General features: G+C 33.5%; 14 protein-coding genes across 17 annotated transcripts; 7 read left to right on the forward strand and 7 right to left on the reverse strand.

Moving 5' to 3' along the window:
* Nucleotides 1-6500: 6500 nt before the first annotated feature.
* On the reverse strand, nt 6501-13765 carry LOC149899354 (uncharacterized). Its single transcript, XM_090114284.1, has 3 exons — nt 13642-13765; nt 7477-10228; nt 6501-7236 (listed from the first exon to the last, which is right to left on the reverse strand). The coding sequence occupies exons 2-3, from the start codon at nt 9665-9667 to the stop codon at nt 6833-6835; spliced, it is 2595 nt and encodes an 864-aa protein (XP_089970410.1). The 5' UTR covers nt 9668-10228; nt 13642-13765; the 3' UTR covers nt 6501-6832.
* A 3107-nt stretch (nt 13766-16872) lies between these two features.
* LOC149899355 (coiled-coil domain-containing protein 63-like) lies at nt 16873-58549 on the reverse strand. Its single transcript, XM_090114501.1, has 10 exons — nt 58478-58549; nt 57906-58028; nt 54589-54777; nt 54102-54238; nt 53173-53347; nt 52427-52606; nt 47789-47939; nt 47404-47575; nt 17945-18083; nt 16873-17014 (listed from the first exon to the last, which is right to left on the reverse strand). Exons 1-10 carry the CDS (start codon nt 58547-58549, stop codon nt 16889-16891), a joined length of 1464 nt encoding a protein of 487 aa, XP_089970627.1. The 3' UTR covers nt 16873-16888.
* LOC149899356 (uncharacterized) lies at nt 41774-45181 on the forward strand. Its single transcript, XM_090114401.1, has 3 exons — nt 41774-42173; nt 42395-42486; nt 42618-45181. Exons 2-3 carry the CDS (start codon nt 42399-42401, stop codon nt 44711-44713), a joined length of 2184 nt encoding a protein of 727 aa, XP_089970527.1. The 5' UTR covers nt 41774-42173; nt 42395-42398; the 3' UTR covers nt 44714-45181.
* Nucleotides 58550-61219: 2670 nt separating the features above from the next.
* On the forward strand, nt 61220-161016 carry LOC149899357 (bicaudal D-related protein homolog). The gene is made up of 9 exons (XM_090114786.1): nt 61220-61864; nt 116105-116245; nt 122685-122840; nt 128848-129021; nt 129862-130093; nt 142112-142332; nt 157353-157505; nt 158346-158450; nt 158735-161016. The coding sequence occupies exons 1-9, from the start codon at nt 61505-61507 to the stop codon at nt 158861-158863; spliced, it is 1671 nt and encodes a 556-aa protein (XP_089970912.1). The 5' UTR covers nt 61220-61504; the 3' UTR covers nt 158864-161016.
* A 2617-nt stretch (nt 161017-163633) lies between these two features.
* On the forward strand, nt 163634-181789 carry LOC149899358 (coiled-coil domain-containing protein 63-like). Its single transcript, XM_090114491.1, has 12 exons — nt 163634-163699; nt 168499-168624; nt 169122-169316; nt 169748-169887; nt 173563-173737; nt 174160-174339; nt 178293-178443; nt 178641-178812; nt 179358-179499; nt 179843-179973; nt 181144-181278; nt 181681-181789. The coding sequence occupies exons 1-12, from the start codon at nt 163634-163636 to the stop codon at nt 181715-181717; spliced, it is 1650 nt and encodes a 549-aa protein (XP_089970617.1). The 3' UTR covers nt 181718-181789.
* Nucleotides 181790-185251: 3462 nt separating this feature from the next.
* On the forward strand, nt 185252-205953 carry LOC149899359 (serine/threonine-protein phosphatase PP1-gamma catalytic subunit B). Of its 2 annotated transcripts, XM_090114493.1 has the most exons (8): nt 185252-185487; nt 185630-185761; nt 188872-189088; nt 192785-192873; nt 199877-200073; nt 201366-201513; nt 201670-201808; nt 203478-205953. In XM_090114493.1, the coding sequence occupies exons 1-8, from the start codon at nt 185427-185429 to the stop codon at nt 203479-203481; spliced, it is 987 nt and encodes a 328-aa protein (XP_089970619.1). In that variant the 5' UTR covers nt 185252-185426; the 3' UTR covers nt 203482-205953. The 2 variants fall into 2 exon arrangements, with proteins under 2 accessions (XP_089970619.1, XP_089970620.1); XM_090114494.1 differs by lacking the exon at nt 203478-205953 and having other exon boundaries at nt 201670-201812.
* Nucleotides 205954-206111: 158 nt separating this feature from the next.
* LOC149899360 (putative odorant receptor 85e) lies at nt 206112-212361 on the reverse strand. Its single transcript, XM_090114495.1, has 9 exons — nt 211890-212361; nt 211001-211126; nt 210453-210661; nt 209992-210014; nt 209606-209622; nt 208915-209093; nt 207451-207540; nt 207130-207285; nt 206112-206201 (listed from the first exon to the last, which is right to left on the reverse strand). The coding sequence occupies exons 1-9, from the start codon at nt 212359-212361 to the stop codon at nt 206145-206147; spliced, it is 1329 nt and encodes a 442-aa protein (XP_089970621.1). The 3' UTR covers nt 206112-206144.
* Nucleotides 212362-216415: 4054 nt separating this feature from the next.
* Nucleotides 216416-221374, reverse strand: LOC149899361 (cytochrome P450 6B2-like). The gene is made up of 3 exons (XM_090114650.1): nt 219983-221374; nt 219494-219663; nt 216416-216550 (listed from the first exon to the last, which is right to left on the reverse strand). The coding sequence occupies exons 1-3, from the start codon at nt 221340-221342 to the stop codon at nt 216416-216418; spliced, it is 1665 nt and encodes a 554-aa protein (XP_089970776.1). The 5' UTR covers nt 221343-221374.
* A 7174-nt stretch (nt 221375-228548) lies between these two features.
* LOC149899362 (cytochrome P450 6B6-like) lies at nt 228549-230551 on the reverse strand. The gene is made up of 2 exons (XM_090114700.1): nt 229198-230551; nt 228549-228735 (listed from the first exon to the last, which is right to left on the reverse strand). The coding sequence occupies exons 1-2, from the start codon at nt 230549-230551 to the stop codon at nt 228554-228556; spliced, it is 1536 nt and encodes a 511-aa protein (XP_089970826.1). The 3' UTR covers nt 228549-228553.
* A 7632-nt stretch (nt 230552-238183) lies between these two features.
* On the reverse strand, nt 238184-249577 carry LOC149899363 (coiled-coil domain-containing protein 42 homolog). The gene is made up of 7 exons (XM_090114702.1): nt 249439-249577; nt 248720-248921; nt 248135-248308; nt 242294-242372; nt 241002-241141; nt 240276-240538; nt 238184-238279 (listed from the first exon to the last, which is right to left on the reverse strand). The coding sequence occupies exons 1-7, from the start codon at nt 249546-249548 to the stop codon at nt 238252-238254; spliced, it is 996 nt and encodes a 331-aa protein (XP_089970828.1). The 5' UTR covers nt 249549-249577; the 3' UTR covers nt 238184-238251.
* Nucleotides 249578-250212: 635 nt separating this feature from the next.
* On the forward strand, nt 250213-256175 carry HDAC3 (histone deacetylase 3). The gene is made up of 7 exons (XM_090114535.1): nt 250213-250667; nt 251141-251329; nt 251748-252022; nt 252664-252851; nt 253584-253724; nt 253994-254106; nt 254210-256175. The coding sequence occupies exons 1-7, from the start codon at nt 250427-250429 to the stop codon at nt 254368-254370; spliced, it is 1308 nt and encodes a 435-aa protein (XP_089970661.1). The 5' UTR covers nt 250213-250426; the 3' UTR covers nt 254371-256175.
* Nucleotides 256176-257147: 972 nt separating this feature from the next.
* Nucleotides 257148-259773, reverse strand: LOC149899365 (uncharacterized). Its single transcript, XM_090114724.1, has 2 exons — nt 259402-259773; nt 257148-258473 (listed from the first exon to the last, which is right to left on the reverse strand). Exons 1-2 carry the CDS (start codon nt 259575-259577, stop codon nt 257204-257206), a joined length of 1446 nt encoding a protein of 481 aa, XP_089970850.1. The 5' UTR covers nt 259578-259773; the 3' UTR covers nt 257148-257203.
* A 308-nt stretch (nt 259774-260081) lies between these two features.
* Nucleotides 260082-267324, forward strand: LOC149899366 (protein D2-like). Of its 3 annotated transcripts, none has more exons than XM_090114505.1 (5): nt 260082-260205; nt 261988-262084; nt 265440-265563; nt 266167-266380; nt 267098-267324. In XM_090114505.1, exons 2-5 carry the CDS (start codon nt 262004-262006, stop codon nt 267234-267236), a joined length of 558 nt encoding a protein of 185 aa, XP_089970631.1. In that variant the 5' UTR covers nt 260082-260205; nt 261988-262003; the 3' UTR covers nt 267237-267324. The 3 variants fall into 3 exon arrangements, with proteins under 3 accessions (XP_089970631.1, XP_089970630.1, XP_089970632.1); XM_090114504.1 differs by having other exon boundaries at nt 260098-260205; nt 261963-262084; XM_090114506.1 differs by lacking the exon at nt 260082-260205 and having other exon boundaries at nt 261879-262084.
* A 17256-nt stretch (nt 267325-284580) lies between these two features.
* Nucleotides 284581-286244, forward strand: LOC149899367 (uncharacterized). Its single transcript, XM_090114412.1, has 3 exons — nt 284581-284683; nt 285048-285209; nt 286123-286244. Exons 1-3 carry the CDS (start codon nt 284582-284584, stop codon nt 286189-286191), a joined length of 333 nt encoding a protein of 110 aa, XP_089970538.1. The 5' UTR covers nt 284581; the 3' UTR covers nt 286192-286244.
* Nucleotides 286245-288358: the final 2114 nt, after the last annotated feature.

Below are 288358 nucleotides of genomic sequence, written 5' to 3' on the forward strand. Positions count from 1 at the left end.
AATATATTTACTGGGAGATCCTTAAAGTTATCCGGTATTTTATTATATATTGTAATAGTCATAAATATCACACTATTTTTTGCTTGATTTATTCTACATGTTGGAAAGTGCAGTTTATTTTGATACCTCGTTAACATATGCGAATTTACTTCTCCTTTCTTTTTAAAATATTCTGGGTGGTATTTAACAAATAAACATACTTCTCTTATATATATGCAGGTCAGTGTAAGGATACGTAATTTACCGAACATTGGTTTGCAACTGTCCCTTTGATGTAGTCCGCACAGGGCTCGGATACATTTCTTTTGTGCCACAAATACTTTCCGCACCTCGCAAGACTGTCCCCAAAGAATTATTCCGTAAGATAGTATCGACGATATATATGCATGGTAGGCATTTATTGCAGCATTCATAGATACAGTATCTCTTAGGCGACGTAATACGTAAACGAAACGATTTATCCTATCACAAATATATTCAATATGACTGTCCCATTTTAGACCTTCGTCTACCAGAACACCTAAGAATTTATGGTGTTTTACCTGTTCGATTACTTGATCATTACATTTTATATCTAGATTAAGTTTGGTGCAATTCTTTGTATAATATTGAATTATTTTTGTTTTTACTAAGTTTATTTTCAGATTATTATTTTGTAACCATTTTACTATATTATGTAATGCTGTATTTATATCTTTCTCATATGTATTTTTATCCGTGCATTTAACAATAAGGGTAGTGTCGTCTGCGAATAAAACTGTTTTGTGTTTCACTGATCTCGGTAAATCGTTAATATATAAGAGGAATAAAAATGGGCCGAGCACACTTCCTTGTGGTACACCTGATTTATTAACTTTTTTCTCTGACCTATATGAATTTCGTGTTTGATTTATCATTTTATGAATCTCCACATACTGATATCTATCATTTAAGTAACTTGCTACCCATTCTTTAGCAATTCCTCTTATCCCATATTTCTCCAACTTAAACAAGAGTAATTGATGGTCCACAAAATCAAATGCTTTGCTCATATCTAAGAATATGGTGGCTGCTGGTTTTTTTTCAATAAAGGCTTGAATAATTTCTTTCATCATGTCGAAGCATGCTAAAGAAGTAGAACTATTTTTTCTAAATCCAAACTGTTCCCGACATAATATCTTGTTTTTATCAACATAATTTTGAAATCTTTCTAAAATTACCTTTTCAAATATCTTAGATAAAACTGGAATTAGTGCTATCGGTCTGTAGTTTTTAATATCTTTTGGATCATCTTTTTTATATAACGGTTTTATAACTGATGTTTTTAGAACATTAGGAAAAGTTCCTTGCTCCATAGATAAATTGACAAGAAAGGATAACGGTTTGCAAATATGTACACTGGAAGCCTTTAATATTTTTGTACTAATACCGTCTGTTCCTACGGCATTCGTGTTATTTAGGGATTTTATTACTTTTAGAATTTCGTCACTGCTTGTTGGTGTCAAGAATATAGTTTTACATTTTTCCGTAGTCAATGTCGTTTTTATTTGAGTTGCATCGTATTTAAAATTCGTTTGATTTGTTATGTTAATAAAAAAGTTATTAAATTGTTCACATATATCATTCATTGAGTTGTATACATTATTATTGACTACAATCTCTTCTATTTCTTTAATATTATTGTTTTCGTCATTAATATTATTAGATATCATGTGCCATAAAGCCTTATTTTTATTTTTTGATAATTTAATAATTTTTTCACATTGAATTTGCTTTGACTTAAGAATGCACCTTTTTAGAATATTTTTGTATTTTATATAATAACCCCAACTATTTATAAATGTTTTCCTGTGATATATACTTTTTAAATATAGTAGTCGCTTTCGTACACAACATTTCTTCAATCCTTTGGTTATCCAATTAATGTAAGGTTTTCCTGTGTTTCTCTTAATCCTAATAAATGGGAAACAGAGATTGTAAAACAGTTGGAATAATTCATAAAAAGTATTAAAGCATTCATTTAAGTTATTGAATTCATGTATTTCAGAGAAACTCAATGATGCCATGCACTCACAAAATTTACGTATATTCTGCTTACTGTAATCTCTTTTTGTTTCAAACCAGGACACATTTAATTTGGGCTTAGTCATATTTACTTTTAATATCTGTGCAGTTTCGTGGTCTGATAAACCAAGATGAAGTACTTCTGCGGTTACGCCTCTTTTTATATTTGTCGCTATTTGATCTATGCATGAATTTTTCCTGGTAGGTGTTTTTATTAAACATTCAATATTATAGTTCTGAAGTAAAGTATTGAGTTCATCTGAAAACTTAGTTTTTTTAATAATATCAATATTCCAATCACCGCATATTATTATTTTTTTATTTTTAGTTGCAATTTTTTGCAGTGTAAGTTGAAGTTTTTCAATAAAAATATCTATACTTTGACTTGGAATTCTATAAACACAAATTATCACTGTATTTAAATGTTTTAACTCTATACCACAACACTCAAAGAATAAATTACAACCAAGATCCTTTATCAAGTCTAGATTAGTACATGAAATGTCCTCTTTGACCAGAATGCATGTTCCACCTCTTTTTTGTTTGCGAGAAAACGATGATATCAACTTATATCCTGGTAATTTGAGTAGCTGTTCATTTCCTTTTCTAATAAATGTTTCACATAAGCATATAATTTCAATAATGTGGGACTTACTTAATTGAGATATTGCCAAGTACAGCTCTTCTGACTTATTTATGGCTCCGGCTATGTTTTGATGTAATATTGTCAAATAACTGGATTTAGGGACGAAAAAAATTTGGATTCGATGAAGAGTTTTTATTGTTCGGTAATATATTACTATTTGATGTATCCTCACTGTTCAGTTTTAAAGTGTTTTCATTTATTGTCTTTTTAAAATAATATGGAATTGTACCTTTTTTTACTTGATTTGATTTATTTCCATTGTTTTTTAACAAACTGCATTTTTTTGACGAAGAAAGCCTTTCTAAGATCTTTTTTGTATTTAAAAATGTATTCGAGTATTCGATGCTGTCAATTTCTATGTTAATTTTATTTATTAAATTTTCAATATAATTAATTCTTGAATTATAATATTTGTAATCTTTGTCAATATCAATATATGAACAATTTTTAAAGCCTCTTAAAAATAGCTTTATTTGTGCGTTTAATAATTTTTCATTTAGGTAACGGTTATATCTAACATTTAGAATAAATACTTTGTTATTTTTTAATTTACCCATTAAGTCTAGTAAACCTGAAATAAGTTGATATGGATTTTTGTCGTTGGAACCTAAGCCCAATATTAATATATCTTCATGATTCATAGATTGTATAAAACTTTCACAACTGTTTAATATTTCGCTAGAAGAAGCATGCGGTTTTGTCAAGCCAAATATTTCATAAGAGTCATTCCACTTATTTTTTCGTTTTTCCAGCATACTTACAGACAAATTTCTAACGCGTTCATCACCCATAATTATAATTTTACGTTTTATTACCTTTGTGCTGACATCTGTTATGGTTTGTTGACAATTAGTAATTTTATTTTTGTCGGTACCGTCACATTCTTTGTTTATTATTAGTGGCTTAGTAATGTTGTAGTTCAAAGTATTTTTGTCCAAACCCATATCTGTAGTAAAGTTTTGAGAATTGTGTTTTTTTTGTAAGTTAGTAAATGTTTTCTGTTTGATTTTAGGATAAGTGTTGTGAATAAATATATTTTCATTGTAGTATTTTAAAGGTGAGTGCCGTGGTGTTTTAAAACTTATATTTGTTATTGTCTGTTTTATAGGCGTTTTGTTCAATGTTGTTCTTGTAAATTTTTTATCTGATTTAGTTTTTAATATTAGACTAATCAAATTCTGCACTTTTTTCTCACTTTCGTGTAAGGTCTGTCTAAGATTATAACATTGTTTTGTTAGGTTATAGATAGATTCTTGTGCGGATATTAATTCGGTTTGTAATTTGTTTATTTCTTGATTCTCATTAAACACTATTGAAGTATTTGGAGTAGATATATGTTGGGTAGTCTTCGTAGATAAATCCGTGTAACTTGAGCTGGATAAACTTAAGAAAGAATCATTTAATATTTCTTGTAAATTTGATTCAGACCTTTGTTTAGGGAGTGTTTTCTTTCGGATAGTAATATTATCCATTTTCAATTTCAAATAAAGTTGTACAATGTATATTCAAAACGTTAATGTGTTACTTTATAATTTAATTGTTGGTCAGCTGTTCTTTGTTTAATGACATTTAATGTCAATTTTATACGTTAATATCTCTAATAATTGTGTTTTACTTACGTTTTATTTTACTTACGTTTTGTTTCCGATACTTTACTTACTACTTGTTAGGTTTAAACTTTAAATATAGTTTCTGTCTCCTACTTTCTTTGTTCCAAATTTGACGTAACGGTCGTTGTACATATGTGATGGTTTTGAATTCCGTATTTCCACGTAAATCGCAGGTTGTTGACGAAGATAACATTAATCGCACTTATTTACTGATTACTTGTTAATTTGAACACACTTTTTTATTAACTTTTGTACTATTAATAATTTTAAACTGTAAAAAACTTGAGAGCTGATGTTACGTATGGCACTAGCGCCACCTAGCGTCACCATTATAAAACCATTACAATATTATTTAGTTATTTATCCTAGCTTATCCAGAAATTGTATAACCGAAATTCGATAAACTGTCAAATAAAAGGAAAAATAAAAGAAAAAGAAGATACCAAAGTAAAAATTTTAGTAAGCTTTTGTTATACAATGCTTACTTAAATTTATGGTAACAAAGTAACAAGCTTATATCTATGTTATAAAAAAATGTGTGCGTGTACTAGAGTACACACGTAAGAAGTGAAACTTCTTTATGACCTTATTTTTCAAAAAATAATTTACTATCTACAGTAATATTATAAAGAGGAAAACTTTGTTTGTTTGTTTGTTTGATTGATTGTAATGAATAGGCTCATAAACTACTGGACCGATTTTAAAAATTCTTTCACCATTCGAAAGCTACATTATCCACGAGTAATATAGGCTATATATTATCACGCTAAGACCAACAGGAGCATAGCCACGCGGGTGAAACCGCGCGGCACAGCTTGTATACAATATTACAGAAATACGTTAGTCTAACACGCTCGTCGTTTCGCTCCTTGCTACCTATTTAAATATTTACACCAGCCGCTGCTGCAACTCGCTCGCTTCGCTCGCTCGGCTCGTGCGGTAGTTCAAAAATCAAAAGTTAACCTAAGATGCTCGTCGCTTTGCTCCTCGCTACCTATTTAAATATTTACACCGGCCGCTACTGCAACTCGCTCGCTTCGCTCGCTCGGCTCGTGCGGTAGTTCAAAAGTTAACCTAAGATGCTCGTCGCTTCGCTCCTCGCTACCTATTTGAATATTTACGCCGGCCACTGCCGCGACTCGCTCGCTTCGCTCGCTCAGCTCGTGCGGTAGTTCAAAAGACCAAGGGAGACGCCAAAAAATTCGAGTTATATAGAGTTTTCAACTTATAAAGGATTTCGACTTAGGCGGATTTTGATTGGACATAAAGAGTTTGAGGTTTATTCTTATAAATTATATTGAATTCACAAAATCATAATTGAACACCAATCAAGCAAACACGTGTTAACGTGAGTCATAGATTTATTATCGTATACTCCTAAAATGTTTTCTAAGAAACAATACTGTACTTACATTGTCGGCAAGTTCTTAAAGGCGGTAACTTATTTTTGTTCGAACAATAGAGGTAATAAATATAAATTCCTAATGTCGAAATCTCGAAACAGTCAGAAATTAATGACGCACATAGTATATACATATTATGACAGAGGTTAAGCTTAAATAACTTGAAAAATAAATAACATGATCTCGCCCACGTGTTGGTGTTTTAAAAAATTCAATCAAAAACTGAGGTTAACTTTAAATACAATTTTAGAAAAATAAATACCACAATCAACATTCAAGTATTAGAAAAAATTGATACCATAATTCCACCCACGTGTTAGTGTATTGAAAAATACAATCAAAAAGTGAGGTTAATCATAAATAACTTAGAAAAATAAATACCATTATTACACCTAAGTATTAGAAAAATAGATGTAATTACTTATTTACTTTTTTTAGAAATTCACTGGAATTAGAATTAAAACAAACCCTTTGATTTTGCTGATCACTTTAATATAACATGTATAATGTATATAGTCACGAGTACGGCGTAACGCAAAAATGTCACGAGTACGGCGTAACGCAAAAATGTCACGCGCGCGGCGTAACGCAAAAATGTTACACAAAATTTTTGTCCACCCCCGATAAAGAAGTTTCACTTCAAATATGTAGGTATATAATGTAACTTAGAAAATATATGAGTTTTTGGAGATAACAAAATATTCAGTGAATAATTTTGGTATTGCCCAGTCGGTTTCGATCCCCGCGCGAACGTCGAAATACTATTGGATTGGTGTCTACTGTGTAGTAACATGTAGTAATAAGAAATGTTACCTATATTCTATGGATTATGGTAGAACTTGATATTCTGACCCGTTTCTCGATATGCTGTTCTTATTTCCTCTACAATATAATTATATCCATACACGACTTACACGACAGTAATATAAAACATTAAAAAATATAACAAAATAAAGATTATGTAAGAAAAACACAGTAAAAGAAAAAAATAGCCTCTATGAGTAGTTGATATCTAGATAATATAGTTTCTTACTAACGTTTCTTATTTAAATATTAAGAAAGTTTTAAAGATTAACCTTTCAGTGTTTCAAGCAAAAAATAGATTACAAAATGATGACATCACGTAATGTCTACCTCCAACCCTGTGCAAAAGAGCAAAGCAAAACGCGGCCATCTTTCTCCAAAACGAAGCAAGTTCCAGAGTCGTCGGTAAATGTAATAAGTCTGGTATCACCCTCTTGTCCTAGCGTTATCTTATAACTACTAGAAGGAGACCTTATGGTATTATTAGCTTGATCTATATACGCAGATGGTGGATCCGTAGCGTGTTTAAAAATATGGTAAGCTGCAGATACTTTTCCACCGAATTTTATCCTATTGGAACGTATAGCTTCTATCAACCTGTCATTCGGTAGGCCTTTCTCAAGCGCAGTCACACCAACCATGTCGTTATTCTCGACAATCGAAATCAATTCGTTGAGTTTTTGTTTCAGGGCTTGTGGATCACGGAATGCTTCCTCCCGCGCTAGTTCTCCTGTGGAAAAGCAGTAATAAAATTAAAGTTTCAATGTTGTAATAGAAATACATTATTGTAATAACATACCTAGTTCATTTTAGTGAAATATGGTTTCGATAATTACCTACAGAAGACACTAACTACTTATACAAAAATAATTTAATGTTAGTTAAAGAAAATATGTAATTAAGGACTTAATTACTCTTTACTAATATAGGCAATTTAAATCGGTTGATGATTTTGTAAAATAATACGTACTTTTCCAGACACTTTTCTTTGCATTTCGAGGGAGCTGCTTCGCGCCACTTCGAAGATCACTCTCAATATTAGCCATAGCTTCATCCATGTATGTCATGACGAATTCACAGTACGCGACCAATTCACTGACATTTACGGGCTTCATGTCTGCAACAAATTTCACCATATCTCCCATGTATATATCCGCTTGGTTCGTCTTAACAGCCGTTTTGAATGTATACAATCTATCTTTTTCGTGTGGCAGAAGCTTTGACTTTGCTATATTAGTCAGCTCGTTGTACCCTTTTACAATTTCTGTCACCCATTCAACACTTTCCTTTCTGTGGATTTCAAAGCGCAGTCTGTGTTGCTGAACGCACAGTTTTACTACATCAGGAGGTAACTTGGAAGCCGATGTGCATTGTTCAGGTTTAAGATTACCAACAAGTCTCATCATTGATTCACAAACAGCAGACGGATAAGTCAATAACGTCTTTATGCTGACCTGCAATTGACCATTTAAAGTGACGATGGAGTGGCCACCTTTGTAGACTCCAGTCACAGTACATAGAGTGAACAACCCGCGGCTCTGGAGCGTCAGTAACTCGGCCACCGACCACTGGTGTGTCGTGCTAGTTTCTATTTTACTTAAATGTTCCCCGAAAAATCTTATCAAAGAAGCTGATAACTCTGGCATTTGGGTTATTCTGATCGGTGGTGCACTTCCTAACACTAAATTGCCACCGGCTAACTTGATATCACTGGTTCCTGAAAAGTTTAACTCAGTGTTCGATTGCCACATCCTTAGCACTAGTTCTAGAGTGTCTTGCTTGTTTAAGTTTGTCGCTGTTGACACCTTCCTGAGTCCGGAGAGGAGTCTTAAATCGTCTTTAATGAAATTGCGTAAACTCGCAAAAGCCTCAATTTGTTCTGGGCTCATATTGGCCAAAGTATCGTAATATTGCAAACCATCAATCAAAAATTGGGAATACTCTTGTATGGGTATATTCTTTTGCGACGCTGATATAAATTGCCGTAAAAGATTTCCATCATTCTGAACTCTATTTCTTACCTCTTGCAATTCATTTTTTTGTTCGGCAGATAACTCTTTGCTTATCTGGTCAAAAGCTTGGTTGTGTGCGTCGGCAATGATTGTACTGGCTGTCTTATATGAGTAGACACCTTTTGTCCAGAACGCAATTGAAGCTACATGAAAGAGAACGTCTACTGGTGACAATTTGTCATAATTAACGGCCAAGTATATCGTATTGTTTATAATGGCTACTGTGCTGATAGTTAGATTTGTCCCATTAGCTACGTTTGTTAATATTTTCAATGCACTTGATATTTCTCGGCCACGTGCCGCTAATGAAGTTAATCTCATGGTCGCACCCATGGCACCGAAGCTTGCAATGTTAGCGGCAACACCCAGCCACAGCATTCTTGATTCTGAGTCGGTAAATGGATTAATAGATTCACCGTGCGTGGCTTTATCTATTAATTGATTTGAAGCTCGACCGGTGCCCCAGAGTGCGCTCGCAACTCCCACTACCACTAAGGGTGTCGCGAGACCTCCGCTCGCAAATAGCAAACCCACCCCTGATGATATTCCTGCAACAGCACTAACAGTATCAACGTGCCTTGCTGCCTTCGATCCCAGCCTTGCCGATGGTGTATCTCTTACAAAGCAATGGGAATATTTACAATTAGGTCTATACTCTAGACGAAGTTGATTGGGGTAAAGCATTTTGCACGGTGGTAATTTACTGTTATCGTACCAGTCATTAAAACTCTTGTAATACCTCCCAGCATTATCTACGTAGTATTTTTGGGAAACCCTGTATCTATGCACTCTGAATATCGGTAGTTCGTACAGCTTTTTTTCGTAATACAATTCGATGGGTATTACAGTTACATGGTTTTGACTATCTCCATCACAACATTTGACAATTGTGTCAGCTATTGCGTTTATAGCTTGCAATGATTGTCCCTCGAAGAAAACTAATTGACCGCGGAGAGCTTGCTCCATTTCCCGTTCCGACCAGGTGGTAGGGTCGCGGATTGGCAACCCCATCGCCATCCCAATGGTATTCAACAACTCAGTTCCTCCAATGAATTGTGGTTCATCACCCTTTCCTTCGCCACCTCTGTGTAAATATTTATCCACGTTGTCAATAGCTACACCAATCCATTTATCTTCGTCGACATCCATTTTTACTTTTCAATAAATGATCTCTCTTTCAACACAAATTATCTAAAACCACCACCAGTGGTCTTTAGACAAACCTGAAGGTTTTTCTTTAAAATCGGGACGGTGTCCCGTTTCAATCCACAGCTTCAGGCGCTGATCAAATTCGTCAACTTCACCCAACTCTTCAAGATCTTTTAGTACTTTGTCAAAATCACTGTTTATGTTGCAAAAGCCTTTCATCAAAACATCGATTCCGGATCGTACTTTACAAATGTCGTCAGCGGAACCGACTAAATCTAAATTGATGCGAGAATTTGGATAGAGTGTAATAAAACTTTCCAACCAGCCTTTGTTATTTTTGATTTTCGCAATGACTTCGGTAGTCTTGCTATTGGTTCTAACTCCTGCGTATTTCCAGCCCTCGCTATGACCGAGGTTGAAGAGTTCTTCAAATATATCCTCTCCTCTTCGGAACCAGTTGGTGATACGGATTCCTTTTATCTCTTTGGGTTCACGTTCAAATTTAGCAAGAAGCTCAGTTAATTTTACCAGGTGTTTTGTACACATATCCGACCCCATAACCTGCAAATAACAAGATCTTTTTAAGTTTAGGCAGGTAATAGTAAACTTATACGATTCCAAAGCAATTCTAAATTATAGTATTAGCTGAAGAATTTGTTTGTTTTGTTGAACTAATCTCAGGAACTATCGGTTCAATTAAAATTGAATGAATATTTTTGTGTTGAAGTTGAAGATTTTTCACACGGCCCGGACGCGAGACGGTGTAGCGTAAATGGTGCATAATTTATCATCTTTGTGAGTTGTGGTACTTATAGGTTTTCTTCCTCAAAATAGTGCGTATGAAACCACGGATGCTACTAAGATTTCGGAAGCTGTGAAACCGGCCATTAAAATTGTTTTCACTGCCAAGATTAGGTAAACTAAACTCCCATACATTTTACAGTCGTTTACTTAAGCTACAAGTGTAAATAGAGATAATGGTAGGTAACATCAAACGGATATATTACTAAATCCTTCAAAGACCTTGAATTGAAGAGGTATAATATACATGCTATGTTTATTCGCAAATGCAACATTTAAACAGACTGACGATAAAAATAGATAAGACAATCTTGAGTGCCGGTTCGCTTGCAAATTGCAATTTGCGGCTTATCGTTAAGTATTATTTAATAATAAGTAATAGATATTTCCCATGACGCATTGATTTGTGAACCTTATGAGGAAACTAGCTTCCGCCCGCGGCTTTGCCTGCGTGGTGTTTTGATAAAAGCCTATGTTCTTTCTCAGGGTCTAAAGATTGTCTGTGCCAAATTTCATCATAATCGGTTGAGAGGTTTAAGTTAAAGCGTAACAGACAGACAGACAGAGTTACTTTCGCGTTTATAATATTAGTAGGGATGTGTTCTAAGAAGACTTGAATTAGGTAGGTATTTGAAGAAAGTATGGCCGTCGCTCGCGCATTATGTGAATAAAAACAGCTACCGCCTGAAATTCATATTTTGCTTGGGTCTGACTTTCGCTTATTTCCGCCTCTACTATTTGCACCCCAACGGCCGGTTTCTTAAAATTTGAGTAGGTATTTGACGTTAAGAACGTCCCAAACCATGCTTAAATATTTTGATGCATCTGGCTTAAATACTGCTTTAATATTTTCTTGTATAATATGAGATAAGCTTTCTCAGTCTTTAATCAAATCAATTCAGAAACCGGCGTTAACAGTCTGTTTAAAGGATACTAGAAGGCCATTTTGAGCGTTTTTTTGAAGGATCTGCGGGGCACAGCTAGTATACAAATATAAATATGTTTTTTTTTTTTATAGTATGTGAACCGGAGCAAGACACTAGTAGTTACGTAGGTAATCACTAAATAGGGTAGTATAAAACAAAGTCGCTTTTTCTGTCCCTATATGTATATTGTATGCTTAAATCTTAAATACTACACAATGGATTTTGATGCGGTTTTTTTTATTACATACAATACAATGGTTCTCGAGGAAGGTTTTTGTATATAACTTATTAGGTTTTAGACAAAGCGGGCGAAGCCGCGGGCGGAAAGCTAGTATTAAATAAAAGGTGTTCCCAGTGCTAACTATTAACTCCATACAGGATAGATTACGTCTGCTTTGCTAAATTCGGATGTTTATACACAAATCACGTACGCAAGCTGTAAGGTGCTCTTGAAGTCTTGAGTTGCACTTATAAATTATAATAGACGTAAGTAAGTATATATCCTATTCTATCCTTCCTACTAAAATTGCGAAAGTTTGTGAGGATGGATGTGTCAGTGTATGTTTGTTACTCTTTCACGCAAATACTACTGAACCGATTACAATGAAATTTAGCACACATATAGATGGTAACTTGGATTAAACACATAGGATAGGTTTTATTCCGAATATCCCACGAGAACGGGAACGGGAACAAACGTTTTCTTTGAAAACGCGGGTGAAGCCGCGGGCGGAAAGCTAGTAACTACTACCTATATTATAGAAGCAAGTACTTAGTATTTTTTTACAGGAGGCGCGATTAATTCAAAACATGGACATCAACTTTTAAAGATAATCAATATTAAAATTATACATTATTCTAAAAATAATTATGCCAAACACACAAAAAAATATCTATTTAACAAAAATAATCACCACAAAGTACTATAATACAAAGTCGCTTTCCGCCGTCTGTGTATCTTCTGTTACATGCGATCTTTAAAACGCAACAGATTTTGATGGAGTTTTTTTAATAGATAGTGTAATTCAAGAGGAAGGTTTTATATGATTTTAGTACATATGTGGGATGATAAGGTGAGATGTATGATTAATTGATGTTTCTAAACGTGTGTAAGATTAGTTTCTGAACGATGATTAGAATGGAAGAACGATAGACTATGAACGAATCAATGAGTGAATGTGAAGTAGAGAACGAATGAGGAATGATCTTTCTCTTTCATTGGGATCGTGGGTGAAATTAAGATTGTGGTCTGAAAATAAATCTTAAGTAGTTCAAAGTGTTTTTCATTTGGCCCCGATCCTACACATATATAATTTACTAGATTTCCGCATATATAATTTATTAGGTTTTAGGCAAAGCTAGAGAATCCGCGGGAGCAAAGCTAAAATAAACCTGAAATTTGTTTTGCGACATTTGTTTTTTCTAAAGGCAAAAAATAAAGAAATGAAGAACATTATTTCACCTCACACAATTATAACAATTAATATAAGTAAGCTAAAATAACGTTCAGCATAAATCCATACTAATATGTGCTAATATTATAAATGCGAAAGTAACTCCGTCTGTCTGTCTGTTACTCAATCACGCCTAAACTACAGAACCAATTTTCATGAAATTTGGTATGGAGATATTTTGATGCCCGAGAAAGGACATAGGCTACTTTTCATCCCAGGAAAATGACGCAATCCCGGAAATCCCACGGGAAAGGGAACTATGCGGGATTTTCTTTGCCTGCGCGGGCGAAGCCGCGGGCGGGAACCTAGTAAATAAATAATTTATCGCTTAGAACAAAAAAAATCTAGACGTAAAAAATATATTTAATAAAAAGAAACAAATAAAAAAGGGAAATATATTCGTATATTATATGCATGACAATAATTACTGTTGTCCACATAGAAAGAGCCAGCGCGCACGAGCAACTTTGTCTCCGCAACTATTTTGTCTCTCCCAACAATTTGTATGGGGAGTTTCGTCTCTACGTGCGCGCACATTCATACTAGCCCATGGGTGGGAGAGACAAAATAGTTGCGGTGACAAAGTTGCTCGTGCGCGCTAGCTCAACACTCAAACGTAAAGTCTAAACAACAGTAGGTATGTACATTATCACCAAGTGCCATTATGCCAAGTGCCGGGTTTCAATGTTAACAAATAATCACATGTGCAAAAGCTTCAAAATTGCAATATTTTTTTAACTAACATATAATGTAGGTAATTACTAAAATTATGAAAGTGGAGTCTTCAACTTACCAAAACAAGACAAATCAATGCCTTATTTCACTTCAATAAGCATAATAATTGTATTAATTCTTATCAAGAGCTGTGTACTCTGATACTGGGACCAATGGCGTTTCGCTTTAAATAATAAGCGACGGCCGACGCATGCGCATCGAATGTTTAAATTGCCAGTTTTTGCGCAAATTCAAACTTTGGGGAGTTTTAGTTATAAATCAAATAAATTCTTAATAATTTAGATGAATGTATTACGAATGTTTGTTACTTTAGTAATAAATCCATATATATATATATATATTTATATTTCCTTGTTATTGTAATCACCCAGCAAATTCCGCAGATATAACATTTGACATATGATTGTAGATAAAGTTTTTATCAATTTAATTCAATTATTTAACTACAAGATAATTAGTTAATTTGCAATTTAAAATAATTAGTGACCTACTTTGTAACAGTGATTAAAACGTAGAAGCTAGAGGTCCTTGGTTCGATTCCCGGTACTTATAAAAAATTAAAAAACATATATATATATATATATATATATACTCGACAGTTAAACATCCACTAGTTCATAAAATAATTGATCAGTAAATATAAATATCTATCCGCTACACCACAAAGAATAGATGAACATTGTCTGCTGATTCAGTTTTGACGCGATTTATTTTTAATAATATTTATAGGTATTGCGGAAAACATAAATACCTAAGTACCAAGCATCACGGTAAGTGAAGAAAAACCACGGCTGTATTTTTCATTTTTTATGTATACTGAAAATTGCAAAAAAGGTCAAATCTTGAGTTTGCTTATTATTGATCTTTCTACAATATAAAATGTTAAATGGTGGTTGACTTAATTTCATAAAAATGCAGAACGAACATCCATTAATTTTTTTAATATTGCAAATTACAGATTTCGTATAGGGGCAACACTATAGCTAATAGCAGTCTCTTAGTCATAGGCAGGATGCTTTTATGCACTTCATGATATAAGTACCTAAAATAAAATTGTAGGATAATCAAAACTGTACAATATTTTTGCACGCCTCATAAGCGAAGCGTTGAGGTGGGTACTACTGTCACTTCGCGCAAAACATCAGATTTTTCAAACTTAAAATGTCTTTATATGTATCATACATTGCACTTGTAAGATAATACATACACACATATATTAAGAAAAAACACTATTTTTAACGTTCATGATATTTTTGATGTCATTTTTGTTATTTAAACTAGTTAAAAAACAGTTTAAAAAAGTTCTGTCTTGGACGTCCGTGTGTCTGTATGTGCGGATCCTTTTTCTTGTTAACACGATAGCGACCGAAATACTTTACTAATCGAGTCTTTTTTTTTTCTCTTACGCTTGAGTATGCTCAGGAATAGAACCCTTTCATTTTTCAGGGTCTGATTCGATGTGGTTTAATTGTTATTAAATAAACAAAAATAATAATTAGTAAATATTTATTAAAAAAAAATTATGAGGCGTGCACTTTTGGATTTTCCAAATTATTTTAAAGAATACTTTGGGCGTGATCTCCTATTGATATCGAAGCCAAAAATATAGTTTTAAGAATTTTTATTTGTTTGTCTGTATTATGTTCGCCCTTTCAAAATCGGTCCAGCCGTTCCTAAGATTAGGCGGAATAAAACGACAGACAGACAGACAAAATTTGCATTTAGTAAAAATAGAATATTTCAATTAAAAACACACTCCAATTTTATGATTGGTATATTATTTATATTCTATACCTATTTTTGTAAAATATGTAGAGTATATAACTACATCCATATGCATTTTGTATAAATCAGTTATTTTATTGGGAGTGATAATTGATATCGCACGGGAAATTCCCTACAAAAGGAAACCAACGAAGTTGCCTATGCAAAAAATATAGTTAATTGCATATCATAATCTGTTGTCATAATAAAATAGTCGTTTGAGTTTTTATGTAACCACTAGCGGTCCGCCCTTCTTCGCCCGTGGTGTACCACGTTTTACGTTTTCTCTATATAAAAACCATCCTCGTACTTCAAGGAATATAATAAAAAAAGAATTATCGAAATCGGTTCAGCCGTTCTCGAGTTATGCGCTTACCAACACATTTTGCGATTCATTTTTATATATATATAAGATTTATTTTAATTTTTTTGTTTATTTTTACAACCTTTGCTTCAAATAATTGAAATTTGAAGCTTCATAGTAGGGACTATTTCCACTAGATGGCGCTGTTACTATTGGCGTAATCAATGTAAAATCATAGTGTAAAATATTAACTGCTAAGAATTGGAATCTATGAACTATGTAATAATTGGAGAAACACTATGAGTCATAATATATATTTTTAAGGAATAATATTATAACTAACGTAACAAGAAAAATTTATTAGCTATAAAAATTTATATAGCAGGCACTTATTATATTTTAAAGAAATAAATTTTTACTGTGGCAGTACAATAATTAGTTGATGTATAAAAAGACTATGTAGCTTTTAGTGTTCAATAAGTTCCAGCATTAGAAGCAGACACTTATTATATTTTAAAGAAATAAATTGTTCTTGTTACGTTAGTTATAATATTATTCCTTAAAAATATAGTATATTATGACTCATAGTGTTTCTCCAATTATTACATAGTTACTGTAATCCTTAAAATCACAATTTTAAGGATTACATCAATGATCAATGCATTCGTTTTAATATTTTATGACTTATGAGTATCGATTATAATCAATGTTATAATGATTATTATTCCTCAATTTAATTTAGTAAGTAAAACCGCGCACTACGGCCAGTTAGATTTTTTTTAGTTATGCTAGTAAATGAAATAAAGAAAAAAACGAATACGGCATTGCTGAAATCGGCATCAATAATAAATAAAGGATAAATAATACAACAATATAGATTGAATAATTTATTTCAGTGCAACAACAAATTGGGGCCACTCAATACTGGTACAAAAAAATCAAATATGTATCTATAATACATTTTTTATTTCTATATTTAATTTCACAAATAGTCGTAATACACTATAAGTTGAACACGTGGGTGATGTGACTTGGGGAGTTTACGAAAGTGTAATTGAAGTTTGTGTGTAGTGTGCGGGGTGTTTTACGAAGGTGTAAAATGACTTTTATGTAGGTGTAACATGACTACGTGGCTGTAAGACGTGTTTGTGTGAGGTGTGCTTGTCGAGGTGTGTGTGTGGTGTGTAAATCAAGTTTATTTATAATATGTGAGGTGTTTTTTGAAGGTGTAACGTGACTACGCTGTAAGACGTGTGTGTGTGGGGTGTGCACGTCGAGGTGTGTGTGTGTGTAAGGGCCGCGGTGTGCGGGGCCCGCGGGACCGCTTGCCGGCTGGGGCCCGAGCACTGTTCTCAAGGAATTTCTGCAAATAATATGTTTATTGACTTTTAGCAACGTATTAAAAGTGAAAAAAAAAATTATCGATTAAATTTCTAATAGACAATTATATAAAAAAAAAGACGGGTTGCACTCCGGGAGTGCCGGCAGAAGTGAAAACTTGATTATTAACGTTGAACATGTTTGATATTTTGGAATGGTATCCGTCTTACGCTTTTTCGATCAGGTCACGTGTCCTGACGCGAGTTAAAAATTTTATACCCATTACAGAAAAAGTGCTCAACGCCGCTAAAGAAGTTTTCACTTCAATAATAAGATTATGGATTAAATTTGTAATAGACAATTATATAAAAAAATCGACAGAACTGATGCGATTTACTGATTTTATGTCAACACGTGATAATTTTATTACGATAAGGGTGTTTTTTCGACCAATTATGTGAAAGAATGTGTAGCGAAGAATGTGTTTGTAAAGAACCAATCATATCGCTTCATTTAGTTCGAAGTTTGAAGTGCTTAGCGTTTGAAACGATACTATTGGTTAATTACAAATATCCTTGCACATTATTGGTGGAAACGCACCCTAACTAATATTGACTGGGGCCCATATTTTGTGTAATGTAACTTAGTTCAAATAAAGTTTTAAACCTTTTAGTTTAACGGCAAAAAAGCTTATCAATATTTAAAAATTTAAGTATGCAAATAATTCGATCATGATTATTTGTCAGATATTTGAAGTGAAACTTCTGTATCGGGGTTGGAAAAAAATTTAGTGTAACATTTTTTCGTTACGCGCCATCTTTTTCTTATCCCTACCACGCGTGATTCGACGTATTTCTGTAAAGTTGCGTATAGTAAATTATTTTTTGAAAAATAAGGTCATAAAGAAGTTTCACTTCTTACGTGTGTACTCTAGTACACGCATACATTTTTTTCATACTCTTTAATAGGTTACCTCTTCAAACTTGATGACCTCCACGATTTCCGTGATCTTTTTCTCCAAGCTCTTAATGAATAGTCTCGCGTTGGTGACATTGATGTTCAAGTTCTGACCGAGGAGCTTGAGTAGCGGGAGTGATTCACATTCTGATGAACTGGGAACAAAGAAATAAATAAATAAGAGCGTGCCAGAAGTGAAACGTCTTTGGCAAGATTCAAAGATAACAAATCGAACAGAATATTGCCATGACGCGACATTGAAATTTTACTCTCAACACATCTTAAGAAGTTTCAATTCAAAGACACCATCCTTAAGGTTGATGTTCCGACCGTCCCTCCATACATTTTTGATTACCTCTAAACACTTAACACAGACACTATTTCTTTAAAACTAATCATTTTATCACTTCTCTATAATGAAATGTGTGCGCGTTCGACCTTTTTAATCAATAATTTACAATATTTACTTAGAAAAACAACAGTAAAATACCGGAAAAATTTGACACTTCTACAGTAGTGTGCGTGACTTTTGCCAAGCGAAACACGACATAAAGCACGACATCTAGCGCATAGACTATATACTTATTACAGATCTAGCGCGTCAATGTCTAAACGAAAGGCGATGTTTAGACATTGACGCGCTAGATGTCGTGCATTCGCGTTCGTTATCTTATGCATAATGAGCATAATTCTAATAAATCAAAGTTCTGTGTAAAAATTGAGTAATTTCATTTCCAATCGTTCAAAGAAAATAACAATAAAATAAAATAAAACTAATGACCTTAGAAACTATGTTTTTTTTTATTTATTACTCATTATTGTTCGTCCGTCGTAGGTCTGTAAACTGTATTGTACACTGAAGGTAAATGGTACTGTAGGTACTTTAGTTCGGCGTCGTCGCTCGTCGGCTTGATATAAAATTACATTCTTGATTTCATTGACACGCGCTATGATTTGCGCGCGGAATTTCTTGTGTTGTGAATTTATTTTTGTATGCTATGCATTTTAATTGATTCAAATTGCAATGTTTCTCTAGTATGCATTTGAGACTATATTGTAAATTGTAATAATTGATCGTGGGTATAGTAATTAATTATTCTAATAACGCAATTAGTAATATATGTATTTTCGGTGGGATTCAAAACAAAAAATTGGCCCGTGATTTTTATGAAATTTCACCACATTGCAAATCACATCAATCATAGTTCATACACATGTATGACGAAAGTGATTAGTATTGTGGCTAACATTGACTCATCAGTTCATCACTGAAACCAGTGATAAATCAGTACCTATATCATATTGTGTTTGAATATTTTTAAACAATGATATAAGTATACAATTATTATAAATCGGTAAACTATCAAAGTAATCACAAACTTGCAAACATTGGTAAAATGTCCAGTAGTTTATGAGCCTATTCATTACAATCAAACAAACAAACAAAGTTTTCCTCTTTATAATATTAGTGTAGACAAACACTATGAATACGATCACGAATGCAAATTCGGGGATTTTCTAATTATTGCTAAATAATAATTGAATTCGTTTTGAAATACTCTATAATTTTTAGTGTATAAATAGACATTTATAATGTGGTGCTCATTTTTTTTGTACTGCTAACGCTATTGTAGGTACAGTCAGAAGCATAAATATATTACCATTTGCAGATTAGCAAAAATATCTGTCATAAGAACGGGTTCAATAATATCTGTCTGCCCGTATACAGCAAAAATATCTGACATTAGTAGGCAGCATAATAAAGTGGCATCAAAATTATATGACGAAAATGTAGAGCAAATAATTGTGACAACCTCTCGAAGCATAAATATGTGACGTCACCTAGGAGGCAATAATATCTGACACAATTTTATATTTCTGTATTGTAAAATATAATTGATTCCTCACAAAAAGCATAAATATGTGACACTAGCTTTCCACCCGCGGCTTCGCCTGCGTTTTCACAGAAATACCGCATAGTTCCCGTTCCCGTGGGAATTTTGGGATAAAACTTATCCTATGTGTTAACCCAAGTTACCCTTTATATGTCTGCTAAATTTCATTGTAATCGGTTCAGTAGTATTTGCGTGAAAGAGTAACAAACACACACATACACATCTTCACAAACTTTCGCATTTATAATACTAGATTAGTAGGATAAGTGAAGTCCCATGTCCCCTAGTGGGGTAAGGGGCAGATGCATTATTCATACATCTGTTTCACTGATCGATTTTCTTTTTGGGACAAGTAGGATCAGCCTTCTGTGTCCTGCCAGACCGAGTCATTTTTTTTTCTTCGTCTCCACCGGGAATCGAACCCAGGACCCCTCGGTTCTACGCTCACGCGTCAACCACTGTACCAAGGAGGCGGTCAAAGATTAGTAGGATAGGAAGTAGGATTATAGTAGGACTAGTAGGATAAGATAGGATAGGATTTTAAAAAGGCCAAACGTTTTTTTATTGAAGTAGCGGTCCGCCCCGGCTTCGCCCGTGGTACATATTTCGCAATAAAAGGTAGCCTATGTTCTTTCTCAGGGTCTAAAGATTATCTGTGCCAAATTTCATCAAAATCGGTCCAGTAGTTTATGCGTGAAAGCCATACATACATACATACATACATACATACATACAAACCTTTCCTCTTTATAATATTAGCACAGACTAATAATAATATACTACGTATACAACAGACGGTGCACTCCATACAAAAAAAGTTGCACTATGAATTTACGCAATTAAAGCGCCAGTGGGGAAATAACGTACTACGTGTTCGATTATATCTCTTAGTCTTTTGCTTTTAACACACTAGATGGCACGTTAAACACAGACTTGATGTTCTTTTCCTTCCAGAGCCACTAGATGGCACTAATGTAAATATATGTACACGTACCTTTTATTTTCAAGTCTTTGGCGTCAAGTGTCAACGTCAACTGTCAACATAATATTTTGTACCTACTCGGATTTTTAAATGTAAATACGATTCTCCACAAAAACATTGTAGACACAAGAAAGGGATTTCTACATTTGCTACTAAGAAGGATATGGGATCATGAAGGATTTCATCTGTTTTAATACCAGTAAAATGGAATGAGCGCCGTGGCCGTGACTGTGTTTGGTACATAAAGAATGACAAACATTCAACTTAAAATTATTATGAGTGCATTACGGGCAAGGGCACAATAAGTTGTCCTTTGACTAAGATGTACTTAATTTTAAGGAACACTAAAATGGATGGCTAGAATAGCTGGTATAATCGCATACATAGTATTTATTTCTAGTCTGTTGTATAAATAATCAAAGACTACAAAATATATAGTGAACTATGTCTTTAATATTAATTCTACAGTTTACAGTGTAGTGTGTAATCTATTGTATGTGTGCGTCTAGAATATATAGTCCTGTTGTTCTACAGTTTAAGCAGTTCAATACAAGCCTACAGTCGAGTCAAGTGTTTCATTAACCACCAACCATTGCATGGCAACCCTGCCAGTTTTGTAAATTGTAGTCTACCTACCCCGACTGTTGGTTTTGATTTGTATCACACAAAGAATACTATACCAAATTTCAAGAAATAAGAATTAAATATTTGATTAACTTTTACTAATATACAGGAGCTTATACATCAAACAAGACCAAAGCAGGGCTTTGGAGAAAGTGTGTATGGACAAAGACCACAATACATATGGTGCGGACAACTGCATGAAAAGCATGCAGTAAGGGACATTAAATAAATAAATAAATAAAACACATTTATTGTCAAGATCACAACACGAGATACATTTATAAACGAAGGAAAAACAAAAAGAAATAAAAAGAAAAATAATTAAATAAAAATAATCTTATTCCTAAGAACTGTAATGTGGCAGTGAGTGACCTGACAAATGGAGCCAACTCAGTATATGATGGCAAGGTGATTAATACCTCACCACCACTGATTTTCAGTGACCCCAAGTGACTATTGGAGTTTCAGTCTAGAATTGTATATAATGATAATTTAACATGAGTATATTATGTGAAAGATATATTTCTATTAATATGATAAATACTAATAAATAAATACATCAGTTAAAACATGATATACATATATATACATATACTAGCGGTCCGCCCCGGCTTCGCCCGTGGTACATATTTGCGTTTTCTCTACATAAAAACCATCCTCGTACTTCAAGGAATATAATAAAAAAAGAATTATCGAAATCGATTCAGCCGTTCTCGAGTTATGCGCTTACCAACACATTTTGCGATTCATTTTTATATATAAAGATATATTATGTATAGGTAGATATAATATCAGTATGTAATTATGTATATACTTAATGTAAATAAATAAAATTAAATTATGTATATGTTACCGGAAATGTATGAAATCAAGGAATTGTATACAAATCCTAGTGGTCTAAGATCCGAATATAAGTCGAAATGCAACGGCGTGATAATAGAATGAGACCAATTTTATAATAAATTAAGTGTATTAAAAATGGTTTGACTGGAAAAATCCTGGACAGGATATTTTTTATTAATTATTAAAAAAAAATATTTTCATTTTTTATTAATTGCAGTTTCGAGATAATAAAACAAACGTTATTTGAAGACTTTTTAACGAATGGGTCTCAAACTAATAGGAAATGTGTACAATGCCGATGCCACTTAGGAAATGTATAAAATATTGTTTAATAAACTATTTAATGCATACATATCCTAGTAAATGTATAATCTTCCTTGGAATTATATATAATTCCAATATCGTATTAGGAAATGTATATAAAGTAAATGATTTCTGTAATAAAACACGTTGTTATTTTTTTTATTATAGCACTTATTGAGACAATCGGGTAACAGTCTTACCGTAAAATAATAATAATATGTTCATATTATCTTACTAATTAACATTTCTTAAATCAACTTATATTCAATCAAATCAAATTTTCATTTAAGTATTTAAGGGTGCTATTACCGATTTTTAACAAAAAACGCTATTTTACGGTACCATTTTAACTCAAAGCAATTACACGTGAGAACAAAGTAATATCTTAATTTAAAGATAATATATTCAGATCTACGATCATCTTATAAAAATTGTACGACGTCATACAAAATTGTCGCTGAAATACGATTTTCCCAGCACAATGATCGCATAAAATGCAAAAAAATGGGGTCTAAAACGGTACAATTTTAAGAAAATTAAAAGCCTAATCTATCTTCTTACCTATAAATTATTGAGGGATATACATATAGTCCTTTATAGATTCTGATAATTTTTTTGTATCTAAATCAAAATTTTATTTCAATTATTAGCTAAATTAAAAATACTTGTCGATTTCTTCATACATTTTGCTCTCGCGGGTCGTCAGACCGCGCTCAGATTTCAGAAGCGCTCTTGGAAGGACGGGTGTATCGCTCCTCGTCCCAAAAATAAAACGAATTAGAAAAAGATTACTGTGCGTGCACTGTCGTTTTCGCGATTTGAAATATTTGATACTTTATAAGAGTAAACTGTTTATCTTTCATATTCCAATTATTTGTAATTTTAAATTATGTTTTAATAAAACCGGCCAAGTGCGAGTCGGGCTCGCGCACAAAGGGTTCCGTAGCAGCAAATATAATAAATTACAGTTAAATCAACCTATCTCAAAAACTATAAGAGACACTTTGATCAAACCAAAAATCGTTGAAAGAGTTAATTAGCATGCATCACCTCTATTTTTTTTAGAATTTTATACCCCGTAGTTATAAAAATAGAGGGGGGGGGACATACTTTTTACGACTTTGAGAGCTGATATCTCAAAAACCGTTCACTTTAAGAAAAATGTTTTTTAGAAAACTTTATATCATTTTAAAAGACCTTTCCATTGATACCCCACACGGGTATGTACATCGAAAAAAAAAATTTCATCCCTCAGTTACATGTATGGGGGGCCCCACCCCCAATTCTTTTTTTTACTATTTAGTGTCATATTTTTGTAGCGGTTCATACAACACATATTCCCATCAAATTTCATCACTGTAGTACTTATAGTTTCCGAGTAAATCGGCTGTGACAGACGGACAGACGGACAGACGGACAGACGGACATGACGAAACTATAAGGGTTCCGTTTTTGCCATTTTGGCTACGGAACCCTAAAAATGACCTTGCCTGAGATGCTCTTTTTTATGGGTTGTTGAATAGATTGGTGGGGTGAAACAATTCAAGATGGCGTCGACGAAAATTTGACTTTTTTTTCGTGATGGGTGTCATTTTCAAAGTTTTTGGGGTAGCTATTAACGAATATGAGGTCAAAACTGAAATCCAAGATGGCGCTGACGAAAATTGTACATCTTTTCGTCATGGGTGTCATGTCATTTTAATGGTTTTTGGGGTAGCTATTAACCAATATGAGGTCAAAACTAAAATCCAAGATGGCGCCGACGAAAATTGTACATCTTTTCGTCATGGGTGTCATTTTCATGGTTTTTGGGGTAGCTATTAACCAACATGAGGTCAAAACTAAAATCCAAGATGGCGCCGACGAAAACTTTTACATATTTTCGTCATGGGTGTCATTTTCATGGTTTTTGGGGTAGCTATTAACGAATATGAGGTCAAAACTAAAATCCAAGATGGCGCCGACGAAAATTGTACATCTTTTCGTCATGGGTGTCATTTTCATGGTTTTTGGGGTAGCTATTAACGAATATGAGGTCAAAACTAAAATCCAAGATGGCGCCGACGAAAAATTTGACATATTTTCGTCATGGGTGTCATTTTCATGGTTTTTGGGGTAGCTATTAACAAATATGAGGTCAAAACTATAATCCAAGATGGCGCTGACGAAAATTTGACTTTTTTTCGTGATGGGTGTCATTTCCATGGTTTTTGGGGTAGCTATTAACCAACATGAGGTCAAAACTAAAATCCAAGATGGCGCCGACGAAAACTTTTACATATTTTCGTCATGGGTGTCATTTTCATGGTTTTTGGGGTAGCTATTAACGAATATGAGGTCAAAACTAAAATCCAAGATGGCGCCGACGAAAATTGTACATCTTTTCGTCATGGGTGTCATTTTCATGGTTTTTGGGGTAGCTATTAACCAACATGAGGTCAAAACTAAAATCCAAGATGGCGCCGACGAAAACTTTTACATATTTTCGTCATGGGTGTCATTTTCATGGTTTTTGGGGTAGCTATTAACGAATATGAGGTCAAAACTAAAATCCAAGATGGCGCCGACGAAAAATTTGACATATTTTCGTCATGGGTGTCATTTTCATGGTTTTTGGGGTAGCTATTAACAAATATGAGGTCAAAACTATAATCCAAGATGGCGCTGACGAAAATTTGACTTTTTTTCGTGATGGGTGTCATTTCCATGGTTTTTGGGGTAGCTATTAACGAATATGAGGTCAAAATTATAATCCAAGACGGCGCCGACGAAAATTTTACATCTTTTCGTCATGGGTGTCATTTTCATGGTTTTTGGGGTAGGTATTAACCAATGTGAGGTCAAAACAAAAATCCAATATGGTGCCGACGAAAATTTTACATCTTTTCGTTATGGGTGTCATTTTCATGGTTTTTGGGGTAGCTATTAACGAATATGAGGTCAAAACTATAATCCAAGATGGCGCCGACAAAACTTTTACATCTTTTCGTCATGGGTGTCATTTTCATGGTTTTTGGGGTAGGTATTAACCAATGTGAGGTCAAAACAAAAATCCAATATGGTGCCGACGAAAATTTTACATCTTTTCGTTATGGGTGTCATTTTCATGGTTTTTGGGGTAGCTATTAACGAATATGAGGTCAAAACTATAATCCAAGATGGCGCCGACAAAACTTTTACATCTTTTCGTCATGGGTGTCATTTTCATGGTTTTTGGGGTAGCTACTAGCTATTAACCAATATGAGGTCAAAACTGAAAAAATTGTATATCTTTTCGTTATGGGTGTCATTTTCATGGTTTTTGGGGGAGCTATTAACCCGTTTGAGGTCAAAACTAAAATCCAAGAAGGCACCGACGAAAAGTTTGACATCTTTTCATCATGGGTGTCATATTTTCATGGTTTTTGGAGAAGCTATTAACGAATATAAGGTCAAAACTATAATCCAAGATGGCGCTGACGAAAATTAGACTTTTTTCGTGACGGGTGTCATTTTCATGGTTTTTGGGGTAGCTATTAACGAATATGAGGCCAAACCTAAAATCCAAGATGGTCATCGAATTTCAAGATCGCGTCATGATAATACTGTCGCGTTATGGAGCAAGGCGGCGATTTTGGTATCTATGAATCTCGCCAAAGAAAATTCACTCCTGCCACTTTTTTCGGCACACACGTTCTTTTTTATTTTATTATCTTCGTTTAAATGTTTTAGATAAACTATATTTTAAATATAGTTTAGCGAATATATTTAAAGTTAATAATATCTGTCAGAATATAAACACAGATGATGATTGCCACAGAGTTGCGTTTTATATTACATTTCTAAATTCTAAATATGCATTTCAATGTTCTTTAAAATTGTTTTTTTAAGACTTTCTACAAAACTGTAGTTGTTAACGTTTTTGTTATTTTATTTAAGTTTACTTTAAAGGAGTAAGAAAAATATACCTATTTATCGACGGTTACATTGGGGATTTGATAATACCTACATAGCTACCCCAAAAACCATGAAAATGACACCCGTGTCTAAAAGATGTAAAATTTTCGTCGGCGCCATCTTGGATTTTAGTTTTGACCTCACATTGGTTAATAGCTACCCCAAAAACCATGAAAATGACACCCGTGTCGAAAAGATGTAAAATTTTCGTCGGCGCCATCTTAGATTTTAGTTTTGACCTCATATTGGTTAATAGATACCCTAATAACCGTGAAAATGACACCCATGACGAAAATATGTAACATTTTCGTCCGCGCCATCTTGGATTTTAGTTTTGACCTCATATATTGGTTAATAGCTACCCCAAAAACCATTAAAATGACACCCATGACGAAATGATGTCAAATTTTCGTCGGCGCCATTTTGGATTTTAAATTTGACCTCATATTGATTAATAGATACCCCAATTACCATGAAAATGACACCCATGACGAAAAGATGTAAAATTTTCGTCGGCGCCATCTTAGATTTTAGTTTTGACCTCATATTGGTTAATAGATACCCTAATAACCGTGAAAATGACACCCATGACGAAAATATGTAAAATTTTCGTCCGCGCCATCTTGGATTTTAGTTTTGACCTCACATTGGTTAATACCTACCCCAAAAACCATGAAAATGACACCCATGACGAAAAGATGTAAAATTTTCGTCGGCGCCGTCTTGGATTATAATTTTGACCTCATATTCGTTAATAGCTACCCCAAAAACCATGAAAATGACACCCATCACGAAAAAAAGTCAAATTTTCGTCAGCGCCATCTTGGATTATAGTTTTGACCTCATATTTGTTAATAGCTACCCCAAAAACCATGAAAATGACACCCATGACGAAAATATGTCAAATTTTTCGTCGGCGCCATCTTGGATTTTAGTTTTGACCTCATATTCGTTAATAGCTACCCCAAAAACCATGAAAATGACACCCATGACGAAAATATGTAAAATTTTCGTCGGCGCCATCTTGGATTTTAGTTTTGACCTCATATTGGTTAATAGCTACCCCAAAAACCATGAAAATGACACCCGTGTCGAAAAGATGTAAAATTTTCGTCGGCGCCATCTTGGATTTTAGTTTTGACCTCATATTGGTTAATAGATACCCCAATTACCATGAAAATGACACCCATGACGAAAAGATGTAAAATTTTCGTCGGCGCCATCTTAGATTTTAGTTTTGACCTCATATTGGTTAATAGATACCCTAATAACCGTGAAAATGACACCCATGACGAAAAGATGTACAATTTTCGTCAGCGCCATCTTGGATTTCAGTTTTGACCTCATATTCGTTAATAGCTACCCCAAAAACTTTGAAAATGACACCCATGACGAAATGATGTCAAATTTTCGTCGGCGCCATTTTGGATTTTAAATTTGACCTCATATTGATTAATAGCTACTCCAACTCCTTGAAAATGACACCCATGACGAAAAGATTTCAAATTTTCGTCGGCGCCATCTTGGATTTTAGTTTTGACCTCATATTGGTTAATAGCTACCCCAAAAACCACCCAAATTTGCAAATGTGTTTGCTACTTAGGAAAAGTTCAGATTTAAAGATATAGGTAGTTAATGTGACGAATTTAATTTATTGCATTCCGACTGTTTCTCGGAATAACATACATTTACTAAGAATTGCATACAAATACAATGCCGGGTTTAATATATTGCCGGTAACATAATATTATGTATGATAATAATTCTTAAAGTATTTTATAGATACATTTCTTAAAAAGCTTCGATATATGAATAATATGTACACAATATACAATAATACAATTCATATTCAAATTGTTGTAAAATAGTCACACTTTTTTAAGTTGGTTGAATTCACTAAAATACACATAAGGATCGTACCTACTAATAAAAGTAACAAAATGAATTTTTAAAGTTCCCAGTAATCTTCTGGAATCAATTTCAATAAAAATATAAAAAAAATAATATCAAGTATGAATATGGTCTATAAAATGGAATGCGCTATGTTTACGTGAGCGTGATGTCCCGCGAACCACGTTGCGACGTTAAATATACCTAAATTTGAGTAATAGTCCGGGATACATCGTCCATTTTTGCAAGTGATTACTATCAAGCTAATTTTTCGTGAGTAGCTTTATTTTGATGAGATGCCCAATAATTTCATGTACGAAACTCTCGATTGTGGTAGCTTACAGAGGTAACAAGGATAAAAATTTTTGATTTGACGGTACCCAAATATTTATTACGCAATTTGTAGGACAATATGTCTGTTGAATTATACAAGTATTAAATAAGTGAAAATAAAAAAATCAGCTGGTTAGTAATCATTTATGATGACTTCGTTATCGATACACATTGGAAAGGGGGACTCTTTGATCAAACCATAGATTTTGTAGGACAAATATTTTTTCGAATAATTTAGATAATAATCTTGAGATTGAACAAAAAAAAACATTCAGTTGGTAATTAATATTTGAGAACCATCAAATCAAAATATTTTATCCTTGTTTCCTCTGGTAGCTACCACAAACGAGAGTTTCGTACATGAAATTATTGGGCATCTCATCAAAATAAAGCTACTCACGAAAAATTAGCTTGATAGTAATCACTTGCAAAAATGGACGATGTATCCCGGACTATAACGCAGATTTGTGACAGCGTCCTTAAGGTAATCAGTCCCCTCGTCCTGCTGTCCCCGTGTACATGTCGCAGTTGGATTGTATAATCCGCCGTATTACAAACGGCCGGCATTTTGTAATATGCCGAAATTCGTCTTTTTCAAACATTCTACAAAAAGACGGTCGCGAGCCGACGGAGCCCCACTTCGTGGGGCTCCTATTTCTGTATAGTTCTAAAAAACACGAACCTAACCTAACCCACCCCCTTATCCAAACCAAAAATTTCTGATTACGAATTTTCGGCATATTACAAAATGCCGGCCGTTTGTAATTCGGCGGATTATACAATCCGATTGCGACATACATACCCCTCGTCCCGCGTACCTTCCAATATCTTAGATGTTTTACATTTCCGACTGTTAGTTAGGTAATATATGGATTTCCTAGGAAATGTGTACTATAAAATAATTTATTTCACACATTTCCATGCGATTTTAGGAATTACATACATTTCCTGGGAATTTTATACAATGACGGATTACATACATTTCCGTTAACTATACTTACAATGTTTATAATTATAATGATAAATAGGCTGAAAATAACGGTCTATATAATGTTATGTTATATTATAACCAGTAAATAAAATAAATATTTAATTAAAGTTTATGTGTAAACTGTAATTCGATACAAATGCAGGGTTAGAACAGGATTTTAAAATATGTCTCCGGTATTGGAAACGAAAATTATTAATATTTGTCAAACTGGTTAAATGGTGGTGGAATGTTGTTCCAACACTTATGGCTCTTTCAATTTATGCGTTTCGTATCGGACCGCTAGTCGCTACAGTGCCGAAGCTGTGCGTTTGTCGTACGGCGCACGGCCGGTCGTTTGTTTTCATACAAAATGCACAGTGCGGCAACAGCGCGGCGTCCGTACCGCGAACGCTCGACAGCAGGACGGCAATCTACAGATCACCCATATTTGGCAATCTCGCTTCACCTAATGGCCTTGTCTGTTCAAGCCGAAATGAATTAATTACCTACTGCAAAAATTAAATAATTTAGATTACCTGGAAAAGACAAGGAAAATAAACTTTAAACAAGTGTTCGACCGATTATTACCAAGTAGGTAAATAAATTAATGACAAGACAAGGTAATTAATGCTAATAATTTCCTAAAGAAAACATTTTTTTCAAAATTTTCACATAATAGGTACTAGTACCTAACTAGACTCAAAAGTTTATGATAAGTCAATGAATGATAAATAGAATATGTTTAAGTAAAATGAAGTAGTTTATTTTACAATAAATTAATCTTATAAATTACCAACTTTCATTCTACGGCTTCAACCGTGTGCCTTATTCAATCCCTGTTCCTACACCTTGAATCCTATTTATGCAACAAAATTGAGATGTCCTTTTTCAACGTAGGTATGTACCGTGTATGTATATCGAAATTTCCGTCAAAATCGGTTCAGACGCGTGCGGGAATACCTATTTTCTTGTGGTCCCACTATTTTCTATTTTGTCCTACTTAGGGCATGCAGAACCGAGTCCGGTTCCAAGTTTTTGAAACCCGGTTCCAAATCGAGCTCAGAACCGGGTAGAACCGGGTTACCCGGTTCTTTTATAATACCTCGGAAAAAAATACGAAATTAAACAAAAGTAACTGTAAAAGTACCTGATGGGCCATTTATTTTACGCGGCTTGTGTCTTATTTTATTAAATTAATAAAGAAACAAAATTTCAATACTTCTCTTTATTTATCAGTCTTATAAAAGTACCTTGTTTTCATAATATCACATATAAACTTAAACCTTATTCATTAACTGCAAACTGTAAAGCAAAAAACCGGCCAAGTGCGAGTCGGACTCGCGCTCCGAGGGCTCCGAACAAACCTATTTTTATAATGTTTAAACTTAAAATTTATGTTTTTAGCAATTTTTCCTTTATCTGTGTTATAAGACGTTACTTTTACCAAATTTAAAGGCTCTGTGTTCATGAGAAGTACCCTGTAGGTTTTGAGTCCCATGCGAATGTCGAAATTTGCGAAAATTTTCAGCATTTACGGCTGTATCTTTTGATGCGTTGGCTTGTGAGTTTGACTTTTTCACATCATCAAGGGATCGAAGACTTAAGTACTTACTTACTTCTTGTCTTGAGTCTTGACCTTTGAGACGAGAACTCTCCATCTTCCCCGGTCCTAAGCGGTCTCTTGCCAATTGAGTATTTGAATAAAAAAAAATTATTGATTTTTTTTATGTATTTTGAAACTTTATTATTAATAATATTGATATTTAATGCAAATAACTTACAAAAAAATTTTTTTCCGTTAATTATAAGCAATTAAAAATTGATGAAATTTAAGTTAGAATCACGTGACTAAAAACGCGCCATGACTGGTCACCACAGTTGTGACGTCATAATGTTATAGCTATTATTAACTGCAGTACATAGCGTTTACATACGATTTGTTAGTTCGTTCCGAATTAGTTAGTTAGTTACGAATAATTATTTTCTTGATGTTGATATATTTATGATCACCGATTTTTGTCAGGAGTTGCCTTTGTAGTATTCGTACATAATGGTACAAAACGATAACTTTTGAGGTTCGCCATTTTTAATATAAATTTAAATAATATAATTAACAATTAATATAATTAATATGTAATTTAATAATGACAACAAAATTAAATAGATCAAAACACTGTATTTATTATTAACACGCTTTTATTAGCTTCACCTGTATGTTTGTATGTAACCGACTCCTTTCGAAGTTTCGACTCGATTTTGACCCACTTAAAACCGACGGATTTTGTTCAAATTTTGAACACATATCAAGGTCCGATGACAATACAATAATATCATAAATTTATCCTGATAAGGATCGCCAGGATCAGCTTAAAACATATGTTTGTATGTAACCAATTCTCCTTTCGATTCGATTTAGACCCACTAAAAACCGACGGATTTAATTTAAATTTTGTATACTTATACAAACCCGGTAACAATACAATAATTTCATGAATTTATCTTTTTATCCTGTTTAGTTTTTCAAACTATATTTAATTTTCTATCAACTGCAATGAGTGAAAACTAACATTATGACGTCACACGCGCTCGGGTGACGCTTCGGGAGTTGTCGGCGTGTCTTCGGTACTGGATTCAAAGACTAATTTTTATTTTGAAATAACTTTTGAATTATTGCAAAAAAAATAAAAATAAAAACAGTTTTGTTATAAAACTAACATATAATCTTTCCATTTATCACAAAAAAAAATTTAATTCAAATACTCAATTATTATTGGCTCGTAGCACGCGCAGGTCCACCTCTACTCGATCGCGCCAGCGATACTTAGGTCGTCCAACCGGCGGTCGGCCCAGGGGTCGCCCCAAATATGCCCTCTTCAGTCCTCGTTCCTCACCCATTCGTTCTACATGACCGAGCCAACGGAGCCGTTGTGCTTTTATTTCTCCAAGTATATTTGGCTCGGCCATTAGTTTTTCTAGTTCGGCATTTGTTCGGACTCTCCAGCTTCCATCCTCTCGTATGGTGGGACCAAAGATCTTGCGAAGAAGCCTTCTTTCGGTGACTAAAAGCTTGCGTTCTTCATTCTGGGTCAGGGTCCAGGCTTCATACCCATACATAAGTATTGGTCTTATGACCGTTTTGTATACACGCAATTTGGTGTTTTTGCTCAGAAGCCTGGACGCGAGCACCTTATACAAGGCTGCACCACATTTTAGGGTATTTTGGATACGGATATTAATTTCTTCCTCCCTGGAATGTGAGTCAGTTATAGTGCAACCCAGATATCTAAAACTAGCAACTCCTTTGTACGTCGTATCTCCAGCCTGTAGGTCTTGGCGTTGAGCTCGTGTATCTCTATACCGCTTCATGTGGAGATATTCCGTTTTGTTGGCATTGATTTTTAGTCCAACCTTTTCCGCTTCTTCTTTCAAGATACTCGCGGCTTCGCTCACTTCATCGCGGGTTTCACCTAACAATGCGAGGTCATCAGCATACCCAATCACCTTACCTTGACTTGAGTATTCGATATAAATTTCAGCTTGATACCAAAAACAAAAACATGACTGGATCATTATATGAAACAGTAAAATCAACAGTTTTTCAAATTCACGACAAATCTAATAAAAATATTTCAGTAGCCTAATTTTTGTCATTTTCGAAGCCTATTTTTTTTTTCTTTTAGGTAATACACCCGTAGGAAACTTATAGCATCTAAGGTTAGACAACCAATCAGAGCCACGCTAGAGGCGTGGCACGAAAATTCGCGATGCACGTGAGTCTAACGTTGCCAGATAGAATAAATTTGTTAAAATAATGCAGTAAAATATAAATAATACTTTATATTTTAATATTTTGGTCGGAACCGGGAGAACCGGGTTTCATACTATTCAGACCCGGTTCTCAAGATCATCAAAAAACCCGGGTTTACCCGGGTTTTTCGGAACCGGGTAAACCCGGGTGCATGCCCTAGTCCTACTATGACGGAGTAACTTTCGTATTTATCTACAAAACAGAAATGATTTGATTGTTTGTTTGTTTGTATTGGATAGGATCCGAAACTACTGGATTGATTTGAAAAATTATTTCACCATTCGAAGCAAAAATTATACCTACCTGATGAACATAGGCTACTTTTTATAACGGGAAAATACTTCATTCTTATGGGAATCGATGTCGAAATATTTCATTTTAGGCGCATAAAGAAAAAAAACGCAAAGGATCATTCAAAACCTTTTCTACGGTTTAAATCTCAAAACTTTTTGGTTCATACTTCATATAAATTATAAAGGTAATCTGATAGGATTATTTAGAAAATAAAACAAGATGACGTAGGTAGGTATTTAACTTTAGTTTCGATTTATTATCATTATGATGTTTTCATTATGAATTCTTGATATTCTTAACGACGCGGTTGGCGCAGAGGTAAAGTAACTGCCTACTGAGCTGATGGTCCCGGGTTCGATCCCCGGTCAGGGCAAATATTTGTGTGATGAACTTGATTATTTGTTTTTGGGTCTGGGTGTTATCTATATATGTATTTATAAAATATTAAATTATATTTATCGTCGTCTAGTACCCACAACATAAGCCTTAATTGAGATTACTGTGGGACTAGGTCGATTTGTGTAATATTGTCCTATAATATTTATTTATAATTTATATACTTATAATTAAATGTGACTAGAAATAATATACTTACTACGGTTTAAGTATAGGTTGTATTATGTATATTATTTTGTAATGAGATCTTGCAATCAAATATTCACACAATCTCGCAAGTTTTCCGACAATTCATTTTTCGTATGAAAACGATCAATACACTAGGTAGGTACCTACCAAATATAAGCCGCTACAGGAACGCAGTTAGTAATAATTAATAACGGCTTTAACCCATTTACAATATTTTTTATAGGTACTGCAAAGGCAATGAGGTTATGTATTAAAAACGTAGTATATTATTATTAGTCTGTGGTCTGTGATATTATTATTAGTCTGTGTTAAAAACGTGAAAAGTAACGTAAAAACGTCTGTAGTGCCATCTAGTATTCGTTAAGCATCGCCAAATCGGAGGAGAATAACTTGTTTATAGTAGTTTCATGAGATGGCGTTGTTTTGAATATAAACTTTTCTGTAAAATTAGTTAAAATCGAGTGAAAATTAAATTAAATAGGTAGGTTCCATTTACAAAAGTATGTAAAAAATTATAAAAAGCAATGAAATTGCAATTAAATCTAATTTTATTTTTTGCTGGTTAAAATGATACACTTAGCGGCATCTATTGGTAGACGGATGGCATTAATCGTCTTTTGTATGTAGTGCACCAGACATGATATTAGTATAGACTAGTGTTTTGTATTTTGCTGGGGTAAGAATATGAACAAAAGACACATTATATTTTGTAAATATTTTTTATTTAAATGAAATTACGATAATATGATAAGTTGCCATAATTTTCGATACTTAATAAAATAATAGCAATATTATAGGTAAATGAAAATGAATAACGGAGCAATCGTGTCAAACGCCGCTAACGTCAAATACAACAAAACAATTTCTAAATGGAATAATAAAAAGAAGGTTACACTGAACCTTCAAATAAAATAGACCTACCCAAGTGGGTATTCATATAAGTATATAATACTTTAATTTTGTCATGATATGATATCCTTCTAATATTATAAATGCGAAAGTTCGTATCATGTAAGGATGTTTGTTACTCTTTCACACAAATAAAAGACAAAACAATGGAATTTGGCACACACATAGAAGGTAACTTGGATTAACGCTTATGAGAGCTTTTGACGACGCGGTTGGCGCAGTGGTAAAGTAACTGCCTACTGTGCCGACGGTCCCGGGTTCGATCCCCGGTCAGGGCAAATATTTGTGTGATGAACTCAAATAATTGTTCTTGGGTCTGGGTGTTATTATCTATATATGTATTTATTAAATATTATATTTATCGTCGCCTAGTACCCACAACACAAGCCTTAATTGAGCTTACTGTGGGACTAGGTCGATTTGTGTAATAATGTCCTATAATATTTATTTATTTATTTATTTATTATTTATCCTGGAAATCCTACAGGAATGGAAACTATGCGTATTTTTCTTTGAAAACGCGGGCGAAGCCGCGGGTGTTAAGCTAGTAGGATATAATATCTGGACATACAATATGTAGTATACAACGACGGCACATATTAATTAATATGGTAATCATGTTTTAAAACAACGTAGTTAAAATACAATTTATTTATTTTATATTAATTCAATATTAAATTGAAAATAAAATTGTGTCAGATATTATTGCTTCCTAGTTGATGTCACATATTTATGCTTTTTGTGTGGAATCAACGCAAAATACAGAAATATAAAATTGTGTCAGATATTATTGCCACCTAGTTGGTGTCACATATTTATGCTTTGTGTGAGGAATCGAAGCAAAATACAGAAATATGAAATTGTGTCAGATATTATTGCTTCCTAGTTGATGTCACATATTTATGCTTTTTGTGAGGAGCCGATGCAAAATACAGAAATATGAAATTGTGTCAGATATTATTGCCACCTAGTTGGTGTCACATATTTATGCTTTGTGTGAGGAATCGATACAAAATACAGAAATATGAAATTGTGTCAGATATTATTGCTTCCTAGTTGATGTCACATATTTATGCTTTTTGTAAGGAATCGATGCAAAATACAGAAATATGAAATTGTGTCAGATATTATTGCCACCTAGTTGATGTCACATATTTATGCCGTGAACGGGAACTATGCGGTATTTCTGTGAAAACGCAGGCGAAGCCGCGGGCGGAAAGCTAGTGTCACATATTTATGCTTTTTGTGAGGAATCAATTATATTTTACAATACAGAAATATAAAATTGTGTCAGATATTATTGCCTCCTAGGTGACGTCACATATTTATGCTTCGAGAGGTTGTCACAATTATTTGCTCTACATTTTCGTCATATAATTTTGATGCCACTTTATTATGCTGCCTAATAATGTCAGATATTTTTGCTGTATACGGGCTGACATATATTATTGAATTTGTTCTAGTGACAGATATTTTTGCACATCGCCCCCTAGGCATATATTATTGCTCGTGACTGTACCTATTTTCGTTGTTTTATTTCAAGTGAACACGGCCATACAATTTTGTCACGAGCCGCCTATGATTGTAGGTACTTTTGTTAGGCTCCTTCGTCGTCCGCGTCGGCTCGAAAGTTCTTGATTTCATTGTCACGCGCTATGATTTGCGCGCGGATTTTCTTGTGTTGTGAATTTATTTTTGTATTATTATTATTTTTTATTTATTTTTTTATTTTATTGATTCAAATAAAATATTTCACTAGTATGCATTTGAGACTATATTGTATTATGTATAATTTATCGTAGGTATAGTTATTCTTATAACGCAGTTATATTTTCGGTGGGACAATTTGACCCGTGATTTTTCTGAAATATCACCACGTTGCAAATCACATCAATCATACACACGTATGACGAAAGTATAGTGGCTATAATTGACTCATCAGTTCATCACTGAAACCAGTGATAAATCAGTATATCATATTTTATTGTGTTTGAATATTTTTTAAACAACGATATATACAATATTATTATAAATCGGTAAACTACCAAAGTACTTCCGAATTTTCAGACAGACAAACAAGTAGGTAGTTTGAACACGCAGTTTTCTTATACTAGTAGCAAAAATCAAAACCATAATATTATGTTTACCTACTATATTTTACTAAAAGTCGAGTGCGTCGAAATCGTAAATAATAATATGTTTTTCACCTTCCTGGTTATTTTCCCATAGTAAATAGTGTTTTAGGTTTGTTGTTGTAGGTAGGAATAATAATAATTATTCTTACATGTTGGTTATGAAATGTATATTGAAATAATTTACTTTTACAAATCATTAGTGATATAAGTTTTGAGTGAAAATGCTTGGATCAGCATAATATTATATGGTACTTCAAATACATGTTTTGATAAAAAAAACAATAGTGTAATAAAATAAAACTGCGTTTTATTGTAATCAATGTTGACAATTTTAAATTCCAAAATTATTGATCAATAAAATAGTTTACACCAACAAATATAACTTTTATTTTTATAACAATCGTTCATAATATAAACCGTAGCAGGTGGCGTTTTGAAGTTCTGTCTACTCATACAGAAAAATGGAAAACTTGTTTTTTTTGTAAACAATTTATTACTCATGTTGTTTGGCAACTCGAAGCGTGGTCGTCCGTCGTAGGTACTTTTGTTCGGCGTCGCGTCGTCGTCCGCGTCGGCTTGATATAAAACATTCTTGATTTCATTGACACGCGCTATGATTTGCGCGCGGAATTTCTTGTGTTGTGAATTTATTTTTGTATGCTATGCATTTTAATTGAATCAAATTGCAATATTTCTCTAGTATGCATTTGAGACTATATTGTAATAATTGATCGTGGGTAGGTATAGTAATTAATTATTCTAATAACGCAATTATATTTTCGGTGGGATTCAAAACAAAAAATTGGCCCGTGATTTTTATGAAATTTCACCACATTGCAAATTATATATTATACAATTACAATTACAATTATTATAAATCGGTAAACTATCAAAGTAATTACAAACTTGCAAAATATGCTTTTCCGAATTTTCAGACAGACACACAATTTTATTAGTTTGTTTTAGCAAAGTAGGTACCTATACCTATACGCTTACGTCGCGCGTCGCGTCGTCGAAAACGGTGCGCCCAGAAACAAACATACCTACCTAATTCAGTTACAATCCTTTTTTTGTTCCGTAATTTATTGTATTTATTCTAATACGATTTTTTTTATTCGTCGGCCAGTTCTACTAGGTATAAAAAGATAAAATTGAAATATAATTATTATTGTAGCGACAGCCATATTATGTTACTATGTTTTCGTAAATATGTTTTTCACCTTCCTGGTTATTTTCACATAATCTTATTCTTATACATATATAAAAATGAATCGCAAAATGTGTTGGTAAGCGCATAACTCGAGAACGGCTGAACCGATTTCGATCATTCTTTGTTTATTATATTCCTTGAAGTACGAGGATGGTTTTTATGTAGAGAAAACGTAAATATTATGTACCACGGGCGAAGCCGGGGCGGACCGCTAGTATATATATATAAATGAATCGCAAAATGTGTTGGTAAGCGCATAACTCGAGAACGGCTGAACCGATTTCGATAATTCTTTTTTTATTATATTCCTTGAAGTACGAGGATGGTTCTTATGTAGAGAAAACGTAAACATGTACCACGGGCGAAGCCGGGGCGGACCGCTAGTCTAATATAAAAATGAATCGCAAAATGTGTTGGTAAGCGCATAACTCGAGAACGGCTGAACCGATTTCGATAATTCTTTTTTTATTATATCCCTTGAAGTACGAGGATGGTTCTTATAGCTAGAGAGCTAGTTAGTTTAGTTTTAGTGCAGTGGCAGTGTAAATGTTGTTGTTGAGGTTATGTAAATTTAACACTTTAACTACCAAGATATAAAGAAATGAGGATAGGACACAATAACTATTGGTTGAGGTATTTATAAACTCATAATATACTTTTAAAAAAATTTCTAGAATTAAATTAGAACAGCTGATTCAAAATAGCCTAAAAAATCTTAATAATAATAATTACGCTTCACAGCAAGAAGAAATGTACCATATGTACCCGCACAAAGTCGATATTGTGTTGCCTACCGTTCGACTCAATGGCTAGGGTTGTAACTACCTTTAATAATTATTACCAAACTAATAAACCGAGTGATGCGAAATAACCATAATTCTTTTAGAGTTTGATAAAATGATCAGGCAGGTATTTTCTTTAATCCTCTGAATTCTCGGTTACTAAATTGTATCGTTGAAATTATTCTTAATCGCGTAAATTTAATAAATAATCATATGGAAAACACTTTTCATTTGTTTTTTTACTTTCACGCCCAACTACTATACAATAATTACGTTGTTTCGGTATTTTGACGAGAAAACGCAGGAAACATCCGTTGTATCATTTTAGATAGATTGTATATTTTGTATCTGTAGAATTGAAATCAAAGCTATGTATATGTTGTCTCCATTCTTTTCTTATCGGATTGTTGATCCCAATGCGAATGCGTCACTTAAATTTTATAAAAGACAATTAAGAACATCAAAAATAAAGTGATACGTAAATATTTCACAGTGCAATATATTATGTAATTAATAATAATTATATATTTATGAAAAAATAATTACATCAGATTTAATAATAGCAATTGTTTTGAATGTACATAATATGAATAAATGATTACATCATAATAGTAATAATCACAATTGTTTTATTTCCCATTTATTGCAACCCTAGCATATTTTCATGTAGCAGCAGAAGTACCTACACTGGCGGCGCGGCGGCATCGTGCGACATCAAAGGCATTGCCTTACTAGGTAAGTTTATAATGACTCATTTCTTTTATTATATAATTTACGTTTTACTTTTACAGAATCCGATTCAATGGATTATGAAGACGAGTCACACAACGCCATACGATAGTGATGATGAATGAACATTTCAATAAATGCATGCGTGTTTTTTTATGTTGTTTTGTAATTGTTAATTGTTTCTTAAATAAAGAAATAAACTAAATATTTAAATGATGATTTGTTATTTGCAACACAACTTTATATTTGAGATTCTTTACAAATGTATATTTAGTTTTGTATCATCAAATTTATAAATTTTATTCCATAGTTTTCAAAATTAAATGTAAATGACCATAAAAACATTAATAAAGTAAATCATTGATGTAAGGTCAGGGAACGTAATACATATATACATCTGACCATGTAGAAGCTAAGTCTTGTTGACTGCTGAAGTCTGTAAAGTTTTGTTGTCTGCTGAAGTCTGTACGCAATGAAAATGTCTGCCGTTTCGAAAATAAGTTTTTAAGACCCTAATAAATAAAATATATGAATGGCAGATCTGGTCAAATACTTTCAAAATTGTATTTTTTTCAGCACTTTCATAAGTGTCTGCCAGAATGTTATCCGCGTGATAATGGTCTGCCATTGTTATTTTCCGATAGTAATAATAATCTATTTTCAAATATCAAAATGGCAGACGTGGTCAAATGGTTTCAAAGTTCGCCAAAAATTTCCACCTGTCTTACCTAAGCGCGCGCCCCGTCCACCACTCTGGGCTTAGTGACTCCTCATCTCATGTATAGTAGGTATAGGGGAATCAACACACAAAAATCCAGGTCTGGTCAAATACATACAGGTAGCTTTGCGCTAGCTCTCTAGCTATTACTTCTTATGGAGAGAAAACGTAAACATGTACCACGGGCGAAGCCGGGGCGGACCGCTAGTAAATAATAAAATAATAAATAGTGTATTAGATTTGTTATTGTATCTTGTATACCTACGAATAATTATTCTTACGTCTTGTTGGGAAATGTTCAAATACCTACCTATTGAAATAATTTACTGTTACAAATCATTAGTGTTATTAGTTTTGAGTGAATAGGCATGGATCAGAAATTCAGAATATAATATGCTACTAACTACTCAAATACATATCTACATGTTTACACAACAAACACCGTCAGTGACAAACACTATGGATACCTACGCTCGCGAATGCAAATTCGGTGATTTACTAATTATTGATACCTAGTCATTGAATTCGTTTTGAAATAGCCTGTACTTTGTAATTTTTAGTGTTATAGACATTTATAAAATGTGGTGCTCATTTTTTTGTAATAAATCATCCCGAACGCTATTGTATTTTCGTTGTTTTATTTCAAGTGAACACCTATACAATTTTGTCACGAGCCGCCTAGCTGGCCTCTGGGTGAAATAAACAAGTCAAATGATTTTTGTTCTAATTGTATTTTGGTAGTAGTTTGTTTAGAATTTACATTACCATTGTTTAATTTTTATTTTGTATTTGCAGTAAAATAAAAAGATGAAAAACTTCATTAGGTATATTGTACGACACCTCACTCTGAATCGCGCTAGCGAAATTTTTTCGTTACAGAGCACATATCGACGGTTAAGAACCAATAGTGTCTATCTCAATTTTTTACGTTTTTCACTTTTTAATGTAGGTAGATTTAAAGTTTAATTTGGCTTGGCCTACTCATGCACATATCTCAAAATTCACAAAATTGTTGTAGTTATTCGCTATAGAAATTCCATCTAAGTTAAGAGCACGTGTATTATTCTGCCAATACTGTTTATCTCTTATCCATTGCGGCTGTACCTCGCCGCATCTAGCGTGAGACTGACAAATTGGCAAGTGGCAGGGCCCGGCAGTGCGTGCGGTTCGAGGATGCGACAGTGATAGATTAGAAAGAGACAGTTTATTGTATTCAAAAGTAGCAAAGGAGTAGTTTCAGTTGTTCGCTAGATGTTCTGTGGTCAGTTGTTTCTGTGCGAGTTTCGACAAGTTTAGTAGGTAAGTAATTTTGCAACTATAATATTAGTATTGATACAATTTTTGTTTGAGAAGAAAGTTTTGTGTTTGATTACATATTTAGCCGAAAATTATTCAATATGTATCTATGTTTTAAGTGCAATTGTTGATAAACAAACAACTAATGTTGAGATAGATATTATTTCCAGAATTTATTTCGAAGAATCATATTTGTAATTGTGATTATATCATTTTTATTCCAGTAAAATGGCTAATCGGTTTAAGGGATTTAGATCAAACATGATCTTGAGTCTACTGAAGGCTGAACATGAACCTAATAATGTTGGACTTGACGGTGAGTTGCTTTTTATTATCACACAAGCTTTTATTTTATTTGCAACGTTCATATGCAAGTATGTATGTTCGTAGGAGATTTCATTTAATGAATTGATATACTTTAAACTGATGAACCTGTTTATTTTACAGATAATACAAAAAAAAACATAAAACCTGAATCCTCTGCACTAACACATAATAAAATCGACCCACCTATGAAACCAATTGTTATAGATAAGCATGAGCGTATTCTTCTGGAAAAACAAAATATTTTCAGAATCTGTTTAAAAAATCCGAAATCTTTATCATTAAGTGATTTAACTCAAGATGACCAGAAACAGTCTACCAAAAGAGCACTATCTGCGCCTCCGGAAGCTATAATATTAGACTATTCCTGTGTAAGCCCTTCAATTGCATTTGACTTTTATTTTAATGATTACCCACAAGTTAATGAAGAACCACAGGTGCAAAATATAAATGAAAGTACAACAGACTGTGAAACAAGTGAAGATGATTACGGAAAAGTTAATGAAGGCCGAAAACGTCGTAATATAGCGAAAAAAGATGAATGGAAAAAACTTGCAGCACAAAGAAAAAGAATGCGCGGCGAAGAATATTTAGGGTATTCAAAGCCTCGAAACGAGAAAATGCGGCAAGACCAGATACGACCAGCTAAGCAAATGGGTGATGCATGCACTTCGGACTTTTGCAGAAGAAGCAAATTCAGAGGTTGTAATAATTTTGAAGAAGACACACGCAAATCCATTCATAGTTACTTCTGGAAACATCTTAATTGGGGCGAAAGAAAAATGTATGTCAGAGGACTTGTAAACCGTACTAGGACTACTCAGAAAACGAAAGGTGAAGAACCTTCTCGTCGAGAGGGCACATTAAGTTATTTTTTGCCTAAACCAGGGAATGAAGGTAAAATTCAAGTTTGTAAGCAAATGTTCTTGAATACTCTGTCACTGAAGCCTACCACTGTTCAGCTGTGGGTAAAAGACGCTAGTTTCAATGAGGACACAGCAAATCAGGAGAATAGCCAGGTAAATAGACAAAATGCAAAGATGGTAGCCTTAAATGACTATTTTAAAAGTATCCCAAAAATGCCATCACATTATGCTCGTAAGGATACTAGAAAACTATACTTGGAGCCTGTATATCGTACTATATCTGATGTATTTAACGCCTATAAACAACATTGCAATGACATAAATATACCTGCTGTATCTAGATACACATTTGATAGAAGTTTTAAACAAAATAATTTATCAATATATACTTTGAAAAAAGATATGTGTGATATTTGTCTTGGCCATAATGAAGGTAATATCGATGAGCATATTTATCAAGAGCATCTTATAAAAAAAAATAGAGCCAGGGAAGAAAAGGCAAAGGATAAAGAGGATGCAGCAATGGGACATTGCATTTTATTAACGATGGACCTAGAATCGGTTAAAGTTTGCCCTTACTCCACGGCTAGCGCTTTATACTTTAAAACGAAATTGACATGCCATAATTTTACACTCTTTGATTTGATTTCACGCCATTGCACATGTTACTGGTTCACAGAAACGGCGGCAGACCTTACTGCGAGTACATTCGCGTCATTTGTGATAGACTACTTAGAGCGCCATTGTCTACCGAAGAAATTGCCAATAATTATTTATTCCGATGGTTGTACTTACCAAAATCGGAACGTTATAATGGCAAATGCGCTTTTGAACTTAAGTATAAAGCACAAAATCACCATCACCCAAAAGTTCCTCGAACGTGGTCACACTCAAATGGAGTGTGATTCGGTTCACAGTGCGATTGAACGGAAGCTCTCAAATCGTGTAATTCATTTGCCATGTGATTATGTTTCGGTAACTAAAGAAGCAAGGGCGTCAAATCCTTACGAAGTAATTCAGATTGACCATAGTTTTGTGAAAAATTATGCCGATACATCTACTTGGCTTTACAAAACTATAAGGCCAGGACGCAAAGCTGGTGACCCTACTGTAACAGACTTAAGAGCTATTCTTTACAACCAAGAAGACACTATTCAAGTAAAACTACATTTCGACCAGGATTGGTTTGCCTTGCCACAAAGGCCAAAAAGATATAACCCCGACGTGTCTTATTCGACCTTAAATGAAAATATGATTCCCATAACTGCCTCGAAGTACCAGCACCTCCAAGAGCTCAAACAAGTTCTACCAAATGAATGTCATAATTTTTATGATACACTGCCCCATTTGTAGTACGTGTGTGTGTGTCAGTGTATTTGTTGTATGTTTCTGTTTTTACTAAAAATTTAAAGTATTTTTTAGTTATTTAGAAGTCTTTTTCAGTTATTTTAAAGTATTTTTTAGTTATTTAGAAGTCATTTTCAGTTATTTTAAAGTTATAGTATAATATTTCATCTTCCATTGTGATCATTATTAAAAAATATGATTTTTTCATTGTGTTGTTTTATTTCAAAAACGGCTAACTACTACTTATTTAAAAAATATTTACACTAATAAAACCAATACCACCTAACTCACGTTAATTGTAAATTGGCCAATCTTAACCTAATGCTAGCATATATATCGCATTTCAGCCTATTTTTTCTATTTTTACATGTATAAACATTTCAAGTATCTTTCTATTCAAAGCCGAGAAATGTTTTTTTTATCTCCTGTAAAGTTAACTTTATTGAGATAGACACTATTGATTCTTAATCGTCGATATACAACTTTCGGACAATCTTCATTGAGGCCGGCCGGCAAATCGAGTATGTCGAGAAACTTCACTTATTCGATGGAGGTATTCTACCTTCCTTCCTCCACAGTTGTGGGACCCCGACGTGCATTGAACACGCAGCTTTCTGATACTAGTAGCTAAAATCAAAACCACAGATATGTCTGTGATCAAAACCATAATAATATTTTTACCTATTATTTTACTAAAAGTCGAGTGCATCGAAATCGTAAATATGTTTTTCACCTTCCTGGTTTTTTTTCCATAGTAAATAGTGTTTTTGATTTGTTGTTGTATGAATAATTATTCTTACTTGTTATGAAATGTATTTTGAAATAATTTACTTTTACAAATCATTAGTGATATTAGTTTTGAGTGAAAATGCTTGGATCAGCATAATATCATATTTGCTACTTCAAATACATGTTTTGATAAAAAAAAAACAATAGTGTAATGTAGGTAATAAAATAAAACTGCGTTTTATTGTAGGTAATCAATTTTGACATTATTTATTTCCCAAAATTACAATAAAATAGTTTACGCCAACAAATATAACTTTTATTTTTATAACAATCCTACTTCCTACTAATGCGAAAGTTTGTGAGGATGTGTATGTGTGTGTTTCACGCAAATACTACTGAACCGATTACAATGAAATTTAGCACACATATAGAACTTAACTTGGACACATTGAATAGGTTTTATCCCGGAAACCCCACGGGAACGGGAACTATACGGGTTTTTTTTTGAAAATGCGGGCGGAAAGCTAATCGTTCATAATAATATAAACCGTAGCAGGTGGCGTTTTGAAGTTTTGTCTACCCATACAGAAAAATGAAAACCACAGGAGATTGCCCAAGTGACTATGGCACTTGGTATCGCAATCAAACTTATTGTGTCAAGATGAAATATAGCTCAATTTAAAGCTTGATGTTAGTACTTTTAGATATGATTAAAGTTTTTATGTAAATAAGCCGCAGTTCGCGACAATAAAAATAAAACAATAGTTTTATTCAACACTTCAAAAAACTACTTAATCGAGTTTAAACTAACGATGAACGTTAAGTTTTTCATTTATTACATAGGTAATATTTTAATTTACAAGACAAATGTGAAAAGTAAATCGTAATTTAAACATTATTTCAAAATAACATCGAACAATGCGTCGAACACATTCATTTGACATTTCAAATAGAAACTATGACATATGACGTTTGCAAGAGAGATAGATATAGGTATGTGTCAAAACAAAACTTTTACTTTTATTTCTATTTATTCGGTATAATTACAACTTAATAGTGATAAATATGATCATTATAAATACAAATAGGAATTAACAATATCACGAACACGTGACACAACTAGTATTTTACCGATTCCATACGTAGTCATACATGTTTCAAAAGAAAAACTTTTACTTTTACTATTATTTCAATTTATCCGGTTTAATTAAGACTTAATATTGATACATATGATCATTATAAATACAAATAGGAATTAACAATATAACGAATACGTGGCACAACTAAAATTTTACCGATACCACCCGTGGTCATTCTCCTTTGTGGGTCATTTGTAACAGGATGGCGGTTCTACAGCGAAAAAAGAAAAATGATGGTCAGAACGCTGATACCGGATACCTTAAGATACTGTAATATAAAATATTACTAGATTAGATAAAATATTATAGGTAGTATCTTCACCGTGTGTGACGCGCTTTACATTCACGCCATCTAGAGTTAAATCTTTATCATTTTTGTATACGTCTGTGTGTGTAAACGACCCTGTATGCAATGACAGATGTTAAAACGCATAATTTTACCGAATTGGGTGGATTTTAAGGCAATGATATAACATATTTCAATAAAATATAATATTCAGTAACCGCCATGACTATTCCTAGGTTTGATGACTATTCCAATTACGCAAAAACTCAAATAAACTAGAAATGTAGAATTCAGCGCCATCTAGCGGGATATTGGCTGGGAACAGATCGTTGCAATCACCTTAAACTTTCAAATCAAGCTTTTTAATACTAAGACAGTTCTGATGTCTTTTAGTCATCTTCTTCTCAGCGAGTGTGTTATTTATATTTTATTTGACTAAGTGTCTACAGGTAACTTGGCTAACTGTCTACAGGTAACTTGACTAAGTGTCTACAGGTAACTTGACAAAGTGTTATGCGACTATTTGTTAGTGTAACACTAACCTGGCAAGTGAGTGAACTTGCTGCAACAACGTATCAAGTACGGAGCGAGTCTTTTCACACGAGTCCCGCATTTCCTGTCGAGTCTTTTGTTTCTCAGCGAGTGTGTTCCGAAGGGAATCGATGCTGACTTGCTGTTTGTGCAATTTGGCTTGGTGTTTCGTGTGTTCCTCCTCTATAGAATAAGTTAAGTTATAACTTTAGTAACATGAAAGTTGATATTTCCTAATTTGAATTCCAATAATGATCATTTTAGGAACTGAAAGCGTTAACGAAATACTTTTATGTATAAAAAAATTTCTATGCGCCGGATATTTGAAATAAATTGGATTCTACATTATAAAAAAAAAACATTATTATGAATGGTTCTAAGGTAAGAAATTCGTACCAATATTTGCTCTAAGCGATTTGACATTATCGCTCAAGTTCTTTAGTTCAGTGTTAACTTCGTTTATGTAGTTGAATAGCGCGTAATTCTCTTCCTCACGTCGCGTGAACTCTAAAATAAGTTTATCGACGTCATCTTCCTGCATGTATTCCTGAAATGCATTTTTTTAAGTGTTAAAATATGAAAATATCTCGGCTAGATTGTGATACAAGTTCTAATACTAATAATTTCATTATTTAATTGTTTGTGTAAGTTTCTTTTAGCTGTATGTACTTCTGATACATTATGTTATATTATGTTATTTTTAGAAGTAAGTATAGTAGCGATAGTCGATCACGTACGCAAACACGTAAATACTCACGTATGTAGTGTAAGTGAGAATGTGTATTTGTGCGTGTGCATTTATTTGTAGGCGTACGTAGTTATTCATGTTCATAAGTCACGTATTCATGTGTTTATAATTTTAAAATTAATTGATTTCCTTTGTATATGTGCGTGCACGAGAGCATATGTCGGTATGTATAAGTGTGTAGTGTAAACTAGTGATGTGCGTAAGTGCTCGTATGTGTGCGTGCATGAGTGCATACATCATTGCATGCGTGCGTGCGTAAATTTTGAACGTGTAGGTACATGAAATGAGTTTGTGCTTAGTAAGCACAAACGCACTGCTTACGTAAGCATATTGCGTGTGTGCGTGCGTGTGTTCGTATGCATGTTTTGGTAAATGTGTGCGTTTGTTTGCATGGAAAGAAAGAAAGAAGAAAGAAAAGACATTTATTTCTAGATAAAGGTACACACACACAAGAAGAAAACACAAAATAGAAGAAAAAAGAAAGTACGATACATAATAAAATTAGACATAAATTAGACGCCATGTTTGTTGAGAATCTGGTACTGTGTGTGCACTGCATATCCAGAAAAGGGTCTTGACTCAGCTTTCTGCCATAATCGCAGCAAGCTGCGACTACAGCGCTGGTATTCTGTCAAGACCGAATGGAGGGTGTGCTTTCGACTTTCCACTGATTTGCTACAGAAAAATAATATAAATAATAAATAGATAACTAATACAAATAATAGATATTAATAAATAAATAAATATGAATATGAATTTAAATGATAATAAGAGATGCGGTGTTGATTGGTTGATTGGTGCTTTAAATACTATGCAGTAACTACTGTTCTGCCAGAAGTAAATGCTTTAACTTTTGTTTAAAAGTGATTTTGGATCGAAGTTGACGCAGAGGCGGCGGTATATTATTCCAGCATTTTGTGGCACAGTATTTAAAGCAACCACGAAAAGCCATGCTATGATGCTTCGGTACTGAGAGTACATCAACATTAGATCTTAAAGGATTCCGACTTGTGTCCTTACGCCAGACAAGCTTCTCAAATAGATACAAAGGGCGTTTAGTTTTCACAAGATCAAACAGGAAGCATGCCATGAAGAGCTTGTGTCTATTCCTCATGTTAAGCATCTTTGAAGAGTTAAGAAAAGGTGTTATGTGGGACCTGGCAGGAATATTAAAGCAGAATCTGGCACAGGCGTTCTGAACTCTTTGCAAAAGCCTCCGTGACCGTTCCAGTAGACAAGACCCGAATACGTTAATGCAGTAATTGAGTCTAGAAAGGACAAGGGACTCGCACAACACAATTCGGAGATCCGTATTAATAAAGGGACGCAACTTATACATTACTTTTAGACGATAGAAGCACCCTTTAACAATCTCAAGAATATGGCTTTCGAATTTGAGATTACTGTCAAAGATCACTCCCAAATTACGAGCCTCTTCCACTTCTTGAATCGGGAAGCCATCAATGGATATTGACAAATTCAGATTTTTTGCTTTATGAACCTGCCCCTTTGTCCCGATAATCATATATTTGGACTTGACGGGGTTTAATAGCAGAGAGTTGTTAGATGCCCAGGTTGCAATACGACTCAAATCCGCTGTGAAACCAGACAAAGTCGCCGCGACGTTATCGTATTTTATTCGAGAGTATATTTGCAGGTCGTCCGCATATAGATGGTAGTTGGAGTTGATAAGGCACCGCGTAATGTCTGCTGAATAAATTATGAACAAAAGAGGGCCCAATATCGAGCCCTGGGGAACACCACGTGTCAGCAAGAGCTCCGAAGAGACGTTAGAAGAGCCATCGTTGTTGTTCAGAATTACCCTCTGTACACGGTCTCGCAAGTAACTATCAAACCATTTGCAAGCGCCGTCATCAAATCCATAAAAGCGAAGCTTACTGATCATGAGTTCAAAATTGATCGAGTCAAAAGCTCTAGAAAAGTCCAACAGTGCGAGCAAAGACGCGCTGCCCATATCTTCATTAGATAAGAGATCGTCTACGACATTCAGCAGGGCCGAGCAGGTGCTATGGCTCTTCCGGAAACCTGATTGGTACTTCGGCAAGATATTATTCTCTTCACAATAAATAACTATTTGATTGTACACGATTCTTTCCAATAATTTTGAAAAATATGGAAGCAAACTAATTGGCCTTAGGTCTTTAAATTCTGAAGGTTCATTGTTTTTAGGTAGTGGTCGGACTAAAGCTATCTTCCAAGCAGATGGAAAAATTAAAGTTTCAAGTGAACGATTTAGAATAGCAGTCATGGCTTTTAATGTGGTTGGCAATGTAAGCAAAATCATCTCTCTCGATATTTTATCGTGGCCTTGCGCATTCAATTTTATCGCAAGTATTAGCTTCCCCACGGTTTCCTCGTCGACAGGTTTCAAAGAAAAATATCCCGTTGTGAATTTATGATTGTTAAAGTAATCTAAGGTAGGTTTATGAGTCGTATTTGGAGCTGGGATATTTAGAAAATGGGAATTTATTGCATCTGGATCCCGTAAATGGTCAGGTATATCAGTACTGTCGCGAAAATTGGGCAGTACGTATTTTTTCAAATTTTTCCAAAGTAGCTTTGAGTTATGGGAATGTGATTGGATCTGAGACTGATAAAAAGCCAACTTTTCTTGTTGCATGGCCCTTGTATGTGCTTGTATACACCACTAGTTTTTAATCAGTACAAAAAATTTTACAGGGTGTTAAGTATCTTTAACCAATCATACTTGTGTAAGAAATAATTAAAAACACTAGCAAACAGAAATGTCCCAAAATTGTCCACATAAATATGTAAAAATTGTTAAACCTATAATTTAATCAATGACCCACACTAGGTATTGTGTTGTAATTTTCTAGCGTACGATTTCGAGTAGGTCCGCCGCACAGATCCATTGATAAATTCCGGCAAACTCGCGTCGAAGCTCCGCCATTCCTCACCCCGCCACCCCCTTTCCCTCTGCGGCCTGCGCCCGCGTCGCACCCCAACGGCCCCCCGCGCCAACGCGACATTCGACAAACAGTGCCAAATTGTTAGCGGAAGTGAAAACTTGCTTTTTTTCGTCGCGTTTGTTTACGTTCTTCCCGGTACGATGTCATATCAATTCACATCACGGGATTATGCTTCGTGCGTTCTTTTTGAGTGGAGAAAATGCGAGTGCAGCAGTACGTATGTACAGATAAGAAGTACCCGAGTCCCGAACGCTCGATCGCCAAATGTACGAACTGTGGTAAATGCTTACCAGCAGGCGTTGTCACAAAATGTTTTCGTGTAATGTACTAGCGTATTTTGAAGAGGATCCTCGACGTAGTACGAATGTCGAATAACGCTGCGGTTCATGAATTTCTCACAGCGGAGTTTGGAAGTCAGTGGATCGGTCGAGGCGGGCCTGCAGCTTGGGCTCCTCGCTCACCTGATCTTACACCCTTGGACCTCTTTTTGTGGAGTGAAATTAAGTGAACAAAAGTGAGCCGGTTAGTGTCGAACAATTAAAACAGCGCATATTGGATGAAGTGAAAAGACAAAAAAAACGTACTTCTCTCGTTAAAAAACAATTTAATAAAACGTTCACGTCTGTGTATTGACAATGGTGGTGGACATTTTGAAGGACAATTGAAAATTTGAAATACTTGTAAGGTTAGTTAAGATTATTGTAAATACCAGCTGATTCTAACTTCTTAAATACGTCAAAATCGTTTTTTCTTTCATTACAAATTAGGTAGGTACTTATTGTAAAAACAGCTGATTCTAACTTCTTAAATACGCCAAAATCGTTTTTTCTTTCAATACAGATTAGGTATTGTAAATAGAGCTGATTCTAACTTCTTAAATACGCCAAAATCGTTTTTTCTTTCAATACAGAATAGCTTATTTTATTTTGATATTGTTTGTTTTGTAATTACATACCTACGTACCTATTTAATTTATTGTAAAAATGTAATTATGCCGGTCCTAAGCCTGGATGAAGTACCTATGAAGGGGAGATTTGAATTTAGGAATTAAACTAAATAAAGTTAGTAACTACCTACATGTCTTGTTTCATTTTATTGTCCAAGGTTAGGTAATACTATCAACGAATAAGTCAATGAACTCTGCAATGTGTCTATGATTTTAGTGAGACTTTCTTAAATAAACAAATGGTTATATCTTTGCTATTTATCGATATTATGTAATTCTTACATCATACATATGATAATAATGTATTCGCTAATATGTCCTTAAAGTTTTTGTACTGATTAAAAACTAGTGGTGTATATGTGCCTGTTTGTATGTTTGTGTGTGTATACCTTCAGCCCGTCCAGTATGCTACAGTACCCGCAGTAGGCAGCCCTCCGCAGGTCCCTATCCCTGGCCCGCTTGGCAGCCGCCCGCCGGTCGCCCGCGGGACGACGCAGAGCGCCCTTGCTGCGGAGGAATTGCTCTAGTTTCGCGCTGTATTCGAGCTGACGATGGAGTTCAGGGACTTCCTGGTAACCACAGATAATATACTAGTATAATAGCTTTCCGCCCGCGGCTTCGCCCGCGTTTTCAAAGAAAACCTCGCATAGTTCCCTTTCCCGTGGGATTTCCGAGATAAAACCTATCCTATCTCTCAAGTTGGATCGAACTGCACATGGTGTGCGAATTTTATTATAATCGGTTAAGTGATTTAGGAGTCAATTGGGGACAAACATTGTGACACGAGATTTATAATTTATATATATTAAAGATTAAACTCAAAAATTATATCGCTCGTTAAAAAAATACGTAGGCAGACTTTTTCATCGGACAATATGAGCGTGATGATCTAGTGGTTTATTTTTTTTTCTACAAAATATATCTTGTCTGCGGAAGTTCCGGAAGAACATTATAGTTGTATACGTAGTATATTATTATTAGTCTGTGATTATAGTGTCATGATTTAATGTTAGAGAAGAAACTGACATACGAGACAGAGTTATTACAGGTCAAGTCAGAACCGCTCTTGTCTAACGCAAAATTTAAACTTTAAAAGAATGCATTTTTATGTAATTTATTTAAGTTTTTTCTATACCAAGCAGTGCCTCCGATAGTCCACAGCTGCCTTTTCCTTCAACGCTTCGAGTTTAGCACACCACTCTTCACGCTGCTCATATGTGGATATTGTGCCTTCTACCAGCTCGAGCACTAGGGCTTTGCCCTCTACAAGCCGACGGACTTGGCCCTTCCAGACTGTGTTGAAGAACTGCCTGGAATGTACTGCGAGGTTATTTATATACATTGAGATATACATAATATGGAGACGACACCGCCTACATCACTTATGTTCCGCTCAACATACGCCATATGGCGTAACTGCACGCTCATTTTTTATTTGTTTTAAAGTGAAACGCATCAAATATACCTTCGTGTGTTACGATATTGCACAAATAATACGGAAAAGTGCAAAGGAATAACTTTCATCGGTAAGTACCTAACTAGATAATAATTTTTTAAACTTAGTTAGAGCAAAAAAATGGCGCACAGATTTTGTTCGTGGTGTCTCCTGTATACATAGTAATATTATCTCAATGTTTATATAAAGGAATAGTTACATTTGGAATGTTCACATTATGGCCATAGACAACAATTTTGCCAACTTCATATTTTTATCACTAACATTAAACATCTGTTTGTTGGTGATAAACTCAAAAAGTACTGGACCGATGTTCATTGCCTTTTAACTAATGGATTGTGTGGTTCTCCAGAAAAGTTTTAGTATATAATTTAATTTTTCAAGTTTAGACAACACGTGCAAAGCCATGAGCGGAAGGCTAGTAGTCGATAAAAATAAATACCTACTTTTTTGTTAATTTATATCACTGTTACGAATATTTCCAAAATATTCTACCGAACAATAAAGATAAGCATACAAATGTTTGAACGAAAGAACGAGACGAAAAATGATAAATGAAATCTCCTAAAAACATTTACTTCTAATTTGAAATATTTAAAAATACTCACCGATCGCACAATAATCGGTCAATGTGTAGGCGCATACTATAGTTTTCGCTGTTAACAGAATTGAACTTCGTCATGGCTGTATTGAGACGGTTCTCCAATTGGCTTACTATGGTCTCATTGTTTACTGTATCATATGCCTGAAGTATACAAAGATTAAGATTATGGCGAATGAAAGAATGAATTAATAGATTGGATACATATTATATAATTCAAACTATCGTTACATTGTTTACCGAGTCATATTTCTGAAGTTTCAAAGATTTATATTGGGACAAGAAAGAACAAATGAAATAATGAAGGAAATGAAGAACGAAGCTCATAAATTAAAATTGTACACTTCAAACTTTTGGTACTAATTTATTGTTTACTGTGTCATACGTTTGAAGTACCTATACATAAAATAAAAGAAGAAAAATAAAGAATGAACGAATAAAAAGACAAAAAAATATATATGATTTTGCATACATCTAATTTAGGAAAATATTACCTTCTCCGATCCTTTTGACCTCAACTTCTTAATTTCCTTCTGCACTTGCTTCAAAAGGAAGTCCAATTCATTGATATTCGCGCGATATTCCTTGACCTCCGCCGAATGAATCTCGTGATCCTTCAAAAGTGACAGCAGCTTTTCCCGCGTTTTTGCGTTTTCCAGAACGTTCGATGTGCTTTTCGTCAACTGTCATTATGTTTTTTTTTTCAATAAAGGGTATAATGAGAACTTAAATATAGTTTTATTTAAACTCACTTGAGAAATTAAAATTATTCACCCAACCATGTTATAAAACATGAATAGGGAGTTTTGCATGAAAAGATCATAGATGTAGGTAGATAATAATAAAAAAATCAATGCATTACGCATAGGTACTATTTTTTATTTCAATTCGGTACAGAAAATAAAAAAAATAACTCCTTAGGTAGACTTTTTTTTTTGTAACTTTCACATATTCTTTTAACAAAAACAAAAATCATTAAAATCTGTTCATGAGTGGTGTTACCAAGGGTGTTACTAAATCAACCACATTAATTATATTACATAATATATTGATTATTCTAAATTGGAATATACTACTAATATTACAAATGAGAAATTTTCTCATGCAAAGACAGACATTATGCAGAGGGTTTTTATATAATTTCGCAATTCATGTGGGTAGGTTTATAAATAAGAAAGCCAATAGTAAATAAATAATATATGTATTTTAAAATAAATTCAATAATATAAATAAATGCAACAATTGCTCACCACTTACACTTTTCCTTGATTGACAATCTTTTAAAGATAATATAAGATTGTATTATATAATTTTTCAGGACCTTTTACTGTGTGCTCGAGTTTTCTTTCGAAAAACTGAAAAATAAATAATGATTTATTTTATAAAATTAACAGAAAAGAATGGAATTAAAAATTTAATATAGAATGTTTATACTCTCTTATATTTTAAAATATTGATTCATTAGTTATTACATCTAAGTCCTGTTGGTCTTAGCGTCATGATATACAATCTATTATTATACATATTATAACACCGAATTTTTCAAATCGGACCAGTAGTTCCTGAGATTAGTGCATTCAAACAAACAAACAAACTCTTCAGCTTTATCTTACTAGTATAGACTTTACCACCATCAATGTCGATCTGTCTGATCCAAAGTATCTGCTCATAGTCAATTGACTGATCGCAGATGATAACAAAAAAAATCAATGTTGATCATTAATAAAATATACAAATATAATAAACCTTATATGACTCTATCCAATACATTATAATTTATAGTATAACTAGCTTTCCGCCCGTGGCTTCGCCCGCTTTGTCTAAAACATAATAAATTATATACTAAAACCTTCTTCTTTAATCACTCTATCTATTAAAAAAAACCGCATCAAAATCCGTTGCGTAGTTTTAAAGATTTAAGCATACATAGGGACAGAGAAAGCGACTTTGTTTTATACTATGTAGTGATTTCCTTACCCGCGCAATCCTTTTACAATCTCGTTTCAAATTATACAGTGCCAGTTCATGATCCTTCGGCAGCGCTTGAGAGAAATCTATTATCCAACATTTATCATCCCACCATAATATATTATTTTCATTTAAATCTCCATGCACCAAGTCCCCTTCAAAATATAACTTATCTATAGCTTCAAGAACACAAGAATATATGTACTGCCATTTTTCTGTAGGCACTACTAAATCGGCTAGAGAAGGGGCTCGTTTTTCATCACCAATAAAGGACATGAATACACAATGTGATTTATAACATATTGGTGAAGGTGTATTGATTCCAATTTCTTGCATTTTAACTAACATGTCGAATTCAGTCTTTGCCCATCGTCTAACAACTTGCCGAGTATTCTTATTCACAAATATTTCCTTGAATTTACAATCTGGTTTCACAAATGGTTCAGATGATATTGTTTCTTGAAGCTTGGTTTTAAATACTTTTATTGCACAATGATTAAATCCCTTGTGGGGTGAATTGAAGTTTGCGTGAAGAATTAGGGATTCACTTCCATGATAAATTACTTTGTCTATATTTTTTAGCATTCCACTGTTGATATATTTTCTTAGTAACAATCTTGTATATTGTTCTTCAATTATCAGTTTCGCAACATGTCTTTCTTTATTACAATGAAACCACCAAAACGGTTTATCTTTGAATTTATCAGAATTTAGTACTTTTATATATGCACATTTAATTGTATCAAGATTTGCTGGAAATTGCACAATTTTGTTTTCGTTTTTGAAGTCTGTTTTTGTTGTATTTTTGCTTAGTTTAGGGCAAGCAAATTCTTTCAATTGTCCATCTATCACATCCCAGTGTTTTTCTGTTTGAATATCCTCATCATATGACAAAGAGTTTTCTATATCTTGGCTCTCCTCAATATTAATAGTGCCTGTTTGTAAGTCAACCCTGTCGAATCCTTGATTAACTTCGTGATTCACATTATTACGGTCCAACAAATTATCTTGTATAGCTTGCAATGATTTATCCTTTGTCATAATAATGTTAATGTTTTCGCGGTTAAATCGTAACACTAGAATTATTACTTCTGAATTACAACCGGCAATATCCACACTATTTATTATCGAGAGTATTTTAATAATTTACAACTTTGAAGTGGTTTGTGCTAACTACTTACTTACTGCGCGCTATCCTTTGTATTACACATATTTATAAAGGCCTATATTGCATAATTGAAACGAAATTTTTGAACATCAGCAGAATTATTGCACAATATTGCTGATTACGGAGGGTGAAATTTTATAAAAAAAATTAAGTCCACAGCTTCTGGAAACTGAGTTTGAAACATTTTAGAATATCTTGGTATCTTCAATTTCATCGATTGCACAACATGCACAATTAAGATATAATGAATCATCAGTAAAATTAAATCATTATTATTTTGTAGGTAAACAAATACAATAAAATATTTTGAAAATAGACAAAGACACTGACGTATAGATTAATGACAGTGACGTTCACACGAGCGTTCACAGATATCACAAGAATTTTGAATTATGGCGGGAATCTCAGTTCTCGAAGTATATTCACGTGATATTCACATTTCGATTCCCGCCATAACTTTTTTGTTTCAATTTTTCAACAATTAAAACTAAAATGTAATACGTTCAAAAAAGTCGTGTTAGTTACACAACTTCTAACTCATAGCGACTAACTATCTATTCAGGATTTTCGTTTTTGTTTTGCATTTGCAATACCGAATTATAAATGGGGTAGCCTGGGTAGCCAGGGAGAACAGCTAGTTATTAATATAATTTATAAGTAATTAGACAACAATACCTTTAGCTGCATCATGATTTTATCTAGATCGGCGGTCAGCGACTGTATAATGTTCCTTTGCACTCTAAGGGTAGGCTTCACACTGCTCATCACATTAGCACGGTCCACCTCCATAACCCTAAACTAGAAATACATAACTAATTAATGTATATTGTAGGAAAAATAAAAAATACATACCTACTTACGAGAAAATAAATTATAGCAAAGTTCCCGATAAAGATAATTAAGCTAGGTATGTCGAGATTCGAGAGTCCGTAGTTTTATCGTCAAATCGCAGCAAACGAACAAAAATCCATCAAATTATTACTTTTTAATTGATATTAGCTTAGAAAATGCTCCGGCAAAAGAATGATGAAATTTTCAAGTATTCAGCTTCATTTGTCATCACAATGTTATGAAAACATGCATATTAGGTAGTCCTTCAACACGCAGTAATTAACATTATTGTTTTTTTTAAGAAAACTAGTAACCGAGTTTTATGTGTAATTATCACGCATTCATGTAAGCACTCATGACATGATTTATTGTTTGTTTTAGTGGTTTTAAATCTTATTACATATTTTACTAAATACCTGTCTTTGTAGTTTAGATAATTCGTCTTCCGCCATTTTCTCCATCTCCATATCATCGCTTGGTCCGGACATTTTAACCAACTTGATGTTCTATTCCAAATTTAAAATATTTCTTTGTTTTTTTATTTTATTTTTTATTCAGAATTTAAAAAATCCGGTTATTCTGTGAGGCTCTTGTGTAGTTAGATCAATGATGCTAAGCAACAAACTTTGTTTATGCTTCATCCACACAGATAGATAGAACTTTAGGCTTGATGATCGGGTCTTTATGTTTGTTAATTAAGTACCTACATATTAATCATAAATACTGATTGATTTGATTTGAATGAATTGAATACTTATTTAATTTGAACTAGTAACTAGCCCGTCCCCGTACGGTAATGTAAATGATTTCATTATTGTGATGATTTAATCTCTAGGCATGACTTCTTCCTAAGTTACGAGGCTAGACTGTTAAATTGATATAGTTATCAGCTGTATCTAATGCATAAATTATTAAATGTGTGCATAAATTTCATACAATACAATTTAAGTTTTATCTCAAGTACATTCAGCCCCTAGAGAAACAATCTTCATATTATTATAGGTAGGTACCTACCATCATTTTCTATGATCTGTGGGTACCATACATTATTAGGAATCGAACTCATACTCTTTGTCGCAAAATAATCATGTCCACAGTACACCACAGCCTACATTAGGTCGGTAGGTTTTTACAGTGACTAGTTTTTACTCGACCTTAGGGTTTTTCTAAAATATTACAGCTACATATTTAAAACTGTTTTTTATAATAAATTCGTGTCGTCAGTATAATATTAGCAGTATGAGTAAGCTTAAAAGCTACAAAAGTCCTTTCAACCATGCAATACTGAGTTCTGACTTCTGACTCTATCATGCATGGCTGACTTTATAAAACCTAACGATAAAACTTGTTTGAAAATGATACATAATATCTCGTTTTTCAGATATCTATACTCGCGAATGTGAGATATGATCTCAAATTCTCAATCATCACTTCCTACTCCAAAGAAATAATTAAAAGCATTTTGTTACGCCAATTCTTTCAAGTTTCAACTGCCCGTACTCCGTAGTCTGCTGGCCGCTCACTCGTCAGTTCACCTTGATTATATAGCTATCCTTTTTACTCTTATTGCAGACGTACCGGTGCGATATCGCTTTCTCGTTTTCGCACACGTGTTCTTTTTTCAAAGATAAGATTACGCAGATGTACCTGGGAATGGTAGGTAGGTTAATGCCTACGGGGTTGTTGCATTTAAAAGGTTTTAGATTTTGTCGAATATATTTTTTTTTGTTTAATTAATATTAAGTCGAGAAGTGCATATTAGTGTATTAAATACTACATACTACTTTTGTATGAAAATATTATTGTCATTATTTTTTTGTTACAATTGTTTGTAATATTACAACAGCTGTGGATTAATTACACTAACTTAATATGTACTGTAACATAACCATGTTACAGTATTAATAATGTTATCTACTAAATAATCATTAAGACCATTGATAGTAGGGTTGCCAACACTTCATCATCAAAATATAGTATTTTCCAAAATAAGGTGTAAAAAATATAGTACATTTAAAAAAAATATAGCATTTTATGGGAAAAACAAAAAAAAATAGACAATTATATATTTTTTTTTATAAAAACTATATTTTTTTGCACTTCTTGCACTGTGTAACAGCTTTTTGTTTAAAATAAAAGTGTCAAGCTTTGTCACATTCAATTTTTTAATTAATATAAATCAAAAGCTCATTTTTTTATTAATGTGTATGGATAACATGGTTTGATTACTGTCGGCACTTCTATTTACTTTGAAAACGTAAAAAAGTTGTAGTAACATAACTGCTGATTGCTGAAGATGGACATATATGGTATCGCGGACTTTCTTGTAGATATTGATCCATTCTATAATACCGTAGAACATTGTTTTGTTCTATCTTCAATAGATTCCGCAGCGCATGCGATGACAGAATTTTTATTAAGGAATTTTTTACACCTTGGGTTACATTATTGCATTTTTGGTAAGGATCTCTAATTTTTTTTTAAATGCAATAAAGCCTATGTTGCTCAGTGAAGATGCAGCTTTCTAATGGTGAAAGAATTTTTGAAATGGGTCCAGTAGTTTATGCGTGAAAACCATACATACATACATACTTACATAATTACAAACCTTTCCTCTTTATAATATTATACTAGTATAGATATAGATAGTATAGATTAGTATAAATAGATACACTACTTCTGTTTCTTTCTTCTCGCCACTGGTATATGAGCAATAGGTTGTATGACTTAGCCATCTTAACAATAATTAAAAGGCGCGTTCTTATTTTTTTTAATGAAGGATTTGTTTGTAACATTTGTCGGTGTTGAAAATATAGTATTTTTGCGTACTATATATGTTTTCAACAGTATATAGTACGCAGACCCGAAATATAGTACAATACTATATATTATAGTACGGTTGGCAACCCTAATTGATAGTCACGAATATTTATTAATTCGTCATTCAAAATATTAGGAGTGCTTTAAAATGAGTCATTAAGTTTCAATTTCAAACAATATCAATTCATTAAAATGATATTAACTAGTCATTAATAGACTTTGAAGGCAATGACTTGTCTTCATAGTAGTTTGTACATTTTGAAACGTCTACGCCACTTCATGATTCATCTATGCCGTTCAGGCTTGACGCTTCGAAGGTTTTGCATCGCTTTGTTGTGTCGCAGTCGTCGTCGCGGTAACTGCGTCGCCGACGCGTGTAATGTTACTCGTTTCGTGATCATATCAAGTGCAGTGCTACACGGAAATGATACGCTAGTGAACGTAAAAACACATTATAATGGCATTAAAAAAGGATTTCGACATCCCTGTAAGTGTGTTCAAGCAAATAAAGTTACCAAAATCAGTGAAAATTCAAAAGGCGTTCGAGAAACTGTTCAAAAAGAATAACTATACCAAAATAGTGCAGAGTTAAATCGCTATTTGTATCTATTTAGTGTAGTTAAATGGCCGGTGAAGTTAGTGAATTTCGTAGAAGTAGTACACCGAAATTTATTGATACGGAGACAGAGTTTGTTGGTAGAGGGATAGTTAAACCGAGAAGTAGAAGCAAGAGTGGTAATAGATTGGTTAATACGTTGAGTGTGTCGGATGATAGTTTTTACAAGGATTTAGAGGACTACGTGCAAGAGATGTCGAGTTCACGGGATACTACAATCGAAGGGGACGACGTCTGGACGCAGTTACAGCAAAAGGAGTCCGACCTGCTTCTAGCAGCGGAGTTGGGTAAAGCGCTGCTGGAAAAGAATGAAGAACTTAAAAAGGAACAAGAGAAAGCCGCCGAGGAGTTCTCCAAAAAACTTGAGGTATGTTTTGCGTTCTTATTTGAATCGTATTGTACGATTTGATGATTTCATACAAACGTTGCAATTTGGACCATTTTCGTAACTCGTTTTTTACAAATGTGTGATTTATACGTTTGGCGAATTCGTGTTTCGTAAACTTGTTTTTTGTTACTCTTAATCGCGCAAACACGACTAGCCTATTGAGATTAAGTTTGCTAAAATACACTTTTTTCAACTAAGTTTTTAACATTACCTACCTACCTGGGGGCTGGGCGAGCGACGAGCAGGTACCTACCTACTTTAAATTTGAAAACAATACCTTACAACAACATCAATTAACAAGTTGTAATTTAACTTTTAATATTAAGATTAACTAAGCTGATTCAAGTTAGTTTGTAAAGTGGTGTCAAGTAAATAAGCGAAAAATGTAAGTCCCACAAAAAGTCGTCATCTCTGCCGTCGTCATCTGGTTGAAACTGCTATTTGATTGAATGACTAGCGCCTTCATTGAATGACTTCGTCAATAATTAATAGGCTATCTAGCACTGAATTAACTTTTCAAGTGGGACCTGCAGTTCCTCCGATTAGCAAGTTCTCCCAAACAAACTGAACTTAATAGGTACCTATGACTTGACTTGACTTAATGTCCTGTGGCCCCGTGGGGCCTGTGGGGCAGAGGGCGTCCACAGTGCGCCGCCATCGCGTTCTGTCTTGGGCTACGCACCTCCTGCCACGTCAACCCAATCGCCCTAGCCTCCGCCGCCACCGATCGTCGCCAGGATTGCCTAGGACGGCCACGCTATAGGTACCTAATACCTATAGTACCTACCTAATATTAGTATAGATTACTAGGTAGGTATATACGTACCACTATTTGTAGCATAAACATACATATCGACGATGAAGTATCAATACCTCCTAACTAACATTTTAGCGATTTTCGTTTTATAGCATTTTCGTACTTAAAATAGAGTAATACATAGGCCCATAAAGGTCATTTCTCTGTAAACAGTCAATTTGAGCAAATATTAAAGTGTAGCAATACCTTATAACAAAAATTGCGTCATTTTTGCTGGCAATATATTCTAACTACACCCTGAAGCGTCCACTCTATGTTTTTAAGCACGCTTTCCTTGGGCTCATTTACAGTTTATTCCTGGGTTAAGAGTTTGGCATGCTTTCAAACCAAGAAGAAAGTATTCTAACACGTGCTTCTCCATCAAACTCAACAAACCATCGAAAAATTGCCATTCTTGATGAGTTTCTTGGTGCTTTTCCAAAACTACCATCGCATTATGCGCGTAAAGATACCAACAAATTGTTTGTAGAGTCAATTAAATTACTAAGCATTGTACATGTTACTGGTTTGACGAAACAGCTGCTGACCTGACGCCTAGCACTTTTGTTTCGTTTGTAATTAATTACCTGGAAAAGCATTGTGTTAGCCAACAGCTGCCTATTATTATATTTTCTGACGGATGCACTTACCAAAATCGCAACGCAGTTATGTCGAACGCACTATTATATTTTAGTAAAAAGTATAATATTACTATAACTCAAAAGTTTTTAGAACCCAGTCACACGCAAATGGAATGCGATTCAGTTCATAGCACCATTGAACGCCAACTTATAATAATATACGGGCATTTCTCCGCAACTCGAGGTCAAGCGCCTATTTTGCGTGAGAGAGGGAGGTGGGGGAAACCAGCTAAAACTGAAACCACCCGAGCACATGAAGCCAAGCAGCTTGTGAGGGCTGCCGAAGGCTTCAGGGAGACCCCAGGTGTCTTGCCCTCTACTCCGCAACCCCCGTACATTCCATGATGACGTGGGCTGCCGTTTCCTCGGACGCCATGCATGCTCTGCATAGCGGACTGTCTGTGATCCCTAAATTAAAGAGATGTTTGTTGAAGGGGCCGTACCCTGTGAGGGTTCCTATTATTACACGTAGTTGCACTCTGCGTAGGTTGAGAATCGGAAGTCTAGAGTCAATGTTTGGTAGGGCTTCTCTGGCGTGCTTGCAGTCAGATCTGCTTGAACATTCTGCTTTTTGTGCAGTGCTAGTGAGCTGGGTAATCATCAGCCGGATCCAGCTTGCAGGTAGCGGTATAATTGGAAAAGGTCCCATGACCGGTGTTTCAGATGCCCTTCTGGCTAATATGTCAGCAGCATCGTTTCCTCATGAGTTACTGTGTCCTTTTATTCATTGTAGTACTAGGGACTTTCCCAGATCACATACCTCCCCTAGTTAGGGCTAGGTGACACTAGAATTAACCCTGAAGTGATTTCATGGCTTTTGATTGCCATGAGTGCTGCTTTGCTATCCTATACTTTGCATATGATAGGATCCGAATCGAAAAGTTTTTACATTCCTTTTGATTATGGCTAATGCTGCAAGTAGAAGTCCTAGGCATTCAGCCTGAAATACTCCCAAGGGGTCCCAAGGGGTGCGAGATGTTAATTTTTAGGTCCTCAGAGAAGACCCCAGCACCCGTGCCATTTTCAGTCTTGGACCCGTCCGTGAAGATGAGTAAATCTTCGACGCTGTTGTGCTCTGACGTGTGTTCACGTAGTATCTTATATTTCTTGACTTGAACGCCAACTTACGAACAAAGAAATTTACGTTCCAAGTGATTATGCCACTATAACCAAAGCAGCAAGAAAATCTCGTCCATATGAAGTAGAACAAATTGAAATAATGTTTTATATTAAAACCACTATCTTCGAGCATAATCACGTGTAGTGGCAGGATTTTAAATCAATATTTTACTATAGTATTGATACAAAAACCTAATATTAAAATAAAAAAATGTTGTAATCTTTGGAACAATTTCTTCTAAGTATATTGGCAATAAATTGTATCTAAAAAATACGGCTTCCTGTATAAATACAATTACAAGCAATATCTAATATCTGCATGTTTTTTTTAAAAAGCTGTGAAGTTACATTTCATAAATGATTCCATGATATCTAATATCCTTTGATAATGAACGTAAGCTAAAATAATAATTAAAAACGGTAACGAAAAAGAAATAAAACGTTTTTTTTATCTACTGAAAAATGTAGTTTTTGTAGTTAGCATATATTGACACTTCATCGTCGATATAGTACACAATACCTGCTATATCGCATGTTTACGATACCGATACCTTATCACGGAATCAATTAATGTACAATACTTCATTACTACAATTACAACGCAGTGTGCTTTCGTGTTTGTTTCATTTCATAAGTATTATAAGTGGGCTATAGTAAGAAGCTTATGAATAATAATACTTTCCTACCACTTCCGATTCACAAACGGGACCAAATGACAACAATTCTGTTTCATAGACAAAAATAATTTGTAGAATCACGTCAATCAGTTAAAATTAGCGAAGTTACAAAAAAATCAAATGGAGAATCTCCCTTTTTGAAACGTTGGTTAAAAAGCTGTGTTTATCTAGACTTGCAGAACACATTATGTATTCACGAGGAATTGATGTTGTTTATTTTTACCATATATTAGGTACTAAATAGTTTTTTAATTTTTTTACTCCTACGCAAAAACTGCTAATTAGGTCTGCATGTAATTCTTCATAGAGAGAGATTACCGTCTGGATTAGTGCCTACACACTACACAGGTTTTAAAACTAATCTTATTGGTTTGCTCATAGGTTTGCTGTATTAAGGTACTTCGTTTGCATTAATAAAGGTTCTACAAATAATTCATGTAGTTAAAAAAAAAGTCGGGTTGCACTCCGGGAGTGCCGGCAGAAGTGAAAACTTGATTAACTATTAACGTTCAGCATGTTTGATATTTTGGAATGGTATCCGTCTTACGCATGGAATATAAGGGCTAAAAAAAATCGTCACGCTTTTTCGATCAGGCCACGTGTCCTGAGTCCTGACGCGAGTTTTAGATTTTATACCCAACGCCGCTAAAGAAGTTTTCACTTCAAAAAAACGTAAAAAACCCATGAAATTATTGTATTGTCATTTGTCACTGATCCTTGAATATTCGAATTAAATCTGTCCCGTTAAATTGGCCGAAATCGAACTGTAACCGATCCTTGCCAAAATCGAGTCTAGATGACGTTACATACAAACATACAGGTGAAGCTAATAAAAGCGTGATAAAATAAAGTAGGATGTTATTTCAAGTTGATATCCAATAAGACTGCACCGAAACTGGTGAAACGAGTGTGCCGTTATGATGATTCAGAGACCGATCCGGCTTCCGCGCCTCATTGTCTCGTGGGTTACTGTCCTCGTATTGATTTTGGAGTTTATAAAACTTAAAAAGAATAATAAATGAAGGAAGAGGATAAAAAAAGCATTGAACATACCAAGAAGAAAAAAAAGTATATTATCGAGAGACATATTCTTTATGTGCTGAATATTAATAAACGAAATGGGTAGGTAACTATTTACTGTTACTACATTTTTAAAAGGCATTTTTTTAGTTATATTTCCTCCTTATAATAAAAGTAGAGAAGTAGAGTTAAAACATTCATCTCTGAAGTTTGTTTTAGAAGCTAAAAGATTGTATATAAAACGTATGAGGGATAAATTGGTATTATTTTACAAAACCCCTCAAGTAAAGATAAGCTACGTACCTACCTACCTACATCGGTATCTTTGAGGCTGTTTCGTTTCGATATATTTCACATTATTTGCGATTAAAACAAACAAAAATTAACTATAATGCCACGTTCGCAGAAAAAAGACCTAACAGTACGCCAAAAAGAAAAAAAAAACATCAAAAATTCTGGAAAGTTCCTACACCTTCTAGGAAGAAATAAATTAAGAACATTAAGTATTTGTATTTCACATAAATATATTTAAATATGTAAGAGCATGGAGCATGCGGCAGTGACCTAAAAATCTAGATTATGTATCCCGCGGCTAGACGACCTCCATCTTGTTTTTGGGTGCCTTGTGTATCTATATAACACTAGCTGCTCCGCGCGGTTTCACCCCCGTGGCTCCACTTCTGTTGGTCGTAGCGGGATGATATATACCCTATAACCTTCCTCGATAAATGACCTATCTAACACCGAAAGAATTTTTCAAATCGGACCAGTAGTTCCCGAGATTAGCGCGTTCAAACAAACAAACAAACTCTTCAGCTTTATAATATTGGTATAGATTTATAAAAAGTTTTGACTATCGATACATTGATTTAGCGTAATGTGTAGTTTTTAATAAATCTCATTAAAATGTAGTCCAAGTAATGTTAAATAGCTGAAAAATTTGTTTGTTTGGTTAGTTAAACGCAGACTCTCAGGAACTATTGATTCTAATTGAAATGTATTTTATGTTGAATATTCGGAGGAAGGCTATAAACTCAATAAAAGCATCACGCTACGTCCAATAAGATCGGAGTAGCAATGAAAAACGTTCAAAAATATTGTTGAGATCGGACAAAGTTAGTCAGCTAGTATTCCACTTATTATGTGATTTCTGATCATATTAAATTAGATATAAGGCCTAAGCTATCACAGCTAGTCCAGCTGAATTAGTAGTCTCCTTGTGTGCACTATAACTACACTTTCCTTACCTCCAATGGGATTCGAACCCACTTATTAAGCCAGCGTTGCGCCAGCGGCTGGAATATAAAATAGAAATGAATCACTCTTAAGTAAGCCGGTCACGCTTACGACACTTAGGCTGATTGTATACGAGCGGTTTTCAAGCGTTTTATCTATGATGGAGTGGATTTTAACTATGACTTAAAATTACTAACTGACCTGTGCCCACTTTGTAACGAATAAAAAAAAAGTACGTTCGTTAAAATGACCTTTTTCAAAACAATCTAAAAATCTTCATTATATCCTATGAAAAGGTTTCTTCAGGTTTATATTAGAAGTGAACAACTTACTAATACCTTTTCATTACAAAATTATAGCAACAAGTGATCGGTATAGAATGTATGGTCTGTATGAAGAGTGGTATAGAGATATGCTGTACATTTTATTGTACATATATGAAATGATAATATACATAGCTTCGTTTGTAAAAAGCCTTACTGAGTCATACCGCTTAAGGTCTTTCCACCGTCTTGAATATTAGAAAATTTATTTATCCAATTTTAAAAACTACTTACTGGTTTGCTCTAGTTTGGAAACTAAATTTTACATTCCTATCGCTATTTATTCAATCATATATTTTTACGTGGTTTTAAAAATAATAATATAACGATTAACAGCAGCATGCCTGTAAATAATAGTGATACATAGTCTTAATTCACAAATACATACAAAAATCTTAGAAAAATAACACATTTTTAGCAAAAATGGGTATAAACTCCGGCGAAAATAAGTTTTAAATATTTATAACTAAGTTCTTGTGAAATTTAAATTAAATAAACACTAAAATAAAAGCATTTATTCGCGTAATTATATTTTTAAAAGCACTATAGAGGCAAATTCGTGAGAGCGGCCCGAGGTCACGACCTCGTTTCGGTTTTAGCCAGTGTCGTGGTTCTTTTATTTTTGTTTTGTAAAACTTTGCTTAATTAAATAAATACCATCTGATAATAACCTTTAAGTTAATTTTATAAATGGTTAATTAAATAAAAACTATGTGATACTTTTATAATATGTATGTAAACACCACATAATATACAACAAAGTCGCTTTCTCGGTCCCTATACCCCTATACTAGCTTACCGCCCGCTGCTTCGCCCGCTTTGTCTAAAACCTAATAAATTATATACTAAAACCTTCCTCTTGAATCACGTTATCTAATAAAAAAACCGCGTAACCGCAAACCGTTGCGTAGTTTTAAAGATTTAAGCATACAAAGGGACATAGGGACACAGGGACAGAGAAAGCGACTTTGTTTTATACATACTATGTAGTGATGTATGCTTAAATTTTTTAAACTACGCAACAGATTTTGATGCGGTTTTTTTTAATAGATTGAGTGATTCTCGATGAAGGTTTTGGCATAGGTGTATAATTTTGAGTTTAGACAAAGCGGGCGTACACAGACGTAAACAGAGTACTTACATAAAAAAATAGACGAAAAAATAGTATATATTGGGGCTACTATATGACCCAGGTAAATTGTTGTACATTATTTAGGTAGCTACATCAGAATTGAAAGATTTATCATTTAACTATAGTATTGCAGTACAAACCTATGTTATTAACACGTTATTAATTATGTACATATTCTCTTCTTTCATTTTATCGTGTAATACTGATTGTGGTGTTTGTAATGTTATGAATCATGGTGTAAACTATTTGTTGGTATGTAAATGGGACAAGTGCATGAATTAAATAATTATATTATATTGAAAGGGGTTTGCCTTACTTGTTATTTATTAATTGCATATGCAATGAATGTAAAAATTAAACTGTAGGTGGTTAATTCTAAGATACGTGTAGTGTTTTTGTGTTAAAACGTTTTTTTATTTATTTATTTATTTATTTATTTATTTATTTATTTATTTATTTATGGAACACACAACAATAAATACACATTACATTATATATAGGATGACATTATCTAATTACATAATTGTATCTTATGTATTTATCAATTATAGGTGTACACAACATTCACATTAATAACACTTATACAATTAAACAAAATAGAAAGAAAAACATAATCAATATACTAAATTTTTATATACTACTGGAAAAACTGTGAATAATTTGATGCTTATAGTTACTGTGCGAGGGATCCGAAAAATATATCAAGATCTGGTAAGAGCATTATTTGTTGGTTGTAAGTAGCACACATTCTCGATAATGGAGCATGTTTGCCTAGGTTAGTTTTGCAAACTGGAACACAAAAAAGGTGTTTTACCGGTTTTCTGGGAAGGCGATACGGTATCTGAAAAGCGATGTTAGAAATAATGTCCTCGCAGACAACAGCACCGTTTACACATTTATGGAGAAATAGTAAATCGTGTAATTTGCGACGGTCACGTAACGAAATCATTTTAAAAAAATCTAAGCGTTCACCATATGGGCAGCGATGTGATATACCTCGAGAGGCAAAAGCCAAGTGTCTCGTAAAGGAACGCTGAATAGTTTCAATACGCTGCGAATGTACGGCATAGTAGGGATTCCATACCACACAAGCAAACTCGAGGTGACTGCGAACCAGAGAATTATATAGAACTATTTTAGTTGATGTCCTAAAATGTGAGTCATGTCTTTTAATAAAGCCCAACATCCGTGCTGCATTTTTGATAATATTGTCTAGGTGAGATGTTAACCTAAGTCCGCTATCTAAAGTGACGCCAAGATCCACAATTTGAGTATTTTCAGTTAGTGCAACATTTTCGATATTATATTTAGAATGCAGTAGTGATTTTTTTCGCGTAAATCTTATATAAGAACATTTTTTGGAGTTGATGACCATATAGTTAGCTTTACACCAGATTGCTATGTTGTCTAAATCATCCTGAATAGCATTTACGTCTGATAAATTTTCGATCGATTTATAGATTTTTAAGTCGTCAGCAAAGAGAGCATAGTGGCAATGTTTGATGCAGTCAGAAATATCATTAATATAAGTAAGAAATAGCAGTGGACCCAAGTGGGACCCCTGTGGGACTCCAGATGTTGCAGTAAACATACTCGACTTAAAACCCTTCACAACCACTTCCTGCGATCTATTATAAAGGTAAGATGCGAACCATTTCAAAATGGAACCTGATACACCGTAATTCTTTAATTTTATGAGCAGTGTTTCATGATCAACCTTATCAAAAGCGCTGCTGAAGTCCGTGTAGATCGCGTCAACTTGGCCTCCGTTATCCAGTACATTCGTTATGTCAGACAAGAATTTCACAAGATTTGTTTGGATAGAATGACCTTTACGAAAACCATGTTGATGTGGTGATATAAATTTATCCAAGTAGCGAGTAACTATAGGACAAACAAGAGATTCAAAAACCTTTGATAAGGTTGATAAAATAGTGATAGGTCTATAATTACTAACAATGGTTTGGTCACCCTTTTTATATACTGGCACAATCTTGGAAAACTTCCAACGCTCGGGGAATATACCTTGTTCGAGAGACTCATTGAAAATATTAGCTAGAGGAGAAGCTATCGTGACGGCTACACGCTTAAGAAAAATGGGTGGGATAAGATCCGGCCCAGCACCTTTGTTAACATCGAGTTGTTTTAACTTTGCAAGAACCTCTTTTTTGGTAACATTGAATTTGGAACAAGAATCATTATAGCAAGTCATTTTACTCGAACAAATTGGAAGCGCTTTTATTATTGGATTAGAATATATGGATGAAAAATGAGAGGCAAAGAGGTTCGCAATGTCAGGACCGTTTTCTGCGGTAAGATTGTCGAGACACATAACAGACGGTATTGATGATAGACAATTATTTCGCTTACTATTAACATATTTCCAAAATGCTTTACTATCTCTTTTGATGGCTTCTTCAATTTTTTGTTTGTAGTTTTGATGACAACGTGAACTTATTTTTTTGCATCTTTCTCGCAATACATTAAACTCAAACAGATCGCGGGGGTTTCGGAACTGTTTATACTTACGCCTTATTTTATCCTTCTCTTTAATGATACGAATTAAAGCGGGAGAAAACCAGGGAGGATATTTTCTTTTTTTAATGTAACTTTTCGGTACATGATGATCAATTACGCCTCGCAAAACATCATAAAACAGCTCCACCTTCTTATTGATATCATTAACATGTAGGAATTTAGAGTACCAATCAATATTTTCCAGCTCTCGCACAATATCATCATAATTAGCCTTAAAAAAGTTATAGCTAACAAAGTTATTACATCGCAAAGTAGAAGGTACGTTAGATTCGACACACAACAAAAGACTAGGATGATGAGGATCTGGCTTAGTCAATATATCAATCGCCGAGGATACGTTACAACAAGAGATATTTGTCAGGGCTAAGTCCAACATTTTACCATTGTGATTAAGAACATTATTAATTTGATCAAGATTATTAATGTTTATAAAATCAACAAGAGCACATTCCACATTACCGTGATACTCAACTGGAACCATTACTTCACGATTAGTACAGATATTGACCCATTTTATATTACCCAAATTAAAATCACCAAGAATTATTACGTTTCCCATTTCCTCTATAACATTATTAGCATTTGAAATAAATCTTTGAAGAGCTTTGTGATTGGTTGGAGGTGGGAGGTAAATAGTACAGATAGGAACATTTTTTACAACACCGTCAATTTCGATTATAACATTTACCCAAAGATCCTCGTATTCGGTTTCGTATTTCAATAGTCTAGAAGACTGAAATTTTCGGGAAACAGCGATTAGAACTCCACCTCCATCCAACTTAGCATTCCTATTACAATTGCGATCTCTACGATATACAGTATACCGGGAATCAAATATCTCACTGCTAGAAATATTACATTTCAGCCACGTTTCACAAAAAACAATTATATCATACGAGTTTAATACTATATTCTTAAATACTTCGTTAGTTTTGGTCCTAAGTCCTCTAACATTTTGATAGTATATGTTAACCATTATGAAGATAATAAAAACCGTCACATTCATACATTAAACAATAATATTAATACAAAGTTAAACCATTTTCTTAATACTATCTAAGCAACGGATCTGCAATGCCTGACTGGTTTCATTTTTGCGCACAAATATTTTTCCATTTCGGACCCAAACAAATTTATAGTTCGTTTCTTTTGCCTTTAATCTAGCAGTAGCATGAAGAATTTTGTTAGCAGGAGTTAAATGCTCAGCAACATAAACTGGCTTATTAGTACCACCAATCCCCAGATGATGTGTACTTAATTTATCATCACTATTACATTTATTATATTTTTGCACCGCTGCAAGTAGGATGTCGCGATGGCGGGGGCTTCTTAATTTGGCAACAACAGCACGCGGCCGACCATCATCTTTATTTATTTTGGCTATGCGAGTTACTTGTACTATATCATCGTCCTTAATATCGGCATTCACTACTTTAGCCAGTTGGTTCAAACAATTCGAAAGATTTTCACTACGGTTTTCAGGAATGCCATTAATTTCCAAATTACTTTCACGTAGATGTTGCTCAGTGTAGGCTAGACGACTTGTGAGATCTTTAACAGTAATCACCAAGGTAGCATTTTCTTTCGTTAGATTAGTCATTATGTTATCATTTTCCTTTACGCGCAGTTTAAGAGCTTCGTACTGGTCGTTTAAAAAAGTAAGTGATTCATGAAAGTCCGAAATTTGTTTTGTTAACGTACTAAACTTGTCACACACTGCTTTGGTGACAGCATTTTGTATCACTTCGGTCATGTCGCTTTTAAAGGAATCCAGTATATTTTGCAAGCTCGCTTCAGTCACAGGGTTGGAATCATCACTAGCGTTAGGTCGCGACCGGCTTGAGCCACCCATTTTATTTCTAAGCGTTATATTGCTATCAGCTACGTGTGAGCTCAAATCGTCGCAAACTGGCTCTTTTAGTATATTCCGGATAGGCGTATTTGTATTGTCAAGCTTGGGTCGTAGATTAAGACACGCAGGACATTTCCATGAGGACTTTTTATCGGGTAGCATAGCAATAAACCTTTTATCACTGGTCCCTGCACATTGTAAGTCGTAGACCGAGGAACATAGAGAACATCTCAGTGAATGCGTACCCTTAACAGTATTATGACACCCAGCACAAACGTTAGACATTGTTCAAAAAAAAAAAAAAAGTTTTAATTTCTTGTATAAAATTAATTGTAATACTTAGTATGGATAATTAACTAATAAGTGTATAGGTTAATTAAAAAAAAAATATAATAATGAAAACACAAAAAAAAATATCAAGTACGACTAGGGTTTGAACCAGCATCTATTGGACGATTTATTGTAATACACTGCACAGTTACTTCTAATAGCTACGAGCACAGTTATACACTTTTGCGAAATTATTAGTCTTATTCGACGATTGATCGAAGTAACGAAACAAAGTTTTTGTATTACCCCCGTGATAATTTTTTCTTTACGATATCAAAAGTTTAATCACAAAACACTATTTCATCACGTTAAAAATTATTAATATTGGTTCCTAGTTATAACAATGGAATCCAAATTCACTTAAAACACTTCAACAATCACTTTAATCTTCTTTATGTTACTTGTTTACGGAACATATGTTCAACACTAAAGACGATTATTTCCAATCACTTTATGATCGATAGACTGTACGTAGCGTTAAGATAACGTTTACACTTGTTAATTGCTGACTATTTTACTATATTTCGCACTTGTGCTTCAACAAAACTTAGGTATTCTATTTTTAAATTAAAAAAATACGGAGACTAATTGTAGAAGTGTCAACTGTCAAAAAGACGATGAATGATTTTATTGACCGATTGTTATGAGGCATCTGGATCATCAGCCGAGTTTCTTGACGCTCTCCTCTGCAGAAACTTTCCGAACCGGTGATAAATATTAAATTATGTATTTTGTTTGTTAAATAGGGGCTCTTATTGTCGCAGAACAAGACTCCCTTTGGGTCATTGCGCTACTCTAGTACAAGTAATTGTATGTATGTATATTGACGATTCAAAAGCGCTTCTGAACTATCTTTGAATGAATAAATGCAGGTCGATGGTATAAGGGATCTAAAGTACAAGCGAACGGAACGCAGGCGAGGATTATATATACAAAACTAGCAAACCGGGCGAACTCCGTTTCGCCACCAGAGACACCTTTTCTTTGCTATAAACCTCACGGAGCCCGAGACCTTTCCAACGAATGTAAAACCGTGGAAATCGGTTCGTGCGTTCTGCAGGAGTTATAGCGTCAGGAAGGAAAACCTGACTTATTTTTATATAGTAGAAGAATACAATGAAATATTTAGAGTATTATTAAGTATCGCACCTGTCATGATAACCTTGTGTGTGATAGCGGTTATCAGATCAAGTGCTCATATCGGAGCATGAAGCTGGCACGCAACTATGCATTCCTTGTCTAAATTTTTCTTTTGGAGAAAATATGTTATTTTTTAAGTTTTCAGCAGTGTTATTTAGTTCTTGTGGTATGGTGAAAATTTCAGGAAAATTATATACTTACCTACCTATGTATTTATGTAACAAATCTATATGTGAGACCATAAATTTATCCCAAATACTTAAGAAAATGATAGACGTTGTCGTATAATTCAAGAAGTATTTATAGAACACTCAATTTAGATATAAGGTAATTACTTATCTTGTTTGTTTGTTAGCACTGGAAAATAGATTAGTCATACAGTAACTACACTAAATTTTGAATGTAAGCTTCAGCTATATAGATACTGCAGAACATATTGAATTAAAACTATGAGAATCTCATATTACAATCAGTTGAAAAACAAACAATACTTTCATAAAATTTGCAGAAATATGTAAGTTATTGCTATATATTTTAGATACTAAGCAACGAGTTTAGTAGTACTAAATTTAAAACTTACATAAAAAATGTACTAGTTCAGAGAGCGTACTACAGTATTCAGGAATATATGGACGATAAAGACCCATGGAGGGTTGTCGCGTAAAAACCACAGGACAGTTCTTTGGCATATTATGTAGTTAGGTAGATATAAGTTACATATTATGTAAATTTATTGACATTATTTAAAAGAGCAACTATGGAGTTTCTTGCCGATTCTTCTCCATAGATACTGCTTTCCGAATCGGTGGTAAATGTTAAAATACTATGTAATGACGATTCGAAAGTGCTACTAAATAGTAGTCTAATTGAATAAATGAATGTTTGAGTTTGAGTTTGAGTTTGAACAGAAATCCATTATTCTACCAAGAATTCACATTCAAATTATAATTCAGCTGAGGGCGATCCACCCTGCGCACGCGCAGGCCGGACTTGTATAATTACATACCTATATTGCGTGCACGGGAAGTATATGATACACGGATGGACGGACGATGTTTTGTTAGTGTAGGTAGTAGGTTTAGTTGCAAAGGTTATAAATTATCTGTTATAATTGTTGATAGAACAAAAACAGTAAATTTATTAGGATTTAAAATTCTTATCGGAATCGGTAAAATATTGGTTTTGATAGCCATCTCAGTGGATTTTGAAGACGTATCTGGTGCTAAATTGCATGACATATTGCTTAGTTTTTTATTCATTTTGATACTTGATAAGTTAGGAACATACACTGTCTTCTCACGATTAAACCAACTCCGCTTTTTTACTCCTTTATAAGGACAAACTAACGTTCGCCAGCTAGTAAATAAATATATATATATTACGTAGTTGAAACTACATATACGTCAATAATATCTTGAAGAACAGTAATTTTTCAAACGCAGTCGGTCAAAAAACTTAACGGTTTCAGAGCGAAAGACGCGCGTTATTTCTCATAACGTATGCCTTTTTTCTATTTTTATTTCTTTTTCAACTAAGACGTAAAAGTAAATTCTTTTTTATGTCTCATTTATTAATTTACTAGAGGTCCGCCCCGGCTTCGCCCGTGATACATATTTCGCAATAAAAGGTAGCCTATGTCTTTTCTCGGGTATCAAAATATCTCCATACCAAATTTCATGCAAATTGGTTGAGTAGTTTAGGCGTGATTGAGTAACAGACAGACAGACAGAGTTACTTTCGCATTTATAATATTAGTATGGATGTTAGACGTGTTTAAAAAGCGTTTCCTCAATTAAAATAACTATTAGCAAAGTACCAGGGCACCATAAGCCACCGACAGATGTCCCGTTGGTACCAGCTGTTTCCTGAGCGTTTTTGTGAACTAGTGGTTTGGGGTAAACTTCGTTGAGTTTTGAGTTCGATGATTACAAAATATGTTTTTATGCAATTTATTTTATGTCACTGAATAATTCACTGAAAGAAGAGCTTGTTATATTGATCTTTTCTTAGTCTTGTTTGGTTTTATTGGTACAAATTGTTTTCTGTTTTTAATAAATTGGTTATTCCTTCCGTAAGCCGTAATATTATGAAGGTTCTGTTTTCTACAGTTAAGGTTATTCTCATTCATTTGTTTGGTATAAATTTCGCATAAGGTAATATGCGTTCTCATTAGGCACAACTTTCACTTAATTTAAATAATAACTGTGGTTACCTTTTCAGTTTTATATACAATTCTATTTTTAAATATTGTATTAACAAGAGCAAAACAGTATACCTAATCAGATTTGGTAAGTAATTCAGTATTAATAAAGTATGGATAAATGAACTACACAACGCTAAAAGAATTAACCATTAGTTCAGATCGAATCTGTAGTTAAACTTAATCTCGTTCAAACAAACAATGTATTTAGTTTTATAAGAATTCATGACAAGTGTGATATAAATTTGCATGCATGTAAATAAATGGCGCATTTTTGTCCCTTTTCTCTATTCTGTTTTTTCAACAATCTCTTGTTTTAGATACTTATCAATACGTTGGTTTAAACGTTGGGTTAAACGCTCGTTAGTGATAAACTGGGTTGTTATACTAATCACAGTTAACCGTTAACAGTTAATTAAGTTTTACTCATGTTTTAAGAAACGTGAGGTGATGTAATGTTTTGAAAACTTAAGTAACTTAAATACTGTAATTGCATTTGCATTATCAAAAGTAGGTACTTATTAGTTGTTTTTTTATTTTACTTCAAAATTTCGATTTCTGGTTGTAATGTTAAGTCAACATTTTATGAATGAAATGCTTTACTGTTATTTAAAATTTGAAGTTTAGGTTTTAATAGACATATATGTATAAAAATGGAGCGGTCTACAGAAAGAAGACTAGGGCACCATAGATTACCTAGATTACTGTGTGGTAAAATAAAACTACCCGCATTGAAAGATAAATTCCCATTATTTTGTTCTAATCTAGTTTTTTCATCCACAGCTGAATACTAGGGCACCATAGGTTACTTAGAGCATTGTGTGGTACAGGCAATATAAAACTACCCGCATTACAAGATAAATTCCCATTCTTTTGTTCTAATCTAGTTTTTTCATCTCCACTTGAAGACTAGGGCACCATAGGTTACCTAGAGCATTGTGTTGGCTAACTGTACCGTGTCCGTACAATTCACACAATTATCGATAACGGTGTTAGATTGTGTTTTTATGACGCGTCACCTGAGTGTGACGTCATGAATAACTGTATATGACGTTGGTTTCATTGTTAACTTAACTAGCTGATTATCCCGGTTCTCAAAGGGTTACCGGGATATAGAACTAAAAAAAATACATTCTTCATTTATCTGTCTGTCCCTATGTATACTTAGATCTTTAAGACTACGGGTTTTTTGATGCGTTTTTTTTTAAAGGTAGTGATTCAAGAGGTAAGTTTAAATGTACAATGCACATCAAAATTAATACATAATAGTACATTAATAGCGTTGCACCCGTGCGGAGTCGGGGCGCTAGTAGACCTATGTCATTTACTTTATTATGCTATGCTGCTATGTCACTTTCGTATTATTTATACCTTCCACTTATAACTAAAAAAAATGTGTTCTTGTAGTTAATTTTACACGTATTTATTGACATTATTACAGCTGATTATAAATCGCGTTTAAAATCCGTTAAAAACTCTTAAAATTTCTGTCATAAATAACTTTTATATAAGTGCACATTTATGTTTATATAAATAAGTAACGTTATAAGGAATTAATTATAGAATGGGGTTATATCGTTAAGTGTAAATATCTTATGTCAGTTAATATGTATTTACCCTACTTTGTAAGTATTATGGTGCGTCTACACTGATCTTAAGTTGTTTATTTAAGATCAGTGTAGACGGACCATTATATCAGTTATTAATTGCTTATAGGTTTTTTTAAGTAAATATTGTTTTAAAGTATAGATACACGTAAATAAATTGAAAAATAAATTAATATTATGACTGTTATAATATATTTTTTTTATGAGCCATGGTAGATACTTACTTGTTTATGAAATCATCAAATATTTTTGTTGAATACGATTTTTTTGTAACTAGGCCTATCGTTTTGCTTGCGTGAACTTTAAATTTAGGTATTTCTAATGCAACTGCCTAATTTATACATTTATAATTTAAATGAATAACACAATTCTTGAAAGTTTTTTTAGATTCTAGATCAATATGACCTACCTATATATCTGTTATCTCGAGAGCTTGTCAGATGCGAATATTTTGATAACAATCGTTAGGAATTTCTGAGATATCTTGATTTCAATTACGTGCAGAAAGAAATGTTCTGAACATTGTTCTGTAAAGCCGGCTACTCACGTACCTGCCGCAGGGGCAATATTTAAACTTTTTGTTCAAACTGAATTTTTGTTTTGCTTTAAAAAAATGTACAATTAGTTGTTTTTATTAGGACGAACGCTGGCTCTTAAGACACAGAGTTCCTCTAGTTTAAGAGTCAGCGTACATATTTTTGTAAAGTTAATGTTTTTGGAAAAATAAAGATTTATTTTGTTATAATTTTGGAACAATCTCGGTTGCACGGCGGTTTGAGCAATTTCAGCTGTTCTCTAAATTGCCCCTGCTTGCCTATACACATCACAATAATTAAAGAGCCAATTAAGTGTGCAATTACAATATTGCCACTTCAGGTACGTGAGTAGCCCGCATTAGATGTATTATTATTATTATTTAGTTTTAAATATTTTTAATACAACAGTTAAATTAACACGACTATATTTTATCTTAATATTTTAAGTCCGAATATGTGATTGTTTGTTTTTTCACGTTCGAAAAGAGCGATTTTATGATATGATTTTGACTGGAGATTACTCTAGCTGCAACGTCTGCAGCGTCCGCAAACGTCTCATTCCCATAGGATTTTTTTTACTGAAGCCCCTGGCGAAAAGCAAGTTATAAAATGATCTTTAAAAAAAAAGAAGTAAACAATTTTGTTTATAGTAAAAGGCTCGAAGTACCTTGGAGTCTTTTCTTAAGCTTATCCTTACATGCAGACGCAGTCAAGTTATAATTAATTAAAACAATTAAGTTAATTGCTATCACAATACACATATTTATTATTTCATACGTAACTAAGGTACCCTACTTTCCATTTATGATATAATCCGAAATTATATGGCACTTTCTTTGTAAAACGGATCTTTATGATTTTGACATAGATTTGTATTCATGAACGATTTCTTTGTTGTTAAGTTTATAAATGCTGGAAGTTATGAGTTTTAAAACGTTTATTTTAATATACATCACTACATAGTATAAACAAAGTCGCTTTCTCTGTCCCTATGTCCCTTTGTACGCTTAAATCTTTAAAACTAAACAACGGATTTGATGCGATTTTTTTAGATAGAGTGATTCAAGAGGAAGGTTTTGTATATAATTTATTAGGTTTTAGACAAAGCGGGCGAAGCCACGGGCGGAAAGCTAGTGTAATATAAGATCGAACAATATATAGGTATTCTACTTTTCATACCCCTAAGTGATAAGAGTAAGGCAGAACAACGTTTGCCGTTTCAAAGAAGTTTAAGTTCAAACACTGCGACACGAGAATTTTATATATTACTAGCGGTCCGCCCCGGCTTCGCCCCTGGTACATATGAAAAATAGATTTTGGCCGATTCTCAGACTTACCCGATATGCACAGAAAATTTCATGAGAATCGGTCCACCCGTTTCGGAGGAGTATGCAGACTAACATTGTGACACGAGAATTTTAAATACATATAAGATTTACTATATTCTTTTTTGTATGTTTGAATTACCGTATAGTGGTTTTAATCCGTTATCTAATCGTAAATCCTATTATGTGAAATTAAAACGTCCGTAATGATATAAAATCTGTATATTTTCATATAGTTGGTAGGTAACCCTCTTGTGAAGAATTATCAAATATCTGAAATTACCCCACATGTATTATTTCTATAAACACAAATTTACACCAAATGTTCTTTTACCATATACATAACGGAATATACCTACTCAAAAAATGTCATAAATATTCGTTAAACCGTTTCATCGGAGTGTAGAATACTAACACTGCGACATGAGACCTACCAACAGCGGTATTCCCGAATTGTTACAACATGGAGTCTTTCAAAGAGGTACCTCAAAAACCTCGTTTGCTATCCTATAGCATAAAAAAAAAAATGAGAATTTTATTAACATAGATTGATTCTCAGGTGTTAATTTCCAAGATAAATATCACAATGTTTTATTCACGCTAAAACACCTTTCAATATATTTACTTTATATGCGTATAAATAAGTTATAACATAGCAGAAACCCCACAAGTGCGATAGATGCTAAGCCGGTATTGATCAAATTACAACTTTATATATGTGCAGAGAAAAACTTTATTATCATTTGCGTTCAACAATGTTTTTTTAGAAGATATTCTTTGACTTAATAAAAGGATTATTAAATAACTATTTCATGTAAGTAGGTGTGTTATTTCATTACAATATTTAATAAAGGACTAAAATAATTTTTAATATTTTTACTTCATTTCGATATAAGAACACTAAGTTATGTGAAAAAAACAACATAATATTGAAAATGAATGTTTCAATTCTTTATTCCTTTCATCACAATTATCTAATGAAAGAATTTACGAATAAATATTTCCGTCTGTAACTATGAATAAAATGACATTTTATATTTATACATTGCAATAAAAAATAATTTGGAAAATCCAAAAGTGCACGCCTCATAATTTTTTTTTAATAAATATTTATTAATTATTATTTTTGTTTATTTAATAACAATTAAACCACATCGAATCAGACCCTGAAAAATGAAAGGGTTCTATTCCTGAGCATACTCAAGCGTAAGAGAAAAAAAAAGACCCGATTAGTAAAGTATTTCGGTCGCTATCGTGTTAACAAGAAAAAGGATCCGCACATACAGACACACGGACGTCCAAGACAGAACTTTTTAAACTGGTTTTTAACTAGTTTAAATAACAAAAATGACATCAAAAATATCATGAACGTTAAAAATAGTGTTTTTTCTTAATATGTGTGTGTATGTATTATCTTACAAGTGCAATGTATGATACATAAAGACATTTTAAGTTTGAAAAATCAGATGTTTTGCGCGAAGTGACAGTAGTACCCACCTCAACGCTTCGCTTATGAGGCGTGCAATAGGTTTTTATGATTTGCAGTTCGTAAAATTTGATACTTCCCCAATTGAAATATTAATCTTGAAATAAATAATTAAACCTATTAAATACCTACTTAGTAGGTACATATATATATATAATACTAGCGTTCCGCCCCGGCTTCGCCCGTGGCACCTACATGTTTAAACTATCCTATCACTTAAGTTGGATCGAACTGCACATGGCGTGCGAATTTTATTACAGTAGAACCTCGATAACTTAAACCTCGATAACATAAAAACCTCTGTAACTTCAAAAAATAATATGTTCCCTTCCCATCAGAGCCCAAAACCTCTTTAACTTAAAATACGCAACCTCTTTAACTTAAATAAATAATCTCTGTATTGGCCCTCAGTAACTTAAAGAAATGGGTCCACAGCCTCTATAACATAAAATTATTTGTCAATGAGTCATTTTGAAAGAGTGTCAAAACAAAAGGTTTCGGTATTTATTGCTTGCACGTGTTTACTATGTAATGTTAACGTAAACAATACATTACCTATTGTTTGCTTTATCGAAATTCTTCAAAGCTTTGCGGCGGATAGCTTTATGACAACGACTTACTTGCATCATATTAAGTTTTTGATAGTTGTCCTGGAAACATCGCTTTACTTACTGTGTGATAAAACTGGCTTAAAATGAGTCCAAAAAGAAAACTAACAACCCTCACCTACGCTGATAAATTAAAAGCTATAGAAGCAGTGAAAAATGGATAGACCCTTGATAACTTAAAACCTCTATAACTTAAAATATTTTGTGTTTCCCTTGGACTTTAACTTATCGAGGTTCTACTGTATAATCGGTTAAGTGGTTTAGGAGTCCATTGAGGACAAACATTGTGACACGAGATTTATATATATTAAGATATCGATATATGTATGTAGTTTATTTTAGAACATGTCTCCAATGCAATAGGACACCACAAAATGTATTATAATAAAACTCAATGACATTTTTTATTTGCTTTTCAAATGTATTGGGGCGTATCGAATTTTGTTATTATATGAACTAACTGTATTTGAGAGGCTTCATGCGTAAACTTTATATTAACTAGCTGTTGCCCGCGGCTTCGCTTAGTTTTCATGTAGTAAGTGCTTGTGATCTCAGTGGATGTCATGTAAATTATGAATCATTTGACTTCTATAAAATTTAATTATCCGATAGGCTTATTGAAATTTAAGAAATGTTATAGTATTTCTGTATGTTTACTGTTACAGATCTTTATGGCTAAACCATAGCACCGATTTAGATGTGATTTAGTGTGCAAATAGTTGGAGAGTAGAAAGTGTTGAATACGACAATAGTTGATTCAATTTAATTTGGGTTTGCTCGCGTATGAAACCGCAAGACACAACTAGTCTACTGAACGTTTGTCTCCTCATATCTCGGAAACTACTAGACTGATTACAATTTTTATTTCATTTCAAATTATCTAGTTCAATCATGCAGTATTAAAAGATATCAGTTAGACAAAATAGGTTCATAATTATGTAACCTTTGATGTTGGTATGAAATATTATATATCATGTCATTGGTTAACCAGGATGTGGTTAATAAATAGAACTTATATAGCAATACTAGCGGTCCGCCCCGGCTTCGCCCGTGGTACATATGAAAAATAGATGTTGGCCGATTCTCAGACTTACCCGATATGCACAGAAAATTTCATGAGAATCGGTCCACCCGTTTCGGAGGAGTATGCAGACTAACATTGTGACACGAGAATTTTATATATAAGATGCACAGGCAATATGCGAATTGAGACGTTAACGTAGTGTCTTTTTATAGACAGCGAATAATACGTAATCTGTATTAGATACTTATTTAAGAACATTAAAGTATTAAAAGTATTATTGTTACAAACATACTTATTTTTAGTATTACAGGTATTATTAATAATTATAATAATGATTTATCGGTTGACTCTGTTTCACATTACTCTGTGACGGATGTTTGTAAACAATAAACATAACTATTATAGACGAAATTCTTGAGTTTGAGTTTGTTACTTTAAATTCAAATAATGAGAAGGTTCTGATTATCCCTTGTTATTAAAACAAAGTCCTCCGTCGCATCAGACTGCCAATATATTCTGCACCGTTTTTACACGCTTTATATTATCGTCACCTGTATGTTTGTAACCGACTTCTTTGGGCGCGATTTTGACCCACTTTAAACGGCCAGATTTCGTTCAAACTTTGTAGATTTATTTAGGACCGATGACAATACACTAATTTGATAAAATAAATAATAGTTAAAAAAAAAAAAATAAAAAACACGCGTTTTATAGAAAACCGAACTAAAAGCGTGTTTTTTAGTTTTTTTTAACTATTATTATTATTTAATCCGTTTTCGTTCATAGCGTTGTTCTGGAGGAAGGTTGTAGTATGAAATAATAATTTGTTAATATAGACTAAGCGAAGCATCTATCGGAAAGCTAGTTCATAATATTTAATATAATAAAATTTTCAAAATATTATCTTTATTTTGTATTCTTCGTCGCTTGGTAACAAAAGCCTAGCTTAAACCGTATCTAGACAGATCTATACCCAAGGTTTAGACTTTAGATGTAACAATTAGTATTCCTAAAATGTATCTATTTGCATACAATTCGTGACCTCGTCGTAGTTTGTGTGCCATAAATTGGCCGCGATATATTGCCTCATAAATGATTAATTAATGACATTAATTTATGGCTGTTTTGTTAAGGATTGTTTTTGAATAGGAACAAGTTGTACAAAGCCTAATTAGTAGTAATTTACATATGTTCAATTATCATATTATTCGATTATGTGCCGATTGTATCGCGTACTTTAGTTTTATGTATATGTTTTTTATGTTAATAAATGTTTTAACTAACACTTGTATTATAAATAAAACTATAGTAGTATATAAGGTGTAAAATATCATACATTTATTTATTAATGTATATTTTTATTTATAGGTAAATGACTGTCCCTAGCCCATGATATATTATATGTTTTGGGTGAGTAATTTAATAAGAATTGATAGACCCACAAAACACATAGCTATAGCTACTTATTTTGTTATAAACATGCATAAATACCGTTAAAAATAAAGATATAATATACATAACTTTTAACTTGTTATGCTCTGTGTATTATTAACGATATTATCATTAAATATTTATAATTAACTGTATCCATATAGCATGTATGCATATAAATATTTCTAAATCAATTCTATATATTTCTTCATTGCAATTAAATAATTCCAATAATGCACATTCATTAACATTTAACTGGATATCTGGAAGTTAGGGTTGCCACCGTTTAAAAATAATCGATAAAATATCTTAAGAATAAAATACTAATAAACTAACTATATTGTATTGAAATGTATTTTTTTTAAAGATCTTGGTCAAAGATAAATAATCTACTATGAAATAATGTAGGTACATATTATGTATATTTATTTAACGTACCTACTCTGTTTGATGTACATATGGGCTATGTCTACAATAACAATTAAGAATACATATACATAATTATACTATATGAATTACATATACATAAATTTCGGGTGCCATCTCTAAAAATATTAACTCTTTACCTAACAAAAACAACCACGAAAAATCATTTCACCCACACAAAATAACAAATAACGTTACCAATTATTTCTAACAAATACCAGATGTTAATATAATAATGCTAATAGTGTAAAAAGTGGCAGATGTAACAAAATGCCAAGTGTGCACCTTTACACATGTGCAGTTATTCGGCGTCACCTGAGCTATTGTTAATAAACATAAATTCTTAAGCTTAGTATGGGATCAGATCGTGCCGTGTGTGAAAATTGTCCTGAAATATTTATTTATTATGTATTTATTTATTTATTATTCTTTTGTTTCATTTTAAGGGTAATACGTACATAAATTTAATGGGGTTTAATGATTTTTAATTGCAATTGATATACATATTTAGAGCAACTTCAGTTTCTTGCCGGTTGTTCTCCGTAGTGGTAAATGTTAAAAATATGTAATGACGATTCAAAAGTGGTTCTAGAAGAAGTCTAATTGAATAAATGAATGTTTGAGTTAGAAATGAATGTCTTTTAACAGATTATTATTAACACAATTAATTGATTGTATTGATCTCGATGTAACACTTTACAGCGAGTATGGTCACGAGCAGTGTGGCGATTTAAATCCGATAAAATCCATACTAATATTATAAATGCGAAAGTAACTCTGTCTGTCTGTCTGTTACTCAATCACGCCTAAACTACTGAACCAATTTGCATGAAATTTAGTATGGAGATATTTTGATACCCGAGAAAGGACATAGGCGACCTTTTATTGCGAAATATGTACCACGGGCGAAGCCGAGGCAGACCTCTAGTAGTCTATAATTACGACACTTACTTTAACAGTTCATACCTACTAATTAATAGTTTGTTCATTCAATAAGTAATTAGTAGTTTCTTTATTTCAGCCCAGATGAAACTAATAACTGATACTCTAACTCATATTTAATGGGACTCAAAAATATTTAAAAATATGAGAGTTACCCTCTTATATTTAATTCCCCCTAAAACAGGAAGAAGCTTCCGTCGGAAGTTGTTAAGTGTTTTTTTATGAGCTTTTAAATACGTTTCTTTAAAATATTGCTAAGTTTGAATATTGATAAGATGATTTTTTATTTCGTTTGCGATAACGTAGATTTTTCTTATCAAACTCAAACATTTATTTATTCAATTAGACTTCTTCTAGAAGCACTTTTGAATCGTCATCACATATGTTTTAACATTTATCAAATAAATAATGTAGGTATGAAATATTGATTAAAGTATTAAGTTCGATATTTTCGGGAATAATGTTCTATTCGATTAATATTTTTGATAGCCTTTAACATACCTAGTTTAAGAGATTTAAAACGATTTTTCCAGACAGTACATACATGATACAAGCACACATTAGATAACAGTATCATTTACTATCTAGCAAGTATTGTGGTGTCAAATACATACTTGTCATATCGCAACGTCCAATTTGTACGTAACGAGAGATAAGTCTGCCAATCATGTGGTTTAAGGCAAAAGCGATAGCGATTTTTTACGATATCTGTATTACATATTGTTTCATATTTTTTTTACTTTAAGTGCATTGGGCATTGGCGCTGAGTAAGACATCTGTCTTAAAAGTAAGTTCGATACTTACCAGAAAAACGTACAAAAAAAATTACTTGTTATACCCACAGGTATATTAGTACTAAGTACTAACCATTGCTCTTTGTGATGGAACTGGACAGTCCGAACGTTTTTTAGCAGATTTTACAAAACAATCTTCCTTTGTGATCAACATTTTTCAAATATAACATTATTATTTACTACTAGTGGTCCACCCCGGCTTCGCCCGTGGTACCTACATGTTTAAACTATCCTATCTCTCAAGTTGGATCGAACTGCACATGGTGTGCGAATTTTATTATAATCGGTTAAGTGGTTTAGGAGTCCATTGAGGACAAACATTGTGACATGAGATAAATATATATTAAGATTATCAGCCCCGAGTAGGTACCTACTGTATTCTCAAGCATCTAAATCTTATTACAATGGTGGTAAATGTTAAAAATACTATGTAATGACGATTCGAAAGTGCTACTAAATAGTAGTCTAATTGAATAAATGAATGTTTGAGTTTGAGTTTGAGTTTACACTTAAATTTTATTAATCTCGATACTTTAAAATATTTTTATACATTTATTGCTATAAACATGCGCCTGAGTTTAAACACGGTTTGAGATGATGTAAACTGTACATTGCGTTGTTGCCCGCATAATGTAATTATCGACTTTTGAATAATGTTGAACTAGAGGTGTGCTCTGACTTTACTTGAAGAAATATATTTTTCATATTTATACAGGGTGTCCCACTATTGGTATAAGTACTAAGCGTGAAGGGACTTGTGGTTTTGCATACACTGATCACGTAAAAAATACTTATACAACAAAATAACGTCAAAAATTTTTTGCTAAATTTTTCCTGAAAATCCATGTTTTCTTCTCTAGCTTCGCGCAGCCGGCATATACCGCTTCTCTAATGTGAGCATTTTCTCTATGAAAACATAATCTTAAACGATAGCTCGCTTGCTGATGGCAAAGTTGGGCGGGTTGCTTGTTATGGGTATACACATAGAGTTTTAAGAATTCATCTATTTGAAAAAAAAATGCGTCTGGAATTTTATAAGTATTTTTTACGTACTCAGCGTATGCATAACTATAACCTCCTTTGAGCTTAGTATACCAACAGTGGGACACCCTGTATAGATGTTTTAACTTATTACTACAAAATTAGTAAATACCAAATATTTATTGATAGAATTATTCCACGGTTATAATAATAAACTGTAAAAGGAGTTGTTTTTAGGGATATAGGTATTTTATTGAAGACTATGTTTTCAATAAACATAGCCAAGAAGCTGGTTATGTTTGTTGGCTTTTTATTATTTCCCGGCATTCAAGACAATTAATAGAAACCGCATTCAAACCGGTCTATCCGCTAGTGAGGTATAGACATGTGTCTAAACATTATAGCATCAACAGGCTACATTTATAATAACCCTTTCTTCCTTTAGGGTGAGAAAGGTCACGGATAATACATAATAATATACATAACATTATAAAATGAACATAACTATATATGCCCCGGGTTAATCCATAGGGCAAACACTTTCTTCGCTAGTAATTGAAATATCAATTATTATCAAGTTTAATTTATACATGAAAAAATCAATCATCCGGTTTACGAAATAGTCCACTCTTACAAAAATAAATTTAAAAAAAAATCGTTTTAGACAAAATCCTAAAAAAAAAACGTTAAATTCATCCCAGAGATTATAATAATGATTATTTTTTTAATCCAATTGTTGATTTTTAAATAATCAACAATTGGATTTAAATAATGCTCCTTTTTAATAAATCACACATACTCTTCGAAAGGAAAACCTCCTTCAATTTGACAACTACCAACAAAAAATATTTTAAACCCATCCACTTTAAAATCTTAATCAAAAACACCCGCCAATCCCTGTTACCAACAACTTCCGTTACCCACTATGCTTGAGGACTTCCATACAAACAAAACTTCATTGTTGGGTCACGTGCTGTGCGCAGATGTTGTTTATCTAACTTCCTTGCACCTTACCATCCTGTTCTTACAAACATACGAAATTTTATTGAAAAAAAATCATTGTTTTGCTATTTTGGTTTTATGGAATTCAAATTCATAAAATCTTTTTTATAATGAAATGGAAAGATTAATAACATGTTCACAAGATGATTTTATTATTTTAGTAGCCATTAGATTCGTGTGAATGTATATTTTTAAACGGCAGAGCGAACTATGTAGGTATACCAAAATTATATACCACAATAAAACATCTTATGAGAAGACTACCTGTGCCCGCGGTTTTACACGCATAGCTCCGCTCCTGTTGGGCATAGCGTGATGATATAATATAGCCTATAGCCTTCCTCGATAAATGGGCTATCTAACACCGAAATAATTTTTCAAAATCGGACCAGTAGTTCCTGAGATTAGCGCGTTCAAACAAACAAAGTCTTCAGCTTTATACTATTATTATAGATTATAGATTTCAAATAATAAATCACTTTCATAAACAAGGGTGCAATGAAAGTGCTCCCAAGTGGTCGAGACTAGCGTTGCGTCACGGATCGACTTACTAACTTAAGTTTCAACTAAAGGAAGTATTCGGTTACTGTGGTCGCTCACTTTTACTTAACCAAGGCTTTGTGTCTTAAGTTATTGAGATTCATTTGATATTGTTGAAGTATCCAATTAAGTTAGTTGATTACGTACATCGGTGTTTTAATAATAATTCTCTATTTTATAAAAATATGTAATAAAGTTAAATTAACAATACTGGCTAAGTCTGGAGAGGAAGGCGTCGATTTGAGTTTGAGTTTGAGTTTGATCGTCTCTAGCACAGGTATATTCCTAGTTGAGGCGATCGTCGTGTCTAAATTGTTTTTGTATGTATGTATTGTTTCTAAATAAACGATTTTATTGATATTTATTTATTTAATATTATTTCGTTCGTAAGTTCGTAAGAGACGGAACCTGCGACTTTTATAGTGAAGGTTTTATTCCTTTTTTATCCATACACGTATTATACAGAGATAAATATATACATATATTATGCCACAATTAAGGTTTGAGATAAGTAGATAGAATTGTAATAAAAAATCTAAAAACATGAACAAGAAAAATATATACTTTGCGCAACATGAAATAATTGTTAAATATTGTATTCAGTAGTTTTTAAGTTTACACGTAACAAACAAACATAATAAACTCTTATCTAGTTATAATATTTGTTAAAGTATTCAGATATCATAGGCTGTTGTTGTTTAATTATATTATTGCGTTCTTATTTTAGTTCTGGGAAAGTGTCTGTCTGTTACTGCAGGTACGTATTGACATAACATTTAAAAAATAGTAAATGATAGGTACATAGTTTACTTTTTGTAAAAACAACGCTTGTCTTATGTGTAAGATGAATAATTTAAAATCTTTATTTTTATTCATATTATTAAATATTAAAAAAAATGTATTCGATATTTTCATAGAGCGTAGAGTAATCTCAAAAGAGTATAAAATGAGGTAATAATTTTATTTATTATATTTTTATCTTGTTGTAGTGTTTTGTAAAATTCTTTATAGCTATTAAAAAAAAGATTTTTCTTAGTTTTAAACTATTTGTATCGGTTATATATTTAGAAAAACTCAGCCACATAATTAGTTCGCTAATAATAGTTAATTATGGTAATAATATATAAATGACTAAATACATTGTGGATATACGAAGAATGTCCGTCCGGTTGTTGGCTCCATATTGGGGCTTCGGATTCCTAACATAGCGCTGCAAATTTAGGGTTGTCACTTGGCACTTTTTAATTTTTTTTATCGAGTTAATAGGCATCATATTTTGGTGAGTGGCCGTCTATGAAATATTTATCTTTAATTAAACTCATGTTTTAGGTCTTATCTTTAAGTTAGACTATTTAATAAATGTAATTTTTGAATGTACGAAAAATAACTTGCTTTAAATTTAAATAATTTGAGTACTTCGTTTATTTTAACATCCTCGCCTGTAATAGACGCATAGGCCAACGACGACAACGACTTTATCGTGCTATAAAATAAAAATTATCAACGAACGCTACGTAATAAAAAAGAAATTAATATATTTTATATTATAAATGAAGTCAATATAAATAATACAAATACGCAGAATCCATTTTATATAGTAGGAAATTTCATTAAAAATGAATTTTTATTGAAAAATATTATACGCGGCAGCCCTAATCATATGATCTATCAGGCGACCTAAATCCGATCAAGGCTAGTACAGTGTTAAAATGCTTTCAAACTGTATAAGGCTGAGAAATTAGTGACATCCATGTATATTATGTATGTATGTTATAATAAACATCCGCTAAGAAAACATACAATAATATTATAAATATTATAAAGCTGAAGAGTTTGTTTGTTTGTTTGTTTGAACGCGCTAATCTCGGGAACTACTGGTCCGATTTGAAAAATTCTTTCGGTGTTAGATAGCTCATTTATCGAGGAAGGCTATAGGCTATATACCATCACGCTACGACCAACAGGAGAGGAGCCACGGGGGTGAAACCGCGCGGAGCGGCTAGTTGCGAAATATATACCACGGGCGAAGCCGGGGCGGACCGCTAGTAATATTATATGTAGGTAGGTAATAAGTTATGTGTAAATGACGCATAAGTAAGTAATTCTTACATAAATGTTAATCCCTCTGTTGTAATTGTGTGATAAATTAAAATAGTACTTATTTCTTGGTCATGAATGAAGAATAAATATAAGTGTGTTGTTATCTAGACCGTAACTTTTATTTTAAAGCTGAGTTTATTTGTTTGCTTGAATGCGCTAATCTCAGGAACCAAAGGCCCAATTTTGAAATAATTTCACTGTTCGATAGTCCATTTATCCAGGAAAGCTTTAGGCTATAGCGCTATTGGTATATCATCACTTAAAGACAAATAGGAGCGGAACAATGCGGGTAAAACCGCGGGGTACAGGTAGTACTAGATAGATCTTTTGCTACATATAATTGCCTTTAATTCTAATAAATAAAAAAACCAGTATAACAACAACGCAACAATATCAAGAATCTGAAAAACCTACCTACTACTATTTCTAAACTTATATTACTTAACACAAAAGTCCTATCAAAACCTGCTCAGTATTTTCCAATATCTCCAATTATTTAGAAGCGTAATAAATTACCAATTAGATCTAGATTTTGAAAAAACTGTTCTGTAGACACTTTCGTTTGACCTGGATCAATCACGCACATACCTGCAAGTTAATTTCGACTCTATTCCGTTACAATAAGAGCTATTTTGTATATAAACGTTTGTTTTAAGTAAGACAAGGACAGAGATACTCGCGATATTCCTTTTGCTTGAGAAATTTCAAATCCGAATTAAAGTAATTGTATTTATAGTGAATTATGATTGTTTTTTTGTTTTATTACGTGAGTTTTATAAATAAATCAAGGCAAAGGCAAAATTCTAAATGTATTCGCCAAAAGAGAAGATCAAGGCTTTTTAACAGGTTTAAAATTTAAAATTAATTAAATTTCAGTTGCCCATTGCCCGTGGATTAATATGTTTTGGCTCATAATATACACAGATGGCTGATGGATTACCTAGTTCAAATGAATTCTAAATTACATCATATGCCTACATAAGAAATATTGTCGGTATAACATATTATTGTTTCTTTATCACGCAGACACAGCTCATCGGATTTTGATGAAGTTTTGCAGATAGAAAGATTATAAGGATTGGCTCATATTCCGAGCTCAAGCTGATATTTTAAAGGTCTTTAATATTATTAACTAAATATGATTATCAAGCGAAGCAAGGTTTAGTTACTAGTATGCTATTATCACGCGATGGTCGATAGGACCAGTTTAAAATTATTTTAAGGATAGACAAGTAATTATTTTCCATTTTGTCATTATAATAAATATTGTTTTTCTTATAAATACATATTTATAAATGCGACAAATGTCAGGGCAATAAGTGGCAAATGGCATTTATTCGATAGTGAACAAAGTTATAATGAGGGCACTAATGATTTAATTGTGGTAGAAGAAGTTACGATAAAAATATATTTATTTTTTGTTTACACTGAGCATCGAACTTGACCACATGAACGTAACGAATAGTAATTGGTACCTAATTGCCTTTTAACCATTTTAATGTTTATTTAAATTAAAAGATTTCTCTCAAAATAAGCACTGCCCCTTTTGCGGGAAGAAACAAAAATAAACAAAAAATGTCATATATATTTCAATTTTAAGTTATTAGGTACCCACCTATTATTTGCACAAAAAATATAATCTATTTGTATTCCATTCATTATATAATTTGTATATAAACTGTATTTACTCAAAAAAACCCATTCAATACAATGAATGGTCTGCAATATAACCTTCAAAATGACCTTTTATTACAAAAGCAATGAGTAATGCTCGCAAATTTTAGGAAAAGCCACTGTATTATCTAGGTCACACGGTTTATTTTCTAACCTCATTTGTTTCATACATACCAGTATAAAGACGTGTATACTAGTGATTTGATCTGGCTTTCTTCGGTTTGCACAATTGATAGAGAAGATACTTAACATTATGAACAAGTTCAGAGAAGAAGATTGTTCCGACTCGCGTTTGATAAATGTTTCTGTTAGGCTTTTGCAGCTAAACGATAGTACCGATGTGGATGAAATTTTGAAAGAAAATAGTTAAAAATCCATGGCTACTTTTTAACAAAAACCAACGCCCAAAAGATATAAGTAGGGAGATGGCTTTCTTTTCTTGCTTAATTTACATTTACAGATTGCTATAATGTTTCCTCTACAAATAACATCGTATACTTAACAAAAATCTCAATGGATTATTAAACGATAATCCAGTGCACAATATGCACAATATGCAAATGGTGTTCAATGAATTGATAATGCAGTTTTCACCAGGCGCATTCCTGCTGTCTGCTTGTTACTGTTTGTTCATTAGTATGACTTTAATGTATTTAAGAAACTATAGTATTTTTGTCCATCTAAACATATTGTTTCGTCAATATTTGTATATAACTATACTGGACATAATACAGTGCATTCTAAGAACATAACATTTAAAACATTTTCTCCCGGGCTTTCCATGAAATAAATGATATAATAATCAGGTTTTAATATTTTTGTTATTTTTATAGAAACTACGCCATCATAATATATTTTTTACAAAATATATGATGGCGTAGTTTTACTAAATGTATTCCTTGATTCTATTGAAAGGAAATAAAAATTCATTGACGAAGAAGCGAAAGTCAATTTTAATCTAACTTTCTGACTCAAATTAAAAATGTGAAATTGTATATTTTGATCTTTCCTTTTATCTATCTATTAAAATTCGTTTAGTAATTTAGATAACCAAATTATAAAAGACATAATGAAAAATGAACGTGAAAGTGTTTGTATGTCCTTCTTTCACGTCGTAACGGAGCGGTTTTATATTTTTGCATTTGCGGATATAGTTAGGATGGTAGAGAGATAAATAAGGAACTTATAACGCGATGAAACATCACATACCCATGAGAATATCCATTATGATGTTCGTTTTAACCGAAATTTTAATTTCTGATGGATGGCGCTATATGAATAGTGTGACAAGTATGAAAATTGTCAATTTTGTTTGACCAAGCGAACCCGCGGGCACAAACTAATCTATACTAATATTATAAAGCTGAAGAGTTTGTTTGAACGCGCTAATCTCAGGAACTACTGGTCTGATTTGAAAAATTCTTTCGGTGTTAGATAGGCTTTATTTCATCACGCTAAGACCAACAGGAGTAAGTGTAGCACTGCGATTAAAACCGCAGGGCCAGCTAGTATAACATATGAGTATCGATATAATGAAATAAGCACAATACTTTGAAAGTCCGGTTATGAGTCAGAAGTGAGATCAGAGCCTTTACAGCATCATATCCTTGTGGCATTGACATTACATGTGTTATTTTATTTGCAATAAGGTTGAAATTATATAATCAATTCTGTAAGCGTGGGAGGCTTTGGTTGACCGGTAGACAAGTTAGGTGTTACCTACATGAACATTATTGACTTAGACTTTAGAGAAATATCCACCTATCGTATGTTTCAATCATATTTGTTTGATTTGATTCAAGTTTTAATCATATTTGATCAATAAAATGTGTAATGCTGTAAGAGATGAATATGAATATCACAATGTGTAAGCAATGTTCTTAATTTATCCTATCTTCTATTATAATATAAAAATGTGTTGGTAAGCGCATAACTCGAGAACGGCTGAACCGATCTCGTTAATTTATAATATTCCTTGAAGTACGAGGATGGTTCTTAATTCTTATGGTGAGAAAACTTAAACATGTATACCTATCTACATACCACGGGTGAAGCCAGGGACCGCAGGTAGCCTATATTTATTACCAAAAAAGTGACTAACCCAACGAATGACGTAAGCGAGCACAAAAAAAGGATTTAAAATTCATCGCATGATGTTTTGATATTTTTACCCGTGCAAAATCGTGCCAAATTATTATTTAAAACCGGTATATATGTTTGTATCATAAACCCAAAACTACTGGACCGATATTTAACCAATTTATAGCTGCATTAATAACAATAATAAACCCATTTTATATAATTATAATACTCTCACTGTGCAGATAATTTAAGACCCTATAGTTTTTCGCTTTAAGCGCGTTGATATCTCTTCTAAAGAGCTCACATTGAAATTCTTAGGACCCAAATATTATATTTATCTCATGCTTCATCAACGAATCTTGTACTATATTATACAACTTTAGAATATTATACGCGCATAACCTTATTTTTAATATAAAAACGGCATTTCTCGTTAATTCCGGCTCATTAAATATAATGCAACGTACACGACAATTAACCTTATTCCCAGCAGTAATTGAGTTCATTATTCAAGTACATGACATGTACAGGTATAATTATTGTGAGTGACATTTCTTCATCATACAGTAGAAACGATACTGCGAAGGATCGATTCAGTAAGATAATCTTAGTTAAGCATTAGGGTGCTTTTCCACTAATAATGTGGAGGGTATGTAGAGAGGAATGTGTTTGCAAAATATAACCAATAATATCGCTTTTAATAAACTATATGAAGTAGGTATATTATTGATGGAAAAGCACTTTTAACCTTCGTATTTAAATTTGACATAAGATTCATAGAAAGAATCGAAAAGCAAAAAGGAATAAAAAATACTTCTATGTAGAGGCATATATCGTTTTTTTCATCTAAATTTGTTCAGCCATTTGTTACTCTTATAACCTTTGAATCACAAAATACATTTCAATTGTATACATAATATACTTTTGTGCTGTAAACTTTCAATACGTATAACCGGTCAAATAGCTCTTACTGATAATCTGTTAAATCTAATATAATTACATACAATAAATCGGACTAACCTGAATTGCAAAGATGTAAGGCCAATCGTTTGACCTTAGGAATAGTTTTTATGCGCAATCACAAGGCGAATCATCTTTACTGCTGTCATTTATTAATTCCGACATAATAGGAATTATCATGCAATTAAATCTACATCTACACTAATATTATAAAGAGGAAAACTTTGTTTGTTTGTTTGTTTGATTGTAATGAATAGGCTCATAAACTACTGGACCGATTTTAAAAATTCTATCACCATTCGAAAGCTACATTATCCACGAGTAACATAGGCTAGGTTTTATCCCGGAAATCCCACGGGAACGGGAACTATGCGGGTTTTTCTTTGAAAACGCGGGCGAAGCCGCAGGCGGAAAGCTAGTCTATAATATTGATGTAAAATATTAATGTAGTTACAAAGATAGTGTTTGTATTTTTTTTTGTGTTTTATATAGGACCGCGTAGACTGCAGGTACCTAGGTTTTCATATTATAAGCAACTCAAATGCCTAATACATAATATCAAAATAATTGAATTTTATTAAATTAATGTGTTAGAATGTGTGATACCTACTTAAAATAAATGTCAATTAAAAAAAATTGCTTTGTATGATATAAGAAAACTTAATTATATGGATCAAAATCTGAATTAAATGAAATAAATAACCTTTCTGGTTAATCCTCGATGGCTGGACTAATGCCAACTTACATTATGTGAGCTTAAGAAATAACTTCCAAACATGGACCAAAAAGCAATTAAGTTTATTTTCTTTTATTAGTAAAATATTTTAAAAATAAATGAACAAAATATAAAAAAGCTCTACCCATGCATATTATAAATAACAAATTCACATCAATTTGTAGTGATACTTAACGTGAATATATTACTTAGCTAAGTGAAACAGCACAACTTAGATTAGCATAGCATAAGTCGTTGGCATTCGCGAGATCAAGTTCATTTTCCAGTTAATTTCAAGAAATCCAAGCGACGGATGTGGGCGTTTTGAGCTTTGCCGTTTTCTACATAATTGCTATTACGTTTTTTTACTGGATTTTCATTAGCATGATTCAATCATTGCATTGATATCAAATGATGAACAATTTTTTTTGAGAAAAAAAAATACCTAGTTTGTTCTACAAATTATACAGTAGATTAAAAGTGGTTTTTATATTTCTTTTCATGATTAATTTCATATAAATAAATTTAAATAGAAATTTAATCGACACATTAAATAGAAAGTAAATAAGTATGTATATTTATTCCAAAATGCATTATTTAAAATAATAAAATCATTTTAGAAAAGAAATGTTTAAACCTAACGGAAACACGTATCATTGATCAATATTATTATGTGATATTATTTACCTATAAACAACTTCTAAACTCAAAGTTCATCGGATATTCGTGGTCACGTATATAATCGTATCGTTATCGTGTCGTCACGTCGTGAGATACTTTGTGACGTCATCGCACCGGAAACGGCTTTTTGTGAAATAGCCTTTTATCTACCATAAAGCATGATGTTTAGAGCTTATTGAGAACTTGAACTTGCTATGTTACTCGGTTAAATTCTTAAGCAAACTATATCTATACTCATATATATTTTGTCTACACTAGCTGTTTTACCCCCATTGCTCGATCGAGTGATGTATCTAACAATGAAAAAAATTCTCAATCGGATCAGCTGCAGCAGTTCTTGAGATTACCGCGTTCAAACAAAGAAACAAACAGATCTAGCTGCTCTTTGTCTTCAGCTAATCTTGATTGTAACTAACACTATATTCTTTAAAAATATAGAGACATGGGTAACTATACAAAAAAAATAATTTACTATATGCAACTTTACAGAAATACGTCGAATCACGCGTGGTAGGGATAACAAAAAGATGGCGCGTAACGGAAAAATGTCACGCGTAACGAAAAAATGTTACACAAAAATTTTTCTAACCCCGATAAAGAAGTTTCACTTCAAAACCATAATCAACTAAAATACGTTCAACCAATCTTGAGTTAAAAGGCGTGTTATAGTTTTAAAATATAGGAAGCTGAGTAAATATTAATAACACTATTCTCACGAATAACCTAACTTTAATGTCGGTTAAGTATTCGGTTTGGGAAACATTTCCTGTTTAAAACAATGACTCGAACAAAGAAGATATTATCATAACACCAGTATGGTTATCTGATTATAGATATTTCCTGTTTCCAGTCAATTCTTTTGAGATGAATGTAATTGAAAGTTTACTCTGAATCTACGGAATATTAAAGATTTTTCGACATACTATTATAAAACTGAAGAGTTTGTATGTTTGAACGCGACAATCTCAGAAACTACTGGTCCGATTTGAAAAATTCTTTCGGTGCTAGATAGCCCATTTATTGAGGAAGGATATAGGCTAATATAATCACGCTAAGATCAATAGGAACGGATTACGGAGCACCACGGGGCACAGCTAGTATGTAACTATAAATATGAGAAAAAGGCATTGCAATTAAGCGACGAAGTGATTCATTAAAGTAAAATAATAATAGTGTTTAATTATAATTTATAATTTATAAGACATAAGTAAATATAGCATTATAACAGATTCCAATTTATTGTCATGGAAAAACGCTTTATTCTTTCCCATGTCCAGCAATACTGCATATTTTTCCACTATCAATAATCACAACCAATTTTATTTACCCGGTTAAGAACAACTATCATAATGTTTAATGCAATTAACGTCGATAAATCTTGTCCAATAAATAGGAAATGAAAATGAAAATGAAAAAATGAAAAATATATTTATTTAAAAACCATATGTTTTTACACAGATACACTTTGATTGACGTTGCACACTTTACACATATTGGCTTAATCTAGGTTTATTAAAAAAGGATTACCTATAGTACCCACACTAGGCAAGCCTGTATCGTGGGCACTGAGACGTTTTACCAAAAAAACAAAATTAGATGTCCTCGGTATGATCAACGCTTATATCTTACACGTACAAAGGCATTTTATCACTTATAAGCTACAGGAAAATAAATACTGATAAGATACTAAATAATACAATTAACATAATATTTTATAAAATAAATAAATATATTTATATATACATATATATAGATAATGTTTATATAACAATAAATATAATAAAATATATGAAATAATATAGGTGCCGATTATACTCAAATTAAAATTAAAATAATGATGCAAGAAGATTTTCTGTTGATACGTAGTTCAGAGAATTAAGGTAATTAGTTACGATGATCTTTGCTTTTCTAGAAGTACAGTTTTTAATATTACAATTGGAGCTAATTTTATTATAAATAAATATACCAACAAATGGATTGAAACGCTTAGCAAAAGAAGTATTTACACGAACATTTGGTATTTTGTAAATACGCTTTCTCATATAATTCTTGTAATTGGGAGAGGTAATGACCCATTTGTGCGTCGATATAAATTTATCAAGGATAAAAAGTTGGCGAACTGTAAGAACACTAGCGTCTTTATAAAGGTCAAAAGTAGGGTATCTAAAAGGTTTTTGTAACATAGTCTTAAGTACCGCTCGTTGAGCCCTCTCAATACGAATTAGGTTTGTCTTAACGGCGCCTCCCCACGAACCAATGCAGTAAGTAATTAGTGATTGGCATAACGCGAAATATATAGTTTTGAGCAATTTGAAATCGGCAGATCGGCGGAGTTGCTTCATAATGAAAATGATTTTACGCACGCGATCAGACAGAAGATTTATATGATTCTTAAAACTTAGATTTTGATCCACCAAAACACCTAAGTACTTGACAACTTCAACTCTTTCAATGTATTGAGGTGCACATTCGTCAGGAGATACATTTATTAATTCGATCAGTGATGGGGCGGACGCAGAAGTCTTATGAAAGCAGATAAAATTCGTCTTGTCTAGATTCAGGGTCAATAAGTTACGTTCGAGCCAAGAGTTTACCTGTATCATTCCCTGCCTTGCAGCTAACACTGCCTCATCCCAGCTGCCACCGTGAAAAGTGATAGCAGTGTCATCCGCATAACAAAGAATATCAGCACCGCTAAGTGGGAGGTTGTGAATATCATCCATGTAAAGAATGAAGAGAGTGGGACCCAGGATGCTGCCTTGGGGAACACCGTAATTAACTTCTTTCGTGGCACTAACACTCTCTCCAATCTTCACACATTGAAGTCTCCCTCTGAGATAACTTTCGAACCATAGCAGTGCATGTCCCCTGACACCTTTATTATCAAGTTTTCTAAGCAGCAGCGGGATAGAAACAGTGTCGAAGGCCTTCGCAAGGTCGAGAAAAACACTGAGACATGCGTTCTTTTTGTCCAAATGCGAAGATAAAGAAAGAAATTATGCAAATATTGTAGATTTATGTTAATTTGGTTTCTAACGTTGGCATTTTGATTGCAGGTAATGACCGTAATGCAAGAAGAGACTGGTGACGGTAGAGTATAGACTTCTCATCGCTAATTTTGTAAATGTAGCAGTTATCAATAGTAATGCATATAAAAATGCGTATCAACGAAAGCATAAATATATTAAAGTGCATTTGCAATATTATTAGTTTTAATGTCTGTAAACTACTACATATAAACGTATAGGAAATCTCATATTTTTGTCTACTGGGAATCGAACCAAGGGCTTTAGCAGTTGTATGTGGTTACTGTGCCAAAGACATATACAGGGTGTCCCACTGTTGGTATACTAAGCTCAAAGGAGGTTATAGTTTTGCATACGCTGAGTACGTAAAAAATACTTAAAAAATTCCAGACGCATTTTTTTTTCAAATAGATGAAATCTTAAAACTCTATGCGTACACCCATAACAAGCGACCCGCCCAGCTTTGCCACCAGCACGTGGGCTATCGTTTAAGATTATGTTTTCATAGACAAAATGCTCACATTAGAGAAGCGTTATATGCCAGCTGCGCGAAGCCAGAGAAGAAAACATGGATTTTCAGGAAAAATTTAGCAAAAAATTTTTGACGTAATTTTGTTGTTTAAGTATTTTTTTCATGATCAGTGTATGCAAACCTATAAGTCCCTTCGCGCTTAGTATACCAATAATGTGACACCCTGTATATATAGAGATTTGAGATGTTCTGAAAGTATACATAAACTTAATTATATGTAGTTATTACATTATGCTTATAGTTATGTCGTAAATTATTAAATCTCACAGTTATTTTAATTAAATATTATGTAGTTATTCATACTAAGCACAATTTTTACTATTTGATCATAAAATTAGAATTTAATAATCATAAAGAATATTACATACAATTTACAAACTATGCTTTATAATTATATAAATTCACATGAAGCCTATATATTATTTTAATATAGTAAGAGAAAAATAATAGACAATAGTTGCGTGCGTGTGCCGCGACATTAGCGAGTGACGCAATCCGTCATTTTATGAATAGCCGTTTCGTAGTGAAAAGTATAACAGATAATAAATTTAGATCAAGTTTATTATTTGGTAATCTTTTGATGTCTTGCAAAATTAATCATATCTATATTTACCAGGAAAACTTAATATTAAGGTTATGTCTGACCACGAAATACTGGCCCCTGCCTCTATACATTGGATCTCATCAATCCTTATATATTTTACACTAAAGAAAGAAAGAAAGAAACAAAAATATAAATTTTTCTTTATGTGTCACTCGATCTTTGATTAAATCGAATTTGCGAAGCTTTCAATCTATATTCCCCTATTTTTAGTAGGTACATCTTTTCCCAAACGTACTTAGAAGGTACTTCCGAATTCACAAACTATAACATATAACCATGGGACCCCATTTCCCCACACACGCCTTTTTATAAAACACGTAACAATACATATTGCATGTTAAATGTAACTTCCTTGTGTAACTGTTACAGTGGCCTTATTTATCTTGCGTGTGCGAAAAGGGTTTGCTGGCTAATGAGACATTAGAATAGCCAACTTTTGTCGGATAGGATTATATGTATTTAGGGATTTACTTTTTGTTACATTTGCAAGGTACTAGATGTACCCACAACGTTTTATATTGTGTCTCTGTTTTTATTTTGTTACATACATATCTTATTTAAAATTATAATATTTATGTATGTTTATCAGCCATCTGGTTTCCATAACACAAGCGAAAGCTTAGTATGGGATCAGATCGTGCCGTGTGTGTGTAAATTGTCCTGAAATATTTATTATTTTGGTATGTTTGATATTAAATTTTAGGTACATACCTACCAATACCTAGGTACTAAAATTATTATTGAAGGTGATTCTTTTATTTGTTTAGACTTTAGTGCAATGTAATACCTTATTAAAAACTACTTTACGATTTGTACAATTCTTTCAACTATACAATACTACTCTCTTGAATGATGACGAAATTCCTATTTCAAGCAAACCTGGGCGAAGCTGGAGTGGGCGGCTAGTTTATACCTAAATTGCGTCATGTTACCACAACCATGGGTTTGGCATTCCCAGGGGTAACAAAGCCCTTTAAAAGTCAATTAGTGTTGTATTGTTTTCCTGGCTTTGCAGGTTATAAATAAAATTAAATCCTAAAAATAGAAATAAAAATCTTTAAATATATACCATGATCAGGGCCATTAACTGCTGCTAATTAGACCATCAAAAAGAACAATAAATAATACTTGATGGTTAAAATAAATGGTCAATTAACAGCCTTAACAAATAAAAATTATAGCATTTAAAACTATTTAGGTATAATTTAATTTCTTAATTAATATGAAATACTTAATATGGCGTAAAAATAACTGAAATTCATATTATAATTAGCAATGTAACCAATAATTTTGTTGATTGTTACGAATAGTTACTAAACAATAAACAAATGAAAAATTTCCTACATTTCATTATTTATCTGCCTTCTTCATAAAATATCTGTAGGTAAGAATTAACTTCGTGTGCTAAGAAATACAAAAATAATTAGGTAACAGAATATGCTTCCAACTACCTACATTAAACCACCCATTTGCAATAACCCAGCATGTTACATTAAAACCAGTGAATTAGACAAAAAACATATGGAGCCAATTACGTATAGGAAATTTCATAACATATCAATAATTTCCCACGAATAATAATTGAAGTTATATCGGGAAAATTGAGGAAATGCCTGCAATAAGCCATTGTCTTTTTGTGCACCGTGAAACCCGGCTGTATCTGAACTTTCATCAGTAGAAACTCGTAACAGTTTCATTAATTAATGCTTTTAATTAACCGACTTCAAAAAAAAGGAGGAGGTTATCAATTCGGCCGGTATGTTTTTTTTTTTTTTATGTATGTACACCGATTACTCCGTGGTTTCTGGACCGATTTACGTGATTCTTTTTTTGTTCGATGCGGGATGGGGTCGAATTGATCCCATAAAAATTTTATTCGGATAGGCCCAGTAGTTTTTATTTTATGAGCATTTTTGTCTGTATTTGTAAATGTTGCAAGTGCAAGTTTGAAGTCGGTTGTTTTTAACGCAGTTATTGACTTGTTTATAAACACTAGCTTTTAAAGTGAATTCGCGCGGTCGAAGTGGTCAAAGAAAATTCCCATGGAAATTAAATGTCAACCGTGGTAAAAAGAAGTATATCTCTCTAGCATCCTAACTACATCAAGATGCAAAAAATAATGATATGATATAGAAAGAATGATGAACTTAAATTAGCACAGAGATAGGATTAGCGAACTGACTTTTTTTGTAAACTACGCGAGTGAAGCCGCATGCTGAATCTAGTCGCATAATATCTTTCATATGCTGTATAGGGCTTTGCGAATAAAGAAAAACTTTAACTGTCTTACCACAAAAACTTTAGACAGGGTTTAATTTTCTTCGGTTCTCTTTTACCTGGTTTAATTCGTATTTCACATAGACAACTATTAAAGTGACAGATCCTTGGTTAAAAGTTAGACTGTGTTTAAATTGTTTTGTGGGAAGACCATTAGAATATCTTGTACCTACTATTGTGTCTTCTTCACTCTTGAGTTAAATAACAAAAGAAAGAGTGTGACAAATTAATAAAGAGGGCCCCGGACCCCGATTTTTTCCGGTATCGTCATCATCATCAATTATATTTCAATCAATTTACACAAAAATTTATACATCTGAATAAGTAAAAAGTAAATTATTATTACCTATTCGTGAAAACTGTTTGAAAATCAGTTCAGTATAGTGCCTTCAAACAAGCATTTTTGTTCGCACTTTCTTTCCTGCCCCGTATTCAGTCAGGGATAATTGCCTTTTCTACAGCTGATGAAAGAATTTTAGAAAGGATAAACTGTTTTTATGTTTTTTCATTCGTATACAAATAAACAATTAAAAATATTTTCTTTATTATATGTAGGTACAGATAAGCTTTTGATAGAACATATAGATGTGGAAATATAAATAAATACATAGTAATTTTTAATCCCTTTACGGTCTCATCCTTTTAACTTCGTCCTGGGTTCATGTCTCCTTTGACCAGGATTGAACCCAATGTCATTATAGCCCTTAGCAAGGATTATTGAACATACGGGTGTAAGTTAATAAGTTAAATACATGTAACTGACTTATGAGTGTAAGTTACATGAGTTTGTTTGGTAGAACGCGCTAATCTCAGGAACTGCGGGTCCGATTAAAACAATCTTTCAGTGGTAGATAGCCCATTTATCGGGAAGGCTGGCCGCTGGTTATATATTATCATCATAAGACAAATAGGAGTAACTAGCTTACCACCCGCGGCTTCGCCCGCTTTATCTTATAAATTATATACTAAAACCTTCCTCTTGAATCTATTAAAAAAACCGCATCAAAATCCGTTGCGTAGTTTTAAAGATTTAAGCATACAAAAGGACATTGGGACAGAGAAAGCGACTTTGTTTTATACTATGTAGGAGTAATGCAGCCGAAGTCGCGGGCGGAAACTAGTACATAATATTTCCTATTTACCATAAAACATAATCGAATCAGTGAAACGTATGAGAACAGCTCCCACTGAACATATCGGATTGTGAAACGAGACAATGGACAGTTTTTACGGAAACGATTGCCCAATGACCGTGCGACCTTAGTGGAGGTATGGTATAGGCGAGTAGCCATGTTGAGATTTAGTTAACTAGCCTTCCGCCCGTCGGCTTTCGTCGTTTCTTCGTGTAAAACCTAATGAATTATACACTAAAACCTTCCTCGAGAATCACTATCTATTAAAAAAACCGCATCAAAATCCGTTGCGTAGTTTTAAAGATTTAAGCATACATAGGGACAGAGAAAGCGACTTTGTTTTATACTATGTAATGATTTAACGAAAATAAATTAAAAAATAATCAAATACGCTACAATCTCAACACTTGACACCCACAAAACAATTCCATTGTCCATACTGATAACAATCGAAGCTAACCTTAATTTTTAGATTTACTTCGCGAATCTAGGACGTGAATTGTTAATGAAAGTGTTTATAAGTTAATATTTTTGTTAATTACCCACTGTGCGGAATGAATTTAGGTTTATTTTGAGAAATGAGGTTAGAAATTTGACTATGTTCTATGTAGTTGTTATGTGAATAAAAATGTGTGCGTGTACTAGTGTCTAGTGTACACACGTAAGAAGTGAAACTTCTTTATGACCTTATTTTTTCAAAAAATAATTTGCTATATGCAACTTTACAGAAATACGTCGAATCACGCGTGGTAGGGATAAAAATGGCGCGTAACGGAAAAATGTCACGCGTAACGAAAAAATGTTACACTAAATTTTTTTCCAACCCCGATAAAGAAGTTTCACTTCAATAAAAATTGTCTGTTTAAAAACCATGCATTTTGTTTATCTTTTCCTAATAAAATTTAATATGGGAGTAGATCGACTTCTATTTTTTATTAATACGTCTAATAATAATCAGTCTGGTCAAGAAGATCAATCAATACGGACCGAAGCATTGACTGATCATATAGAGATCTTACAACACTTATAAATGTTTTCAGAAACAGTACAAAAGGTTCAACCTTTAATATTTACAGAACTATATTGAAAATGAAATAAAACACAAATAATTTGATAACCTGAAAGAATAGTTCCTGAGATAGACGTACAAACGACACTCTTCAACATTATAACTGTAGACTGAAGATAGTGTAGCGGGTTCCGATCCCGCCTCGAGATCGAATTTTTTTAATTTTTTATAAATTTATTTGACTGACCGGTTGGCTTTGTTGGTAGTGACCCTGCCTTGCACGCCAGAGGTCCTCGAATCGATTCGATTCCTGGGTGGTAATCAAACCCTTGATTGCAGGCAAATGTTTATGTGAAGAACATAGATGTTTGCTCTGTGTCTGTTTGTAAATTATCTATATAAGTATTAATTTTAAATTATATATATATGTATCTATGTTTATCAGCCATCTGGTTTCCATAACACAAGCGAAAGCTAAGTATGGGATCAGATCGTGCCGTGTGAAAATTGTCCTGAAATATTTATTTAATAATATAATTTATTTATTATGTGTAGATTAACTTTCCATATTTCAATGTCCAAGTGCAAGTTGTCTATCGATTGTAATAACACTATAATTTATTAACTGCGCCCTTGACATTTCTGAGTCAGACGTTTACAGAGAGATCGATAATCAACTTGTATCAAGTTTTTATCGATTCCAGCGCTAATGGGCTTCGCTTGTTTATAAAAACTTGTTTTTCGATATAATTGCATTGTTACACCTGGGATTAGCAAGGTTTAGCGTTTAGCTAATTATGGTTAAGGGTTAGTTATTCTCTTGTTATTTTTTGCTATGTTTGTCAAATATAACTAGCCGCTCGTCCCGCCTGCGCTCGGTTTGATCAAGGATAACAATGCCTCTTTGTAAAGATTTGAGTTTCTATTGGAATTTATTTTTAAATCGAACCAGAATTCTATCGTAACAAAGAACAAAATCGTTCATCTTTATAATATTTGTAATTGATAATAAATAATAATCAATAGTTATTTAAATCGTTATAGGGATTAGGAATTTCTACTTTATTAAATAGTTGGAATAGAATGTTGGAATATAAATACTAAACAGGTTCTATTTACTTTAAGATAATGTTACGTTATAATATGAGTTTATAATAAATGGTAATTATCGTTACATAAAATACTAATAAGTGTTAGTTGTTACATAGTGTTCCATAAAATTATATTGATTTATGTATTTACTATGAATATGAAATTGCTGTGTTACGAGTTACGACTTACGAGCACGTCGTTTGACACCGCTAATCTATGAAGCTTGAATAATCTGGTTTAATAGTTTTATAGAAATGTAGCTTATTATTGTGGTTCATTTTGTGTCATTGAGATTCAGATCTCTAGTGAAGTTCAAAGATTTATCAGAGCTAAGGGTAATGTAGTTACTACTTATGGAAATTACTTTGTGGCAAATACCCGGACAAATACTTGAATCCCCTATTTCAACATATTCTTTTTGAAAATGAGACAGACAGACAAACGTGCAACTAACTGTCCTGTTTTTTTTATTTTTAAAACATTAGGAAATATTTGTACATCCTAAAACATGACAGATATAAGAAAGATACTAAATACCGATAAAGTTACATAAAATATCAATTTACAGAAACAAATATAATGATGATGTCACCGATGAATCATATTGTTTTGCATTATTTATATATCGCTTACGTGTTAAAATCTATACAAATAAATTAAAATTGTAGTGTCTTGTCTGTCCATTAACATAAAAACAACAATAAACATGTGCCTTTTTTGTTCCAAAAAGGTGTGTTAGTAATTTTCAACAACTCAAGTTGTTTGGTTGACACTACACGTCGTTTTTAATTTTTAATAAGTTCGATTCCCGGTCGAAGCAAGTGAAGTTTTCGAAATCTTTCAATGCAGTTCTAATTCTATTTAAAAATAAAGGAATGTTTCCTTTCAGCAATATTTACTATCTAAAGTATTTCAAGTAGGTATATTTCCTCCAGGACCCATCGAAAATTCCCACACTGTATACAAATTTCCGACATCATTCATCGGGGCCTTACCGGCCAGTCGAGTAGACTGGTCGATGATCCTCCCTTTTTCGATGGATTCCTTTCTCCACAAGAGTTATAGGTATCAATATTATATTTTTCGTCTCTAGCACAGGTATTCCTAGACGTGTCAAAATTGTTTTGGACGTGTCAAAATTGTTTTGTATTTATGTACATATGTATTTACATGTAAAAAAAAATTAATTGGACATTTCTACTGGTTTATAATTATATAATATTTGCGAATATTAAGTGACATAAATACTTACAAATTACTAGTGTCCGACCGAACTTTCGGTTTCGGTTTCGGTTTCGGCCGAGTTTCGGCCAAAAATCAAGTTTCGGCCGCAGTTTCGGTTTCGGCCAAAATCGGCCGAAACTTTTGCCGAAACCGAAACTTATTTCGCAAGTTCAGTGAACTTAGTTCACACACGTTCACGCTCGCTTAACTTCGTTTTCCTCGGCAACGCTTTGACGGACGCTGTCAAAGCGTTGGTTGACCCACGCTGGTGGAAACAATTTTTGATTATCTATGTTGAGATTGGAACAGGGTGTAATGGTAATTAATAATTATTATTTTTATATAAAAGGTACCTAAAAGAGACATATTATTCTTCTAAGTACAAATACCAATCCAAAGTATTAAATACTCTTTAATAAAGAGAAAGATCTCAAATTACCAAAACTTTTATTTAAATTTTAAAGTAACAGTAACAATTACTGATTTGATTTAGATGACTGATTTTACTGAGAACTTAATTTGAAAAAATAATAAAAATTAAAATTGTTATCCATACTAATATTATAAATGCGAAAGTAACTCTGTCTGTCTGTTACTCAATCACGCCTTAACTACTGAACCAATTTGCATGAAATTTGGTGTAGAGATATTTTGATACCCGAGAAAGGACATAGGCTACTTTTTACCCCGGGACATAAGATAGGTTTTATCCCGGAAATTCCACGGGAACGAGAACTATGCGTGTTTTTCTTTGACTGCGCGGGCGAAGCCGCGGGCGGAAAGCTAGTTATTAATATTTTAAAAATATTATTTTTACAGACAGAGTTACTTTCGCATTTATAATATTAGTATGGATTAAATTAATGATTACAACAAATTTAATATACTGTGTTTTCATTTCATGCCCTAATTATGGCAAAATAATAGGTCAAATGCACCAAAGTTCAGGATTTTTAGAAACTTCATACTAGACCACGTGAGTTTCGGTTTCGGTTTCGGTTTCGGCCGAAACTGAAGCCACGGCCGAACATTCGGTTTCGGTTTCGGTTTCGGCCTGGAAACTAGTTTCGGTCGGACACTACAAATTACGCATATCATGAATTCCATACACATGCAAATGATTGAATTATTTGCCTGTTAATTCGACTCGAATTGCAACTTCCTACCGTATGTTTGTTTAATTAAAATATTCGTAAAGAGCATTGCTGTCTAGGTCGTTACCCGACTGCAGGAAGAGAGGGTTAGGTTTTTTGTTTTCGGGTACATTTTTGTGTAGATGGCTACATAGAATTATATTTAGAGAGGCGTTGGATTCATTTAAATTGTAAATTACACTGGATAAAAATTAAATTTATTATGCTAAGTTTTATACTCATGTCTATATTTTTTTATTATTGGTTATTCACATACATTAATCCGCATTTTTTGTTTAAAAAAAAGTAAACAGTGTCCTTTTAATTACGTAACAATACAATTAAACTGCACGTTACGTTTATTAGAAACGGTGAAAGTGTATCGGCTTGTGTGCTCCGAATTAATTTCATTTGATATGCGTTTGGTATTCTAGCTGTTTAACAGTAGCAGATTTTGAATATTAGTATACTATGTACATTAGATTGAACCGCGGACAGAATAAGCAAAAATTTTACGGTTCACCTGAGAAAAAAAAATAGCTTAGAAATTTCAAATTTTTTAAGACTAGACTCGACTCTATCACGATTCGAACCCGCATCTTTTGCCTTATTGTTAACGGCAACTTGAATAGGATTAAAAAAAAAACCGTGGATATTCAATTTTTCAATTTTGATTTCAATTATTTAAATCACATACTTACATTGCTAAACTATCGCATTGGTTTAGCAATGTATGTGTATAAAATAAACAGAATATGTTACCCGCTATATGTATGGATAGAAAAGTATAAATTACCATTAATTTTACTATCAATGAAAAAAATATAAAACCCTGCTCTGACAGGTCTGTCTCCCAATTGCAGTTGTTGTCATCATTTTCACAATCGACCAGTAGTTGATGTAATCAACTCTTGCGCATGCGCATCTGAATGTAAAATAGATATGACGATATGTTTGATGGATGTTATTTTGTATGATTTATGGTTTCTTATGCCCCGTGAGGTAGGATAGGTGATACCTATATACCTGTCTGTGTGATTTTTAAATTCTATTTTATATTATGGTTTACCTAGTGTCTGACCCACGGTCTGCGGGTTCGTCCGCGGTGTCTAACTTAACAAATTAATATAAAAACAATTTACAAACCTCAATCAAAAACCACGACGACATCGATTGGTTAAAACAATAAGAATTGGTCGGGTAGTTTTTGAGTTTATCGCGAACAGACTTGGCGGATAACTTTTTATAATATCTAATGAGTTTAGTTCCGCGAGGCAGAAGTGTTTTTCGTCTGTGTCATCACTACATAGTATAAAACAAAGTCGCTTTTTCTGTCCCTATGTCCCTTTATATGCATAAATCTTTAAAACTACGCAACGGATTTTGATGCGGTTTTTTTTAATAGATAGTGTGATTCAAGAGGAAGGTTTAAGTATATATTAATTGGGTTTTAGACAAAGCGGGCGAAGCCGCGGGCGTTAAACTAGTATACTATACTGTATATTAGTTTTTGTTAATGTTTAGGCTTTTGTTATAAACGTAGTACATATTTAAGAATGTTTGTTCTTTGTACTTTGATTTGAATGGATAAACTCAAAACAACATACCCTAAGTACATACATACCTAACTGACATTGAAAATGTTCCTCTAGAAAACTACATTATTTTTAAAGACAAAGGCTATGAGAATGGGAAATTCCGTAGAATAAAGAAGAATACTTAATAGTTAATGCTTATTTTGCTGTGACTCATAAATGGGCATGGAAGCGTGGAAGTTTTTCTTGTTTTGAATGAACATGGTAAGTGTACAAGAAAGCTCTTTACCTACATATTCAATGAATAATAATATACTTTAGAAAAGTAAGAAACACTCTTAATTGTATTGTCACCGATCCTTGATAGGTGGACAAAGTTTGAATTGTATCTGTCCGTTTAAAGTAAGTCAAATAAAAGTAAGTCGATTCTAAAGAAGTTATTTACTATTTCAACAATAAAAATTAAAATAACACACACAATAATATTAAAAAAACTTCAATATCTGAACTTTATTTCAAAACCCAGTAAATACCATTAACTATAATGACTAACTTTACAACAAAGAAAATCCACATTTTGTAAGAGTCAAATATAGTCGGAGAGCATTACCGTCGTTATGTCATTAGTCACATCACATTAGTTCGCACTTACCGCCGCCCGCTCCCCGCCTATCCTTTAGTCATGGGTTGACCAATTTTGTATGGAGCACGACTTTATTTTAACCGACTTCAAAAACGATAGGTCCTATTTTTCATTGTATATAATATAATGTGGTAAATGAAAAATTTCCTTTTTTGTATGTCTTTCTTTCACGTCGTACCTATCGGATCGATTTTAGGGTATGATTTTTGTGTTTAAAGATAATTAGGACGCAGGGACATAGGCTACTTTTTACCTTGTTGAAACATCTCATTCCCTTGGAAATTTTCTTTGACAACACGGGCGAATCCACTGCTTAACGTATATTTTGTTATTTTTTTTAATCCTATTAATATTATAAAGGCGAAAGTTTGTAAGGATGTATGGATGTATGGACTATGGATGTATGGATGTATGGATGTATGGTGTCACGTAAAAACTACTGAACCGATTACAATGAAATTTAGCACACATATAGAGGGTAACTTGGATTAACACATAGGATAGTTTTTATCCCGGAAATCCCACGGGAACGGGAACTATGCGGGTTTTCCTTTGCAAACGCGGGCGAAGCCGCGGGCGGAAATCTAGTATTGCATAAAAATGCATGATCATGCTAACTTATTGGTCTTACAAAACTTTCTGCGCGTTTACGCAATTTTATTAATAAACCTTTCCTTTCTTACAATATCTGTTGTTTCTGATAGTCTGTTGTATATTAGGTATTAATTTTATTATAATTAATAATGCATACTAGAAGGTCGTTTCTCATCCTCATTTTCTCAAAGATAATCGCAATTTGTCGAGCCTTTGCTGCGATAAACGATTTTTAGTATTCATTCATTCATGAATATTAAAAAATACTACTAAATACAAATACTATTACAATTAAAAAACACTATAGTACCTAGTACCTACTTACTATTGTAGGCTATTGTTATGATTAACTTATTTTATTTATTTATTTATTAACACTTTATTGTGCTGGCATACAAACAAATCCTTAAAATTAAAACTTATAACTAGTCCAGCACAGAAGGCGGCCTTATCACTTAAGAGTGATCTCTTCCAGGCAACCTACTGTGTGGAGTAATATAATAACTTAGTTTAATAATTATAATATGATATCACGATAAGTATTACTTTAATTTGTTAATTAAAATAAATAATAAAATGTATTTGTGTAAGGTAATAATTACGAATTAATTGAAGCTCTATATGAAATTTATAAAATTATCAGGAGTAAAAAAAGCTCCGGGTACTTTGAGATGTGGTTAAATAGCCAGAATTGACTTCATTTGTCTCTTTTTCACTTTGACGACTAATCGTGCGTTAGTATGGCGTTTTTGAAGAAATAATGTTGTATTGGTAACCTTTTTACAATAACATGAGTAAATCCATAAAATACAAACTCACGCTCATCATCTAACCACATAAACATAAGCAAATTCGTCGAAAACAACAAGCAGGCTCAGAAAAGCGTGTAATGCAGAGCAGTATTGTGATCTTATGGGAACGCCTGAACATCTGGGCCGGTTTCACAAATGTTCTAGAAGCTTTTTCGCGGGCAATTACGCTGACAGTGCGCGTGACATATATTTTTTTTAATGGGCATAGACTATGGTCTATTGTTTGTTTAATTAACTTTTTTGACGTGACAACGTCTTATAATTCGATATAGCCGGCTGCAAGCACGAAAAAACATGACTCATGCGGCGTTACCTCGCTCTGAGGCGTTCCATGTAAGGCTTGAAGTGCAAGCGAGAGCGCGGAACGAGCGACAAAGAAGCACAATCGGACGTTGTCACGTGTCACGTTCAACTATCGTCAGTAAACCGACTTTACAGACAACCAATTTCTTTTTAAATTGTGCGAAGGTTTAATGGAATTAAAGTTAAGGAACTGATAAATTAATTAATAATTGTCAATGTGCAATAATTCGGATATAATTATGTAAAAAAAATATAACAATAAGCGGAATTTGAAGTATTTTCTTCGTACCAATATTAGATAATTTAGGCATATAGATAATTTATGTTTATATTTATTTAACCGTAGTTAGGTTAGCCTACCTACATAAACTGAAACTTATAAATGAAAATTGAACTGATTTTCGTATTAGCTTATCAATTATTGTCTATTTTCTATTTCACAGTATGATCTGTCTAGAGATTCAATGAAATATAGCTATTATTTCCGCTTATAAATCTCATACAATCGTAACAATATCTAATCTATTACAATGACATGAAGGACAAGCAGCCATTGTTTAAACATAATCTTATTGTTATAAAAACCCGAGTTTCTAAATCGATGTAATTATGAGTTTCGAAAGTTAAGCCCTTTGTAAGCAATGTATGGAAAATTTTTATACATGTAGCTTGAACACGCGGTTTTGTGTGAAATAAGAATAAAACATTGTAGGTACGTTAATGTTGTTCTTCATGCATCGCACAAGTCTCAGTCAACAGTTCTGAAGATATTTTTCAACTGACTTCGAAGGAGGTGCTTGATTCGAATGTATTTTATTTTTGGCTTGTTACCTCAGAACTTTCGACTGGGTGAACAGATTTTGATGACTTCGTTTATTTGAGAACTGGTGCGTCCCTTGTAGTGCCCAATTCAGTTTGAAGTCTGAAAATTTTAAGGCGGTTTAGTTTTTTGTTAAAAGCAATTGTCTTTTGTTCAATTCATTACTTTTAATTTCGTTCAATTTAACAAAACTAAATAAAAAATTAATAAGAACAAAGATATCATATTTTCACAATTGCATCGTATTACAATGACGCAAAATTTTATTGTTTCTAAGTTATTTACGCAGTTTGCTTTTATTAATTTACATTCAGCAAGTAATGAATGTAAAATAATATGTGTATATGAATGCGTATATTTTGTTATGTATAGGTCATTTTACATATTTTTTTATAAATGTATATTATAAAAGCCTTTTATTGCAATTATCTATATGTATTTAACTATTTAGTTACATTTTAAATAAATAGATAGATGAATATAATGTTCAAATAGATAAGTAAAGATAAACTTAAGTTTTCTGTTACATTGATCCAGCTTTAAAGGTTCAGTGTCTCTATTGAAGCCTACAAGCACGTACCTACTATCAGCTACTACTTCGTAATTGTAAATTTGTAAAGCATTCAATAAATAATATTTATAATTTCATTGAGTTGATTTTCGAACATACATTATACCTAACTTTATGTTTCGTGAACGTAGAAAAAATGTTTGATTGCTACTGTCAATACCTCGACTAGCAAACAATAAATTATTTCTATCAAGACGGTTCTGCTCGTTTGGCTTCTGAGTTCTGACACGAAAACAACGCTATTGATGTTCAAATTAATTAATTAATCAGTATGGCAATATTGTAATTAAATTATAATTAGTTGATAAATCACGCAATCGACGCAAGACACGTACAGCATACCGGCCTTAGGTACATTGTATCGAGTTTCTTTTGCGAAACAGTGTAGACTGGATAAATATGAATATGTATTGTCATGGCCGTTCCCAATATTCAAACTACGGTTATAGATAGACAGCTATCTCCGATAGCTAGTAAGGTTCTGTCTATCGATACGATATTGGGAACGGCCATTACTGGCTGACAGCTGCCAAGACGTTATTGGGACGCTCAAATAGACAAATTCAAAGAGAAAAATATACCTCTAGTAAGCAGTTAGTCCTCCAGACGATAGATAGCGATCAGAGATAGGTTAGTTTATCGCTAGTAAGCTTATTGGGACGCCAAAACAAAAGATAGATAGCATTTTCTATCTTTAGTAGGGTCAAACCGAAGATAGATACGATATTGGGAACGGCCTTTAATAGCACTTAATAGTTTGACTGAGAAGAAAACGAAATAATTTAGAAAAAATATGAAGTTCTGAAACGTCATGGCCGATTCTCATGTTTTATGTGCCTTGGGTAAATTCAAACTCGAAACATTTATTTAGACAGCATTTTAAAAAATAAATTTGAATTCAACTGCCGAACTAAAATTTTGTTATTCTGTGTTCTTATTCTTCTCTTCTAAAAGTTGGACCGGTCTGAATATTCATGTTCTCTTCTCTTCCAGGAGTTGGAGCAAGAGAAGCACCTGCTGCGTCGGCGGCTGGACACCAACCAGGGGGAGTACGAGGCCAGGATCCTGGAGCTGCAGAATGATATCAAGGAGCTCAGTGCCAAGATTGATAGCAGGGATAATTCTGTTAAACAGGTAAATGTTAAGCTGGTAATATTATAGATTACCTGCTAGTATAGATATTTTGTTATATGCCTAGTCACTTAAATCCTCATGTGTTTAAGTCCTCCACCAGTATGTACGATTTTAATGAAAATTGGAAGTCAATTAGCTGAAAAAAGTGAAACAGAATTGGTAGGTATGGGTTATTTTATTGCAGGCATTGGTAGGTATATTGTTATATTCAGCGAAATAAATTCCCGTGACCGATCACCGAAGCCAAAGGTAGAGGCTAATTAAAAAAAAACACATTTTTACCTCTATTACAAGATTAATCATTCGGGAATTAAATACAAAGTTACACAGTAATGGCAGTTAATGTACTTCATATGATTCATGTTTATTATCATTGTTATCAATGATAACATACAGTTACAGATAAATTAGGCCGTTATCTCGATACACGTACAGTTAATGTTTTAATTGTTAACAAGTTTGATAAATGTTTGTGTTTGGTTTTTGATAAGAAATTAAATGAAAAAGCAATTAGTTTTTACTCTCAGTACAAACTAATAAATTTTTAAAGGTGTATAAAATGCATCAGCTACTAAGTAACAATTTTAGGGAATAACATACGATTGTCCTTTTGAGGTACTAACTCTAATAATACAATGAACAAGTGTAATTTTGAATCCGTTTAAAAAGCTTCAATTTCTCTAGTTTATAGTTTAATCAAACTATGCTTTGCGCATATTAATTTAACGATGGTATAACTTAACCGTCAAAAACATAACTTAAGTTCTCACTTATTCTACCGGTCACTTAACTCAATTATTACCTTAAACCTTAAAATAGCCGATAATAATCCACTCTTGTGACTAATACTATAATGTATAAAAAAATAAAAAACTTAGAAAGCCAATCGCGTGTCTTGAGTTCCGTACAATATTCAAATTTATTGCTTTTTAAGTATTAAAATATGTATTTAATACAAAAATGCGGTATAATATTGTTTTATATACATTAAACGGTTATGAATAAGCATATTTTTATTTATTTCATTTCGTTGTTAAGTGTTCTTTTAAATTAACAACATTTTTATTAAAATTTTTATTAAAGTATCTTTATTCTTTGAATTAATTAAATTTCATTACCTACTATAAAAGTTAAACATGAATGTATCGCTTGAGGCACTGGAATTTTTGCCTTTTTGTGTTTAAACATAATAATAATATATTTTTCTTTTATTTGTTAATTCACCCACACCATAAAAAACGTACATCACTTATTGGAAGTCGGTTCAAATAAAATTACCTTCACGGAACCCTATAAAAATAACACGCGTAGGTAAGGTAAGTCACAGCCAAAAATACGTTCATCCAATTATTTAATTGACCTTCAGTGGAGGCACTGCCATCACGTTCAGTGGGCACCTGGTCATTTGAGCCAAGGTTAAGGAAAGACGTTATTTGTCTATTATATGGATTTATTGCGATTCTGAAATAACACTAAAAATGCCATGTTCATAGATATTATGAGTAATTTGTATTGATTTTTGGTGGGTTAAACAGCCTCAAATGTAACGATATATTTATAGGTATTAGGTATTATAGGATAGCATAAATATGTATTTTAACACGTTTATGTGCTCTCAATGCGTGGCATGGCGATTAAACAAAGTCAGTTTTCGCTACCTAAATGCTATTTAAATTTGAAAAAAGTCTCTTAATTTCTTTAACCATTAGTTAATAGATTGGAACTTGTTTCAAGTCTTCAAAATCTATTAAATGTATTAATATTGATTATACGTATTACAATTTAGCTAATAACATTTAATACACAACAGCGTACAGGACGTCGCAGTGTGGGACGGCCTACAACGCGATGGACAGACGACCTGATCAAAGTGGCGGGGAGCCGCTGGATTCAGGCCGCTGGTGATCGGTCGTTTTGGAAATCTTTGGGGGAGGCCTATGTCCTGCAGTGGACGTCCTGAAAGGCTGGAAATGATGATGATGATGATGACACAACAGCTGTAAATAATGTAGCTATCTACTATAACAACCGCTTAATGCAGGACCATGGTCGTAATGCAAATATGTAATGTTGGCATTCGTCCAACAATAGCCCTTTAACTTTGCACAATTTATGACCTTTAAATCCATATCATACTAGAGCCTAATTCTAGACCAGCAAGTTTTTGTTCAGACCAATCTATTAATAGTAATATAATCCAACGGAAGCGTGACCACAAAAATAATGCGCAACGAATCGTATTGAAAACGTGATCCCATCAAACGTGACACCTTCCGGATTTAGAGAAACCCTACACGTTAGATCATCTAGACGGTGACTGGATGGTAGGCTAGTTCAGAATCCGGCGTATTCCAGTAAGTGGACACAATACTAAACGCAGGCAGATGTTTTTAAGTTACGTCAAATTTGGAGCAATGAAAACTATGATAAAAGCGCATTATATTAGGTATAGTAGAAAATACATCTTTCTTTTTATCAAAGCCAGCTTTCAATCATAGAAAAATATGGAATAAGTCGCATCATAAAGCATGATTTTATTAAAAAAAATTAAAAAACCTTGCAAGTCCCTTCTTTAATCGTAATATCGCAAAGACCTTTCCTGTTATACAGTTCCACAAAAAGCAGTACTGTAAAAAGTCATAAAATAAAAGTATTTTAGATGGACCATTCAAAAATTGAATGAGATATCAAACCTAAATATAAGGCTGAAGAGTTTGTTTGAACACGCTAATCTCAGAAAGTACTGGTAAGAATTGAATTCTTTTTGTGTTGTTCATTAATTGAAGGTGAGAAGGGGCATGGCTACTATACACTAACACTACCATAATAAAGCTGTATGTATATGTAACCTTACTTAAATTTCCACGCCCTTGGACTCACAAAATACCAAGACATGAGAAGCCAACTAAATTACCTAATTCAGTGTATTAATTAATCCAAAGCCTCTTAAACGTCTTGGGCCTTACAAATACGTAATTAGTGTATTGGGAAATCCGTTTAAGTAATCACTTTATATTTATACTAGCTGTGCCTCACGGTTTTACTCGCATTGCTACGCTCCTATTGGTCTTAGCGTGATGATAGCCTATAACCCTCCTCAATAAATAGGATATATCTAACCCTGAAAAAATTCTTCAAATCGGACCCGTAGTTCCTGAGATTAGCTGGATGTTTGCGATGTGATTAACATGTTACTGGGTAAAGAAAGGCATTCTGACAGAAAAAAATATTTTGTAAAATGGTCGAGCACTTACCTACCACCACCACCTACGTTACGAACAAACAAAAAAAATCACTATTTTGGATTTTGTGACTTATACCTGGATTCAGAATTGTTATTATAATATGTAATTTGTGAAAATGTACTATAGAATTCATGGAACCAAGCTTACATAGTCATGGCCATTGACCAATTCGCCTACCGGTAATTGCTAATTGCATACATCTAAAGCATGCAATTATAAAGTAAATAAATATTATTTGTGGTTTAATTACATAAACACATGTCCTTGATTGCAGTATCGATATACAGTATTGAATATTGATTACTAATACCTTTAAATATGGCAGCATTTACCTTGACGTCATAACTTAAAACATTACACATGCAAGTTTGTCATGCCTGCATGACCAACTAGAATATTCCCAGATATTTCAAAGGAATGTAAAAATAACAGAGCTTTTTTGTGACATACTATTGTAAGGGCAAACATAAAATAATGAAAAGAAGGTATTTATTGCTAAAAAATAATATAGTTCATCTAAAAAACACGCACCATATTGTCATCGATCCTTGATAAGTGTTCCAAGATAGAATTAAATCTGTTCGTTTAAAGTGTATCAAAATCTATTCTGGAGGAAGCCGTTATAGACAAACATATAAACAAACAAGTGAAGCTAATAAAAGCATGTAAATAATCACAAGAAATGAAATTACATCACTTAAAAGTTCTTCCTATTTGAATTGAAACATGAAAGATAGTTTCATGCTTTAGTCAAGCCTATAGTAGGTTTTTATGAAGGTTTTGCGTGACACCTATACAAGGCCGATTCAATTTGTGGGAAATTAATTCAATTTAGTCCGAGGAAAACCTTTGAAATGACGTCAAATCCCAAATACGTAATACTCACACTTTGTTTGAATTAAATATGAAATCAATAAGTTTCGACGCACGTTTAAAATCCAAGAAAAAATATATAACAAACGTGCCAGTCAAATGATTTTAAATACATTCATGCTGCTATTCACATACCAATTTAATGTAAAAACTATTACAAAATAACATCTAACACACCAATGTGTTCCCACTAAGAACCTTCGACTGTACGCCCTTCACAGCATCCTCTTACCAAACATCCACATGTTGATATCCTGTCATTATTCTGTAGCCCTGGAGATTGTAATTACCTGTATTTTGTGACAAATTTATGGGTATGTCTGTGTGTTTGTGTGTGTAGCTTGTAATTAGATAGAAGTCAAATGTATGTCTTCTGTATATGCAATTTAGTATTAATTAAAGCTTTTCTAAGTGTATGTACATACTGTAAAATGGTGCTTTTCTGGTACTTTGGTAAAAAAAAAGATCGGTATAATTAATTTATGTCTGACATCAATTAAATACACGCCCTCGGCCCTGTACACAAGCAATTGAAACTATCCTGTGCTCTATGTCAAATGAATTATTATTATTGAATCCTCAAAATTGGATTAAATAATTGAATATTTATATTCCTGATTAAGTCATTACTTATTTATCTTAGCTGAAAAGGTACAAAACCACATATATTTGGTTTTGCCTCTTACATTTTGTTGACACCATCTGCATCGGTACAGTAACAAGTACGAAATCTTTGATTTTTTTTCTTAATTAAGAACCTTATTTTAAACATTTTTCGTATCTTCTGCTGTAAACCGTCAATCATTTGATAGACAAAGCGTATTTGCGCCATTCACTATTGCATCAATTTTTGTCACTTGTCCTTCTGATGCTCTGAAATCTATCCCAATTTTAAGCCTTTTTCCCTCGTAATAGAGTTCAAATTGCATTATTAATTGAAAAGTAATGGATTAAGGCGATTAATTACGCTAAGGTTCAGTGAACAGCGTTTTGTTTTAACTGAGTAAACGTGACATTGGTCTTGCGGATTTTTTGTAAAAAGTACCAATTTTGGTGCCCAGGAAAGGAAATAGGAACTTTTGTTTCCGTACTTATCGCACTGAAATTATTATTGAATGCTGTTATTTCGAAGTATTGACAGTGTAACCTAATGGAAAATACATTTTTAACTTTAGAAACGTGTAAAATAAATAATGCTCAATCTAATATTTTATTATAAAGACGATCGACAACAACTCCGTATGTTTGTTTCGAACAATGTTGATTAATTTTGAGTTAATTATGATTTCAATATATGTAATTAATAAGCCACTGAAGAAGACGTTTCTTTTTAGAGAAAATCTATGAAATAGCTTCTATTATATTAAATACCATCGATAGAGAACCTACTATATAGTTACCCCGGCCTTACCATGTATCGATGCTAATCAAATATAACTAAAGTGTTATTTCGTCATTATAACGAATATAAGTACATCCATTGTAGAACAGTATTAACTGTTAATTATTCCACTAGGTCAGGCTAGACTTAAGTATTCTATGAAGTAGAATCCTAAGGGAAATATCTCACCTGACCTATATTTTCTCGTCTATATGGTTATTTAAATCGTACTAGTAAATCCATACTAATATTATAAATGCGAAAGTAACTCTGTCTGTCTGTCTGTTACTCAATCACGCCTTAACAACTGAACCAATTTGCATGAAATTTGGTATAGAGATATTTTGATACCCGAGAAAGGACATAGGATAGGTTTTATCCCGGAAATCCTACGGGAACGGGTTTTTCTTTGAAAACGCGGGCGAAGCCGCGGGCGGAAAGCTAGTTACCCATAAATTACCTTTTACGAAAAGCACTTGCGACATACGTATTGAGGTTCAAAACAAAACTCTTAGCGCTATTATCGAAGCGGTATTTATTTAGGCAATTTTACAAATATTATTAGAAGCCTATTAAAAAGAAATAGTCTCAAGGGATGATTTAATATTGTATTTCGGGTAAATGCCAATTATATTGATGCATATGAATTTTTAGGAAGATTGAAAGTCATCTCACTCACTCATCAATACAATTTGATTTCTTGTGTACAAGTTTCAGTCCATGGCGTTACTCATATGATATTCAAATCCTCATGCGATACGTCAAACTATAATATGTATATTTGTGGAACAGGGACAAACTTCCATTTATTCTTACCATACTTTTCAAATCGTCTATTCCATCTAATTTTACCAAACTATTAGGATATCGTTTTTATAAGAATGTTTAAGCTATTATTTGTCACCATCCACCAATTTCTAATTCTAACCTTTCCTTACAGCGAGATGAGGAAAAAGCCAACCTGATAGCAGAGCTCACAGCCCAAAATTCGCGGCTTACAACGCAGCTCAAAGAGTCGTCAGCCACCGAGGCACAGCTGCTGGCTCAGCTAGATGGCTTGAAGGACCAGTGCTCCATACGGATGACCAGCTTGAAGGTGACTAGTTTATCAATAGATATTCTAAAACAAAGGCCTCCGCTGCGTTTGTGTATTAGTGATAAAGTCTAAAGTCCATTGCAACTCATTATTTTTTCACCGATTGATAATTTTTCACTCTTAAAAAACGCGGACGATGCCGTGGAAGGTGGAAAGCTAGTTAAATATAAATTGAAAATGTTTATTTTTAAAGAGATATTTATTACCTTATCAATTCAGAACTTAGATCATATTCAGAATCATTGTTTAATTTATTTTATCCTTTTAATAAATATATATGTAAAGAAGAAGAAAATTTCTGAACTTATCCATCGAGATATATGTATAGAGGGGTTATTCCAAACAAAAACATTGCGCGCGGCCGATGTGGTGGGGTACGTGTGGAACGAGCGAGGCGTGGCTTCAAGTTCAAAGATTAAGCAATGCGTGCAGATGCGACACATTGTGCAATCTGTTTACTCGGTACTATCTGGTGGTACTGATACTAGGGAATTAATAAAACGCTGATTTTATTTTCCTTTAAATAATATCAATTTAGTAAGCTTTTGTCGTTTTGTGTAGTAATCAATAGTTTTATCAGTTTTTGCGTCATGATGTAATCGAATTTTGAATTTTGGAGTATTGGTTTATAATAGCCCTAATTAAATGGATACGATGATTCAATGTTGATGGCGTTTACGTATAAGAAACTCACATTTTGAAAAATCTCACGTGAGATTCGAGGATGGGGGAGGGGTTGAATAAATTCTCACGACATCTCACCAGGGGGGGAGGGAGGTGCAGAAAATTTTAAAAAACACCTTACGTAATTTATGGATGCCCCCTTACTCGATCACAATTTTTGTAAATTTACTATAAACGGAACTACATTTAAAAATATACTTTATTTATAAGGTTGCTTCCATTCTGTTTATTTACATTCTCAAAAACATCAATCGCCGCAGAGGTGGCTTGCGACAAAGGCGGCTTGTGTCAAAGGCCTCGGCGATATCATTTAAGAACATAATAATAAGTACTTACTTTAGGCAAACTTGTAATAAGATCTATTTTACTTTCTTATTAGTCCATTTGACAAGGATATTGGGTAAGATACCTATTGGAATAATTTTATTATTATGTATGTAGTATGTACTAATTAAATCCGCGAATAAAAAAAATTTTTAGTCGTGAATATAGAAATTGGGTCGCATTTTTTTAATCCGCGAATAGTGAAAACACGAATAAAGGAAGCGCGATTAAAGAACTTTTACTGTATTAGTTTCTGTGAATGTTGTGTTTATTTGTAATTGTTGTGCATAATAATTTATAAATCCTATTGGAACAACTGTTGATTAACCTTTTTTTAATAAATAAAAATAGGTAAATAAAGAAATATTACTTATTATAACCTACCGTTTTACTTTGCGTAGTCGGGTAAAAGTATAAATATTTAGGTACTACACCATGGTAATCTTTCCTAGTAGATATTGTATATACATAGTTAAAAAAATCCAGTTACATTTTTTTAACAGACTCATCGATAGTGTCACGTCTGTGCTGTTAGTCTATGAAAAATGGCACGAAACGCAGAACGCGTGGTGATTTTTCGCAAAATGATAACAATATTAGTAAAATGCATGACTTACTCATAATAAGGAAACTTACTGGTGAAAAGTCACTCCTCGGGCTTTGTTTGTATTATGGGAACTGTTAAAACAATATCTAAGCAAACACGAAGGCATTTTGAACAGAGCAATAACACGTGTTGACGCGGCAAGCGGGGAGCACAGTCCGACACAGACTAAAGAGACTTGTGATTCTTACCTCTAGCTCGTGTTAAGAGGGCGTATAAAGCCAGATAATTCTACGATTAAGCCCCGAACATTACGCGCCATGCCGCGCGCCCTCACAATACCCTCATACACCCGGCTCATCCAACGTACGTAAAGTTCATCGCACGCTAAATTATACACAATATTCTTCGCTCGTTCAACGCGTATTTTCGGTAGTTAGTAGGTATGTTGTCTAAAATAATTGTATAAAACAGTGAAGTTGAAATCATCACAAATTATGTAATATGTCTTTTTATTATTATTTGTTTATAATTATTAATGATAATCTATACATATTATAAAACAATAAAAAAGTAAAAACTGTCTGTATGTAATATATAAAAAAAAACAATATTAGGGAAACAGTATAGAGCACGAATCCGTAAAAAAAGTCTGTCGAAATAGCGAGTATAGATACTATTTTTAAATAAACATACGCAGTCGACGACACACATTCCTCCAGAACTTTATTTTGATTAATTTGGTTATAGTCCATTGAATGAGTCCCTCCAAGGGGGGTCTAGAGTGCGTGAGTTAGTAACGTAAGATGTTTCTTCGGAAACATGTCAAGAGTCCCTAGGTAATAAACATACTAAAACCCCGGGCCACTAGGAGGAGCCCCGGAGTGGGGGGAGGGGGGAAATGGGTCCATTTTTTTCATTTTTCGCTTAAATCTCAAAAACGGTACATGTTAGAGAAAAACTTTCAAGGAAAAATTGAAAGGCCATAAAATTATCTACAAGTTGTACCTGAATCATTTTTTCCTATATCCTACCGTTTCTGAGTTATACGCAGTAAAACATGATTTTGGCTCAAACAATTTCAACATCGATCGATCAAAAAATATTTCTTTCTTCCAAAAAACTCAAATGTGCAACTTGTGACCAGTACTGATAGATTGCTCTTAATTAGGTCTATAATTGGTAAAATAAACACATTCCTCCATGGAAGCCTTTAGGAGGAATCGATTGTCAAAATATTATATTAGGGCAGTTTGAGTTACTGAACTTGATCTTTTTATTTTTTTCTTCCAAAAAAGTCAAAAGTGCAACTTGTGACTGGTACAGATAGATTGCTCATAATTAGGACTATCATTGATAAAAATACCAGATTCCACCACGGAGGCGTTTACGGGGAATTGAATTTTATCAGGGTAGTTACGATACATGAACTTTTTATTTTTTTTCTTCCAAAAAGCTCAAAAGTGCAACTTGTGACCGGTACAGATAGATTGCTCATAATTAGGTCTATCATTGATAAAAATACCAGATTCCACCATGGAGGCGTTTACGGGGAATTGAATTTTATTAGGGTAGTTAGTTAAAAAGTTCATGTATCGTAACTACCCTAATAAAATTCAATACCTCCTAAAGGCCTCCATGGTGGAATCTGGTATTTTTATCAATGATAGACCCAATTATGAGCAATCTATCTGTACCGGTCACAAGTTGCACTTATGAGTTTTTTGGAAGAAAAAAATAAAAAGATCAAGTTCAGTAACTCAAACTACCATAATATAATATTTTGACAATCGATTCCTCCTAAAGGCTTCCATGGAGGAATGTGTTTATTTTACCAATTATAGACCTAATTAAGAGCAATCTATCAGTACCGGTCACAAGTAGCACTTTTGAGTTTTTTGGAAGAAAGAAATATTTTTTGATCGATTGATGTGGAAATTGTTTGAGCCAAAATCATGTTTTACTGCGTATAACTCAGAAACGGTAGGATATAGGAAAAAGTGATCTAGGTACAACTTGTAGATAATTTTATGGCCTTTCAACTTTTCCTTGAAAGTTTTTCTCTAAGATGTACCGTTTTTGAGATTTAAGCACTAAATGAAAAAATGGACCAATTCCCCCCCTCCCCCCACTCCGGGGCTCCTCCTAGTGGCCCGGGGTTTTAGTATGTTTATTACCTAGGGACTCTTGACATGTTTCCGAAGAAACATCTTACGTTACTAACTCACGCACTCTAGAACTTTTTATTCAATGGACTATTAGATTGTACGACATTTTTCGACTCAGCAATTATTCTAAAAATAAAAATAAAAATTATCCTTTATAAAATATTACAAAGTTCTTCGAAATTTACGTATTATTTTATCGAGAGCTGGTAACTTTAGCAGGTACCTTTCTGGAGTATTTTTTTCTGCGTGGCAATAGTCAGTAGACACAGGTTGAGAGTGAGGGTCCACATTTTCCAAATTTAAAATTGTTCTGTGAAATTAGTAAATTACTTTCAAACAGGGTCAATTTGATTGATTGCATTTGCAAGGCGACCGTAGGAATTGGGTACCTACATAACTAAGTATAAAAAGTGTCTTTGTAAATTGTAGGTACCCACTATGAATGTAGGTATCTATAAATATCGTCGCATGAATACTCAACTCGCGGAAACGAATTTACAGAATTTACACAAATAATAATATCCAAACTCGCCTGGATAAACTTTCTCAAATGAATCTGTAGTTTAGGTGGTCTGTTGCGGTTCTGCATCAGGTGTTTCAGTTTTCAAAATAAATTATTATTTTATATTTCCCGGATAATATAATAGTACCTACACAACAAAATAACTTTCATTCAAATCCGTCCAGTAGTTCCGGAGATTAGCGTGTACAAACAAACAGACAAACACAGACAGTTTTTTTTATTTACGGGATAAAACTCATCCTATGACCTTTCTCAGGTCTCAAGCTATATCTGCACCAAAATTAGAGCCCAGACATACCTACATACAGACACACATACAAAAATTCTAAAAACTATGTTTATGTATAGATATGTACTACATATTACTATGTAATACAGATTATGAATATATTATATATATACATATACATATGTATATTATAAAAAAATACCTATTCAATGTAAGTACAATTTTGACTTTCGTACGAATTTGTTATACCTATGTATAGATGTTATGTATGATTATCTAATACAGATTGTAAATATATATGTACTATTCACAACCGGTTTACATATTATTGATATTATTATTTACTGGAGCGAACATAGGATCTGCCTATAGTAATAATAATAATATAAATCTTTCTTGACTTGATTGATATATGTACTATTCACAACCGGTTTACATATTATTGATATTATTATTTACTGGAGCGAACATAGGATCTGCCTATAGTAATAATAATAATATAAATCTTTCTTGACTTGATTGATTGCACCGCGACTGTAAGAATTAGGTACCACTATGAATTTTATTTACCTATCTATAGTTGCTGCTGCTATCGCGTCAATACTCAGCCCGCGAAATTATTTTACAGAAACTAAACTTTCTCAAATAGGTAAATCAAGACTTATCTTTTTATATTATAATTATTATTTATTAATATTATAACAATACTATTATATTATACATTATATACATTATTACCTTCGACATTTAGTTATCTTTTCAATTTGAATCTTCTTTAGTTCTCGTTTCTTAAGTCTTTTCATTTTGTTGTTTACCATTTTCAACAAATCAATATTCGGCGTAATTATAAAACACGGCGCAGCAATTTTAGCGTGGTCTACTCGTCTCAACGGAGCGATAGCGTCTGATGTATGAAATAGAATTATGTTTTTAGCTCCCGGAACGTGCGATGGAAGATGATTTCTTGCGTAATTAAAAATATAGTAAGCGCCAAAAGTGTTTTATCGTGATTAAACCAAAACTAAAAGTAATTACACAAAATGCTCTGACAAATATATTGCAAATGTTTTAATATAATTGTTTATGAAAAAAAAATCATAATAAGTATTACCATGTCCAGTAAAAAACGTAAAAGTGTGAAATTTAGAGGTAACTTCGTGAATTTTTTCTATCGAGTCAATTTCAATATTTTATGTTTTTGATCTGACAATATAATCGAAAATATCATCAAGTTTTACATATATTTTATTTTTTATATTTGGTCTTGAATATTACACGTATCAACTAAAAGTTGATTGGTGATTTGACTTTATACGCGCCCTTAAAGAGAGTGTAGTAGCGATCGCCTCTCTAGTACGTAGTACATTCTATCTCGATGAACTTATCTGTTTAAACGTGCACAATATCTATTGACGCTCCTAGAATAACAACATAAATAAGTTTGCAATTATGAAACAATTAAGAACATGTTTTACAATTCTAAGCTTACCGTTTAGCCAACAATCTTATACTAAGTTTTAATATTTTATCAACAGGACCACGTGCAAAGTCTAGACTCCCTAAAGTCTGAACTAGCACTGGTAACCGATAAGAAGGTAGACCTGGAGAGACGCCTGACCAGCTCGCTCCGGGACAAAGACAACCTCGCGCAGCAGTTGGAGGAGGCCAATGATAGGATCGCAGCTTTGGAGAGGCAGTTGAAGGAACAGGTAATAAATACTAAAAATCTAATGAATAAGGAACATTCGAAGTTTCTTGATATTTTTTAATTTTAATCTATTTTTAGTAAATACCCAATCCCAATAAAAATAAATAACTCTATAATGAAGCAGTTGCATTAGGAAAAGAAATATGAATTATAGTTACGCAGAAAAACTTTTAAATTCTAATTGAATATTACTACATCGTAAGCATAGTTGAATCAAATAGAAACACATGCGTTGAGAGCAATGTGTATATTTATTTCAAGATACCATTAAAACTATTTGTAGAGACGCCCATCTAATATATCTATTAGTAGGTACTGTTATGGTTTGTAGATCAAATTATGAAATTGTTATTAGTATCTGTATTAGATGGAGGTATCAGCATAAGCGTGATTTATAAGAAATTAATACAATTAAACATTGTGTTGAAAAAAGAAAATTTCATTCTATAACTGAATTTTCATTCCCTTTTTTTTGTACTTTAGAATAGATCTAATCGAAGCGAGCATGTACACACTGTCTTAGTTATAGAGGTAACTATGATGATAAATCGAAAGAACAAATCCCAGATATAGAGGTTTACCTCATCCCACTAACAGAGGTAATTCAGTGCCAAAGTGTTGGGACCTCAGCATGAGTTTCAGTTATGGAGGTTTCTCACTTATCCAGGTCCCACTTAACCAAGTTTCACTGTATAACCATTTCGTTTTTGTTGATGTTCAAACATGTATTTTTACTATTCTTTACTATTCCTTTATTTTAATTACTATTTTTTATTTTCATTATTATAGTTTACCATTACTTTTATATCATTCTATATTAAACCAAACATACAATTAACAGGAACACCTCTACCAAAACACGATTAAAGAGCTGCACCGTCTCCAAAGATCACACGATACCCTCGCGGAACGTATCGGAGCTCCCGAACCGACCAAAACTGTACGCTCCTTACACTCTGAGATGGAAACAGAGCCGGAGGAAGAGGGCTGGTTGAGGAGTGAAGCGGTGCAAGTGTTCAAGCAGTTGAGAAGTCTTGCGTTACAGCTGAATACGGGACATGATGATGATTCTGGTAAGTGACATATACAGGGTGTATTCGTTAAGTGTGCACAGGCGATTATTCCGTAACTATTGCAGATATCAAAAAACTTTATACTGATATCGAAAGCCCTTAACCTAATGAGTAAAATGACAATAATAACTTTTAAAAAATAAAACGGGAAATATCCAAAAAAGTTAGATTAAACACTCCCATAGATCCATAGATACATAGACCAGGAACGAACGTTGTCTGGTCACTGATATATAAAATTAGGGTGGACTATAGACGAAGTGGTGATGTTACAACATGCGCAGATAAATTGAAAAAATCAATCCTGGTCTCAAACCCGGACTTATCGATTCGAAGTCCGAAGTCTCACCACTGAGCCACCACTGGACTTATACCAGATACCTTACTAAATTAATAACGGTAAATTAATAATATTGGGATTGGATAACCATTTTAGAGACCATTTAGCGTTTAAAAAATTCTCAATTTCTCAATAAAAATTAGTAATCATTTTTTTAACAATTAGTTCCTATAGCTTTTATATTGGTAGATCTCTGCTATACGCTATAATTCCCTTCTTTTTGTAGTAAATATTTTGAAATAGTTTTCTGGTATTTTCCCTAATTGTATTCATAATTATTACAATGGAATTTCAACAATTTTTCAACAATTTCTGTTGTTTGCTGCGATGCGATTTTGCCCAACATGTAATGTGCAGACTCAGCGAACCTCAACTAATTAAACACGATATGATAATTATAATTCTTATGTAATGTGCTCTGAATGAAATTTGTTATATAAAGTTTCTATTATCACATAGCAGTAATGTAAAAAAACTTCGCCATACAACATGAGGTCATATAGTTCAACTTAAATCAAGCAATGGATAAAGGGCGGACATCTACATAGAATTTTTCCTATTCCTAATTTTTTCTTTTAAAATATTTAAAATGTATTTGAATCAACGATAAGCCTAGTCGTTCAATTGAATGTTCAATGAACGCGCTAGTCATTCCTTGTTGCTCTTGTTTTTAACCGACGCTCCTAAAAACGAGGAAAGTTCTCGATCATTGCTTTTTGCTTGTTCTATGTATTTTATGATACTGTATAAAAATAATATTATTGTCTTATAAATTGAACCAAGTATATTTAAAGGTTAGCTGTATAATACCACAATACTGCATTTCTTCCTTATGAATTCAATGCCGTGACTGTCCGTGCCATCCGCAACATCGTGACGTCATCATATTTGATACGATGGATTCATATGCTATCTCTGTATTGGAATATTTGTTTCTCATTTTTGAGAAAAGATTTTGTTCGACACGAGGGCAAATTCTGTACAAATACAATTTTTGGGTGAAATTATAACAAATCATTGTAATAAACTTTCACGATGATAAAATTAGTTAGATGGGATATAAACTCATATTATAAATGCTGAATGTGTTTGTTTGTTTGTCCTTAGGTTATGTCGCATCGAAGCGATTTTTTTATATGATTTTTGTGTCTGGAACTCTGGAGATAGATTATAGAGTCAATATGTGATATAAGCTACGGTCTACTTTTTACGGTGAATTCTTTGACTACGTGAACGGAAAACTACTATTAAACAATTGTAATATAATATTATTTACAAATATAACTTAAAACGCAAACGCAAAGGTTTTTTACTGAGAACTTGTAAAAATTTTAGGAACCCTCTCACAAAAATTACCCTCTTTAATGCCCTAGTTAGAAGCAAATTAGAATATTGCAGCGTAATATGGAATCCAAAATACAATATTTATATTAACAATATTGAACGCATTCAAAAAAGATTTTTGTGGCATCTTGCGTATAGTTGCAACGTAGCCAAAAAAATTCGTAGTTACTCAGAACGTCTTGATTATTTTAAAATACGAACACTTTATCAGAGGAGGAAGGTTTTGGATCAGGTCTTTTTACATAAATTGGTGAATGGTTCAATCGATTGTGTGTCATTGGTATCTCAGCTTAATTTTAAAGTTCCAGTCAGATTGCCTAGACATTCTAATAATATGCCGTTCCATACAAAATTCCACAAAAGTAATCTAGGCCATTATTCAGGCATTTCTCGCCTTACCAAAGAATATAATAATATAGTTTCTGGCAATAACAAGACTATTGACATTTTCTCAAACACTGTACATAAATTTAAAAAGGAATTGCTCTCGATTGAACCTTTACCAAAACCCAGTTGATCAAATGTAGTTTTATTTTAACATTAATTGATTATTTTGCCGTCAAAATTGGATTTATGTATTATGTATATGTATACTTTTTACCTAATCTGCAGCTAGCTGCAGACTGTGTGTCTTTGATTTAATGTTATATTAATTGTTAGTGGTGGTTGCCTATAATTGTGCCAGCACTATGTCTACGATTGTTATAACTTTAATGCTTTTATCTATGTATCAGTGTATGTCATGTTGGTGATCCTTAATGAAATAAATAAATAAAAATTAAAACTCCGTTAAGCACCTGATACTTTAACAATACCCGTCAAGTAGCTAAGTTAATCAAGTTGAGACGTTGTAACTCCACTTTTTTAGCCTGCACTTGATGCTTTAGTTAGGGTTGCCAATTCATATAATTTAATATTTATTTCTTTACTTATCACTATTTTCATAGAAAAATGAGATCAACGATCGAGATCTATGTATTATACTTAAGTATTATTATGTTTTGCACTCTACAATTCTAGCACTTTTTTTGTAACTTCATTCTTGCAAATAAATGTAATTTGAATTTGAATTCTGCTAAAAACAGAATCGAAAACGTTGAGAGCTGTTTTTCCTTTTGAGCGATTATCTTTTAGCTCATGGTTTAATATTTGTAATATATAAAAATAAAATAATAATATTGGCAACCCCAAACTACATGGGGTTATAAATAATCCAGTCGGTCTGTTATAAAACCGGGTTTATTACATTTAGCTGTACATATGTCTGTTTGTAATTTTATTGGCAATATCTAGCACTTAGATATAGATATATTTTCTAGATAACAGTCAACAAGTAAGATTATCTAGATACATTTTGATGCCATTTTTTTACAGATAAGATAATAAATATCGTGAATATAATATAAAAAAGTATTTTGCAAGAAGTAATGATAAATGATTCCAGAATCAGATAAAAATAGAAATACATATATTTCACATATTTATACGTCACAACCCCACCATAAACTAAACACTATACAGGGTGTAATCGTTAAGTGTGCACAGGAGATTATTCCGTAACTATTGCAGTTATCAAAAAACTTTAAACTGATATCGAAAGCCCTTTACCTAATGAGTAAAATGACAATAAAAACTTTTTTTTTAATAAAACAAGACATCCAAAAATGTTACATTAGACACTCCTGATAATACATAGCCTATACTCTATAGCCTGCCTCGATAAAAGCTATCTAACACCGAAAGAATTTTTCAAATCGGACCAGTAGTTCCTGAGATTAGCGCGTTCAAACAAACAAACTCTTAAGCTTTATAATATTAGTATAGATTAACGCAGCCCACACCCTATAGAGAAATATTCTAAACATTCTAAACACATATTTTACATACAACCCTATATATGATATAAAACATTTTTGAAATTACCAACCTATTTATAAGAGCGATGTATTTCGATAGGAGATGACAAATACAATAATTACAAAACAAATCATTGCACGCATTTCTATATAATGATTACATTACACACATATGCAAATAGCTATGTACTTGCTTAACCTTATCGTGTCACTAATTTAGATCATGAAAGTTACGTATGTATGAAATATTACAAATCTAGCTAATTCGCTAAGTTTTGTCATAGGCTAAATTTATTCAACTTGCTCATTTACAAATAAAAGTGCGTAATCATAAAAATGTGTGCGTTTTATAAGCAAGAGGTCTTGCAAATTATGTAACTAAAGAATCATGGTCTTGCCACAAAACAGTTTAACTTTAAACAGGGGATCTGTCACTTTAATAGTTGTCTATGTGAAATACGACAAAACCAGATTAAAGAAAACCCGCGCTTAAAGTTAAACCCTGTCTAAAGTTTTTTTGTGGTAAGACAGTCAAAGTTTAAAGTTTTAGTAACATGTTTCTATCGCTTTAAAATCCTATCTACTAATATTATAAATGTAAAAGTATAAGAATGTATAAATAAATAGATAGTTCAGGACAATTTTCACACACGGCACGATCTGATCCCATACTATTTCGCTTGTGTTATGGAAACCAGATGGCTGATAAACGTACATATACAAATTTAAATAAATACTTATAGAGATAATTAACACAGAGTAAACATCTATGTTCATCACACAAATATTTGCCCCGGGTGGGAATCGAACGCACGACCTCTGGCTTGGAAGTCAGGGCCACTACCAACCAAGCCATGCCATGGATGTATAGATGTAATTTTTGTTGCAATTTCACGCAATTATGGCTAATCAGATCTATATGATATTTGGTACAGTAATAGATTATCGTCTGTCGGTCCGCGTCATTGAAATGTAGATGCTATAAAAATATTAAGCTTCCCTCCGGTTTTCGGTCAATTTAATATAGGATACGAGAAAGTTTCAGTATTTATACAGGGTGTAATCGTTAAGTGTGCACAGGCGATTTTTCCGTAAGTATTACAGATAACAAAAAACTTTAAACTGATATCGAAAGTACTTAACCTAATGAGTAAAATGGCGGTAATAAATTTTTAAAAATAAATCGAGAAATATCAAAAAAATTATCTTTAAACCCTCCCATACATTAAGTATGAAATATGAATATCCCATATACATTTAATATGACATTTTCCAGACATTTCCCTGACATAGCCTGTAAATGTCTGGAAAATGTCTGGAAAATCCCCGGGAAATGCTCGGAAAATCCCCGGAAAATTCCTGGGAAATTCCCGGAAAATAACCGCAAAATGCCTGGGAAATGCTCTAAAAATGTCTGGAAAATATCCGGAAAATGCGTGGAAATTTCCGGAAAAACCGTGGAAAATCCCTGGAAAATATCCGGAAAATGCGTGAAAATGTCTGGAAAATATCCGGCAAATGCGTGAAAATGTCCGGAAAATGCGTGAAAATGTCTGGAAAATATCCGGAAAATGCCTGGAAATCCCCGGAAAATGCCTGAGAAATGTCCGGAAAATGTCTGGGAAATGCGTGGAAAATCCCCGGAAAATGCCCGGAAAATGCCCGGAAAATATCCGGAAAATGCGTGAAAATGTCCGGAAAAAGCGTGGAAAATGCCACTTCAAATTTGCGAAGTAATTGAAGCAGAAAACCAAAAAAGAAAAAGAAAGCTAAAATCTTTCATATTAAATGTATACGGGATATTCATATTTCATACTTAATGTATGGGAGGGTTTAAAGATATTTTTTTTGATATTTCTCGATTTATTTTTAAAAATTTATTACCGCCATTTTACTCATTAGGTTAAGTACTTTCGATATCAGTTTAAAGTTTTTTGTTATCTGTAATACTTACGGAAAAATCGCCTGTGCACACTTAACGATTACACCCTGTATACATTTTATTTCAAAATTAGCAACAGCATTCATTTTCTTTACTGAATAGTGTTATTTTATATCGACAATATCACTCATATACGAACTATTTAGTAGCGACATGTAGCAAGATGTGTGTTAGGTTTAGATATGTTCGGTTTTTAAAATATAGTTCTAGTTCTTGTCTGTCGATCAAGCGTTTTATTTTATTAGAGGTTATGGGCCCAGATTTTTTAGTTGAAAATGACGACGAATTATCTTGTTAGTGTGCCTAAATTGAAAGGACGTGAAAACTACAGCGAATGGGCTTTTGCGGCTGAGAATTTTCTGGTGCTGGAGGGATTGTCTGATTGCATCAAGTCGGAGACTGTACCAGCAGAAATAGGAGCAGCAGGTGACGCGAAAACCAGAGCTAAGCTGATCATGACAATAGATTCGTCGCTTTATGTGCATATAAAAAGTGTACAAACGACACATGAGCTGTGGAAGAAATTGAAGAACCTATTTGATGACTCAGGATTCACGAGAAGAATCAGTTTGCTGAGGAGTTTGATTTCAATACGACTCGAAAATAGTGCTTCAATGACTTCGTACGTGACACAAATCATTGAAACAAGCCAAAAATTAAGCGGTACGGGCTTTAATATCAATGATGAGTGGGTCGCATCGCTTTTGTTAGCGGGATTAACAGAAAAATATTCCCCTATGATAATGGCGATTGAACATTGCGGCATACCATTGACATCAGACGCCATTAAAACAAAATTATTAGACATGGAAGAAAGTGGAAATGGCAAAGACAGTAGCGCTTCCAATTCCAGTGGAGCATTTGCGAGTTATAAGATGAAACGGAATGTTGGTAACACTGAACAGATGTCAAACTTGTCAAAGTCAAAACCAAAAGTCATTAGATGCTACAAATGTAAACAAACAGGACATTATCGCAATCAGTGTACATTTTCGGACAAAAATGCGTCGAATACAAATAAAAATGAACGCACAAGAAGTAACGCGTTTAGCGCCGTGTTCCTGAATGGTGAATTTTGTAAAAGTGACTGGTATATTGACTCCGGGGCGAGTGTTCATCTTACCGCGAACGAAGAATGGTTGTCAAATGTGTCGCGAGATGTTATGATCAAAGAAATTGTCGTGGCAAATAAAGCTAAAATACCAGTAGTATGTACTGGAGATGTGCAGATTACGACAAAGACGCATGCCTGTGAATACGATATTACAGTGGAAGATGTATTATGCGTGCCGAAGTTGACTACAAATCTGTTGTCTGTTAGTCAACTTATATCAAAAGGAAACAAAGTTTCATTCAACAATAATGGATGTCAGATTTTCAACCAAGCAGGAGTATTAGTGGCTACAGCGAGTCTGTTGAATGGTGTGTATAAACTAAACATGCCTGAGTGTTGTTCATCGGCTGCAGTGATGGTGTCCAGTGAAGTTTGGCATCGACGTCTAGGTCATGTCAAGATGGAGACAGAGAGTGATCTGAAGGTACAGGAAAATTGTTCAGATGAAGTGAATATGGTTCCAGTGGAGGAAAAAGACTTGACACCTCAGGAAGATTCACTTGAACAATCAGAGAGCTCGAACACAGATGACAGCAGTGAACTATATGTACCTTGTGAAGAAGACACATTAGATAGCTCTGAGACTGGTACAACAGACAGTGAAGACTCCATTATATTGAACAATGTCAACATAATATCTGGTCCCCGGCGTAGGCAGCAGCCAGACAGATATGGATTTGCAAGTGCTTGTATAAAAGATGACAACATGTTCATGGATGAGATATCCTTGCAGGAAGCTTTGGAAGGTCCAGAGAAAGAACATTGGTTAGCGGCAGTACAGGATGAGCTACAGTCATTCGAGAATCATAGTGCATGGGAACTCGTAGATGTACCAAAAGATGGTACTATAGTGCAGTGCAAGTGGGTGTTACGAAAAAAGTACGATAGTGAAAACAATGTGCGTTATCGTGCTCGTTTGGTCGCAAAGGGCTTCACCCAAAAATATGGTGTAGATTACACAGAAACATTTTCGCCTGTAGTGAGACATACAACCCTTCGACTATTATTTGCATTGTCTGTAAAGTTAGGTATGGATGTTCACCATTTAGATGTCAAGACTGCTTTCTTGAATGGTGATTTAGAGGAAACCATTTACATGAAAATGCCAGATTGTTATAATAGTAGTAGTTCAGATCATAAAGTATTGAAACTTAAAAAGGCCATTTATGGACTTAAGCAAGCCTCTAGAGCTTGGAATAAAAAGGTTGATAATTGTTTGATCAGTAATGGTTACAAAAGGTCAAAAATAGAACCATGTATGTATACAAAGAATATTAATAATTGTAAGACCATTGTGACAGTCTATGTCGACGATTTCTTTATATTTTCCAATGATATAATTGAAACTAATAAATTGAAACAGATTTTATCTAATAATTTCAGCATTAAGGACTTAGGTGAAGCTAAATTATGTCTTGGAATGAATGTAACCTTCAATAAAGATAAAGGATATGCAACTTTGAGTCAGGAAGCTTATATTGATCAAGCAATTCAATTAAGCAGATTTAATTTAAGTGATTGTAAGACTGTTGATACTCCGATGGAGGTCAAATTAAATGTAAATAAAGGTCCAGTAGGGGCAAATAGTCATGTGCCCTATCAACAACTAATTGGTAGTTTGATGTACTTGTCAGTCTTAACTAGGCCAGATATTAGTTACTCTATAAGTTTTTAAGTCAGTTTAATAATTGTCACACAAAAGAGCATTGGGAATATGCAAAAAGAGTATTAAGGTATTTAAAACGAACTAAATGTTATGGAATAAAATATTGTAAAGAAGGTAATTCAGAAATAACAGGCTATGTAGATGCTGATTGGGCTTCTAACTCTGAAGATAGGAGATCATATACTGGAATGTGTTTTTTGTTATCTGATGGTGTAATATCATGGGAGTGTAGAAAACAGAAATGTGTAGCCCTCTCTAGCACTGAATCAGAGTATATTGGTCTATCTGAAGCATGTAGAGAAGCATTATATCTTAAGGAATTACAATATGAAATAACCAATAAGATGTACACTATTTGCATATTTAATGATAACCAAGGTGCGCAGAAGCTGTGTGCAAATCCAGCATTTCATAAACGTACAAAGCATATCGATATTAAATATCATTTTTGTTGTGATCTAGTAAGAGATAAAATTGTTAAGGTGCTGTATTTGCCAACAGCTGATATGCCAGCTGATATTCTTACTAAAAGTTTATGTTCAGCAAAACATTATAAATTTATGTTGCTTCTTGGCATAGTTTGTATAGAATAATTTTGTATATGATTGTTTAGTGAATATTGTGATAAGTAGGGGTGTTATTTTATATCGACAATATCACTCATATACGAACTATTTAGTAGCGACATGTAGCAAGATGTGTGTTAGGTTTAGATATGTTCGGTTTTTAAAATATAGTTCTAGTTCTTGTCTGTCGATCAAGCGTTTTATTTTATTAGATTAATTATTTATTATTTTTTTTTTATTTTATTAACTTAAATCTAAAACCTTAGAAGATAAAACAGCATAAAATTCATCACTGGCCCGTTTTAGTGTTGACAAACATCGTGACACGAGATATTTTTTATATAGACGTTACATAATACTTATGTATTGTTCTAGTCTAGATTGACTGAGCATTAGGCTTTCACAACTTTCAACGTGATTAAGCCGATATTGTGGAGACATTATGGAGACAATGATCGCAGGTTCGATTCCTGGTTAGGACAAAATGTAAAATAGATTTTTTATAGTTCGTTTTATTAGAAATTAGTCAGTATAAACATGTTTTTATTATGCTTATTTATCTATGGATTTTTTAAATATAAGCAAAGATTATGATAGCCCACGTTACCGGAGATTTCTTCGTCTACGATATTTCCTATGCCGCATGCATAGGAAACTGTAAGGCAAAATTCAAAATTAGTTCAAACTCAGAATCTTATCAGAATTATCTGATGAATTGTTAAAATAATGAGAATTACGATACAAAGCAAATAAACATATATTTTCATATATTTGTCACCGACTTGCTACACAACTAAGCATATAAGGTACACCATCGAAATTTCCGTCCCTAATTGCTCTATCGAAATGATCCATACCCAAAAGGTTCATTACTTTTGACCATTTGGTACAGTCCACAGATTAGCGCCAGGTTCAACACCCGGGTTGTCAACCTCTAACAATAGGACTGACCTTTCGTCACGAATGCTAACTGCACTTCACGTATCGCTTGTTTTATCTGGATTATTTTGTGCCGACAAAGCATTAGTAACTAGATACGAGACTAATGTTAGGATATTTTCATATATACGTCCTAACTCCTAATTGTACTTTGAGTCATTTTTCTTGGGCATTTTATTAAGAACATCATTAATGTGTCTGATATTCTTCGGTGTGTCCTTGGTCTACTATTAAATGTTGTATTAATTAAGATATACTAGTTTTTTGGTGTAAAACGAAGAGCCGTGGCTCTTAAAAGCACGGCAAAGCATATTTATTTTATTACATACAAATTTCAGTAAAACATTCCCTTAATTGAAAATTACCAGAAGATTTTAGGATATACTGGTCTTTTTTACCATTCTTGACGAGCAACTTAAAAGTTACAATTTATTAGACTGACAACTAGGTAATTGGGTTTTGGAACTCTAAAGTTTGAAACAATAACCTAATTGTTTTCTAACCCATATTATGTTAATGATAGAAACTGCTTCATATTATATTAAACAGGACCATCGAACAAATATATTTCTTTGTTTCCACCCGGTTGCCTAGCAACGGATGTCATTGATTTAACCTTAAATGAGGTTGTTAAACGCTGAAATTTATTACTGCTGAATTTGGAGCAAATTGGAACATTCTACCTAACTGTAATTTGAGCCTACCCTTGTGCTCGTAGCTATGACGTAGCTTGGCCAAAAAATACCATAAGCCTATTGTGAATGTTTCAGGTTGTTCCATTTCTTCATTCTATGCCCTTTCTATAACATCTCTCTTATGTTTCTCAAACATGAAACAGGTATCTTTATATTACGCAAATAAAAATACATTTCATTAGAACTAGGAGATCCTGTGTTTGATGTAGATTTTAAAAAGTTCCTTCTGGGAGGGTATAGAAAGTTGATGATTGTGGAATGGATGCAGTTAGGAATAGGTATTGGAATTTCCTTTGCTTGTACACAATACTTTAAATTAAATTAATATTAAATAATCCTTATTTACTTTAGTGTAAAGATAATGCTCCAAATTAACAAGATAAAGTGGTTTCCATTTCTGTTCATTTTGAAATTCAATAGGAAATTGTAAATCTAAGCTTATCGATCTATCGTCAAGTGATCAAATCTGCAGAATGCGGATTACTGTCAACTTAATGATTTTACACGCTTCTCACTTATATTATGTGGAGAGAGTTGTGAATTGTGATGGTCCAATAAATGATAATGCACCTGACACTCATCGTAATTGAATTTTAATTAATCAGATTTTCTAGCTGTCTTTTAAGTATTTCCTGTGTTTTTCCATCTACCCTAAAGAGGTAAAAAAAACAAAATATTTACACTTCTTAACCCATTGAGCCCCAAGCGGCCCGATTGGTCCCAGACACAATAGATTTTCTATTGTGTCTGTGGTTCCGGGGCCTGAGTTACTACGTCATTTTAGAGTTTTTGTATGACGGTGCCAATCAGCTTAAATTTGGTACAAATCTGATTTGTCTGATACACTTTATTATAAAATGACTTGCAAAAGACACGTTTTTAATTGGCAAATCCAACCTTCTAAATACGTTTTACATCAAAACAGCTATACGTGGTTGCTAAATGCGGAATCTGAGATTCTCACTGTCACGATCTCTTAAGAAATCGTTGACATCGTGTTGACATAGTATTTTATATCTTTAACTATGCGTGCCCCGCGGTTTTACCCACCGGTTCATTGCGAACCGTTACGCATGCATTGTTTGGTTTCTTTCTGGTTACTTCAAGCGTATTCAAGGAGGTTGTGACAAGGTGTTAGATAGAGTTTGAGAGATAATTTTAACTACTGCTCCGTTCCTATTGATCATAGCGTGATATTACATAGCCTACCTCGATGTATAAACTTAGTAGATCCTGAGCTTAGTGCATATCACCAAATTAACAAATTGTTCAGCTTTATAAATCAAATTTTCTAAATACATAAAATTCTAAGTTACAATAAGTTGTCTACCGCAGAAATAAATTGACCGATCATTATGAAATACACACATTCACAAAATCTATGTGTAAATAATCATTCATGAACATTGCATGACACATAACATAATAAATGTGTGTCCTGGCTGAACTGAGTGAACAATGAACATGTTATAACGATTCTAAAGTTCTTCTAAAGAAGGCTAACTGAATGTTTGTGTTTGAATAGCAGCTATAAATATTCCTATCCTTCATTGCAGGTCTCCACTCAGACCTATCAATATCCTCACTTGACGGAGACGAAGGTGAGACCCTCCGTCGTGGAGCCCTCCTAGCAGCGTGCGCGGACGCAGTCGCCGCGTACGCGACGCTCGAAGGGTCACGAGTGAGGGACTCGATCGCCGCGCACGCACGACGGGCGATGGAGCGAGAGAGACAGATTGATGAAAAGAATGAGATGATCGCTGAGCTGTCGTCTAAGGTATGTTTGTAAAAAAAAATTTTTTTTTTTCAATTTTTTGTGGATTTTTTGTGTTTATGTTTGTTTAGGGGTATTGTAGTGTTGGCATTGTGGAAAGTGGAGATGAATAAATAAAACGAAGTTAGGACTATACTATTTGGCAATAAATTATTATGGTTATTGGTTATGACTATGTTAGAAATTAGGATGCGTGGTCAAGGACCAACTGTTCTTTAAATTGGTTAAAAGTTTATTTTCAAATGAATAACACTTGCGTTACATGAAGATGTTAGAATATTATTCTTGTTTTTTTTTCGTATAAAATTTGGGTGTGCACTTTCAATTCTACCATATCAAACATCGAGACAAAATATTATGTACGTTACTACGTTTATTCTATTTACATCGAGCTTGTGCAATTTTCACGACTCTAACACTATAACTAGAAAAAGAATATGCCAACTGTTACCTCCTCGAATTTTATTTCGCACATTAAACGCACACCAATACCAAAATTTGACCCGTTACTGTTTTAAAGAGCTGATATCTAAATCTGTTAATAATACGAATGTACGATTCTATCTTGTCTCGTCACTATAATCAAAGGTAACATAAGAAGATACATTGCACAAATACAATTGTGTGAAAAATTCGTTTCAATATTTACGTAAGCCAAAATTACGGCTGATAATCTGAGTTACAACATGATTGCAGTCCGATCGAATCATCGAAGTTTTATGTATTTGCGATAAGTCATCGATGTTTGGTTTAGTTCCATTAGAATTTGCATCATTTTGGCAATGCTTTAATTCCAATTTGCAACATTTTTAAATTAAGTTTTGTAAAAAATCATTGGGTTTTTATTTATTACTAGCGGTCCGCCCCGGCTTCGCCCGTGGTACATATTTACGTTTTCTCTACATAAGAACCATCCTCGTACTTCAAGGAATATAATAAAAAAAGAATTATCGAAATCGGTTCAGCCGTTCTCGAGATATGCGCTTACCAACACATTTTGCGATTCATTTTTATATATAAGAAGATGTGTTGAATAAGAGTACTGAAAGAATGGTTAGGAAAGAATAAGTTTTTATATTTTATGAAAATTGGACTGTATAATCTGACTTATGGTTCACATATTTGTACTAAAAATACACTGCTTATGAATTTAGTTGAAAATAATAAAAAAAAATGGGTTTCCTCCTAAAAACTATACCTACAAAATACATTTTGATATAGCATTTCCGAGGATAAACGCATTAAAACTTCTATATAACATTTTAACAATACAACAAAAAACTGTTCAAAAATTGTTCCATAAATGGTCAATTACACTTACATGCTCGTGAAATCGCGAATCAATTGATTTCAATCGACACACCGTTGTTCACAGTTAGTTCTTAGGTGCCAATGACTGCTTTTTAAGAAAATATGGTCGAATATAGAATATATTATATATAGTTAGAAAAAAAAATCGGTTATGCACGGGATTCGAACCTAATTCTTTTGTCTGTTTTATATTGGTTCTGATGGTTGTTAATTATCTAAATAGATGGCCCCTTACATATCTACATAAAAAAGAGCGTGTCTGCCGAGCATACGTGTCAGAAGTGAAACATCTTTGGCAAGATTCAAAGATACCAAAAATCATCGCTTTACTCCACAACTTGACGGTATTGTCATGATGCGAACTTGAAATTTTACTCTCAACGCGCCTAAAGAAGTTTCACTTCAAAAAAAGTAAGGTGAAAAATTCGGTTGCTGAGGCGGGCGACTGATCTTTAAATATTTATTTAAATTTTAAACAATGTTATAAAACTAAACTAATAAAATATGTTAGGATATTTATTCATTCTAATAATTCTCCTAGCTACGTTTACGTTGTATTAGGACAGAAATATATTCTCCTCTTTTGTTAAAAACAAATTTAAAAAAGTCGACCATTATTGTGTCTCAGAATACCAATATTTGAATTATGTTTAGATTAATTTAATTGGCATATTGAATATATGGATGCATAAAAAACAACAGGTCTGACCATAAAATCAATTTCTTATGTATATTTTAAAGTAATTTATCGATAAATTCTCGCTAAATTGATAAAATAAAAGGATACACACATTTAAATAATAAATATTTAAAAATTTCGCCGGTTTTATATCGCATTAACTTAAATTCACTTTCACTAACATTTTCTAACTTTCCGGGTCACTCATTGTTTCCTTGAAAAAACTTTTGGACTATCAGTAAGAAGCATTCTACTTAATATAATAATCGGTTACGGTTTAGCCGTTCTCAATAGATACGTTGTAAAGAATTTATAATCGCTTGAAACGTATTACCAAACTCGAAAAAACATTTTTTTTTTAAACTTTACATTTTTGGTGTTAATTTTTTGTTTCAAAATTAGTATTTTCAGGCTTTGTTTAATAAAGACGTAAACACGAGTAAAGACGCTGGCATACATTAGTCATATACATCCTTAATATGTATATCATTTATATAAAATATCGCCTACGCATCTGCCCACGTTTTTCTTTTAAGGATACTGACCATTTTGGCTATGGTCATTTCCTTTTTTGTCGATGTGGTCAAAATCTACATTTGGCCTTAGATCATAAAATCTGCCATTTATATACTAGCATTAATAATTTCTAAAATACCTAAAAGCGGTTCTTAAAACTTGTTGTATCAAGGTTAAATTTTATATCCTGATGAAATAAAGAATTCTAGTGAAAATGTGCGTTTATTTTTTGATAGCTTTTTATTTACAAGTAAAGCGGCTGAACCGATCTAGATGAAATTTAACGTCTGTGTTGTCTGTTATAGAGATTATCTCCTGACATAGACTACACTGTCCTAAATTACTTACAAACGTTAAAAATGGTCCCAGAACTTTCGACCAATATAAATCAGTTGTACCTATCTTATAAAAATACAGCATGACCTAATACTATTTTCAAGGAAATAAAAAATACAAAACATGTTGAATTTACATATTTACTTATATGGTCTTTAAATAAATACCATTTATTTTGAACGTCGGTTTGTGAATGCCACAAAGAAATAAATGCAGTGAAAGTGTACGGCCTTCAATTTAATATTTTTCCAAGGCCGTAATGTAGTGCTTATTTAGTTAAAAGTAAATACGGGTGTGAGATAATAGCTCGTAATTAGGTAATGGAGTCTAGTAATTGAAAGTGATTTCTATACGTTGGTATGAGTCATGGTGATCTATTACAAATGTATGAAATAAAAATGAAGTTATTTTAATATCGAATTTTTGCAATCTATATAATATATAGAATATAGATTGCAAAAATTATGTACAAATGTGTATAAAATACAGATGGAGTTATTAAAAAATAATAAAATAAAGACAACTGGATAAATCTACTTTTTAATATTACTTCGCTGAATATTATTTTTTAAAAGATGATTTTTAAATAATTGTGTGCGGAGATATTGTTAAGCTTTTTTTTAAAATAGGATCAAAAATTCCTCTATTTTCAGGATTACATCCAAATGCGTAAATCCTTCGAATATATAATTCAATTTTTTTTTCACTTTTAGCTTTTAAGCAATCGATAATTTCCAATCTTATTGGATTTTCCTTAGATTTTCCATATCATTCTCTCCACCTTTTATCATTTACTAGCTGCTCCGCGCGGTTTCACCCCCGTGACTCCTCTCCCGTTGGTCGTAGTGTGATGATATATAGCCTATAGCACAGACTAATAATAATATACTACGTATACAACAGACGGTGCACTCCATACAAAAAAAGTTGCACTATGAATTTACGCAATTAAAGCGCCAGTGGGGAAATAACGTACTACGTGTTCGATTATATCTCTTAGTCTTTTGCTTTTAACACACTAGATGGCACGTTAAACACAGACTTGATGTTCTTTTCCTTCCAGAGCCACTAGATGGCACTAATACAAATATATGTACACGTACCTTTTATTTTCAAGTCTTTGGCGTCAAGTGTCAACGTCAACTGTCAACATAATATTTTGTACCTACTCGGATTTTTAAATGTAAATACGATTCTCCACAAAAACATTGTAGACACAAGAAAGGGATTTCTACATTTGCTACTAAGAAGGATATGGGATCATGAAGGATTTCATCTGTTTTAATACCAGTAAAATGGAATGAGCGCCGTGGCCGTGACTGTGTTTGGTACATAAAGAATGACAAACATTCAACTTAAAATTATTATGAGTGCATTACGGGCAAGGGCACAATAAGTTGTTCTTTGACTAAGATGTACTTAATTTTAAGGAACACTAAAATGGATGGCTAGAATAGGTATAATCGCATACATAGTATTTATTTCTAGTCTGTTGTATAAATAATCAAAGACTACAAAATATATAGTGAACTATGTCTTTAATATTAATTCTACAGTTTACAGTGTAGTGTGTAATCTATTGTATGTGTGCGTCTAGAATATATAGTCCTGTTGTTCTACAGTTTAAGCAGTTCAATACAAGCTTACAGTCGAGTCAAGTGTTTCATTAACCACCAACCATTGCATGGCAACCCTGCCAGTTTTGTAAATTGTAGTCTACCTAACCTGACTGTTGGTTTTGATTTGTATCACACAAAGAATACTATACCAAATTTCAAGAAATAAGAATTAAATATTTGATTAACTTTTACTAATATACAGGAGCTTATACATCAAACAAGACCAAAGCAGGGCTTTGGAGAAAGTGTGTATGGACAAAGACCACAATACATATGGTGCGGACAACTGCATGAAAAGCATGCAGTAAGGGACATTAAATAAATAAATAAATAAAACACATTTATTGTCAAGATCACAACACGAGATACATTTATAAACGAAGGAAAAACAAAAAGAAATAAAAAGAAAAATAATTAAATAAAAATAATCTTATTCCTAAGAACTGTAATGTGGCAGTGAGTGACCTGACAAATGGAGCCAACTCAGTATATGATGGCAAGGTGATTAATACCTCACCACCACTGATTTTCAGTGACCCCAAGTGACTATTGGAGTTTCAGTCTAGAATTGTATATAATGATAATTTAACATGAGTATATTATGTGAAAGATATATTTCTATTAATATGATAAATACTAATAAATAAATACATCAGTTAAAACATGATATACATATATATACATATATATTATGTATAGGTAGATATAATATCAGTATGTAATTATGTATATACTTAATGTAAATAAATAAAATAAAATTATGTATATGTTACCGGAAATGTATGAAATCAAGGAATTGTATACAAATCCTAGTGGTCTAAGATCCGAATATAAGTCGAAATGCAACGGCGTGATAATAGAATGAGACCAATTTTATAATAAATTAAGTGTATTAAAAATGGTTTGACTGGAAAAATCCTGGACAGGATATTTTTTATTAATTATTAAAAAAAAAATATTTTCATTTTTTATTAATTGCAGTTTCGAGATAATAAAACAAACGTTATTTGAAGACTTTTTAACGAATGGGTCTCAAACTAATAGGAAATGTGTACAATGCCGATGCCACTTAGGAAATGTATAAAATATTGTTTAATAAACTATTTAATGCATACATATCCTAGTAAATGTATAATCTTCCTTGGAATTATATATAATTCCAATATCGTATTAGGAAATGTATATAAAGTAAATGATTTCTGTAATAAAACACGTTGTTATTTTTTTTATTATAGCACTTATTGAGACAATCGGGTAACAGTCTTACCGTAAAATAATAATAATATGTTCATATTATCTTACTAATTAACATTTCTTAAATCAACTTATATTCAATCAAATCAAATTTTCATTTAAGTATTTAAGGGTGCTATTACCGATTTTTAACAAAAAACGCTATTTTACGGTACCATTTTAACTCAAAGCAATTACACGTGAGAACAAAGTAATATCTTAATTTAAAGATAATATATTCAGATCTACGATCATCTTATAAAAATTGTACGACGTCATACAAAATTGTCGCTGAAATACGATTTTCCCAGCACAATGATCGCATAAAATGCAAAAAAATGGGGTCTAAAACGGTACAATTTTAAGAAAATTAAAAGCCTAATCTATCTTCTTACCTATAAATTATTGAGGGATATATATATAGTCCTTTATAGATTCTGATAATTTTTTTGTATCTAAATCAAAACTTTATTTCAATCACTACATAGTATAAAACAAAGTCGCTTTCCCTGTCCCTATGTCCCTATGTCCCTTTGTACGCTTAAATCTTTGAAACTACGCAACGGATTTTGATGCGGTTTTTTTTAATAGATAGAGTGCTTCAAGAGGAAGGTTTATATGTATAATAACATCCATTAAATAGTGGAGAAGTACTGTTATTTTTGAGGTTTCTAATGTGATGTCGTAAAAAATTACATTTTTTCCGCTTACATTGCAAACGCAGGCTAAACCCTACGAGTTTTATCAAAATAATGTACTAAGTATTATACACATTGAAAAGGTCTACAGAAAAGTCCGTGATGGTATATGTCTATCTCTTATGGATAACCCACAATAACTTTTTTTTGTCATTTACTTTTTACGACAAACAATGGCTAATTTTCGATGCTATTTTAACCAATACAGCATTAATCTTTAACCAATTAAATACCTTGAATACATTGTTCATTTAATATCGATCTATATTGCCCTTTACACCGTATGATTTAAGTGAATATTTTCGAAGATATTACAGATTTAAAAATTGCGGGACGTAGCGTTTGCGGCGGTACCGGCCGGCGGCTATCTATTTTATACCCGTGCGAAGCCGGAGCGGGCCGCTATGTTTTATATATGTACAACGTTCACAGTTTTTCTGTAGTGTATTTAGTATCAGCATTGCACCCGTGCGAAGCCGGGGCGGGTCGCTAGTTATTAGCTAAATTAAAAATACTTGTCGATTTCTTCATACATTTTGCTCTCGCGGGTCGTCAGACCGCGCTCAGAAGCGCTCTTGGAAGGACGGGTGTATCGCTCCTCGTCCCAAAAATAAAACGAATTAGAAAAAGATTACTGTGCGTGCACTGTCGTTTTCGCGATTTGAAATATTTGATACTTTATAAGAGTAAACTGTTTATCTTTCATATTCCAATTATTTGTAATTTTAAATTATGTTTTAAAAATGACCTTGCCTGACATGCTCTTTTTTATGGGTTGTTGAATAGATTGGTGGGGTGAAACAATTCAAGATGGCGTCGACGAAAATTTGACTTTTTTTTTCGTGATGGGTGTCATTTTCAAAGTTTTTGGGGTAGCTATTAACGAATATGAGGTCAAAACTGAAATCCAAGATGGCGCTGACGAAAATTGTACATCTTTTCGTCATGGGTGTTATGTCATTTTAATGGTTTTTGGGGTAGCTATTAACCAATATGAGGTCAAAACTAAAATCCAAGATGGCGCCGACGAAAATTGTACATCTTTTCGTCATGGGTGTCATTTTCATGGTTTTTGGGGTAGCTATTAACCAACATGAGGTCAAAACTAAAATCCAAGATGGCGCCGACGAAAACTTTTACATATTTTCGTCATGGGTGTCATTTTCATGGTTTTTGGGGTAGCTATTAACGAATATGAGGTCAAAACTAAAATCCAAGATGGCGCCGACGAAAAATTTGACATATTTTCGTCATGGGTGTCATTTTCATGGTTTTTGGGGTAGCTATTAACAAATATGAGGTCAAAACTATAATCTAAGATGGCGCTGACGAAAATTTGACTTTTTTTCGTGATGGGTGTCATTTCCATGGTTTTTGGGGTAGCTATTAACGAATATGAGGTCAAAATTATAATCCAAGACGGCGCCGACGAAAATTTTACATCTTTTCGTCATGGGTGTCATTTTCATGGTTTTTGGGTTAGGTATTAACCAATGTGAGGTCAAAATTATAATCCAAGACGGTGCCGACGAAAATTTTACATCTTTTCGTCATGGGTGTCATTTTCATGGTTTTTGGGGTAGGTATTAACCAATGTGAGGTCAAAACAAAAATCCAATATGGTGCCGACGAAAATTTTACATCTTTTCGTTATGGGTGTCATTTTCATGGTTTTTGGGGTAGCTATTAACGAATATGAGGTCAAAACTATAATCCAAGATGGCGCCGACAAAACTTTTACATCTTTTCGTCATGGGTGTCATTTTCATGGTTTTTGGGGTAGCTACTAGCTATTAACCAATATGAGGTCAAAACTGAAAAAATTGTATATCTTTTCGTTATGGGTGTCATTTTCATGGTTTTTGGGGTAGCTTTTAACCCGTTTGAGGTCAAAACTAAAATCCAAGAAGGCACCGACGAAAAGTTTGACATCTTTTCATCATGGGTGTCATTTTCATGGTTTTTGGGGTAGCTATTAACGAATATAAGGTCAAAACTATAATCCAAGATGGCGCTGACGAAAATTAGACTTTTTTCGTGACGGGTGTCATTTTCATGGTTTTTGGGGTAGCTATTAACGAATATGAGGCCAAACCTAAAATCCAAGATGGTCATCGAATTTCAAGATCGCGTCATGGTAATACTGTCGCGTTATGGAGCAAGGCGGCGATTTTGGTATCTATGAATCTCGCCAAAGAAAATTCACTCCTGCCACTTTTTTTCGGCACACACGTTCTTTTTTATTTTATTCTCTTCGTTTAAATGTTTTAGATAAACTATATTTTAAATATAGTTTAGCGAATATATTTAAAGTTAATAATATCTGTCAGAATATAAACACAGATGATGATTGCCACAGAGTTGCGTTTTATATTACATTTCTAAATTCTAAATATGCATTTCAATGTTCTTTAAAATTGTTTTTTTAAGACTTTCTACAAAACTGTAGTTGTTTACGTTTTTGTTATTTTATTTAAGTTTACTTTAAAGGAGTAAGAAAAATATACCTATTTATCGACGGTTACATTGGGGATTTGATAATACCTACATAGCTACCCCAAAAACCATGAAAATGACACCCATGTCTAAAAGATGTAAAATTTTCGTCGGCGCCATCTTGGATTTTAGTTTTGACCTCACATTGGTTAATAGCTACCCCAAAAACCATGAAAATGACACCCGTGTCGAAAAGATGTAAAATTTTCGTCGGCGCCATCTTAGATTTTAGTTTTGACCTCATATTGGTTAATAGATACCCTAATAACCGTGAAAATGACACCCATGATGAAAATATGTAAAATTTTCGTCCGCGCCATCTTGGATTTTAGTTTTGACCTCATATATTGGTTAATAGCTACCCCAAAAACCATTAAAATGACACCCATGACGAAATGATGTCAAATTTTCGTCGGCGCCATTTTGGATTTTAAATTTGACCTCATATTGATTAATAGCTACTCCAACTCCTTGAAAATGACACCCATGACGAAAAGATTTCAAATTTTCGTCGGCGCCATCTTAGATTTTAGTTTTGACTTCATATTGGTTAATAGATACCCTAATAACCGTGAAAATGACACCCATGACAAAAATATGTAAAATTTTCGTCCGCGCCATCTTGGATTTTAGTTTTGACCTCACATTGGTTAATACCTACCCCAAAAACCATGAAAATGACACCCATGACGAAAAGATGTAAAATTTTCGTCGGCGCCGTCTTGGATTATAATTTTGACCTCATATTCGTTAATAGCTACCCCAAAAACCATGAAAATGACACCCATCACGAAAAAAAGTCAAATTTTCGTCAGCGCCATCTTGGATTATAGTTTTGACCTCATATTTGTTAATAGCTACCCCAAAAACCATGAAAATGACACCCATGACGAAAATATGTCAAATTTTTTGTCGGCGCCATCTTGGATTTTAGTTTTGACCTCATATTCGTTAATAGCTACCCCAAAAACCATGAAAATGACACCCATGACGAAAATATGTAAAATTTTCGTCCGCGCCATCTTGGATTTTAGTTTTGACCTCATATTGGTTAATAGCTACCCCAAAAACCATGAAAATGACACCCATGACGAAAAAATGTACAATTTTCGTCGGCGCCATCTTGGATTTTAGTTTTGACCTCATATTGGTTAATAGATACCCCAATTACCATGAAAATGACACCCATGACGAAAAGATGTAAAATTTTCGTCGGCGCCATCTTAGATTTTAGTTTTGACCTCATATTGGTTAATAGATACCCTAATAACCGTGAAAATGACACCCATGACGAAAAGATGTACAATTTTCGTCAGCGCCATCTTGGATTTCAGTTTTGACCTCATATTCGTTAATAGCTACCCCAAAAACTTTGAAAATGACACCCATGACGAAATGATGTCAAATTTTCGTCGGCGCCATTTTGGATTTTAAATTTGACCTCATATTGATTAATAGCTACTCCAACTCCTTGAAAATGACACCCATGACGAAAAGATTTCAAATTTTCGTCGGCGCCATCTTGGATTTTAGTTTTGACCTCATATTGGTTAATAGCTACCCCAAAAACCACCCAAATTTGCAAATGTGTTTGCTACTTAGGAAAAGTTCAGATTTAAAGATATAGGTAATGTGACGAATTTAATTTATTGCATTCCGACTGTTTCTCGGAATAACATACATTTACTAAGAATTGCATACAAATACAATGCCGGGTTTAATATATTGCCGGTAACATAATATTATGTATGATAATAATTCTTAAAGTATTTTATAGATACATTTCTTAAAAAGCTTCGATATATGAATAATATGTATACAATATACAATAATACAATTCATATTCAAATTGTTGTAAAATAGTCACACTTTTTTAAGTTGGTTGAATTCACTAAAATACACATAAGGATCGTACCTACTAATAAAAGTAACAAAATGAATTTTTAAAGTTCCCAGTAATCTTCTGGAATCAATTTCAATAAAAATATAAAAAAAATAATATCAAGTATGAATATGGTCTATAAAATGGAATGCGCTATGTTTACGTGAGCGTGATGTCCCGCGAACCACGTTGCGACGTTAAATACCTAAATTTGAGTAGCGCAGATTTGTGACAGCGTCCTTAAAAAAGTATTTTATACATTTCTTAAAAAGCTTCGATATTGTATACAATAATACAATTCATATTCAAATTGTTGTAAAATAGTCCCACTTTTTTAAGTTGGTTGAATACACTAAAATACTTATAAGGATCGTACCTACTAATAAAAGTAACAAAATGAATTTTTTAAAGTTCCCAGTAATCTTCTGGAATCAATTTCAATAAAAATATAAAAAAAAAATATCAAGTATGAAGATAGTCTATAAAATGGATTGCGCTATGTTTACGTGAGCGTGATGTCCCGCGAACCACGTTGCGACGTTAAATACCTAAATTTGAGTAATAGTCCGGGATACATCGTCCATTTTTGCAAGTGATTACTATCAAGCTAATTTTTCGTGAGTAGCTTTATTTTGATGAGATGCCCAATAATTTCATGTACGAAACTCTCGATTGTGGTAGCTTACAGAGGTAACAAGGATAAAAATTTTTGATTTGACGGTACCCAAATATTTATTACGCAATTTGTAGGACAATATGTCTGTTGAATTATACAAGTATTAAATAAGTGAAAATAAAAAAATCAGCTGGTTTCATTTATGATGACTTCGTTATCGATACACATTGGAAAGGGGGACTCTTTGATCAAACCATAGATTTTGTAGGACAAATATTTTTTCGAATAATTTAGATAATAATCTTGAGATTGAACAAAAAAAAACATTCAGTTGGTAATTAATATTTGAGAACCATCAAATCAAAATATTTTATCCTTGTTTCCTCTGGTAGCTACCACAAACGAGAGTTTCGTACATGAAATTATTGGGCATCTCATCAAAATAAAGCTACTCACGAAAAATTAGCTTGATAGTAATCACTTGCAAAAATGGACGATGTATCCCGGACTATAACGCAGATTTGTGACAGCGTCCTTAAGGTAATCAGTCCCCTCGTCCTGCTGTCCCCGTGTACATGTCGCAGTTGGATTGTATAATCCGCCGTATTACAAACGGCCGGCATTTTGTAATATGCCGAAATTCGTCTTTTTCAAACATTCTACAAAAAGACGGTCGCGAGCCGACGGAGCCCCACTTCGTGGGGCTCCTATTTCTGTATAGTTCTAAAAAACACGAACCTAACCTAACCCACCCCCTTATCCAAACCAAAAATTTCTGATTACGAATTTTCGGCATATTACAAAATGCCGGCCGTTTGTTATTCGGCGGATTATACAATCCGATTGCGACATACATACCCCTCGTCCCGCGTACCTTCCAATATCTTAGATGTTTTACATTTCCGACTGTTAGTTAGGTAATATATGGATTTCCTAGGAAATGTGTACTATAAAATAATTTATTTCACACATTTCCATGCGATTTTAGGAATTACATACATTTCCTGGGAATTTTATACAATGACGGATTACATACATTTCCGTTAACATATACTTACAATGTTTATAATTATAATGATAAATAGGCAGAAAATAACGGTCTATATAATGTTATGTTATATTATAACCAGTAAATAAAATAAATATTTAATTAAAGTTTATGTGTAAACTGTAATTCGATACAAATGCAGGGTTAGAACAGGATTTTAAAATATGTCTCCGGTATTGGAAACGAAAATTATTAATATTTGTCAAACTGGTTAAATGGTGGTGGAATGTTGTTCCAACACTTATGGCTCTTTCAATTTATGCGTTTCGTATCGGACCGCTAGTCGCTACAGTGCGTTTGTCGTACGGCGCACGGCCGGTCGTTTGTTTTCATACAAAATGCACAGTGCGGCAACAGCGCGGCGTCCGTACCGCGAACGCTCGACAGCAGGACGGCAATCTACAGATCACCCATATTTGGCAATCTCGCTTCACCTAATGGCCTTGTCTGTTCAAGCCGAAATGAATTAATTACCTACTGCAAAAATTAAATAATTTAGATTACCTGGAAAAGACAAGGAAAATAAACTTTAAACAAGTGTTCGACCGATTATTACCAAGTAGGTAAATAAATTAATGACAAGACAAGGTAATTAATGCTAATAATTTCCTAAAGAAAACATTTTTTTTCAAAATTTTCACATAATAGGTACTAGTACCTAACTAGACTCAAAAGTTTATGATAAGTCAATGAATGATAAATAGAATATGTTTAAGTAAAATGAAGTAGTTTATTTTACAATAAATTAATCTTATAAATTACCAACTTTCATTCTACGGCTTCAACCGTGTGCCTTATTCAATCCCTGTGCCCTGTAACCTGTTCCTACACCTTGAATCCTATTTATGCAACAAAATTGAGATGTCCTTTTTCAACGTAGGTATGTACCGTGTATGTATATCGAAATTTCCGTCAAAATCGGTTCAGACGCGTGCGGGAATACCTATTTTCTTGTGGTCCCACTATTTTCTATTTTGTCCTACTATGACGGAGTAACTTTCGTATTTATCTACAAAACAGAAATGATTTGATTGTTTGTTTGTTTGTATTGGATAGGATCCGAAACTACTGGATTGATTTGAAAAATTATTTCACCATTCGAAGCAAAAATTATACCTACCTGATGAACATAGGCTACTTTTTATAACGGGAAAATACTTCATTCTTATGGGAATCGATGTCGAAATATTTCATTTTAGGCGCATAAAGAAAAAAAAACGCAAAGGATCATTCAAAACCTTTTCTACGGTTTAAATCTCAAAACTTTTTGGTTCATACTTCATATAAATTATAAAGGTAATCTGATAGGATTATTTAGAAAATAAAACAAGATGACGTAGGTAGGTATTTAACTTTAGTTTCGATTTATTATCATTATGATGTTTTCATTATGAATTCTTGATATTCTTAACGACGCGGTTGGCGCAGAGGTAAAGTAACTGCCTACTGAGCTGACGGTCCCGGGTTCGATCCCCGGTCAGGGCAAATATTTGTGTGATGAACTTGATTATTTGTTTTTGGGTCTGGGTGTTATCTATATATGTATTTATAAAATATTAAATTATATTTATCGTCGTCTAGTACCCACAACATAAGCCTTAATTGAGATTACTGTGGGACTAGGTCGATTTGTGTAATATTGTCCTTTAATATTTATTTATAATTTATATACTTATAATTAAATGTGACTAGAAATAATATACTTACTACGGTTTAAGTATAGGTTGTATTATGTATATTATTTTGTAATGAGATCTTGCAATCAAATATTCACACAATCTCGCAAGTTTTCCGACAATTCATTTTTCGTATGAAAACGATCAATACACTAGGTACCTACCAAATATAAGCCGCTACAGGAACGCAGTTAGTAATAATTAATAACGGCTTTAACCCATTTACAATATTTTTTATAGGTACTGCAAAGGCAATGAGGTTATGTATTAAAAACGTAGTATATTATTATTAGTCTGTGGTCTGTGATATTATTTAGTCTGTGTTAAAAACGTGAAAAGTAACGTAAAAACGTCTGTAGTGCCATCTAGTATTCGTTTAGCATCGCCAAATCGGAGGAGAATAACTTGTTTATAGTAGTTTCATGAGATGGCGTTGTTTTGAATATAAACTTTTCTGTAAAATTAGTTAAAATCGAGTGAAAATTAAATTAAATAGGTAGGTTCCATTTACAAAAGTATGTAAAAAATTATAAAAAGCAATGAAATTGCAATTAAATCTAATTTTATTTTTTGCTGGTTAAAATGATACACTTAGCGGCATCTATTGGTAGACGGATGGCATTAATCGTCTTTTGTATGTAGTGCACCAGACATGCCTATAGCCTTCCTCGATGAATGAGCTATCTAACACCGAAATAATTTTTCAAATCGGACCAGTAGTTCCCGAGATTAGCGCGTTCAAACAAACAAACAAACAAATTCTTCAGCTTTATAATATTAGTATAGATATCATATAATTTTTTACGTCATTACTATCAACATATCCTTCTATAACAAAAATACCTTCATCTAGAGGTACATACATGTTTTCTTCAATAATTAAGAGTTTAAAAAATAAAAACATCAATTTCAGCTGTCAGTAGCCGAAGTAGAACTCCGCGCAGCAGCCGAAGAACGGGATAAACTGATGAACGACGTGAACGACACGAGCCTGCAGAATGATGAGGCGGTGTCCCGCGCGAGACAGGAGAGAGACGAAGCTATCGAGAGGAAGAAGGCTGCTGAGGTTTGTGATAATAGTATTACGGTCTTACTAATAAAATGTTGACTATTCGCTTTGCAATGGATTAGTTATTGCAATAATCTGTCTTGTTTTTATGATTGACGTTTCATGTGAGCAAGAGCAGGACACAGCTATGGTAGAAAATGGTAGAAATTTATCCATTGTTAAACTTTTTATTAGTAAGGCCGTTAGTATATTATTCTTTTAATATAATTAATTCATAATTTAAATTGTGAGAATCGTTAGTACTACCTAACCTTCTTTTTTCAGACAAAAATAAGTAATCTATAGATGATTTGAACATATTATGCTGTCTGTTTGAAAAAGTTGTACAAACGGTACATTTTCCTACCGTGTCTATGATTTAATTAATCAGGACATCCAATTCAACAAAAAAAATTAAAACCTTTCACAGATAATATAAATTACCTATATCTTCAAAGTTACATGTATCAAGTTATCCAATTAGGATAGTGAATCATATCTTGATTTTGGAATTGTTGTATGTAAAATTGACTTCATTTCTCCATGTGAAGTAGAGCAACTAATATAAATATAAATTACTAGCTTTCCACCCGCGGCATCGCCCGCGCAGACAATGAAAAAACCCGCTTAGTTCCCATTCCCGTGGGATTTCCGGGATAAAACCTATCCTATGTCCTTTCTTGGGTATCAAAATATTTCTATACCAAATTTCATGCCAATTGGTTCAGTAGTTAAGGCGTGATTGAGAAACAGACAGACAGACAGAGTTACTTTCGCATTTATAATATTAGTATGGATTATCTGCAATATCCATAAACTGTCCATACATAAACATACTAAAAACCTCTCAATTCACAGGTGTCTCTCGCGAAGACCCGCGTGGAGCTGATGCAGGCCAACAGCCAGCTGTACGAGGCGGTGCGACAGAAGATCGACCTGGGGCAGCAGCTGGAGCAGTGGCAGGTATGTGCTCATCATCATCATCATCATCATAATTTGATCATCATCTACATCAAAATCGCTATTATCGTCAATATGAGCTATTATATCATTGTTATCAAAAATGTAAAATACATTGCCAGTGACCAAACTAGATGTACTTTTTTCTCTTTTTCTAAAACGTCGAATATCTCGTAAACCAAGAGTAACAAAATATATTTTTCTGAATCGCAGTGTTGTTATCACTGTCCATTTATTACGCTACACCCTGTTTAAGAACACTACTGATAATGACTCAATCCTTCCAGATGGATATGCAAGAGCTAATAGAAGAGCAGATGAAACACAAGCTAACATCGGAGAAACGTCGCAAGTTACCTGCGCCTGCGCCGACACCGAGCCGTGCGAGTAGATTGTTGGGTTTGTTCCATCGGTGATGAGAACACCCTGTATATGACATTTATAAATATATATTAATATGAATTTTTCGATCATTGTCATTATAAATACAGTGGTGGACGTTTAATTAGAAACACGAAACACGATGAAGTAGTCATCGTATTTATTTAAAACTAGCAGTCCGCCCCGGCTTCGCCCGTGGTACATATTTACGTTTTCTCTACGTAAGAACCATCCTCGTACTTCAAGGAATATAATAAAAAAAGAATTCACGAAATCGGTTCAGCCGTTCTCAAGTTATGCGCTTACCAACACATTTTGGGATTCATTTTTATATTATAGACTAGCGGTCCGCCCCGGCTTCGCCCGTGGTACATATTTCTCTACATAAAAACCATCCTCGTACTTCAAGGAATATAATAAAAAAAGAATTATCGAAATCGGTTCAGCCGTTCTCGAGTTATGCGCTTACCAACACATTTTGCGATTCATTTTTATATATAAGACTAGCGGTCCGCCCCGGCTTCGCCCGTGGTACATATTTACGTTTTCTCTACATAAGAACCATCCTCGTACTTCAAGGAATATAATAAAAAAAGAATTATCGAAATCGGTTCAGCCGTTCTCAAGTTATGCGCTTACCAACACATTTTGGGATTCATTTTTATATTATAGATTTAACATTTATGTAACAAAGTATTGGATTAATCATTTCATATTTAGTATAGATAAACGAGTGTTCTTTACATATGAAATAATGCTTATCTCTAATACTTTGTTACACAAATGTTAATTAAATATGATGACTTCATTGTGTTGCGTGTTTCTAATTTACCGTCTGCCACTGTATATAACTATCAAGTTAAATTTTCAATTGTCATCGGAGACAACACCCTGTGTATGTGCATACACAATATTTTATGTATTTTCAATGATATATGTGCCTTACAATAATTTGAACATGCTATATATTTTGTCCTCTTTCATTTGTGATCAAAAGAACATCCTGTATATTGCATACTCGAATATCTATTCATTCTGTTCAAAAACACGACTTATATATGAATATACAGCATGTTCTAATTGTTATTAAATATTGTATATTATTATCTGTCTACATATTCTTTACAATTTACATGATTACAATTATTTTTAAGACTCTGTTTAAGTTATGTATTGCAAAAATAAGATATATAAAAATAGACCAACATTTTAAAAACAGCATTGTAAGTTGTCAGGAAAAAACTTTAAATGCATATTTAAGTAAATAAACATTTTCAAAGTTTCCCCAACTTATCGAGACTTCATTTTAAGTCATAACAAAAAGTCAAAACTTTTGACAGCTGTCAATGCCATTTTTTTAATTCCCGCCATAATGTTCAAATATTTTTTTTTTTATTTTATACAATTTAACTTCAGAAGTATGCGCATTCACAGTGATACTCTTATAAAAATATTATTATAATTAATTTTTATCCTTTTATGCACGTAGTTAATTTTGTGCAATAGCACTTTAAAAATATCTTTTAATTTATAAAATATTTTATAGTTGACGGTACAACATATTCCGAATTCGAATGTACATACATAACGAACGATTTTTATACAATTTTAACCGACTTCAAAAAGGAGGTTCTATGTTTCAATGTATTTTTTTTTAATTATGTCGGCCATTTTGTTTTAAACAGTCTCTAACCGTCCATTTTATGTAAATAACACATAGATATAACATAATCATAAAATGCAATGCACTTAGAATTTATAGATTAGATTAGATTTTACAGGCATAGGGTGTGGTTTTTATTTAATATTTTATCTTTAATTTGAAAAACTGTTAGCTTTTGATCCACTTTTAACATCAAGAAACGATTGGAGAATTATACAAATCAGTTTGGTTTGTAAATTACTATGGCTGCTTTTATTTTTATCTGAATTGTATTTGCACATTAAAAAAATATCATAAATATCATATACCAGTCAATCGAAACATTTTCTATAATAATTTTACAGTATTCACACAAAGACAAAATACTAAATAAAAACTTATGCCCATAAAGGCCATCACATTATAATCATTTAATAGCCATATTATTAATAGAAACGATCTGCTACAATACGAATGAAATACTTAATGAATTTTAAACATAAGTAAAAAAATTACAAGACGTGCCTTAGCCGAGAGAAAATTGTTTTTAAAAATAAATCACGCCTTTCTGTGCCTTAAATTTTATTTTAACAACTAGCTGCTCCGCGCGGTTTTACCTACGTGGCTCAGCTTCTGTTGGTCGTAGCGTGATGATATATATAGCCTATTCCACGATAAATGAGCTATCTAACACCGAAATAATTTTTCAAATCGGACCAGTAGTTCCCGAGATTAGCGCGTTCAAACAAACAAACTCTTCAGCTTTATAATATTAGTATAGATTTGGCCTTATTGTAGCGTCTAAGGAGCACTAATTTAAATGTATTGTAGAGATTATTTTATGAAATGTACTTAATTCGTAGTTTTATTTTACAAAGGTACTATTTACAATAAGATGTTTTATTGTAACGCAACTGTGTGTTTTTGTTAATTAACTTTATTTAGTTGCACTTAGAATCTGTGTAAATTGAATTTAAACTTTATCGAGGAATTGAGAAAACTTGTTATGTCAAAAAATATCTCATTATTTTTCTAGAAATAAGTAGCGTGTTAGATTGAATCTAAGAAATTTGGATAAATTCGATTATGGAAATCAGATGTAGTCTGGTCCAGATTCTAAATATTTCACAAACATACATACATACAAGTAAGATATTAATTACAAGGAAAATATACTTCATAATTGTAAAATGAGATATAGTGCAACTAAATGAAGTTGATCATAGCACCAACATTGTGGATTAAAAAGACAAGTGTTTTAACTTTTAACATAGTCAACATTTAATGTGCCCTCTCTTGTCTATTACTAATTAATAGTGATAGAGACAAAAAATAATATTTTTTTTTCAAAATTTACAATACTCTTAAATCTTTGTACGCTTTATAGTAGTATTTTTTTCCTCAGAGATTAATATCGTTTTTAATTTACATTTTTATCATAGTGAATTTTTTAGTAATAAACATAATATTATACTTTATTTTAATCGTATTTGTATATTTCTATTTAATTCACAACATTTCAATATCGCTCTATTTTTGAAAGTACAAAAATGCATGTTGGCGATATTATAATTGTGCATTAGTAATAATAACAATGAAAATAGTTGTAATATTTTATAAGAAAAGATAAATATTAAATATGCCTTCAATTCTTTTCCATTTGACAGCTACGATGTATATTTTATCTATATTATTTTCATCACAGATTATAATATTTCTTATTCCATTTTACATTCCACACTAATTAATATTTTATATGTACTTAATTTTAATTCTTATTATTGTAATGCTTATTATTTTTATAATTTATGTTTAAGACTGAATTGTAAACAGGTTCATAATAATTATGTGAAATGCAATATAATTTATTATGTATATTAGTTTTATGTATAATTCTATATTTTTGCACAAATGTGTGTTCTGTATTTTATAGTCATTTCTTTTAAGTTTTATTTTGCTGTCTACTTTTAATGTTCTTTTCTAACTATTTTAGTGCATCTGTTTTCTTAACTTCTTTCATTAAAATGCTTTTATCTATATAATCAAGGGTTGTTTCATATTATATTGTTTTCAAAACACACGTTTAAGATAACGATTACGCAAGATTTTGAAGTTCGTAAAATAAAAACAACAAGATACAGTTTATCTTTGTTATTGTCACTTAAATTTTATTAGAATGCTTTCAATATCGTTAATATAAAGTTCTAGTAAAATATTTTGTATTTTAATTTAATAGTAAAACTTTTGTAATCGTTATTTTTTGCGTAGGTCAAGGGCATTCTTTAATCATTTCGATATTTACTCAAATTTTTTTCTAACAATCGTAACAACCATGTTTTCTTGAATTATTCTGTTTCCAGATTAAAAATGTATTCTTCATATTTTTTGCGGAGTTTTTGTTAACGTTTCTTTTTACGTATCTTGCAATATATTATAGAAAATTAGTTAATAAATCATGAAATTTTAATTTCTAACAGCGTACTTATAGATACTAAGTACTTAATATAGATCTACTGTGACTAGTTTTATTTACATCTATGTATTATGTGAAATAATGAATAAAGAATGAATTGAAATCATGGTGTTTTATTTATATCGTCTTTTTAAATAGAAAACAAAGAAATGTATAGAGCTATAATAACTCATACCTAAATATTATATCTACACGTATAACTACATCTTAATCTTTTTAAAGCAATAAAATTTCCTCAAGCAAATGATGGTTGTTAGATAAACCATTGTATATCAGTCACTATGAATAATAGATTATACCACAGACTAATAATAATATACTACGATTATACCATACAATTATACCCAAATGCCTTAAAAATTCTTGATATAAGTAGTTATGTTACTTCTTACGATATAAAGAAATGAATAAGCTCAATACTCTTTCTTAAATCTTTATTTTTTAAAGACAGGTTTTAAAAACCCATATTTACCTATTGAACAAAATACATACAGCATTATCACAGTATTACAATAATATGGTAATACCTACTGTGGTATTATTGAACACAAAATGAGGTCAGAACTAGTTTTACCTCATTTAGAATATATTGCATAGACAGCATAAAATAAGAAGAATTAATATTGTCAACGTCTATGTTTTGCTACTTCTACTTTTTACTTGAGAATAAAATCGTAAAAATAATTAAAAATGCCCGCTCAAGTGGAACAGAAAACTGTGGACCCTGAGGCCGAATTGAGCAATGTTCAACGAACGGTAAACTCAAACTCAAACTCAAACTCAAACATTCATTTATTCAATTAGACTACTATTTAGTAGCACTTTCGAATCGTCATTACATAGTATTTTTAACATTTACCACCGATTCGGAAAGCAGTATCTATGGAGAAGAAGGTAAACAACCGAAATATTAAACAGATATTTAACTCAACTCAAACTCAAAACATATTATATTTTTTAAATAAGCTAGTAACGGTGCATTTAGATCAAACGAGCGAATGCTCATTCTAACCGAACTATGTAAAATTATTTTAGCGTAAACTGTAAACAGGCGTAGAGCATTCTTAAGTTGTTCTTACAGCGTTTGAAAATATTCTAGGCAATGTTCTAATGCCAAATGGTCACGAAAGAATGCTCTAGATGTAAATGCACCGTAAGCTTCTTCCTGACTTGTTTTAAATTGTCAACTGAATCCCGTCAACATTGTTCCAAGAGTTAGGTATAAGTTTACCAGTAAAAAACGTATTAGTTCAGAGAGCCTATTACAGCATTATGGAATATATGGAAGATAAAAACCCATGGAGGGTTCTCGCGTAATAACCACAGGATAGTTCTTTGGCATATTATCCTAATATACAGTTACATATTTTGTAAAATTAAATTTTAATACCGAAATGATTTAAAAGAGCAACTATGGAGTTTCTTGCCGGTTCTTCTCCATAGATACTGCTTTCCGAATCGGTGGTAGATGTTAAAATTATGTATTGTCATTGACGTTTCAAAAGTGCTTCTCGAAGAAGTCTTATTGAATAAATAAATGTTTGAGTTTGAGTTTGAGTTTGAACAGATTATAATTTTAAATAAAATTCTAATATGTGTATGTATAAAAAAACGTGTCCCTTCGTCCAGCATACTCACCACAACTCACCATGGAATCCTGATATTTCATGAATGTCAAAAAACTGTTCTGAAATAGTGCTAAATAGTGCCCAAAGGAAAAAAATAGTGCTCTTGTACTTGCGAAGTTATAGCCATAGTTCGATGAGTATGCTGGACGAAGGTTTCGCCCAGCATACTCACCTCCGTCGGGAGAATCTGTATACGCTTCAAACATAATTCATACTTCAAAAAATAGTTCCTAAATAGTGCCAAACGGTGCCCAAAAAGAAAAAACAGTGCTCGAATAACTTCGGAGTTACAGGCTTCGTTCAGTGAGTATGCTGGGCGTAGGTTCTACGCCCAGCATACTCACCTCAGTGCGCGAATATCGAACGAGCTATAGGAACAATTTACGTCTCAAAAAATTGTGCTTGAAATAGTGCCCAATATCAATCCAATTTTTGCTTGACTTTTGACCTAGAAAACCATTAAATTTGATTGTAAACTTCTACATACATTACATTGAGTACAGTCGAATACAATATTATTAACTTTCTTTCTAACAATTTTTGTCTTGTGTAAATTATTTGTTTTGTAATATTGTCTATGTAAGGGAGTATTTACTTTAGAATCGCAATATTATTAATTACACATTATTTTAATAATACTTTATAATAATATGATTAAGCCTTCGCGCGTCGCATATTGGGACCCCGGTAGCTAGGAACAATGATTTTATATATTTGTCTAGATCACGGCGCTTGAAGGATTAAGATATCAAATGAAGTAAATCATGCATGAAAAATAAAGTTGCTGTTATTAATGCTTACATTACAACTGACAAAATTATTCAAAATAATCATTTTCCGGATCAAGGACGGTACCACAACGTTTACGGAATTGACCTGTATTCCTCATGTGATAAAGTTCAATATAGTGTGGCAGATATGGATGCACGTACGGTCAATAGGTATGGGGCTTACGACGCGCGGCGCCCGCGACGCTAAACATTTTTTTATATGTATATTATATACAATATTAAAACTACAATTTTTTCTATTTACATTGATTATATTATGAATGTTAACAAAAGCTGTGAACTAGTTAACTAGAATTCTGATTACTTTGGCCCTTTAAATAGTAATAAATAACGTAAGTAATTAAAAATGTTTTTTATTGCTAAACCTTTCATTGATGAAACTATTGGAAAGAGTTTTAACCCCTTACCGCATACAAAGCCATATATGGACGACGAAGTTCATGAATTTTTTACAGGCTAACTATAAACAATATCTAAAAAAACTACCTTACATCTTAAACAGCATTTCATCGAGAATTGGAATGTAATTAATTTATACAGTGTAAACATTATCCATCAGATATATTATAGATTTAGTCTAGCGCGTGCGACGGTTTGGGTGCGCGGAAAAAACCGTGATTTTCAAATTAAAATTTCAATATCAAAAAGGTGAGTAAAGCCATGAAAAAAAATATTACTTCATTCTTTATTCTTTCTAAAATAAGGTAAAACATTTGGTTTGGTTGTTTTTTTTGCTTTCATCATGTTTTTTGTACTTTTCCAAATCTGTCATATTTGGCTTCGTATGCATTCTGTCCAAAATATATTATGTCATATGTGGCTTGGTATGCATTCAAGGATACTTTCACTGATTGTTCCAGTATGGATCCTGGACACTTTTATCTCACTACTAAGCATATAAATATCATATTATCATCATCAATAAATACAGACTCATGCTATATGCCACTGTATGATTTTTAATTAGCTGTTTCAGAGCAAATGCGAAAGTCATGGAAAGCTCTTATTACCAAAAGACGTGGTAGTCTCTCAAAAACTTAGAAACATCGGCATCTCTGGAGTCTATTCCTGACTCGCCAATTGCCGCAAAAAAGCTACGAAAAACTCCTGCAAGACATCTAGATTTTTACTTTGACCCTGTACGATCTGATGGGATTAGTCATTACCCAATTTGGAAGAAGAACGGCCGTCAGTTATGCCTATATTGTTCCAATTTCGTTCCTTCACGTTATGTGAAAAATATAACGTGTTTTTACTTTTTATGTTATAATGACAAACGTAATTGTTTTAAGCAAGCAGTTGGCTGTGATTCTGGGTGTTATTTAGGTATCCATATAAAGTACTAACATGTCACCCGCGGCCGCGGCCTCACCCGCGTTTTCAAAGAAAGCCCCCCCGCATATTTCCCGTTCCCGTGGGATTTCCGGGATAAAACCTATCCTATGTGTTAGTCCAAGTTACCCTCTATATTATGTGTGCTAAATTTCATTGAAGTCGGTTCAGTAGTATTTGCGTGAAAGAGTAACAAACAAACACATACACAAACATCCACCCTCACAAACTTTCGCATTTATAATATTAGTAGGATAGGATTTATGTAAAGTATATGTAGTATATCAGTTGACTTAGCATTCAGGATACAAGCCTAAGTTTAGTTTAGGGCTTAGCAACCGTGTGTGTGAAATTAGTCCGGAATATATTTTTATTTCATTAATTAGTTACTTTTTTCTAATTGCATACGAAGCCACATATGACAGAAAAAATACAACAAACACTGCATACGAGTCCATATATGGCGCCGTTTCATATTTTCTATAATATAAGTAAATAATTTTTTTTCTCAATTTGATCTCATAATGTAAGGTCTAATAAACACTTTTTTGCAAAAAAATAATTTTTATTTCATCTCCTTAATAATTCATGCAATAAGGGGTTAAAAATTTGTATAACTATGTCACAGTACTAGTTTTGACTGGTTATAAGTTTTGCCTGCAACATATATACAAAAAGAAACTGTATAATTTCCTTTTTACAATTTTTCAAGATATTAATTTTATTGGCTGCAAATGACTGTTTTTATTCAGACAAACACACAATGCAATGAAGTAATAGACTTCATTTACGCTTAAAGTTTCATTCATTTATTATTATTTATAAAATATATAATAATGCATTTAATCGAAAGTTTTTGACATGTGAGAAAATACCATAATTATTTCCAATAACATGAAGTCTACAATTAGAAAGTTTAATATTTTTGTCCAAAAACATGTGTCGACGACTGTACCCCATTTTACGTTAGTATGTAGAAATTTACATTAAAATTTAATGGTTTTCTAAGTCAAAAGTCAAGCAAAAATTGGACTGATATTGGGCACTATTTCAAGTACAATTTTTTGAGACGTAAATTATACCTATAGCTCGTTCGATATTCGCGCACTGAGGTGAGTATGCTGGGCGTAGAACCTACGCCCAGCATACTCACTGAACGAAGCCTATAACTCCGAAGTTATTCGAGCACTGTTTTTTCTTTTTGGGCACCGTTTGGCACTATTTGGGAACTATTTTTTGAAGTATGAATTATGTTTGAAGCGTATACAGATTCTCCGGACGGAGGTGAGTATGCTGGGCGAAACCTTCGTCCAGCATACTCATCGAACTATGGCTATAACTTCGCAAGTACAAGAGCACTATTTTTTTCCTTTGGGCACTATTTAGCACTATTTCAGAACAGTTTTTTGACATTCATGAAATATCAGGATTCCATGGTGAGTTGTGGTGAGTATGCTGGACGAAGGGACACAAAAAAACTTATCTAACTTTATACCTTGTGAAAGCCCATTCCACACAACGCCATCTAGTGTCTAAACTTAGCAGAGCTTTCAATTTACATTATATTCTAGTAGAAGGTAGCCTAAATTCAGTGCCATAAATTGATAAACACCCGAATGCACTGGGAAATCTTGGTTTATGACTGTAACCCTACATTCACTATTTATAAAATATGTATGTAAAAAAGTTATCTTAAAGAGAACCTAAATCATATCATGTAACCCATCATTATTCATACCAACAAAATAAACCTAAATCAAAATAGATCTACACATAAATTAACTACAAATAGTTTTCGATATAGTTCCAAAAATTGGCGCCAACATGTAGCGTGGAGAAGCGCGCTGGCGGCGTGCCGCAGCTCGCGCCGCAGGAAAAGCAGATCGGCATCCTTGCTAACGAGCTGAAAGAGACCCTGCTGTGTATTAACGTAAGGTTTATATTACGTAAGCTATTAGGATAATATGTATGGATACAATTTACAAATGCAGCTCTACAAATTTTATATTTATTGTATGATTTTATTGCCATTTATTCATATTTATTGTTACTCAACTAATTGGTAATCTATGCGACTAGTTATGTAAAAGTAAGTTAATATATTTTTCATAACAGGATTAAGTAATTATAGCTTTAATTTTTGAAATCGATCTAGTAGTCCCTGAGATTAACGCGAGAAACAAACTCTGCAGCATTATATTATTATCAGTTTGAAGACTGAAAGTTCAAACATGTTTTCAACTAGTAGACCGTACATCATTTTGCCTCGATTTGATACAGATAGATTTTGATATCGTTGTTTTAACTAATCTAACTAATCACTTCTTTCTTTCTTAAAAAACTCATAACTTTGGTGAACAAGACAGAGCACTATTTATAATATTTTTTTAAAGTAGGTATTATCTATTTAATACCTAAATTATACAGCTAGCTAAAAAAGGCCAGCACGCACTCCGAGATAACCTAGTCAAAAGTGGCACGAAGAAATCCATCGTGGAATATGAGCATCTAGAAGGTGTGTTGAGAGACGAGCGCGCGCAGCAGGCAGAGCTAGACTGCTTGAACTACCTCGCGCAGAAGCAGCTTGTGGAACTGCTGAAGAAAGTTCCTACTGAAGCTGATGTAAGTAAGGAGTAGGTGTAGTGATCTTCACGTACTTATTATTAGGTACGTGTTTATTTTTCGAACCTCCGACGGTTCGTATTTTTTCTAAGACTAATAATTATGTATCTTGTAGTTTCTTTTTGTACTTAGTGTGAACCAATTTTGATGATTTTTGTTTTATCTGTGCGCTTTAAATTTGATTCCTAAAACTTGATTCAGATCTAAGATTTAAGAAGTAATTTTTTTTTGTAATATTAATAAATAAATAAATAAATAAATATTATAGCCTACTTACTTACTTTGGTATTTTGTTGCATTTCTATTTCATAATTCGATGCATTTTTTTCATAGGGAAATAAATAAGAAATACATTCAAAAACCAAAAATTTTATTCTTAAAATACTATATTAGTTATATACTGATTGTTTCGTTTCCCTATAACTTCTCAGGAGCTTGCTATGATAGAAAACGCGAACAACCGTCTCCGGCGCATGGAGAATCGCTTGGATCTGGCAACAAAGCGCTTTTGTCTCGTCAACACGGACAACAAGAGAGTCCGGGAGGAAATTGATAGGCTGCTGGTCGAAAGGTTTTCATTATAGCCATAGTATAAATCATTCGCTTATCGCTGTCTGTGTGTGATTAATCTTAAAGTGTCAGAAGTGAAACTTCTTTGGTAAGATTAAAAGATACCAAAATCGTCGCCTTACTCTATGACGTGACGGTAATGCCATGACGCGATCTTGAAATTTTACTCTCAACGCGCCTAAAGAAGTTTCATTTCAAAACGACGCTACGGATTTTGATCATATTTTGATGCATTTTTTTAACATGTATTAGATAAGTACCTACTAAAATCTTCCTCGAAACCACTTATCCACTTGAATCCATTTGTGAAAACAGAATGAAAATGGGTGTAGCAGTTTTTAAATACGATATTTGATTTGCTCCTTACTCCCGCAACCGAACGTTCTGATTAACTTTTATGTGTTGATAATCGAATATGTGTCGTGGCCATATCGTAGATTTGCTCATTTCATGATATGATCGATCATTTCACGAAATGGTCGCATTTCATGAAATGGCCAACATAGTTTGATCAGATCGTTAAATCGTCAACGTTTCACGATATGGCCATCCACATTTGGCCAGATCGTATAAAATTTAAAGAGTCCATAAAATATTAAAATTCAGAATATTCTAAAAACTTGTTTAATGTCATTTAAGTTAGTGCCGCGACAGCGGCCGGCGAATGCTAGAAGCGAATCGTTTTTGCAATAAAAACAGTTAGGTTAGGTTAGGTTAGACTTTGACAGCGGCGGCCTTAGGGGGTGGCGAACAGGGCAATCGCCCGGGGCCTCGCTCTTGCAGGGGCCTCGCGCAACAACCCACCCAAGCAAATTTAAAAAAATGAAAATGTGTGCGTGTACTAGAGTAAACACGTTAGAAGTGAAACTTCTTTATGACCTTATTTAAAAAAAAATAATTTACTATATATACAATATTACAGAAATATGTTAGTCTAACACGCTCCTCGCTATATTTATGTCGTGGCCATATCGTACATTTGCTCATTTCATGAAATGATTGGCCACATCATGATGTGGTTTGAGCAGATCAATGATAAGAAATCGTTTCACGATATGGCCAACTAAACGCGCGGTTTTTTCATGAAATGATCAAAATCATTTGATCATATCGTAAAATAGTTACATTAATCATTAGTAGAGGCGCTGCAAGCTCTGTGTTATGTGATAAGATGGCGGCCGCTGGCGAAAATGTAATTATTCGCAGTTAAAAACTTCATAATTCGTTTAATAACAATAATTATGAAGAAAGTCATAGCAAAGAATTTACGACGGTTCGAGTACTATTAGTAGGGGAGCCCAGGATGCTAAATGTGGATTTATTCGAGCGTCACGGGAACCTATTAGAATTGGTAGATTAGACCATAGCGAGAAAAAAAGGTCCTATAATGTTTTCACTTTTAGCGGTGGGGAAGGGTTTTTTGATTTTTTTTAATTTAAAAAAGAAAAAAATTGGCTTGGAAATACTCAAGCGCGTTAGATATTGATATTTTGCATGCTCCAGGACGTCACTGAAAAAAGTATACGTTAATCTGACGATTTAAGTGGCGATTTAATCGCTATGAAGAAAGGGTAAAAAATTAAAGTAATATTATTCGAGCGCGTCAGATTAATATATGGGGGGGTTAATTACAATATAAGAAGTCCCCATTTCGCTAATCTGACGATTCGAGCTCAACCTTAGGGAATTATGGATTATTCAAATTTTCCAGCGGGGCCCCTGAGCGCACCCACCAACCATAACTGCTCATATTGACTAGAGGTACTAATGAATAGCTAAGGTACCGTCCCTTATAGTATTCTGACGCGCTCGAGTAAATCCCAAAATCCCCTCTTGGGCTCCTCCCCTACTATATGGAAAATGTGGATATCTTATATGTATTGAAGTACTTAAATAAAATAATTTAAGACGCATTTTTCTTTTAGGATATATATTATTTTTTTAAAATTGTTTGTTTTTTAAAAAGCTATCCGCTTCTGGCACTCGCCGGCCGCTGCCGCGGCACGCTCGCTTTGCTCGCTCGGCTCGTGCGTTGTTTATCATAGTCTAACCTAACCTAACCTAACTGTTTTCTATTGCAAAAACGATTCTCTTCTGGCATTCGCCGGCCGCTGCCGCGGCACTAACTTAAATGACATTAAACAAATTTTTAGAATATTCTGTATTTTTTAATATTTTATGGACTCTTTATATTTGACCAAATCGTGAAACTTTGACGATTTAACAATCTGATCAAACTATGTTGGCCATTTCATGAAATGCGGCCATTTCGTGAAATGATCGATCATATCATGAAATGAGCAAATATACGATATGGTCACGACATTTACACCCGCCGCTGCTGCAACTCGCTCGCTTCGCTCGCTCGGCTCGTGCGGTAGTTAAAAAATTCGAGTTATAGAGTTTTCAACTTATAAAGGATTTCGACTCGACAAACACGTGTTTACGTGAGTCATAGATTTATTATCGTATTTCGAGGCTTAAAATTATTAAAACATATTTGAGGAATTCGATGACACAAGATCGGCTTTTAGCCCTTGCTATTCTTTCAATCGAAATGACGTAGCTCATTCGTTGGATTATTGTGCTTTATTTAAAAATTTTAGCCTTAGGAAAAGCCGCAAACATCAATTTTAAAATTTATCACCTCTGTATTTGTTAATTTGGTAAATCTTTCTATGTATAAATATATAAATATTTTAAAACTCAAATTTTATTCATTTGTATAACTTTATCATTTCTCCTCAAACATGACAAATACCTAAAGCAAACAACCAGACCTACTTTCGCATCACATACATTTCACGAAGAGCAAAGGGCCTCGCAAAGGGCCTGCCGCCCGGAGCCTCGCAACGGGTAAGGCCGCCGCTGGACTTTGATAAACAACGCACGAGCCGAGCGAGCAAAGCGAGCGTGCCGCGGCAGCGGCCGGCGAGTGCCAGAAGTGGATCGCTTTTTAAAAAACAAACAATTATAATAATATATGTAGTAGGATATATAAATATATATCATAAAAGAAAAAATGCGTCTTAAATTATTTTATTTAAAACGCATTTTTTCTTCAATACATAATATATAAGATATCCACATTTTCCATAGTACTCGAACCGTCGTAAATTCTTTGCTATGACTTTCTTCATATTGTTATTAAACGAATTATGAAGTTTTTAACTGCGAATAATTAAATTTTCGCAAGCGGCCGCCATCTTATCACATAAACACAGAGCTTGCAGCGCCTCTACCAATGATTAATGTAACTATTTTACGATATGATCAAATAATTTTGATCATTTCATGAAAAAACCGCGCGTTTAGTTGGCCATATCGTGAAACGATTTCTTATCATTGATATGCTCAAGCCACATCATGATGTGGCCAAACTAAATTCGTTCACGAAATGGTCGCATTTCGTGAAATGGCCAGTCATATCATGAAATGAGCAAATTTACGATATGGCCACGACATATGCACGCATTGTAGAATTTATATAAAACTGCCATATTGAAATTCAATATGCTTAATTTTTATTTTTAGGATATCATTTGTTTTGATAACTTCTTCATAATAACGTACTTACGTAAAATAATTCCTCTATATTTCTAAATGATAAAAAGAAACTGACACAGTGTTTATGTATTTTATTTATATCACAAAAAATAAACAAATATTCACTCAGAAACGACTTCAACATCCAATGGAACCGCACGATCGGCAAGCTGGTGAAAGGCAAGGAGTACCTGATGGACATCCTGGAGATAGCCACCAACGCGTTTGGCGATAGAGACGAGTGCTGCAGGAAGGTGGAGGCGTTGAAGTGGAAGGGCCTGTTCCAGCTTAATAGGGATATATCGGTATAGTAATAAAAATATGAAGTTGCGATGTAGTTTATTTAAACTTAATAAATTTTTGGACAATGATCTTGTTGACAATGTTCTTTCTGTATCAAGTCTTTTTCTAATTAATCTGTGTGCTTTATTTTCTAGAGTAGATGATTTTTCTATTTATCTATTTATTTTTCAAAGCTTTATATAAAAAAAATGGTAGATTTGGTCGCAATTATTTTGTTGTTTTTGAAGTGGAACTTCTTTAGGCGCGTTGAGAGTAGGTAGGTATATTTTCAAGATCGCGTTATGGCAATACCGTCGCTCGCATCGACGCGTCGCAAATCTTTGAATCTTACCAAAGAAGTTTCACTTCTGACACGTGTGCTTGGCACACAAGCTCGTTTTTTTTAACATGCATATAAAATACAACCGAATCATTGTGCCCACAGGAGATGCAATCATACGAGGGTGAGCTCAACCACCTTGCCAAACTTGAAGAGTTTTTACGCGTAAAGGGCTCTCGACGAGTCTGTGAAGCGGACGAAATTGAAGAACTGCAGCGGCAAGAGGAGGTGGCGCGGTGCGAGCGGGAGATCTCGGAGCATGATGCACTGCTTGATGAGATATTTGTTAGTGGCTTGTGGCTAATGAAATGAATGTTAGTGGCTTGTGGCTAATGAGATGAATGTTAGTGGTTAGTGGCTAAATAGGTGAATTTTAGTTGTTTTTTAGTTATTGTTAGTGGATCGTGCGTGACTTACCTTGATTCGAGTCAAAAAGAGGTTTGTTTGTAGCTCGTTGTGGGGAGTAAAAATAAGAAAATATGTAGTTACTAGATTTCCGCCCGAGGCTTCGCCCGCGTTTTCAAAGGAAAACCCGCATAGTTCCCGTTCCCGTCGGAATTCCGGGATAAAACCTACCCTATGTGTTAATCTAAGTTACCTTCTATATGTGTGCTAAATTTCATTGTAACCGGTTCAGTAGTATTTGCGTGAAAGAGTAACAAACACACACACACACACACACACACACACACACACACACACACACATCCTCACAAACTTTCGCATTTATAATATTATTAGGATTAAATCTGCTTTTTACATTATCTCTCTGATTAAATTTTTAATTTATCTATCAAATTAAATACTTAATTAAATAAATAATAATATTACCTTCACAATCGCCTAACAACGGCACACCCCGGACACTCCATACAAAATGATCGTTTTGACAGTCACACTGTAGAGACTGCAAATGTGTGTGTTAACGCTTCATGGTTGGCACATTTGTGACTAGCGTAAAAAAAAATTCGCGTTTTTCTGATGAAATCACTGATGAAATACATCCGTAAACAGCACAATACCTAACCATTTTCTACGAAAAACGATAATCACAAATCCAAAATAATAAAATTACTTTAAGTCAATTTGATTAATGTTGTCAATCTTCGTTGCGTATCGTCCTTGCAGAAAAATATGGCCCATTTTATGTCTGATCGCGCGGGGGTGAGGTAAGTTTAATTTTGGCGGGAGGCGGAGAGTGTCCGTTCTGTAGCTACTATTATGTATTCTGTGACAACGGTTTAGAGCAATCTTCCGTATCCTCTCCCATCTCACGGAACCGTTGTATAAAGTTCTCTTCTGAATTATTTCTGAGAAACACGAAATATAAGGTTATATATTATGCATACCATGTTTAAATATAAATTTATAGTTGAATCGTTTCTATCGCCTTAAATACGTATTTTATCATAATTTATCTATAATATTATTTTTTAATGACTTATCGAAATTTTCCTGACTTATAGAAATTTCCTGACGTATAGAAATTCTCCTGTCTTATCGAAATTTTCCCGACTTATGGATTTTTCCTGACTTATAGAAATTTTTGCGGCAAAGAGAAATTTTCCGCACGTATAGATATTTTCCTGGCTTATAGAATTTTTCCTGGCGTATATATTTTTTCCTGACTTATACAAATTTTCCTGACGTATAGAAATTTTCCTGGCTTATTGAAATTTTGCTGGCTTATAGAAATTTTCCTGACGTAAAGAAATTTTCCTGACGTATAGAAATTTTCCTGGCGTATATAAATTTTCCGGACTTATGGAAAGTTTCCTGTCTTAAATTTTTCCTTACTTATGGTAATTTTCCTGGCGTATAGAATTTTTCCTGGCTTATAAACATTTTCCTGACTTATACAAATTTTCCTTATCTATATAAAATTTTCCTAACGTATAGAAATTTTCCTGACTTATAAAAATTTTCCTCGTTTGTAGAAAATTTCCTGGCGTATAGAAATTTTCCGGACTTATAGAAATTTTTCTTTCTTATGGAAATTTTCCAGCTTTTAGAAATTTTTGCGGCAAAGAGAAATTGTCCTCACGTATAGAAATTTTCCTGACGTATAGAAATTTTCCTCACCTATACAAATTTTCCTTATCTATATAAATTTGGGTAGTAATAAAAGCTCCGATAATAAATTTAAAAATGTCCTTACTAAAAATATAATATTTACTGCCCGAAATACTAAATCTCCGACTACTTCTGTCCGACTAAAAATGACGAAACGACCGAATGATATACTTAAATCTTAGAAAAAATCTTATGACTGTTAATTGCTGTAATACTTTTTTACCATATAAAATTATGTTCTACTGATAACAATGCTTTGTAATTATTACCTTTACTTGCCAACTAGAAATTCATCAATTACATTTAATTTTTCATAAACTCTGTGCTATTTTTACTACAATGTTATACTTAAATTTCTATTGTTGGCGCTTGTCCAGAAAGTTATTAAAAATACAAAAATGTACTTACTATAATCATGAATTCTAATTCATGAAAATTTAAGAAACCTAACATAACCTAACCTAACGGCTAACCTAACCTAAACTTGATTTTTTTTTGCGCGTCGACGGAGTCCCGCTTGGCGGGGCTCCTATTTCTGTGTAGTTTTTTTTTTAAGAAACCTAACCTAACCTAACCTAACGGCTAACCTAACCTAAACTTGATTTTTTTCTGCGCGTCGACGGAGCCCCGCTTCGCGGGGCTCCTATTTCTGTGTAGTTTTTTTTTTTTAAGAAACCTAACCTAACCTAACCTAACGGCTAACCTAACCTAAACTTGATTTTTTTTTGCGCGTCGACGGAGCCGATCGCGCGGTCCGACCAGTTTCGGTATTTTCATCAATGTTGAGAGTTAAAAAATATATTTGGTAACCAACACTAGAAAATTAAATAACTCATAAAATTCGTAAAAGAATGATTATTTTGACATGACCTCTGTTGTCAGTAACCCATTAATCTCGTCGGAGGTTCAGTATTTTATTCAGAAGTTTAGTTTTGTTATTCGAAGTTTAATATATTTTTAAGTAGAAATGTAATTTGATTGTGTTCATAGGTGTCAGCAAAATTTAGGTATTTTATTCGGTATGCTTTAAATTTTTTTGTCGGTATATTATTATAACGCTGGTAAATTAGAATAAAAGTCGGACAGAGATAGCTGGAGATTTATTTATTTGTCGGAACCATTATTATTTTCCTATAAATTTTCCTAACGTATAGAAATTTTCCTTTCTTATGGTAATTTTCCTGACTTATACAAATTTTCCTTATGTATATAAATTTTCCTACCGTATATAAATTTTACTAAGTAACCTATAGAAATTTTCCTTGTTTATAGAAATTTTCCTAGCGTATAGAAATTTTCCTGGCTTATAAACATTTTCCTGATTTATACAAATTTTCCTTATGTATATAAATTTTCCTAACGTTTAGAAATTTTCCTGACATAGAAATTTTCCTAACGTATAGAAATTTTCCTTTCTTATGGAAATTTTTCAGCTTATAGAAATTTTCCCGACTTATGGAAATTTTCCTGACTTATAGCAAGTTTTCCTGACTTATCGTAATTTTTCTGTCAATCGAAATTTCCCTAACTATTGTTTTGTATTGTTTTCTAATCTTCCTAAAATTGGAAATTCTTACGACTGATTAAAGTAAACCACCCACCTATTCCCACCCACATCCCGTACGCTATGCTCTCTATCCACAAGCCGCGCGTGCGCAGAATGGCTCAGTATCTGCATAGCTAGCGAACGTATAAACTCACCCGGTCGTTGGGCGCTTTCACCAGGGGCCCTGGAATTATGGAATTATTATTAATTTCATGAACAAAATCATCATCATCATTTTTATTGAAACAATATTCATATATTTTTCTTTGCCCGCGGATTCCCCTGATGTTAAATTCGCATTTAGTATCAGTCGTTTCACCGCTGTCAAAAGTTACCCATGGCCATGTCACATTAATACGAATAAACACACTTTCGCATTTATAATATTATGAGAGGTCCGCCCCGGCTTCGCCCGTGGTACATATTTCGCAATAAAAGGTAGCCTATGTCCTTTCCCGGGTATCAAAATATCTCCATAGCAAATTTCATGCAAATTGGTTCAGTAGTTTAGGCGTGATTGAGTAACAGACAGACAGACAGAGTTACTTTCGCATTTATAATATTAGTATAGATTCAGGTTTTCTAGTCTTGCAGTTAATATGCTTACGTTATTTTCCAGCAATACGCCGGCTCGGATAGAATAACTACCGTTATTAATCACTTCCGAGCAAACGAAATTCAAAATTTCTCTATCTTTGTACTGCTCTGCGAAGTGTTGCAAGAATCCATTTTCATTAGAAAGGAGTTGGAGATAATGAGACAAACTATTAGTAAGTTTTATAACATCTATATTAAACTAGCTGTTACCCGTGGGTTTGCTCAATTGTAGTGAGCAAACCCAAAATTGCATCAAACTGCATAATATGCGTGCGCCGTGGAGCCACAGATATAGAAAAAAATACTACATCAGTTAAAACAGCAAATTAATTGAATGTCGGTTAACGTCGCTACACAAACATTGTTACAGTGGACCAACGCGACATAAACGAAGCAAGAGAGGAGAAACAAGACAAGCGATTAACCGAAATACGACTAGAATTGGAGAACAAAAAGGAACAAGTGCGCGGCATATTGGAAGCTAATAATAATGCTGAAGCCACCATCTTGAAAGTGTTGAGAGGAATCGATGATCTTGTTAGGTCTGTGCCATTTGTTTGTGCCATTACTGGAAGGCGCAAAGGTTTCTGCCGCCTGTAGGGTATAAATTTGTTCAGCACGCTCTGTAAGTCAAGCAATTTAATGAATAAAATACAAAAAACATTTGGTAACTGTCAAGCTTAATTCATGGTAAACATTTGCTTAGCAACAAAATTGCGCTAGCAACTCTACAACACACATTGTTTTCTTCAACACAGCTTTGCAACATGTTCATTTAAATTTAGCTGAAATTATGTTTTATCAAAATTTTACCATTTATAGGGGGTGAACATTTATAACAGTCGACGATGTTAAAGTGGTGATAATGATTACAATAATATTGATGACTAACTGCGCTCCACGGTTTTACCCGCAGTCCTCCGCTCCTGTTGGTCTTAGCGAGATGATAATATATAGCTTTCCCCGATAAATGGGCTATCTAACACCGAAAAAAATTTTCAAATCGGACCAGTAGTTCCCGAGATTAGCGCATTCAAACAAACTCTTCAGCTTTATAATATTAGTATAGATGATAATGATGCTCCAGGTTGGCGAGGTGCGACGTGACGCCGCTGTTGTCGTTGCTAGGCAACCACAAGGAGGTCACCAAGTGGAACGTGCGCAAGTTCCTCAGGATTCTGGAGTCGGAGGTTAAGAGCCTAATCGAAGTAGTGTATGGCGCTGTTAAGGTAATAATATATTTAGAATATCAATTTTAATGTTAATTTGTAAGCAAAAAATAAATACCCACTGTATATATTTTTTGACATGATAAAATGTAAAAAAAGATATTGTACAAGTAAAATAATGTGAAATATTACTTATAATAAGTAAAATTGTATACCATTTATCTTTATTTCTAAAGAGATTATAGAACAATTAAACATAATATTATGTATATCAAATAAACAAGAAGCAACAATCTTTTTATTGTATTTTATTAAAAAAAAATTATAAAATATACCATGGTATCATCTTTTCAACTTTTATTAGTGAAGCAAAGAATTTTTTTTAACAATTATTTAAACATAGCCCCCAGCCCCAACTCCCAAAGCGCGCAAAGGTCCCGCGCCCCCCACAACCAAGCTGGTAGCCGACCCCTATGTGGAGACACTACGGCCCAATAAGATTGAGAAGCTGGTGCCGTACCAGCCTTGCGCTTAGTATGAACTGCTTAGCTTTTTCTTATTTATAAGCAGTATGTGCCGAGCACACAAGTCAGAAGTGAAACTTCTTTGGCATGATTCAAAGATACCAAAATCGTCGCCTTACTCCATGACGTGACGGTAGTGGCATGACGCGACCTTGAAATTCTACTCTTAACGCGCCTAAAGAAGTTTCACTTAATTTTTTTTTATAAATAGCCAGAAATAAAATCCTTTTCAATCTATACTTATAATAAATCTGTAGAGAGGCCAATTCTGTACATGAAATATATTTAAAAAAAAACTATGAAGGGGTGATAAGGGATCGCTACTGATGCCAAAAATGCAATCAGTAAAATTTTTGTCTGTCTGTCTGTCTGTCTGTCTGTATATTCGTTATAGAAACAAAAACTACACGACGGATTTTAACCAAATTTGGCACAATTATTCTTCATACTCCTGGGCAGGTTATAGTAAAACAATCATGTAAATCGGTGTAGAAACTCCAAAGTTATACATGAAATACGCTATAAGTCATCGCGCGTGAATTACATGCCATAAGGATTATTTTTGTGTATCAGTTGCCGCGTTCGACGCGCTTCGCGGCGGGAGCTATAAAAAGGCGGCGGGTCCGCACCCGTTTCGCGTTGTCACGGCATCATGTGTGAACGGCTGAACCGATTTCGATAATTCTTTTCTATTATATTCCTTGAAGTACGAGGATGGTTCTTATGTAGAGAAAACGTAAATATGTACCACGGGCGAAGCCGGGGCGGACCGCTAGTAATACATATAAATTAAACCAAGTACCTATACAAGATGATTTGTTAAAGGTGTAATAGTTAGTTATAAAGAGGTCACAGTACCTATATAGCTCATTTGGAGTAAAACAAAGTAAACATTACCAAGTCGAAACTTATTAGTTTCAGAAATATTATTTGATATTTTAACTATTTTTAAAATTTTCATAATTATTAGGGTAAACAATAAAAAGTAAGTAAAAACGTTTTAAAAACATTTTTTGTTAGTTTTAGCATTTCACCCCTTTAAAATTATTACACCTATAACAAGTCACGCTGTATACTTAATCCATTTTTATATTTATTTTTAAAATTATTTAGAAAATCTTGACCTGTTTTACTGCACATACCTTAACAAACTTTAATATTATTTAATTCTATATCACAGCTGTGTAGAGGACTACATAATGAACCTTGTATTTGAGACACCAGCAGTACCGGCTGATAAAGAATATATTCAAGGGATATTCAAGTTGGAAGATGTTAACACTAAGTTTGGAATTTATACACTCACTATTCCTGCGTTAGTATAATTATTACTTATCTGTTCATACTGCATGGACATAGTTGTTGCGGGTTACTTGGTACTGGTTGTGGACAATTTCTAAGAGTACCCCCGGCCCCGGCTAACTGCGCGGCTCGACGGAACACAGTGGGGTTTTAGTCGGTAAGAATCCGACATAACCCTTGGCTCTCTTGGTATCTTTGGAAGATTTCCCCACTATAAAAAAAAAAGAAAAGAGTTCTCTATGAGGATTTCAAACGTTTTTTAAAGGGATGGAATATATAAATTGATTACTTTTATTGTTGTTAAAATATAACGAGGTTTGAATGTACATAATTAACTGCTAAATAATTGTATTAAGTACATGAAGAAAAACTGACTATTTACATAATTTCTATATTTACTTACATTTTTTTACAGAAAGCGTCATCCTTATCGTGGACCAAAGAAGGATTAATTACGATATCACGTTTTTCTGTACCTTTTTAAACTCTTTGTTATTTTTACGAAATATATAATAGTAAAACGATTCAAAGGATTTTGTTTACCTATTACCCTCAAAAAAAAAATAAGTATAGTAGACACGGACATGTATCAAGATAGACGCGAGTGTATGTACTTCCCGTGTCCAAACTATGTTATTGAAACTTACTTGACGCTGGCCTACACTCAGTCCGCGCTTGCAGTTCGCCAAGGAAAGACGTGAAGCTGAATAAAGTAAAATGCCGAATTGCGCCGTTATAAACTGTAGAAACTCCACAGCTGTGAGTGGCCGAGTTAGCAGAGATGTTTCCTTCCACCGGTAAGTAATTTTCTAATCAGAATATGCACTATTTATTTTAAAATCAAATAAAGAATATCTGTGGAAAACGATCATGACAAACACGGATACCAAATCATACGAAATGATTCGGAATACATTGCGGCTTTTACTTGGCACGGTAAAGATCGCGTCGTATGATAACAAGCAATGAATAGCGTCTTCTCATTTTTCTGTTCTCATTTTTCTGTCCAATTTTGTGGTTAGTGATGTTCATTTGATGCAACAGTTCTCGATTCTAATCGATTTTATAATCGAACAGAAAAATGATAATTTGTAGGAGCAATTTTTCAGAAAAAAAGGCATAGATTTTTTTTGTCATTTAATACGACTTGACCTAGAACTTTTAAGTATTTTAATACAAAGGTACTAAAAATAAATATTATGACATGGACGCCATTAGTTAAAGTGTCATCTTGGGAGTTTTTTAAAAAAACTCCTTGTATGTAAGAAAAAGCTAAAACACATTAGTGTACTTGTTAGAATATTAAAAGGTTTATAACTTTATTTTATCATCCCTCTGTCTATGGTAATTATCATTTTTCTGTCTTGAATCGATTTAGTAATCGATTACGATTCATTTATTTGACTACCTCTTAGACATAGATCTAGTTTGATCTGATTTCTTTCGATTTACTTCGATGGGATAGGACGATACTAGAATCGCCGCGCGAGTGGCGGCCTAATCGATTTAGCGTAAAATGAAATTAACATCACTAAAAAGCGCTCGTGACGTCATAACGCGTCAAGGTCAGTACAAAAAATATGACACGCTTGGTTTTCATACAGATCGCGGTACTTGCGTTGTCTACTTAAATATACATGTCTGTGATAGTAGACATACTAAATTTTAGTTAAATTGATTAGGATAGGAACTTACTTAATTTAATACATACAAGGAACAAAATATTGTTACGTTGTAAATGAATATAACTTACTTTGATTATTCAATTCGAGTTTTCATGATGTGGTCATATCCAATTTTTGTGCTTGTAGTTGTGGCATCAAACGAGTTACATTTATCTACTCATGTGGTTAGCGTGTGACATATTTAAATAAATCCAAAACACATTACAAATGGCTCTGGGATTTACTGTTTTGTACATTAATTTACACATCATTAATTTACTTTGCAAAATGCAATGTGAGAGTGACAATTAATGACAATTCAAAATTTCCCGCCATGTTTATCACACAATATTCTTTAACCCTTATTCAAACGCGAGCCTGTGGAGGAGCTAACAAAAAAGTAATATACGTTCCTGGGTAATTTTGGGTCGTAGATTTCAAAAATACACACAAAAAAGGGGTTAGTGGGGGGAAGTACCCTTTTTTCGGTGGGAAGTATATATCCCGTCATCTGTTCTCTCTTGTAAAAAGTTTGGAAAGGTGGGAACTATAGCTCCCAGTGTCCACTCCAGACATCAATATTTTAAAACACTAGTTAGTTGCCCTGACTCCACTTGTGAATTTAATGTTATCGTAAAAAATTATAAAGATCAAGTTTTTTAATAAAGGTGGTGAAAGTACTCATCAATGCAAGTTTCTTTTACTGAGGGAAGAATTCGGGAATTGAAAAATGAATGACTTCAACATAAAAAAGGGATTTTTCTAAAACAAAATAAAAACAATAGGTAAATACTAATGTATTGAGTTAAGATTTCTAATTATCTGATCAGGAAATAACGAATAACAATAAATAAGTTGCTTATACCAACTAAAAAAGATTTTTTAGACACACAGATTTTATATATAGAATTTCCGAATGTCGTGTGCAGTGACGAACACTGGGATGATATCTTCCCACTTAAAGACTTAATTTCAATCGACTCTACCAAGGTATATACGAAAGATTCTGGGCATATTTTTACGTTTCACGCAACCGTAATATAGTCTAGTTTACATACCTAGAACTCAAATCTACTTATCTAATTTTTTTTGAGCACTACACCAAAAACTAAAAAATAACGGTCGTTTTCGGCTGCAAAATCACGTCACCTAACTTTGACGTGTGTTTACCATGACATGTAATATACATATCTCTGAAAAGTGTTTCCATGAAAAAAAGTTCTCTATAATGTTAAGATTGCGTAGATAAATATTACACTGCATTAGGTTTAAGCATATAAAAATAAAACACGATTTACTTCAATCTGAGACGTGGGAAGTATAGCTCCCAGCCTTTTAATAAGGGTTAAAGCACGCCGCGCCGTCACCACGAAAAGAGTCCCGTAGACGCAGCGCTGACGCCTGCACCTAAAATAATGTTGCCAAAATTATAAAATTTACATGCCCCTAGAGTTGGGGAAACCGATGTCAAAAAATGTCAGAAAAAAAATTAAAAGTAAAATTAATAAAAACGATCGAACAGATGTAATAAAAAATACTAATCTATTAGAATAAAAACATAATATAAGATATAAAATGCCAACTTAATAAAAAAAGAGCGCGTGTGCTGAACAAACGTGTCAACTAAAAATTGTCTTGAAGTGACATGTCGCGTCATGGCAATGCCGTCAAGTCATGGAGTTGGGCGACGATTTTGGTATCTTTGAATCTTGCCAAAGAAGTTTTACTTCTGACATGTGCTCGGCACACACGCTTTTTTATTTTTATATTAATAAGCTAGTATATAACATATAATACCCGCGAGTATTTCTGTGCAATCCTCCAGTAAAAAAAAATGTTGTGAGGTTTTATGAAACCACCGTAAAAGTGAAACTGTTTGAACGGTTCCGAACACTGCTTTGAGTAGCGCATGTCGCGTGACGGTCGGCTGCCGAGTAGGTATACCTACACAGACCAAAAAGTTTGAGACGATGTAATAAAAGTTTCACTTTAATACGGGTTCAAAACCCCGTATTTTTTCTGGTTCAAATCATAGTGATAGAATGGCAACTCTCTATGGCCGCCCTGCTAAACAGCTCGGAGCAATTATATTTTCGCCGCGAGACTTCTTTCAAGGCGCTTTCTTTAAAGTTGCCATACTAATTTATTTTATTTTACCATAATAAATATTATATAAGCAGAAAATATTTATTATGTATTTTTACGTTACTCCGAAATCTTTTTTTATTTTCGTTTTTATCTACCCATCATTTTATTTTTGTTTAAATTACTAGCCATAAATATAATTTGGAATTTTCTTTGTTTCATGCAACAACTGGGCACACTGATGATGTGTTTCTGTAATTTGTTGTGTGTGTGAGTGATGTCTCCGCCATTGAATTTCATTTTAACCGAGAATTGAAATAGGTTGTGCCTTTTAAATCGGAAAATATCCTAACGATCCTAATTCTTTAATTAAATATAATTAGACATATTCCGTGCACAAACATTATATCCGATGGCAGACAGAGACACAGATGAGTTAAACATTGATAACGTAATAAAAAAATTACTAAAAGGTAAATTATTGTAATGTAAACTAAAAAAATTTCGCGCTCGTTTATCATGTATTTTGTTTATTTGGTCGAAAATTCGTTTGTTTTTAGTGAGTGAAGTGATTTTTATGGGTGTTTGTGTTATGTTTATTTGTGTTGTTTTCAGTCCGGGGCGAAAAGCCTGGCATGAATGTACAGTTAACGGAAGTGGAGATAAAAGGGCTATGCTTGAAATCTCGGGAAATATTCCTCTCACAACCAATATTACTTGAACTAGAAGCACCATTGAAAATATGCGGTAAGTAGAAAAACTTGCGACAAATTTCTTTGTTCCGTATACATCCGTGGTTCAACTTTCGAAACTGTTGCGAAATCAATTTCGTTTTCCTTTACGAGTAATGTAACTTGATTTTATAACAATGCTCTGCCAACCTTTAGATGTTCATTGTATATTGACTTTAATTAACGAGAGAAACAAAGTACAAAGGGTACGTTAATTAAAAAACAAATACGAGCGTCCAAACATGAGTCACTCAGGGGCTTAAATTAATCAATTGCTTTGATAAACCAAAAAGTGACAGGTTTATGCTCATAATATTTATCAGCGAGTTACAAATTTCGTGTAAATTACGATCATATTTTTAACTCAATGTCACTCCAGAAAGGAGCCTGATTACATCATACATGATCACGGGCTAAGTATCCCTAATTAATAACTGTTAATTCAAGGGTGTGGCCATACGAAACAGAACAATATTATTTAATTCACTTTTCACATTCATTTTCTCTATAACCATCATCTTTTTACTTTTTAAAGTACCCTCTTATCTGTATCAATGAATTCTATTTTTGTTGATAAGAATCCTTGGCATACCCAGGTGTAGAATTATTTTGGTTTTACAATAACAATGTTGCATTAGATCTAATTTATAAGATGGTTGAGCCTATGAATCTATTGTTATACTCTTCAAATTTGTCTGTTTCCAATCACTTTCTAAGTCATATCTACTTATGGAAAATATAATTTTCATTCCTATTTATAAGTTGTTGTTTTTAAACAACTACTTAGCATTTGTTAAATCTTGATTAGTGATTTTAGCACTTCTTTATTAGAACCAAGCTTGAATATGTTAGAATAATTAGTATTATGCTGTTTATTAAGAGTAACATAAGTCTTTTGGGACTTTTTGTTTCGTACTTTATAATGAAGGTTTGCTTCCCCTCGTAAGGTTTGGGGCAGATGTTTTTTACATCTGCTCTTTATTCACTTCCTGTACAAGAAAATGAGATGTTTTTATTCTATAAGACGAACAGCTGGATTCTGAATTGAGAATTTGACATAAAAAATGTAAATCAAATACAGTAGGCGCTTGCTAATCCGGCACCGGCAATTTTGCCTCTATGCCGGATTGTCGGAAATGCCGGATTATCGAATTAGTATAGGAAATAAGACTTCATATTTAAAATGGTACCTAAGTTGAATTTATTATTAAAAAATACATAAATTAATTAAAATATTAATTAAATAAGTATTAAAATTACATATTAGGTTCATCATTTGTGACGTTTTCGTTCAGTAGTCCGGCGTTCAGCTATGTAAAATGCCGGATTATAGAGCGGGCTGTCTGAGTCCCGAAGTGCCGGACTACTGAGCGTGCCGGATTGGCGAGCGCCGGATTATCGCGCGCCTACTGTATATTTATTTGCTTGTATATTGTTAGTAAGGTGTTTACAATATTTCTTATCATACCTATAGGTATGTGTGTGGCTTAAGCTTTTTCAAACCTTAATAAAATCAATTCTCAATTCAGAAACTTACTTTTTTGATAAATGCTGGGTACTTGCCCTGCTTTGCTTATTGTTTTTTTTGATAAATATTATAACCACGGTATTCACCAAGGACATATTTTTTTTATTTGCTTTCTCTGGCGTTTAAATCCAGGACAATTTGGTTGTACTTGTACATTGTAAAAAATTATATCAAATATGTATTGGCCTTAATTATTCTCAACATAAATGTGGAACTTGAATTAAAATTAAAATTTGTTTACAGTTAAATTAGCATATCCTTGTTCTGTATTCATTAACAAATATTTTAAACAAACAAAGATAATACAAGGCAAGGATAAAGTTGTATTTATTTTGATTCAGTTCAACTTTTTATTTAATTTAGAGATATGTAAGTACAAGTTCAAATTTAATAATATTGTTAATGTAACAGTAAATAACATGTTTTTTTGAAGTAATTGTCAACAGTTAATATTACTCATTCAGGATAAAACAACAGACAAATAAGTGTTAAGGAAAATTGTTTGTATTGATAAAAGTATTTTTCAAATAGTATATTATATGAGCTTGATAAGATATGTAGTACAAATAAGGATATATATACAGTATTTACTTGCAATAAACATAATTTGGAGCCACATGTTATTGATTACAGATGTTGTGGTAGGTTTGATTAAACAGAATGACTGTAAACACTTAAAATTTTAGAACAATATCACTATCACTACATAGTGATAGTGATATTGTTGTTAAACAAAGTCGCTTTCTCTGTCCCTATGTCCCTTTGTATGCTTAATCTTTAAAACTACGCAAGGAAATTCCTATGACAGAGATTTTTCACTGCCATAAAAGTAGTTGATATCCACTCCCTCGCCTTCTTACTATCTACAAGTACTAAATTATGTTTTTGATGATGAGATTATTACTCCCGCTCTTTTGTGTAACATTTTTTAACTACACATAATAAGGGATTACTGACTTACATATATTATATGTAAGTCAGTAATCCCTTTCCCTGAGGTGATACAGATATAATATTAAAACGTCTTCCATTGAGATAATATTACTACGAATGGAGGAGACACTACAAACAAAATCTGTGCATCATTTTTTTGCTCTAAGTTTTATAAATTATTATCTAGTTAGGTACTTACCGATGAAAAGTTATGTTAGTCACTTTTCCGTATTATTTGTGCAATATCGTAACACACACTAAGGCATATTTGATGCGTTTCACTTTAAAATAAATAAAAAATGAGCGTGCAGTTAAGCCATATGGCTTATGTTGAGCGGAACATAAGTGATGTAGGCGGTGTCGTCTCCATATGTATATCTCAATGACGTCTTCACATATTGTTATACCTTGTTTTTTAAGTTATAAGTATTGCCTGTAATTTAATGTACTGTATCATTTTTTGGAAATAAATGTGTTTCTATTCTATAAATATTGTGACACATATAAATTGTTGTATAAGTCGTGGTTGCGTGGCAGAAATCACTGCATAGTGATAAGGCCGCCCTTTGTGCTTTTGTTTATTGTAAACTGTTATTTTATGTACCTGGTTTATTGCACAATAAAGTGTTAAATAAATAAATAAATAATCCATCCCTCCCTTACAGGTGACATCCACGGTCAGTATTACGACCTGCTGCGGCTGTTTGAATACGGTGGCTTCCCACCGGAGTCCAATTATCTCTTCCTCGGTGACTATGTTGACCGCGGCAAGCAATCGCTCGAGACAATTTGCCTGTTACTTGCTTATAAGATTAAATATCCTGAGAATTTCTTCTTGTTGAGAGGGAATCATGAGTGTGCGAGCATTAATAGGATTTATGGGTGAGTTCTTTGGCATATTATTTATGTTATATGTTGTTACATATTGCTTATGTAAAATGAAATTGTAACATTGACATGATCGTAATAAATCAACTATGGAGTTTCTTGCCGGTTCTTCTCGGTAGATACTGATTTCCAAATTGGTGGTAAATGTTAAAAATGTGTAATGACGATTCAAAAGTGCTTCTAGAAGAAGTCTAATTGAATAAATGAAATTGGCTTTTGATCATTGTGTGTCTAGTTTTTATAAATATGTTGAACATTAAATAGAGTTTTTACAATTCTTGTTTAAAAGTGATGTATGTACAAAGGAATTTGCTGATTTTTATTTGCATTACACATGTTTACAGTTCATACAAATTGTTTTTTTTTTTCTGACCAAAGCATAATATTTTGCATTGGTTATAAATTGTGCCATTTTCGTAAGGCTCATCATTCCTAGTAAGAATCATTTCTTTGCTTATAATAGTGATAAACATATAATTAATTTATACAAAAGTTGACTCATAATATAAAAATCTCCGAAAAAAAGAAAGTACAAAATTTTTGCACAATCATTACTATTATGTTCTCTACAAATGTAGGTTTTGCGTTAGGTCGAATGTCAATGTACCCTAGCACTAGCCTCGGTGTAACTACAGGAAGGGTATAATAACATTTTATAGGCCCATTTCCGAGGAAAACTACTATATTTTCATTACATTTTCATGTTAAACTCCATTATGATTATTATGAAACATTGTAGTTCGTATATTTTTATGGAATTGCTGTAGTTGTTCGGTATTTTGGGTAATTTATATCGAAATGTCTACAGCTAAATTAATAAATACAAAAAGAAAAGTCGTGTTTAAGTTAAATACAGTGTACAATAATCAGTTTTATTTTATAAGAATCCCACTAACAAAAAAACAACATAATACTTTGATGATCATTGCTCTTATTTCAGTAGATATAACAAAAATGTATTCTCAGATACTATCAATAACAAGCTATCAAGATATTGGCAGGATAAATCTAAACATTTGATTTTAGTTCACTAATGATACAATTAATTCATTTGAACCATCGGCCTTCGAACAATCAGAATTCAGAGCAATGACTCATAATTTAAATATTAGAATATGATATTTATTGGTGCTGGCTTCAAGCAGCAATTTATTTTCGGACCCTTTAATGTTTGTAAACAAAATCCGATTTATCGATATTAGGGTACGTTCACACAGACCGGCCGCGGCTCGGAGAGTATCGGCCGGCGCGCATTTTTCTTTTCACACAAACCGCCTGGAAGCGGTCTGAAAGCGGATCGAACGCGATCGGAGCCTTCTCTTAGAGCTATTACGCACTGTCGACCAGTCGCCGGCGACTCAGTCTCTCGGCGACCAAAACAGAGAAACTAGTCGCAGGAAACCAAGCCGAGCGACAGTATTCTAAGTACATTCGTGCTGAACCCGGTCCCTACAAGAGTCGCTACGACAGTTGCTTGCAGTGCGAACGCTCCCATTTGATGCCGTGCTTCTATTGGTCGCCGGCGACCGCCAGTCGCCTGTGCGTCGCCACAACGCGGCGAGTCGCCGAGTCGCCGAGACGACTGACGACCAAGTGCGCAAGCCCCTATTTAAACTATAGTAAGTCACAGTCGCCGGCGACTGAGTTGCCGGCGACTGGTCGACAGTGCGTAATAGCTCTTAATATTTCACACCAAGCGCGTTCAAACATTCTCAATGACAAAAATATGCAATATACCTTACTACAAATACTAAAAATTGTGTTTTCATCGTGATAAGAATCTGCTCTCCTCTCCGAGCTATGTGAACGGATCCTTACGCTAACTTCCGCCCGCGTGTCCGCTCGCGAGCAATTGACGTCATCGCGTAGCAGCCATACGCAATACAAATATCAACACTGTGCAGTTTATCTGATGAAACGATTGTAGCGATATTGATGTTTTTGTATATTATATAATGTATATTTTGAGATACTTGAGAATGTACGAGGGAAAAAGTTTTCCATTGTTTTGAAACTTGAAGAGTGCAAATATGTTAAAAGCACCTCAAGTAGTAACTATCAACTTTTTCCAGGCCAAATTTCATCAAAATTAGCTCGATCGTTGAGCCTGGTAAACTTTACAGATTATACACAAAATATACAATTTTCAAGTTAAATTTCATAAATATCAGTTAAACGGTCAATATTCGTAATCTCTATAGACACTAATTTCACATTTTAAACAGCAATAAATAGGTGTGAACGATAAGGCAATTTTCTATGCATACGTAATTATTTATATTAATATTATAAACACGTGATTAGGATTAACGACAATATAACATTGAAATTATATTTTTGGTTTTATGGCATTCAAATGCTTTATTTAAATGTAAATTTATATAGAATGTGTCCCTCCAGACACATAAAACTGAAAGAATAGAATAAATTCGATTGCTCTGGCGGGTCACGAGTGGCTGAGTTGGTCAGGCATCCGCCCCGGAATGGCGCGAAGGATGCGGGTTCGAGTCCCGCCTCGTGATCGAATTTTTTCTATTCTTTATATATTTACAGTAATTACGACAATATAACATTTTTAACTTTTAAGTTAAAGTATGTGTTTACAATTAGTATAGCGTGATGTCATGTTTACACCTTGATAAAATAAATTCCTTCGCTATATTTTTTCGCTCAACGAACCGTTATCTTGACATTGATCGTGAACTATTCGTTTGAGATTATATTGTACTATGATAATGATTTGCCCGTGACTTCGCGTGGGCGTATGAGTAACTGTTTTTTACATGTAAATCTTATATTATAAAGATATGTAAGTTTGTTTGTTTAGCTGGGGCCGTATTATGACTTTATTGAATTCAAATTATGATCGCAATAGCCACGGCTGGTTGTTACGAACATAATATGAATTTCCCAGTCAGTTCAAGTCAGGGCGTAAACTGTCTGGAAATAAGAGGCCTCTGCGCTAATCTAACCATTGGTTTGATGAATTGAAATATATTATTTTTATGTTATATAGTTTATTTATCGTCCTTCCTAATATCACGCTACGAACAACAATGAAAAATGTCACAAAAGCGGGAAAATTATTATTCCTCTAGAATTATTTTCGAGAAATTAATTCGTTTTTAGAGCAGACGAAGTTTGTAATCTTTGTGATAATTAATGTACATATACATTATATATGGTACAAAAATTTCTACCAACCCATATGGAAAAAAAATGTTTATATTTTGCCTGAATGATCGTGCGAATATCTTATCCAAAGATAAGCCAATATTGATAACATGAGCAAACGTTTATCTATCGAACAATTTCCGTGTGAATTACGTATTAGAGTTCGTTAAAATTAAAATACATTGTGTAATTTATAAAGCTGATCTACCTGATGTATAAAATTTTATCCAAATTAGGATAGCTGGATTTGATTGACAGAGTAATAACTCTGTCCATTTATGCATAAGGGTTTATTTCTTAAACAAAACTTATTGGAATAACTACAAGACCCGAATTCGAGTCTTGAATAAGGATAAAAACATCACAAATATTAAAATTATCTTAATGATTTCAGTAGTTTTTGACTTTTGAGGATAAATTAAAACATAACAATGAAATGAGATTCTGAAGTCTTTAAAATAAATGTGTCAAAGAAAAGAGAAATAATTATAATAAATATATGTTTTTTGTTGTAAGGTTCTACGATGAGTGCAAGAGGAGGTATAACATTAAGTTATGGAAGACATTCACAGACTGCTTTAACTGCCTACCCGTTGCGGCGATCGGTGAGTACATACATACAAAAATAGCATCACTACATAGTACAAAACAAAGTCGCTTTCTCTGTCCCTCTTTAAAACTACGCAAGGGATTTTGATGTGGATTTTTTAATAGATAGAGAGATTCAAGGAGAAGGTTGTAGTATATAATTTATTATGTTTAGGTCTAAGCGGGCGAAGCCGCGGGCGGAAAGCTAGTATGATATAATATTTAGATATAGTATTCAATTGTTATAATAAACAAATTACATTATGCTGATTTTAGCAAGAAAATATATTGGGTCACGTTAAAATTGTTAAAAATCTAGACCTACATAATATTATATACTAGGTTATTATAATGTTGATACTATTTTTTATAGCATAATATTACTAGTCACTTGGCTAAATGCGATTTGCGTGTTTTGCGTAATTTATCTTAAAAGGATATTTGTCTATCATACCTACATAGCTTTAGTTATAGGAATTAATATGTCAATACTGAATACAAATAATTATAAATGTGAAAGTCTATTCCTATTTATTCCTATTTAGTCTATTTCCTATTTATTCTAATTATATCTCTTATGGCTTTTACCTGATTAATTAACCACATAATTATGTTTTACAACATCTACATCATCATCAACTTGGTAAATTAAATACAATAAAACATTAGCATTTAAAAAATCAATAAAACAAATAAGATAAAATACAATATCTCTGAGGCATTTTATCCCCATAGCCTCTAATCGCTCGCTTAGGCGTGAAGTGTGTTCATTCGATTATACACTATACCATGTGGGGAGGTTTACAAATAAAATTATAGGATCTATGAAAATTGGATTAGCAAGCAATTAGGTTAAATGTTGGTTGAGTTTTCGCGGCGTCTAATCGAGTTTGCGTTTTCCAAAATTTTTCATAATAGCGATATACCGATGGTTTTGGGTAGCGTTATTTCAAAAGATATGTTTTAGGTATATTATATTATGTAGTGATAGTAAAGTTATCGTATATGTAATTTATTTACATTAATGTCTGTTTATACAGTTGTTTATATTTGTATTCGTATGTTGAAGTAAACAAATAGGAAAAATCAATCGTAAATCGTAATCTAACAAGCTTAAAATCCACAACATCTAGAGTTTAAACTATAAATCATGCCAAAAACATACATGGTATGTATAATGTACATTTTTATTTTTTATATAAAAATAACCCTTTTTCTACCGCATTGGATAAAAACCATAAAATACATATCTATTTATCAATACCTACTTTAGATAACTAACCATGATATATTGATCGCGTGTAACACTAATGGAAAATGTTGGGAAAACCTTTTGTGAGTCAAAACCTTACTTGTATGGTGTTTCATTGCTAGATGTTAGAAATTTGACGTTTCAAGGTACCCTCGTTTAATTGGTGCAATTTAAAATTTTGCGGGTAGTTTGTTATATAGGCTAGATTTATAAATGAATGTGTGTTGAGATATTGACTTGAGAGTTTCTTGCTAGCTCATCTCTATAGAAAGTAGAAACTGCTTCCTTAACTGGTAAATAAGTGCTTTTAAATGAAGTAACGTTGGATAGGAAAAAAATGTTTGAGCTTGATCCGATTCTAAATATGTACAGTTGAATCAATAAAGGGTTGAATTTAATTTCATGCCCTTAAACTGATCATTTATTTTATTGTTACAAGCGGTTTCCTTAATTTTCCTTAGTTCTTTTTTTGTATGATAAAGTGATCAAGAGATTTTTTGAAAAGCTGACCTTATACATATCTTCTTCTTCTTTATATATAAAAATGAATCGCAAAATGTGTTGGTAAGCGCATAACTCGAGAACGGCTGAACCGATTTCGATAATTCTTTTTTTATTATATTCCTTGAAGTACGAGGATGGTTTTTATGTAGAGAAAACGAAAATATGTACCACGGGCGAAGCCGGGGCGGACCGCTAGTATCATTATATAATTTTACATATACTTCTACATGACAGGACATTATTTCATGTATTTGTTAATGCGTAGAATAATAAAAAACTATACATTCGACCCACGTATCCGCCCAACCAAGGCGACACTAGATTAACTATAAACTAACCTCGGAAATTGGCGAAGTAATGTATTACTTTAACGATTAATTCTTAAGTGTCACAGACACGCTATTGAGGAAGTATATGTGCTTCCTTCCTTGCGTCTGTGTGAATTATACATCTCGATGTAGATTTTAATTGATTTGATTTGAAAAAATTGACCATTGTTAGGTTTTTTCACGAAGAGTTTGTTCTATAGTATGGTGTATATTGTCTACGACAGTATGTTGATAGCTAAAGAAATTAGTTGAGGCCATAGTTAGTTAGTATGTAATAGAAAGAACTGAAAACGCGTTTTTTTTTTTGGGTATTTTTCACGAAGATTCTATTCTATTGTGTATTGTATCTTGTCGCCTGCAGTCGTGTTGATAAGTAGGAAGTTAGTTAAGGAAATAGTATGTTGTAGTTGTGATTTGTAGTCAGAAGACGTTTTTAAGTATTATCACAAATAAATAAATACTACACAACTTTTCAATATGTCATAATATTCTCTCTGTATATCTTTAATCAAACATTTATTCATATTGCAGCTTAAATCTTAAAATAATTTGGAAAATCCAAAAGTGCACGCCTCATAATTTTTTTTTAATAAATATTTATTAATTATTATTTTTGTTTATTTAATAACAATTAAACCACATCGAATCAGACCCTGAAAAATGAAAGGGTTCTATTCCTGAGCATACTCAAGCGTAAGAGAAAAAAAAAGACTCGATTAGTAAAGTATTTCGGTCGCTATCGTGTTAACAAGAAAAAGGATCCGCACATACAGACACACGGACGTCCAAGACAGAACTTTTTTAAACTGTTTTTTAACTAGTTTAAATAACAAAAATGACATCAAAAATATCATGAACGTTAAAAATAGTGTTTTTTCTTAATATGTGTGTGTATGTATTATCTTACAAGTGCAATGTATGATACATAAAGACATTTTAAGTTTGAAAAATCAGATGTTTTGCGCGAAGTGACAGTAGTACCCACCTCAACGCTTCGCTTATGAGGCGTGCAATAAGACGAGTTGTTAACCCGACTTTCACACCACATAAGGTAACCCAACCGCAGACGAACCCAGCCCAGACTTGTCTACAGAAATATCTAGCGTTCAATATCAAGCCGCCGCTTTAGTACAGTGGTTAACACATGAGCGTAAAACCGAGAGTCCTGGGTTCGATTCCCGGTGGAGACTAAAAATGTCTCTGTCTGGCAGGATGCAGAAGGCCTACTTGTCCCTAAAGAAAATTGATCAGTGAAACAGATGTATGAATAATGCTTTCCCCATACCCCACTAGGGGACATGGGACTTCACAATCAATATCAAGTGGCTACAGTGTTGACTATCGGAGCGATCTACACTTGCTATCAAGTGATCTACACTTCTAAGAGATCTAGACTTGTAAGTGATCTCGACTCTTAAGTTATCAAGACTTGGTAGTGTGGATATGGCAAGTCGCCAGCTTGCTAGGCTGAGTCGACGTTTTCATGATGATTCATAGGTGTTTGGTAATTACAATTATTATTCAACAGATTTTTTCAACGAATTTTCGTGAGTCGTTTTATGTTTGAGAGTAAATTGATGTCGTTAGGTGCCATTTTACTGATTGTTGCCGAAAATCTAGTGCTGATGAAAAGATTAATCGTGACCTATCCCAATTTGTGTTTCAGCACGGATAAAAATCTTTTTTATAAATTATAGTTTGCTTGCCTAATAGTTATTACGGGCATCTCCCCACTGGGAATGTAGTATTTTACATCTTTATTATTAGTCAGCAGGCGAACTTACGTAGGTCACCCAGTGAATGAAACCTACGACAAAGCCTTTCTTTATAAATTCAAATCAATTTTACACAACACCAGGCTAGATACAATCACAATTGCACAAATAGGAAGCGATCATTGTGCCGCACGCAAAATGCGGTACGCCAATCCGAATACAATACGTTCGCACGGTTAACAAATGAATGCATTTCATCGCAGTTCACAGTTCACACGCGTTCGTTTTGAACCAGATTTGTAGAATGCTTATGTTTTATACTGTTGCGACTGTAAAGAAAAACGCATTGGTTTGATGTGTCGTCGACTGGATTGGAATTATTTGTTTGTTCTTTATTGTACAAAGGAAGGGACAAATTAGGTTACGCTTGTGGTTAAAGCAATAATTTTGTCTATATCTTTTCTGAAACGTGTTTAGTAATACGCTTAATAAACAAAAAACAAAAATAAGAAGTGACAAAAACGCTATCAATAAAATTTCTTCTGCAAACATCCCTCTGTATCTAGTCATAGTGTATCGTTAACACTAGAGTGAAAATTGTTTAACGAGCGAAAGTGAACAAAGGCTGTGGAATCGACTGGACGCCCTGAAATAGGTCATCTAGCTCAGACTATGTGCTTAGTTAGAAGGGGAGAGATATATAAACGTGCCTATAGTCGGATCTTTGTTGTAAAGTAGTTGCCTTGATGATCAATAGTGATTGAATAAATAAATGTTTCAGTTTTGAATTTGATCTTGTTCTTTCCAATTTCTTATCGAATAACAGTTTGAGTTGTCTTATCCTTGTAACACACGGTTTAATATGGTTAGCCGTTTCGTAGGACACCTGAAATAACGGGACATAGAGGCAAGAATTCAAAATTTTATTTATTTGTATATAATAGATTAGAAATTCAAGAATTTTGAGTTTTAACATTGCCATATGCAAAGATAGCATATTAAAATATGTACGAGAAGACTAACTGCGTATTTTAAAACGTTTGGTCAAAGATCCCAAATATTATGTTGTTGTAAGTTTATTGGCGGAATCTAACAATGCCTGCGACGGAATACAATGGAGTTTGTGGACGTATGTTGTTGTATATTTTCAGTAAAAGTTCTTCCATTTGGCAAGCGATTTGATCAATTTTTTTTGTTCACTCTGTTGTCATAAGTTCAGGAACTTATTTGATGTAGTAGTAAAATAATATTCAGTTGGCCGGTTCCACGGCTCCTTGATGTGTTCTGTTTAGCTTATCCGTCAAATAATGTCAAGAAGTGTCAAATACCCCATCAAGGGCACTATGTGCTGTAATCGGCCCTTAGGGCTGAAAGCACTCTTGACCTTCAGTACTCGGTAAAACAAAGGTCACTTACCACATGGCGTTTTGTGTTTGACGCATAACTATAGTTAATCGAATACGACCAGTAAGGTAACTACTTAAACCTTTTCGATAGAATTACCTACGCATCATCGAAGCAATAATTCTTTTTAAAACCTTTATGCGATACGCTGCGGCTGCTGGACGGAGAAAGTTTCGTGGACCCTTTTAGACCCTTTTAAGAGGACATTAGCCGCAGAAGTAGTGACTTCACTGCAACGACTGCCTATGAGTCTGGTCGATGCGCATGAATGTTTGTGTGAGAAGTTTCGAACATTTTGTAGTAAGTTTCCATACTGTTGTTGTTCCCTTTACTGTGGCATAACCTTGATGTAATATTGAATTAAATAAACACGCGTGCACTGTGTTTACATTAAAATCTAGGACGGTCTCGCTTTACGGCGTGTAATGAGATAAAACACGTAATGGTCAATAGAATTTATTGCAGAATTACAGTGAAATTTTAGTGCGCTATAAAATATGGAATTGTCGTTAGTAAGCGCTATTTTAAAGCCTTTTTTTGCCTATATGTATAGAGCTAAGTTTAGGCTGTATAAGCTATGAGCTGTTATTAATTTCAATTATAAGGTATAAGTTGTTATTGTATGTTACAAAAAATAAAAAAATACATATCAATTTTTTTTTGTAATACTAGAATTAGTAGATAGTATGGATGATACACATAAAATGTAATGCAACCTATATCGATAAACTAAAAAGACAATAATTGATTTAAAAACTCAACTCAGTCCAGTGTTCGCAAATATTTCTCGAATGTTCGTCTGCAAAGTGACCCGCGTTTATCGTGCGGGCAGGCGCCGTCGCGGCGCTATCTATAGTGTTGTGACTTGTGATGCATTGTGGTGTGCAAATATTATGTACTAGCTTACCCCCTGACGCCTTTCTGTGAAACACGCATAGCCCTGATACGATAAAATTCAGATAAATGTGTAAATGTACCTATTTATCTAAGAATAATGGTAGACATTTATTTGATACATTGTCTTTTATTATCTATGTATTTTTGCAAATCTAATCTATCGGGTAAATGGCATTCCATTGTGACTGACCTTTTCTTTGTTTCTTTTGTGATGTTCCAAGATAAAGAAAAATATTTCTTTATTTCATTTAGAATACGGAATAATAAAAATGGTAAAAACTTTTAAATCAGAAAAATGATTACTTTGAAATGTATAGAATTATGTCTCGCCGATTCAAATGCGTAGTAAAAACAGTATCTTATTTATTATGTTAATATTTAGTGCAATGACCTCGCTGCTGTTAAATGACCGGCTAAAGTAAATCTCTGTTATTATCTTATAACCTCTACGATAAGCTTTATAGTACATATATGCATTCTAGATTTTACTACTATTTATTAAGCGTTCATTTTTATATTTACCAGACTTAAACACGTCTTATTCAAAATTTAGAGAGAGCACAATAAATTTTCATCAAAACAAAATTTAGTTATTGCAAATTCAAATTGCGCTATCATTGTCTATTTTTGTTGTTACTTGCTCTCCGCCCTAAACCTTAACAAATTATACATTCAAACCTTCCTTGCCCACTCTATATAAAAAACCGCATCAAAATCTGTTGCGTAGTTTTAAAGATTTAAGTATACCTACATAGAGACAGACAAACAGCGGAAGCCAGAAAGCGAGCCTGTTTTATGCGATGTAATGATGACTCCCCTAATGCATTATGACGTATGCATTTAGTATTGGAAGTTTGTATCGCATTTACCTCTTTGTGACTAAAATAAATAAATAACGTTCCCCTCTCAATTCTCGCAGTGGACGAGAAAATATTCTGTTGCCACGGAGGCCTGTCCCCCGACCTCCAAGCGATGGAGCAGATCCGTCGCATCATGCGGCCCACGGACGTGCCCGACCAGGGGCTGCTGTGCGACCTGCTGTGGTCCGACCCGGACAAGGACGTCACCGGGTGGGGGGAGAACGATCGTGGGGTCAGCTTCACGTTCGGCACTGAGGTGGGTAGATACACACACACACACAAACATACACATGCACACACACATAGGTTATATGTACAAATACACGTGAACGTGCTAATACACACACGCACATAACAAACGTGCGGAGGCACACACACACGCAAACCCACACACACGTAAAAATGAATATACGTGGGTAAAATACATATACGTGCAGACCAATATTCACACAAAAGCACAGACGTTTGCGCGTAGACACGCATACACCTATGCGCGCGCTACAATGTACACAAACGCAGCACTACGAATGCACATTGCACATACTAAACATAGCTTTTGACGATATTTTGAATGATAAACTGCAGTATACTGCAAGTATAGACGAAGCATGTTAAGACGCTTCACCTTTATCAAGCAATAAGATACGGTAAACCCACAAATATTGAACCATTATATACTTATATGTATCATTGCTATAGTCACAATAACAATTTTATATTACAACAATACCCTTTTCAAATATCAAACAGACCCTTGTCAAAACCTTTTAGCCCTGAAAGAAATCAATACACACAACAAAACAGCCCATTACTAAAAGTACATCATTATTTACAAAGCAAATATGAATACACACAATAACACGAGCGTCTGTCAACACGCCGCTTCCGTGGGATTATGTTATCTATGATAAGGGGATTATGAGTGACATTGGTTTGGTGTTCCAAGGTTGTAGTGAAAGTGGGAAGATATTTTTTTATACACTAAATTATAGCCCTAAAAACTTGTCTACCGACATAATATTATTTCTACCGATTAATTTTTTTGACTCTGGTGTATGTCAGTTTACAAATGCACATAATTAAATATTAGGACAAAAAGTTTCTGATAAATTTTGATAAACATAGTTCGCGGTTGGATTCCGCACCGGGCGGAGCTCCGTCATAAATCCCTATCTCATCTCATCCCAAAGTCCACAGTGAAGAAATAAATATCTCAAATTTCAATCTTGAATCTCTGAAATTATCCCAAACCTCCCCCTACACCATATAAATAAATAAATAAATATTATAGGACATTATTACACAAATCGACCTAGACCCACAGTAAGGTTAATTAAGGCTTGTGTTGTGGGTACTAGGCGACGATAAATATAATATTTTTATAAATACATATATAGATAACACCCAGACCCAAGAACAAATAATTGAGTTCATCACACAAATATTTGCCCTGACCGCGGATCGAACCGGGACCGTCGGCTCAGTAGGCAGTTACTTTACCACTGCGCCAACCGCGTCGTCAAACAACTATCTATAATGTGTCCACAGATAGTGGGCAAGTTCCTGTCGAAGCACGAGTTCGACCTGATCTGCCGCGCGCACCAGGTGGTTGAAGACGGCTACGAGTTCTTCGCCAAGCGGCAGTTGGTCACGTTGTTCAGCGCGCCCAACTATTGCGGCGAGTTCGATAATGCCGGTGAGTGGGGGGAATTGTTTTTAACCCATTGAGCCCCAAGCGGCCCGATCGGTCCCAGACACAATAGATTTTCTATTGTGTATACCGACTTTACAGACAACCAATTTTTTTCTTTCGTAATAAACTTATCATAACACATCCATTTGTCACTTCCAGGCGCGCTGATGTCCGTGGACGAGACGCTGATGTGCTCGTTCCAAATCCTGAAGCCGGCCGACAAGCGCAAGCTGTACTCCGGCCTCAACATGGGCCGCCCCAACACACCGCCCCGCGCACAGCCCAAGAGCAAGAAGAAGTGAGTATATACACACATACATACATACACACACCTCAACATGGGCCGCCCCAACACACCGCCCCGCGCACAGCCCAAGAGCAAGAAGAAGTGAGTATATACACACATACATACATACACACACCTCAACATGGGCCGCCCCAACACACCGCCCCGCGCACAGCCCAAGAGCAAGAAGAAGTGAGTATATACACACACACGGCTAGTGAGTACGCACACATGCGATAAGTTAAAACACGCACACACATATACCACGCATGGAAACAGCAATATCAAGAGATGTGTACAAGTACAAACACACAGACACCAGCTCCAACACGCCGTCAGATCTCACCCCAAGAATAAGGAGGAGTACACACGTTTAAACACGCACACACATACTGCACGCGGTGAGTGAGAATACGCGCACTCACTCAACCGCCCTAATACGCAACACATGCACATCACATCACATATATACAACACATGCACATCACATCACATATATACAACACATGCACATCACATCACATTTAAACAACACAAGGCTATTGATTACAGACACGCACACACCAACATACCACGCGGCACTACAGCAAATAAATATACACGCATAAAATTGCTCGTAACACGTCCTTGCACAGACAATAAAACAAGCACGTATTGACATACGCGGATATAAATAAGGGCGATTTTTTCATATTTATTATCACACACACACGTGCGCACGCACAGATACACAATATGTACGCATTACACAATAAAACATTTATATATTTACAAAACGTGCAATCACTCTATAGGACCACTCAATATGTTTGTATTTTTCTTATTTTATACGATAGAAACAATAATATCATTTAGTTTGTTTGTGGGTAACTTCCTACGCTCCTTATACTTTTGAGCATATTTATTATGGTAATTAATTAAATAATTTTTATAAATTGTGCAGAGACGTGTGTGCGTTTGACTAATCTCACTCAGCAGTTTGATTTCACAACTATCCACAATTTAATATAATTTTTAAATTATTTATATATTACACAAAACGTTATAAAAATCGGTCTAGCAGTCTCTGATGAATTTCGTTACCAACACTGTTTCAAAAGATCAGTTAATATGTATTGTTAAGATACGACACTTCTTTCTATATATCATTTTTTATGTTTTTGGTTTTAATAAATGCTAATTAATTGGACAAGACTATATTTCCAAAAATTAAAAAATAAACAGTTTGTCCTTTTTCAGCTGGAATATGTCAAAATGTTGAGAATATGCAAGTAGCAATACAATTAACCTTTTTGTTAATTATGTGTACATATATAAAATTGTTGACTTGTCCGTATGTTTACATGATCGATGCATGTACATGTATTGTTATTATGTACTTAGATTTTTCTATAACTTCAATATTGAGACGGGATTTTTTCAAAGTTTTATCAAGGTTATTTTTCATATTTTTGAAAATACAGTTCGTTATACAAACTTTGTAATTGTTATTATATAGTGTGATAAATTAATAAACTTGCATGGTTAAAAAAAAACAAAAAATATTTATTTATTATAATAAAATACGAAAGAATGAAATCCCATATCAATATTACCACTTACATACAATTTCTTACAGCTTTCCTCATTCTAATCTCTATATACGTGTATTCATATCACATGTTTGTTTATCCGTCCCCAGCTAGCCCCTGAACGCGAAGGTCGACTACAACCCGCATGGATTCCCGCTACATTAGCTTACCTGCGACATATATTTAATGATAGCTCACAAATTAACCCTAAAATACTGAATTTTACAATAAACAACTAGACTCACAATAATGCTCGAAAATTGTGAGCAAAACTCTGCCTCTCCCTATATCAGGCAGAGTTTTCTGTATACTCGATTTTGAACATTAACACTATGAAATAAGGTGTTATTTTCAATGTTTCTTGTATACAATAGATTTTGAATATTACTACCACGGAAATAAGGTGGTATTTTCATTTAATGTTATATCGCGTGGACATTTTGGACGACCTAATAGGCTATTGTGAGTGTAGTTGTTTATGGTATGACTGATTTTAGGGTTCAGTGCGTCAAATAATTAATAATTTATACTATTGATAGTCAAAATATTTCATTAATTTTGATTAACAATAGTACATTTATAAAATGCAAATAATTTTAAAACAATTCGCGTTATGTCGGTTTTTAGAAACTCGCTTCTAGTGTAGGCTTTGCAGTTTATGTTTGTAAGCTATCAATAAATACAACGATATTTGTACGGACTTGAATTTTTATATAATTTGTAATCATGGAGTCAATGTACGCGCTCTCTCATACGTTTAGTGCCCCGAGTTTAATAGTAAAATAATGTTTATTATTTAAATGGCATTTTTTTAATAATTGCCAGTTTTGAGGCAAAATCCCGTGAAAACGGTAATTTTTTTGACAAAGCTTTTCGTGAGAAATGACGTTTTTAAAGCATTACGCCTTACGCATAAGAATGTCATATAAAAATAAATATTATTTTATGGTTAAACTTGAGGGTAGTTAGATAACAATTGCCGGACGATTGTTCAGTGAGACCCTTCCGTCTACAGCGTCTGCGGTGAAATGAGCATTTTATCAATTCGATTGTTCTAAATTTGAATTTGTTTTTTTTTTTCGAAATAAACAAGCGGGCAAAGGACGAAGTCGATTTTTGTATCGATTCATCGGAATTAGCAGTATTAACTATGAACTAACTTTTTATAAGCGCACAGTGGATTTTATTAATTATGTGTTACGATTATTTTAAGGCGATTGACTGGTAAAATACTCATTTTGCCGTAAACGCGTCTATAGACTTATTGTCTACGGTACGTTCATGTACGTCGAAGTCAATTTAAAAAATCTGTACAAACAAACTTGCCATACATTCCGCGTAAACACAGTATTATTGTGGCGATGGTACCATAGACAATGCGTCTATAGACCAGTGTCTATGGCAAGTGCTCTATGGTTCGATGAGATGCGGGTAGAAATTAAAAATGAAATAAAAAATAAAAAGCATAGTCTCAAGCTGCCAGTGTTGCGTGTATAATGGATTTTATTTTTTTATTTTCTTTTCCGGGGAAAGTACGGTCCTCGCCGGGGCGAGTGGTGTGTATGTCTGTATGTTCGTATGTATGTCTATCTGTACATGTTTACCGTTTGTTTTGTGAGCGAGTGCGATTGAAAAGAAACAGACATTTTTCTGAGAGGCCTGGTTGCATGCTAGTGTCGTGTTGTGTTGTGTTGTGATGCGTCAGAGGACGTGTTGTTTCTACGTGTTATGTTAGTACATACTACTCAAAAGAAAGGTTTACGTGTTTTTTGCTTTTCAAGTATAAGATTTGGGGGTTGTAACATTGATTAATGTATACGTTATAATCATTAATTAGTATAAAACTGAACAATTATTATACTTATTGCATTTTTTGTGAAATTTTTATTTCATAAGTGCTCTTTCTTTTGAGTAATATATACTTATGGCAGCACAGTGCAATACAACGGTCCAGTGTGTACCCAGCCTTAGTCGCACAGAGTATGTAGTAAGTGAAAATGTGAGCGGTGGAATAAACACCGTCCGGTATATGGACGCAATGTAGTTATCGTGTAGCGTACGGAATTGCTTAGGCTCGGTTCAGACGGCGAGTTTTTTTTTCTACAGTTATGTATGTATCTGTTAAAACACGTTTTGCTTAGGTAAAACTAGTTGTGACATGTTGTATTGTTATAACTAGTTTAAACTGGGTAAATCGGGTTTAATCTGCAATACAAATACGCTATTGTTTGAAAAAATATAAAAATAAAATAAAACTCGATAAAAATGACTCAATTTTATATTCATAAAATTGTGACGGATCGATTACTTTTGGCAGTAAATTATTCGTCGTCTGTGCCGTCTCTAAATCGTAAATTAAATTTCATCACATTATATATTGTATCGTCAATCGTGTATTTCATATTTAAATTGTAAACGTTATTTCCACCGTGTTTTGAATTTGAGATTAGATGCGTTGGTTTTAATTTATTTTTTATCAGACTGAGGCGTACAGTGGCCGCGGCCGACAACTTTAATCGATTATTGTATGAACAAGAATATTGTATATTAATTTCGTAAATAAAATAATTTCTGGATACAAATTTATTTATTTGTTTTATTTTTCTCTCACCTTAAGATCTAGATAAGTATGACAAATTTTTGAATAACAAATATTAAAGCAGTGCAGTTTGAAATTTTACTTAAAGAACATATTATTGTGATATAAATAATGATATAAATAATCCTTAGACTAACTGAACCGAATTTGAAGCTATATCAATGAGTCTCAGGACTAGCTACTTTTCATTTACATTGACCAACAGCGTGTAATAGGAGAACGAAGTCTTGATTATCTGTAACAAAGATTTATTAATTAAAAATACTTGTAATTAGTTATGAATGCTATCAAAAACAAAAGTAGAAACCATAGAAATCTAAATAACAAGACACAGAAGTGCTATAATGTCATAATTCGTATGAAAACCGCTGTCGCCAAAATCAACACATTCAAACCGAAAGCTAAACAGTACACACAAGTAAACTATGCCTTTTATTGGACAGCTTGATTTTAGTGAAAACTAACTTATCTATTAAATTAAGCTTTTGAATATGTATCCTAACGCACGAATTTACGGTTTATTTTAGAATAACATCCCTAAGTATATGAGACTTTTTGCTCCAATACGAACAAACGTGATAATAAGAATGGTCGACTGTGTCATTCATTGTTATTTCGATTACTATGGTGACATTCGTAATACTTGTAAATATTCTATAATTTTAAGGAAAAACGGCATTATTTCTAAAAAAAAATATTTTCCGATGAAATATTATTCCTTTATAATTATAATTACAACTTGTGGAAGAATTTCCGCAATGGGAATTGCTGAAACACACCATGTATACACTCGTACGTCTCCAGAGCAACTGAACAGTGACGAATGCACTGGTGATGTGCAAATCACCTGAGTGGCGACAAGGTCACGCACGCTTACGACTTCTAGTGTCTTGTTATTTAGATTTCTATGGTAGAAACATAGCAAACTCGTGCTGTTATTGTAGTTTACTGAATACCCGGTTAAAGAAAAAAATTTCTTGTAAATACAAACAAGATTACATGGACCGTTGCCTATCTCGTCTTTCTGCCTAAAAATAATGCGTACTGTCCGCATATTGATTGATATCATTATTCATGATCAATGTACGAAAAATTCATAGTTTGCGACCGTATGTACTCTACCAAGTATTTTTTCATAGGTAGTAGCCAGTAGGTATACTTGCCACAACAAAAGTATGTAGATTCATAGGCAAGAAGTTCCCAGCTCTCACTACAACGGGACGAAGGTTTGACAAAAGCACGTTGAGTAGCAACCGACGAGGGGCCACCCCCATACTCGGCCACGCGCTTTGGTAAGCCGCGGTGGATACGCGATCTGCCTGAAATAGCAATGTTTTTACAAGAAATCTGAAGTAATATTGTAGAAATGCAGAAAAAAACATCTTTCTTTGATACGATTAAAGTTTAAACTCAAAAACTATTCAATTGGTTTAAAATATTGATTTAGCATTATAATAATAATATACTTACATTTTTAGACTAACCTGTAAAATGATTTGATTCCCAAAATGGCAGTACACGTAAATATCCAACGCTACTGCACCGAGATACTCCACTGTTATCATGTCGAATTTCTAGGAAAATATAAATGACAACCAAACATTCATGTCTTTGCTTTAATATTTTACTTCTATTGAATACCTAGACAACAACCAGAATCCAAAAACTATTACTTATTTAACAATGAAAGTGAAAATATATTTATTATTTACAATCTTATTTAGAAGATAAATCTAGACATACTTATAATTATTCACATTACAATATTTCTGGAAGACGAAATATACATATCAGACAAAAAAACAATCCAGGAAATCATGCGTGTTTATTTCGCCACAAGTAACAACTAGCACACTACTAGACTAGTGTAGTATTTTATTAATTACACGACTCGACAAAAAAATTTTCGTTCTTTGTCCTAAAGTTTATACTATTATTTTCCAGTTAGTTATGCACAAAAACGAAAAGAAAATACCTTTTTTCGGTGTAAAGTTTGCTTTTGTGATAGTTATAATAATAATACTCATTTTTCAATTTTTTCATAAATTTTAATTGATTTTAATATTTTTAAAAAGACCGCGCGGTGAGAGTGGCATATTAACGTTTACACTGTGCCGCTCGATGGCACCCGAGTGATAAACAACCATCAGGTATTATTTACAAGCCCAGAATAACTTAAAATGTCGTCACGAAAGTGCAAATACGATGCTGATACATTTTGTTTTATATGTGGTCAATTTATTAAAGTTCGAGACGTGAAATATATGAACTAAAGACATCTCACGTTCTCTGTGAAGCCTATGAAGCATATTTTGACTGTCCTGTACGGAATCAAGATAAGCCATGGGCTCCACATGTTGCTTGTAGATATTGTAAAAGGTGTTTGGAAGGTAAGGCAAATTCCAATTACAAATTTTAAGGCCATGGGCTGCAGGATGTCATTAAAAGTACATATGCTGCATGCTCATTTGGATAAATTTAAAAACAATATGGGAGCCTATTCCGAAGAGCAAGGAGAACGTTTCCATCAGGACATCATGAATTTTGAACAACGCTATCAAGGCCAATACAATGAAAACATGATGGGCGACTATATTTGGGGTTTATTGAGAGAAAGTAGCTATGAACATAAAAGAAAAAGTAAAAGTGTGCACTTTTAAGTTATTTTCCACTTTTCTGTAAGCTAATTTGATAGTAAAACTTAATAAAAATAATAAACATTTTTATTTCAATAGTTTTATTTTCAATCAAAAATTAAAATCCGAGATTTTTAAAAATTTCCTTCAATCAGTCTTCTAAGCACAAAAGCAAAGTTTTTCATGCCATATATTTTTTTTCCGTCTAATTACGACCTAAACTACGAAATTTAATGCTTTGCAATCAAAGTCAAATTTCATGGTGACCCGTTGTTATTTATTATCTGTACCTGCATATTATTTAATACGTACCAACGTAGCAGCATACAATAGGGTACACAGATACATAGTAACTTGCACAACACGTAGCGCGAGAAGTGGCGACACAAATCGTTCAAATCGTTGCTTATACTCGTAGACGACTTGAAAAACCCGCGCGCAATCCTGGATCGCAAGCACTGTTGCGTCGTCGTAACGTTTACTGTAGATATCTGAAAAAATTAAATCTCGAAAAGTTAAAATTCGAAGCGACAGATTCTTCTCTCCATCTTAATCTTTAGATTTAGAAATTAAATACTAACGGATTTTAAACGCAATTTATTCATTTTATATATTACTAGCTTTCCGCCCGCGGCTTCGCCCGCTTTGTCTAAAACATAATAAATTATATACTAAAACCTTCCTCTTGAATCACTCTACCTATTAAAAAAACCGCATCAAAATCCGTTGCGTAGTTGAGTTAAACATAGGGACAGAGAAAGCGACTTTGTTTTATACTATGTACTAATGATGACAACGATCGTTGTAGGTACCGCAAATCAAACGCAAGAAAAACTATTCCTAGCGGGAGCTTTTCAAAATATAACGGGATACGCTCGTTTTTGGAATATTTGGAAAAGTTGTCTAGAATATAAAGAGATGCTTACAATTACAAGCAGTGTAGAGAGAGAGAGTCATTTTGATGTAGGATATAAATTGTCTTTTAATCAAAGACGCATAATACTTTTTTTGGTCTGACGTCTGACCAAATGACATGTTTATTCAATTTACGGGTCGTAAGTAAATAATCAATTAAAAAAATTCTAAGTAAATATTTATTTTTTTGTTAGTCAAGTAAGTAGTTAGTCTGTAAAAAAATTACACCTCACAATTATTAATGTAAAACCATTGACATGCATTTGAATAAAAAGTTGAATAACCTTTATTGTAACTAAGAAACTTGTTCAATTACCGAAACGTACTTCCTTGTGACCGGGTCGAATGATCTGGAATGATAATTATCGAATATAACATCAATCTTTTAATAAATAATTATAAGTACTTAGGTAAGTACTATTTACTAAATATAAGTGTTTTATGAAAATGATGAATGGCGACCACGAACCGGACGGCGCACTGTTGGACCGTACGCCCTCCCACAAGGTGGTCGGATGATATAGTCAAGACAGCTGGACGCAGATGGCTGACCAAAGCCAAAGACCGGCAACTGTGGCAGGCACAATATGGGGGAGGCCTTCGTCCAACAGTGGACTTATCCGGGCTGAATGGATGGATGGATGGAAGTGTTTTATGAAAATATGAAATCTACATCTTAAATCTGAATGTTCGCAAACGTTATACATCTTGGTATTTTAATGTTGATTGTTTAAATGTAAAAACAACTAAGTACTTTAAAGTTAAAACCACTTTTATTTCTCTTAAAAAAACTGCTACGTAGTTTTTCAGTTTTAATCAGCAGATAACTACATAATTCCTGAATGACGAAGACCATGTTTTTTTAAGCTTTTTAACCATTAAATCCAGACACAAAGCATATATATTAGTTAAAGTTATCAATCGATTTAAATCACCTCATCATAATGATACTCCGATTCCTTCACCTCAGACATGTTATACATATAGCTATGCTGCTCATCCTCCACTGTACTATACTTTTGTGCTGATAATGTTGCATGATCCACATGTTGCAGCAATGCCGTGTATCTAACGTTGCGCAGGGAACAACATAGCAAGTCTAGCTGTCCACATAGTAGGATCGAGTTTGAAGCGAAGAATACGCCTGTTATATTTATTTATTTGTATTTAATTGATACATACACACTATACACACTTAAAAAATAAAAAAGGAGCAGTGACAAATTTTTAAAGAAATGTATGACAAAATATTAAACAAGGAGAGTTACAAAATACCTTAACTTATACAAAAGGCGATCTTATTAGTGAACAATAATTCTCTACTAGGCAATCTGGCATGAAAGGAAACGTAAAAAGTTTTAGTGAATATTTTGTGTAATATTATATTAATAAATTAACAGTGCAGGGCATCTACACACATGTTACAAGAAAAAAAGGTGTCTACTTTTAAATTAATGTAGTGAATAAGCAATTAATTCTATACCTAATTGACCCATAGCCAAAGCGACGAAGCCCTGAGCAAAGCATTGTCTCACAAATATTAGTGCTATAAACGGACCCTGGACGACGTCCTTGTATATCCACGGATGTAGGGGGTGGTTGAACCATACTGTAAAAAAAAGCTTTTAAATAACAATCTTCATATTATAGTGTGATTAAGTTAGCTGTTTTAATATAAAATATTTTGTTTTCTTGCTTAACTTATAGTTATATCAATTTCGACGGATTGAACTCTATATCATTTTAAAGTAGGTAATTTTATCTCAAAAAAAATTATTGGAAATTTGCCGTTGCACATGAAAACAACTGAATTTCACATATTGAACTAAGCAGACTGCAGAGTTTCTTAGAATCTCATATTATCTCGATTCCTCGATCCTTTTTTACTTTAAAGGTTACAGGATTAAATGATATTAATAATGTATGAAAAACCTTACATTTGCATTAAAAAGTTGTTGAGTAAGTAATATTTAGGTAAGTAGGTACTCGTACTCGGACTTTATTGCAGTTTCAGTCTTTTTAACATTAACTATTACATATTTTTCATGATAATTGTAAAGGCTAACGCTATTTTTTTCTTGTAAAATAATGGACGCAAACGAGGTAATACATATTATTATCACTAGCTTCAGTTTTTTCCTCGTAGTACGTCAAAGAAAAAATGTAACAAAATATAGGTAAATTATTACATACATAGTTATATGAAATAATTTATACAGTTAATATGTAGGTACTTATTAGATATTATAGAGAGGTGAGTTTGTAACGTTGTAGACGATAATCTCTAGATCTACAAAACCGATTTTAAAAAGAAATACTATTTTAATTAATAGACTACGTCATTTTTTACATTTTGACGTAACGGAACTTACAATATCCAGCAACAGGCAACACCACGTACATAGCAACACTGAAAATCGTGCAAGCCGTGTAAAAGATCGCGAAATTCCTTGCCGTCTTAAAGCTTGCCTGCATCGTCATATTAGTCAAACCTCTAGCTGAATGCCATTTAAAATTATTATTCATGTACTCGCACAAATCATACATTTCCTTTTTGCAAATCGCGAAGTACGCTACGATCGCTATAGAGACAATTAACGGTAATCCGTCGGCCATTTTGTCTAAATTTGACATTACATCCGTCCACTCCCCATACAGATGAACAACCAAGGACACCGTTAAATTAAGTAGTATAAATAATACCATAGCCAAATAAACATTGTTTATGAAGATGTGCGAAGCTTTAGTGGGATTGCGGTACCAGTCCCAGCAACCCACTATTTTTAACGGCAAAACCATGAAATGGCAATAGTTCTTCACGCGAATTGAAATGGTTTCTTTCATATTTCGGCTCGGTATTCGACACATAAGTGCGACCTATTGATAAAAAAGGTATAAATCTTCACAGTCTAAGAATTTACTGCTTATAAATCGAAAAGTTAATAAATAGTACTTTACTTAATTAAAAGTTTAAATTTAACTTTAGGTCCAATCAGGTAAAGCCTTGTTCATAATGCATTATAAATTGAAATTACTCTATCCATCTTGTCGAGCTTACCAAATATTATGATAAACTAGCGGTCCGCCCCGGCTTCGCCCGTGGTACATGTTTACGTTTTCTCTACATAAGAACCATCCTCGTACTTCAAGGAATATAATAAAAAAAGAATTATCGAAACTGTTCAGCCGTTCTCGAGTTATGCGCTTACCAACACATTTTGCGATTCATTTTTATATATAAGATTATTTACATAATATGTGAAAATAGACAAAGGAATGAAAATAAAAGAAGGTTTGCACTATGAAAATATTTATTGTTATTCGATCGCTGAGTGGGTAAAAAGTAGCTACCTAGATTTCAGTTTAAAAAATATGTTATTGAAATGAGCAGTTGTAGCGGCTCTGCTATTTTTATCTTTCTAGTTAAAAAACTAAATAATAAATCAGCTAAGTATGTACACAGCTTAATACATTTAACCCTTTATTACAAAGTTCGGACATCGCAAACTTTTAATTGTTCTTTAATCGAATACAATTATCTGTCATTTCAATTCATAAATTATGCTTGCTAATTATTTTGTGTACATTGCATGCTTTAAATCGTTTGAAGTTTAAACGAAGAAATTTTTGTAATAATACTTATGATAAATTAATTTGCTTGATGTTCAAGATTCGTTATTTCTCAACATGATGTTCTTCCTTTGTTCTTCAGAAAGTTTGTGATAAAAAAGCGTAACTACAATTAATGTTTTGTGTTGATGATGAAAAGGAAAGTTCTCAAATCTCTTCTCTTACTAATGTGGTTCTTCTAACGTTCTGAGTTCACTATGAGAACCATGTGGAATCATATTGAAGACACCTGTAGGTAAATGTTTTAGAATAGATACAAAATTTTAATTTCAAACCACGAAAAGCTAAACCACCTCTGAAATGTAGGTTTTCGGCATGTTTTCGTTGTTTTTTTTTTAATATTGAATATTTAACTCTGGGCATCTCGACTTGAATTTATGTCTTTGTTACTTTTGAAATATCTTACCAACATATTTTAAGCATAATATAATGAAATTCAATAATAAAAAGATTATTAAAAGGTTTTATTGCTCTGTGGTAAGTACCTATTACACAATGAAATAAATGTAAAAACGAACCTGGTGCTGATGCATGGATGTAGTTAAGTAAAACTAAAATAACAAAAAATATTAAGACCTTTGAAGACATTTTAGCTGAAATATTACGGTCACTTGAAGCTACACAAGGCAGCAATATGCTAATCGCGTTTTCTTTAAATTATATATGTAGATAATTGGTTACTAACAGATAAGGTGCAGAAGTGTGGCTTGTTAAAGTTTCTCGTTTAAAGTTTAGTGTTTAAAATGATAAAAATTTTAGAGTTCCGTACGATTTAAGAAAAAAAATCATTCCCTAACTTATCCCATAAGGGTTCTTCCTTATGGGATAGGGTCAAACTTAGCCGCGATACCTATGACAATTTTTTTAACATATTTCGATAAAAAAACTAGGTATATTAGGTACTAGGTTTCCGCCCGCGGCTTCGCCCGCGCAGTCAAAGAAAAACCCCCATAGTTCCGGTTCCCGTGGGATTTCCGGGATTGTGTCATTTTCCCGGGATAAAAAGTAGCCTATGTCCTTTCTCGGGTATCAAAATATCTCCATACCAAATTTCATGAAAATTGGTTCAGTAGTTTAGGCGTGATTGAGTAACAGACAGACAGACAGAGTTACCTACTTTCGCATTTATAATAAGTATTAAGTATGGATAATAGTTTCTGCTGAAAATACACAACTTTATACAATTAACCAGTCATTATAAAGTTCGGACATCGCAAACTTTCTTGTAATTATATTTTACTAGCTTTCCGCCCGCGGCTTCACCCGCTTTGTCTAAAACATAATAAATTATATACTAAAACCTTCCTCTTGAATCACTCTATCTATTAAAAAAAACCGCATCAAAATCCGTTGCGTAGCTTTAAAGATTTAAGCATACATAGGGACATAGGGACAGAGAAAGCGACTTTGTTTTATACTATGTAGTGATGATGAATCGCATACAATAATTATCCCATCAAAAACATCCTGTAAAAAACCCAAGTCTCGCAGCTCAGTCTTTCTACCGTCAAAAGTTGTGAGATCCATGTAATACCAAGTCGGTTAATCTATTTAGTGTCTACTTGAAGGACCTTCTGTCTTAAGTTATTACATAAGTTATTATCATGCCAATGTTAAAAATATTTAACGTTTTAAACAAATAGATCGACTTGGACATCGCTTGATTTGATTATTAGTATGTATCACACTACACAGCACGACGGGCCAGCGACCAACAGGAACGAGAGTTTCAATCGCGTGAGGCGCGAGAGACTAAAGAATCTAATATAATATTGTAATATTCATTTTGTTTTCATGCGATGTCCAAGTCGATCTATTTGTTTAAAACGTTAAATATTTTTAATATTGGCATGATAATAACTTATGTAATAACTTAAGACAGAAGGTCCTTCAAGTAGACACTAAATAGATTAACCGACTTGGTATTACATGGATCTCACAACTTTTGACGGTAGAAAGACTGAGCTGCGAGACTTGGGTTTTTTACAGGATGTTTTTGATGGGATCTCACTTCTTTTTGTAGAGCCTTTCTTTTTGATACCATCTACTTCTAACGAATTTTGTTAAAGGTCTTATGATATTTTCTTATTTTTATATGTAGTCTTCCTCTTTTTCTTTTCCGGTACTACTTCTTGAGCTTCATCCACAGTTAGCCTCCTTACAGTCTGTCTGTAAGGAGGCTAGTCGCGCCAACAATTTATATATAACAGATTTAAATTATAATATATTGTTTTATTAGATTTTCGTACTTCAAGACATGTCCAATCATGTGTTTTTCATTACGTCGACCATTTTACAAGTAATAATGTTGCTCAGTTTCATGGGCTAAACACACCCTTACCCACCCTATACCCCCTCCCTTGCCTCATATGGTAGGTACCTATCTACACCTATTAAATTTATAACCACCACCAACCACCAACTGCATAAATAACTTTGTAATCCCATATATTTATATGGGATTACAAAGTTATTGATGCAGTTGGTGTATTTGGAAAACTGGACCGAAATTACAAAATATTTAAGTTTTCCCATGATTAAGACACTAAACTCTATATGTATTCCAAATATGAAGCTTCTAAGTCTGCTAGAAGTGCCTTGGACTTTTGATGATCGGTGAGTCAGTGAGTGACAAAATTTAGAAACTTTAACAAGTTGTCATTCTTAAACTACTGGTTCAAATTGACTGAAATTTTAAATATTCCGTGTTTATACAATGCCGGATTAGTTACTGAAGATTCAGGTTTCTTGCTTTATCCACAACCGAATTATAGGGGGTCGAAAAAGGCCCGAATTGCTTCGAGAAAAGGATGGTACGGCCGTGCCGCTTTTTAGGGTTCCGTAGCCAAAATGGCAAAAACGGAACCCTTATAGTTTCGTCATGTCCGTCTGTCCGTCTGTCCGTCTGTCCGTCTGTCACAGCCGATTTACTCGGAAACTATAAGTACTACAGTGATGAAATTTGATGGGAATATGTGTTGTATGAACCGCTACAAAAATATGACACTAAATAGTAAAAAAAAGAATTGGGGGTGGGGCCCCCCATACATGTAACTGAGGGATGAAATTTTTTTTTCGATGTACATACCCGTGTGGGGTATCAATGGAAAGGTCTTTTAAAATGATATAAAGTTTTCTAAAAAACATTTTTCTTAAAGTGAACGGTTTTTGAGATATCAGCTCTCAAAGTCGTAAAAAGTATGTCCCCCCCCCTCTATTTTTATAACTACGGGGTATAAAATTCTAAAAAAAATAGAGGTGATGCATGCTAATTAACTCTTTCAACGATTTTTAGTTTGATCAAAGTATCTCTTATAGTTTTTGAGATAGGTTGATTTAACTGTAATTTATTATATTTGCTGCTACGGAACCCTTTGTGCGCGAGCCCGACTCGCACTTGGCCGGTTTTTTTTTGCTCGACTTGGCGGGGGCACTGCCGTGCCCCCAGATTATTATCTGTCATTAAATTAAGCTTGGTAAGTAATTATGTATTTTGCTTTGTTGCAGCGAGATAATTTTACAAGCATATTCGTTGTATTTTACATCATAAACAGGGAAAATATTAAAATATTAATGCAAATTTTATATGTAAATTAGAGCGTTGCGTTGGTTAAAGTTTTTTTACCTACTTTTTTGTGTATTACGAATTTCATAATGCGTTTTTATTAGGGTATGTAAGAGAATAAAGTGTGTTATGATTAAATACCTATTTGTTGTTTGTTGTTTTTAAAATAATAAGTTACCATATTTAAAGCCATTTCATATACAATTTTAATACGGTATATGATATTTAATAGTTGACCCGGCAAATGTTTGAACACCCAAATCGGTCAAGTCATCTCGGAATATTTTGGTCCAAACACCGTAGAGGAAAATTTTATAAAGACAGAAGTGGGGATCTTAGTTAGAGCCCTTTAGCGGGTCCTAACTCCTAGGGCCTTAGGGCGCAGGGCCCTAGTTACTGTATAATTAAGGAATTATAAAAAAAAAAAAAAATTCCTAGTCCGCATTTATAAAGAAAAGTCTCAGATAGTAAAACATAAGTAGATAATGCATCTACGTATAATAAGAAAACATTACAGTATTGTACAGTGAAATTTAAAATTTCGATAAAAATGTTTGCAGGCTGTTCTAATTTATACAATTTTAATATGCATAACCTGTAATGAAATATCGCATAAAAACTAAAGTATGTTTCACGTGGTTCATAATCACGTTTTTAGCCAACAAAAAGTAAATAAAAAGTACAGACATGTTTTATGCATTTTTTAGATCCTTAAAATTAATTTATCTACGACTAGGTACAGTATAAAACAAACAAGTAGCCAGTAGGCTACTTATGATTTTATTTCCTTATTCAGTTGCATGGGCGGAATAAATCATAATTGAATAAAGTTATTACAGTTTGGTAGTGCAAAAATGTCGTCCACGTGTCCACCAAGATACACGACTTTTAGCCGAGTCACGACGGCTGCTATTTGGCTGAATTTATATACCATGTAAAACATCGTAAAATGGTCTTTAAAATAAAATTACAATTGAGTAAGTATCACATATACAGCATTCAGGTTGTTTTTTAGTCCAATATAAAGGTTGAGCGCTCTTAAGAGGGGTTAGGCGGTCAGCGAAAATTCAGCTATTCGCGCCTTAGGTGAGGGGGTCCGCGTTTAGTATGGAATCAACGTGCTCGAAACTAAAAATCGTAAGCGCCATTCACATTTTTATCAAAAAGTGAATGTAAATATTTATCTAGTATTTACTAAATCTAAAACAGTCACGAAATCGAGAAGGTAAACCTATGCATTTGTGATTTTATACGAATTACTAGCTGCTCCGCGCGGTTTCACCCCCGTGGCTCCACTCCTGTTGCCCGTAGCGTGATGAAATATAGCCTATAACCTTCCTCGATAAATGGGCTATCTAACACCGAAAGAATTTTTCAAATCGGACCAGTAGTTCCCGAGATTAGTGCGTTCAAACAAACAAACAAACAAACAAACAAACAAACAAACTCTTCAGCTTTATAATATTAGTATAGATTATCGTAAAATACGGTTGTAATGAGCATTTATATGATATTTTAGAGGTAACTTCAGGATTTTTTTTATCGAGCAAAATTTTTCCAATCGTGTTTTGGAAACAGTCATCCCATCTCACATACGTTCTGTAATACATATTAGAAATTTCAGTGCGAAAAAACTTCAATATTTTCAATTATAGCTCATAGATAACAGTCCATTTTGCCGTTTTGCTAGCTAATCCTACTTGCTAATCAAAATCACTGATGATGAATTAGCATTTTAAAAAATGCATTAAAAAAGTTAAGAACAATCATCATTCAAAAATAAATTTAATTAATTACTGAATAAATTTACTTAATTTTGAAGATTACAAAAAATTGTTTATAAATGATAATATACTCGTAATTGTTAATGAAAAAATATACTAAGAGCCTAACTCAATTTACAAAATAAACATAACTTAAAACTAGATACAAAAAAAAATAAAAAAATGTGTGTGTCTGCTAGTGTACACACGTAAGAAGTGAAACTTCTTTATGACCTTATTTTTCAAAAAATAATTTACTATTTGCAACTTTACAGAAATACGTCGAATCACGCGTGGTAGGGATAAGAAAAACATGGCGCGTAACGGAAAAATGTCACGCGTAACGAAAAAATGTTACACTAAATTTTTTCCAACCCCGATAAAGAAGTTTCACTTCAAAAATAGAAAAATAGCTATTTTCCCTGACAAAGCGAGATAATACGTAGGTAGGTATGTACATTATTCGTACCTACTTATAGTCTTTGAATAACGTTTAGCTTATTTTGAATTTAATTATAATGAATATACGTACTTTGTGTTCTTTTAATTACACACTAACTTTCCGCCCTCGGCTTCGCCCGCGTTTTCAAAGCAAAACCCGCATAGTTCCCGTTCCCGTGGGATTTCCGGGATTAAACCTATCCTATGTGTTAATCCAAGTTACCCTCTATAAGTTTGCTTAATTTAATTGTAATCGGTTCAGTAGTATTAGCTTATTTATAAGAGTAACAAACTCACAAACTTTCGCATTTATAATATTAGTAGGATAGTAGGATAAAACATTCCTAAGTTTGACTTTTAAATGGAAATAATAGAATGATTGTAAATTGCGAAGTGACCTCCGCCAAGCCTGCGGTTTTGGAAGAAAAAAAACGAATATGCGTATTATATTATTTACAATATTTATTTCTTGTGTATAAAATATTAAATCTATTTTAAGGTCACGCTCATAACTAGGTATCAGAAGATGTCACAGGAAGCCTAATATTAAGTTTTTAATGATATTGTTGTTCTTTTATGCTGTCCTGCTCTTAAATCTCAATGGTAGCCCACCTACGAGACTCTGTACGATATTTGGTATGGGGCTTATTAGAGGCTCTCTTCGTGAGTTGGGAGCTGGTTCCACTGAACATTTCGACAGAATTGCTGCCAAACCAGCTATCGATTGAATTTGGCCAAAACGCTCACCTGAAACAAGACATTGACTTAAATACCTGCTTATGTAGGTACTAAAGAGAGTCCAATAGAAATTACATGACTAAATTTAATTGTAAATCGGGCTTCATCAGAATGTTCACTGATCTTTTTTTTAATTTCAGTGTTTTCAAGTTCAAGTTTTGTCTTCAATGTTTAACTCGACAATTTTTGTTTACTTTCAGTTATACATTAAATGATAAGAATTTACTGATACCCGAAATACGGAACATTTTACACACACACTCACAATGTTCTTCTCAACTCGACTCTTTTACTAATTTATCAATCTATTTTATGGTCTAAAACTTACCAATACATGTTCGAGGTCCCGCACCAAACGGTATATAAGTATACCCCTCCTGCGAAGACATATCGTTTGACATAAAACGTTCTGGTATGAACTCATCTGGTCTATCGAAGTACCTTGGATCCCTTTGCAAAGCTTGCACTGGGATTATGATCATCACACCCTTATCTATAGTCACATTTAGTTCTGGAATCGTGTATGGCTTCACACATTCACGCGTCAAAAATGCTGCGGGAGGCAATAATCGTAATGTCTCTTTAAGTGCACTCTCCAAGAAGGTCATGTCTTTTAGAGCTTCGAAAGAAATTTGATTGTTATTTTTCATCAACACTTGGTCTATCTGCATTTGAACCTTTCTCTGATAGTCTGGGTTGTGGGCAAGGTAATGCAAGGTGCAACTGATAGTGAAAGATGATGTATCGAACCCAGCGGCCAAGAATATAAACGCCTGAGCAGCCATAAGTTCGTCCGTTATTTCTATAGTAACTGTTGCAGGTTCTCCGTTAGAATCAGTCTTTTCCATAGATTGAAAAGTCAGGTCGCCTTCTTTTTTCCACTCCATCATGATATCCATAAAGTCATTCCTGCCAGACGGTTTGAATTTACGTTTTGCCTGGATTTCTTTCACCAAGCTTATAATCTCCTCTTCTATGCCGGGAAGATATTTTAAGTGTCCGAAAATTCGCGGCAAATTATCCTTTAGCACCATAACAATACCTTCACGAATACCAAATTTAAATATTCGGTTACTCAGTGCCCTGAAAGGACAATTGTCGTCATTTAACGAGTCCACGTTGAGACCGAACCCGCAGTTGCCAATGACGTCGGTGGTATATCGAGCCATTAACTCGTCTGCATCAAATATACTTTCCTTTACAGATATTTCCACTGCTCTCTTTTGGAGACGCACAGCAACTTGTTCTATTAATGGATACATTGCACGAAGTTTGGCTCCGGAAAAAGCAAGAGTGAAACGTTTTCGAAGCGAACGCCACAAGTCACCATCCGCGAAGAATAGATTTTTCAGCATTGGCTCTTCGTTGTGTATCTTCATACCTCGCGCGTAAAAATAGTTGAAATCCGAGGTAAAAATCCTCTTCATTATTTTGGGATCATTGACAAGGAGTACGGGTTGAGATGATCGAAAGGCTCCAACGACTTTCTCATTTCGGTATTTGTTATAATAATAATCAGCTATTTGAGATGGACTTTTCTTCAATAAATATACTTCTTGAATGCTTCCAACAATAGGGTACGGTTTTATAAAAGGCAGTCCTTTGTTTTTCCAGTAGTTGAAGTTTCTCGTTAATATAAGATATGATAAGAATAAGAATATCGATAACAGTAAAATTATATAAAACATATTGTTACGTCTCGAATAGGTAACTTAGTCCAGCGCTGAGAACGAAATGCCATGAAATGTTTCATTTTTAAAGTCTTCAAGTTATATGTAATTAGTTTAATAACTTTTTTGTGCGTTCGTGCTAATTATCGTTTTAAGTACTTACATTAAATAATATGTGTAATGTATTGTAAATATTAACGTAATAATATAATATGAATTTAATTGCTGCGTTTTATTTTTTGCATGAATTTCCATTATGGCCATACTTTTTTAAAGATTAGTTTTAAGGCGTATTTGCAACTCGCCACTGTATAGTACTTCAGATGCTAATAGGAGCTAATAGGATAGTCCTCGTTATCCAAAGGATACGGCTCCAGGATTGGAAAAATAAACGTTATTTTAGGGTCATTTAAAATGGGTGGATAATAAAATATGTACATTACAAAATAATCTCAGAATATTTAAACACAATTATTTGAAAGCTAGTTTAAAAGCTAACAGTATAGAAACTAAGTATAAACCTATTACAATTGACATAAAAAAATAAACGCATACCTACGGAAAAAAAAGAAAACATTTAAAAATCAAGAACACATTTAAGGTATGGGCAGTTCTCGGAGAAAAAGACTTCGATGTCTATGTGGTATATTTTTCTCTAAATAAGTAACAAAACGGCATGCGATTTTTGTGTAGATACAGAAAGGTGCGTATAAATTAAGCGCGGCAGCCGCGCGAGCCAATGTTCGACCAGAGTTGACGTTCATTTGCTGCGCGAGCCAATATGTAGATATATTTTAAGTTGAACGTAGTTGCCGCGCGCGGCAGGCGATCCATCACGAACATCTCTTCTGTAGGACGCCAAAAGTGTAGTCATTTTCTTTTTCAAGTCAGGAATAGGTATATCCATTTTCTTACTGATTTCTACCCACGCATCATACCTCAGCGATTTATTGTGGTATTGGGAGGATTTGCTGTTCCACAAAAATTCATTAGCGCCATACAATTGTATTAGTAAACGGCACTTTTCGTTGTCCATTTTTACGTAGACGCCGCGCGAGCCGAATCACCAAAACTACAAACCGTCCACACGGCGCGCGAGCGAACGCCTGAAGCTCCTTTGATGCGGTCTCAAAAACCGACAGTGAGCGGATCGCCCCGCGGCACGTTCGAGCGCGGCAATGTTCGCGTCGCCGCGCGCGGCGATCCCGTCTACATAGTGCGCGGCCGCCGCGCGCGCCTATGTTCGATGGTTTGCCGCGCTTAGTTTATACGCGGCTTTGATCTTTACCCTTAACTAGGTAGGAGATATTTTACAGAATGAAAGTATACATTCTTATGGGCCCTCTTCATCATTGAGAGCGTTGGCCCAACAAATGATTGTCGATTTGTTGTCGATGTTTACCGCCATAACAGTGACTATGAATAAACATCTACAATAACGGCCGATCACAGACATTAAGGCCTTCTACACTATCGCGATTGCCTCCACTCGCCCAACGCTTCCCATTGTGAAGAGGGCCCATTAGGTGTAAATTGTCATAATCGTTGTCAGTTGCGAGTGGCTCATCGTAGTTAGTTAAATTGTCTTGCTTTCAATACTGTGTGGTATCTCGGAGTTCCCTTATACTAGCACTTCTACGAGATCTTGAATCGCGCCAATATCCCGATAAATAATATGGATCTGAAAATATTTTCTCAATAATTTAATCAAAGCAAGCATTATTCTTACCTTAACATAAAAGCTGTCTTTAAGATGCTATTACATTAGATTTAGGGCCGATTTTTCAATGCTTGGATAAAACTTATTCGTCGAATAATGTATAAAACTACCATTTTAAAAACGTACCTATTCTAATTGCCCGTATTTGACAGTTTACGTGACATTTAAATTTTTTAATATTATCGTGTAATACTTTATTGGACGTATAAGTTTTATCCAAGCATTGAAAAATCAGCCCTTAATGATATAAAATTGGACAGTTACGTATACATGCGTCGATTATTGTAATCAAAGCATGAAACACATAATAAAATTAAATTTCTTGTCAACGGTTAAAAAAACTACAAAAGTATTAAGTACCCAATTTATCAGAACATACCTCGACCATTATAATAATTATATATAATGTTAAGCGCTACAAAAGACATGAAAAATAAAAAGAATTTAGAAGACATTTTACTAGACTGCGCACTCGAGACTACAGAGCGATGTATGTAGGTATTAATTTTTGAGTTTTCTTCCAATTAGGATATAGGTAATTACCAATAGATAAGAATGGCTTGTTACATTTACCGTTTCACGATAAGTATTTCTGCGCATCAAATTATATTACAGGAGCACCTATTGTACCTACTAAATTTATATAATAATTTGCGTAGCTAATAAGAACAAAGCAAATTGAATTTTTAATGACTACGTGTGCTACGTAACTCAATCCAAATTGCTCAGATTTCCAATAATTTTAGTATCAACTTTGGCCATTAATTTTAATTTTATAGATTGACATTATAATATTCGCTTATAATATTTTGATTTGTCAGAAGCCTTCGACTAAGTGAATCACAACATATTATTGAAAAGCTCAAAGTATATGTTCTGTAATATTGAAACACAGAAAGGTGAGATTTAAAAACAAATAAGTAACATCTAACTAAGTCCTACGAATCGAATTATGCCAGCGATGAATGTCCACCCTATATACCACAAGGTATACAGGGTGTCCCACTGTTGGTATACTAAGCTCAAAGGAGGTTATAGTTTTGCATACGCTGAGTACGTAAAAAATACTTATAAAATTCCAGACGCAGTTTTTTTTCAAATAGATGAATTCTTAAAACTCTATGTGTACACCCATAACAAGCAACCCGCCCAGGTTTGCTACCAGCACGTGAGCTATCGTTTAAGATTATGTTTTCATAGACAAAATGCTCACATTAGCAAAGTGGTATATGCCGGCTGCGCGAAGCTAGAGAAGAAAATATGGATTTTCAGGAAAAATTTTGCATAAATTTTTTGATGTAATTTTATTGTTTAAGTATTTTTTACGTGATTAGTGTATGCAAAACTACAAGTCCCTTCGCGCTTAGTATACCAATAGTGGGACACCCTGTATAGGGTCCACTTCAATTTCTAAGCGTCTGATCATGGATCATGCATGCAATATTATTTTGCACTGACTTATAAAAAAATAACGGTAACAAAACTTTACATAAAGTGGTTTAATAATTAACTATCATATTATTAGGAAGGATAAAGTACATATGTTACGTTGCGCGACAAATTTGCCTACAAAAATTGTAGGCGTTTTGAATAAAAATTAAAAATATTAATGCGCTGACATATTCAAGAGTCTAGTTTGATTCAGTATCAGAAACTTCTACTTTTTTTATTGTATGATAGGGAAGCGCTTGACCACGATCTCGCCTGATGGTAAGCTGAGATGTGGCCTATGATGGTACGCGCTTCCCTAGAAGGTACCCGTTCACTCTTCGCTTGAAGACCCCCATATTATACTCGTCGGGGAACACATACTCAGGAAGCATGTTCCAGTCCCTCGCGGTTCGAATGAAGAATGAATTAAATTACTTAATAAAAAAAGAAAACTACAGTTTGTGGAAAAATGTTTTATTTTTAAACAACGCTATTTACAAATTAACACAGTTATTACATATTATATATATTACCTTACCACAGATACGTATAACACTAGAATATAATATTTTAAGACGGAGGTAAACAAATTAGTTACCTTTCTCATTTTATTGCTTAACATATTATATGTAATTTAAATTTTTGCACCTATTTGAATTTTTAATTCTGTACAAGGACATCCACTGTTTCGGACTACTTTTTTCGAATTTTGATTTTTGATTTCATTGATTATGCAAAACAGTTAATAATTAATTATCTACTTTTTTGGTTACCTATCTTAATCTCGAATTTTAATATTCCGAATATCATAATCCAGAAAACGTTTGGACATTTTTTCATAACCCCGAATTTTAAAATTTCGAAGTTTTGTTTGCCATATAATCGCAACTCCGAATTTCATTTGCCAATTTCTTTATTTGTACGACGTTTTACAATCCAGACGAATGAGTTCCAGACATACGAAATCTAAATGCACAAAATCCAGATGACCGTAATCCATATGCACGAAAGCCAGATTTTTAAAACACAAATTTTTGAAATACAGTTAATTGATATCCAGACAAACAATGTCCAGATTTTAGAAATTCAAATAAACGATATCCAGCAAAACGAAATCCTTCCAGGGGGTCGCAGCACGAACCTAACCTAACCTACTGAATAGATTTTAACACTTTAACCTTTCTGTAATGGGCAAGTAAAACAATAGCGAGTCGGTTCTGGCACTCGCCGGCCGCTGCCGCGGCACGCTCGCTTCGCTCGCTCGGCTCGTGCGTGAGGGGTCACAGTTCAAACCTAACCTAACCTACTGAGTCGAATTTGACACTTAAACCTTTCTGTAATGGGCAAGTAAAACAATAGCGAGTCGGTTCTGGCACTCGCCGGCCGCTGCCGCGGCACGCTCGCTTCGCTCGCTCGGCTCGTGCATGGGGGGTCACACTTCAAACCTAACCTAACCTACTGAGTCGAATTTGACACTTAAACCTTTCTGTAATGGGCAAGTAAAACAATAGCGAGTCGGTTCTGGCACTCGCCGGCCGCTGCCGCGGCACGCTCGCTTCGCTCGCTCGGCTCGTGCATGGGGGGTCACACTTCAAACCTAACCTAACCTACTGAGTCGAATTTGACACTTAAACCTCTCTGTAATGGGCAAGTAAAACAATAAATTTACTTACTGACAATGTTTATTTTCAGTCGATAGTAAAGGTATAATCTCGATTGTATGGAAATCAAACAAGTCAATAACTGCGTTAAAAACAACCGACTTCAAACTTGCACTTGCAACATTTACAAATACAGACAAAAATGCTCATAAAATAAAAACTACTGGGCCTATCCGAATAAAATTTTTATGGGACCAATTCGACACCATCCCGCATCGAACAAAAAAAGAATCACGTAAATCGGTTCAGAAACCACGGAGTAATCGGTGTACATACATAAAAAAAAAAAAAAAAAAAAAAAACATACCGGCCGAATTGATAACCTCCTCCTTTTTTTGAAGTCGGTTAATAAAAAGATTATGAAAATCTGGCAATAGTTTATCTGATATACGATTATATGGGAACCAAATAAAAAGATTATGAAAAGTTGGCAATAGTTTATTTGGAAAATGGTACGATGGGAAACAAAAAATAATTTGGAAAATCCAAAAGTGCACGCCTCATAATTTTTTTTTAATAATTATTTATTAATTATTATTTTTGTTTATTTAATAACAATTAAACCACATCGAATCAGACCCTGAAAATGAAAGGGTTCTATTCCTGAGCATACTCAAGCGTAAGAGAAAAAAAAAGACTGGATTAGTAAAGTATTTCGGTCGCTATCGTGTTAACAAGAAAATCCTCCGCACATACAGACACACGGACGTCCAAGACAGAACTTTTTTAAACTGTTTTTTAACTAGTTTAAATAACAAAAATGACATCAAAAATATCATGAATGTTAAAAATAGTGTTTTTTCTTAATATGTGTGTGTATGTATTATCTTACAAGAGCAATGTATGATACATAAAGACATTTTAAGTTTGAAAAATCAGATGTTTTGCGCGAAGTGACAGTAGTACCCACCTCAACGCTTCGCTTAGGGTACGCGCAGACAGAGAGCGTTCTGCGTTCCGCGTTCTGCGTTCTGCGTTCCGCGTTCTTTGTAATGTGAAGGATCTATAGCGCCGGCGCACACAGAACGCAGTTAGACCGCGGCGGTCATTTGGAACGCTTGCGTTCTCGCGTTCTCTGTACAGAATTACAAAGAACTCGCGTTCTCGCTATGGCTGGTCCGTCTTCTCCAATTGGTATCTTGTTTTTCTATTTCAGATTTTACGTAGTCATGTAACTCATTGAAGCTATTTATTGACATTCGAAAATAAATATAAAATCTCTCTTCATCTTGAAGCAGCTCAGGGATAAGAATACTAAATTCTCCCATATCATCTCGTTTCGTGTTGATAGGGTGTACCCAACATTTTCTACTTTTTTTTGACTCCTCTAGACTCCACAAAAGCAAGGCTTCATCTTCGGAAGATGAACTTTCGAGAGACATGTTTCACGTGCGGAGAGTCACGAAATAGAACGCAAATGTCTTGAACGGTTCCTGTGTGCGCTAGAACGCAGAACGCAGAACTGACGAACGCAGAACGCGGAACGCAGAACGCTGTATGTCGCAAAAGTATTCTGAGAATCTGGTATAATGATATCTGTATTATGAGAATACGGGAAACAAAAAAATACTTTTTAAAAATCTGGTTTTGGTGCATCTGGAAATTGATTCATCTGGGAAATTAAAAAAGGAATTTTAAAAATTTGTCATTCATTACATCTGTCTTTTAAAAGTTCTAACAACCGTTTTCGGGGTTTTAAGATTCGGGTAATAGAAATTCGAGTTTTTAATAGGTTACCAAGTATGTAATATTAAGCAAAAATAAATAATATAAATAGCTCACACAGGAATCTAACTTTCTAGGAGTTAAATATTTTTCAAAACGTTTCAGTAGTAGGTAATAGAGATCCCATGAAAAGCATTTTCATGTAATATGTTGCTCTATACGAAATAATTATTAAGGCGTTCCTACTAATATAGTAGTGGGCTCGTGATATCTACAATTTCCCCAGATTTGATTTAGACCCCATGCAAATATACTAATAGAATTCGAATGCAATCTAATGTAATAGGTACCTGGTACCTACATATAGTTTTACTATTACTATAATAACGATATTTTTACACATAATATTACCTACGTATTGCATATTGTAGAAACATTATAATTGTTCTATCACTTTTTATTATAATTTAATTTATTTTATACCTACTTATGTTATCTAACTATATGCGATATACCTAATATTTTTTATTAATTTATTCAAGAACGACTAAACGGATTTTAATGATTTTAAGTTTATTGAATCTGTCTTTGCTTGGATTAACTGATAAAATTTTGAAAATCTTATGATACGTCAACCCGGGCAGAGCCGGGGCGTGTAGCTAGTTATTAATACAACTATTATAGGAATAGCTTTCTGCGCACTTTCAATATTTATGAATTAAAACATTCCATTCCAATACAAAATTTAGAGACTAGGAGACTAGTGCTGTCCTTTTTTTGAGTACAAGTGGTAGACCTCCAGTAACACTTTGAACAATATTTGGTAAAGGGCTAATTAGGGGGTCTCTCCTTGTATTAGGAGCAGGCGTCACTGAGCATTTCGATAATATGGCTGCCAATCCGGCTATCGATTGAGTTTGGCCCAAACGCTCACCTGAAAATAAAAACACGCTTTCAATATTAAGCCACCGGTAACATTTTAGTTTTTATAAACGAATAAATAATCCTGAAAATTACATTATATTTATGTATTTTACTGACTAGCTGTGCTCCGCGGTTTTACCCGCTTTACCCGCAGTGCTCCGCTCCTTTTGATCTTAGCGCGATGATATATAGGTACCCTAAAGACTTCCTCGATAAATGGACTATCTAACACCGAAAGAATTTTTCAAATCGGACCAGTAGTTCCCGAGATTAGCGCGTTCAAACAAACAAACAAACTCTTCAGCTTTATACAATAGTAGTTAGTATAGATTTAAAATGACATGGTGCTTTCTAATAAATATACGCTTTACTCTGACGAAGCAGTCACATAAAAAAAGAAATATCGTACAAATTATGATTTCATACAGCACAAAGTGTACAATGTACATTTATGTAATTAAATTTCACTTACCAATACACATTCGAGGTCCTGCACCAAACGGGAAATAAGTGTATCCCTCCTGTGATCCAATGTCATTTGATAAAAAGCGATCTGGTAAATACTCATCAGGACTCTCATAATATTTAGGATCCCTGTGCACCCCATGTATGGGAAGTATGATCAACACACCCTTGTCTATCGTCGCATTTATTTCAGGAATATAGTATGGCCTCACACATTCACGAGTTAAAAATCCTCCCGCAGGTAACAATCTTAATGTCTCCTTCATCGCACACTCTAAATATGTCATCTCTTTTACAGCTTCGAAACTCAGTCGGTTGTCATGTTTTTCTAGCACTTCGTCTAACTGTTGCTGAATCTTTCTCTGATAATCTAAATTGTGTGACAAGTAGTGAAGCGTAACACTCGTCACGAAAGACGAAGTCTCGTATCCAGCGGCCAAGAATATAAACGCTTGAGCAGCAATTAGCTCGTCAGTGATTTCTAATGTAGCTGTAGTAGGCTTGCCGTTGCTTTCAGTCCGTTCTATAGATTCACAAGTTATGGCACCTTCCTTTTTGCACTCAATCATAATGTCCATAAAGTCATTCCTACCAGACGGTGTAAAGTTACGTTTTTTCTGGATTTCTTTCACTAATTTAATTATATCCTCTTCTACTTCGGGAAAATATTTCAAGTTTCCGAATATTTGCGGTAAATTATCTTTTAAAACCATAAAGAATATTTCTCGTACACCAAATTTAAACAAACGTTTACTGAGATTTCTGAAAGCACATTTGTGGTTGTTTATGGAGTCCACGTTGAGGCCGAAGCCGCAGCTGCCTATGACGTCAGTGGTGTAGCTAGCCATTAACTCTTCTGCATCGAAGATCCCATTTTCTTCAGATATATCGAGAGCTTTCTTTTGGAGACGCACAGCAACTTGTTCGATTAGCGGATACATTGCACGAAGCTTCGCGCTGGTAAAAGCGTGCGTCAAACGTTTTCGCAGCGAGCGCCACAGATCCCCATCCGCAAAAAATAGGTTCCGGAGCATTGGCTCTTCATTGTGAATTTTAAGGCCTCGAGAATAAAAGTATGGAAAATCCGTGCTAAATATCCTCTTCAATATTGCAGGATCTCGGACTAAGAGTATAGGCTGAGAAGATCGAAACATCCCAATGACTTTTTCCTTTGGGTATTTTTTATAAATATCTTCAGCCATTTGAGCTGGACTTTGCTTCAGTAAATAAATGTCTATAATGCTTCCAACAAAAGGATATGGTGTAATATATTTTATTCCTTTTTTTTTCCAATAATTGAAATTTTTGGTCAAATTTAGACAAAGTAGGAATAAAGTCAACGACAAAATTATCCATATCATCTTGAATGTTACCAGACAAGTGCTGAAGACTGTTTGCGATGAAGAAATTGTCGACGCGCCTTTAAATAATGTGTGTGTCCATAGGTATGCATAATTTATAATAGTCCAGGATCCTTCGCCCATTTTTCCAAGTGATTACTATCAAGCTAATTTTCCGTGAGTAGCTTTATTTTGATGAGACGCCCAATAATTTCCTGTACGAAACTCTCAAATCTCAATTGTGGTAGGTAACCGAGGTAACAAGGATAAAATTTTTTGATTTGATGGTTCTCAAATATTTATTACGCAATTTGTAGGACAATATGTCTGTTGAATTATACAGGGTGTCCCAAAAGGTTACGTAGCTAGGAAGAGGGGTGATAGGGGTGGTCATGAGAGTCACCAGAAAAATAAAAAAAAATTCCCCTCTGCGTATTAAAAAAATAAAAGGCATTTATAAAAAAAATTAAAATTTTATACCTTGTGAGGCGATTTTGCCCCCGATGACCTACAATTATTGGTATATTAAAAAAAAATTGCTGTTATGCTATCGTCAATAACCCTTTTTTAAATTGAAATAAGAAAAACAATACATATCTAACCAATATTTTAAAGAAAATTAAGTTTTTGTCCAATCAAGGACTTAGTAATTACGATTTCACTCAACTTCCTCTAAGTGTACTGAAAAAAAAAAGTACTATGCAACTCCGGCGAGTAACTTAAAAAGTTAGGTAATTTTATTGCAATTCCAAAATGGTATAACACTTACTTGAAAAATTCTTATTAGGATATGTAAAGATAATTTTCGGGAACAATACCCCAGCAGAACAAAACATACCAACAACAATGTAACCAAACTAAACACGTTTGGTGGTTCACGTTGGGTCTGTTACCACGCGATTATCCTGCGAGACTTGCATTTTGTCGTAGGATGTTGCGCATTGCTCAATTTTTTAATAAAATACTGTGGTCCGACGAGTCTACTTTTAAAAAGGACGGATACATGAACCTACACAATTTGCACGAGTGGCACGTTAAAAATCCCCACCTACTTAGAGAAGATCGGTCCCAATATCGTTTTAAAGTGAACATGTGGACCGGAATACTAAATGGTAAATGGTAATTTTATTGCAATTCCAAAATGGTATAACATTTTGGAATTGCAATAAAATTACCTAACTTTTTAAGTTACTCGCCGGAGTTGCATAGTACTTTTTTTTTCAGTACACTTAGAGGAAGTTGAGTGAAATCGTAATTACTAAGTCCTTGATTAGACAAAAACTTAATTTTCTTTAAAATGTTGGTTAGATATGTATCGTTTTTCTTATTTCAATTTGAAAAAGGGTTATTGACGATAGCATAACAGCAATTTTTTTTTAATATACCAATAATTGTAGGTCATCGGGAGCAAAATCGCCTCACAAGGTATAAAATTTTAATTTTTTTTATAAATGCCTTTTATTTTTTTAATACCCAGGTGGGAATTTTTTTTTTATTTTTCTGGTGACTCTCATGACCACCCCTATCACCCCTCTTCCTAGCTACGTAACCTTTTGGGACACCCTGTATAAATATTAACTAAGTGAAAACAAAAAAATCTGCTGGTTAGTAATCATTTATGATGACCTCGTTATCGATACACATTGGAAAGAGGGGACTCTTTGATCAAACCATAGATTTTGTAGGACAAATATTTTTTCGAATAATTTAGATAATTATCTTGAGATTGAACAAAACAAAATTCAGTTATAGTAATAAATATTTGAGAACCATCAAATCAAAATATTTTATCCTTGTTACCTCTGTTAGCTACCACAATCGAGAGTTTCGTACATGAAATTATTGGGCGTCTCATCAAAATAAAGCTACTCACGGAAAATTAGCTTGATAGTAATCAAGTGCAAAAATGGGCGATGGATCCTGAACTATAATCACTATAATGCTAATGCATTCTTGATATACGTCTTATTTTATAATGTGCCCTTTAGGTATTCTAGATTAAGGCGTTTAAATTTTGTATAAATTAACACACATTTTGGCGCAAAAACGTCGTGTAACTTTTTTCAGAACGAACTTTAAATTGTATTATTCATATATTTTCTGCTCATTATTACATGCTTTGATTTGATTTTTGCAGTCAACGGCTTCAAAAGCGTAACAATAAAGTATTTTTCAGACTCTATACTCTAATTTTGGTCTTTATTTTTTGAAGGCGTTAACTACATTTTTTTGTGTTATTCTATTTATAGGATAAGATTTAATGTAGGTATTTACTTTGTATACCGTAGGTACATTTTTACCTTTTGACAATACTCGTATAAAGACAATATTTTAAAGAATGGTTAGATCAAACATATTATACATAACATATGGAAATACCTTGGGAGTGAAATCATTCATTATCTTACAACGATGGATGTTGTTCGAGAAATAGGTAAACATATACATAAATCATTTTTTATTATGATAATTAATCTATAAAAAAAAACTATACGGCCTTCAGACTGCCAGAAATAAATGGGACCACATAGGAGACAACAGCCTATCAATAAAAATAATTCTCAAAATCCAGTTGAATTAAGATCCTCCCCCGTTTGAAGTCATAGATAAAATATACAGTGGAACACAACACCTTCTCTTTTTTCAAGTCAGTTAAAACAGTTTGTCGGAATTTTTAATAAAACGACCGTCGCACCCGACCCGATAATTCAGTCCTGTGAGTTCTTTTAATTACAATAACACCTTTTTAGGGTTCCGAACCTCAAAAGGAAAACACTGAACCGATAGGATCAAATAGAACAACAAAGTGTTGTTCGTCTGTTTGTCTGTCAAAACCTGTGAAAATTAAAAACTTATAAGCCCACCCAATTAAAAGATACAGCCATTTTTGATGCAAATTTTCTCAATTTTCGACATACGAAAGAGAATTAAAATCTTAGTGGTACTTTCCGTGAACACACAATCTTAAAATTTGGTACGAAGCAACTTTGTACAGCACAGACATAGGAAAAATTGTGAAAAGTATAAATTTACAGTAACAACATATAAAAAACATGTTTAAACTGCTTTTCCGTCAGAGATGTGCGAGGAATGTGTTTGTAAATAACCAATAGTATCGCGTCGAACGCTAAACGCCTCCAACTTCAAACTAAATGCAAGGGAAATGTGTCGTGCGAGGATGCGTTGCGAAGCTGTGAAATCCTATCCTATCCTATCCTACTAATATTATAAATGCGAAAGTTTGTGAGGATGTGTGTGTTTGTTACTCTTTCACGCAAATTCTACTGAACCGATTACAATGAAATTTAGCACACATGTAGAGGGTAACTTGGATTAATACATAGGATAGTTTTTATCCCGGAAATCCCACGGGGACGGGAAGTATGCGGGTTTTCCTTTAAAACGCGGGCGAAGCCGCGGGCGGAAATCTAGTATCTTCTATTGCTCTAAATTATTATGGAACTGATATAGACATACCTCGCACGCATCCTCGAACACATCCCTCGCTACACATCCTCGCAAATCTTTGGTGGAAATGCAGCCTAATACGGAACCCTCAGTGTGCAAGTTCGACTCGCACTAGGTCGTTTTTTTTCTTAATTTTATTTGTTAATTTCCCCAAAATAAAAAAAAATAAAAATTCTTGCCATTAGCATATTTGTATTTTGAAAACGAGTTTAACTGTTAAGGAAAAAGTTGCGTTCAAAAAATATGTCTAACTAAAAAAATAGCACTAGTAGTTCAGGATCCATCGCCCATTTTTGCACTTGATTACTATCAAGCTAATTTTCCTTGAGTAGCTTTATTTTGATGAGACGCCCAATAATTAGTAGGACAAATATTTTTTCGAATAATTTAGATAATTATCTTGAGATTGAACACAAAAAAAAATCAGTTAGTAATAAATATTTGAGAACCATCAAATCAAAACATTTTATCCTTGTTACCTCTGTAAGCTACCACAATCGAGAGTTTCGTACAAGAAATTATTGGGCGTCTCATCAAAATAAAGCTATTCACGGAAAATTAGCTTGATAGTAATCAAGTGCAAAAATGGGCGATGGATCCTGAACTATAGATAATGACGTGATATCTAGGACTCGTTTGAATAGAAATAATAATTATTTTTATTGATTATTATTAGCATCAATCATTATCATATTTATTGATAAACTAACTGCCCCAGTAGACGTTGTTCTATCTATTGCCTATTTTTCGTTTTTTCTCTCAATAAGAACCATCCTGATTATGGCCTGATCCCTTGAAGGAAGGCTCGTGTCCCAGTAGTCGGAAGGTATATGGGCTGATGATGATGAAGAAGAACCTTCCTTGCACCAAACTATACAAATATTTGCCCAAATGATCTACTCGAGCCGTTGCATTGTCGAGAATTACGCTTTGCAACAAATTTTATTTAGAAGAGATAAGTAAACTGTAGGTAACTGTAAATTTACCTTTTTTTATTGGAATAAATTATTATTTGATATATGATTAGTGTTCCATATTGTTATTACTAAAAAAAACCTTTTTCCTTATTATTTTACATCGCTAAATAACCTTATGGAATATTTTTGTAATATGTAATACTTATGTATTTTTTTGAAAAAAATAAATAATCTTTGAAATTTGAATGCATAAATATTTTTAGGTAAAATAGTATTTAGTAGTTACTAGTAGATTTTTAAATACTATTGTATAATTTAATTGTTGAGAAAAAATCTAGTGCTGACTAAAAATACTTTAAGTGATTACCCTTTATCTAGAAATCATTAATTTGTATTGTATGACTACTATTTTCATTAATTATCAAGTCATATAATATTTGATGACAGTTCAATTATAATCTGTGAATTATTTTTTGACTAGAGTATACTAGCTTTTCGCCCGCGGCTTCGCCCGCGCTTTCAAAGAAAAACCCGCATAGTTCCCGTTCCCGTGGGATTTCCGGGATAAAACCTATCCTATGTGTTAATCCAAGTTACATATCCTCTATAGATATGTATGCTAAATTTCATTGTACTTAATCGGTTCAGTAGTATTTGCGTGAAAGAGTAACAAACACACACACACACACACATCCTCACAAACTTTCGCATCTATATCTATACATATAATAAATCTGTAGAAGGGTCAATTCTGTACATTGAAAATATTGAAAAAAATAAATAGCAGGGGGTGTTACTGGATCGATACCAAACCCAAATATGTGATTAAAAAAATTTTTGTCTGTCTGTCTGTCTGTCTGTCTGTCTGTCTGTATGTGAAGACATCACGTGAAAACTAACGGTTCGATTTCGATGAAACTTGGTATAATTATACCTTATTATCCTGGGCGTAAAATAGGATACTTTTTATCCTGGAAAAATACGTAGAAAAAAAACAATCTTAATTTTTCAGTTTTATCCATAGACGTTGTTCTGTAGAACCGCGAACACACGTTGGGTATTATTATAGGCATAGCCGTATTTGGGTCCAATAGATATTTATAAGATGTTATTGTCAGAGTTACTCAAAATGGAGAAATAAACCATCCACGCGAAGACCGACATCCGCGCGGACGGAGTCGCGGGCGGAAGCTAGTTTATAATATTATTAGTAGGATAGGATAGAATAGGAATGTTCTATGGCGTCACGTTATGGAGTAAAGCGACGATTTTGGTATCTTCGAACCTTTCCAAAGAAATTTCACGTCTGACACATGTGCTCGGCACACACGCTCTTTTTTATTTGAAAGGTGGCATCTCCCGCGTGGTCCCATTTAAATTTCCTCTAGTACCGAATATTTGAAGACGGTTTAGTATTTTTTAGTATATATATTTTTTCTTTTTTTCGATTAAGTAGTGTTTCGTCTTACTGTGTCGTTACTAAATTAAAACATCTTTCCTTATCGCTAAAAAACCTATGAAATAGTTTTATATTTTTTTGAAAAAACAGCTCAGAATGCATAAATAAGTATGTATTTTAACATACATTTAGATAAAATAGTAGCTTGTATTAAAATCAAAAATCGTTAGTTTAATCTTTTAGTTTTTATTGTTATTTCTGTAATTACCTACCTACAATTTTCAGATTCATGAAGACAGACTAAAAAACAAAGGTTGAAATCCTGTCCAATAACTGAATTCAAACACCGTAACGAAAAAACCTAACACCCCCCACTCCAACCGGCACAGCGATGCGATGCTATGCAATAGCTTTACCGCGGCAGTCCTCGAGTGCCACACATATTTTTCGAAGTGAAACTTCTTTATCGGGGTTGGAAATAAATTTACTGTAACATTTTTTCGTTACGCGTGACATTTTTCCGTTACGCGCCATCTTTTTCTTATCCCTACCACGCGTGATTCGACGTATTTTTGTGAAGTTGCATATTATAGTAATTAATTTTTTGAAAAATAAGGTCGAATAAATTAGTTTCACTTCTTGCGTGTGTACACTAGTACACGCACACATTTTTTTATTAGATGTGTAATAAACCTTAATTTTCAGTCATGCAGGCAGACGAAGAAACAACACTGTACAAATTCTTCGATATCCGAAACTAAATCTAAATTTACTTGTCGTAAATTATTTTTAAAACCTTTTTGTAACTAAATAATTATTGTTTTGAATTATTTTATTACCCTTTATCGTATAGGAGCTACCAACGTTGACAAGAGAGCATTTTAGTATAGTTGGTTCTTTGATATACCTACTGTTCCTCTTGCTATTTCGGTTAGAGTCCGGGCTGTCTGGCTGGTCGCAGTGGTTGCGTTTAGTAGTGCGCATCTTATCTGCACAGTAAAATATCCTTAATTTAAAGTCATTTTTTAACGCGTAATTTTTAATCTTTTGCCTTTAGATAGATCCATGAGACATAATTTTTTTATTGCAAGACGTTTTTTTCGTTGTTAAATAGGTGCCAGACAAAATTTTTTATTTCAAAATCATTAAGATGTCATCGAAATAAGTGAAATTCCATCAACATGAGTCCCCGTGAAGGATATACTATGTATAATATTCATTTTACTATTTACAATTTTTTAGCAACAATCTACCATGGTGCCTCCTTTTCCCAACGAATCTCAAATAGGACGTTAATGTAAACTTGATAAAAACCAAATATCATCAAATTCATATTAATACCCAAAAGTGTAATAAATATGAAACCATCTATTAAAAATATTAGTTTACTAATTATTCAATATAAGTATTAAAAAAGGATAATATAATATAAGTAATAAAGTTATTACTTACCTTTTAAGTGGAATCATGTTGATGTAATTTCACTTATTTCGATGACATTTTAATGCTTTTGAAATAAAAAATTGCGTATGGCACCTATTTAACAACGGAAAAAACGTCTTGCAATAACAAATTTATGTCTGATGGATCTATCTAAAGACAAAAGATTAAAAATTACGCGTTAATAAATGACTTTAAATTACGGATATTTTCCTGTGCGCACTAATAAACGCAACCACTACCGCCAGCCAGACAGCGCGGACTCTAACCGAAATAGCAAGAGAAACAGTATATCAAAAACCCAACTGACTGAATAAATGACTTTTTTTAAAACGTTAATAGCTCCCGTACCATTATTCCCTTTTCTTAAGAAAAAGACAGATAGTTTTTCGTATAAAATATATTTATAATTTTTAATAACATCAATTTTATAAAATGAAGGGAACCGCAATCCTTGTTGTAATTTATTTTTTAATTTTTTTTTTCAAATGTTCCTTCTAGGCCGTTTGCATGGATTCTGCGTCCCTGAAAAAATTTTTTTTTTTTATTAAATTGTATTTGTATTCGAAAATCATAACTATCGGCATAAATATGTGCTGTCTTAAGAGATTTTCATTATTCTTATCTTCCATCCTACAGCCTTCATAACGATAATGCTACCAAGAGAATACGCGTCCTGTAAAAATAATTAAAGTTGTGAAGGCAAAATAAAAAAAAATCTATATTTTTAAGCTATTGCATAGCTTCTATCGCGGGCCTTGAGCGCGGGGTCCGAATCCAGAAATTTAGTAACGAAAAACCTCACGCTCCCCACTCCAACGGGCGCGGAGGTGTGGCTTGAAGGCATAGCATGCAATAGCTTTACCGCGGCAGTCCCCGAGTGCCACGCGTCTTTTTTTTTGGTATGCCACTAAACAAATATTTTATTTGTTTTGCTTTTTGTATGTATATTATTGTTACTATCCTACTCCCAGTTTTCCATCTGTACCTTTCTTCTTTCCATTATTGCAAGTTGCAACGCCTGCAATATGAAAACCTGATTCTCAAATTTACCACATGGTCCATTCAATGACAGAACATTTTGACGGTAAATCTCACCTAAAAAAAATCATACCTCATTCAAGAAAGAGGAAAATGTTCCTTCCTTAACCCTATCTCCACTTACTTCTCTTGAGACCGTCTCTGCGCGAACCTATGAATCCTGCGCAGCTCTAGCAGTGCCCTCATGATCACCACTACTAGTTCACAGCTCCGCGTTCTTTTCACAACTAATATAAAGCTCTAAAGGCCGATTTTTCGATGCTTGGATAAAACTTATCCGTCTAATAAAGTATTACACGATAATATAGGGTGTTCCAACAAGAACGCAAGATTTAAATTTGACATAAAACGCAGATATTAAAAAAAAATTGTGAAAACTATATTATATCGTAAAGTAGACAAGATGAGGTTTTGTTTGGAACAACACATCAGGGAGATGGCCACCGCGGCTTTGCTGGCACATACGCGATCTTTAATGAAATTTTCAATGACCGTTTTACATAAATGCTGTGGTATTTCATTAATACAGCGTTCAATTTCGTCTTTTAAGGCTTGAGTCATCGTCGGCTTAATCGCATAAACCATCGATTTCAAAAAAAACCCTAAATCGCATGATCTAGGTGGCCAATTATGGTCCCCAAAGCGTGAAGTAACATGATCGAGAAATGACTGATGCGGCAATTGTATTGTTTGTCTGGCTGTATGACATGTGGCGCCGTCTTGTTGAAACCACATCCCCTCCAGCATGCAAGACGCAAATCTTTTGTCAAAATTCGCTGCATAGTGGATTCGGAACCACCAATTTTTGGAGCTCAGTGTTGAATTGAGATGGATGGAGTTTGAGCGATATCATCACATACAGCTGCGATATTTTCGGTTGATCGACCAGGTCGAAGGCGCGTTGTTGTCTTTACATCACTAACAGACCCAGTTTCAGCAAATTTTTCCATTAATCTCTTTTACGAATCGCAATTTCTTTGATCGCAATTTGCGTACTGTAGCCGCAAAACTTTCACTATTTTGGTAAAACAAATTTTACAATGTGAATGCGTTGATCCTTCGTTTAGCGTTCCATTTTCACTAACCTTATACCTTCTACTAAAAAAAAATAACACTTGTTGATATGTCAAACAATGACACTTCGAATGGCGCCAAATTTAAATCTTGCGTTCTTGTTGGGACACCCTATATTAAAATGTCACGTAAACTGTCAAATACGGGCAATTAGAATACGTTTTTAAAATGGTAGTTTTATACATTATTCGACGGATAAGTTTTAACCAAGGATTGAAAAATCAGCCCTAAATAACACACACTCCTATCCTAGCTATCTCTACTTACTTTTCCTTCGACCGACTCTGCGTGATCCTATGAATCCTACACAGCTCCAACAGTGCCCTCATTATAACCACTAGTTGCTGTTCAAAATCATCCCTTAGAGCATCAAGTGGCAAGTGGCTATCTACCCATCTATACTTACTTCTCCTTAGACCGTCTCTGCGCAATCCTATGAATCCTGCGGAGCTCTAGCAAAGCTCTCATTATAACCACAAGTTGCTGTTCAAAATCCTCCTTTGGAGCATCTAAAGGCAATCCTTTTTGTCGGCTAATCTTCTCATATAAGGAATATACAGCAGCTCGTACGTGGCAGAGCTCCGCGTGTCTACGAGCCGCTGTGTCCTTGAGTCGGTTGAGCGCTAACTCCCATTTTATAACGCGATTACGCACTTGATCGTAGCGCCACTGCGTAAACAAATTGACGTACAATAAACAACTATAACGTATAAATTTATAAAGAATAGAAAAAAATCGATCACGAGGCGGGACTCGAACCCGCCACGCCACGTCCTTGCATGGCAATTCGAGGCGGACGCTTGACCAACTCAGCCACCCGTGATCGAATTTTTTCTATTCTTTATAAATTTATATTTACAAAGCATTTAAATGCCATAAAACCAAAAATATCAAATTGATCAATTGTTATGTTTACAAAATTGTTTAAATTTTCTTTATAATCAAATAAGATACTATTTTAGCAGTATCTTGCGGCCTTGCGGGTTCGGGTCCCGCCTCGTGATCGAATTTTTTCTATTCTTTAAAAATTTATATAACAATTGATGCTAATCAAAGTGAGGGTACTTGAATCGTTACGTCGATGACACGTAAAAATTATGGTGAATAAAGGCTTATTAATATTACAATGTACCCTCAAATCCGCGAGCGTATTGTTCAGCCCCATGATGAATAGCTTCTTCTCTTCAGTAAGAGCTGCAATCTCCTGGCGGGCGCTTTCCAGCATCTCCAGGTCTCGCTCTTGGCGATCAGCTAGCGTGTTCTTTGCAGCCGCTTGATTATAAAGTTAGGAATTTTGTTACTTGGGTATATTTTTTTGACGTGACAACGTCTTATCTATACTAATATTATAAAGCTGAAGAGTTTGTTTGTTTGTTTGTTTGTTTGTTTGAACGCACTAATCTCGGGAACTACTGGTCCGATTTGAAAAATTCTTTCGGTGTTAGATAGCCCATTTATCGAGGAAGGTTATAGGCTATATTTCATCACGCTACGGGCAACAGGAGTGGAGCCACGGGGGTGAAACCGCGCGGAGCAGCTAGTAATTCGATAAAGCCGGCTGCACGCACGAAATAACATGACTCATGCGGCGTTACCTCGCTCTGACTCATCTGAGGCGTTCCATGTAAGAAGTGCGAGTTGAAGTGCGAGCGAGAGCGCGGAACGAGCGACAAAGAAGCACAATCGGACGTTGTCACGTTCAACTATCGTCAGTAAACCGACTTTACAGACAACCAATTTTTTTTTATTCTAGATAGGGAAGCGCTTTACCACAATCTTGCTTGAAGGAAAGCTAAGATGTGGCCTAAGATGGTACGCGCTTCCCTAGTAGGTACCCGTTCACTCTACGCTTGAAGTCCCCCATATTGTACGCGTCGGGGAACACAGATTCAGAAAGCAATCAGAATCTGGCAGAATTATCAGTGTTGTGGAGTTTGCCTCTGCAACATTGTGCTGAGCCAGGGCCTTTTTTGCAGCCACAATTCAAGCCTGATATAATTATTGTATGTTGTAATTCGATTGTTATCATATGTTATTTTATTTTTATAATTTTTTGTATTTTTATTGTCTTAGTGTGTAATGTGTATAAACTAAAAATATCATTGTGTTGTTTGGTTGCAAAAATCTTTTTTGTATTGTATTGTATTGAGTAAAACTGATTTAATAAATATTAGTTAAAACTGATCACTTTGTGGTTTATGTTCAATCCCACTTTGACCGGTCAATTTATATAATGTTGAAAGTGTGCTTAGATGCGGTTCATTAGAGAATAAAATATCTGTCTGGCAGGACACAAAAGCCTGAAAAACTATTTTTTAATCAAAAAGACAGAAATCTCACGAAATACACTGCACTTAACTCTTTTCAAAACATAAAATTAAACATAATAAAAACATTTTAGATATTCCGAAAAGTATTAATTACCTAAAGCTTCATATCTATTGAGAACATCTAAAGGTTGCTTGAACTCTGGATAGTTGTGCACCACAGACATCAAATAATCCTGAAACAATATTCAATTGAATTCATTCATCAAATACCTACATTCGAACATTATTATTGAATCCTATAAGTTATAACTATCGTCAAAGTATTCGTATCGTCGTAGAGAGAAAGACGTTGTCGTCGTAAAATTTCCATACTTATCCATACTAATATTATAAATGCGAAAGTAACTCTGTCTGTCTGTCTGTTACTCAATCACGCCTTAACTACTGAACCAATTTGGATGAAATTTGGTATAGAGATATTTTGATACCCGAGAAAGGACATAGGCCACTTTTTATTGCGAAATATATGTATAATAATATCAAGTAGTAGTTAATAATAATATCAAATCTTTTTTATTTCTTACTTTTCCGTTTTTGAAGTCGGTTGTTTTTAACGCAGTTTTTATTTATTACTTTTTAGTGTATTTTTCAACACGAATCAAACGAGCCCAAACTCGATAAAGTTGAGTCAATATATTACTGAGTTCCTATGGCCACCTTCCGATTCCATCATCAAATCAGCTTCATGTCATGATAATGTTTCATCGCTATCAAATTTTCATACGTATACAAAATTTCAGCTCAATCGGTTACCGGGAAGTGAATCAAAGTTACTTGCTACATATCAACTTAGTCATCGAGTACAGACAAAAATGTTCATAAAATAAAAACTACTGGGCCTATCCGAAAAAAAAAATTATGGGACCAATTCGACACCATCCCGCATCGAACAAAAAAAGAATCACGTAAATCGGTTCAGAAACCTCGGAGTAATCGGTGTACATACATAAAAAAAAATATACCGGCCGAATTGATAACCGCATAAAATCGCATGGAGAGCTTAATTTTCATTAAAGGCTCTAATCGCACGGAAAGCTAAATTTTCACAAAAAAGCTCTAATCGCACGGAGAGCTTAATTTTCACAAAAAACTCTCATCGCACCGAGAGCTTAATTTTCACAAAAAGCTCTATTCGCACGGAGAGCTTAATTTTCACAAAAAGCTCTTATCGCACGGAAACTTAATTTTCATAAAAAGCTCTAATCGCACGGAAAGCTTAATATTCACTAAAAACTAATCGCATGGAGAGCTTAATTTTCATTAAAGGCTCTAATCGCTCGGAGCTTAATTTTCACAAAAAGCTCTAATCGCACGGAGAGCTTAATTTTCACAAAAAGCTCTAATAGCATGGAGAGCTTAATTTTCACAAAAAGCTCATATCGCACGGAAAGCTTAATTTGCACAAAAAGCTCTAATCGCACGGAGAGCTTAATTTTCACAAAAAGCTCTAATCCCATGGAGAGCTTAATTTTCACAAAAAGATCTATTCGCACGGAAAGTTTAATTTTCACAAAAAAGCTCTAATCGCACGGAGAGCTTAATTTTCACAAAAAGCTCTTATCGCACGGAAAGCTTAATTTTCACAAAAAGCTCTAACCGCACGGAGAGCTTAATTTTCAAAAAGAGCTCTTATCCCATGGAGAGCTTAATTTTCACAAAAAGCTCTATTCGCACGGAAAGCTTAATTTTCACAAAAAAACTAATCGCACGGAGCTTTATTTTCACAAAAAACTCTCATCGCACGGAAAGCTTAATTTTTCTCATTAAGCTCTAATCGCACGGAAAGTTTAATTTTCACAAAAGCTCTAATCGCACGGAGAGCTTAATTTTCACAAAAAAGGTCTAATCGCATGGAGAGCTTAATTTTCACAAAAAGCTCTAATCGCATGGAGAGCTTAATTTTCACAAAAAGCTCATATCGCACGGAAAGCTTAATTTTCACAAAAAGCTCTAATCGCACGGAGAGTTTAATTTTCACAAAAAGCTCTAATCGCACGGAGAGCTTAATTTTCACAAAAAGCTCTAATCACATTGAGAGCTTAATTTTCACAAAAAGCTCTAATCGCACGGAGAGCTTAATTTTCACAAAAAGCTCTAATCACACGGAGAGCTTAATTTTCACAAAAAGCTCTAATCGCATGGAGAGCTTAATTTTCACAAAAAGCTCTAATCGCACGGAGAGTTTAATTTTCACAAAAAGCTCTAATCGCACGGAGAGCTTAATTTTCACAAAAAGCTCTAATCGCACGGAGGCTTAATTTTCATTAAGCTATAATCGCACGGAGAGCTTAATTTTCATTAAAAGCTCTAATCGAACGGAAAGCTTAATTTTCACAAAAAGCTCTAATCGCACGGAGAGCTTAATTTTCACAAGAAGCTCTAATCACACGGAGAGCTTAATTTTCATAAAAAGCTCTAATCGCACGGAAAGCTTAATATTCACTAATAAAAATAACTACGTTAAAAACAACCGACTTCAAAAACGGAAAAGTAAGAAATAAAAAAGATTTGACATTATTATTTACTACATATTATTTATATGTGCTATTTATTAAAAAGGTTTGATGTCGGTGCACGGGCTTAATACTAAGTGCTTAATGTTCGGCACCAACTTCAAACCTATTTAATAAATAGCACATCCATACTAATATTATAAATGCGAAAGTAACTCTGTTTGTCTGTTACTCAATCACGCCTTAACTACTGTACATGAAATTTGGTATAGAGATATTTTGAGAGATAATTTGCATGAAATTTGGTATAGAGATATTTTGATACCCGAGAAAGGGCATAGGCCACTTTTTATTGCGAAATATGTACCACGGGCGAAGCCGGGGCGGACCGCTAGTACATCTATAAGCGGGAATTTTAAAAGCGCCCCTGCCGTGCGTAAAAGGAACTAATATTTTATAAAACTTTATAATGACGTCATGTTCTATGACGATAGGAATACTTTGACGATAGTTTTCGTGCTCGCGCCTCAGTGACCAAAATGTTCGAGAAGAGATACGTATACACAGTGCATAGGTACACCTACCCCATAAATAAAAACAATATTATAATATGTACTTATACTTAAGTAAGAACACATTTAGTAGGTCAGTAGCATTAGGCAGATAATTATTATCATGCAAAAAGTTGAGGATACGATAAATCCACAGGCCACCACTGCAACTGCTACAACTAGTGTAGAAAATCATGAAAAAACCCGCATGTATTTTATACAAAATTAGATCTTTTCCCTGCCTGTCTAAGTAGTTAAGTACTCTTGTATCCTATATTCGTGCCTTAGTATTCGTTTCTAGGTTTCAATATGATAAACTATTTTAATATAGAACGGAAGACTTTATTACTAATTCACTGGCATAATAATAATGCATAGAATAGTACGATTATAATTAATTTAAATAGTAATAATTAATGTTCGCTTGCATTTTTTTTTATTTACTTCTTAATTAACTAACTCAACATTTTTTTACTGGATAAAAAATAAAAATAAAATATTTAACAAAGTACCTATTTCCTTATTCACACATAGTAGGTAACTTTTTGAAACCATTTTGGCTAAATACCTACATATTTTTATAACAATTAATTTATAATTGAGATTAATAATTAAACACGAACATTCAAATATAAAGATGTGTCTATATAAAAGTACGTAAATTCGCAAAATTATTTGTCATAAAAAATCTAACCATTCGTAACAACACCAACAACGTCAATTGAAACAAAATTCATCACCTTTTCTCATAATACAATCACTAACCTATGTAATGGAAGTGCGGCAACGCCGCAGTGTCACGTTCTACAACCGCTAACTGGTCGAAAGCAGAGTCAGTAAATTCAGTACCTAACACAAGCACTAACTAATAAACGATAGCTAAAATATCTGATTATTATCTGTCCATAACTTGACATTGGCAGAATCCGTCCTAACTGGGATTGCCATTTAAGAAAGAGAAGCTAAGAAGAAATTTCAACCTTGAAACTTCTATCAACAGAATGTTTACAATATCATGAATCATGACCAAAAATGTTTCTAAGCACAATCTATCTAGGGTGTAAATCATGAATCATGACCAAAAATGTTTCTAAGCACAATCTATCTAGGGATGTGCACAGGCGATTATTCCGTAACTATTACAGATATCAAAAAACTTTAAACTGATATTTCAATGTATCGAAAGTATTTTACGTAATGAGTAAAATGACACTATTAACTTTTTAAAAATAAAACGGGACATATCCAAAAATTTTTACATTAAACACCCTGTATATATCTAGATACTAGACGCTAAAAAGCTCGACGAAGAACAACCAAGGGAACAGGCAGGGTTTAGGGCAGGATACTCTACAGCGGATCATATTCATGTGGTGAAACAGTTGATCGAGAAAAGCCATGAATACAACTATCGACTTTACATGGCATTTGTGGACTACAACAAGGCATTTGATTCCCTGGAACACCAATCTATATGGGAAGCTTTGAAGAATCAAGGAATAAACAATAAATACATAAGGATCATAAAGAATATATACAAAAACAGCACAGGCAGAGTAAAACTGGAAACCGAAGGTGAAGTATTCCCTATAAATCGAGGCGTGAGACAGGGAGACCCACTCTCACCAAAACTTTTTTCCTCAGTATTAGAGGGAATCTTTAGAAAATTAGATTGGGATAACTTCGGCATAAACATTAACGGAACAAAGTTAAATCATCTTAGATTTGCCGATGATATAATACTCATATCAGATGACCCTGGAAACCTTCAAACCATGCTTCTTCAACTGGCACAAGAAAGCAAAAAAGTGGGACTATCGATCAACTATGGAAAAACCAAAATTATAACAAATAGAGTGCGAGCCCCAATTAAAATAGAAGATAAGTTAATCGAATATGTCAATTCTTATATTTATTTAGGCCAACTAATAGCTTTCAGCGACCAAATGGAACATGAAATTGAGAGACGGGTTGCTCATTCCTGGAAGAGATTCTGGTCTCTGAAAGAAATATTTAAAAATACACAGTTCAATATCACAATTAAAAGAAAATTATTTAACACCTGCATTTTGCCAATACTCACCTATGGTTGCCAAACTTGGGCTAAAACAAAAAAAACATGACACAAAATTGGTAACATGCCAACGAGCTATGGAGAGGAGCATACTAACTAGGTTATACAAAAAAACATAGAAAAAGAGCTTTAGATATAAGAAATATAACAAAAATAGAAGATGTTGTGAAAAAGACATGAATTCTTAAATGGAGGTGGGTAGGGCATATGCTCAGAGAAAAGGGAAACCGATGGACAAGGGTCGTAACTGAATGGACTCCCAGAGCGGAGGCTAAAAGGAAAAGAGGAAGACAAAGAAAAAGGTGGTCAGATGAGATAAGGAGAGTGGCGGGGCCGCTCTGGCTACGGAAGGCGAAAGAACGTGGCGAGTGGAAGAAGTTGGAAGAGGCCTTTGTGTCACAAGGACACGCCAACACCCACAGAGAAATTTAATTTTAGTTAATAAGTAATAATGTAACATGTAATATTGGCAATAAAGGCTATAAATAAATAAATAAATATATCTAGATATGGATGTATTGATTAATTGACTGGCCGGTTCGCTTGGTTGGTAGTGGCCCTGCCTTCCAAACCAGAGGTCGTGGGTTCGATCCCCACCCATTTGTGTGATGAACATAGATGTTTGTCTGTGTCTGGGTGTTAATTATCTATATAAGTATTTATTTAAAATTATATATGTATGTTTATCAGCCATCTGGTATCCATAACACAAGCGAAAGCTTAGTATGGGACATGGACTAATAAATCAAGTTATATTTGTCTATGGTATGGGATCCAGATCGTGCCGTGTGTGAAAATTGTCCCGAAATATTTATTTATTTTATTTATTTATTTGATTTTGATAAAGAAGAACCAACCTCATAAACCGTATAATCCTCGACCTGTTTCTCCATGAGCCCCCTAACTTCCTCCATCTCGGCGACGCGTTGCCGCATCGCGTCCGTTTCGCGGGTTTTCCTTTCAAGCATCTCTAGATCGGCCTCCATCTTGCGTTGGGCACGCTCGCGCTTTTCTTGGTTTTCTCTTATGAACTGTATACCGCGTAAATTTGTACAACTTCAATTTGTACTTTTGAATTGTCTTTTAAAACATTTTCAAATTCGCAACAAATTTAACTTAGGTTCACTTTGAGCTTAGACTCTATCTTTGGTTCTCATAAGCTACCCTTTTTCTTAGCCTTAAGTTGGTTTAATGCTCTAAGTCTTTGAGGGAAAAAAGGCTAGATAATACATAATCGCTCGCTATCTTTTTTTGCTATGTTTGCTTGCTTTTTACATAAAAAACGCCAATAATTAATATCCGTAGAGTTAATATCCTATGAAGAATAGTAATTATACAAGGTGATTTTACGATTTAAACTATTAAAAAATAGATGGCGCTAATTTAGATGGTTATCGAATTTGCCTGAAATACATAAATACGACAATACGGGCGAAGCTTACCTTGTTAAAACTAATAAACGAGTCCTTCAGCAGCATTTCCTTCTCACGCAGATCTTGCCACTTTGCGTTCATGGTCTGCCTATTAATTCTTTCCTCTTCCCGCTTATGTGCCAGCTTTTCGTCAGCCTCCATGAGATCCCTTCGCGCCTGTTCCATCAGCACTTGTGGGGTCGGACGGGCGACATCCCATACTGGGTACTTTCTGGATAATAACATGTGGGAAATCGGAATTAGTTCTATTGGATACTTTTTTGAATACTGCATACACAGATTCGTTCGAATAGCTAGGCGAATAACGAACACGATTGTGAAATAGCGGAAAAATGTGGTATAAATTATAAAATGCGAATTCGTTATTCGCCTCGCCTTTTTTTCTTTCTTGCTTCTTTCAAACGCACGAATGTGTAAATACGGTTAATGCCTACATGCCGTTACTGAAAATCAGTGTAATTATTATCTGTTTATTTTTTAATGGTAAAAAAGATGAGATGTTTTAAAACTGCAAATCTTATAATATGTAAGTATATTTAAACATTTTTATGAACAGACTTATATTCATGAAAATGCAGTATCTCATCTGTTAAAAACGTGAAAGTAGGTAGGTACTTACCAAACAGCGTTGGCATAGAATCTCAAATTGGTTGTATGGTATATTATTTTTAATTATTATGGTGATATAATATTATTACGAGCTTAGTCAATGCGTAAAAAGGGCTTACTTGACCATACGAGCACTTTCCATTAGCGATTTATAATATTCCGACACGGATTCCACAGGAGGTCCATGAGGAAGCGCGATTGGCGCCAAATCTTTCGAAACTTTCTTCATGATTTTAATTATTTAAAGTCTTAAAATAATATAAATTATTAAAAGTTGATTTGCGTTGTGTTGGCTTGCAAAAATAATAGTCTAACAAACTGCGTTGCCTAGCAATAAATTTTTAACTGTTTAAGTCAAAGTTTAAGTATTCAAGTATTCGTAATTTCAAGGAGGTTATTATAAAATAAATCCCCCATAGAAAAACAAAAAAAATTGAACACACAGATTAGTAATTGAACAGAAATAAATAGAAAAAAAAACACAACTGTTTTTCTGTGTGTTTTTCATTTTGTCAGTCGTGAGGAATTTGTGCATTCCAAGGTGCATTCCAAATTCCAATTTCCAAATATGTACTTAATAAAATTTAAATGTTACGTAGAGAATGCGTAGAGAGAAATTGTTAAAACACCGTTTAATTTTTCTCTGTGGTTTAAATGAAAGTATAGTATTATTATTTTTTTTAATAAGTAATAATTCTTATTCAAGATAAGCAAGAAAGGTAAGATAACTAATGACAAAGGTACAAAAGATTTCAGTGATAAAATTATTACATTACTAAATGTTAATTGATGCGTCATAATCGGAAACTGTCTAGTGACAGTGTCTACTGTCAAAAATATTCTGATTTCTGTCATTTAAGAACGCTCAAGTTCATGTTGTGCGCTTCGTTCCGTAATAATTTAAAGTTTTATTAGATAAATATCAATAGAAAGCCATTGTTTTGGAGTGAAATAGAATTGTATTAAATGGTGTAATAATTAAAAATGTAAACGTAAGACGATTACAAGCATGCTAGGAGATATTCAACTTACTAAACGTTTGGTTGTTATTGCGATTGTCCTCGGCATTATTTTAATTTTAAAGGAGTACGTGTTTGTATTTCCATTATGACACAGCACAGGGTAGCGTATTTCTACAACCCGGACGTGGGTAACTTTCACTATGGCCCGGGGCATCCAATGAAACCCCATCGGCTGTCTGTAACACATAGTTTGGTGCTCAACTATGGCTTGCACAAGAAAATGCAAATATATAGACCCTATAGAGCCAGCGCACATGATATGTGCCGGTTTCACAGTGAGGATTATATAGAATTTCTTCAAAATGTAACCCCGCAAAATATTCAGAGTAAGTAGTTTTTGAACCTCACAAAAATACAATTATAAAGTTAATATTGACAATATCATTGTAAATAAGTAACAAAGGCTGGTTTTAATGTCACACTGATTAAATCATTATATAATTATGCATAGGTATAAGCGCATGTGCTTCATACAGTTTCATGTTTTGGCTGTGAGCGCTAAACAGTAGCGTTGTACCAAAACAAGCCTTAACAATAACTTTCATTCCACACTCACCTTCTCAGATGTAATATCTCTTTAACAGGGCAGATATAAATTTATGACTAAAGTATATTCAATTTAATTAGTTTCGGTCTTACTAATAAAATGTTATCCATTTGCTATGCAATGGATTAGTTATTGCAATAACCTGTCTTGTTTGACAGTTTGTTCAGGACACAGCTATGGTAGAAATTTATCCATTGTTTAACTTTTAATTAGTAAGGCCGTTAGTCTAACCAAATCTTCATTAATTTACAGGTTATTCCAAAGATCTCTTGCACTATAATGTGGGTGATGACTGTCCAGTATTTGAGGGCCTATTTGACTTCTGTTCAATGTATACGGGAGCATCTTTAGAAGGAGCGATGAAACTAAATAACAATGCTTGCGATATTGCAATTAATTGGTCCGGTGGACTGCATCATGCAAAGAAATTTGAACCTTCAGGTATGTGTAATGTAACACATTTTTAATTTACAATAGCTTGTGAAGTTTTTCAGTATAAGGTGTAGATGGCAATTTACTTCAAAATAGGATATAATGAGTCTAGGTAGTAGATTGATTAATCATAACTATAAATAATAAAATTATAGATAAAGCAAATATGGATATTCATTTAAACTACAAATGTAAAAAAAATGATTTTTTTTCTCTAATATCCATTCCTTCACTACTATTTCATAGGAGTTTAGGAATTTTATCCTTATTATGAGTATAATTTTTAATATGACTAAAGTAATTTATCACGAATAAGCATGCTGCGGTTTACAGCCTAAACCCTGGTTAAGACCTGTATCCCTTCATAAGAACAAATATAGGCTAATAAACATAATGATGATTAAAAAGTATAAATTGTTCATTCCAGGTTTCTGCTATGTAAACGACATAGTCATAGCCATACTAGAGCTACTCAAATACCATCCTCGCGTGCTATACATCGATATAGACGTCCACCACGGCGACGGTGTGCAAGAAGCCTTCTATCTCACAGATAGAGTGATGACGGTCAGCTTCCATAAGTATGGGAACTACTTCTTCCCGGGAACGGGCGATATGTATGAAACGGGGGCAGAGAGTGGTAGATATTTTTCGGTTAATGTGCCTTTGAAGGAAGGAATCGACGATCTAAGTTATGTACAGGTTAGTAAAGTAGTGTTTAAAATAAAAAGAAATACTCGAATTTTTTTATTTAACAAATTGTATTTTTGAACAAAACAAATAAGCTTAAGAATGATTTTAACAATTCTTTTTCCATAATAATTCTACGGGCTATTAATATTATATGAATATACAAATAATATAAATCTATATCATTTTACACAATTAAGAAAGAAATCATTTATAATAATAAATTGCTTATACTAAAATAAAATTAAGAAACACAAGTGTGACACAAAAATTAAGAAACACAAGTGTGACACAAATTAAGTGACACAAAATGTATTTATGTAATTTTCATGCCATTGAATGTCGGCTAAACATGCTGCAATAATGTATTTTAACACCACTGTATACCATGTTTACTTGCAAATAAACGATTTATTTATTTAAAAATAAACAAGGCTAAAAAAAAGACAAGTTGCACTCCGGGAGTGCCGGCAGAAGTGAAAACTTGATCATTAACATTGAGCATGTTTGATATCCATCCGTCTTACGCTTTTTCGATCAGGTCACGTGTCCTGACGCGAGTTTAAGATTTTATACCCATTACAGAAAAAGTGCTCAACGCCGCTAAAGAAGTTTTCACTTCAAAAAATTAAAACTAAAATTACCAATTACAGGTTTTCAAACCCGTAATATCCAATGTGATGGAGTTCTACCGTCCCGCGGCCATAGTCCTACAGTGCGGGGCGGATTCCCTCGCCGGTGACAGACTTGGTTGCTTCTCGTTATCCACTAGAGGCCACGGGGAATGTGTTAAGTTTGTGAAGAACCTTAATCTGCCTACGCTCGTGGTTGGCGGTGGGGGGTAAGTAATATTTTTAAAGTGAAACTTTTATTACATCGTCTCAAACTTTTTGGTCTGTATAGCGCATGTCGCGTGACGGTCGGCTGCCGAATAGGTATAAAGCAGTGTTCGGAACCGTACGATAATTATCGTACCAATACGATAATTTTGTGCCTAAGTTTCACTTTTACCGTGGTTTCATAAAACCACACAACATTTTTTATTTAATTTCTTAAATTATATTTTTTATAGGTATATGATAATTAAGTTGTGTGTGTGTCTAGCTGGTCAATGATTAGAATCTCCAATTAATTATTACTACAGATATGTAAAAAAAATATTTTATTCCTAACATATTTGTTCCTTCATAAATTGCTGTATCTATTTGGTAAAAAATTTGCAAACAAGATGAGAATGCCTGCGTATCATCTACGCCATCTTATCTTCAAAATCACATGCACACAAATTTTATAAAATTTTTTTTTACAATTCACATTCTACACATATCATTATTGAGTATTTTTTGTTTCTTTTTTCTATTTAATGAGTTTTCAAAGTGAAACTTTTATTACATCGTCTCAAACTTTTTGGTCTGTGTAGCGCATGTCGCGTGACGGTCGAACCGTACGATAATTATTATCGTACAAATACGATAATTTTGTGCCTAAGTTTCACTTTTACCGTGGTTTCATAAAACCACACAACATTTTTTTCTACTTGCTCATATTAAAATATTTTCTATATATTTCACAGCTACACATTACGTAACGTAGCGCGTTGTTGGACATACGAAACGTCACTATTAACTGATGAGGATATCTCCAATGAGTTACCGTATACTGAATATTTGGAGTTTTTTGCTCCAGACTTTCAATTGCATCCTGAGGTCACTGGGTAAGTGAAGTTAGTCGTTAAGTAAATTATGTGAAAATAAGTGGCCAATTGTGTTATTGTTAGTGAGTGAGTAAGTCCCATTTAAGTTGCTGTTAGGTACTTGAAATCAGTTTATTCTTAAATTTGATTAACATAGGCACTTAGGTAAGTTATTTTTTAAATCCTACCTATTGTTAGTTTATCAGGCACGTTTTAAGCAAGCTGAACATTAATGTTTCAATTTTTGTTCAAATATTTACTTATTTTAATATGAATGATTGTTTTTACAGAAATTCAACAAATGCAAACAGCAAGCAATATTTGGAAGCAATCACAAAATATGTGTACGATAATCTCAAGATGTGTCAGCACTCGCCCGCCGTCCAAATGACGCATATTCCAGGTAAACTATTTTTAATTGGATCATTCATTTCTTACAAATTTTTATCACTATCATTTCTAATGAAACATAACATTCTTAAAACATTTTTTTTTCAAAATTACAGGCGATTTCTTTCCTGAAGAGGAACGAATGAAAGAAGAACCAGATCCCGACATCCGTATCAGCCAAGAGGAAGCGGACAAGATGGTGGAGCCCAAAAACGAGTTCTACGACGATGAAAAAGACAACGACAAGGAGATATTGCCCGAAGTTAAGGAGCCCTAGCATACGATCGACCTCACTGACCCGCTGGCCACCTGACACGGCAAGTTCAGGCGGTACCGCGAGCTTGTGGGCGAGGACAGTGTAGAGACAAGTGACAGCATAGTGCTCAGTGAATAGTGTACAGTATAGAGCCAAGTGACAGCATAGTGCTCAGTGAATAGTGGACAGTGTAGAGACAAGTGACAGCATAGTGCTCAGTGAATAGTGGACAGTATAGTGCCAAGTGACAGCATAGTGCTCAGTGAATAGTGGACAGTATAGAGCCAAGTGACAGCATAGTGCTCAGTGAATAGTGGACAGTATAGAGCCAAGTGACAGCATAGTGCTCAGTGAATAGTGGCTCGGCTATAGTGTGTGTACAATACTTGGCTAACACATTGCCAAGTGAAGGATCCCAGCATACCTATAGTGCATGTGCATTGTTTAGGACGATAGTAAATGTAGTGCAAAGTGCTTAGAACTACAGTTATAAGGTGTGAATTGCATATTACATTGAACTAAAGTAACTGTTATAAATGCTTATGAGATAACTACAACATGCAATTTCAATATGACACTGAGCTCACGAAATACATCACTTGTGGGTGATGTTTGGAAAGAGAAGTGCTATGAAAACATTTGACTCAATTTTAGTAATGCTTTATTGCATTTGTTAGACACATTTAAAAGATATCGAGAGCTTGTGCGAAACACTAGCAAGAACAATGATTAATCAATGAAATATGATAAGTGATAGTGCAGAACAATTTCCTAACATGGCAAGATGTTACATGGAACATAGTAACTTAGTGAATAAATTGAATCCTAGACTTTATCAGAAGAAGTGCTTGCATTATTTATAACCTATGTCATAGATTAGTTAACAGACTAGCAATTAATAAAAAAGTGCTTCTTATAGAATTTTTACACAATAGAACATAGCAAATATTGATAGATCACTATGCAATAATTGCAAGTCTACATGCAAATGTTGTAAATTTTGTCGCTAATAATGGCTATTATTAATAATTTTAACTGAATCCAGTATTGGGACTTGCATGATAGCCTATTTACCACTTTTGTCAATTTTTTTGTACCTTGTTTGTCATAACTGATAAGTTAGAAGCAAAAAGTAATCCTGTAGTGGTGAAACTGGCCGTTATACTTATATACATTATAAATATGGATTTATTCATGACAAAAAGATTGTAAGGATGAAATTCTTTACCCATAGTGTGCAAGTTAGTGTCTACATAAAATAACCACAGACTATGTTCATTCGGCGGAGTTTCCGTTCTGTAGCGTTTAGCTACTATTATGTATTCTGTGGTTTAGATACAATTACAAAATATACATATACCAGACAATTATTATAAATGTGTTTATAAAAATTGAAATGTGTGAAAATGTTAAAATTATAATGTAATTTAAATGCCCAAAGCATCCAGTAGATGTATATTACCTACAAGTAAGGCCTAAAATTTATTATTACTTATATTTAATTAGCACTTTAAGCAGAATAGGGATCTTTTTTGTCAAAATGTAGGTAGGGATTTTTTATTTAAGATAATATTGGCACAATTAAAATGGTCATTAATTTATTTGAGAATCATGATGAACAATATTATTTAGTTAAATTATAATTATAGCTACCGCAGTGGCTGTACCGCTGTATAGGTATGTGCGCGGCAAGGCGGGGGTGAGTACCGACCAAGAAGCTTATATCTAATACACTGGAGATTTCAGTATGAACATTAACTTGTAACAAGAAAATATGACCTTGAATGACGCCTGTATGTTTTTTTATCCCTTTCACACCTAACTATCTACCTAGGTGTGAAAGGGATAAAAAAACATACAAGCGTCATTCAATGTCATATTTTCTTGTTACAAGTTAATGTTCATACTGAAATCTCCAGTGTATTAGATATAAGCTTCTTGGTACCGACCGTTCCGCCTCTTTCTAACTTCTAACTCGTGCTCTTTCTTACCTGGTACCCGCCTCACCACACATAGAGCGCGGTACAGCGGTTGCGGTCAAGCTGTAGTTCTCTGAAGATTAACTATATTAATGAATACCTTTTAGAATTAAAGCTCCATAGATTGTTTTATAATATTTTATATGAATATTTTACTATTTGTAAATAAATTGGTTATGTGATGATTTCCTGATTTGTTAATTCCAAATTAAAAATGTTTTTTTTGTATTATATCTGAAAATCATATACTTATGTGATAATATTATGTACTTTTTAAGCCATGTGTTTGTGAATGTCAATCGTTAATCGTTATCTACACAGTGTATGTTCAATTCAGATTAAAAATATTGTCTATGACATTCCTAAATTGAATAATCCTGTTTACAAAGTATTTTAAGAAACAGATCCATAAACTTCTTATTCTTCCATGCTTACAAGATTTAACTTAAAATAGATATACATATATAGCTTTAGGTACTGTTAAGCATTTTATTTGTTTGACTATAAATTAAATTGTAATGAAAATGCAGTATTTATTTAACAATCCTTAAGTTAACTTTTGTTTTAATAGTTTAAATATTGCACAAAATTGTATGACTTCAATAGAGAAGAAAAATTTATATAAGTAATATGTTGATACATCAACTTATTTTATACATCTCAATTTAAATTTTAATGAATTTATTTTGCATAAATAGTTTCAGCCTAACTTCTTAAATGAAGTGCATAAAATAATTGCAATAAATATTTTTTTACCTAGCATATTAGTTTTCTTATTCACAAAATAAAAAGCCAGGATAAGAAAAGATCATAATTTTAAAAATCTTTATTTCTAAACATAAAATACAACAATACATACATAACATAAAAATATATCAGTAGCCGCCTAGTTTGAGGTCCAAATTATTATCCGCAATGTATTTATGAACATCACTCATGTCTTCACTAAAATCCACTGTGAACATTTGCAACTGTTCACATGTCTGTATTATTTGTTTCACTATATCTTTGGAAACCTCCAAAGTACAGTCCAACCATAAACTATGCATATTTTTAAAATAACCCTTCTGTAAAATATAGACTAATGTGTTATCTAAAATTAATTTCGTCTGATATTTCAACGTTAACTTCCGTAGACTCTGCGTGCACTCTGCGAAGAATACCAGTATCTCTTCGATACTAAAATTCTCGTTACCTAACGTCAATGTCTCGATCTCGCGGAATATGTTCGTCGGTCGCCGGAAAAAGCGGGGTATCGAGAAATAGTTCGATTGGGTCATGAGACAGAGAGATGTGAGGTTAGGGCAACACGTGCCAATGTTAATAACAGCGTCTAAAGTTAGTGAATGGTCGATCTCCCACAAGGAGAAATGAGTCAAGTAACACCCCTTCACCTCGAGCATACTATGCATAGAAGTGCTGTATGAGAAAAACGACATATCCAACTTATGTAACCTAATATCACTCAATGCTATCTCTTCTAAAATCGCGTCCTTGTTATGGGCTGACAAATGGGTGATGGACAGTTCTTTTAAATGTGGACAAATCTTTACCAGCTTCCGCATGCCTTCCGCCGATGCAAAGTGACAGTTAATTTTTCGTAAACTGAGGGGACCGATGCTTAGATCCGTACCGATCAACGTTGACCCTATATCGCAGGATTCAATCCGCAACTCCTCGAGGTAGGGGAGCTCACTGATGAGCATGATGATGCCGGCCTGCGAGACGCACCGCCCTACGCGACTAGCTCGCTCGTTGCGAGGGGGATCCATCGCCAATATGCGCAAATTCTTTAAATTGGAAATACAACACAGACCCGCATCGGAGACGTTACGAATCCAGACGGAAGCATTGATGAGAGATTTGCAAATATCGACCCTAGAGACGATGTTCAGCTCTTCGAGGAGGAGGCATTGTGAGCCGATTATGTCGAGTATTTCGTCGGTGCAGATGAATTTTAAATCGAGGACGATCAAACGACTGAACCATGGGATGGTACGGATCCAGAAATGTTGGGGAATGCCATTGTCGACGTCGCATTTGCGGAAGATGGACATATTGGGATGGATGAGAACATTTAGCTGAATGCGAGGATCACCGCGATACCGGCAGCAGGCTCTCTCTAGACAGAGGACATCAAATAACCTGAAACAAATGTAAAGTTTTAAATGTGCATCATTAATATTATAAGCAAGGATAATAACTATGTGTTCGTAATTTGGAACGAAAATATTTTCATTTTTTTTAGGTATTTGAATCCTGTTTCATGATCATTTTTCTTTCAAAATTTGAAAATTTTTTATTTGTAGGCATTTTAAATGCCATAATCAAACTAAAAATTAAAATGAAAAGCGAGCAAACCCAGAGTATAATATAAGCTACTTTTTTTAGATTTTGCTGTGATTTGTTGGACAACTAGGAGACTGTTCCATATACCAGATAGATTTACACATTGACCAATGATCAATCATAAGAAATTTGATATATTAGATGAGCATGTTAATGTATGAACAAGCCAATTTCGGCTATGCATTGCACAATGCTTTGGGTTGAATCACTACATAGTATAAAACAAAGTCGCTAAGTCTGTCCCTATGTATGCTTAAATCTTTAAAACTAAGGGACGGATTTTGATGCAGTTTTTTAATAGATAGAGTGATACAAGAGGAAGGTTTCAGTATATATTAGGTTTTAGACACAGCGGGAGAAGCCACAGGCTGAAAACTAGTGGAATATAATCCCTATGGGAAGTAAGGCTATATTATTATGCTATAAAAATATGAGCAATAAGAGTAAAATTTTCAAATTATTTAATGGGTCAGCTAGTTAATTATTCAGGAAATTACTACCACATTAAAAAGGTAATCTAAATTCTAAATCTAAACTATGGTAGTTAGCAAATGATTTTAAATACATATTTTTCTATCAAACTTTCTAATTTTCAATATTACTTATTTGATATTTTTTTAATATACCTACCCAATAATATTGAAAAATAAAATGGAACAGGGGTTCATTCACAACTTAACAAGGAATGTTTTTTATTATTTACAATATTGAAATATCTACAAACCTTGCTGGTAACAAAGCCATGAGATGTCCTTTTAACGCGCACACCTGCCTTTCGCATTCCCTACAGTCTATATCGGGATTATTTTTCTCGATAATATAACAACATTCATTTATCAAACTAAGAGAACTTTTAATACACAATCTTAACAAGCTACTTGGTTGTTTACGAGGCGACATATTTGTAAGAATAAAGAAAACAAATGGGAAATTACATTTCTTCAATGTTACTAATGGTACGCGAATATTACCCAAATCTCACTTGTTTCAAAGTAATACGTATTTCGTTTTGGATTCAATAATTTCGAAACAAATTAAACGCTTTAAAAATAAATAAAATTATTGCTGAGATAGAACAGCTGACAAAAGAAGATAAAAAATGAAGCTGTAGTTTGGACAGTTGACAAATTTATAAACATGGTATCATTGTTGTAGCCACAGAACAGGTAGCCATTTTAATGTTTTAAATAAATTATTTCATTAAAAATAGACTTAACTCTTGAATTATTCCCGTTTGCTTATTGATTCATCAGGTTTTTAGTGGATATACTTTAGAGTTTAAGAGCCTATTTATGTAGGTACTATGTATTAAATTTATAATTTCTCCATAAATTTCCTTTCTTATCTTTATTTTCTCTCATTCTATCACAATTCACAACTATATTAATTATCTGTTATCAATCTGTCAATGTCAATGAGATGTCAATCAACTCGCCGCTCTTGGATTGGAACCGGCATTCGGCAAGTTTTTTTACAATCCAGCTTGCACTTTTGCATGTATTTCTACGCCAGTGATAGCAGATTATAGGTAAATTGAATTATTTTTTATATACCTTTCATGCTTGTGTGTGTCTGATTCTTTCATATAATAATCTTTTACAAATATTTGCTACATACCTGCCTACGATTTGCATAAAACCTCTTCACTCTTAATAAAAATAGTACTATCGTTATCTATTTGTTCGATAGCATTCTAGAGTCGATATTTAGGTGCCTAGCATAATCAGATAAGTGTTATTGCACATATAATAATGTACTGTAATCATTGCAAATGTTTTATTTGTTTGATATTTGATGCATACAGACTTCATTCACTTTCAAATTAGATTTTTCTAGAAAAATATTCTTCATCTACATGTAGGTAGATAGAATCTTTTAACATTTATTAGCATAATCTTAAATGTCAATGTGGGTAATATTTGCTATGTACACAAAACAACATTTATTTTTATTTATTTATTTAGACATATCAGCTTATAAATCACATGACTATATTTACACATGAGGTTTCTGTCAGTCCACTGTTTTAATTTATATTTGTAGGTATTTGAGAATATGAAATTTTTATATTATTCGATACTAACTTCTAATGGCTGGTTCACACTTTGATTAGTGCGAGTGCAGGTGATGAGTGCAGGTGTTTAGTAACTACGTGTGGACAGCGACTGTTTAGTGCGAGTGTTTAGTAGGCTGTGTAGTAAAGCGAATAGAAGCGTGTTCTATTTTTTTGCGAGTGGACTGCGAGTAGCCACGTCCCGCGCGCCCTCCCTTCCCCCTCACTCGCAGCGTGCCTGCACTCGCACTAATCACCTGCACTTGCAGTGAATTGGACACTACTCGCACTACACACCTGCACTCGCAGTCAATTGGACACTACTCGCACTGCACACCTGCACTCGCACTAATCACCTGCACTCACACTAATCAAAGTGTGAACCAGCCATAAGACTACTGCGACACTTAAAATTATAAGTGGTGTCTCTGGGTTGTATATAAGTAATATTTTTAAGTACCTAATTTTTACTAATACCTCAATTCAATGTTTATTTACACTATTATTGAAACTACTGTGTTTTATGATAAGGTGAATAATTTCTAAATAATTTTCATGATAAAATGCTCATTTAATTCATTAACAATTATATTTTAAATGTTATATTATGTATAAAAATTTATAACTTTTATTTATTATTTAAATTTAAAGCCAGTGAATCCAAGATTTAATATAATATCTAAAAGTTATAATAATAATAAGATTTAAACTATGATCATGTGGAATGATCCTTTTAAATATTTTGCCGCTGACTACAGAATATTTTTAAAGACAAAAAGATTTATTTAAAAATAAATACTTAATTTATTTTGAATTTCAATTATGTAGTAGGCAAAAGTAAAGTAAACAATGTCTTATTTTTGTTAAAAGTAATAAAATCTGAGCTTTTTTGACACATAGATTTACTATATGCTACTATGCATTTTCTGTTAACCTGTTTGCGCCACCCATACTGTTCTTCTTTTTATTCCAATTATTTTTCAGTGTCATTCCATGATTATTTTATCTATATTATGCAAAATATTGATATATTACCAAATAAAGTAAATAATAACTTTCATATCAACTACAATGAGAAATACAATTCAATGTATTGGCCGCTCACAAAAAAAAGTTTAGCTCGCATAAATAGCGCCATCTCGCTTCATTCCGCTCATTCGTCCGTTGTCTGCCGTGCGTACATGTTGTCAAGATGGGACGTACATTGAGATTTGCGATTCTTTTGTTAATAGCAGACAGCACTATGGTCAATTTTAGGGTGTTTGCAAGAGCGATGTCGACGGTAGCGAAGAGCTTCGAGGCGAACGCCGTGGTGCCTGATGTGGTGCCGAAAGCGCCCAGTGCTTTGATCACGGTAAGTTTATCCTACTTAATATTATAAATGCGAAAGTTGTAGTGAGGATCGATGTCTTTTACGAAAAAACTACTGACCAGATTTGGATGAAACTTTTCAGTAATACAGGTATATGTATATCAGAATAACACATGAGCTTTAGAAATTCTCGATTTTGCCCGTGGCACAGCTTCTTATATTATAATTAACATCAAGTTTTTGTATTAGCATATTTTGTTATTGACAAACTTGTTTCGTGAGCTACAAAGACAAAAATGTAAGATACAATTTTTATTTTTTATCAATGCTATTTTTGTAAACTTATTTACACTGCTTTTGTTTGTGTTAATCGATAGTTCTTTATTTAATTTTGATAATATTTTTGTATGCAGTTTCGTATTTAATTCAATGTTACACGACGATAGGTCTTACAGGTGCGCGCGCGCAAGTGCTAAATAAAATGAAGTTCACAGATTTCCCATGACCTGCCTCTAACAAGTATAATTATTAATTACTGAGAAATATTTAATTAATCCTATATAGGTACTTGTACAGTGTAAAAAAAAATCTATTTATACAAATCAACCAGGATGGGTCATAATAATAATTATTATTGTTGAGATAGATTTTGTGTAATGAGTATAAAGTTTTTTACAGTAAACTAAAGTTGTAGTAGTAGATAGTTTAGGTAAAGCAGTTTTTAATTTAGTACTTGCAAATTAACACTTAAAACCTTGAAGCATTATCAAGTTTTTTCATTAATATTGGATAATTATTTTGTGTAATATTTTCAGCAGTTCTGTATGAGAATTTTACCTCATTTTGTATAATAGGTACTTGCAATGTTTTGAAACATCTCTATTCATTCGCCATGTTATAAGAAACATTGGCTTTATTTGATTTCTTCGTTGTTTTAAACTCCTTCCATTTGAAAGTTTCTTTAGAAAGTGTGTCGTTCAAAACGCTCTTCACGTTATCGATATTTTGTATAAATACGAAAAAATAGAAACTTTCTTTAACTACATAATTTCAACTTTGAAAATCATCTAGGATATTTATCTTTAGGTAAACATACTATATCTACCCTTTAGGGGTGAGTTGAGAAAGTACCTACAACACACCGATTGGTTGCTTTCTTTTTGTTCAAAGCTCTAAATTGTATAAATTTTAAATATCAATTCAACTAATCAAAATGTATAGTAAGTCCTTGTTTTAATTTATATTTCTTAAATAATAGATAAGGTTTTTTGAACTTAGTAAATGTAATTGATTCAAAAAGCAATAAACGCGATAGCACGAAATTGTTTACCAGTTGTGTACCAAAGCAGTGTTCGGAACCGTTCGAACAGTTTCACTTTTACCGTGGTTTCATAAAACCACACAACATTTTTTAGTTTTCATCTGTTTATCGAACGATTCGACAAATAATTACTATAGTTATCATCAAACAATGTAGATAATTAAACAATCATAGCAAAAAATATCCGGTTAATAGAAATATTTTTTCAACGTCCTTGAAAAGACGATAACTTTAGAGAGCAAAAAAAAAGCAATTGCTCGAACACATATTTCTCATGGTAGCTAATGATGTGCTATAATGATGTAGGTATTATTTCGTACTAAAAATGGTCAAGTGTGAGTCAGATTCGCAACACTAGAGTTTCGTACAAATAAGCAACAAAAAAATTGGTCATCCATCCAAATAACCCGTTGACCTCCGAACGGCCCGATCGGTCCACGACACAATAGATTTTCTATTGTGTGACACAATTTGTGTCTGTGATTCCGGGGCCTGAGTTATTATGACTGTGCCAATCTTCTCCTTTACCTCGTTTTTTATTATTTATTGTTAAAGCAGAAGTAGAAATATGTACATTAGTAACTCTAAAAAAATCAACTGTCTAACAAGAGGCGGACAGACAGATAGACAGGCAGCGAAGTTTCAAACTCAAACATTTATTTACCTATTCAGTTACACTTCTTCTAGAAGCACTGAATCGTCATAATTACCATGTACACGGGACCCTATTACTTTTCGAATCGGTATTCGAAAAGTAATAGGGTCCCGTTTTATAACACGGAGACCTAAAAAGCAATTGCTCTTACATATTTCGCACGGTTGCTAATGATATGCCATAATGATGTATCATTTTTTTTTTATAGTGGGGAAATCTTCCAAAGATACCCACGGCCCCCGGGGATGGAGCCAAGGGTTATGTCGGATTCTTACCGACTAAAACCCCACTGTGTTCCGTCGAGCCGCGCAGTTAGCCGGGGCCGCGGGTACTCTTAGAAATCGTCCACGATAATGATGTATCATACCGTACTATAATTCAAAATAACCTTCACAACGTAGGCATACATATAATACAACATCAGATAATTTTGCTTCCCTTTTATAAACGTTAATCAGATGATGCCATTAGAGGAATAATGTGATATTTGTCGGATATAAAGATCGTAATTTCTGGTTGACATTTGACGAATGAGCTCCAATTTGTAGATGTAACTGTGAGCCAGTAATATCAGGTTTCGTTGAGATTTCATGGACATTTTTGTGATTATCCAATAGACACTAAGAATTTTCTAGATGCACTAATGAGGCGGATGTGTGTTTGAGGCTCTTGTATCGTGTTATGGCAATTAGGTAAATCTTTGATTGTTAAGCTTTATGATTAATTGATGTAGGAATCAAATGGGGACCTTAAAAAAAGAAGACAGTCTTTGTGGTGACTGTTTAAATAATATTTACAGGTTATAAAGGTAGCTTGAGTTACTGTTTTGTATTAACTGTTAGAATCCTCAAACCTTTTTTTTTACATAAATATGCCTTTATTCGAAAAAAAAATTACAAATTATTTACTGAAAAATACTTTCGTCTACTACGACTAAGGGCCGATTTTTCAATGCTTGGATAAAACTTATTCGTCGAATAATGTATAAAACTACCATTTTAAAAACGTATTCTTATTGCCCGTATTTGACAGTTTACGTGACATTTTAATATTATCGTGTAATACTTTATTGGACGGATAAGTTTTATCCAAGCATTGAAAAATCGGTCCTAATTCGGAATTTATTGTTAAATTTTATACATGTATTCAAAAACGTAATATGCGTTTGGATTTAGTTTCGCCGATCGATAACTACCTATAACAGCATCAGGGCACATTCGAAACTTACAAAATGAAATCATTGTCTCCCTATTGCTTTAATTATAATAAATGAGCATAAAAGTGTGATGCACATAACTTAGCAGGTCTTTGAGACAGCATTTGTATGACGTATAAATAAAACCTGCAGTATTGACTTTTACTTTTCCTAACATCCCAATGTTAATTCTTTAACATTTACCAAAATTTTTATTTTTCTACAGGTAAAATACCCCAGCGGCGTGGAAGTCAAGGAGGGCAATGTGCTGACTCCGACCAACGTGAAGGATGTGCCCTCTGTCAGCTGGGAGGCCAGCGCTGATAGCTTCTACACTCTGGCTATGACTGGTGAGATAATGTCTATATTATAGAATACTAGCGGTCCGCCCGCGGCTTTGCCCGTGGTACATATGAAAAATAGATGTTGGCCGATTCTCAGACTTACCCGATATGCACAGAAAATTTCATGAGAATCGGTCCACCCGTTTCGGAGGAGTATGCAGACTAACATTGTGACACGAGAATTTTATATATAAGATGTACTAGCTTTCCGCCCGCGACAGACAGACAGACAGAGTTACTTTAGCATTTATAATATTAGTATGGATTAATTATTATGCATTTGATAGGTACAGCTTAAATTGATTTAAGAGTTACTTGATAGTTCTAAATTTTGAGGGTAGTTTGGAAAAATACAAAATTACGAATTCTAGTTGAAAATACGGAAAGAATTTGATTAAAGTACTGAAATACATACTTTAATAGAAATTATAAAGTTAAATTGTTGACGTAGTTCCGAAGAATAACAAGTAATAGTCAAGTTACAAATAAGTCGCAAATGTTTCATCTAGTTTTCTATTATAATGTGTACTGCACTTTGTTTTCATAAATCTTTAGTTGTTTTTACTTTTATAGTTCGTAATTCACAAAAATTCTATTATTAACTTTCAGACCCAGACGCGCCATCCCGCAAAGAGCCCAAATTCCGCGAATGGCACCACTGGCTTGTTGGCAATATTCCCGGACAGAACGTAGCGAGTGGGGAGACTCTGTCCGCGTACATCGGTTCTGGACCTCCGGAGGGAACCGGGCTGCATAGATACGTGTTCCTCGTGTACAAGCAGCCGGGGAAACTGAGCTTCGATGAACCGAGGTTGCCTAATACGTGAGTATTGGATTGTAAAGAATAGAAAAATGCATTTTTGGGCTATATTAAAAATTGGCTTCAAATTGCCTTAACTATACAAAATTTAAAAATCAACCAGATTGAAACTCAAACTCAAACTTTAGTAGAATTGAGAAGATGAAGGATCTCAAGCTTTTGAAGTCGGTTGAAAAAAAAAGCTTCGCATCGCATATTATGTACATTTGTATGAGTGTGTGTATTTAAACTTGAAGGTGTTTTTAAATTAAATTGATTCTGACAGTGATATCACGCATCAAAATTATATAAAAACTAGCGGTCCGCCCCGGCTTCGCCCGTGGTACCTACATGTTTAAACTATACTATCTCTAAAGTTGTATCGAACTGCACATGGTGTGCGAATTTTATTATAATCGGTTAAGTGGTTTAGGAGTCCATTGAGGACAAACATTGTGACACGAGATTTATATATATTAAGATAAACGAAATTAAATTAAATTAACATGTTTTAATTTCACTTATTAGCCTAGGCCTAGCGATAAGGCCGCCATTTGTACATACTTGCATCTATTTGTCTTTTTCTATGTTTATTGTAAATCTTGTGTGTGTGCAATAAAGAATTATCTATCTATCTATCTATCTATATTATAAATTACCTACCTATAGTTTTTCTGCGTATTTTTCATAGTGTAATATATATATAGTAAAGTGTATTTCAAAGACAATCTTTTATTTCAGTTCTGGCGACAAACGCGGAGGTTTCTCCATTGCGAAATTCGCGGAAAAATACAAGCTTGGAGACCCCATTGCTGGAAACTTCTATCAAGCGGAATATGACGATTATGTCCCCATATTGTATAAACAACTTGGAGCTTGAGCATTTAAAATGTGTGCCTGTAATATCGTTGATGAAATTGGCGGTAGTTAGATGTTAAGATACCCTCTAAATATATAGTTTAAAAGTATGGTGTTTTATTTTTTTTGTTATTTAAAATAAGGATTTTAGAGAAGGAAACATGAATCAGACGTTATTTTTACGTGTACATCAAAAGCAGTATGTAAAGAAAGGTTAATTAAAGGCTTACATATTATTTTGTATTCATAAAAATATGTATTCTAAATTACTTATGTTGTGACTTAGGGCCGGCGCCCACTGCCGGCACGGCGTGGCATGGCAGGGCAGAGGATTTTATTACTAATGAAGTTATTTTGAATCTTATTTCAATCAGTTTAGAATTCAAGTTACTTTATTTCGATGCCACGATGCCGCGACGTATCGCAGGATGCTGCAGCATGACGCGGCACACCGCAGGATGCGGCGGCATGACGTGTCTTGCTTTGGGGTCGAGGAATTATGATTGCTAGCTAGTTGAAATAAGGTTGAAACTTATGCAGCATTAGTGGGGCTTTTAGCAGGATGCCACGGGATGCCATTGCACGCCGCGGGATGCTCTGCCGTGCCATGCCGTGCCGCGCCGGCAGTGGGCGCCGGCCCTTATTTCAATCAATGAAATACGCAATTTATACAGCTTTTCGTATTACAATACAGATTTGTTGACATTCGTGACGCTTTCGATGACGTTGTTTCATCATGATTCGAAAGAAAAGCAAAAAGTACTTGGAAAATATTTCTAAAAAGGTGAAACGACTACCGATCGATTCTATCTTCACTTAATCTAATAAAAAAATAATCGACATTTTCAAGGATATAAGATGTGTCCGTAAAACATATTTTTATCATAATATCAAACCATCACCATAACCATCGATGAGGTATAATTGCTGGTTATGCAAATACTATGAAAAGGGCATTAAGTTATTTTCTATCTATGATCGGAATTCGAACGTTATTATGAAACATTACTGTACTTCATAACATTGAGAATCAAATTATTAGGAAAGGTAACATTTTTAACTATCACTGTATTTGCAGAAGCATTAAGAATATCAAACAATTTCTTACTTATATTTTTACAAGTAACTAACTAAAAGCATTGTACCTAATCATAGCTATTTCGACCAGAAGAAAAAGAAATGTCTGGAGCCCTCTTATATAGAAAGTAATTATTTCAAATAATATATTTCAGGCAACATGAATAAAAGCGTAGTAGTGAACAGCCTCCCTATGCAAGTGGCTTTCTGTTAGCGTAGCGTTCAATAGAATAGTTTATCTAAATATATAGTTTAAAAGTATGGTGTTTTATTTTTTTTGTTATTTAAAATAAGGATTTTAGAGAAGGAAACATGAATCAGACGTTATTTTTACGTGTACATCAAAAGCAGTATGTAAAGAAAGGTTAATTAAAGGCTTACATATTATTTTGTATTCATAAAAATATGTATTCTAAATTACTTATGTTGTGACTTAGGGCCGGCGCCCACTGCCGGCACGGCGTGGCATGGCAGGGCAGAGGATTTTATTACTAATGAAGTTATTTTGAATCTTATTTCAATCAGTTTAGAATTCAAGTTACTTTATTTCGATGCCACGATGCCGCGACGTATCGCAGGATAAGAATATCAAACAATTTCTTACTTATATTTTTACAAGTAACTAACTAAAAGCATTGTACCTAATCATAGCTATTTCGACCAGAAGAAAAAGAAATGTCTGGAGCCCTCTTATATAGAAAGTAATTATTTCAAATAATATATTTCAGGCAACATGAATAAAAGCGTAGTAGTGAACAGCCTCCCTATGCAAGTGGCTTTCTGTTAGCGTAGCGTTCAATAGAATAGTTTATCTACAGCTTACGTCAATCTCATACATTTGTAGTCTATTCTATTGAACGCTACGCTAACAGAAAGTCACTCAGCACGGTCACGCTGTGGTTCCGCATCGCGTGAGTGTTTGGGTTGGTGCCTGTATGGTGCCTGTCAGCATCCGCTCTGACGCAATGCTGAAACAGTATTTTCTTATTTTGGTCTCCAACTAAAAGTTGCAATTGAACTTAAACTTCTAATAACGTGTCTCGTTATAGAAGAGACGAGCGTACAAAAATTTGAATGAATTTTTAAATTTATCTGCAAATTAATAATTATGTACACATTTTCAATAATCGTAAAAGTAAAACATTCACTGACTTGTCGTAAACTCTAAAAATCGAAATCAGAAAGATTTTGATATTGAAAATTTTGTTTACATTTAATTTGCACTGTTTTTAGTTTGAACTACATATATGGTGGATAAAAATAAGTAGCACCAATTATTTAATAATGAGTGAGTAGATACTTATTTAGAAACCGATATACACTATAATTACGGGAATACATTAATATTACGGTAATGTACTAAATACGTAATTCCAACTAAAAATAAAAAACGGATAATCTTTGAATCCATAAGTTATTCTCGTATCTGATGGTCATTATCGGTAATTAAGATTAATGTGATATATGTGGTCAAATAAACACAGAAATAAGTCATGACTTTATTTTAAAGCAATCATTGGTAATGTAAGGTTGTAGGCAGAATCTACGCATAATTTAAGAAGCCCAGATAAATGCTTAGTAGGATGAATTTCCTTCCTAAAGAAACGAATAAAAGTGTAGTAGTGAACAGTACAGTCGCGCTGTGGTTTCGCATCGTGCGAGTGTTTGGGATGGCGCCTGTTAGCATCCGCTCTGACCGAGATGGCTATCGAATTAGCGTCTGCACGTATAGCGCTCTCTATGGATATATCATTGGTGTAGTTTTCAGTAAATGCCACTGACAATTAATCTTTAAACAAACTCAGTAAATTATACAAATAAACATACTTAGATACCGGTTATTTTTTGTACTGAATACGTGTAATATAATTTTCTTTCAGCTGTAAGCTACATGGGATACATATACAACGTAATCAGAGTGGGGTTGACGCCCAAAATTATTGATAGGCGTGTGTGGTGCTGGACGGTGGACTTCGGTTTGATACTAGCTGTAGTAGACCCCATCATTGCCGGTGGAACGAAGCTGCAGAGTGTTATGATTAACGATTTAATTGCGTTAAATAAGGTGAAATCTGCTTTAAGAGACATTAAAACATTAGTATTTGGGTCAGAACCTTTAAATTCTTGATCGAGAGTCACTCCTTCATTTTATGTTAAAATATTAAAAAATTTGGTAAAACAAATTCGCTGACTGAGTATGGTTGTGAATATTCCTCTTATTTTTATATCTTATTAGATACTGGAAACATTCTGCATAGACATAAGAAACCATCACTTAAAGTCTAAGATCCGGCTACAGGATTAGTGCGTTCATCGTTTTTTTTTGCTATGTATAGCCCAAATTTTATGTTTATATTTTATAATCAGGAGAAATTATATCAGGTTGCGTATCAAAATTTGGTCGCTTGTATTTTTAATTAACTAAATTATTTTTGATTTATTTTTTGGAAACAATTTCGACTTTCATATTAATAAAGTTTTAATAATATTTCAGATAAACTGTCAGGTCAACAGTTGTTATATTGATAAAGTAAAAAACAGTAGACGAAACACATTCATTACATTTACCCTTATAGCTATTTATTTGTTACTGATCCTGAGAATTTCATTGGATTTAAGTTTTCTGGATACTTTGCGTAAGTACCTAATTGAAAAACCTTTGATCAATCAGAAAAAAAACAACAAATTACAAACAGAAAAAATGTTACTTGTTTTTGTTGCTAAGAGAACCTAATTAATTTTGTATACTCGCTGTATCTTGTTTTGAATCAAAATCCATTTTATGTTTTAGAATTCAAATGTTTTCATGGAATCGTGCAATTTAATTTTGTATTGTTAGTTGCCGCCAAACTACGTCTTATCATATTGAACGTGAAAATACAAAATACATTGCATATTATTAACGAAGAATTACTTCGCCTGTACAATATGATTGGTAGCGGTAAGTTTTCAATATTATTCAGGCGTAACTTAACAATGGAAAAGGCGAGTTGTTTCAATATTTTTGAAGTGAAACTCTTTATCGGTGTTGGAAAAAATTTTGTGTAACATTTTTTTGTTACGCGTGACATTTTTCCGATACACGCCATCTTTTTCTTGACCTTACCACGCGTGATTTGACGTACCTATTTCTGTAAAGTTGCATATAGTAAATTATTTTTTGAAAAATAAGGTCATAAAGAAGTTTCACTTCTTACGTGTGTACACGCACACATTTTTTTCTAATAGTTACATACAACAAATCCACTTGTGAAGATATTATGAAGATTTAAAGCGCTTCTAAAATATGTTTAGTTGGCAAATAATTGAGATTGAATTCGATTGAACTAATTACACTAGCCGCTCCGCGCGGTTTCACCCCCGTGGCTCCTCTCCTGTTGGTCGTAGCGTGATCGTATATAGCCCATGGGCGTAGCTAGCCATGGGCACAGGGTGGGGCAAAAAAAAAACCGGCCAAGTGCGAGTCGGAGTCGCGCACCGAGGGCTCCGAATAAACCTACTTTTTATTATGTTGTAACTCTAAAATGTATGTTTTAGCAATTTTTCCTTTATCTGTGCTATAAGACATTGCTTTTAACCAAATTTCAAGACTCTGTGTTCACGGGAAGTAGGTACAATGTAGGTTTTGATTCCCTTGCGAATGTCGAAATTTGCAGCATAAAATGGCTGTATCTTTTGATTGCATTGGCTTATAAGTTTGATTTTTTCACAGCTTTGAGAGACCGTAGACTTGCGTATTCGATATAAATTTCAGTTTGATAACTCTACGCGTTCCTGAGAAAAAGTGTGTTGACAGACAAACCGACAGGCAGACTTTGTTGTGCATCTGTCTGTCTAAAAATACCTTTTTTTTCAAGAACACGTGGCGGTATCAAGCTGAAATAATAATGAATAAATCAAAACAAACAAAAAATACATACAGCCGTTTATGTTGCAAATTTTATCCCTATATTATATAGTTTATCTGTCTAAAACAATAATATGATTCCTTTTTACCATAAAATATAGGTCTATGTAAATAGAAAAATGAACCATTTTAAATAAATCAGTAAATAAAGTAAAACCTTGCACTTCCGATTTCATGTTTGTTTTAGGTTAATGGTCACTTATTGACCATAAAAACACAAAATGCAGACAGATCCAGGTGCAGATTTTTTTTTTTACTCTAGATAGGGAAGCGCTTGACCGCAATCTCGCCTGATAGAAAGCTAAGATGCGGTCTAAGATGGTACGCGCTTCCCTAGTAGGTTCGCTTTGCTCGCAATCTTATAGGTTTTGACCGATATCTCGAAAACTATCCACTTTAGGGCAAAAGTTGCTTAGACTTTTTTGTAGAAAGAAAAATTTCGCATATTTTATACCATGTAAAATTTTTTGTAAAACTTACTATTTACGGTTTATGGCCTATTTGATGAACCGGTTGATCGTTAAAATATTGGATTAATGAATAAAATGCATGTATGTACATAGTTTTTAGGTCACTTTATTCTCTACAAGTTTTGTTTGAATTTTTTTTTCTAGTGTCCATATTTTTTGAGTTGTTCCACGTATAATGTAGAAATGCCGAGGCTCGGCGAGTGACGTGACAGGCCAAAAGATTTTTTACGCATGTAATAAAAACGAAGAAGAAATTTGAAATGCAAGTGGATTTTCACCGTTTCCGAAACGGAAAAATTTTTGATTTTCTTTTGTACTTATAGAAAATTTTTAATGCATTTTTTTAAATATTCTCCTTTATTTTATTCTTGCATCCGAATATAAAATAACTACTCAATATTATTTAGAATATATACGAAACATATGTACGAAATATATACGAAACATACATAGGTACCTTGAAATTTACTATTTATCGCCAAACGTTAAATAACTCAAAAAGGATTAGAAAAAAAAGTTTCAAATAAAGTAATCTTAATAAATGGATAATGCATATGTATAATATATTAATGCCTTTGCATTTCATTGATAAATGCAATATTTAAAGAGTTACTTGCCTTGATTAACCGGCTCATTAAATAGCCCATAAATCGTAAACTGAAAGTTTTACATAAAGTTTTCAAAGTATATAAGATGTAAAATTTTACTACCTACAAAAAATTCCCAATATTTTTTGCCTTAAAATGGATAGTTTCCGAGATATCGGCCAAAAACTTTTATGTAAGATTGCGAGCGTAGCTCCACCTGGATCTGTCAGCATTTTGTGCTTTTATGGTCATCAACTTATCCTAAAACAAAAGTGAAATTGGATGGAAAATTTAGTGCGAATTTGGCTAAATAAAAATAGCTTTGAATGGGTACTACACTACTTTTTCTGGCACCAAAAGTGGTTTAAATCATGTAACATAGAAGCGCAAGCTTTTTGTTTAGATCGCATTTTTTTTTGTGTTGACTGACAACTTTCGAGTGAGAATTTTTTAACGGATATTAAGTTTTGTAGTCAGTACCTAGATAATTACGTTTTTAGATTTGGTTAGGTACCTTCCAGATCAGAGCCAGGGTGGGGCAAGTGCCCCACCCTGCCCCACCGTGGCTACGCCCATGATATAGCCTATAGCCTTCCTCGATAAATAAGCTATCTAACACCGAAAGAATTTTTCAAATCGGCCCAGTAGTTCCCGAGATTAGCGCGTTCAAACAAACAAACAAACAAACTCTTCAGCTTTATAATATTAGTATAGATAATTATTATTTATTCCTGTTTTTTCTAGATATGGAACTAACTTCCCAAGTGTTCGCGTGGTCTCTGTCCAGAAGGCTGCGAGTGCTCTGCCACTCGTATTGGTCCACTATTGACATTTACAGGCGGGCAAATAGAACCAATGAACTAAAGACAGTCATTATATATCTCATATACGCTTACAGATTTACTGTGAATGTATATTATATTATTATTAGACTATTTATACTAATTTGTAAGTATAAGTTTATATTATTACTACTAGATTACCGCCCGCGGCTTCGCCCGCGTACACAAAGAAAAACCCGCATAACCGTGGTGTTTCCGGGATAAAAAGTAGCCAATTTCTTATTTTGGGTCCTCAGCTAGCTGGGTACCTACATACCAAATTTCATTAAAATCGATTCAGTGGTTTTTACGTCAAAGAATAACAATCCATCCATTCATCGTCACAAACTTTTGCATTTATAATATTAGTAGTTAGGATATTCATAATAATCTTAATAATACTTTCTTGTTTAGGTATTTATTACCTTTTTTTACTAAATGAACATATTTTCTATACACAGACAAAGAATCCATGATGACGTTCGCAATGTTATTATTGTTTTTTATAATGTTTTGCACTTCGCAGTTAGTAGAATTGATACAAATTACTGAACCGTATCAGAACATATATGACGAGGTAAGTTTTTTATCTTTTCTAAATTCTTACATAGAATTGGAGTCAGTGCTAAGCGCTTTAGCTTTTCATGTAGATATGTTTATAATATTTATAAACTTAAATGTATTCAGAGTAATGAATAAAATTAATGTAATGAAACCAAATGAAATGAAGTTGCAACTTCATTTCATTTGGTATAAATCAATAAACGGCCAAATGCAATTAAAATTTGTAAGTTCATATAAGCAGTAGTTAAAAAATTATACTAACGTAACGGCACCAGTCTTGTACAGATTAAGGAAAAAATTGAAGTTTTTTGCAAATTTCTCGTAGGTTTTTTAACTTTATTGGATATTGTTTAGTTATACCTTTAGTTCAATGTTAGTTTAACATAACCAATGTTACAAAAAAGATTACAATGCATAAATAATGAAGTTATTTATAAATTAAAAAACCACTTTTTTGCACCAGTGTTGGACAGTGAAAAATCTAATGATGGACACCCAGTTTTGGACAACATCCAGTTATGAACACCCATTTATGGACTGTACCTAATGTCGTTTCTCCAGTTATTTACACTTGTAAATTTATTGACATTATTTTAAAAGAGCAACTATGGAGTTTCTTGCCGATTCTTCTCCATAGATACTGCTTTCCGAATCGGTGGTAAATGTTAAAAATACTATGTAATGACGATTCGAAAGTGCTACTAAATAGTAGTCTAATTGAATAAATGAATGTTTGAGTTTGAGTTTGAGTTTGGAGAAGACTTATAGTTATCAATAGAATCTTGAAAATGATGACTGGAATACAATTAATCGGGGATGTATTTATAAAAAATAGTACTTATTAATTATTTTGCATACTTATAATGTTTAAAACAGTCTTAATTTCCATTTTCTATGCAAAAAATGCATCGTTAAATACGAGTTATGTCCGTTAAGAAACACCAATATGGTTTTTTTCTTAATAAGTCAGGGATGAAAAATATAACTAAAAAAAGTACTGCCATTCCATCCATTTTGGGACTTCTTCTTCTTCGTCATATCACTCTAGGGGGGTAGATGTTACCCGTGATGTTCCGCCATATCTCTCTGTTTCCTGGCATTCCGCTACACTCGTGAAGTGAATCGCCAATCTGAATCCGCCAGCAGCCTTAATCTGATCGGTCCATCGATATGGATTCCAAATTGTAGCACGAGGCAAAAAGCTTTTTTTAAACTGTTGTCAAGATGGTGTGGATGAAATTTAAGCGTGTGTGCTATATGGTGGTGGAATTTAGCAGCAGACAACGATCCAAACAGTTCATCAGAGAACTCTCTAGGATAGATGCGGTACAATACGCATAAGTATGCGACTTTTCTACGCAGTAATACAGAATGAAGCCGAGAACGAGTCGCACAGCACATAATGACCCATTGTTCTAAAATATATTCTTCATGTTTAGATAGATATTATGTTGTTGGACCCATTAGTGTAATTTTAACAAAAAATATCAATGTCCATCATAGGAACCAAAGCAAATCCAGTCATGGACAATTGTTGTACAATATTGGAACCCTTTGTTTGAAATGGTCGTGATAGGTATATTATTAATCAGAAAGAAAAGACAATACCGAAAAGCGCATGTAATTAATACTTTTAAAAAAAGTTTATTTTCGACAAATGTCCATAAATGGATATATCCATAGAATGAAATCCAGTTATGGACACTGATGAATTTTATTTAAACAACATAACCTATCATGATACTAAATCGTGTAATATTTCGTACACTTAACTACTATAAATAAAAGTAATATCAAATTTTGCTGACATTTATACAAAAATTCTTATAACCAAAATTGTGTCCTCACTTCCTTAGGGATTTTCTTAGTAAAAACGGATTTCTTCGAAACGAGTCGCAGCAACTAAATATAACGTTCTGCCATCTTCAAACATTTTGGCCGAATAAGATGAAATGTCGTATTTTGATAGCTTATGAACCAAACTTTTATTTGAAGTATTGCCAAATTATATAACGTTAAATTTGGTCTTAATATTTAAATTTAATATTTATTTTGTCCATTACTGGATGCTTGTCCACGACTGGTGCCGTTACCTTATTCATATTAATGATCTTATAAAATATAAATGTTATATTTTTCAGGTCGAAACAACTTTTACGCTATTGAGTAGATTCAAAAATCGGGTTCAGACTCTTGGAAGAAAGGTTGTGAAACATTTGGATATATTTGTCGATTTGACACTTGAGAAAGCTTACTACTCTCCCTTAGGACTATTCACCATAAAAACTTCTTTGGTTGCTACGGTATGGTTCATATTATTTGTATTTTACACTAGCTGTGCTCCGCGGTTTCACCCGCGTGGCTGCGCTTCTGTTGGTCTTAGCGTGATGATATATAGCCTTATAGCCTTCCTTGATAAATGGGCTATCCAACACTGAAAGAATTTTTCAAAACGGACCAGTAGTTCCCGAGATTAGCGCGTTCAAACAAACAAACAAACAAACAAACTCTTCAGCTTTATAATATTAGTATAGATTACCTATACCTATACCTTTATAATAGGGGTGGAGCCACGGGGGTGAAACCGCGCGGAGCAGCTAGTATTATAATAATTAATAAGTATAGATTAAAAACTCTACTGCATCGTGGGAAATCAATGGTACCTATTGTGTAAAATAAATCCATATTTAACAACATATAATTATTTATTTATTTGCTTGGGACATAAGAATTTCTAAAAAAAATATATGTATTTATATTTCAGACAATCACAGCAATGACGACCATTATCGCTGTAGTCTTCCAGTTCCAGTCCGAATCATAAGTCCTATTAATAGGAGTCGATCTTTCCGAAATTCGTATTAAACGAACTGCGAACTATTACGCTTGCTAAATCATTATAGTTCGTAGTTCGTTTAATGATTTACAGTTCGCTTTTATACACATTCAGTCTAAAATTATGTTTTAATAAAAAAAGATGTTGTGAATTTACATTTGGTACAAAGAATGTTGAGTTAAAAAATTGATATAAGTGGTAATCAAATAATAATTGTAATTGTATAACTTTAAATATTAAAACCAACCGGGCTCAGTAGCGTGCATTGGCAGTTCCAACAGTATTATAAGGACCATTGCGGTGGATGTAAGTGCGCCCGTCATGGGACACTTTGTGCGTACACTTGTTGCATCATAGCGACTTGTCTACGCGTAGAGTGTCCTATGGTGGACTTAGTTATTAGATAATACTTATAATAAGTATTATCTAAATTATAATAATAAGTTTAGATAATAATAAATACTTATAAGAAGATAATTACTAACATTAATACTTACTTAGGTTTTATTCTACTAACAAAATATGGATCTGCGATATCCGAATTTTATGCTAAATAAATAAAAATTGGAAGAGGCCTTCGTCCAGCAGTGGACAAACAAAGGCTGATGATGATGATTAGACATCGGATTATATGCACTAACAAAATGCCAAAATATGCATGCAAATATGCACTAAAAAAGGCCGAAATATGCACTAAAAACGACTGATATGCCTAAAATATGCACAATACAAAATCAAAAAACCTTTATTATTTTTATATATTTAAATAAAAGATTGTACAAAAACAGTGAAATTTTCTTGAAATTAAGTATAGTTTTTGTGCCAATATACAATTAAGCATTTTTACCAAATTTTCGAGCGCAAATTTGTGACGTTTATCACCCGCGAGCCCAGTGTTGCCACTTTAGACTTTTCCGGGCTAAATCTAGCCCTTTTTTGGAATTCAACCCGTGTTTTAAGTTTTTAGCCCCAAAAGGGTAATCAAGCACTATTTTGAATGGCTCATAATTTACTTAAAATGGAGCCCATTTTGTAATTTTTTGCCATTTTACCATGCCAAAATATCTTTTTTTTACTCGCTGAGCGTTCTGATTGGCTAATAAAGGTTAGTCGACCAATCAAAACTCCCGCTACTTAACGAAATATGCACGATTGGGGGAAAAAGGCTAAAATATGCACTAACGCCATAATTAGAGAGTTTTATGCATTTGCATATGCAAATATGCAAATGCATATAATCCGATGTCTAATGATGATGATTGATGATGATGATGAAATATTAAAAAAAGACGTGTGGCACTCGAGGACTGCCGCGGTAAAGCTATTGCATGCTATGCCTTCAAGCCACACCTCCGTGCCCGTTGGAGTGGGGAGCGTGAGGTTTTTTCGTTACGGAATTTCTGGATTCGGTCCCCGCGCTCAAGGCTTAATAAGAACATCAGTTGAAATTGTAAATATGATGGTTTTTATGGATTTTGTTGAATGTGTGAGGAATGAAATTCTTATTCCGCATGAAAAGGTGTCTAATAATAAGATCGATCTTGAAGTCACAGTTTTAGAAAAAATAATTCGATTTATTAACTGTAAAAAAATAGGTAATAATTTATGTATGCTAATATCATTAATAAAAATAAATTTCAAGTTGTGTTGTTTTTCTGCAGTACCCAAATCATTTTGTTAATAGAAAATTAGTGGCTCAGAATTCCAATAATATACCTATTACAAGAATTTTTAAAGCTGTATAGGAATCTACATCTACACATAGTACAGGTACATACCTACTATCTCTATGCATCTACACTAATATTATAAAGAGGACAACTTTGTTTGTTTGATTGTAATGAATAGGCTCATAAACTACTGCACCGATTTTAAAAATTATTTCCTCATTCGAAAGCTACATTATCCACGAGTAATATAGGATAGGTTTTATCCCGGAAATTCCACCGGAACGGGACTATGCAAGTTTTTCTTTGAAACCGCAGGCGGAGCCGCCGGCGGTAAGCTTTGGTATAAAGTAAGTTATTATAAAAACAAAATGATCCTCTTTTAAAGAGAAAACTAGCTTATATTATAAAGAGGAGAGATTAATAAATATATTTTTTTTTGTTTTTTTCTTTGTTATAGTCGCAAGAGTGAAAGCATCAATTATTTTAGAGAAGCCATGTTTAAAAGTTGTTATATACCTGCAATGATGTTCTATAGTCACATATTAATAAATAGTTACTACGTAAGTGCTAGTGCATTAGCTTATCCAAAATTCCAATGAAAAATCAAAAGTAAATCCTTAAAACCATATTTCTAGTATCTGATGGTAATTATGGGGTAATTACCTACTATTGAAGTGACGCCATTGGTAAATAAATACAGAAATAAGTCGTTATTTTATTTTATATTGACGTTTGGTAACTATGTTGTCAAGTCGTAAGTAAAATTTGTAGAAAAATAACGTAGTTCTGTTCAGGAAACATGAATAAGAGCGTAGTAGTGAACAGCACGGTCGCGCTGTGGTTCCGCATCGCGCGAGTGTTTGGGATGGCGCCTGTCAGCATCCGCTCTGACCGAGATGGGTGTCGAGTTAGCGTCTGCACTTATAGCGCTTTCTATGGATATTTCATTGGAGTAGTTTTCAGTAAATAAATCTGTTAAGACTTTAACACGCTAAAATTAACTTCACCTATATTTATGTATGTTACCGACTCGACCGACTTTAGACTGTAACCGCTTTAGCGAACAGATTTAATTCAAACTTCGAACTCGTCTTATCAATAAAAAGTAGCAATACATTAATTTCATGAATTTAAGTGTCTTCTTTAGTTTAAACTACATTTATTTTTATTTACAATGCATGGTTCAATTGAATTTCATGTAAATCTTGTCGTAAAACATATCTTCTGTTGGAAACTTTAAGGACAATTAAACAAGCGGTTACCCTTGACTTGGTTGAGGTTTTTTTGATTCTGGATAAACCTATTTTTTTTATTGGGAATAGGGAAGCGCTTGACCACAATCTCGCCTGATGTTAAGCTGAGATGTGGTCTAAGATGGAACGCGCTTCCCTAGAAGGTAGGTACCTGTTTGCTCTACGCTTGATACATTACAGATGCAGCATACATCGGATACGTATACAATGTAATAAAACTTGGAAAGATAACAGAATTAGATAGAACGTGGTTGTTCTGGGGATTGGATGCGGGAGTTGTGCTGATCATTGTAGATCCAGTGATCGCTGGTGGGGCTAAATTGCAAAGTATTATGATTAACGATTTAATTCAATTGGATAAGGTGAGAATAAAAAGACATTTATTCCCAAAAATTGATACAGTGCATTTGATTACATAACCATACCACCATACTTATAGCTAAAAAAAAACAGAAATAGCTAGACACAAGAAATCTATCACATAGTTTTTGACGTGACAACGTTTTATAATTCGATAGAACCGGCTGCACGCACGAAAAAACACGACTCATGCGGCGTTACGTCGCTCTGAGGCGTTCCATGTAAGGCTTGAAGCACAGATTAGAGAATAGTTACTTCGTAACTTGAAGTGCAGGCGAGAGCGCGGAACGAGCGACAAAGAAGCACAATCGTTGTCACGTTGAACTATCGTCAGTAAACCGACTTTACAGACAACCAATTCCAATTTCCTATTATGCAAACTCTCATAAAATCATCCTACTAGACATACATCATAATTATTAATAAAAAATAGGTTTATTCACACTAACTATAATAATTTCCTACATTTTATATTATAACTCCTGGTTTTTATTAAAACGTTGGTATTTTTTAATGACTACCTGTGAAATTCCAAAAAATTAGATAATTTTTAAATATTTTTAGATAAACTGCCGTGTTGATAGTTGCTATGCAGATAGAGTTAAAAATCAGAAATGGAAAACATATATTATACTCGGGATTATATTTTGGTCCGTGTTCAAGAATATTATGGTTTCATATGGATTGGTTTTATTCGAACCTTTGCGTAAGTACAGAATTCATATAAATAAACGTCTCGATCGGTAATCCTGGATTTATAAAAAAAAGACGGGTTGCACTCCGGGAGTGCCGGCAGAAGTGAAAACTTGATTATTAATATCCATCCGTCTTACGCTTTCTCGATCAGGTCACGTGTCCTGACGCGAGTTTAAGATTTTATACCCGTTACAGAAAAAGTGCTCAACGCCGCTAAAGAAGTTTTCACTTCAAAAATCGTTCCTAATACCTAATATTAAAAACAATTACAATTTCTGAGCATATATGTACGGAAGAATAGATGAAAAAGATTAAAGGAAAAAAAGATTAAAGGATTAAAGAAAATGAAAAAAATTGAAGGCCTATTCAGATTAGAGCGGTATCCGCTACCGCCGCGGGTATAAGCGGTATCGGCTGTTCTCTACCGTATAGTCCGGGATACATCGCCCATTTTTGCAAGTGATTACTATCAAGCTAATTTTTCGTGAGTAGCTTTATTTTGATGAGATGCCCAATAATTTCATGTACGAAACTCTCGATTGTGGTAGCTTACAGAGGTAACAAGGATAAAAATTTTTGATTTGACGGTTCTCAAATATTTATTACGCAATTTGTAGGACAATATGTCTGTTGAATTATATAAGTATTAAATAAGTGAAAATAAAAAAATCAGCTGGTTAGTAATCATTTATGATGACTTCGTTATCGATACAAATTGGAAAGGGGGACTCTTTTGATCGAACCATAGATTTTGTAGGACAAATATTTTTTCGAATAATTTAGATAATTATCTTGAGATTGAACAAAAAAAAAACATTCAGTTAGTAATTAATATTTGAGAACCATCAAATCAAAATATTTTATCCTTGTTTCCTCTGGTAGGTAGCTACCACAATCGAGAGTTTTGTACATGAAATTATTGGGCATCTCATCAAAATAAAGCTACTCACGAAAAATTAGCTTGATAGTAATCACTTGCAAAAATGGGCGATGTATCCCGGACTAGTACTTGGATCGGTACGAGATTAGAGTCTCTATAATATACTTCGTAAGAGTTTTAATCGCGTGCCATCGGGATACCGCTACCCACGGCGGTAGCGATACCGCTGGCTGTAGTTTGATTAAGTCTAATGGATAAAAAAAAACACTGTGAAAGTGAATTAATAGAGTGACTGCCCGTTTGGCTTCGTTTGTAGTGACCCTGCCTTCCAAGCAACTGGTCGTGGGTTCGATTCCCACCCGGGGCAAATATTTGTGTGATGAACATAGATGATTGCTCTGTGTCTGGGTGTTAATTATCTTTACCATCTGGTTTCCATAACACAAGCGAAAGCTTAGTATGGGATCAGATCGTGCCGTGTGTGTGTGAAAATTGTTTTGAAATATTTATTTACATTTATTATTAATTATAAATACTATTAATCCTTTAATAAACTTCTTTTTTCTAGATTTCCAATGCATTTTTGTAATTGTACAGTTTGTTACTCTGTTACTGTTTGCGTTCAAGATTTCCCTGATTATATTTTACGAGGAAATCCGTAATTCTTTACAAATTATTAACCAGGAATTACAGCGACTTTACGAAATGGTTGGAAAAGGTTAGTATTTAGTTCCACTTTAACAGTAATTTTATTGATATCTCAGCGTGAATAAATAGAATAAAGAATTGTTGTTATTGGAGTATTCAATTAATTATTATTAGTTGTTGTAAGTATATAAAAAAGATGTGTGCGTGTACTAGTGTACACACGTAAGAAGTGAAACTTCTTTATAACCTTATTTTTCAAAAAATAATTTACTATATGCAACTTTACAGAAATACGTCAATCACGCGTGGTAGGGATAAAAACAAGATGGCGCGTAACGGAAAAATGTCACGCGTAACGAAAAAATGTTACACTAAATTTTTTTCCAACCCCGATAACGAAGTTTCACTTCAAAAAATTTATTTATGATTGCCTATTTCTTTCGAATTGCTTTCGCTAGTTTTATAAACTATAATTCCTGTATTTCTAGATATAGAGCCGAAATCGCAAGTGTTCGCGTGGTCTCTGTCCAGAAGGCTGCGAGTGCTTTGCCACTCGTATTGGTCCACTATCGCCATCTACAGGCGAGCGAATAAAGCTAATGAAATAAAGTACACCTTCATGTTCATATTATATGCTTATAGACTTGCTCTTGGCATATATATGTCTATTGTTATTTCATTTAGAGACGGTAAGTTAGAATATCTGAGAATAGAGGTATAGTTCCCTCTAATTCAGTCCGTAGATAGGTACTATTTACGGCTTGGCAAAAAGACGCGGGTCCGAATCCCGCCTCGTGATAAAAAAATTCTATTATTTATATAATTCGTGTTTGCCGATTTAAAAAATATCACTCACTTGTAAAACACCAGCAACCTCGCAGGACAAGATAGCTAACATCATAAGTAACAACATTTGTTCTACGACTATTGGCATAACACAATAAATTATTTTTAAATGATTTTTAAGCTTTTATTGTACTCTCCTAACATTTGTAAGTCTATGTTCTATTCATTATCGGATGGACGACGCGACGCGCCCTTCCCTCTCTCGTTCGCTTCTTGTTTACGTAATGTTTGGGATGCACGTAGAGTTTATAATATTATTAAAACATAAAATTAAAGGAATATTTATTTTTGTAGGAAAATAAAATATAACAAATTATCAAAAGTCGTAGAACAATTAATGTTGTTACTTATGATATTTATTAGCTATCTTGTCCTGCGAGGTTGCTAGTGTTTTAAAAGTAGGTAACCCTGTATAACATAATAATATTATGCGAGATAAAATGCATATTTATTAGAAAATGCTGACTAACTTACAAGTATGAATTGATGAAATTACATTACAAAAATGTCATGAAAACTACTTACATGTATTTTAAGCGTATCGTATATTACTTTTCTGAATACTAACCTATGATTTTCAACGCTCCTTAACATTGTGTTGCAGATATAGAGCTAGTTGTCCAAAAAACTTTGTTTAACATACCTACTGGTCTGTAGATAATAATATATATAAATTTCTGAACTAATTAATAATACTTAGGTACTAATTAGAAAGAATATAATTATTATTTCAACCCGCAGATAAGGAATTAATGGACAAATTGATAATCATAACGATTTTGGTGATAATCGATGTTGTGCACTTAATAGAAATGATACAATTTACCGAACCATTTCAACACATCTACAATGAGGTAAGTTTTTGAGGTGAAACTTCTTTTTTCGCGTTGAGAGTAAAATTTCCAGGTCATGGCAATACTGTCACGTCATGGAGTAAGGCAACGATTTTGGTATCTTTATATCTTGCCAAAGAAGTTTCACTTCTGACAAGTGTGCTCGGCACACACGCTCTTTTTTCTATTTATATGTAATAAGTTCATATTTTTTTTTCAATTAAAAACACATTATAATAAAATTAATATTGTCAGAGCACAAACTTATATGAGTAAATTCTAATATAAAAACATATATAGTTTCTCAGTAAAACGTAGGTACCATAAAATGCATAAATTTTCAAAATGCACAATATAAAAAAATGATTATAATATTATATTTCAGGTAGAAACTACGTGTGAGACGTTACAGCAGTTCAAAAATCGCTCTTATAACCTTGGGAAGAAAGTTGTAAAACATTTGGACATCTTTATGGATTTGGCACTTGAGAAAGCTTACTGCACTCCTCTCGGAATTTTCACCATGAAAAACTCTTTGGTTGCTACGGTATTGTTATTATTATGTGAAAACTAGCTGTGTCGCGCGGTTTCACCCGCATTGCTCCGCTCCTGTTAGTCTTAGCGTGATGATATATAGCCTATAGCCTTCCTCGATAAATGGGCTATCTAACACCGAATTTTACAAATCGGACCAGTAGTTTCTGAGATTAGCGCGTTCAAACAAACAAACTCAGCTTTATAATACAGTACAGATAAATGAATATAATGTTTCTTGAGTCTCGTATATGGTCATAACTCATATAGCGCAAGAAAACCTTTGACCATTATGAATTTTTAAAGGCTAAAAGTTTCTCGGTGCCTGTTTTCTTATATAAGACGTACGGCTGATTTTTTAATCCTTGGTTAAAACTTATTTGTCGCATAACGTATTAAACTACCATTTCAAAAATGTATTTTTTGGCCTTATTTGACAGTTTACAGGTGACATTTTAATATTATCGTGTAATACTTTATTGGACGAATGAGTTTTAACCAAGGATGGTAAAATCGGCCTGTAGAGTAAGCATGAATCAGCTTTCTGATAGGAAACAAAAGATGTAAAACAATTAACAAGGTCTCTTATTAAACTAGTAGCGGTCATACTCATGGTTGAGTAATTTTGGTGTTTAGCGGATATTTGGTCATTGCAATTTGTCTGACTGATTAAATATAATATTGTAATAGTTATCTTAATAATATCAAAAAATCAGACATTTAAAAATAAATAAAGTTAATTTATTGGAGCTTTAAAGCGTCTGATAAAAGTTTTGGCTCAGGTGGCGCAGGTGTCACTGCTCCACAAACATTCAGATATTAAAAAGTACACTAGCGATTACTGTGAACCGAAACTTATATGCTTTAGAAAATAAGTTGTGTCTTACGGCTCTGGGACCTTACTCACGAGTCACGTTTTATTACAGACAATCTCGGCTATAGCGACAGGTCTCGCTATAATTTTTCAATTCAACTCATCAACCAACAAACAATAAGAAAGACAAGAAGGTGGTGATTTCGTTTGGAAATACGTGGAAAAAACAAAAGATGACGTCTTCGCTTCTGAATCGCGCTATTGAAATGTTTTATTTGTATACGTAGTACATATATTATTATTAGTCTGTGGTTTTATACATCGAGGCCTTTTTGGTGTTCGAATATTCTGCTATTTTCAGGATTGTGTACTTGTAAATAACGTGTACTTATGTTATTTGAGTCCATTAGAGAGGGCGTCGCTACTACACTCTTTGTAACACAAGTTAGAGGCAAATGTCACAAACTCATTTAGTCTGTGCCGAGCTGTGCCCCCCGCTTGCCGCGTTAACACGTACTATTGCTCTGTTCAAAATGCCTTCATGTGTGCTGAGATATTGCACTAATAATTCAATACAGCAAAATGCAAAGGAAAGGAATAATCTTCGTATATGTTTCGCCCGACGCGCGTCCCGCACCGCGCTTGTCGCACAGATTTTGTTCGTGGTGTCCTCTCTATACGTAGTAATAATACCTCATTCACGAATTTATGAATTGCTTATTCTTCTGCTACATAATTTGCTTAGGGCCTCGTTCACCATCTCCAAGTAAAGCGTTGATTAGTTACTTCTTAATTAACGTTAATCAGCAAGTAAAGGTTACGAGTATCTTTTGTCAATTTCACAAACGAAAAATAAGCTCCGAGTAACAACTTACTGGTTAAATGAGTAACGGAACAAATCGTACGTCACATTCGTTCAATATTGCGTCAATGTCACTCGTCAAACGTCATTGCACTATTGCAGCTGTCATTTATGCATTGTTAATTTGTTAATTGTTGTGGATTGTCTGTAGGGTTGGAAATACGCGTGTGATTTTAATTTGTTTAATTATTATATTAAGTACTTACCTATTTAATTATCACGGATAAAGTTAAAAGAGATAGAAGTGCAAACTTTTCTTTGAGGGATGGGAGGGATTAATATGATTTGATAGGTTATCTATAAGTAAAATCAGTTCAATAATTAAAAAATACCACTCACCTTTGCGATGTAGGCATTATTTTATGTTTTATAAAGTTATGCACTTGGTTAACTGCATATTTCGATAGACGAAATCTAGCGAAAAAATCAGTTTCATCAAGGTCCGTAAAATAATCTCCGTAAATAACACGGAATTTAAATATACGAATCCTTGCTATTCGTTGTGTCGAATAATATTCTAATTCATCCAACTGATGATCAATAAATAAATCCATTTTTATTCGTTTATTTAAAAAAAATCGTTGGTGATATGCAAGAAATGACAACAGACAATACTTAACCGTCGAGTAAAACACGCTAATTGGCAGAAGACGTGGCAAGTAAGTTACGGGTCAGTTAATCTTATGATTAGTGCTACTCGGACGTCGTGAAACTCGCACTTGAAGTTACGGGTCACTTTAACTGGCGATTAGCCTACTCGACACTTTACTTGAGGGTGGTGAAACAGGCCCTTAGATTTATTACTTGTATCTTTAAAGAGTTAGTAGCGAACTTTACGCTTATAACCTTACGGGTATTTCAGATTTTTTTTTATATTAATAAAGTGTAATTTTGTGTTGTTTTTAATTATGTATTTTATGCAATAAAGAGTTATAATATATTATGTATTTTATTTGAATAAATAGTCCCCATAAAGCGAAAAATCACTAACTAGACCGATTTTATAACTTATTATAAGAGAAGCAGAGCTTCAAAATTCTTATTTATTTACTTTATTAGAATTTGTATCAAAATGTTTAAAGTAATTACCAAGATTTTACCATTTCATGTAGTTAGTGACTTGTCAGATTATAGGCATTTAATTGTGATAAAAGGGAAATAAAAACACAAATACATAAAGGTATAATTTTTATTAAAAAAAAATCAATGTTTAGCTTACAGTTTTTTATGTCTATAACTGTACATAAGGGATCATACTTCTTTTCTATCCTATCAAAAGCAAAACCACACTTAGTTTATGTGCGCCATTTTAATTTTTATTATTATACACTCAATTTATTTGATAATCACAACAATAACAACTAAGTATGCGAAAGAGTGAATGCAAATTCAAAACAACAATATTACTTGTGTTTCTACCTATATAATCATAATATTATTTGCCTAACTATAACTTGACTCGAATATTAAAAACAAATATTTAACA

The sequence above is a fragment of the Colias eurytheme genome, chromosome 21 (assembly GCF_061535395.1).
Source record: "Colias eurytheme isolate Ceu_HAF_F1 chromosome 21, ilColEury1 Martin Lab GWU primary, whole genome shotgun sequence".
In the NCBI taxonomy this organism is placed as follows: domain Eukaryota; kingdom Metazoa; phylum Arthropoda; class Insecta; order Lepidoptera; family Pieridae; genus Colias; species Colias eurytheme.

What these genes read in the sequence shown, in the direction of transcription:
- LOC149899360 (XM_090114495.1), bottom strand. Translation starts at nt 212,361, where the DNA reads ATGAAAGAAACCATTTCAATTCGCGTGAAGAACTATTGCCATTTCATG. An exon ending in GTTGCCTGTTGCTGGATATT is followed by an intron (nt 211,127 to 211,889) that starts GTAAGTTCCGTT and finishes TTTTTTTTACAG; the next exon opens with TATGGTTCAACCACCCCCTA. An exon ending in CGGAGTATCATTATGATGAG is followed by an intron (nt 210,015 to 210,452) that starts GTGATTTAAATC and finishes ACCTTGTGGGAG; the next exon opens with GGCGTACGGTCCAACAGTGC.
- LOC149899366 (XM_090114506.1), top strand. Translation starts at nt 261,923, where the DNA reads ATGGGACGTACATTGAGATTTGCGATTCTTTTGTTAATAGCAGACAGC. An exon ending in CGCCCAGTGCTTTGATCACG is followed by an intron (nt 262,085 to 265,439) that starts GTAAGTTTATCC and finishes ATTTTTCTACAG; the next exon opens with GTAAAATACCCCAGCGGCGT. An exon ending in GAACCGAGGTTGCCTAATAC is followed by an intron (nt 266,381 to 267,097) that starts GTGAGTATTGGA and finishes CTTTTATTTCAG; the next exon opens with TTCTGGCGACAAACGCGGAG.
- LOC149899356 (XM_090114401.1), top strand. Translation starts at nt 42,399, where the DNA reads ATGGCTAATCGGTTTAAGGGATTTAGATCAAACATGATCTTGAGTCTA. An exon ending in TAATAATGTTGGACTTGACG is followed by an intron (nt 42,487 to 42,617) that starts GTGAGTTGCTTT and finishes TTTATTTTACAG; the next exon opens with ATAATACAAAAAAAAACATA.
- LOC149899365 (XM_090114724.1), bottom strand. Translation starts at nt 259,577, where the DNA reads ATGTCGCCTCGTAAACAACCAAGTAGCTTGTTAAGATTGTGTATTAAA. An exon ending in ATGGCTTTGTTACCAGCAAG is followed by an intron (nt 258,474 to 259,401) that starts GTTTGTAGATAT and finishes CATTTGTTTCAG; the next exon opens with GTTATTTGATGTCCTCTGTC.
- HDAC3 (XM_090114535.1), top strand. Translation starts at nt 250,427, where the DNA reads ATGACACAGCACAGGGTAGCGTATTTCTACAACCCGGACGTGGGTAAC. An exon ending in AACCCCGCAAAATATTCAGA is followed by an intron (nt 250,668 to 251,140) that starts GTAAGTAGTTTT and finishes ATTAATTTACAG; the next exon opens with GTTATTCCAAAGATCTCTTG. An exon ending in CCAAATGACGCATATTCCAG is followed by an intron (nt 254,107 to 254,209) that starts GTAAACTATTTT and finishes TCAAAATTACAG; the next exon opens with GCGATTTCTTTCCTGAAGAG.
- LOC149899361 (XM_090114650.1), bottom strand. Translation starts at nt 221,342, where the DNA reads ATGTTTTATATAATTTTACTGTTATCGATATTCTTATTCTTATCATAT. An exon ending in GGGACCTCGAACATGTATTG is followed by an intron (nt 219,664 to 219,982) that starts GTAAGTTTTAGA and finishes GTCTTGTTTCAG; the next exon opens with GTGAGCGTTTTGGCCAAATT. An exon ending in GATTTAAGAGCAGGACAGCA is followed by an intron (nt 216,551 to 219,493) that starts TAAAAGAACAAC and finishes CAAAAAAAAACC; the next exon opens with GGCCAAGTGCGAGTCGGGCT.
- LOC149899362 (XM_090114700.1), bottom strand. Translation starts at nt 230,551, where the DNA reads ATGATATGGATAATTTTGTCGTTGACTTTATTCCTACTTTGTCTAAAT. An exon ending in AGGACCTCGAATGTGTATTG is followed by an intron (nt 228,736 to 229,197) that starts GTAAGTGAAATT and finishes TTTTATTTTCAG; the next exon opens with GTGAGCGTTTGGGCCAAACT.
- LOC149899358 (XM_090114491.1), top strand. Translation starts at nt 163,634, where the DNA reads ATGCCCGCTCAAGTGGAACAGAAAACTGTGGACCCTGAGGCCGAATTG. An exon ending in GGAATCGATGATCTTGTTAG is followed by an intron (nt 178,813 to 179,357) that starts GTCTGTGCCATT and finishes ATGATGCTCCAG; the next exon opens with GTTGGCGAGGTGCGACGTGA. An exon ending in TATACACTCACTATTCCTGC is followed by an intron (nt 181,279 to 181,680) that starts GTTAGTATAATT and finishes ATTTTTTTACAG; the next exon opens with AAAGCGTCATCCTTATCGTG.
- LOC149899359 (XM_090114493.1), top strand. Translation starts at nt 185,427, where the DNA reads ATGGCAGACAGAGACACAGATGAGTTAAACATTGATAACGTAATAAAA. An exon ending in CCTACCCGTTGCGGCGATCG is followed by an intron (nt 192,874 to 199,876) that starts GTGAGTACATAC and finishes CAATTCTCGCAG; the next exon opens with TGGACGAGAAAATATTCTGT. An exon ending in CGGCGAGTTCGATAATGCCG is followed by an intron (nt 201,514 to 201,669) that starts GTGAGTGGGGGG and finishes TGTCACTTCCAG; the next exon opens with GCGCGCTGATGTCCGTGGAC.
- LOC149899367 (XM_090114412.1), top strand. Translation starts at nt 284,582, where the DNA reads ATGGACAAATTGATAATCATAACGATTTTGGTGATAATCGATGTTGTG. An exon ending in TTCAACACATCTACAATGAG is followed by an intron (nt 284,684 to 285,047) that starts GTAAGTTTTTGA and finishes ATTATATTTCAG; the next exon opens with GTAGAAACTACGTGTGAGAC. An exon ending in AAAACTCTTTGGTTGCTACG is followed by an intron (nt 285,210 to 286,122) that starts GTATTGTTATTA and finishes GTTTTATTACAG; the next exon opens with ACAATCTCGGCTATAGCGAC.
- LOC149899363 (XM_090114702.1), bottom strand. Translation starts at nt 249,548, where the DNA reads ATGAAGAAAGTTTCGAAAGATTTGGCGCCAATCGCGCTTCCTCATGGA. An exon ending in CGTTTATTAGTTTTAACAAG is followed by an intron (nt 248,309 to 248,719) that starts GTAAGCTTCGCC and finishes CGCGGTATACAG; the next exon opens with TTCATAAGAGAAAACCAAGA. An exon ending in AGGATTATACGGTTTATGAG is followed by an intron (nt 242,373 to 248,134) that starts GTTGGTTCTTCT and finishes ATATTGTTTCAG; the next exon opens with GATTATTTGATGTCTGTGGT.
- LOC149899355 (XM_090114501.1), bottom strand. Translation starts at nt 58,549, where the DNA reads ATGTCCGGACCAAGCGATGATATGGAGATGGAGAAAATGGCGGAAGAC. An exon ending in AAATCATGATGCAGCTAAAG is followed by an intron (nt 54,778 to 57,905) that starts GTATTGTTGTCT and finishes ACATAATGACAG; the next exon opens with TTGACGAAAAGCACATCGAA. An exon ending in ATCGCTTAGAGCAAATATTG is followed by an intron (nt 47,576 to 47,788) that starts GTACGAATTTCT and finishes CTTATTCTATAG; the next exon opens with AGGAGGAACACACGAAACAC.
- LOC149899354 (XM_090114284.1), bottom strand. Translation starts at nt 9,667, where the DNA reads ATGGATGTCGACGAAGATAAATGGATTGGTGTAGCTATTGACAACGTG. An exon ending in AAAGAAAAGTGTCTGGAAAA is followed by an intron (nt 7,237 to 7,476) that starts GTACGTATTATT and finishes GCTTTTCCACAG; the next exon opens with GAGAACTAGCGCGGGAGGAA.
- LOC149899357 (XM_090114786.1), top strand. Translation starts at nt 61,505, where the DNA reads ATGGCCGGTGAAGTTAGTGAATTTCGTAGAAGTAGTACACCGAAATTT. An exon ending in GGGATAATTCTGTTAAACAG is followed by an intron (nt 116,246 to 122,684) that starts GTAAATGTTAAG and finishes CTTTCCTTACAG; the next exon opens with CGAGATGAGGAAAAAGCCAA. An exon ending in AGCAGCTGGAGCAGTGGCAG is followed by an intron (nt 158,451 to 158,734) that starts GTATGTGCTCAT and finishes CAATCCTTCCAG; the next exon opens with ATGGATATGCAAGAGCTAAT.